Source organism: Odontesthes bonariensis, chromosome 22, assembly GCF_027942865.1.
Source record: "Odontesthes bonariensis isolate fOdoBon6 chromosome 22, fOdoBon6.hap1, whole genome shotgun sequence".
Lineage (NCBI taxonomy): Eukaryota > Metazoa > Chordata > Actinopteri > Atheriniformes > Atherinopsidae > Odontesthes > Odontesthes bonariensis.
This window is the reverse complement of record NC_134527.1, coordinates 26,429,720-26,691,677: the sequence shown is the minus strand read 5'-3', so window position 1 is coordinate 26,691,677 and position 261,958 is coordinate 26,429,720. Positions and strand designations below refer to the sequence as shown.

The 261,958-nt window shown below is 40.9% G+C and overlaps 4 protein-coding genes across 7 annotated transcripts; 1 reads left to right on the top strand and 3 right to left on the bottom strand.

The window, feature by feature from the left end:
* Window positions 1-50,590: 50,590 nt before the first annotated feature.
* hapln1b (hyaluronan and proteoglycan link protein 1b) lies at window positions 50,591-87,534 on the top strand. The gene is made up of 6 exons (XM_075455298.1): window positions 50,591-50,759; window positions 78,009-78,134; window positions 81,842-82,005; window positions 83,985-84,183; window positions 84,591-84,893; window positions 85,368-87,534. Exons 2-6 carry the CDS (start codon window positions 78,029-78,031, stop codon window positions 85,655-85,657), a joined length of 1,062 nt encoding a protein of 353 aa, XP_075311413.1. The 5' UTR covers window positions 50,591-50,759; window positions 78,009-78,028; the 3' UTR covers window positions 85,658-87,534.
* A 9,426-nt stretch (window positions 87,535-96,960) lies between these two features.
* On the bottom strand, window positions 96,961-150,031 carry vcanb (versican b). The gene is made up of 16 exons (XM_075455790.1): window positions 149,875-150,031; window positions 144,945-145,035; window positions 143,510-143,932; window positions 139,732-139,906; window positions 138,195-138,322; window positions 137,634-137,930; window positions 124,506-125,147; window positions 115,603-115,772; window positions 114,058-115,009; window positions 113,829-113,942; window positions 113,628-113,741; window positions 107,906-108,064; window positions 107,723-107,805; window positions 104,018-104,162; window positions 100,711-100,893; window positions 96,961-100,614 (listed from the first exon to the last, which is right to left on the bottom strand). Exons 2-16 carry the CDS (start codon window positions 145,009-145,011, stop codon window positions 100,379-100,381), a joined length of 3,888 nt encoding a protein of 1,295 aa, XP_075311905.1. The 5' UTR covers window positions 145,012-145,035; window positions 149,875-150,031; the 3' UTR covers window positions 96,961-100,378.
* Window positions 150,032-150,443: 412 nt separating this feature from the next.
* Window positions 150,444-194,893, bottom strand: xrcc4 (X-ray repair complementing defective repair in Chinese hamster cells 4). 3 transcript variants are annotated; one of them, XM_075456024.1, is made up of 9 exons: window positions 194,782-194,893; window positions 192,796-192,961; window positions 186,974-187,117; window positions 186,284-186,474; window positions 177,286-177,452; window positions 170,790-170,921; window positions 170,388-170,533; window positions 164,719-164,860; window positions 150,444-152,829 (listed from the first exon to the last, which is right to left on the bottom strand). In XM_075456024.1, the coding sequence occupies exons 3-9, from the start codon at window positions 187,113-187,115 to the stop codon at window positions 152,742-152,744; spliced, it is 1,008 nt and encodes a 335-aa protein (XP_075312139.1). In that variant the 5' UTR covers window positions 187,116-187,117; window positions 192,796-192,961; window positions 194,782-194,893; the 3' UTR covers window positions 150,444-152,741. The 3 variants fall into 3 exon arrangements, with proteins under 3 accessions (XP_075312139.1, XP_075312138.1, XP_075312140.1); XM_075456023.1 differs by lacking the exon at window positions 192,796-192,961; XM_075456025.1 differs by lacking the exon at window positions 192,796-192,961 and having other exon boundaries at window positions 152,743-152,829; window positions 164,719-164,877.
* Window positions 194,894-223,917: 29,024 nt separating this feature from the next.
* Window positions 223,918-246,363, bottom strand: zcchc9 (zinc finger, CCHC domain containing 9). 2 transcript variants are annotated; one of them, XM_075455081.1, is made up of 6 exons: window positions 246,276-246,363; window positions 245,369-245,765; window positions 244,317-244,467; window positions 244,156-244,248; window positions 241,231-241,299; window positions 223,918-224,639 (listed from the first exon to the last, which is right to left on the bottom strand). In XM_075455081.1, exons 2-6 carry the CDS (start codon window positions 245,750-245,752, stop codon window positions 224,536-224,538), a joined length of 801 nt encoding a protein of 266 aa, XP_075311196.1. In that variant the 5' UTR covers window positions 245,753-245,765; window positions 246,276-246,363; the 3' UTR covers window positions 223,918-224,535. The 2 variants fall into 2 exon arrangements, with proteins under 2 accessions (XP_075311196.1, XP_075311195.1); XM_075455080.1 differs by lacking the exon at window positions 223,918-224,639 and adding an exon at window positions 239,818-240,072.
* Between the last annotated feature and the right edge of the window lie 15,595 nt (window positions 246,364-261,958).

Below are 261,958 nucleotides of genomic sequence, written 5' to 3'. Positions count from 1 at the left end.
GGGAGCATAATGAGTGGACTACGTATTTACCTTATCCCAAACCTGCACAGAGGCAGCTTTCTGAGGAAGCCACATGAGAGCGCGCCACTCAGAGCACATGTGGTGTAAACAGATTGGCTTGTGTGCGTATCTGAATGCGGGCTGATGGAGGTGTGGGGGCAGGGTGGAGGGAGGTGAGGACTTAGCCTCAGAAAGCAGCATCTGTTTCTGCTCTGACAGAGTTTGATTCAGGCTATTCAGAAACTGCCATATCTCGTATGTAAAGAACTGAACTGATTGAAGATTAGACACAAGCCTGCAGATTATCTAATAACCTAAAACTGTTAAATCTGTATTAATATGATATTCAAGTACTTTACAGGTGAAAATAGAATATCATACACCAAAATGGTGTTAGCCCGATTCTTTTCATTGGAAGCCCAAGAACAAGCCGGAGGAATCTAGAGTTTGCAGACAAAGTATTTATTTTGAACACAGGGAAAGTATGGCAGTACTGGACTCGGAGTGACAGAGCTCTTACAGGAAATCCATCAGCCCGAGCCCTGATATCCAGAAATAGTTCATATTTATCTGCTTCGCATTTATATCACAGAGGTTGTACTTACACGCAACCGAGTAGAATTGGCCAGTTATTAGTGACATGAGCAGGCCAAGCACCGTCCACGTCGTGTTTTTTGGATGTGATAAACAACGTGTGTGTGAGTGTTGTTTTAGGTGTGTATCTAATATAACAGACCTATCTGACAAGATAGAAAAGCTTCATCTGACCCAGTTATTTAGTCCAGTTATGCCATCTTAAAGTCTTGGACCATTCAATGACATACATTGTGTAGTATGAGCAGAGTGGACAAGAACAAAATAGGAACATAGATTGTTTCGTGAAATACAGAATATGAATACATAATGTCTAAGAACAAAGCCAATTATAACAATGGCATCAAGAGTAATGTATAAAATGTCAATGAAACCTTATAAATTATATATAAACTTAATAAGATTAATTATAAAAATTAATAGAACCCTTATATAAGTGAAAAAGACAAAAGCATCAATGAATAAATAAATCATACATCGTAAAAAAAAGGTATTAGGTATTACACCGGAGTGAACAGAGACTACAGAAGAGGAGCTAAATTAAATTAGATGGATGGAGACAGAGGCTGAAACAAGATGGAAATAATGAAAAATACTAAAACACTTCACGTGAACCAAGTTCTTTCACGTCATGAATTGTGAATGGAAACTAAGAGTAGGTTAAGAGTTGTTGGGGTGGGGCTGCGGGATGTGAAAGTTAACTGTTTGGGTTCATTCATGTCTTTAAAGCAAATTCCCCCGAGCTCCACCCTGAACCGGCACAAAGACCCCCTGTCCACGTCCTCCTCTTAAAGCTTCGGCGGTGAGAGGTAGGACCGGCAGGTTTCAGGCAGGTATGAAAAGGAGCAAGAAAATGTGGAGACTACAGCTGAAAATATAGACTTCTTACTACCTATTTATTTAATTTGATAGATTTTTTTTAAGGTAAAAACATTCCATGTCTCGGTTTGTGGATTTTGGACTTTGGAGCTAGTGATTATTGGTCCAAATCCTGTTCTGTACAATCTTTTCCTCAGTTCTCCCTCACTTAGCTGGTCACACACTACATGATTTTTCAAGCGATTTCAAATTTGTAGATAGTTTTTAGAGAATTCAGAATGAAATCGGGAAGAATCTCATGTGGGTTGTGGCTTGCTCCCGTGACCTCGGCCACCACTTTAATAATCAAAGTGTTTTTATTGATTGTTCCATTCAAACAACAAACAACAAAACATCAACAACAACACAACAGGACCCAAGAAACACGCACAAATATCTGTCTCAACTACAGACAGACAACAACGAGACAAATCACCCCAATGCAAAACATCAAACATACCACCACCCATGTGGCCTAGACACTCTAAAATAAATAAACAAATAGAAAACAACAATAATAATACAATAATAATAAAAATAAAAATAAATACATGGATTTTAAAACAAATTAAAAAAATTAAAAAAGGGGGGGGGGGGCTATGTTGGAGCAGAGGAGAACTCCTGTTCAAAATGAGAAATAAAAGGCTGCCAGATCTTAGAGAATCTGTTTGTATTGCCCTTCAGCGTATATCTAAGGTGTTCTAATTTAAGGTGTGCCATCACCTCCTCCATCCAGGGTTTGTGGGATGGTGGTGTTGCCTTTATCCAATTAAATAAGATCAATCTCCTGGCCAACAATGAAGAGAATGCAACTGCTTTCCCTTGAGTGATCGGTTACTCATCAGTCCCAGACCCAAGATTAGTTTGAGCTCTTTTGAATATCTGATTCTCAGTTTTTCCCACGCAAAGTGGAAATCACAGAAACCTCTTGTGTTTGTTGTTGTGTATCGTCCACCTGGCCCTTATTCTGAGTTTCTGTCTGAATTCTCAGAGTTTTTATCCCAGTTAGTGCTGAGTACAGATAAAGTCATTGTAGTGGGTGACTTTAATATTCACGTAGATGTTGAAAATGACTGCCTGAATATGAACTTTAATTCTATATTAGACTCTATTGGATTTTCTCAGAGTGTTCACGGACCGACTCACTGCCTTAATCACACCCTTGATCTTGTGCTGACTTATGGCATTGAGAGTGAACAGTTAACAGTGTTCCCTCATAACCCTGTCTTATCTGACCATTTTCTGATAACCTTTGAGTTTACATTACTTGACTATACAGTTTCTGAGAAGAAATTTACATATAGAAGGTGTCTATCAGAGGATGCTGTAACCAGATTTAAAGAATTAATTCCATCATCCTTTTCTTCACTGCCATGTGCAGATATGACAGAGGACGACTACATAAACTTTACTCCAGCAGCACTTGACTCTCTTGTTGACAGCACTATAGTTTCAATGCGTACAGCACTGGACAATGTTGCCCCTCTGAAAAGGAAGGTAATCAGTCAGAAGAGGTTGGCTCCTTGGTATAATTCACAGCTGCGTGCTTTAAAGCAGACTGCAAGAAAGCTGGAGAGACAGTGGCGTTCCTCTAATTTAGAAGAGTCTCAGTTAGTCTGGAAAGATAGTTTAACAATGTATAAGAAAGCCCTTCGTAAAGCTAGAACTGCTTATTATTCATCATTGATAGAAGAGAATAAGAACAATCCCAGGTTTCTTTTCAGCACTGTAGCCAGTCTGACTAAGAGTCCGAGCTCTGCTGAGCCAGTTATTCCTTTAACTCTCAGCAGTGATGATTTCATGAGCTTCTTTATTAATAAAATTGTTTCTATCAGAGAGAAGATTGATGGAGTCCTTCCCACTATTATTAGTGATGTATCATCAAGTACAGCAGCTTTAGAAGTATCTTTAGAACCTGATTTGTATTTAGACGGCTTCTGCCCAGTTGATCTCTCTGAACTAACAACAGCAATAGTCTCTTCTAAACCATCAACTTGTGTTTTAGACCCAATCCCAACCAGACTGTTCAAGGAGGTTTTCCCATTAATTGACACTTCCATATTGGATTTGATCAATCTGTCTTTGTTGACAGGATATGTACCTCAGACTTTTAAGGTTGCTGTAATTAAACCTTTACTTAAAAAACCTACTCTTGATTCAGAAGTGTTGGCTCATTATAGACCTATATCCAATCTCCCTTTTATGTCTAAAGTTCTTGAAAAAATAGTTGCAGCTCAGCTTTGTGATCATTTACACAGAAATAATTTGTTTGAAGAGTTTCAGTCAGGATTCAGAGTGCATCATAGCACAGAAACAGCACTGCTGAAAGTTACCAATGATCTCCTCTTAGCCTCTGATAGCGGACTTGTGTCTGTGCTTGTCCTGTTGGATCTCAGTGCTGCATTTGATACGGTCCATCACAGTATCTTATTACACAGACTTGAACATGTTATTGGGATTAAAGGAACTGCATTAGGCTGGTTTAAATCATATTTATCTGATAGATTTCAGTTTGTTCTTGTAAATGAAGAATCTTCCTCACACACCAGAGTAAGTCATGGAGTTCCCCAGGGTTCTGTGCTTGGACCGATTCTTTTTACTTTATACATGCTTCCATTAGGTAACATTATTAGACAGCATGGCATAAATTTCCATTGCTATGCTGATGATACTCAGCTGTACTTATCTATAAAACCAGATGAAACCAATAGGTTGGTCAGACTACAAGCATGTCTTAAAGACATAAAGACCTGGATGACTCAGAACTGTCTGCTGCTAAATTCAGACAAAACTGAAGTCGTTATCTTTGGACCTGAGCGTTTCAGGGAGAAATTGTCTAGCTATATAGTTACTCTAGATGGTATTTCCTTGGCTTCTAGTTCTACAGTGAGGAACCTTGGAGTTATTTTTGACCAGAACTTATCATTTGACTCGCATATAAAACAGGTTTCTAGGACTGCCTTCTTTCACCTTCGTAATATTGTTAAAATCAGGAACATCTTGTCTCAGAGTGATGCAGAAAAACTAATTCATGCATTTGTTACTTCAAGATTGGACTACTGTAATTCTTTATTATTGGGCTGTCCTACATATTCTCTGAAAAGCCTTCAGTTGATCCAAAATGCTGCAGCCAGAGTTCTGATGAGAACTAACAGGAGAGATCATATTTCTCCAGTTTTAGCTTCTCTTCATTGGCTCCCTGTTAAATTCAGAATAGAATTTAAGATTCTTCTCCTTACATATAAAACTCTTAATGACCGAGCTCCATCATATCTTAAAGATCTCATTGTAAGATATTTTCCTAACAGAGCACTTCGTTCCCAAACTGCAGGTTTACTTGAGGTTCCCAGAGTTTCTAAAAGTAGAATGGGAGGCAGAGCCTTCAGTTATCAGGCCCCTCTCTTGTGGAATAAGCTGCCAGTAAATGTCCGGGAAGCAGACACCCTTTCCACTTTTAAGACCAGGCTTAAAACTTTCCTTTTTTATAAAGCTCATAGTTAGGTCTATTGAATCTGATAGTGTGTCTGCTAGTGTGTCTTGTTCTGCCTCCACCTCTGGCACCCTCTATACTTTCATTACCCCCTACCCGAACCAGGGTTTGAATCCCATTCCCGCTTCTCTTACCTCTTTTATTTCTCCCCCTACCCGAACCAGGGTTTGCATCCCCACCCCGCTGTGACTGGTGTGCAGTTGGTGAGAGGCTGAGGTAGCTTGTGGCTGTAAAAAGATGGTTGTTGTGGTGTGAGGAGCAGATCTATATAGGGAGTATAGGGAATTACTCACTGAGTCTGGTCCTTTACTTTATTTTATTATTTATTTTTTCGTTAGCACAAGTTTCTTGTGTTTACCTTGAATAGGGATGGCTCATGTGATCCTGAAACATCCCATAGTTAAGCTGCTATAGGCCTAGACTGCTGGGGGGCCTCATCTGACACACCTTTCCTCACTTTACTCTCTTTATGTATATGTGATATTATTGTGGTCATTAACTCGTGTTTCCCTGTTCCAACAGATATCCTTTGAATGGTGTTACAGTGCCGCCGTCGCGGTGGCCCCCTGCCCCCCTCCCCATCCCCCCCCCCCCCCCTTCCCCCCCCCCCCCCCATTTTTCTGTCTTCTCAAACCCCAGCTGGTCGAGGCGGATGGCCACCCTTCCTGAGTCTGGTTCTGCCAGAGGTTTCTTCCTGTTAAAAGGGAGTCGTTTCTCTCCACAGTCGCCTCAGGCACGCCGCTCAGGCCGGGAGATTGGACCGAAAAACAAAAAGTTTTCAGTGCAATCTGTTGGTTTTCTTAGCTAGGAAATTGTTTTTGAATTGGCTCTATATGAACGAATTGGATTATTTTATGAATTATGATTATTATTAATTAATTGAATTCCAATTGGCTTGAATTGGACTTACTATCTAAGTGCCTTGAGATGACATTTGTTGTATTTGGCGCTATATAAATAAAAATGAATTGAATTGAATCGTTAGTTGTGCTTCTCCTGGTGCCACGCCAAAGATGGCTGCCAGAGGGTCAGGCTCTACATTTTTCTTATAAATGGATGAGTAAGTTCTGAAAATTTCAGTCCAGAAGTCTTTCAGTCTGGGACAGGTCCAGAACATATGGCATATGTTAGCTGGCACCTGTTTACATCTAGGGCAAGTCGGATCAGCCCCCTGATAAATTCTCGCCAGTTTCTCCCTTGAAAAATGAAGTCTGTGTAACACCTTGAACTGTATCAAACCGTGTCTAACACATACAGAAGATGAGTGTATTAGTTCGACTGCCCGTCCCCAGTCAACCTCTGATATGTCCAACCCTAACTCTTCCTCCCATTTCCTCTTCATGTAATCAAGAGACGGGGACGCCACCTTCTGAATATCCACATAAATCCTGGAGACCACCCCTTAAGCAGTTGGATTCATATCCAGTAGCTCATCTATCCATACATTCTGCAATAGCATGAGGGATGAAGAGAATGTTTTCCTCACAAATTCTCGAATTTGGAAGTATCTGAGGTAGTTCGTTTTTAGGGGGATACCCCATCTTTGAAAAGATTTTTAACACATTCTACCCCAGCTCAATGCCAGTCCCCAAACGCTGTACCCCCACCTTGGCCACCACTTTATACGTTTGGTGGTCATTAACCTCAATCCAGGCTGTTTTAAGGCGGTCTTTCTCACATCTTGGGGTTACAAACAAAAGCAAACATATACTATCTTTTTTCTGTAAATTGTGATTTGTTGTCACCTCCAGACAAGGAAGCAGGAGAAGCTGTAGCTGAGAGGAACCATGGTGATGAGACAAAGAAAGGTTATGTTCAGTTGGATCGAACAATAGGAGGAGCAACGAACTGCATTATGACAACAGCACTACGATGTTTCATCTGCACTTAAAAATGCAGCTGTGGCTAAAAGCTGCTTATCTGTCGACTTAATTTTTGTAAAGGATTTCCACCAGGTGCATGATGGGAAATAATCTCAGGGAAATAGTAACCCTGCAAGATTTGGAGCTTTTGTAAAATCTTTAGTCATAGACTTAAATAAGTTTAAAAATATATATGACTGGGGTTGATCAAGATTAAGATTAAGATCAGATTTATTGTCATGCATACACACGGAATTTGTCCTCTGCTTTTAACCCATCCAGGTTGGCACCTGTTGACACACACACATGCACACAGACACACACTAATAGAGACAGATACCATACACTGGAGTACCCGGGGAGCATGAGGGTACAGTGCCTTGCTCAATGGCACCTCGAGTGGGAATCAAACCGCCAACCTTCCCTTTATTGGGCGACCAACTCTTACCACTGAGACATTTAATTTAATTTCATTCATTTTCATCCCACAGTTTTTAAGCCTGGACTGTGAAATGACTACGTACTGGATGTGTGAAAAAACAATTTTTAGTTAACCTGGGTTTGGTTTGGCTGTTAGAGACAAACAGTAGATGGACAAACAAGATGACAATCTTGTGGGTCGAATGTTTGTGTGCCCATATTTGTGTTTAGTATTTGCCCACATACTTTTTAAATGTGCCACAGAATTACTTGGGCCATCTGATCTGTTTTTATCATTTCTACTGAAGCCTGAACGTTCTCAGAACTAAAAACATAAACAAACATTTCAAAGGTTTCACCGACAAAACTCTCCCAAGAGCCATAATTTATGTAGCTTGATGCTGAAACTGAACGACCCCCAATATACTACAGCCTGGCTCTTGCAGCATCACAAATATAGCTGGAAATATGTAAGAATTATAATAACAATCTTTACTTAACAAAATTGGCAAAAACCCATCCTGCCACATCTATTTGAACAGAAACAAAATAAAAAGACAAGAAAAACTTGGATAAAAGGCACAAAACTGCCACAAAGTGGCACAGAATAATTCATGTTCAATCTATGCAGGTCACATGACAAATCTACCCCGAACAAAACTCATTACGCTCACAGTATGATTTAGTGTCTTCATTGGTTGCAGCTCACAGCCTGATTACTGACCTTTTGAATGTTTTATTACTTTAACCTTCAGCTGGAAAAACTGACCGCAACAATGGTGCAGCTTTAGCAGAGGGAGCTGAAGTAATGTGTATGGCTCATGAAGTGCACATTCCATATATGACGTGTAAGTCCAGAGCTGATGCCAGTTCTGTGTATGTCATCTATTAATATGCCAAAACAGAATGTTTTAATAGAAGAATATTTCTGCATTATGCCCTGCAAAATATATATTGGTTCAGGACTCTAATTCACTGAAGCTCTGATTATTCTGTTTCATAATCCGGTAATACTTGCTAAGATCTGGCTTTTGAGAGCTTGATTGGCATTCAGTCTTCCATCAAATTACTTAAATAGTTGCAGTATTTATTGTCTCCAGCTCTGAGCTCCATACATTTTTAATGAGAGATATGGTCATAAACCCGTGTTTCTGCAAAAAAATAACATAATTCTCATACATTTTATCTGCCAGTGATCTCACTTTTCCCATGATAATTGAGGGAAGACGTGGTTTAAACTTCCTCCTCCCTTTTCTCTAGGGAGCTTTTTTTTCCAAATGTCTCCTCTTCCGTTAATCTGGATTTGGGGTCTAATTCCAGGCTTTATTTGGTCTTTGAAAAGCTCAATCAGCTGCTCCCACATGCAAACAATTATCCTAATGACATGATTATGCATCATAACAAAATTTTCTCCGAAAAAAGCTCATTATAATATTTAAAGAAGTTACAAAGAAAGTCACAAAATGAACGGCGGCAGCAGTGTGGCACCATTCTACTAAGAGAATGTTGGGACTTTTCCCACTTTGTAATGTTTCTATTCTTTCTCCCAACACTTAAAAGATGTTCTGACATTGAGGATATCAAGTGATGAAGAGTTTCAGGTGTTATTTTGTCCCATTCTTCCTGAAAACACATCTTAAGGTGTGCAACAGTACGAAGTGGTGGTTGTTTCAAAGTTCTCCTACAACGATTTGGAATACTGATTGGTCAGACCACAATACATTTGATACGGTCGATCACAGTATTTTATTAAAGAGACTTGAACGTGTTATTAGGTTTAAAGGAACTGCTTTAGACTGGTTTAAGTCATATTTATCTGAAAGATTTCAGTTTGTTCTTGTAAATGAAGAATTTTCCTCACACACCAGAATCATGGAGTTCCTCAGTGTTCTGTGCTTGGGCCGATTCTTTTCACTTTAGACATCTGCATAGGTTCGGGCTCGGAGACAGGTGAGTTACAGTAAGGCCGTGACATGGTAACAGGTGGAGACGGTAAAAAGGCTCTGGAAACCGGCCTTTCTAATTTAGCTCATCTTCTCTCTCTGATTCGGTTGTCGATTCTGGTAGCCAAAGAGATTAACTCGTCCAACGTCTTGGGTTCCTCTAATGTAGTTAATTCATCCTTTAAGGATTCATCCAGAGCTTGGTAAAAAGCTGCTTTCAAAGTTCCAACCGGAAGCGGCTGCCAATGTGCGGAATTCTATGGCGAACTCAGTGATAGGTCTATCCTTCTGCCTAAGTGCCCATAATATATGTGACTCACTGGCCCCATCTATCTCAGGCAAAAATGTACGCTTAAATTCAGCAATGAAATCATCAAAAGAACAACCAAAGTTATTTATGTCAGTAAACCGGGCCTCCGCCCATCTCAATGCTTTGCCTGTTAGTATACGTAACACAAATGAAATCTTAGCCTGGTCATGGGGAAAGGACCAAGGTGACCGGTTAAATACGAGAGAGCATTGGAGCAGAAAACCCCTACAACTACCGGTCTCACCGGAAAATCTTTCAGGAATTGGGGAGGTGACTGCAGAGGTTGGGGGCTGGGGAGTGAGCCCTCTGGCGGCCGAGAGGAATCTCCAGACTGATTCTGCTGGAGGAGTCCTGCGATTTGCCGTAGCAGCTGAGAGTCGCTCTGCTGTTGATCCATGAGACCCTTGAGAATGGCTTCATGAGAATGAAGTCGCTGTTGCTGGTCCGAGATCGCTCTTCTGAGTGCGTCTGCTGGGTCTGATTGGTCAGAGTGTTCTGTTATGATCTTCGCAAGAGATTGAGCCCACGTGCAGATTACACTCAGAAGACGAGAGAAAGTTAACAATCTTTATTAGCAAATCCTGGAAGGAGGAATAACAGGCGTCCTGACGACTTGGAGGTTGAACCGGGCTGGCGTCCTGACGACTTGGAGTTTAAACCGGGCTGGCGTCCTGATGACTTTGAGGTTGAGCCAGGCTGGCATCCTGATGACTTGGAGGTTGGGCCGGACTGGCATCCTGATGATTTGGAGGTAGAACCGGGCTTGGTAGCTTGGTGAATAACAAAGCGAGCGTCTTGAAAGGTTTCCCTCTTGGTTTGCACGGATCACCATAGGAGTCAACAATCTGACGGTGAGTTCCTGGCAGCAGCTTCTCCTTATGCTTTCCACTGATGAGCTCTGATGGAGAACACCTGCCCAGGAACCCAGCGGGAGACCAGACGCCATCTTCTGGAGAGACAAGGAAGCAGCAGCCAAGGACAAAACAGAACACAGTCAGAACTCTGACACTATGAAACCAGATGAACCCAATAGGTTGGTCAGACTACAAGCATGTTTGAAAGACATAAAGACCTGGATGACTCAGAACTGTCTGCTTCTAAATTCAGACAAAAATGAAGTTGTTATCTTTGGACCTGAGCGCTCTAGGGAGAAATTGTCTAGCTATATAGTTATTCTAGATGGTATTTCCTTGGCTTCTAGTACTACAGTGAAGAACTTTGGAGCTATTTTTGACCAGAATTTATCATTTGACTCGCATATAAAACAGGTTTCTAGGACTGCTTTCTTTCACCTTCGTAATATTGTTAAAATCAGGAACATCTTGTCTCAGTGATGCAGAAAAACTAGTCCATGCATTGGTTGGACAACTGTAATTCTTTATTATTGGGCTGTCCCACATATTCTCTGAAGAGCCTTCAGCTTATCCAAAATGCTGCAGCCAGAGTTCAAACAGCAGCTGAGATCATATTTCTCCAGTTTTAGCTTCTCTTCATTGGCTCCCTGTTAAATTCAGAATAGAATTTAAGATTCTTCTCCTCACATATAAAGCTTTTAATGACCGAGCTCCATCATTTCTTAAAGATCTCATTATAAGTTATTTTCCTAACAGAGCACTTTGCTCCCAAACTGCAGATTTACTTGAGGTTCCCAGTTTCTAAAAGTAGAATGGGAGGCAGAGCCTTCAGTTATCAGGCCCCTCTCTTGTGGAATAAGCTGCCAGTAAATGTCCAGGAAGCAGACACCCTTTCCACTTTTAAGATAGGCTTAAAACTTTCCTCTTTGATAAAGCTTATAGTTCAGGTGATCCTGAAACATCCCATAGTTAAGCTGATATAGGCCGAGACTGCTGGGGGGCCTCATCTGTCACACCTTTCCTCACTTTACTCTCTTTTTTCCCCCGTTTAATTTCTCAAATGATATTATATACATGTGACATTATTGTGGTATTTAACTTGTGTTTCCCTGTTCCAACAGGTATCCTTTGAATGGTGTTACAGTGGGTTTTTTCCCCCTCTTTTCTGTCTTCTCAAACCCCAGCTGGTGGAGGCCACCCTTCCTGAGTCTGGTTCTGTCACAGGTTTCTTCCTGTTAAAAGGGAGTCGTTTCTTTCCACAGTCGCTTCAGGCATGCTCAGGATGGGAGATTGGACTGAAAACAAGTTTCGTTGCAATCACTTGGTTTCCTTAGCCAGGAAATTGTTTTTGAATTGGCTCTATATGAATTAATGGGATTATTTTGAAATTAATTATTATTTATGATTTCAATGAATTGAACTCCAATTGGCTTGAATTGGACTATATTATTTAAGTGCTTGAGATGACATTTGTTGTAATTTGGCGCTATATAAATAAACTGAATTGAATTGAAGTGAATTGAAATACACGTTTCCACTGTGTGATGGTCCATCCCAGAGTCCAGAGAAGTGGAACGAGGTTAAGATAAGGCTTCTTTTCTGCACAGTAAAGTTTGTGAATTGAACTCTGTATTGTAGTGCTTGACAAAGGTTTCCCACAGTAATCCCTTGTCCATGTGGTTCTATCAGCTATTGATGAATGATTGCTGAATGATGATGGTTCTTGATGCAGTGCCTTCTGAGGGATCAGAGATCACAGGTGTCCAGCATAGGCTTGCTCCCTTGTCCTTTACAGACTGAAATTCCTCCAGATTCCTTGAATGCTTTAATGATATTCTGCACTGTAGAGGGAGAAATATGCAAATCCCTTCCAATCTTTCTTTGAGGAACATTGTGCCTCATGCAAGAACTGTACGAGCAGATTCGTTTTTAAGTCGTACGAGTGATTTAAGAGAGCTTGCGCATTCACTAATTTTTTCGTAAATTAATTTTTTTTCAGGTACGAACAGAATTTACGCATATTGATATCATTGCGAAGACAGACGAATGGCTGACATTGCGATTTAGATTACCAAGGACTGTGCTGCTGCAAATATGCAGCTTGCTGGAGCCACAACTTCAGAAACATGCCGATCAACCCCAATTTCACCACATATCCAGGTCCGCACCACCCATGGACTTTTGGCCACGGAAACCTTTCAACGGGAGATTGGAGATAGATCTATTTACTATTTACAGGAATCCACTATCCTCGTGCACATGCACTTAAATACGCACAGGTGGGATTCATCATGTTTGCGCATGTCGTTTACACACTTTTCTGAAGTTAAGAGCGTTTGTTAAATCTGAAGTGGGGTGTTCGTAAAAGACCTTACAAAAAAAGTAAGAGAAATTTAGAATAAAAATACGAAAATGTTCTTGCATGAGGCCTATTGTTTTTAAACACATTTGTGGACAAACTGGACATCCTCTGAACATCTTTGCTCCTCAGAGACTCAGAAATTTTGGACAAAATTATGATTAAAATCACCTGTTTGACATAAAATAGCTATTTTCTGCTTTTTACTTCATCACAAGCCCCAAATGTATGGAGAGAGATTAGTCTCAAAACTACTGACAAATGTGTAAATGACAATCCACCAGTTCCACATACATCACAAATACGTTTCATTATTTACAAATAAATATATTTGATTTTGTGTCTCACAGTCTGCGTTTTATACAAATAATGTTAAATTCATTAATACTCATTTTGGTTTTTATGTATACATCATGATTTGGATGTGAAAGTGAACGCATTTGTTTCAAATTTTGTTGCATATATTTGTAAAATCAAAGTTACAACATCAGACATCCCAAGTCTCCCGGAAGTTCCGGGAGTCTCCCTGATATTGATAATTAATCACGGATGCCCGCGAGTCGGATAAAATATCCCGGATTTTAGACTATGCGAGGGAGTGTTTTTTTTTTTTTCAATGCGAGTGAGAGCGTGCAGGCAATACAATAACTCGTGCACCATGCGCGTTTCGACTGCGCAGGCACGAGAGAGAGAGGGGTGTGGGGAGAGGTGTGAAACCTGTGCGTATCTGTCCAAAGCGATGCTCTGTTCAATGAGCGTTCATGGCCACTGATTGTCAGAGAGCAAAATAAGCCAATAACATTCGGTGTGGGAGGGCTTCGATTTACTCTCTGACAGTCACCTAAGTTACCACTCAAAACTGTGCATCCTGCGAAATGGCAGAGGGTGAATCCTGGAGTAAAAAACGAAAATATTAGACTCATTTTACAGTAGAATATATACTAAAGTATATCCATATCTAGTGAAGGTGAAGAATGATGACACCATGGCGAGGTGCACTGTATGCAATAGTGATTTCAGTATTGCCCACGGCGGACTTAATGACTGTAAAAGACATGTGAAGGTAGGCTAAGTTGAACGCGCCATCATCTGCATTTTATTTCTGTAGGTTAAATGCTGTCATAAAATAAAGCAAAATGTATCAAAGACTTATTTAAAGTATCAATACACATTTAGTTACTAAATTGTGTAGGCGTATATTTAACTAGCCAGCTACAGTATCTAACTATCTATATCCAGCTTGTCTAAGCATTTTAAAAAATCCCCAATTTAATATGTTGATATATAGGCAAAATTAGAGACCCCCAAAATTAAATAGGCGGGGGGGGGGGGGGGGGGGGGTTTGATAAGCATCTCCCTGAAATGAGTTTTTGGAACTTGGGATGTCTGCAACATTAGAATGTATTTATAGATTGGTGCATCTGCATTTGTGGATTAAGTCACAAGCCTGCTTTCTGTGCCGTATTTTTGTTAGTTTTCTCTCGTGTTTTTTTTGGATTTTGAGACTTTCCTTTCGCCTTTCTGCAACTGATCCACACACAAATGCAGCAGCCCATTCACAAATGTGCCAAGCAAGCGAACGAACTGCCGCTAGGGGCCGCTGTTGCTATGTTTCACTGTGGTTGTGGATGGCGGTGCTCCTAGCTTCCAGATAAAAGCCCTGCTGCCAGCAACAACCAGGCATCACTCCAGGAGAGCGGCATGGTGGGTCAACCGGCGTCATCTTCAAATGGAAATTCGTCTACAGTGAGTAAAAATATAAGGATGTGTGGTCATTAAAGTTGTGCAATAAACCACAGATTTTACCGTGAAAATTGTATAATATTTCAGTGAGCCTAATTGATAGCTAACCCCATCGTTTAGCTTGCTAGTCATCACAGTGAAGACTACGACGCTGAAGTTGGCATCCGATTCGCCAGCCTCCGATTCGCGGGGTGGGCATAAAGGGCCATTTCACTGCATTTTTTGCATTTTGATCGACCAAAACAAGGTCCTGTATGGAAACTACAATAGTTACACTGCTCAAATCTGGATGGAATTATTCTAAAGAGGCTATAGATTCATTAAAACCTTGTTTGGGATTTGTGAAAATACAGAACAGGGCCATTTCACTGCATTTTTGGTATTCTGATCACCCTGAACTGGGTCCTGTATGGAAACTACATTACTTAGACTGCTCTAATCTGGATAGAATTATTCTAAAGAGGGTACAGAGTCTTTAAAACACATTTTATTATTTGTGATCACATGATATAAATTATATCAAACACACTTTAGAATTTGTGAAACCTTTCTTTGTACCAAAATTCACAGAAGTCCTCGCCTCTCCATGTTCATTTTAATTTCCATGAGGATCTCCTGTCTTTCACTACATAGGAAAAAGAAAAAGTTCATGGATTTTACGTCACTAACTACTTACAAGAGTCTTCTTCACTTGTTGACTTTATTCTCATGTTCTTTTATCTAGAAACAATGACTTTTCTCACCTTTCTTCCATCTGCCCGTGGTCAACCTCTGCCACCGATTCAATCACTTCCAGAGCCTTTATTGTTGCCTGCATCAGACATCCCATAGTCCCACCATTAATATGCCCTATTCTGTATTGGATGCTTTGATGAAATCTGCATCACAAATTTATTGCTGTCATCTCATTAATCTTTCCACTAACATGTGCTATCATTTCAGGCCCTGCTTGTCTTCTCCTGCTCCCATCATAGTCATCTTACCTCCCATCTGAGTGCAGACAGGACCTTCTTATATTTACAAATATATGCAACAAAATTTGAAACAAATGCGTTCACTTTCACATCCAAATCATGATGTATTCATAAAAACCAAAATGAGTATTAATGAATTTAACAATATTTGTATAAAACGCAGACTGTGAGACACAAAATCAAATATATTTATTTGTAAATAATGAAACGTATTTGTGATGTATGTGGAACTGGTGGATTGTCATTTACACATTTGTCAGTAGTTTTGAGACTAATCTCTCTCCACACAAATCCCTCGTTCAGCTGTTTGTGGAATGTGTTGCAGCCTGAAATGTAGAAATTGATGTATATCAACTGATTAAATGAAGCTGACAAGGAAAAACGTAAAATATCTTCAGTTCAAACTGTTTGCATTAAAAGTAAATTTAAGAATCTGTTTTACTTTTTCTAGTTTGAAAAGCTGCTATCTTGACTTTTGAAGGATCTTTCCTCCTTTCAAATCCACTTTAACTCATGTTATAAGAAATCTGAATGTTGTTTTTAAGATTTTTGTTTTATGTTTCTCATCTATAAGGTTGTTAGCTTTATTTTTGCAACACTGATGACTTAAGCAGAATAAAACCATCTACACATGACAAGTTTAATCAGATCAGACTCAGATTCGACAAAAATAATTCCCTAAACTAAACACTAAGTAAAACACTCGACAACAAATACATCCTCCATTTCCTCCACCGAAGGATAGCCTTAAGTCATCTTCTTTATTTTCTCATGTGAGTCTCTTGTTTGCTCATGTTTCACTCCTCACGAATGTGGTCTTGTGAAAATTTTTTAAATAAAAATATTGTGTGTATTTAAGATAATTAAAGCTGGCTGCTCTGACTACTTTATTACACAATCTTGACAAAGTCTCTGGAGGAAAACTTAACAAACTACATTTATCACAAGTGACAGCTGACATAATCATTTGCATATTTTATCGACTCTTTTCTGTATTATTGAAATAACGTCTGTTATGATCCAGAGAGCCTTTTTGTGTGTTTATTTAAGACTAAACAGTTTAACATTTGGCCCCCTTTCTGCCCCTTCAGTTTTTAATGGTCTGTTATTCTAATGAGGCTTTGTAGCCAAAAGATGTATTGGCTTAAGACACAGTAAAACAAAAAGGATGCACGAATAGTGATAATTTAAGTCAGAGGATGGTGAATCATTGATAGAAACACAAGTCGAGATAGACAGAGAAAAATGGAGGGATGGATGGATCTATGGAAGGAGGAGTGAGGTAATGAGAGTTAAAAATTAAAAAGATAAATTCTCAGATGACTGTGTTGTGAAACATTTGCCACAGAGTGTGGTTCATCTGAAAGGAGACACCCAGGGCCTGTTCCTCATTAGCCTAACAGCAGGCCTCACAGATATAAACAGACGTTTGTACACTTTATCTAAAGAGAAAAACGAAGGGCTGAGCTAAATTCATCCAATACTTTTATTGATTGATTTATCTCAATAACTGGAAGAGAAAGTTAACAGACATCAGAGACATTCAACATCCACCTCTGCATCAATGGTACCTTCACACATATGAAGCCATCCACGTCATGGACACTGATGCATCCCCATACCATGACAGACGTAGACCTTTCTCTGATAACAGCCTGGATGCCTCGTTCTCATCTTTGTAGAAGTAGACGTCAGTTTTTCCCAAAAGTAGTTGAAACGGGGACTCATCTGACCACAGAAATGGTAAATGGACTGTATTGTGCTTTTTCTAGTCTAACTGACTACTCAAAGCGCTTCAAAACTACATGCCACATTCATCCATTCACTCACACTCATACAGCACGTCTTAGTCTATAACTACGTGCTTTCTACTTTATAATCTTCTTTCTGCTTTCTACTCATTCACACACACAAGATGTTTAATTGAGCAGAGAGGTTCGAGCAGGGCCGTTTCTAGCTTTGTGGGGGCCCTAAGCAAGATGCTGTTTGGGGCCCCTAGTTTGTCAAACTAGACTTAATAGTTAAAGTAATAAAACTAAGAAAAATGATCCACTGACACAATATTCTAAAACTAGAAAGCTACAAGCAGCTGTGAGCGGGACCGAGTGTGCGTACGTTGGGATGTGCGCACGTTGGGCATGCGCTGGACGCCGTAGTCGCGCAGCTCTGCCCACACGCACGATTCCCATTGCGTACGTATGAGCACACAATAACCCCAATGCATAGGGGTTTTTGAAAATTTCTAGGGGGCGCCACTGAGCCATTTTTCTCCGCCCACACACGATACCCTTTACATATGTACGAGGTCGTCAGGGTGGACGTGTGTACCAAGTTCATCGATGATGAAAAGGCTTTCAAATCACAAACGCCATCACACGATTTTCACCGCCTGGCCACGCCCACACCATTCTGAGTTTGGAAAAGTTTCTCCATGATTTTATCCCCCCATGTCTTAAGAGTAACTTGGCCAAGTTTGAAGCTTGTAGCATTAAATCTGTAGGAGGAGTTTGATAAAATGTGAGGTGTGGAAAAAAAAGACATTTCTGACCACCATTAGGTGGCGCTGTAGGTGGATGTCACTATTTTATATGTGCGCGTTCAGGCTGGGTCCAGCAGTCAACGTATGAAGTTTGGGACAGATTGGAGAATGTATGTGGAAGTTATAAGCGACTCAATTGTTCATGGCGAGTCATTAATTTGAGGCGTCGCCACGGCCACGCCCTTTGAGGTTTGAAAAAGTTTCTCCATGAATTTTTACCCCCATGTCTTAAGAGTAACCTGGCCAAGTTTGAAGTTTGTAGCATAAAATATGTAGGAGGAGTTTGATCAAATGCGAGGTCTGGAAAAAAAAAAAGATGTTTCCGACCACCTGCAGGTGGCGCTATAGGTGGATGATACTATGATAATATGTACGCGTTCAAGCTGGGTCCAGCATTCACCGTATGAAGTTTGAGACAGATTGGATAATGTATGTGGGAGTTATAAGCGACTTCATTTTTTGTGGCGAGTGATGGCGAGTCATCAAACTTTGAAGCGTCGTCACGGCCACGCCCTTTAAGTTTTGAAAAAGTTTCTCCATGAATCTTTCCCCCCATGTCTTAAGAGTAACCTGGCCAAGTTTGAAGTCTGTAGCATTAAATCTGTAGGACAAGTTTGATCTTATGCAAGGTGTGGAATCGGGCAAAAATGGCACGAAAACGCACTTTCCATCCAAAATGGCCGCGTTCCTGTGGACGTGGCATATTGGCGGCAAGAGACTTTTTTGTGCGTCTGGGCATGATGAATGAGTGTACCGAATTTCGTCGTCCCACGCGAAACTAATCCTATTAAGGGGATCATTTTTATGCATCGTAGGGGGCGGTACAGAGCCAATGAGCGACTCCCAAAGATATAATGTTTAGATTCTTTCATGTTGTCGACTAGCACGTGGCGCTCGCAAAATTTCCTGAGTTTTCGCATACCTTTTGCAAAGAATAAGAAGAAAAAACTAGAAAGCTGCAAGCAGCTGTGAGCGGGACCGAGGTGTGCGTACGTTGGGATATGCGTACGATGTGGCATGCGCTGGACGCCATAGTCGCTCAGCTCTGCCCACACACACGATACCCTCTGCGTACGTACGAGCACATAATAACCCCAATGCGGAGGGGTTTTTGAAAATTTCTAGGGGGCGCCACTGAGCCATTTTGAACTTCCCACACACGATAACCTTTACATACGTACGAGGTGGTGAGGGTGGACGTGTGGGTCAAGTTTCATGACTTTGCGATGATGATAAGGCTTTCAAACCACAAACGCCATCACACGATTTTCACCGCCTGGCCATGCCCAAACCGTTCAGAGTTCGGAAAAGTTTCTCCATGATTCTTTCACCTCATGTATTAAGTGTAACCTGGCCAAGTTTGGAGCTGTTACCATTAAATATGTAGGAGGAGTTCGATAAAATGCGAGGTGTGGAAAAAAAAAGACGTTTACAACCACCAGCAGGTGGCGCTATAGGTGGATATCACTATTTTATATGTGCGCGTTCAGGCTGGATCCAGCAATCACCGTATGAAGTTTGGGACAGTATGGATAATGTATGTGGAAGTTATAAGCGACTTCATTTTTTATGGCGAGTCATCAAACTTTGAGGCGTCGCCACGCCCACGCCCTTTGAGTTTTGAAAAAGTTACCCCATGAATCCCCCCCCCCCCATGTCTTAAGAGTAACCTGGCCAAGTTTGAAGTCTGTAGCATTAAATCTGTAGGACAAGTTCGATCTTATACAAGGTGTAGAATCGGTCAAAAATGGCACGAAAACGCACTTTCCATCCAAAATGGCCGACTTCCTGTGGACCTGGGACCATGGCGGCATGACACTTTTTTGTGCGTCTTGGCATGATGAATGAGTGTACCGAATTTCGTCGTCCCACGCAAAACTAACCCCAATGTGTGGACCATTTTTAAGTACCCTAGGGGGCGCCACTGAACCACTTTGCTCCGCCCACAAACGATACCCTTCACATACGTACGAGGTTGTCAGGATGGACCTGTGTGCCAAGTTTCATGACGTTGTGATGATGATAAGGCTTTCAAATCACAAACACCATCACACGATTTTCACCGCCTGGCCACGCCCACATTGTTCAGAGTTTGGAAAAGTTTCTCCATGAATTTTTGCCCCCATGTCTTAAGAGTAACCTGGCTAAGTTTGAAGCTTGTAATATTAAATCTGTAGGAGGAGTTTTATAAAATGTGAGGTGTGGCAAAAAAAGACGTTTCCGACCACTAGCAGGTGGCGCTATAGGAGGATGTCACTATGAAAATATGTACGCGTTCAGGCCGGGTCCAGCATTCACCGTTTAAAGTTTGGGACAGATTGGATAATGAGTTTGGAAGTTATAAGCGACTTAATTCTTCATGGCGAGTCATAACTTTGAGGCGTCGCCACAGCCACGCCCTTTGAGGTTTGAAAAAGTTTCTCCATGACTCTTTCCCCCCATGTCTTAAGAGTAATCTGGCCAAGTTTGAAGCTTGTAGCATTAAATCTGTAGGACGAGTTCGATCAAATGCGAGATGTGGAAAAAAAGAGATGTTTCCAACCCCCAGCAGGTGGCGCTATAGGTGGATGTCGTTATGATAATATGTACCCGTTCAGGCTGGTTCCAGCATTCACCGTATGAAGTTTGGGACAGATTGGATAATGTATGTGGGAGTTATAAGCGACTTCATTTTTTGTGGCGAGTGATGGCGAGTCATCGAACTTTGAGGAGTTGCCATGCCCACGCCCTTTAAGTTTTGAAAAGGTTTCTCCATGAATTCCCCCCCCCCCCCCCCCCCATGTCTTAAGAGTAACCTGGCCAAGTTTGAAGTCTGTAGCATTAAATCTGTAGGACAAGTTCGATCTTAAGCAAGGCGTGGAATCGGTCAAAGATGGCACGAAAACGCACTTTCCATCCAAAATGGCTGCCTTCCTGTGTACGTGGGACCATGGCGGCCTGAGACTTTTTTTTGCGTCTGGGCATGATGAATGAGTGTACCGAATTTCATTGTCCTACGCCAAACTAACCCCATTGCGGGCACCATTTTTAAGCATTGTGGGGGGCGCTAAAGAGTCAATGAGCAACTCCCAAAAATATAAAGTTTAGATTCTTTCATGTCGTCGACTGGCAGGTGGTGCTCGCAAAATTTCCTGAGTTTTCGCGTACCTTTTGCAAAGAATCGGAAGAATAATAATAATAATAATAATAATAATAATAATAATAATAATAAACCTTACAGATACAATAGGGTCCTTGCAGTTTCACTGCTCGGTCCCTAACTAGAAAGCTGCAAGCAGCTGTGAGCGGGACCGAGGTGTGCGTACGTTGGGATGTGCGTACGTTGGGCATGCGCTGGACGCTGGAGCCGCAGCTCTGCCCACACGCACGATACCCACTGTGTACTTACGAGCACAGCATAACCCCAATGCGGAGGGGTTTTTGAAAATTTCTAGGGTGCGCCACTGAGCCATTTTTCTCCGCCCACACACGATACCCTTTACATACGTACGAGGTCGTCAGGGTGGACGTGTGTACCAAGTTTCATTACCTTGAGATGATGATAAGGCTTTCAAATCACAAACGCCATCACACGATTTTCACCGCATGGCCACGCCCACACCGTTCAGAGTTTGGAAAAGTTTCTCCATGAATTGTTGCCTCCATGTCTTAAGAGTAACTTGGCTAAGTTTGAAGCTTGTAGCATTAAATCTGTGGGAGGAGTTTGATAAAATGTGAGGTATGGAAAAAAAAGATGTTTCTGACCACCAGCAGGTGGTGCTGTTGGTGGATGTCACTATTTTATCTATGCGCGTTCAGGCTGGGTCCAGATATCACCGTATGAAGTTTGGGACAGATTGGATAATGTATGTGGAAGTTATAAGCGACTTAATTTTTCATGGCGAGTCATAACTTTGAGGCGTCGCCACGGCCACGCCCTTTGAGGTTTGAAAAAGTTTCTCCATGACTCTTTCCCCCCATGTCTTAAGAGTAATCTGGCCAAGTTTGAAGCTTGTAGCATTAAATCTGTAGGACGAGTTCGATCAAATGCGAGATGTGGAAAAAAAGAGATGTTTCCGACCACCAGCAGGTGGCGCTATAGGTGGATGTCGTTATGATAATATGTACGCGTTCAAGCTGGGTCCAGCATTCACCGTATGAAGTTTGGAACAGATTGGATAATGTATGTGGGAGTTATAAGCGACTTCATTTTTTGTGGCGAGTGATGGCGAGTCATCGAACTTTGAGGCGTTGCCACGGCCACGCCCTTTAAGTTTTGAAAAAGTTTCTCCATGAATTCCCCCCCCCATGTCTTAAGAGTAACCTGGCCAAGTTTGAAGTCTGTAGCATTAAATCTGTAGGACGAGTTCGATCTAAGCAAGGCGTGAAATCGGTCAAAAATGGCACAAAAACGCACTTTCCATCCAAAATGGCCACCTTCCTGTGTACGTGGGACCATGGCGGCATGAGACTTTTTTGTGCATCTGGGCATGATGAATGAGTGTTCCGACTTTCGTTGTCCTATGCGAAACTAATCCTATTAAGGGGATCATTTTTATGCATCGTAGGGGGCGCTACAGAGCCAATGAGCGACTCCCAAAGATATAATGTTTAGATTCTTTCATGTCGTCGACTAGCACGTGGCGCTCGCAAAATTTCCTGAGTTTTCGCATACCTTTTGCAAAGAATAAGAAAGAAAGAAAGAATAATAATAACTAGAAAGCTGCAAGCAGCTGTGAGTGGGACCGAGGTGTGCGTACGTTGGGATGTGCGCACGTTGGGGCATGCGCTGGACACTTGAGCTGCAGCTCTGCCCACACGCACGATACCCTCTGCGTACTTACGAGCACATAAAAACCCAAATGCGGAGGGGTTTTAGAAAATTTCTAGGGGGCGCCACTGAGCCATTTGTCTCCGCCCACACACGATACCCTTTACATACGTACGAGGTCATCAGGGTGGACGTGTGTGCCAAGTTTCATGACCTTGCGATCATGATAAGGCTTTCAAATCACAAACGCCATCACATGATTTTCACCGCCTGGCCACGCCCACACCGTTCAGAGTTTGGAAAAGTGTCTCCATGAATTTTTCCCCACATGATTTAAGAGTAACCTGGCCAAGTTTGAAGCTTGTGGCATTAAATCTGTAGGAGGAGTTTGAAAAAATGTGACGTGCGGAAAAAAAAGAGGTTTCCAACCACCAGCAGGTGGCGCTATAGGAGGATGTCACTATGATAATATGTACGCGTTCAGGCCGGGTCCAGATATCACCGTATGAAGTTTGGGACAGATTGGATAATGAGTGTGGAAGTTATAAGCGACTTAATTCTTCATGGCGAGTCATCGAACTTTGAGGAGTTGCCACGCCCACGCCCTTTGAGGTTTGAAAAAGTTTCTCCATGACTCTTTCCCCCCATGTCTTAAGAGTAATCTGGCCAAGTTTGAAGTCTGTAGCATTAAATCTGTAGGACAAGTTCGATCTTAAGCAAGGCGTGGAATCGGTCAAAAATGGCACGAAAACGCACTTTCCATCCAAAATGGCTGCCTTCCTGTGTACGTGGGACCATGGCGGCAAGAGACTTTTTTTTGCGTCTGGGCATGATGAATGAGTGTACCGAATTTCGTCGTCCCACGCGAAACTAATCCTATTGAGGGGACCATTTTTAAGCATTGTAGGGGGCGCTACAGAGTCAATGAGTGACTCCCAAAAATATAAAGTTTAGATTCTTTCATGTCGTCGACTGGCAGGTGGCGCTCGCAAAATTTCCTGAGTTTTCGCATACCTTTTGCAAAGAATCGGAAGAATAATATTAACTAGAAAGCTGCAAGCAGCTGTGAGCGGGACCGAGGTGTGCGTACGTTGGATGTGCGCACGTTGGGCATGCGCTGGACGCCGTAGTTGCGCAGCTCTGCCCACACGCACGATACCCTCTGCGTACGTACGAGCACATAATAACCCCAATGCGGAGGGGTTTTTGAATATTTCTAGGGGGCGCCACTGAGCCATTTTGCTCCGCCCACACACGATACCCTTTACATACGTACGAGGTCGACAGGGTGGACGTGTGTGCCAAGTTTCATCAAGTTGCGATGATGAAAAGGCTTTCAAATCACAAACGCCATCACACGATTGGAAACCCCCTGGCCACGCCCATTCCGTTCAGAGTTTGGAAAAGCTTCTCAAGAGTTTTCTTCCCCCCTAGCTTAAGAGTAACCTGGCCAAGTTTGAAGATTTTAGCATGAAATATGTAGGAGGAGTTTGATCAAATGCGAGGTGTGAAAAAAAAAGATGTTTCCAACCACCAGCAGGTGGCGCTATGGGTGGATGTCACTATGATAATATGTACGCGTTCAGGCTGGGTCCAGCATTCACCGTATGAAGTTTGGGACAGATTGGATAATGTGTGTGGGAGTTATAAGCAACTTAATTTGTTGTGGCGAGTGATGGCGAGTCATCAAACTTTGAGGCGTCGCCACACCCACGCCCTTTGAGGTTTGAAAAATGTTCTCCATGAATTTTCCCCCCCATGTCTTAAGAGTAACCTGGCCAAGTTTGAAGCTTGTAGCATTAAATCTGTAGGAGGAGTTTGATCAAATGCGAGGTGTGGTAAAAAAAGACGTTTCCGACCACCAGCAGGTGGCGCTGTAGGTGTTTATCACTATTTTATATGTGCGCATTCAGGCTGGGTCCAGATATCACCGTATGAAGTTTGGGACAGATTGGATAATGTATGTGGAAGTTATAAGCGACTTAATTTTTCATGGCGAGTCATAAATTTGAGGCGTCGCCACGGCCACGCCCTTTGAGATTTGAAAAAGTTTCTCCATGATTTTATACCCCCATGTCTTAAGAGTAACCTGGCCAAGTTTCAAGGTTTTTGCATTAAATATGTAGGAGGAGTTCGATTAAATGCGAGGTGTGGAAAAAAAAAGACGTTTCCAACCACCAGCAGGTGGCGCTGTATGTGGATATGACTATTTTATATGTGCGCGTTCAGGCTTGGTCCAGCCTTTACCGTATGAAATTTGAGACAGACTGGATAATGTATGTGGGAGTTATAAGCGACTGAATTTTTTATGGCGAGTGATGGCGAGTCATCAAACTTTGAGGCGTTGCCACGGCCACGCCCTTTAAGTTTTGAAAAAGTTTCTCCATGATCGTATCCCCCTATGTCTTAAGAGTATCCTGGCCAAGTTTGAAGTTGGTAGCATGAAATCTGTAGGACAAGTTCGATCTTGCGCAAGACGTGGAATCGGCCAAAAATGGCACGAAAACGCACTTTCCATCCAAAATGGCCACCTTCCTGTGGACGTGGTACATTGGCGGCCTGAGACTTTTATGTGCGTCTGGGCATGATGAATGAGTGTACCGAATTTCGTTGTCCTACGCAAAACTAATCCTATTAAGGGGACTATTTTTAAGCATTGTAGGGGGCGCTACAGAGTCAATGAGCAACTCCCAAAAATATAAAGTTTAGATTCTTTCATGTCGTCGACTGGCAGGTGGCGCTCGCAAAATTTCCTGAGTTTTCGCATACCTTTTGCAAAGAATAAGAATCGGAAGAAGAATAATAATAACTAGAAAGCTGCAAGCAGCTGTAAGCGGGACCGAGGTGTGCGTACGTTGGAATGTGCGTACGTTGGGGCTGGAGCTGGACGCTGTAGTCGCGCAGCTGTGCCCTAACACACGATACCCTCTGCGTATGTACAAACACATAATGACCCCAATGCGGAGGGGTTTTTGAAAATTTCTAGGTGGCGCCACTGAGCCATTTTGCTCCACCCACACACGATACCCTTTACATACGTACGAGGTCATCAGGGTGGACGTGTGTGCCAAGTTTCATGACTTTGCGATGATGATAAGGCTTTCAAATCATAAACGCCATCACACGATTTTCACCGCCTGGCCACGCCCACACCGTTCAGAGTTTGGAAAAGTTTCTCCATGAATTTTCGCCCCCATGTCTTAAGAGTAACCTGGCCAAGTTTGAAGCTTGTAGCATTAAATCTGTAGGAGGAGTTTGAGGTGTGGAAAAAAAAGACGTTTCCAACCACCAGCAGGTGGCGCTATAGGTGTTTATCACTATGATAATATGTACGCGTTCAGGCTGGGTCCAGCAATAACCGTATGAAGTTTGGGACAGATTGGATAATGTATGTGGAAGTTATAAGCAACTTAATTTTTAATGGCGAGTCATAAATTTGAGGCGTCGCCACGGCCACGCCCTTTGAGGTTTGAAAAAGTTTCTCCATGAATTTTTGCCCCCATGTCTTAAGAGTAACCTGGCCAAGTTTGAAGCTTGTAGCATTAAATCTGTAGGAGGAGTTTGAGGTGTGGAAAAAAAAGACGTTTCCAACCACCAGCAGGTGGCGCTATAGGTGGATGTCACTATGATAATATGTACGCGTTCAGGCTGGGTCCAGCATTCACCGTATGAAGTTTGGGACAGATTGGATAATGTATGTGGGAGTTATAAGCCACTTAATTTTTTGAGGCGAGTGATGGCGAGTCATCAAACTTTGAAGCGTCGTCACGGCCACGCCCTTTAAGTTTTGAAAGAGTTTCCCCATGATTTTTTCCCCCCATGTCTTAAGAGTAACCTGGCCAAGTTTGAAGTCTGTAGCATTAAATCTGTAGGACAAGTTTGATCTTATGCAAGGCGTGGAATCGGTCAAAAATGGCACCAAAACTTACTTTCCATCCAAAATGGCCGCCTTCCTGTGTACGTGGGACCATGGCGGCATGAGACTTTTTTGTGCGTCTGGGCATGGTGAATGAGTGTACCGAATTTCATTGTCCTACGCAAAACTAACCCCATTGCGGGCACCATTTTTAAGCATCGTAGGGGGCGCTACAGAGCCAATGAGCAACTCCCAAAGATATAATGTTTAGATTCTTTCATGTCGTCGACTAGCACGTGGCGCTCGCAAAATTTCCTGAGTTTTCGCATACCTTTTGCAAAGAATAAGAAGAATAATAATAATAACTAGAAAGCTGCAAGCAGCTGTGAGCGGGACCGAGGTGTGCGTATGTCGGGATATGCGTACGTTGGGGCACGCGTTGGACGCTGGAGCTGCAGCTCTGCCCACACACACGATACCCTCTGCGTACGTACGAGCACATAATAACCCCAATGCGGAGGGGTTTTTGAAAAATTCTAGGGGGCGCCACTGAGCCATTTATCTCCGCCCACACACGATACCCTTTACATATGTACGAGGTTGAGAGGGTGGACGTGTGTGTCAAGTTTCATGACTTTGCGACGATGATAAGGTTTTCAAATCACAAACGCCATCACGCGATTTTCACCGCATGGCCACACCCAAACTGTTCAGAGTTTGGAAAAGTTTTTCAATATATTTTTCCCCCCATGTCTTAAGAGTAACCTGGCCAAGTTTGAAGGTTGTAGCATTAAATCTGTAGGAGAAGTTTGATAAAATGCGAGGTGTGGAGAAATAAAGACGTTTCCAAAAACCAGCAGGTGGCGCTATAGGTGGATGTCACTATTTTATATGTGCGCGTTCAGGCTGGGTCCAGCATTCACCGTATGACGTTTGGGACAGATTGGATAATGTGTGTGGAAGTTATAAGCGACTTAATTCTTCATGACGAGTCATAACTTTGAGGCGTCGCCACGGCCACGCCCTTTGAGGTTTGAAAAAGTTTCTCCATGATTGTTTCCCCCCATGTCTTAAGAGTAAGCTGGCCAAGTTTGAAGTCTATAGCATTAAATCTGTAGGACGAGTTCGATCAAATGCGAGGTGTGGATAGAAAAAGACATTTCCAACCACCAGCAGGTGGCGCTATAGGTGGATGTCACTATGATAATATGTGTGCTTTCAGGCTGTGTCCAGCAATCACCGTATGAAGTTTGGGACAGATTGGATAATGTATGTCGGAGTTATAAGCGACTTAATTTTTTGAGGCCAGTGATGGCGAGTCATCAAACTTTGAAGCGTCGCCACGGCCACGCCCTTTATGTTTTGAAAAAGTTTCCCCATGAATTTTTCCCCTCATGTCTTAAGAGTAACCTGGCCAAGTTTGAAGTCTGTAGCATGAAATCTGTAGGACAAGTTCGATCTTATGCCAGGCATGGAATCGGCTAAAAACTGCACGAAAACGCACTTTCCATCAAAAATGGCCGCCTTCCTGTGGATGTGGGACCATGGCGGCATGAGACTTTTTTGTGCGTCTGGGCATGATGAATGAGTGTACCGAATTTCGTCGTCCCACGCAAAACTAACCCCAATGTGTGGACCATTTTTAAGTACCCTAGGGGGCGCCACTGAGCCACTTTGCTCCGCCCACATACGATACCCTTCACATACGTACGAGGTGTTCAGGATGGACGTGTGTGCCAAGTTTCATGACGTTGTGATGATGATAAGGCTTTCAAATCACAAACACCATCACACGATTTTCACCGCCTGGCCACGCCCGAATTGTTCAGAGTTTGGAAAAGTTTCTCCATGAATTTTTGCCCCCATGTCTTAAGAGTAACCTGGCTAAGTTTGAAGCTTGTAGCAATAAATCTGTAGGAGGAGTTTTATAAAATGTGAGGTGTGGCAAAAAAAGACATTTCCGACCACCAGCAGGTGGCGCTATAGGAGGATGTCACTATGATAATATGTACGCGTTCAAGCTGGGTCCAGCATTCACTGTATGAAGTTTGGGACAGATTGGATAATGAGTGTGGAAGTTATAAGCGACTTAATTCTTCATGGCGAGTCATAACTTTGAGGCGTCGCCACGGCCACGCCCTTTGAGGTTTGAAAAAGTTTCTCCATGACTCTTTCCCCCCATGTCTTAAGAGTAATCTGGCCAAGTTTCAAGCTTGTAGCATTAAATCTGTAGGACGAGTTCGATCAAATGCGAGATGTGGAAAAAAAGAGATGTTACCAACCCCCAGCAGGTGGCGCTATAGGTGGATGTCGTTATGATAATATGTACGCATTCAGGCTGGGTCCAGCATTCACCGTATGAAGTTTGGGACAGATTGGATAATGTATGTGGGAGTTATAAGCGACTTCATTTTTTGTGGCGAGTGATGGCGAGTCATCGAACTTTGAGGAGTTGCCACGCCCACGCCCTTTAAGTTTTGAAAAAGTTTCTCCATGAATTTCCCCCCCCATGTCTTAAGAGTAACCTGGCCAAGTTTGAAGTTTGTAGCATTACATCTGTAGGACAAGTTCGATCTTAAGCAAGGCGTGGAATCGGTCAAAAATGGCACGAAAACGCACTTTCCATCCAAAATGGCCGCCTTCCTGTGTACGTGGGACCATGGCGGCAGGAGACTTTTTTGTGCGTCTGGGCATGGTGAATGAGTGTACCGAATTTCATTGTCCTACGCGAAACTAACCCCATTGCGGGCACCATTTTTAAGCATCGTAGGGGGCGCTACAGAGCCAATGAGCAACTCCCAAAGATATAATGTTTAGATTCTTTCATGTCGTCGACTAGCACGTGGCGCTCGCAAAATTTCCTGAGTTTTCGCATACCTTTTGCAAAGAATAAGAAAGAAAGAAAGAATAATAACTAGAAAGCTGCAAGCAGCTGTGAGCGGGACCGAGGTGTGCGTACGTTGGGATGTGCGCACGTTGGGGCATGCGCTGGACGCTGGAGCCGCAGCTCTGCCCACACACACAATACCCTCTGCGTACGTACGAGCACATAATAACTCCAATGCGGAGGGGTTTTTGAAAATTTCTAGGGGGCGCCACTGAGCCATTTTGCTCAGCCCACACACGATACCCTTCACATACGAACGAGGTCATCAGGGTGGACGTGTGTGCCAAGTTTCATTAAGTTGCGATGATGATAAGGCTTTCAAATCACAAACGCCATCACACGATTGTCACCGCCTGGCCACGCCCACACCGTTCAGAGGTTGGAAAAGCTTCTCAAGAGTTTTCTTCCCCCCTAGCTTAAGAGTAACCTGGCCAAGTTTGAAGATTTTAGCATTAAATATGTAGGAGGAGTTTGATCAAATGCGAGGTGTGAAAAAAAAAGATGTTTCCAACCACCAGCAGGTGGCGCTATGGGTGGATGTCACTATGATAATATGTACGCGTTCAGGCTGGGTCCAGCATTCACCGTATGAAGTTTGGGACAGATTGGATAATGTATGTGGGAGTTATAAGCAACTTAATTTGTTGTGGCGAGTGATGGCGAGTCATCAAACTTTGAGGCGTCGCCACGCCCACGCCCTTTGAGGTTTGAAAAAGTTTCTCCATGAATTTTTCCCCCCATGTCTTAAGAGTAACCTGGCCAAGTTTGAAGTCTGTAGCATTAAATCTGTAGGACAAGTTCGATCTTATACAAGGTGTAGAATCGGTCAAAAATGGCACGAAAACGCACTTTCCATCCAAAATGGCCGACTTCCTGTGGACGTGGGACCATGGCGGTATGAGACTTTTTTGTGCGTCTGGGCATGATGAATGAGTGTACCGAATTTCGTCGTCCCACGCAAAACTAACCCCAATGTGTGGACCATTTTTAAGTACCCTAGGGGGCGCCACTGAGCCACTTTGCTCCGCCCACACACGATACCCTTCACATACGTACGAGGTGTTCAGGATGGACGTGTGTGCCAAGTTTCATGACGTTGTGATGATGATAAGGCTTTCAAATCACAAACACCATCACACGATTTTCACCGCCTGACCACGCCCGAATTGTTCAGAGTTTGGAAAAGTTTCTCCGTGAATTTTTGCCCCCATGTCTTAAGAGTAACCTGGCTAAGTTTGAAGCTTGTAGCATTAAATCTGTAGGAGGAGTTTTATAAAATGTGAGGTGTGGCAAAAAATGACATTTCCGACCACCAGCAGGTGGCGCTATAGGAGGATGTCACTATGATAATATGTACGCGTTCAGGCTTGGTCCAGCATTCACCGTATGAAGTTTGGGACAGATTGGATAATGAGTGTGGAAGTTATAAGCGACTTAATTCTTCATGGCGAGTCATAACTTTGAGGCGTCGCCACGGCCACGCCCTTTGAGGTTTGAAAAAGTTTCTCCATGACTCTTTTCCCCCTTGTCTTAAGAGTAATCTGGCCAAGTTTGAAGCTTGTAGCATTAAATCTGTAGGACGAGTTCGATCAAATGCGAGATGTGGAAAAAAAGAGATGTTTCCAACCCCCAGCAGGTGGCGCTATAGGTGGATGTCGTTATGATAATATGTACGCGTTCAGGCTGGGTCCAGCATTCACCGTATGAAGTTTGGGACAGATTGGATAATGTATGTGGGAGTTATAAGCGACTTCATTTTTTGTGGCGAGTGATGGCGAGTCATCGAACTTTGAGGAGTTGCCACGCCCACGCCCTTTAAGTTTTGAAAAAGTTTCTCCATGAATTCCCCCCCCCATGTCTTAAGAGTAACCTGGCCAAGTTTGAAGTCTGTAGCATTAAATCTGTAGGACAAGTTCGATCTTAAGCAAGGCGTGGAATCGGCCAAAAATGGCACGAAAACGCACTTTCCATCCAAAATGGCCGCCTTCCTGTGTACGTGGGACCATGGCGGCAAGAGACTTTTTTGTGCGTCTGGGCATGGTGAATGAGTGTACCGAATTTCATTGTCCTACGCGAAACTAACCCCATTGCGGGCACCATTTTTAAGCATCGTAGGGGGCGCTACAGAGCCAATGAGCAACTCCCAAAGATATAATGTTTAGATTCTTTCATGTCGTCGACTAGCACGTGGCGCTCGCAAAATTTCCTGAGTTTTCGCATACCTTTTGCAAAGAATAAGAAAGAAAGAAAGAAAGAATAACTAGAAAGCTGCAAGCAGCTGTGAGCGGGACCGAGTGTGCGTACGTTGGGATGTGCGCACGTTGGGCATGCGCTGGACGCCGTAGTCGCGCAGCTCTACCCACACGCACGATTCCCATTGCGTACGTACGAGCACACAATAACCCCAATGCATAGGGGTTTTTGAAAATTTCTAGGGGGCGCCACTGAGCCATTTTGCTCCGCCCACACACAATACCCTTTACATACGTACGAGGTCGTCAGGGTGGACGTGAGTACCAAGTTTCATGACTTTGCGATGATGATAAGGCTTTCATATTGCAAACGCCATCACACGATTTTCACCTCTGGCCACTCCCACACCGTTCAGAGTTTGGAAAAGTTTCTCCATGAAGTTTTGCCCTCATGTCTTAAGAGTAACCTGGCCAAGTTTGAAGATTTTAGCATGAAATATGTAGTAGGAGTTTGATCAAATAAGAGGTGTGGAAAAAAATGAAGCTTCCAACCACCATTAGGTGGCGCTGTAGGTGGATATCACTTTTTTATATGTGCACGTTCAGGCTGGGTCCAGCATTCACCGTATGAAGTTTGGGACAGATTGGATAATGTATGTGGGAGTTATAAGCGACTTAATTTTTTATGGCGCGTCATAAATTTGAGGCGTCGCCACGGCCACGCCCTTTGAGGTTTGAAAAAGTTGGCCAATGATTTTTTCCCCCCATGTCTTAAGAGTAACCTGGCCAAGTTTGAAGCTTGTAGCATGAAATCTGTAGGAGGAGTTTGATCAAATAAGAGGTGTGGAAAAAAAAAGAAATTTCCAACCACCAGCAGGTGGCGCTGTAGGTGGATATCACTTTTTTGTATATACACATTCAGGCTGGGTCCAGCAGTTACCGTATGAAGTTTGGGACAGATTGGATAATGTTTGTGGGAGTTATAAGCGACTTGATTTTTTATGGCGAGTCATGAATTTGAGGTGTCGCCACGGCCACGCCCTTTAAGTTTTGAAAAAGTTGGCCAATGATTTTTTCGGCCCATGTCTTAAGAGCAACCTGGCCAAGTTTGAAGGTTTTTGCATTAAATATGTAGGAGGAGTTCGATCAAATGCGAGGTGTGGAAAAAAAAAGACATTTCCATCCACCAGCAGGTGGCGCTATAGGTGGATGTCACTATTTTATATGTGAGCTTTCAGTCTGGGTCCAGCATTCACCGTATGACGTTTGGAACAGATTGGATAATGTATGTGGGAGTTATAAGCGACTTCATTTTTCGTGGCGAGTGATGGCGAGTCATCAAACTTTGAGGCGTCGCCACGGCCACGCCCTTTAAGTTTTGAAAAAGTTGGCCAATGAATTTTTCACCCAATGTCTTAAGAGTAACCTGGCCAAGTTTGAAGTCTGTAGCATTAAATCTGTAGGACAAGTTCGATCTTATACAAGGTGTGGAATCGGTAAAAAATGGCACGAAAACGCACTTTCCATCCAAAATGGCCGACTTCCTGTGGACGTGGGACCATGGCGGCCTGAGACTTTTTTGTGCGTCTTGGCATGATGAATGAGTGTACCGAATTTCATCGTCCCACGCGAAACTAATCCTATTGCGGGGACAATTTTTAAGCATCGTAGGGGGCGCTACAGAGCCAATGAGCGACTCCCAAAAATATAAAGTTTAGATTCTTTCATGTCGTCGACTGGCAGGTGGTGCTCGCAAAATTTCCTGAGTTTTCGCATACCTTTTGCAAAGAATAAGAAAGAATAATAACTAGAAAGCTGCTAGCAGCTGTGAGCGGGACCGAGTGTGCGTACGTTGGGATGTGCGCACGTTGGGCATGCGCTGGACGCCGTAGTCGTGCAGCTCTGCCCACACGCACGATTCCCATTGCGTACGTACGAGCACACAATAACCCCATTCCAGAGGGGTTTTTGAAAATTTCTAGGGGGCGCCACTGAGCCATTTTGCTCCGCCCACACACAATACCCTTTACATACGTACGAGGTCGTCAGGGTGGACGTGTGTACCAACTTTCATGACTTTGCGATGATGATAAGGCTTTCATATTACAAACGCCATCACACGATTTTCACCTCTGGCCACGCCCACACCGTTCAGAGTTTGTAAAAGTTTCTCCAGGAAGTTTTGCCCTCATGTCTTAAGAGTAACCTGGCCAAGTTTGAAGATTTTAGCATGAAATATGTAGGAGGAGTTTGATCAAATAAGAGGTGTGGAAAACAATGAAGTTTCCGACCACCATTAGGTGGCGCTGTAGGTGGATATCACTTTTTTATATGTGCACGTTCAGGCTGGGTCCAGCATTCACCGTATGAAGTTTGGGACAGATTGGATAATGTATGTGGGAGTTATAAGCGACTTAATTTTTTATGGCGCGTCATAAATTTGAGGCGTCGCCACGGCCACGCCCTTTAAGTTTTGAAAAAGTTGGCTAATGATTTTTTCGGCCCATGTCCTAAGAGTAGCCTGGCCAAGTTTGAAGCGTTTAGCATTAAATATGTAGGAGGAGTTCGATCAAATGCGAGGTGTGGAAAAAAAAAGACATTTCCAACCACCAGCAGGTGGCGCTATAGGTGGATGTCACTATTTTATAGGTGCGCGTTCAGGCTGGGTCCAGCAATCACCGGTTGAACTTTGGGAAAGATTGGATTATGTATGTGGAAGTTATAAGCGACTTAATTTTTCGTGGCGAGTGATGGCGAGTCATCAAACTTTGAGGCGTCGCCACGGCCACGCCCTTTAAGTTTTGAAAAAGTTGGCCAATGAATTTTTCCCTCCATGTCTTAAGAGTAACCTGGCCAAGTTTGAAGTCTGTAGCATTAAATCTGTAGGACAAGTTCGATCTTAAGCAAGGCTTGGAATCGGTCAAAAATGGCACGAAAACGCACTTTCCATCCAAAATGGCCGACTTCCTGTGGACGTGGGACCATGGCGGCATGAGACTTTTTTGTGCGTCTTGGCATGATGAATGAGTGTACCGAATTTCGTCGTCCCACGCAAAACTAATCCTATTGCGGGGACAATTTTTAACCATCGTAGGGGGCGCTACAGAGCCAATGAGCGACTACCAAAAATATAAAGTTTAGATTCTTTCATGTCGTCGACCGGCAGGTGGCGCTCGCAAAATTTCCTGAGTTTTCGCATACCTTTTGCAAAGAATAAGAAAGAAAGAAAGAATAATAATAATAAACCTTACAGATACAATAGGGTCCTTGCAGTTTCACTGCTCGGTCCCTAATAACTAGAAAGCTGCAAGCAGCTGTGAGCGGGACCGAGGTGTGCGTACGTTGGATGTGCGCACGTTGGGCATGCGCTGGACGCTGTAAACGTGCAGCTGTGCCATAACACACGATACCCTCTGTGTATGTACAAACACATAATGACCCCAATGCAGAGGGGTTTTTGAAAATTTCTAGGTGGCGCCACTGAGCCATTTTGCTCCACCCACACACGATACCCTTTACATACGTACGAGGTCGTCAGGGTGGACATGTGTGCCAAGTTTCATGACTTTGCGATGATGATAAGGCTTTCAAATCATAAACGCCATCACACGATTTTCACCGCCTGGCCACGCCCACACCGTTCAGAGTTTGGAAAAGTTTCTCCATGAATTTTCGCCCCCATGTCTTAAGAGTAACCTGGCCAAGTTTGAAGCTTGTAGCATTAAATCTGTAGGAGGAGTTTGAGGTGTGGAAAAAAAAGACGTTTCCAACCACCAGCAGGTGGCGCTATAGGTGTTTATCACTATGATAATATGTACGCGTTCAGGCTGGGTCCAGCAATAACCGTATGAAGTTTGGGACAGATTGGATAATGTATGTGGAAGTTATAAGCAACTTAATTTTTAATGGCGAGTCATAAATTTGAGGCGTCGCCACGGCCACGCCCTTTGAGGTTTGAAAAAGTTTCTCCATGAATTTTCGCCCCCATGTCTTAAGAGTAACCTGGCCAAGTTTGAAGCTTGTAGCATTAAATCTGTAGGAGGAGTTTGAGGTGTGGAAAAAAAAGACGTTTCCAACCACCAGCAGGTGGCGCTATAGGTGGATGTCACTATGATAATATGTACGCGTTCAGGCTGGGTCCAGCATTCACCGTATGAAGTTTGGGACAGATTGGATAATGTATGTGGGAGTTATAAGCCACTTAATTTTTTGAGGCGAGTGATGGCGAGTCATCAAACTTTGAAGCGTCGTCACGGCCACGCCCTTTAAGTTTTGAAAGAGTTTCCCCATGATTTTTTCCCCCCATGTCTTAAGAGTAACCTGGCCAAGTTTGAAGTCTGTAGCATTAAATCTGTAGGACAAGTTTGATCTTATGCAAGGCGTGGAATCGGTCAAAAATGGCACCAAAACGCACTTTCCATCCAAAATGGCCGCCTTCCTGTGTACGTGGGACCATGGCGGCATGAGACTTTTTTGTGCGTCTGGGCATGGTGAATGAGTGTACCGAATTTCATTGTCCTACGCGAAACTAACCCCATTGCGGGCACCATTTTTAAGCATCGTAGGGGGCGCTACAGAGCCAATGAGCAACTCCCAAAGATATAATGTTTAGATTCTTTCATGTCGTCGACTAGCACGTGGCGCTCGCAAAATTTCCTGAGTTTTCGCATACCTTTTGCAAAGAATAAGAAGAATAATAATAATAACTAGAAAGCTGCAAGCAGCTGTGAGCGGGACCGAGTGTGCGTACGTTGGGATGTGCGCACGTTGGGCATGCGCTGGACGCCGTAGTCGCGCAGCTCTGCCCACACGCACGATTTCCATTGCGTACGTACGAGCACGCAATAACCCCAATGCATAGGGTTTTTTGAAAATTTCTAGGGGGCGCCACTGAGCCATTTTGCTCCGCCCACACACAATACCCTTTACATACGTACGAGGTCGTCAGGGTGGACGTGAGTACCAAGTTTCATGACTTTGCGATGATGATAAGGCTTTCATATTGCAAACGCCATCACACGATTTTCACCTCTGGCCACTCCCACACCGTTCAGAGTTTGGAAAAGTTTCTCCATGAAGTTTTGCCCTCATGTCTTAAGAGTAACCTGGCCAAGTTTGAAGATTTTAGCATGAAATATGTAGTAGGAGTTTGATCAAATAAGAGGTGTGGAAAAAAATGAAGCTTCCAACCACCATTAGGTGGCGCTGTAGGTGGATATCACTTTTTTATATGTGCACGTTCAGGCTGGGTCCAGCATTCACCGTATGAAGTTTGGGACAGATTGGATAATGTATGTGGGAGTTATAAGCGACTTAATTTTTTATGGCGCGTCATAAATTTGAGGCGTCGCCACGGCCACGCCCTTTGAGGTTTGAAAAAGTTGGCCAATGATTTTTTCCCCCCATGTCTTAAGAGTAACCTGGCCAAGTTTGAAGCTTGTAGCATGAAATCTGTAGGAGGAGTTTGATCAAATAAGAGGTGTGGAAAAAAAAAGAAATTTCCAACCACCAGCAGGTGGCGCTGTAGGTGGATATCACTTTTTTGTATATACACATTCAGGCTGGGTCCAGCAGTTACCGTATGAAGTTTGGGACAGATTGGATAATGTATGTGGGAGTTATAAGCGACTTGATTTTTTATGGCGAGTCATAAATTTGAGGCGTCGCCACGGCCACGCCCTTTAAGTTTTGAAAAAGTTGGCCAATGATTTTTTCGGCCCATGTCTTAAGAGCAACCTGGCCAAGTTTGAAGGTTTTTGCATTAAATATGTAGGAGGAGTTCGATCAAATGCGAGGTGTGGAAAAAAAAAGACATTTCCATCCACCAGCAGGTGGCGCTATAGGTGGATGTCACTATTTTATATGTGAGCTTTCAGTCTGGGTCCAGCATTCACCGTATGACGTTTGGAACAGATTGGATAATGTATGTGGGAGTTATAAGCGACTTCATTTTTCGTGGCGAGTGATGGCGAGTCATCAAACTTTGAGGCGTCGCCATGGCCACGCCCTTTCAGTTTTGAAAAAGTTGGCCAATAAATTTTTACCTCCATGTCTTAAGAGTAACCTGGCCAAGTTTGAAGTCTGTAGCATTAAATCTGTAGGACAAGTTCGATCTTAAGCAAGGCGTGGAATCGGTCAAAAATGGCACGAAAACGCACTTTCCATCCAAAATGGCCGCCTTCCTGTGTACGTGGCACATTGGCGGCAAGAGACTTTTTTGTGCGTCTGGGCATGATGGATGAGTGTACCGAATTTCGTCGTCCCACGCGAAACTAAACCTATTAAGGGGACCATTTTTATGCACCGTAGGGGGCGCTACAGAGCCAATGAGCGACTCCCAAAGATATAATGTTTAGATTCTTTCATGTCGTCGACTAGCACGTGGCGCTCGCAAAATTTCCTGAGTTTTCGCATACCTTTTGCAAAGAATAAGAAAGAAAGAATAATAACTAGAAAGCTGCAAGCAGCTGTGAGCGGGACCGAGGTGTGCGTACGTTGGGATGTGCGCATGTTGGGGCATGCGCTGGACGCTTGAGCTGCAGCTCTGCCCACACGCACGATACCCTCTGCATACTTACAAGCACATAAAAACCCAAATGCGGAGGGGTTTTTGAAAATTTCTAGGGGGCGCCACTGAGCCATTTTGCTCCGCCCACACACGATACCCTTTACATACGTACGAGGTCATCAGGGTGGACGTGTGTGCCAAGTTTCATGACCTTGCGATCATGATAAGGCTTTCAAATCACAAACGCCATCACACGATTTTCACCGCCTGGCCACGCCCACACCATTCTGAGTTTGGAAAAGTTTCTCCATGAATTTTTCCCCCCATGTCTTAAGAGTAACCTGGCCAAGTTTGAAGCCTGTAGCATTAAATCTGTAGGAGGAGTTTGAGGTGTGGAAAAAAAAGACGTTTCCAACCCCCAGCAGGTGGCGCTGTAGGTGTTTATCACTGTTTTATATGTGCGCATTCAGGCTGGGTCCAGCAATCACCGTATGAAGTTTGGGACAGATTGGATAATGTATGTGGAAGTTATAAGCGACTTAATTTTTCATGGCGAGTCATAAATTTGAGGCGTCGCCACGGCCACACCCTTTGAGGTTTGAAAAAGTTGGCCAATGATTTTTTCCCCCCATGTCTTAAGAGTAACCTGGCCAAGTTTGAAGCTTGTAGCATGAAATCTGTAGGAGGAGTTTGATCAAATGCGAGGTGTGGAAAAAAAAAGACATTTCCAACCACCAGCAGGTGGCGCTATAGGTGGATGTCACTATTTTACATGTGCGCGTTCAGGCTGGGTCCAGCAATCACCGGTTGAACTTTGGGAAAGATTGGATTATGTATGTGGAAGTCATAAGCGACTTAATTTTTTGTGGCGAGTGATGGCGAGTCATCAAACTTTGAGGCGTCGCCACGGCCACGCCCTTTAAGTTTTGAAAAAGTTGGCCAATTAATTTTTCCCTCCATGTCTTAAGAGTAACCTGGCCAAGTTTGAAGTCTGTAGCATTAAATCTGTAGGACAAGTTCGATCTTAAGCAAGGCGTGGAATCGGTCAAAAATGGCACGAAAACGCACTTTCCATCCAAAATGGCCGCCTTCCTGTGTACGTGGGACCATGGCGGCAGGAGACTTTTTTTTGCGTCTGGGCATGATGAATGAGTGTACCGAATTTCGTCGTCCCACGCGTAACTAATCCTATTAAGGGGACCATTTTTAAGCATCATAGGGGGCGCTACAGAGTCAATGAGCGACTCCCAAAAATATAAAGTTTAGATTCTTTCATGTCGTCGATTGGCAGGTGGCGCTCGCAAAATTTCCTGAGTTTTTGCATACCTTTTGCAAAGAATAAGAAAGAAAGAAAGAAAGAATAATAATAATAATAATAAACCTTACAGATACAATAGGGTCCTTGCAGTTTCACTGCTCGGTCCCTAATAAACCTTACAGATACAATAGGGTCCTTGCAGTTTCACTGCTCGGTCCCTAATAAACCTTACAGATACAATAGGGTCCTTGCAGTTTCACTGCTCGGTCCCTAATTAAATATGTAGGAGGAGTTTGATCAAATGCGAGGTGTGAAAAAAAAAAAAAATTTCCAACCACCAGCAGGTGGCGCTGTAGGTGGATGTCTCTATTTTATATGTACACATTCAGGCTGGGTCCAGCATTCACCGTATGAAGTTTGGGACAGATTGGATAATGTATGTGGGAGTTATAAGCGACTTGATTTTTTATGGCGAGTCATAAATTTGAGGCGTCGCCACGGCCACGCCCTTTAAGTTTTGAAAAAGTTGGCCAATGATTTTCTCGGCCCATGTCTTAAGAGCAACCTGGCCAAGTTTGAAGGTTTTTGCATTAAATATGTAGGAGGAGTTCGATCAAATGCGAGGTGTGGAAAAAAAAAGACATTTCCAACCACCAGCAGGTGGCGCTATAGGTGGATGTCACTATTTTATATGTGAGCTTTCAGTCTGGGTCCAGCATTCACCGTATGAAGTTTGGGACAGATTGGATAATGTATGTGGGAGTTATAAGCGACTTCATTTTTCGTGGCGAGTGATGGCGAGTCATCAAACTTTGAGGCGTCGCCACGGCCACGCCCTTTAAGTTTTGAAAAAGTTGGCCAATGAATTTTTCCCTCCATGTCTTAAGAGTAACCTGGCCAAGTTTGAAGTCTGTAGCATTAAATCTGTAGGACAAGTTCGATCAAATGCAAGGCGTGGAATCGGTCAAAAATGGCACGAAAACGCACTTTCCATCCAAAATGGCCGCCTTCCTGTGGACGTGGGACCATGGCGGCAAGAGACTTTTTTGTGCGTCTGGGCATGATGAATGAGTGTACCAAATTTCGTCGTCCCATGCGAAACTAATCCTATTAAGGGGACCATTTTTAAGCATCATAGGGGGCGCTACAGAGTCAGTGAGCGACTCCCAAAAATATAAAGTTTAGATTCTTTCATGTCGTCGACCGGCACGTGGCGCTCGCAAAATTTCCTGAGTTTTCGCATACCTTTTGCAAAGAATAAGAAAGAAAGAAAGAATAACTAGAAAGCTGCAAGCAGCTGTGAGCGGGACCGAGGTGTGCGTACGTTGGGATGTGCGCATGTTGGGGCATGCGCTGGACGCTGGAGCCGCAGCTCTGCCCACACACACGATACCCTCTGCGTACGTACGAGCACATAATAACTCTAATGCGGAGGGGTTTTTGAAAATTTCTAGGGGGCGCCACTGAGCCATTTTGCTCAGCCCACACACGATACCCTTCACATACGAACGAGGTCATCAGGGTGGACGTGTGTGCCAAGTTTCATTAAGTTAAGATGATGATAAGGCTTTCAAATCACAAACGCCATCACACGATTTTCACCGCCTGGCCACGCCCACACCGTTCAGAGTTTGGAAAAGCTTCTCAAGAGTTTTCTTCCCCCCTAGCTTAAGAGTAACCTGGCCAAGTTTGAAGATTTTAGCATTAAATATGTAGGAGGAGTTTGATCAAATGCGAGGTGTGAAAAAAAAAGATGTTTCCAACCACCAGCAGGTGGCGCTATGGGTGGATGTCACTATGATAATATGTACGCGTTCAGGCTGGGTCCAGCATTCACCGTATGAAGTTTGGGACAGATTGGATAATGTATGTGGGAGTTATAAGCAACTTAATTTGTTGTGGCGAGTGATGGCGAGTCATCAAACTTTGAGGCGTCGCCACGCCCACGCCCTTTGAGGTTTGAAAAAGTTTCTCCATGAATTTTTCCCCCCATGTCTTAAGAGTAACCTGGCCAAGTTTGAAGTCTGTAGCATTAAATCTGTAGGACAAGTTCGATCTTATACAAGGTGTAGAATCGGTCAAAAATGGCACGAAAACACACTTTCCATCCAAAATGGCCGACTTCCTGTGGACGTGGGACCATGGCGGCCTGAGACTTTTTTGTGCGTCTGGGCATGATGAATGAGTGTACCGAATTTCGTCGTCCCACGCAAAACTAACCCCAATGTGTGGACCATTTTTAAGTACCCTAGGGGGCGCCACTGAGCCACTTTGCTCCGCCCACACATGATACCCTTCACATACGTACGAGGTGTTCAGGATGGACGTGTGTGCCAAGTTTCATGACGTTGTGATGATGATAAGGCTTTCAAATCACAAACACCATCACACGATTTTCACCGCCTGACCACGCCCGAATTGTTCAGAGTTTACAAAAGTTTCTCCATGAATTTTTGCCCCCATGTCTTAAGAGTAACCTGGCTAAGTTTGAAGCTTGTAGCATTAAATCTGTAGGAGGAGTTTTATAAAATGTGAGGTGTGGCAAAAAATGACATTTCCGACCACCAGCAGGTGGCGCTATAGGAGGATGTCACTATGATAATATGTACGCGTTCAGGCTTGGTCCAGCATTCACCGTATGAAGTTTGGGACAGATTGGATAATGAGTGTGGAAGTTATAAGCGACTTAATTCTTCATGGCGAGTCATAACTTTGAGGCGTCGCCACGGCCACGCCCTTTGAGGTTTGAAAAAGTTTCTCCATGACTCTTTTCCCCCTTGTCTTAAGAGTAATCTGGCCAAGTTTGAAGCTTGTAGCATTAAATCTGTAGGACGAGTTCGATGAAATGCGAGATGTGGAAAAAAAGAGATGTTTCCAACCCCCAGCAGGTGGCGCTATAGGTGGATGTCACTATTTTATAGGTGCGCGTTCAGGCTGGCTCCAGCAATCACCGGTTGAACTTTGGGAAAGATTGGATTATGTATGTGGAAGTTATAAGCGACTTAGTTTTTCGTGGCGAGTGATGGCGAGTCATCAAACTTTGAGGCGTCGCCACGGCCACGCCCTTTAAGTTTTGAAAAAGTTGGCCAATGAATTTTTCCCTCCATGTCTTAAGAGTAACCTGGCCAACTTTCAAGTCTGTAGCATGAAATCTGTAGAACAAGTTTAATCTTATGCAAGGCGTGGAATCGGTCAAAAATGGCACGAAGACCCACTTTCCATCCAAAATGGCCGCCTTCCTGTCTACGTGGGACCATGGCGGCAAGAGACTTTTTTGTGCGTCTGGGCATGGTGAATCAGTGTACCGAATTTCATTGTCCTACGCGAAACTAACCCCATTGCGGGCACCATTTTTAAGCACCGTAGGGGGCGCTACAGAGCCAATGAGCAACTCCCAAAGATATAATGTTTAGATTCTTTCATGTTGTCGACTAGCACGTGGCGCTCGCAAAATTTCCTGAGTTTTCGCATACCTTTTGCAAAGAATAAGAAAGAAAGAATAATAATAACTAGAAAGCTGCAAGCAGCTGTGAGCGGGACCGAGTGTGCGTACGTTGGGATGTGCGTACGTTGGGGCATGCGCTGGACGCTGGGGCTGTAGCTCTGCCCACACGCACGATATCCTCTGCATACGTACGAGCACATAAAAACCCCAATGCGGAGGGGTTTTATGAAAATTTCTAGGGGGCGCCACTGAGCCATTTAGCACCGCCCACACACAATACTCTTTACATACGTACGAGGTCGTCAAGGCGGACGTGTGTACCAAGTTTCATGACTTTGCGATGATGATAAGGCTTTCAAATCACAAACGCCATCACACGATTTTCACCGCCTGAACACGCCCACATCGTTCAGAGTTTGGATAAGTTTCTCAAGATTTTTCTTCCCCCCTTGCTAAAGAGTAATCTGGCCAAGTTTGGAGCTGTTACCATAAAATCTGTAGGAGGAGTTTGATCAAATGCGAGTTGTTGAAAAAAAAGACGTTTCCGATCACCAGTAGGTGGCGCTGTAGGTGTATATCACAATCTTATATGTGCGCATTCAGGCTTGGTCTAACAATCACCGTATGAAGTTTGGGACAGATTGGATAATGTATGTGGGAGTTATAAACGACTTAATTTTTTATGGCGCGTCATAAATTTGAGGTGTCGCCACGGCCACGCCCTTTAAGTTTTGAAAAAGTTGGCCAATGATTTTTTCCCCCCATGTCTTAAGAGTAACCTGGCCAAGTTTGAAGCTTGTAGCATGAAATCTGTAGGAGGAGTTTGATCAAATGCGAGGTGTGGAAAAAAAAAGACATTTCCAACCACCAGCAGGTGGCGCTATAGGTGGATGTCACTATTTTACATGTGCGTGTTCAGGCTGGGTCCAGCAATCACCGGTTGAAGTTTGGGACAGATTGGATAATATATGTGGGAGTTATAAGCGACTTCATTTTTCGTGGCGAGTGATGGCGAGTCATCAAACTTTGAGGCGTCGCCACGGCAACGCCCTTTAAGTTTTGAAAAAGTTGGCCAATGAATTTTTCCCTCCATGTCTTAAGAGTAACCTGGCCAAGTTTGAAGTCTGTAGCATTAAATCTGTAGGACAAGTTCGATCTTATACAAGGTGTTGAATCGGTCAAAAATGGCACGAAAACGCACTTTCCATCCAAAATGGCCGACTTCCTGTGGACGTGGGACCATGGCGGCCTTAGACTTTTTTGTGCGTCTGGGCATGATGAATGAGTGTACCGAATTTCGTCGTCCCACGCGAAACTAATCCTATTGCGGGGACAATTTTTAAGCATCGTAGGGGGCGCTACAGAGCCAATGAGCGACTCCCAAAAATATAAAGTTTAGATTCTTTTATGTCGTCGACCGGCACATGGCGCTCGCAAAATTTCCTGAGTTTTCGCATACCTTTTGCAAAGAATAAGAAAGAAAGAAAGAAAGAATAATAATAATAAACCTTACAGATACAATAGGGTCCTTGCAGTTTCACTGCTCGGTCCCTAATAAACCTTACAGATACAATAGGGTCCTTGCAGTTTCACTGCTCGGTCCCTAATAATAATAATAATAATAAACCTTACAGATACAATAGGGTCCTTGCAGTTCCTGCTCGGTCCCTAATAATAAACCTTACAGATACAATAGGGTCCTTGCAGTTTCACTGCTCGGTCCCTAATAAACCTTACAGATACAATAGGGTCCTTGCAGTTTCACTGCTCGGTCCCTAATAATCCTTACAGATACAATAGGGTCCTTGCAGTTTCACTGCTCGGTCCCTAATAATAATAAACCTTACAGATACAATAGGGTCCTTGCAGTTTCACTGCTCGGTCCCTAATAATAATAATCCTTACAGATACAATAGGGTCCTTGCAGTTTCACTGCTCGGTCCCTAATAATCCTTACAGATACAATAGGGTCCTTGCAGTTTCACTGCTCGGTCCCTAATAATAAACCTTACAGATACAATAGGGTCCTTGCAGTTTCACTGCTCGGTCCCTAATAATCAACATGATGCCTAATATTTGTATATCACTTAAAAAACAAACAGTAGAACACTTCTAATTAGAGGCCTATAAATAACACACCAAACTTAGTAAATTAATCCTAAGTAATGCTAAAATAATGTCACATATCTGAGACACAACTTCTACTGAACAATGACAGAGCAGGACAACAACATCCCTCCCTGCCCTGATCTGAATAAACGGGTCTGGAGTCAGTCAGTCATTTCCATGGTAGGACAGACTGTTCATTCATATGTGACATATTCATTTTATAAAGCAAACACTAAAGCTAAAACAAACAATCCTAGCCAGATACATAACATTTATCCGAGGCTAGCTAGCAGGAAAATAAACACACAAAACGTCACACCTCCAGCTATCTAGCCCACATCACCCAACACATGCCTTAACTTTATCCTTAGACTGTTTTTCTTTCTTTCCGCGAAACTGATATAACTTCTTTTTGATGCCATTACGGAGTTTGTCTTGTTTACTTTTTTCGCGTAGGAAAATGATGGGTAGATGTCAATCACTCCCGTCATCAGAGGTGGAAAGAGAACTGAAAATTTGTACTCAAGTACAAGTACTGTTTCATTGCTTAAATTGTACTCAATTACAAGTAAAAGTACTAAGTACTCTTCTCAAAAACTACTCAGAGTATTAATTACTTTTTAACCGATGGATATTTTATTGCATCTTCAATAGCAGACATTTGATTTGATTCACCTGTATAAAATATCCACCCCTGCCGACCCATTACAGTGCTATATGTCAACAGAGAGCTGGGAACCTGAATATTAAATTGAGATGTAGACGCCAGGTTTTTTAATCAAAAACAGCTCACCTTATACAGTGAAATTACTGTAATGATATGACTATTATGAGGCAAGAGTGTAAACAGATGGCACACACATGAATATATTCAGTTCACTGACTCCAGACGTTAGCTAGCTCTGTCTTATTATCAGGCTAACCAATGGCAGCTTTACAGACTTATCTTAGCCAAATTAATAACCTTAACACATGAAAAATAAGAAAGCAATATCATACAAGTATAGTTGCAGGGGTGTCACATGTCGGCGGCCCGCTACGCCAAATGTGTGACAGTGCTGTCCAAAAAATATGACCTAATAATGCCACAAAAACACCAGCCACAGTTCATCTTTGCAGTTTATTTTATTTATATCCTACGTTTATTTTTTAAATAATATAAGGGATGTAGTAAATATATGAGATAGCTACAGATAAATACATTACATTACGGTCATTTTGCAGGATACAGGACATTTTAATTCTCCTCAGATGAGGCTGAACATGCAGCATTGGGGCCCCTGGTGGCTAGGGCCCTAAGCATTTGCCTTGTTCACCTATAGCAAGAAACGGCCCTGAATTGTGGATCAAATAGATAAATATCCGGCAACGTGAGTTAGGGCAGGCGTTTTGCAGAGGTTTGTGGACAAAATACTGTTGAGGGTAGTAATAAATATGGGTCGCAACCAAAAATGTTAATTTTTAACAAATATCGTTGTCTCTCCGTCTCGTTCAATTCAATTCAATTCAATTCAATTCAATTCATTTTTATTTATATAGCGCCAAATACAACAAATGTCATCTCAAGGCACTTAGATAATAAAGTCCAATTCAAACCAATTGGAATTCAATTAATTGTAATCATAATTATTCATAAAATAATCCAATTCGTTCATATAGAGCCAATTCAAAAACAACACGAGTTAATGACCACAATAATGTCACATATACATAAAGAGAGTAAAGTGAGGAAAGGTGTGACAGATGAGGCCCCCCAGCAGTCTAGGCATATAGCAGCTTAACTATGGGATGTTTCAGGATCACCTGAACGATCCCTAACTATAAGCTTTATCAAAAAGGAAAGTTTTAAGCCTGTTCTTAAAAGTGGAAAGGGTGTCTGCTTCCCGGACATTTACTGGCAGCTTATTCCACAAGAGAGGGGCCTGATAACTGAAGGCTCTGCCTCCCATTCTACTTTTAGAAACTCTGGGAACCTCAAGTAAATCTGCAGTTTGTGAACGAAGCGCTCTGTTAGGAAAATATCTTACAATGAGATCTTTAAGATATGATGGAGCTCGGTCATTAAGAGCTTTATATGTGAGGAGAAGAATCTTAAATTCTATTCTGAATTTAACAGGGAGCCAATGAAGAGAAGCTAAAACTGGAGAAATTGTCAAAAAGGGTGGGTGTGAGGAGAAAGGATGCTGTAGCGTGCTCTCAGGAAAGACAGAGAACGGAGATGTTTACATTAAACCTTCCCCCCTTTTTCAAATGTCTTGACATCGAAAACATTCCGCTGTTTATGACCCCTTTCAACGGATTACCCAAAGGAGATAAGGACCCAGATGTGAATTCTAACCTACTGGAGTTCCTTTGTGAGATTCTCTCCTCCAACGCCAGCCACGCATAATAAATTGTGCAAACTGACACCCTCTGACAGAGAAACAAACCAGGCTTGTTTTTCTGTCCTGGTCTGCTACAAGGAATGTTCAAATCTCCACTTTTCTTTAGAAGAATAGAATCAACCCTAATCGTCACTTTTCTTGACATAAACTGTTGAAATCGAAACTGCATAAATCTACAGATCATTTTGAAACATTCGCCATTCTTTTACATGAAGTATTTACAGAGTTATGGGATATTGGATTTAATAGAATCCCTTTCGTGGAGCCACAGCGCCCCCCAAAGGACATGGATAACGGACACTTTTCACTATGTCCTTTGATGGACATGGACAATTTCACCTATGGATGTTTAATGTTCTCATTATGTGCAATGCATAACCTAATAGTGTTTAATTCCACAGGCATTGAGTCCAAACAGCTGCAGATCATTATAATTAACAGTAACCAAAAGTTGTCATACTATTTCTATCATGATAATATGAAGTATTGTATGCTGATAACTGTTCCATGCTCATATGTGTGTTTATGCCTGCTCGTATGCAACATTATTGTCTGTTAGAAACATTATATTATCTAAAATCAATGTCATATGAGTTAAATACGGTATAAGAAAGAAGCAGGAATTCTCCCCTTTTTGTCTCATGAGTTCAGCTTGGTCAACCCCCCTTTTTTTCCCTTTGGGTCAAAAGCAAGCTGAACTCTGATTGGACGAAAGCCGACATGTGATCTCCAGCTTAAAAAGAGAGGCGCGCATGAAATCGCTCTCTCTCCGCCCTCTCAGCCTCTCATCAAACTCTCTCATCATTTTTCTCTGTTATCCCTCACGTAACTCTTTTGTCCTCTCTCTCTGTAACTATTAATTACCATTTTTTTAGACTTCCCCTTTCTTTTGTATAAAAGTCTGGTCCAATACACGCGAGTGTGTGCCAACTCAGCCCAGCCAAGTCGCCACTCTTCATCCAAGGACCAAGAATAAAGCAGAAGTCGATTCTACGTCATCCCGCTGGTTACCACGGGAACACCGCTTCGACACCAACTCATCAGAAGGAAAGAACCACGGGACCCCTTACGCTACTACGACAAAGTAAGGTGCTGGTTTGAGATCTTTCGAAGCCGTGGATAAAATGAAAACTTTCTCTGAAAGCGACGAATGAGCAGACCTCCGCGGGCAGAAGACCGTTGGCACAATATCCGTGTTACGAACCAGATTTAGTCACATTTTTGATAGGTAACCCTGTTAGTGGCCTGCTTCTTTCTCCCCTTATATGCCCTTTTTGAGTGTCACCGATAATTCTAATTTCTGTCTCTTTATCAATTGTTTATACACCTATATACCTGTGCAATGTTGAATAAATGTTTGTATTACTCCATTTAAGAGCGTCACGGACAGTTACTAAAGCCGACTATCACTTCAAACAGAACTACGAATCAGAATGAGACTGATTATTAATGAATTAATGGGATTGAGTATTAATTAATTAATGAGATCGAGTATTAATTAATTAATAATTTAATATACCAGGATCGTAAGATTGTAACAGTTTCCTACCTGACTGTAACGTAAAAGATTGTAGGTAGGTGGTGCCCCTGCTATTTTTGAGGTAAATATTAATTAATAACGTGTCAACGCTACAATGCGGATGCAGATCCTTGTAGAACAAAACTTGATTTATTTTTCACAAAAAGGTTTTAACAAAAATCGCGGCTTAGCCGGATATCAAAAATCTTAACGAGACTGTGAACAAAACAAGACTATGAGAAAAAACAAAAGACTTGACTTGGCATGGATAAATACAAGCTTACTGTGACATGGACCATGGACAACGGTTAAGGATCTGACAAAATAATGAGGGAACCTGGAAAGTAAATACTGTGGAGGGTGATTAGGGATAGAGTGCAGCTGATGGGGAATACACAGGTGAGGGACGTGAGGCTGATGGCAGGGCATGGAAAAAACTAAAAACAAGACCTGAACCTAAAACATGCGAAAACTAAGAACTTAAGCAGAAACTAAAACGTGGTAAAACCCCAAAGACATGACAGAAATATGATCTCTCCTGTTAGTTCTCATCAGAACTCTGGCTGCAGCATTTTGGATCAACTGAAGGCTTTTCAGAGAATATGTGGGACAGCCCAACAATAAAGAATTACAGTAGTCCAATCTTGAAGTAACAAATGCATGGACTATTTTTTCTGCATCACTCTGAGACAAGATGTTCCTGATTTTAACAATATTACGAAGATGAAAGAAGGCAGTCCTAGAAACCTGTTTTATATGCGAGTCAAATGATAAATTCTGGTCAAAAATAACTCCAAGGATCCTCACTGTAGAACTAGAAGCCAATGAAATACCATCTAGAGTAACTATATAGCTAGACAATCTCTCCCTGAAGCGCTCAGGTCCAAAGATAACGACTTCAGTTTTGTATGAATTTAGAAGCAGACAATTCTGAGTCATCCAGGTCTTTATGTCTTTAAGACATGCTTGTAATCTGACCAACCTATTGGGTTCATCTGGTTTTATAGATAAGTACAACTGGGTATCATCAGCATAGCAATGGAAATTTATGCCATGCTGTCTAATAATGTTACCTAATGGAAGCATGTATAAAGTGAAAAGAATCGGTCCAAGCACAGAACCCTGAGGAACTCCATGACTTACTCTGGTGTGTGAGGAAGATTCTTCATTTACAAGAAGAAACTGAAATCTATCAGATAAATATGACTTAAACCAGCCTAATGTAGTTCCTTTAATTCCGATAACATGTTCAAGTCTCTTTAATGAGATACTGTGATCGACCGTATCAAATGCAGCACTGAGATCCAACAGGACAAGCACAGACACAAGTGTTCAAGTGTGGTGTGTACAGCCATAGCGAAACTGAGGAAAACTGTCAAATGGGACACGAATATGGCGGCGGTCTCGTCGAATTGACGTCCCTGGTACCCATGAATAGCAAGAAACGGCCCTGGGTCCGAGAAAACTGGGAGGAAGAACTCTAAATCAATTTATCACCGCTCATTGAGCAACATATGGTATCTCCCTTGTTTGAGTCTTTCACTGAAAAGAGTGAAGATCCATCACCAAACAGAATGCAGATCCAGGTCTCGCTGCGTGGATTTCCACTACAGAAAGTGCTAAAACTGAGACAAACAGTGACGCGCGCTGCTTTCACAGTTTGGTCTCTCTTGCCAGCCCGGGGACCTCCCTCTCTTTTCACCTGCACGCGCCTCGGTGGTGTCTCATCCCTGCGTGTCACAATAAGTCACACACGCGCTGTGTAACCTCTATTGGACCCGTCAGACGACCGAGGAAACATCCGCACCGCCTGTTTCTGCTACCTTGACGTGTGCCGCCGTTTTTGCGCCTCAGTTGTCGACTCTGTCGGAGGAGAGCTGTAACTTCCAGCCGCAACGCAACGAGGTAAAGTGCGTTTATTTCTTCATTAATCTGATTCAGCTTTGGGAGGTGATGATTCAACTGCTTTTTGGAACCTAAACTGTTCTTGTTTTTAACAACGGTTATGAGACAAGATGGAAGATGTCAGAAAACCTTCCTGAAGGTGATAAACAATCAACTCAAGGTGCTTTATTAAAAAGAAAAATAAATACATTTTAACTGTATAACCAATCAGTTAACAGGGCTTTTCAACCATTCAGATGAGAGTAACTTTGTTCTATTTGCTCAAATATAATTAAAAACTGATTCTCTCATTTTTCCCTGAATATAAAAAGAGTAACACAACCTGCTCTAACAGGGAGATTCACTGTGATGATTCACATTAAAAAGTTTAAACCAGTTAAAGGTTAAAAACGATTTGATTAAGTTAACCTTTACTGATCATACTTGAACTTACACATGCCTGAGATGTTTTTTTTTTCTATATATATATATCTTTAGTAACACGGTCTTGTTCAGACCAGGATGTTTGCAGCACAGGGTTTGTGATCTGGGGACATTAAATAAATGTGGAACATCTTCTGTGGAATCGGTTTGTTTCCTTCCTCAAAACGAGTCACTTTGTTTGCATCAGCTGCTTATTTTAGCTGAGTCTGATTCACAAGGAGCCACTCACGTGGATGTTTCCACCACCTTGTTACTCTCCGTGCACGCAGGGGCGGACTCATGCAAGCACTGTGGGGCCCCCTTTGTGTTACTTTTTCCTTCTTGGAGAATGTGACCGAATCAGTGCTTTAGTGCTTTAGTAGAAGAGCACTTTATATCTGTACTCAACTATTTATCTCAGCTACTTTGCAGATCGACATTTTGCATTTATATCACTTATATGGACCAAACATATGTGCAAATTTTTCCTTGAAAACAGGAACTCCCAGAGGAAGCAGCAGAGAATCATAGATAGTTTTACTGCACAGGGTTCCTGTGTGGAGGTGCTTCAGGAAGTTTCAGGATGGTTCTAGCTTTTTCTTCAGTATTGTTTCCAAACCCCGCAACAGCAGAGTGGAGGTTTTATCTGTTGTCAGACCAACAACTAAATCTATGCTGCGGATTGTTGAGGCTTTTATTACTGGAGAAATTAAAGTTCTAGAATTGGTAATGGACATATCTGGAGTATTATTAAGCTTTTGAAATTTGTACACGTCTCAAACCGAATGTGGTTGACATGATAAACTAATGTTGAGTTACAGAAACAACATGCTTCATTATCATTCCAAATATCAATATGTATTTTAAGTATTTTCATATTTTCATGTATTTTAAGTTGATGACCTCATTGCTGATATATGTGTATTATTCCAACCCAGTCCCATCAAAGTTCCCAAAACTGTCAGGAAACATAACAAACTATATTTTGCCTCAAAGCAGCCAGACTTTCCTGTAATCTTTAAAGTGTAAAGAAGTAAAGAACTTTATAGTTCTCCAGGCTTTCTGAAGGTCTTTCAGAGTTTTTCTTTGGACATTTTCCGCTTTTTCACTCATTTTCAGTCCAGTCCTTGTACCTGATCATTTTCAGAGGAATGTCTTATTTCTTTGTTAAGCCACTTAACTCTGACCTATGAATTATTCAAGCAGAAAAAAGGCTCCTAACTCAAGGGATGAACCAATGTTGTGTCGACACATAACAGACAACTTAGCAAAGAAGCCATTTTAAATTGGTTCTTTAGGCACTTTGTTACCAGCAGTCTGTCACAAAGACACATAATTTGTTCCCAAGTTTTTTAGTTGCATCCATGAAAAACACCAAAGATAACACAGTTTGACAGAGAAAATAGTATTTTTGCAGAAACAAGGTGATTCCCAAAGTGCTATTAGCTGAAAACTTGGCATATCTCAGCATGGTGTGCAGTGTGTCCTTAAAACATTTGATGGAACTGGACAAGTGGAAGACAAAAGAAGAAGGGTCAGGCCTAAAAAACTATCCACAGCGGATGAACAGTATCTGAAAGTGATGTCCTTAAGAAAGAGGAAAAAATCCAGCAAAGACCTGCCAAAGGACCTGAGAGATGCAGGTCACTTATAAGCTGTTTCACACCCCACTTGGTTCATAACCTGCTGTGTTGTGTGTTAAATATCATCAGTTGCTCAGTTGAATAACCCTGTCTCCAAATTGAGGGTCTACTGACAGATCAGGTGCAAAAACCTATGCTGTAATTGTGCAAACAGCCAACTCTTCCTGCAGCTTTGAAACAAAGGGAAGTTTCAGGATTGTTTCAATGACCTATTCAGATTTGATTGATTAACCGATAGGTTTGTTTTGAGAGGAATCCCCTGTCAGAGCACAAATAGCTGGAGTGTGAAGCTGCTTCACTGCTCTGTAAACTGATGGTTACGTCCAACGATGCAGACGATCATATTTGTGAGACTTGTCATAGTTGTGGTCGACCATGTTGTGCAGAAAGAGGCGAAGTGATTTAGAGCTTAAAGCATCATGGCTGTGAGCGACTGTCGGCCCAACAACCCCTCTCTGTGTGCTGGCTTAGACTTGGCGGCTCCACCCTGACCCCCACCCATTACCCCTGCACCCACCCAGCACACACACACATTCACACAGTCTGAGGCCAGTGTCAACCCCCCAAATGAAAAGGGGGTGTTATTCTCTGCAGAGACTCTCACACACACATGCACGGTCAGCCTCAGTTAGCGTGAATTAGTGGTGATCAGGAAACAACAGGTTAAATGAGTTTGGGTGTGTGTGTGGGTTTTTTGTTGTTGTGTGCAGGAATATGTGGCCCTTCTTTGCCTGTGAATAGCAAGTTTCTGTTGTGTTGATTAATGTGTTTGAAACCTTCTCCCTAAATAGTCTGTGTGTGATTGTTTGTCTGCATGCCTTATTTACAATATTTGTGTTCATAAGGATTTTCTCTATTTAGCACCATGATAAATAAAGGGGAAAAAAAAGCTTTTACTGAAAGTTAAGGTTGTTTTTTAGACTGTGCTAACTCCCATTCAGAGGAACCACAAGCGAATCCACTGTGGACTTTACTGAACACGAAGATACACAGCTTAAATGAACTGTTTATGTTTTTGTTACCAAGTAAAACCAGACTGAAACTGTGTACAGTCTGTAATGTTTTCTGAGTTAGTGGTAATATTGGATTGGATTGTAACTGTAGTGCTGAGGTACATCTGGGCTCAAATCATTCGATAATATTTTGAACTGGAGTTAGTAAATGTAAATCAAGCTTTGTCACCCAGTGAAATAAATATTCTTGAGAAACTCAAGTTTGTGCATGTGCCAAAAATAATCTGTGCATGTATAGAAAGATTTGTATCTGTAGAAATGTTAAAGACACCCAGGAAATAGAGGTGCATTTATGATACAACTTTGTTTAAAAGTCAGCGCTCAAATTTTCCACACTGTGTTTGTCTCTGAAGTTCTGATTTTGAATTTAGACTTTAGTTTTTTATACCTCAAACTGATTGGAAGATGATGAATCAATTACAAATCAAACCAACCAATCGGAGTGCAAATTGCTTTGTTCTCATCATGTGTGCTGAGGACTCTGGGACTCAACTGAGATATTTTATGGTGTTGTAGAAATAAAAGGTAACGAGTATTGATGAAAAAGTTCAGTTACTTTTCCTTTTACAAAGTTGTCCAAGTGTATATTTTGAAGTTTGGACCTAAAGCAAAGTTGAAGGCAATGAAACCACCTGCCCTCTGAATGGATTGTTTTATTAATAACAGAGTTGTTCCTGTCAGTTGGAAGTTATGCCTCCTATACACTCAACAACTTTGAAAATACTTGAAAAAGATTAACTCCTGACACCCTCTTACATCTGAAGACAATATCTCTGAGTTTTAAGTGACAATTAAAAATAATTGTCATATACATCAACACCAAGTACACCACAAGTATTTAAACATTATTTTAAATACATTTTGAATTAATTCTACCCTCGTTTTAACTATTTAAAAACAAAGGAGATGAACCGACATGTAACCCTTGGGTAATAACCAGCACTGCACTTTGATCTATGCCTTTAACTGTTGACTCTTTGATATCTCTTACAAAGAGGAGATGTAACCTTACATATCCAGCTCTGTTGTCTGAAATAGAGCAGCATGTCGGGAGGACGAAGTAGATTAAGTGTATGGCTCTGCTCTGGGTCGTGGCAGGGAGTTAACAGAGATGGGGGAGCTGTAAATTACTATCTGTGTTCTGTCGGGGGTGAGGAGAGAGGTGAGAGGTATGAGGAGGGTTAAGGGTTGAGACTGTCAGCAAAACAAGGACAATTATTTTAAAGTCCTCACAGAGGTGAAGAAAAGCAATGAAGGGCTTTGTTGCTGTCTTTCAGATTGGGAAGGAACTCAAGTAAAAGCAGTGTGACTGTAAGTGGTGAAATGTCACTTTAACTTTTCTCTGTTATCTCCAAAAAAAGTTGTTTTGGATAACCAGACATGTTCATAAGGCTATTGAAAAAAGCTAGAAGAGCTGAAACAATTAGGAAAAACAGATGCATAAGAAAATAAAATATATTAGTAAGCTGAGAAGCTTGTAAAAGTGCTTTTTAAGAAAGAATTTAAAAGCCGACAGAATTTTAGTTGATCCGATAATAACTGGAAGCTGAAGGACCCCTCAACCTTAAACTGAACCACTGTGGACCTCACGCCATCAAATCTAAGACACCTTTCTCTGTGGTACTGAATTAAACTTTCACTAATGTACTTTGGTTTGTGTGTCATGAGCTGGATTTTAAACAAGAATCTGAAAGAAACTGGTAACCAATGCAAGGAGATCAACCAGTTTTTGAACTCATGGGAAGCAAACAAGGTTTTGCAATAGTCCAGGCATTGGAGAAAAACTGCACGTATACATTTCCTCGTACAAGTTAAAATCACTCTAATTTCTGAGATATCGCATTTGGAAAAAACATGATTGAAGCAATGTTTTGAGTTGAAAATAACACCAAAGCTTTTGGCAATGCCTTCAATATCTGGAATAACAGGACAATAACATTTATAAAGTGTCAGGGGCATCTTATAGTCAGCAAAAAGCATGTGAAGATCCATATAATATTAATATGAGACTTTATGACTGGGACTTTATGACTATGTGACCGCAAATTAATTAATTCATTAAAATTAATTCATTTTCAACCAAAGGTCAGTGTTCAAATCCAGGTTGGTGTTCAACCAACTTCAGTTGTGAATCTGACACATTTATTGCTGATTAAGAATTAAACTACTTGTGTTAAAAGTGGACGAAGTTTAGAAAGAGATATTCAAGACCAAATAAGGCTACAACTACATGAAACATTGAAATCCCTGCTGGTGCTCATTGGGTTTAACGCCATATTAAGCATTTGGTGTTGTATGAACATTTCAGGTTTTTCATTTATTTATCTTTTGTTTTTCAATGTTCCGGTGGTTAGGGACCCCGACCTGAGAATGCCAAACAGAGCTCTCCAAATGGATGTTTTAGTCCTCATGCCTATTTTCCACATACTACGTTGTTTGTATCTGAGTTAGGGATTATCCATGGTCTCTATATGTGCACAAAAGTCTCTTCTAGAATTTTCCTTGAGTACAAATTAAATTTTTGATTGAAAGAGACTGCACTGTAAGGCAGGAAGCTGGAGAAATGAATTAGCAAACAAGCTAAAAACTGATTTTGTCCTCTTGCATTTTTGATGACGGTGATGCTCTAAATGTTTTCTCCATAAAACTTTCATCATCCGTCCGTAAAGAATTCATCACCCACTTTAATTTCTAAAGAAATGTATTTCTTTATGTTGGACACGAGGGGGTGTAATCCATCTATTGTACCGAATTTAGACAAATCTGTGAAGAAGTGACTTATTAAACATGGCTGGCTGTCCCGCACCTTCTGAGGTCAGTAAACCCTTCTGTCACAGCCTCAGCGTACAGCACACTGAGGACTCTTTGTAGCTGCCACAGTGGCGTGATGGTGACGTCTAATAAAAACTCCCGTGGACTGGTTTGAACCCACCTTGTCAGCCACTGAGGAAAATATACTTGCTGTGCAATGAGGAAATTAATGAAAGGATTTATAAATACCTCAGGCTGTGTGTACAGTAAATACCCCACCCATTTCTTCTAACCCCACCCGCATGCAAATACATACAAGATTTTAAAAACCGCTGTTGGCAGGGTTGACTTTTCCAGAGCAGGTTGTGCTACAGCTGCTGAAACTTGTTCCAACTCTGGTACAAAGATGCTGAATAGAGCATCTTTACTGCATCATTTCCCATCAAACTGAGAGCAGCCAGCTGTGGAAAAGCCCTGTTAGCCTTGACCCTTACCCCTCACTTTAATTTTAAAAATTATATAAACTACAAGTACTGAAGTTTAAATGGTCTTGTTCCAAGTTGTATTTGTCTGGTGATAATAATGACATATTCAATAACATTGAATTTTCATTCATTTTTAACACATTGACTCCCAAGTCACGTAAAACTACGTTTTTACTGCCCATGCGTTGGCTCCCACATGGTAAAAATACGTTTTTACGTTTTTTTTATGGATTCTGAATCTATACATTCTTAGAATCCCTCCACCTACTTGGTGGTTTTATGAACATGTAAACTCCTTTGACACAAGGACACGACGCAAATCCTCTGACCCGGATATGTAAGTATCCAAAGTGCGACAGGCTGAAAGAGCGCACGTTTCACAAAAGCCCCGATATCTCAGTTTGTTATTGATTTTGGTGGACACCCGCCTTGGTTTAGCTAAGGATAGCTCGCTAATGGCGGCACCTAGAGACACGCAGTTTTGACCCACAAAGAGTTTAAAGTCTCAGCTTTCAAACGAGCCATAACATGTTTCAGTGGCCCTATCACATAATATGCTGTGACTGTACAAAAAACGTCAAAAAATGGTTTAGAACGCTGGGATTCTACGACATAATTCCGTAAACACCGCCGGTATTCAATGTGTTAATTAATATTCAGTCCGAACAAGCTGAACAGAGAATCCACACTGCGCCATCACACATCAAGCAGATTTATAGCAGACAAAAACACTGATTGTGGCCCCATTAGCTACGATCAATGAAATTAAACGATTGCACTTAAAATATGAACTGTTCACCTGCTGTGGCCTGAACGCACAGTCTCACACCTTCCTCCTGGTCCGCATGGACTTGAATTGCGTGCCCGCTTGTGTGTAATCAAATGTCTCAAGTGGTATTGCTGCACAGGCTATTGTCATGAGGTTTTGGTTTTGCCTCGGACAAACGATTTCTCATAGCTGTTTTGATATCGTCTGAATCCTGCTCTGCTGCAACACTGGAGACTGGAATTACAAGTGTCACTTCAGACAAAGTTTTGAAATCAGGTAACATTTCTCCAAGTGAAGTGATTATGTGATATGAGAAGTCGTTCTCTGAACGAGGGAAGCCAATGAGGTCATGCATCAAGAGAGACAATAGCTAATTAATATGCTCACTCGCCACCAAGTGGTCATGGGTGTGAATTGCAATCTGTCAAAATGACAGATGGCCTTCAGATTCGGTAAAAATATTCGGTAAACACGACCCCTGGATGGGACATATCCGAAATGGAGCAGGTGAGCCTGGCAGGGGGACGAAGCAGTTGTGATGGCAGCGGAGCTGAAGCTTCGATATGTGCTTCAGACCCTGAACTACAATTCCATAGAACCACTGCTTCGAAGCTTGCTTGCGTATGACGTGATTTGTAACGTGCAGGGGCGATTGATCGCATACAGACCAATCGTGTGTTGGAATGGTATATGTTTATACTTCTCATCCAATCACAATCAAATTCACTCTATGTTTTTGAACGATGAAAAAAACCCAGGCCGAAATTAAATACGAGTAACGAGGCTGTTTTGAAAATGTAAGGAGTAGAAGTAAAAAGTTGTCTGAAAAATAATTACTCCAGCAAAGTATAGATACCCAAAAATAAAATAAAAAGTAAGGTAACGAAGTATTTGTACTTCGTTACTTGACACCTCTGCACTGGACTCTAGAGCAGTGGAGATGCGTTCTCTGGAGTGATGAATCACGCTTCTCCATCTGGCAATCTTATGGATGAGTCTGGGTTTGGCGGTTGCCAGTAGAACGGTACTTGTCTGACTGCATTGTGCCAAGTAGAAAGATTGGTGGAAGAGGGATTATGGTGTGGGGTTGTTTTTCAGTAGCTGGGCTTGGCCCCTTAGTTCCAGTGAAAGGAACTTTGAATGCTTCAGCATACCAAGAGTTCATACCACATACCACAATTTCATGCTCCCAACTTTGTGGAAACAGTTTGGAGATGGCCCCTTCCTGTTCCAACATGACTGCGCACCAGTGCACAAAGCACAGTCCATAAAGACATGTATGAGCGAGTTTGGTGTGGAAGAACTTGACTGGCCTGCACAGTCCCGACCTCTACCCGATAGAACACCTTTGGGATGAATTAGAGCAGAGACTGCGAGCCAGGCCTTCTTGTCCAACATCAGTGTCTGAGCTCACAAATGCACTTCTTGAAGAATGGTCACAAATTCCCATAAACACACTCCTAAAACTTGTGGAGAGCTTTCCCAGAAGAGTTGAAGTTGTTACAGCTGCAAAAGGTGGGCCGACGCCATATTAAACCCTATGGATTAAGAATGGGATGTCACTTAAGGTCATATGCGTGTAAAGGCAGATGAGCGAATACTTTTGGCAATATAGTGTATTTATATTTACCTGGACTTTAATAAGAAAGGTGATGATTTATGACACTCTGTAGTGGCTGGGGGTCAACTTTTATCTATTCAACAGGAGAACTGGTGTCAGCTGGGTGACCTGAAATGTTGTCCAGAGCTCTGACCAACAGTAGGATTGCAGCTAAGATAGCAGCACATTAAAAGAGTCAGCCACTATCTACACAACCCGTCTACCTGATTTGGCCTGTTGTGTTATCACATCTTTGTGTTTTATAAGAAGCTGTTTAGTGTGATGTTAAATTCAAAATCCATCCTATTTCACTACTTTTTGTCAAAAAGTATCCTAAACCAGGTTGCCTTGATGTTGGTAAGTGACTTAATGAGTCAATCTAATCCTTAAACATCATTCGATGAGTAATAAACTACCTTTGAGACATCCAGCTGCACTGCACTGCTTATGGGTAGGCCTATATGCTTAGAAATCTACAAAGTAGTGCTTTATTACATGGTTTATATTTATCTTAACAAAAATCTCTGACCTATATCTCTGAACAGAAACATAACAGTGCTCAGTATCATGTTGTTTCTGCCTTTTTCAACATGAATAAGCTTTAAAACATGATTGTAATGGAAGCCATATGTTAATCTCATCAGCTGTGCGGTCTCAAGAGCTCCTTACGTTACACTTTCACAGGTCTTCAGAGATCAACAGTCCAGTTAAATTCAACATCTCTGAACAGAGCTGTGTAATGATTTTCAACTTTTGCCTGTTTAATGGTTTTGTTTTCTTTATGACTCAACACTACAGGACTATAGTAACTATTATGGTCTTTATACGTCACTTAATCACAGAGTGACAACTTCAAATTTCAAATGTTTTGTTCAAAAAAGACACATATTCAGATTAGAATGAAATCACGTTTGTTTTGTAGTAAGTGATTGTTTGAGCTCTACTAAGTAGGATAGGATTCGAGTTTTGGTTTGAAGAGTCGTGAAAAGGCACACAGTTACACACAACATTGTTTTGAGCAAAGAGTATTGGACATGTGTGAAGTGAGATGGGACAGTCCTTTCATTTTTGAGAGTTGAGACTTTGTCCAAGGTTCAGTTTAGAATCAGATATATATGATTTCATTTTTCTTCTTTATTTAATGTTTTATAGATTTAAATCAATAATTGAACAATGATTATCATCATCACAGCACGTGTATGTAATACACCAGATACTGTAGTTGTTTACCTGTCTAAGTATATGCAAGACTTCAAGAAAGTCTTTGATGATGACTGCAGTGAGTCCTGTGAGCTTCAAGCAGAAATAGTTATGACATGCACTGACATTATCAAAGCTGGGAGAATAAGCTGTACAGGTAGCTGTTCAGTTGTGATTGTTAAGGTTAACCTAAAGGAACAGGGACTTTATGTATCCTACTGAAAACCAACAGCAACCATTCAGCATTTCTATCCCCCGAGAAATAGAAGCACAGATGCAGCTTTAACACCTCTGTGTTGTAACAACAGTAAATGTCTTCCTTACTTTAAATGTTGTAGGCCCTGATGCTGTTTTACCCAGTTAAACGAACCCATTCCACATTCATCAAGTTAATTTTGCCACATACAAAGAGGACTGTAAAATAAACTTTAATACAAGTTTTATGAAGACATAACTGTGAACTGCTGAACTGCTCTGTTTGTTGTCTTAGCTCTTAAGGCTGATTCATACTCGGCGCAAACGCGCAACTGTTCTGGCTCGAGAACCATTAATGACGTCATTGAAAGCGCCAGCCCCTTCACAGTTCCTTCAGCTCATAAGCGCAGTTTGCGCCGAGTATGCGTCACATTTGCAGTTCTCTCCAGACCAGGGAGCGTCACTGTTGAGGAAACAAGCTGAAAAGCATACGAAGAAAGCATACACAATGCCACCTGTGGTGTCACGTCAGCAGAGGCTGGCACATCTGATGAGGAATGAATTTACTCTGGGTGTAGAACTGTGTATCTCAGAGCTAAGCGGCTGCGGCAAAAACAGAAGAGAAGGTGGAATGTTCGTCCTTTGCAACAAGACGAACTTTGTCAAACGTTGTCCCAGTGTAACTTCATAGACGTGTCGTACAGATGTTTGTAGAGGCGCATCCTCTCGGTCACCGCGGTCTCTGCAGTGTTCATTTTTTCTTTTTCTTGGTCAGCTGTTTCCGGTTGAGCGTGCGCGAAGTCAGAAAAAAAGTTGTGTGCGCGCCCTTGCGCCGCGCGAGGATTTTCTAGCTTGCGAAGGGGTGCGTGGCGGAATTTTGGGACACGTGACCGTTTGCGCCATTTGCGACCAGCTAGTATGAGCGAGGTTGCGCCGAGTATGAATCAGCCTTTAAGGTTTAGCTCAGACATACATGTGAGTGTTTCACTAATCCTCAGACTTTTCATGTACCGTAAGACTGATTATTGTAATAGTAAAAAGTCAGATTTTCCGTCTAGTGCTACCAGGTCAGCATTTTTATCTGTCCAATATTTTGCTTTATTATCTTGTAAAACATCCCCTCTACTCTGTATTTAATGTAAATTAGCACACATTAGCATGATAAGGAGTCAAACATAGATTATGTTATCTGAGTGTAATCTTCATGTATTTAACTGTATGCATAAGCTTTAAGCATTATTATTGTAATTAATAATTCATTTCTATTAATTCTGTTTTGTTTTGTTTTTTTTGGGAGGGGTGTCAGGTCTTGATAGTTTTCCAATGGGGCTTTTTAACCCAATGCCAAAGCATCCTGTTTGCCTGTCCTGCTCTTTTGTGATCTTTTTAACATTTAAGAGTTTTGCACACAAAGGTCAAAATGCTTGATATATATTTAAAGATCTAGATAAACCCACACAACTTTGAAGCAGCATTAGACTGTAGATTGCATTTGTTGAGTGGTAATGTCGCCTGAGTGAAAATGTCGCCTCTCAAAAATCAGTGTAAACATTGTTGTTGATGTCTGTTACTGTCCTGTGGGCTCTGTGACAGAATTGAAGGCTTTTACTGTTTCACACTCTATTTAGTTTTCTCTCTGAAAGAGATTTGTGTGGGTCAAGTCACCCTCTTTCTTCATCATAAATATCTGTCGAAATATCTAAAGGCATTGCCGGGTCAAACCTGGAATGCCTTTAAGTGTTCCTGGGAAGTAAAGAACACGAGGTCTCAAAGGTCAGATGGAGATGGAGTAACACCCCAAATAAACTGACATCTTTAGTAGTCTTCCATAGCAAGTTAAACAGCAGTGTCTTCAGAAGGAGTGAGGATGTAAAACAAGTGTCCAAAGTGTTCAAGAGCTTATAATCTTGTAAAATCTAATTTAATGACTCATTAGTCTTCACAAAGATATGACTATATAAAATCAGGAGGTCATTGTATTTGAACAAAGATTTCAAGGTTTGATTGCTTTTAACAATCATTTTATTTTTGTTTATTTTATTATATTTAGAAGTCTTTAAAATATATGGTATGATATCTTATTATTAGGTTTTGGAGCATCAAAATTCATTGTTTAAACAGGTGAAAGCTAGTGGTGACTAACAGTGATAGCTGGAACATATATTCACTGTGATTTGAGTTTTACCTTACTTTCCTGCTTTTTATCCATTTGGGATGTATTAATTCTGACTTGGGTTTGGTTTCAACTCAGTTTTGCCAAAATAAACAATTTTGTTTTGAATTTGTGAGGTTCTCAATGCAAGCCATCTTACTTTTTATACTGTATAATCTTTGCTAGCTGTCTTACTTCTTATACTGTATAATCTTTGCTAGCTATCTTACTTTTTATACTGTATAATTCAGTGGTGGGCCGTCAGGGCCTGCAAGGCCTTCTCTGCTGGCCTAAACAATATCTTAAACAAAATAAAATGAACATCTGTTTGTGATTTTCTTAATTATTATTTTATTTGATTTCATATCTTACTATTTTATTGTCTGTCCGTTTCCTTTCCCCTGGCTGCGCTGCTGCCAGACGTGTATTTTCATATTGACGCATTTAACCAATCATATTTCAGCTATCATTGGTTGCCAGGCAAACAAATCTGCCCGGAGGCCAGAACAATCAGGTCTGCTGGCCCTAACTACATCTAGAATGTAGAAGACGGCATAGCGAACCCTGAACCAATGTTATTACACTGTCTCTGACGGCCCCCAACAGCCCATTGCAGGCGTAGGTGGTCTGATTGGCTCTAAGCTGTCATGCCATGGACTAATGTTTTAGATCATGTTTGGGTTTTAGATCATGTTTTAGGTTCAGGTTGTGTTTAGTTTCATGTCATGCCACCCTCTCCTGCCCTGCCATCAGCCTCACGTCCCTCACCTGTGTTTTCCCCTTCAGCTGCACTCAATCCTTAATCACCCTCCACAGTATTTAGTTTCCAGGTTTCCTTTCATTCTTTGTGAGATCCTTCTTTGTCACCATCCATGCTATGCCACGCCACAGATAAGTCACAGATAAGTTTCCATGCTATGCCAAGTGTTTTGTTTTGTTATACATTTTTCCACAGTTCAGGTTTTTCTATCCGGCTCAGCCGCGCTTTCTTTTGATACTTTGTTTTTGTTAAATAAATCTACTTTGTTTTTGAATATCCGCATCCGTGTCCTTCTCACACCTACACCACTGACATAAGCAGACATATGGAAACGTCATTTTAATCACATTCGATGATTGGGTAGATTTTGACATGACGTCTGATGCTACAAAAAAATACATTTAGTGCTAGTGCTAGTTGAGTTATTGAATTCACGAATATTGAGGAGCTTTTATAAGATATAGTTGAGTTATTAATAGACTATTAATAATAATTATTATTATTAATTAATAATTTACCTAACAACTATTAATAATAGTTGTTAGGTAAATTTCCGTTTTATACAAAACATCAATGGCTGAAGGAGGAGGAGAAGTTGATTTGGTGGCAAATTTATTGTTGCAGCCATTTGCCCGGAGGACTTTTACTGAGAAGCTGGACATCATAAAGAAAGGTCGGCTAACTCCAAAGTTAGCGAACCTGACACAAGCCGGTAAAGGATTTGTACGCCACTTTCAATCAGTAAATTACGAACGATACCCCTGACTTACGGGCTCCGAGGAAAACGGCAAGTTGTATTGTTGGGAGTGTCTGTTGTTTGGTACTGATCGCCATGGTGTTTGGAGCCATAGCGGATTTTCCAATTTGGCTTGTCTAACCAAGGCAGCGGGAAGACACCAAAGCACTGCCGGCACTGGGGGATTGGTACTGGTTGTGTGGGTAGTTCAATAAAGCGCTTGTAATGTCTGCACATCGTGTGTTCCCTGCCGCATTAATTCTTCACAAGTAGATTTGAACATTTTACTTAATAATATTGTAATATGATGTCATTGATGATTTTATGAATCACGTTGCTGTAGTAGTTTTATAGGCTTTATAAGGGGTGGATTTGATTCAGACAGAGCACCACTGAAGGGTTGCCAACAGTCCCTTGAAATACGGAATCGTCCCGTATTTAGAAACAAAAGTACGGTTCTGTATTGAGCTGAAACGGGACACAATTTTGTAAAAATGCAGGAAATTGCATCTAAGAAATGCTAAATTTTCTGGGGGAGGACCCCCACAGCCCCCGCACGAATGAGGTGTCCCTAATTACAGTTGCCGACCATACTGAAGGCCCATGTGTGAAATGCACGGCCCGCCACTGGTATAATCTTTGCTAGCTATCTTACTTCTTATACTTTATAATCTTTGCTAGCTATCTTACTTCTTATACTGTATAATCTTTGCTAGCTATCTTACTTGATGAAGATGAAGCAAAGTATTTAAGAATGGCATTTAAAAACCAAAGTTAAGGCACAATATACTTGCATACTTACTTGGTAAGTATGGCATCAGATCACTATAATCAAAAGTATATTTCTAAGTTTCTAAAAAAGTTTATTGGCATTTTTTTTGTAAATCAACTATGTTATTGTTATTATCATTGATTAGCATTCTATAGATGTATTGCTTCACCTCACATTAGATTAAATGTATTTAAATACCCCTTTAATTATTTAAATGCTCATTTTGTTTGTTTAGAGAGCAGATCGAAAACTAAAGCTGAAAGTTAAAGTCACCCATGATGAGCACTGAACTCTGCCCTTTGGATTTCACTTTTTAAAGCTTGAGAGAGGGCACAGAACTTGTCAGCAGATAAATTAAGTCAGAAGGAGTCATCCTGTCACAAATTTTATAAGACTTCATAATTTTAAACTGAACTAAAGTGATGGGTCGAATGACTGATGCTGCCACCCATAACATGGCCTTAAGCCCTCACCAGGCAGCTCAATACGTCAAATTCAATGCATGAGAGATATCCTCCTATCAGAGGAGTTGAATCTTTCAGCTGATTTAATGCACCTAAACAACATATTTTAAACTTGAAAGCTTACCCCAAGCCTTTCATATAGTTATTTAGCCGAAGTAAATGGGGCTCTTAAATATTTGAACTGAAAGTGTTTGTCATTAGTAAGGAGATTAAAGCTCACTTTCCTGGTGGGCTGCTTTACTGTTGAGGTCTAGTTTTCTGCTGTTAACAGAGACTGAAGAGACTAAATAAAAGAAAAGGTCCAAAAAAGGAAACTTTCCTTGTGGTGCCAGAAGCCCTTCGTACATTAACCTGACAGGTTTATTCATTTGTAATTCAAAATCCTGGATCTTCAGGTGCCTCCCTTTAAACCATTTAGACCTAAACTCATGCTTCCCTAACACTAAAGGCATTCCAGGTTTGACCTGGCAATGCCTTTAGATATTTCACTTGTTATAGGATTTCATCTCATTGTAAAGTAACAGCAGATCCAAAACAATGATTTATTGAGCAAATGCAAGCCATGTTGAAACTGTTGGGAGGAACCCCACGAAGGCAACAGCTTGTTGTCGTTTTTTCTGTCTCAGAGTGGCTATAAAAAAAAAAAAACATTCACTGATTTATTATTTTCATTTTCTTTCCAGAATTGTCATAATATCTTCTGGACATTTTGTCCTTACTGTAGTTATAGTTAAACACTGTTCAGTGAAGCTTTGTGGTTCTTATTGTTATCTGCGTGGTTTATAGTCTTCAAAGAATGCATATTCAGTTGGGTATAAGGAGGCTCAAAGTTAAAAAGAAGTCAACAAGCTCAGCAAATTTAACCCTGATACTGATTGTTTAGCCACTTCAAACAGTTAAATGGTGGATGTTTGTAAATGGTATATGAATTAAAAACTAAATTTGAAATAGAAATTGCAATTAAATGATGACAAATTCATCATTCAGGATGAGTAGATGTTTGAATATTTAGATAATTGTTGTTGTTTTTTGTACTTTACATTGTAACTGGGACCAACAGAAAGGCAAAAAAACAAAAATTTCACAGCAGTTTAATGTTTCTTTAGTAAACCCATTGGTGTGGTTGGCAATAAAATATGATTCTTCTTTGCCTAATTAGTAGAAATTGGCCTCGCGTAAAACATCCAACGTTGGTATAAAGACCCAACGAATTGTCACAGTGTAATTTTTCTGACTGATGAACAGAGAATTACTCAAATATTTTCACTGAAGACACTAGTTGTAATGCTTGCCCTGTAATTATCACAATAAAGCTGCATTGTTTTCTTTGTTTAAAGTCAGAAACTACAACCACACACACATGCATGTGTACACACATCCTGTTAAAGCAAATCTTTCTCTGCACAGTATTGCTTTGTTTGCATAGGCCCATCCACAGACCAGTCACTTATTTGGCGTTCTTTAGGGAGTCTTAACAATCAGAAACTGGGAGGGGTCCTGCTTCTTTCTCTGGGATAATAGGTTACTTCAGCTCTAACCAAAACAAAAAATATCACTTTCCAAACCAGTTACTGGGTCTGATCTCAACCTGTGAGTAAAAGGTTTTCTGGCTCTTTTAGTCCTTTTTAACTTTATAAGCCTGTAAGGTTGAATAAACGCAGTGTTCACCAACTAAAATTTAAGATTTTTTAAAACCGCATATATGAAATTTACTACTGAAAATAAACACATTGAGGAAGTCCAGAGTTAAACTCCATCTTCCCCTCGTAGTGCCTCATGTTACCCAATCTGTAGACACAAAACATTAGTCACATACAGCATCTGACATATGTCATCACACCTGACCCATGATTACATGACTTGAGGACAGATAGGTTACGAACACACAAACACACCAGGACTTGTTTACCGTCCACACAGATGTAAGCTGAGGAATGCTGCTATCCTTACAATATGTGCGTGTTTGTGTTAGGCTCTTTACAGAAGATCGCACTCATGAAGTGCTCATAAAGGCACAGTGGATTGCAAAAGCATTAACACCCTGTGCTGTTTTTTCTATTTCTTTAAAACCTGAAATGTAAATGGACATTTGGAGGAATTTCTATACAGAAATCTACAAAAAATAGTTTGAAAGTACTGTTAGAGAATTTGGAAATTGTTTTGCTCTTTGTCTCCCCCTACAGTTGTGGGGTGGAACACCACTATCATTAAAACAAATCGCCTGTGCACATGCACAGCGATATTCATGAATTTGTTGTTATGTTGAAGAGGCCACAAAGACGCCATCAAAAGCCCACACAATTGTCAAGTAAAGCAAAACGGTGTGTTGCAGGCAGCGTTGCCATAGTTACTTTGAAACAGTAATCCGACTACTGACTACTGACTACTTCTTTAAAAAGTAACTTAGTTAAGTTACTGACTACTTGCTTTTAAAAGTAAAGTTAGATTACTCTTAGTTACTTTCAGCAGAGGCTGATCCCCCGCCCCTATAACCTGAAAATGACTACCAGTTCTGCCAATACTCGCTTTATTTAACCGGAACATCAAAAATGACACTGACATTTGCAAACTTTTTCTTGAAATAGGCTTACATGTTTTTTAAATAAATAAGACAGTCTTTCTTGACTTTACTGAAAATATAAAAAAAACCTCTTACGTAAAAAAGTAATACATAATACCCCCCCGCTCATCACAGTCATTCACTCGCAGCGATGCAGACAAACGGACGGTAATATCACGTAACCTGCTGATAATTATGGGCCCAAGCCAGTATGACAGTCAAGTTTTTGACCGAAAAATGGCACGTTTATCTTGCTGTATCCACCCGTTGACCAATAAAAGTTTAAACAAACCTGATTGATCGTCAGACCCGTCGCTTTGCATAAATGTTTGTATGCTATTCGCCTGCAGCTGTTACTGGATTACCCAAAGCTACAACTGACAAAGTATACATATAGATAAACACCCGTACACTCATTCAGATATCGTATATAGGTACTAGAAGATGTAATACAGTACAAAGACGTTAACAAGTCATCTTTGAGTCATCAATTGCCACCAGGTAAGATAAACAGCTAGCTAGCCCTCTCCATAGCACTGCCTGAAACGTAGGCTATATGTTATAAAGTTAGCACGAATAGCTAAACCTATCAACTATCGTCTGTGACAGGCACTGATGAAAACTGTGGTTTAGATTGGTGTATTTATTTAAAATGATTAGGGAAAGTGAGTAAAATGTAACAAATGATATCGGTGGTGTTTCACATTTTAGTGGGACAGATCACTTTTACTGGGTAGGTAGATGTAAAATAACGAGTGACTTCAGGCGAACCCCGCTCCTGTCACGGACACTGATATAACTCATAAGAAAACGAAATTATCCCAAATTATTTCAATACAAATGTATGGTTATAATAATCGTGAATATATGTTGACAAAAGCCAAATATATGTATTGGGCTTGTAAGTAACATTCAGCTGGGACAGATACCTTTTACTGGATAGCCTAGGTAGATGTAAAACAACGAGTGACTTCAGGCGAACCCCGCTCCCTCAGTTGCGGTTACTGATATAACTCATAAGAAAACAAAATGATCCCAAATTATTTCAATACAAATGTATGGTTGTAATCATGAATATATGTTGACAAGTCAAATATATGTATTGGGCTTGTAAGTAACATTCAGAAATAACATGTTAACTTTTGTATGGTCACTATAACATGCCGGCCGGCGGCGGCCGTTACAGGAGAATAAAGGACGGCCGTCTACTCGTTACTGAAAAAAGTAGTCAGACTACAGTAACGCGTTACCGGCATCACTGGTTGCAGGTAACGTGCTTCAAAACAAGTCAGAAGCACATAGTTTTAAGATTCACAAACTTCTTTAGTATTTCTATAAGCTTATTTTTAAAAAAGGAGAGGTTGCATCTCGATTCATAGTGTGAGGTTGAAAGAAAAGGACCCACATACAAGACTACCAGCTGAGCAGCTGGAGACAGGTGGTCACATGAACAATGACTTTATTTCAATTAACAAAGGTGCTGCAGAGGTAGGATAAGCCAAGAAAAGACAAAAGAACTAGAGGACAGACTGAATATGAGAAAATAACCGGAAAGAGAAACTACAAGTAAAATATGACCATGGAATAACAACAGCAATGATCTGGCTGACTGAGGTTACCGGGGAGCTAAAATAATGGGAGGGTCAATGAGTGAAAACAGGTGAGTGATTATCAGGAGACAGGTGTGAATGGAACCAGGGGAAAAGACCATGACAACTGAGGACATCTAGGGGTAATGACAAGAAACAAGAATACAACAGAATCTAACACTAAGGACTGAAAACTAAAACAGAATACAAGGAATAAATCTCAAACAAAATATCAAACAAGAACACAGAACAGAAACTAAACCAAGGCACAAAAAAATAACTAAACCAGAGCAAAGGCTAAGAAACCAAAAGACAGAAAACCAATACATGCTGACAGCTGGTTCGACAAGAGAGGAGCCTGAAAACTGAAAGCTCTGCTATCAGAACACTTCAAAATAATCACAGCCTCTTAAAGCCCCAGTAAAAAGGGATTGAAAAAAAGTTAAAACAGTAAGCTAATATTCTGGCTCCAAACACTTGTAAAGTGAACATAAACAGGCCTAAAAACTGAATGTTTAATTTGATAGGAAAATATTGTACTGATCAGTACTGATTTGAACGTATTCGTAATGTTAAAACAACACAAAAGAAGTTGGTAAACCTTAAAACGATGCACTTTTGATTTGTTTTTAAGTATGATATGTTATGCATATTCCTGGGCCTGAAACTACCCTTGAGCACAAAGGGGCTGAGACACCGCAGCTCACGACTTTAGTTTCCAGCCCTGAACCATACCGTTTGCTTTGTGGTCGCTTGACATTTTTGTGAGCTTTTGATGGCGTCTTTATGGCCTCTTCTACGTGAGAACAAATTCATGTAAATCATTGTGCATGTGCAGGGCTCAGAGGGCTGAGATTTGTTTTTATGACAGTGGTGTTACATCCCACAACTGTACGGGGAGCCAAGAGCAAAATAACTGCTTTTTAGTAAAGAATTAATTTGAAAACCATAGCTGGAACTTACTGGGGACAGTTGATAAGATGAGGCTCTGGAGCTCATCTCGCAGCGTCATAATTTAGGATAAACACGATAATCACTGCAGTTCAGATCAGTTAACATCTACTAATGGCACCAATGAAGCTTGAAACTTCCTCTGCATCATTTTTGCTGCTGCAGAGTCCACTCGGCCTCCTCCACCTCCCTCCCTGCTTTAACTATTTTCTTGCTGTATTCCACCATCTTCATTTCCACCCTCCTCTGTTTTTATTTCACACATCACCTGCTCTCCTTGGGTCCTGCAGAGAACAGTGCAACTCAAAGTTTTTACCCTTATCAGAAGGACACATCACATATTTCCCCGCATGCAATGGTCCTGTCCCGGTAATGACTATTTTCAGGCAGGGAGGGGGCAATAAGTGATGTGTGTGTGTGCTGCAGTTATTCTGCTGACTGCAGGACCTCCACCTGGCAAAGGGCGCAAGTGCATCAGCAGTTTGGGATGGAGTGAATGAAGATAAGAGGGATGGGGCTGGTGGAGGAAGGGCTCAATCTGAATAACTACCCCTCCACACATATAGAAACACTTCAACACAAGTCGTAAAAGTCAAACCAGATTATGGAAGTCAGAGGCTGCCAAGATTAAAATTAAATGCACTTGTGTAAATAATTTATCAAAGTTTCTGGTACATTGGTGATGTCTCAAATGCTCAATATAATTAAATAACAGACTAAATTAAGTCAAATAAATATGTTTTAGATATTATCACATCATTATTGTGACTCATTTATAATAGCACACAATGACAAAAGTAAAAAAAAAGCCTTAATTTAGGATGAATCTATTTATTTTAAGGTTTTTCATGTCTGTCATATGGTTTATAAGGTAAGCAAGGCAAGTTTATTTGAATGGCACATTTCATACACGAAGGGAACTCAAAGAACTATGTCAAAGACATTAATTTGCCTAAAAAAATACAGTAGCAAAAAGGTACAGACATCTTTAACTTAAAGTAAATTAAATTAAAATTCAACTTTGATTAAACAGAGGGGCAGGGAAACAGCAGAGTTTTAAGCATAACTTTAAAAGTGGTGGCAGTTGGGGCACATTTAATACGAGTTTATTCCACCTGTATGCAGCATTGTAGCTAAACGCATTTTCACCCTGTTTGGATCGAGGTTTTTCCAACTAACTGCCCGCTACAGAGCTCAGTGTTGGTTTGTACTCTACAAAGAGATCAGAAATGTATTGTGGCCCCATATTAGGCTTATAGGCCAGGAATGTACTTTCTTTATTTGCGAAGAAGTCATTTTTGAAGACAAGCTCATAAAGAAAGTCCGTAATTCGTGATTCGGTTGCTATGCGCCGACCTTATTGGCAGCAAGTCTGTGTAGCTCTCAATTTTTCTCATCGTTTATATGATTATTTGTCATTTTTCATTTTTTAAGTTTGTATCTAAACATTTTTGGTTATTTTTATTGATCTGCTTTTTTGTTTTAATTAAATTTTTTTGACAATGTGCACTACTACTAAAGCAGTGTACACAAGAGAACAACTGTTGGCACTGTCAAGGATTGGACACGGAATTAAACATCCAATTCCGACCGAGTTAAAAAGCTGTACCGTGGATGCAGAGCTGGAGCGAAACTAAAGGCAAAGAGGCACAACAGGAGGTGGAGGTACAAACCTTTTCTGCCCTCGGTGATTATGGGAAACGCTAACTCACTGCCTAACAAGTGTGATGAGTTAGAGGCGCTTGTGCGGAACCAACGGCTGTATAAAGAAAGCAGTTTGATCTGTCTGTCTGAGTCCTGGCTGAACGACAACACACCAGACTCATGTGTGGACATACCCGGCTTCACAGCCGTACGAGCGGATCGTGACCCGAGTACGAGCGGCGGTAAGCGGAAAGGCGGGGGTGTTATACTGTTCTTTAATCAGAGATGGGTAAACCCCCGCAATGTGACCGTTAAGGAGAGGGTTTGTTGTCCAGACATCGAACTGCTGTCAGTTGGTTTCCGTGCATTTTATGCGCCCAGAGAGTTCCCATACACAGTCGTCATTGTTGTTTACATTCCACCGAGGGCGGCACCTACAACGGCGTGTGACGTCATCCATGACGCCGTTGCTAGGATACAGACCCAGCATCCTGAGGCATTCATTGCAATCACAGGAGATTTCAACCACGTCTCTCTATCCTCCTGCCTGACTGGCTTTGTTCAGTATGTGGACTGTCCAACACGTGGAGAAAAGACATTAGATCGGTTCTATGCTTATGTGAAGGAGGCTTACAGAGCAGTGTCTCTTCCACCACTGGGTAGATCTAATCACAGCATGGTCTATCTACAACCCACATATAGACCTTGTGTACAAAGACTTCCTGTTACTACCAGATCTTTCAGGAAGTGGTCACCAGAGGCGAGTGATGCATTGAGAGACTGCTTTGATGTCACAGACTGGGCTGTACTGCTGGAGGAAGATGAAATGGACATTGACATGGACAGGAGGGTCAGCACCATCACAGACTACATTAACTTCTGTAGGGACACTGTGATTCCAGTGAGGACTGTAAGGTGCTATCCAAATAACAAACCATGGATCACCAGTGACATCAAAGACCTCCTGAACCAGAAAAAGAGGGCGTTCCAGAATGGGGATAGAGAAAGGCGGAGGAGTGTACAACAGGAGCTTAAAAAGACATTACGTCAAGCTAAGGTGGAGTACAAGAAAAAGGTGGAGAGACAGCTGGAGAACAATAACACCAAGGAGGTGTGGAGGGGCATGAGGACCATCACTGGATACAGACTGAAGAACTCTCAGTCTGTAGAAGGTGATGTGGACAGAGCCAATACTTTTAACCATTATTACAACAGGTTTGACAGTGTGGCTTTTCCCTCCTCTGCTGCTGCTCCCTCCACCCCCACCACTACAGCTGCTTCCTCTATACTGCTTCCACTGCCCTGCTGTACTTCCACCTCAATGTCAGCCTTCATCGCCAAGCCTCCTCCTCCGCCTGACTGCACCTCTACCTCTGCTGTCACCAACAAGCTTCTTCTGTCCAGTTGTACCTCCACCTCTGCAGCAACTTCCACCGCCTGGTCTCCTGAGCCAAGCCACACTTCCATCTGTGCGGCAGCTCCCACCGCCTGGCCTCATCAGCCCAGCTGCACCTCCACCTCTGCGGCAGCTCCCACCACCAGGCATCCAGAGCCCAGCTGCACATCTACCTCTGCGGCAGCTTCCACTGCCAGGCCTTCTGAACCCAGCTGCACATCCACCTCTGCGGCAGCTTCCACCACCAGGCATCCAGAGCCCAGCTGCACATCCACCTCTGCGGCAGCTTCCACTGCCAGGCATCCAGAGCCCAGCTGCACATCCACCTCTGCGGCAGCTTCCACCGCCTGGCCTCCTCGGTCCAGCTGCTCCTCCACCTCTGCAGCAACTCCCACCACTAGCCCTCCTCTGTCTAGCTGCACCCCCACCCCCATCTCTATGGTTGATAGCAAAATCACTCCTGTCACCATCCCTCCGCTACAACCTCTGTGTCTAACTATAGAGGAGGTCGGAGCTGAGCTCAGGAGACTTAAGTCAGGGAGGGCTTCAGGCCCAGATGGAGTCTGTCCAAGGCTTCTGAGGGACTGTACTGGTCAACTAGCAGTCCCTCTTCAGAGGCTCTTTAATATGAGCATTCAGATGGAAAAAGTCCCGGTGCTGTGGAAAACTTCTTGTCTCATACCAGTGCCCAAATTAGGGCAACCGGTGGAGCTGAATGACTACAGACCGGTGGCTTTGACATCTCATATCATGAAGACCTTGGAGAGACTCATTGTTCGTCGCATGAGATTGCAGGTTGCTGAGGCTCTTGATCCCCTGCAGTTTGCCTACCAGAAACACATAGGAGTGGAAGACGCGATTCTGTACATGTTGCATCGGGCATATGCTTATCTGGATGTGCCTGGTTCATATGTGAGAGTCATGTTCTTTGACTTCTCCAGTGCCTTCAACACCATACGGCCTCCCATACTGAAAGACAAGCTGCTCGGTATGGGTGTGGCCCCCTCCCTGACATCATGGATTATAGACTATTTGTCTGCCAGACCACAGTATGTCAGGATGGGGAAATGTGTTTCTGGGACACTGGAATGTAGTACAGGGGCTCCGAAGGGTACTGTTTTGGCTCCTTTTCTTTTCACCCTGTACACATCAGACTTCAGGTACAACTCAGAGTCATGCCACATTCAGAAGTATTCTGATGATACGGCTGTTGTGGCATGTGTGCGCAGGAGAAGGAGTACAGGGACCTTGTGGAGGCCTTTACTGACTGGACCAAAAAGAACTGTTTGCTCCTGAACACCACCAAAACCAAAGAGCTGGTGGTGGACTTCAGGAGATCTAAAACCCCATACCAGTCAGTCTACATTGATGGAGGGGAGATAGAGACTGTTCAGACCTGCAAATACCTGGGGGTGGTGCTGGATAATAAACTGGAGTGGTCTGCCAACATAGACGCAGTGTACAGGAGGGGCCAGAGCCGTCTCTTTTTCCTGAGACGGCTCAGGTCCTTCAATGTCTGCAGTGATATGATGTGCATGTTTTATCACACTATCATTGAGAGTGCACTGTTCTATGCTGCTGTCTGCTGGGGGAGTTGCACTACAGACAGAAACTGTAGGCGCCTGGACAAACTTGTGAAAAAGGCTGGTTCTGTTGTAGGCAGAAGGCTGGACCCTCTCTGTGCTGTGGTGGAGAAACGGATGAGGAGGAAGTTAGATTCTGTGATGGAGAATAATAAACATCCTCTCTACAGCATCCTGACAGGACAGAGGAGCAGCTGCAGTGAGAGGCTCATCTCTCTGCGCTGCAGGACTGAGAGGTTCAGAAGGTCCTTTGTTCCCACAGCCATAAGGCTTTTTAACAGTGACTGCTGAGTTCTTCTCAAATTGATTGATTGATTTTTATTTATTTGTTTATTTTGCCATTTAGTCATTTATTCTTATTTAGTTAGTAGTAGTAGTAGTAGTATTGTTGTTTTATTGTTGTTAATTCAATCATTGTAAATATTTAAAAAAAATGTTGAGCTACTTGACGAATTTGAATTTCCCCCATTGGGGGATAAATAAAGTATTTTTCTATTCTATTTCTATTCTATTTCTATTCTAATTACCCGTATATTTATGATGTGTCTTTGCTACTGCACAGTGACAAATATGCTTGTGAAAGCTCAGTACTACCCGGGAGAATTTACTGTAGTATACAGAGAAAGATGTTGGAGAAACTAAGTGGTGATGGCAAGTATGAACAATTACACCCAGGACAGAGTAAGTTCCCAAAGTTGAACATGTAATTAAAAAGCAATTATATTTGTGGTCTTAGGTTTAAATTGAAATAATGATGAATAGAGTAATTACTTTATCAAACTAATTTTTAAATAAGTAAATATCACTGAAAATTTAGGACAAACTACTACATAATGACTAAGTAATAACAAATGATTCAATATCAACCAAACTGTCAATGTAACAACTTGATAAAACTAGAATTAAAAATAAATAAATAAGTTGAGTTCAAATGAAATAGATAACCTTAAACTTAACTAATAAAATAACGCATTAAAATGTATAACGTCCAGTATCTAAATAAAGATTTAAAATAATAACAACTTTAATTAATTAGTAAGTAATAACTTAGAATTAATTGTGTGGCATTGATTTAGCCACTTTGATGATGTCTCAGATTCAATATCATCTAATAAAAAACCAAAGCAATTAAAATAAACGAGTTTTAAAAGTCTTAATCATTTTATGTGGTCATGCTATTGTTATGAATCAACTTTAGTATCACACAATAAATTGGATTTTTAAAAAAGTTTACCTGAAATTCAGATATACCCATTTGATTAAAGGTCTGTTATAGTTAAGCAGTATCACTGAAAATTAAAAGGATATTTAATAACAGTAAATGGAATTTTAAAGGATCTCTCATAGTTAAATAAAACTTCACTCTGGGTTTTTTTGTTTTTTATTTTGGAAGTAAATGTATGATCTTGATCTTGATAGAGGATAAATTTGGACCTCTTTCCTTACACTTTCTGACATGATCAAGGTTCTTCCCATGATAGAACTAGACATTTGTCATACACATAAGAATCACATACTTCAAACCTAAATCAAATTTAAATGGTTATAAGTAAGACTATAAACAATTCAAATTACAACCACAAATATATTCAATTAATTGATCATTTTATAATTTCTTTTTCAGTTAATATCCATTTTAACTGGCACATTTTTTAAAACCGTAGGCTTTTCGTTATTTTCACAATTTTATAATTTCATTTTTGTCATTTTCTTTCCTCACAGGTTAGACCAAAATGACATGTTTAAAAAAAATAGATGCCAACAATGGAAAAAAATGCTGGCAGCCCCGAACCTCCATACTGATCTGTAAAGTGGAAGTAAAATAGTGGCTGCAGTGTGTGTTAGTTACCTCATTAGGATATTTTCCAGAATAAACCAAGCTTGTTAGGGCCAGTAGTTATAGAAGTATAACTGTACAAACGTGTGTGTGTATTTAACTATCTTTGAGAGGACCAGTCTTGAAAGATGAGAAGATTTTGACGGCCAACGGGAGCATTAAGAGCTGGTTTAGGTTCAGATGAAGGTGAGTACATGGGGGGTAGATTGTGTTTATGACACAAAGATAGAGGTATAACCATGTGAGAGTGTTAGAAGCCGGCGATGGGGCGGCTCGGGGATGGTGGTGGTGGGATGGGGGTGACGCTGCACTGTGGCACTCTGCCTCTGAAGTTGTGGACTGCTGATGTGGTCGGGACATGCTGCCTCATCTCACTGCTGGATGACAGAATATCCGCACAGTATGTACACGATGGTTTATTCAGAGTGTGTGTTCCTCTGAGGCTGAAGCTGTTTGTGGGATGTCCTGTTTGTGAATCGAGGATGATTTTATCGACTTAGCAGCGAGGTTCTAAGATTTTTACTTGGTGTGTTTCCTTGTACATGTGCTTAGTGATGCTGTAATCACAGAGCTCTCTGGGGGCAGAGCCAGCACTGCAGATAGAAACACTGTATCACTGAGCTGCATGCACACCATGCTTAAACGTGAGCTTCCTCCTTATCATGCACCTTTGGGATGTAAATTCAGGAAAACTTTTCTTACTGTTACTGTGCTGTAACCCCACCCTGTATCTATGTGTCTCTGCAGTGATCAGACCCCCAGTGAAGATGATTCCTATGTTGATCTGTGCTTTGGTCTCACTGAGCGTTGCAGAAACCAACTTAGACATTCTGTACCCTGAACTGGAGCACTCAAGAACCATCTATGTCACAGGTGAGTTTGTGTGATAGGTGTTTCGTGCTTTGCAGAATAGGCTGAGAGCTTTTCCTGAGTCCTTTGCTGTGTTTCGTTCATGACACTCATTCTGCAGCGCCATTTGTTTCCTCAATTTATCAGCTTGGTCACCCGCTGAGCCTCAGAGATAACGCTGCTAAATGGGGGATTGTTAGCTCACTGAGATAGACGTATCTGATTAGTACTTAGTAAAAAGTAAATTTTTTTATCAAGTGGATTAAACCAAATGCTAACGAGCTGATAAAATATGGCACAATATTAATTGTAGTATAAAGTTTGTTCCAGGTATATATTGTCATTATTTGTCTTTGAGTTTGGTTTGCTTCATTTTAAACTACAAACAATAGTTAAGGATTAAGTTGTCTTTTGATTACTAAAACCTCTTTTCAGTAGTTAAATTGTTTGAAATTCTGAGTACAAATATGTTTTTAATTATTTTCAAAAACAAAATGAAATGATAAATAGAATTAATTACTAAGAAATTAATAAAGAAATTAATACAGATAATTGACAACTCAGCTAGTAATAATAAAGCAATAACACAACAAATAACTAACAACAAATCAAGTGATTGGTAACAACTAATTATAATTAGATTAGAAAACTAAGCCCCGTGTATGCGTGGGTTCTCTCCGGGTACTCCGGCTTCCTCCCACTGCCCAAAAACATGCATGTTAGGTTAATTGGTGACTCTAAAATTGTCCTTAGAAGTGAGTGTGAGCGTGTATGGTTGTTTGTCTCGTTTGTCTCTATGTGGCCCTGTGATGGACTGGCGGCCTGTCCAGGGTGTACCCTGCCTCTCGCCCATTGACTGCTGGGATAGGCTCCAGCCCCCCCTGCGACCCGACCCACGGATTCAGCGGTATAGAAAATGGATGGATGGATAGAAAACTAAGATGTTGAGACAACTAAACAACTATTTATAACAACTAGATTTATTTAACAACCAGTAACTAACAGAAACAAACTCTAACAAACTAATACCCAAGACCTAATAACTAAAAAACATCAGTTATGGATAAATACCAAATTAGAATCAAACCGATAAGTAACTACTATGTACGAAATGGCAATGTAGTAATAACAAATAAAAATTGAAAAAAAACAACTAACTAATGACTGCGTATTAAATTTTTGATAACAAATAACTAAGAACCAATAACTGAACTTGTGTTCTCTAAAAGATTTTTAAAAATGTACAAATTGAGTTAGAATTAAATGAATAACCCTAAACTTAACTAGCTAAAAATAGACTTAATCAATCTTTATCTAATTAACAAGTAAAATTAGAAAAATGGCAAGTAACTCGTAACCTTTAATGATAAATAATCTGGATACAAACTGACAAGTAACTCAGAAATAATCAATAACAATTTATAACTTAATAAAACAAAGAAATAATTATTTAAGAATTAAAACAACTACTAGCTGAAAGAACCAAATCACTTTAAACTAAGTGTAAACTTTCAGCTCCACTGAGAAAACAACATGAAGTAAACTGTGTTTCCAGCTGAACCATCGGAGCGCCTTCCGAGCGTCAGAGACATGAGAATCAAAAAGGTATGATGAAGAAGCAGTTCAAAGAGGTGCAAACTCTCCCCCCTAACAGCCCCTCAGCTCAGAACACAAGATCAATGTGTCATTAGCTGATTCGCTCAGCTCACATGTGATGATGCAGCAGCTGGAGTGAAGCGCTGTGGTGGTCAGACTGTTGCGAGGCAGCCAATCAGTGATGAAGGCTGGAGGTCGCAGCAGCTGAAAAGACAACACAAAAAAAAGAAATAGGGAAAGACGAAAAATCAGCTGAGACAAAATAGGAAAGAAAACAGCCAAGAACAGGGCTCAGAGAGAAACTCGACATATCTATGTCTTCAGCATCTTACTCCTCATTTTAACTGAGGAGCTTTCAGTTCTGGGTCAGAGCCAGTTCCCAGTTAAACCATTTTCTGACTTGAGAAACTCCTCAGCAGAAAATCTGGTTTCATACCTGAGATACTGAGATGGACGTAAATATAGTGTGAACAGTCTTTCAATTATTAATAAGCTGAAACTCCCCACCAACTAGTTTTAAAACTGAAGAAGTCTTCCGGATGAGAAATGTCTTCAAGGACCAAGAAAAAGAAGTCCAGTTTCCCTTATTCAAGCTCTTAGGATTACTGCGACCTGGATGACCAAGAATCTACGTTGAGGTATGGTAAACAAACCAGAGCCAAAGCAGTATGTCATCTACCTAATCCAGGAGAGAACAATTAAAAACTGAGCCGCAACACTGGCATGAAGTTGAAGCAGTTGTAAAAGAATAGCTCATCATTCTTCATTAAATAAGTTTAATAATTTACAATCACCAGGCAGTATTCTTGAATGTTGCCCATGCAGCTCATGGAGTGCCATTTATAAACTTGGTCTGCACTGGAAAATTGGAGCCAGTTCTAAACTGGGACTAATACCAGCCCTGAACCTGGTTGAAGTGCAGAAAAGGGGCATTAATTGACTTACTAGAAGTTCAACTTTCACCATATTGGTTCCCAAATAAGCCATGATGTTTGTGCTAACATGTTTCCTGATTAATATGATAGCATGTTGATGATTTCAAATATTTTGATTGATTAATCTTAATTTATATAAACAGTAATGTAAATATGGGAACTGTCTCTTCAAGTAGTGACTGTGTGAAGTATCCTGAGATCTTATAATCACCATGAAGTTGTCAGGTTGGCACCATTGTGCCTAAACAGAGATCCATACATGTTGTCATCAACAGTACAATGTGAGCAGAAGTTATGTGTGTGGTACAAAGATGTGAGAGAAATTTTTGCAGCTTGTGATATATTAATATAATAAATATTAATTTAGATAAAGATTCAGAGGCTTCTTATTCAACTTTTGGACCGTTCAGTTGATTCACCACTTGTGTCCACACCACGCTATCCCAACAGCTATGGAAAGAACTGTCCTAAATTTTGGTAAAAAGGCTTCCAGTCTTAAGAGGATTTTTCCTTCTGTTTATGGCTATCACAGTTTGGAGGTGGAGGTGGAGGCAAAGGAGGACCCAGATGCAGACACAGGACAAGAGCCAGGAGGAAACTTAAATCAGTTTATTTAAGAACAAAAAATAAATAAATCACAGCAATGCTTGAGTAGCAAAAAACTAAACTAGAAAAAATAGCAAACACCTTAGGAAAAATAACAAAATCTAGACTGATTACGAGGAGCATGAATCAGCTAGACAGGGCAAACCATGGGTATATTGACGGAGGATCTGACAAAGAATGAAGAGAACTGTGAGACTAAATTCTGTGAGGAGAGTGATTAGTGAGAAGGTACAGTTGAGGATAATTACCACAGATGAAGGGAGTGGAGCTGACGACTGGCAGGAGGGAACTGAGGAAAGGTGTGGAAATGGCAAGACTGAACTTAGACAGGAACATAATAAACATAAATCGTGACAATGGTAAACCTAATCTGGTTAAAATCAACCCGATCCTTTGGTTTTTAATCTGATATTGTGTTTATTACTAATCAACAAAGGTGGATGTGCTAAAATGCTAAAACTAAGAGGGACAGACTTGCATGTGGAAGTTAGCATTTTGACCCAAGCCTTTGTGCAACATTTCATGGCAGCTCGTTTAAGACCTGAGTACAGAGATCCAGGTCTGGTTGAAATAATGATGTTTGCTGTTTTGTAGAAAATGGCCCTCGACTGTCAGTCATGGCAGAACAATCCAAGGTGTTGTCAAGGCGAGGAGGAAACGTGACTTTGCCATGTAAGATCCAGAGGGACCAATCACTTGCACCCAATCGCAAGATGAGGATCAAATGGACCAAACTGACCTCAGACTACCTGAAAGAGGTCACCGTTTATCTTTTTCATGTTAATGGCCCTGTCACACTGTTGCGTATGAGAGAAGCGTATGAGTTGCGTATGAAAATTAATAATATAATTTTCATACGCACGAAAAGTCCTTGAAAATAAAGAATGACTAGCGTATGAGTAGCATATGAACTGCGCATACCCAGCGTACGTTTCAACGCGCCTATATCAGCAGCCTTTCCACATTGCTCCATTATTGCAGTAGACGACGCGCTATCAACATCTCTCGAGACATTCATCTCGATCATGCCTCCCAAGAAGCAATCGTCGTTTGCCCGGGCCCTGGGCCGAGGAAAAGGTAAAAAAACACAAGAATCATTCTCACCCAAACCTGCTGAAATGCCTGATGCACCTGCGGCTGATGAGTTACATGCTTCTGAGCGATCAAGATCCCCAACTCCTCCTCCTGACCGCTCCCGTGAATCGTCGGTTGCCTGCCGCCTCCATCTCCGCCCGTCTTGCGGAGATGGAGGCGGCAGACGGGCGGAGGCTATAAATACGCTAGCTGTATGGTACACCTTCATGGCAACATATGGCAATTTATGTCCAGCGTTCTCGACCTATCAGTAACGTACCTATATCGTACCTCTAGCGTATTCAGCGTATGCCTAGCGTATGCTTAGCGTATTAACCATACGCACAAAAGTTTTGAGCATGTTCAAAAATGTATTTCTGCCTCAGCGTATGCCAGCGTATGCCAACGTATGCCAACGTATGCCAGCGTGCTTGAAACGTATACAACCTATGCCTAACGTTCCCCTGGCGTATGTCAGCGTATACCAGCGTATGAGTGATAATTTTCATACGCAACTCATATGCTTCTCTCATACGCAACAGTGTGACAGGGCCTTAAGACTATTTTCTGTTTGTTCCCTCCTTTAAAAGCACATGAAGCATTCCTAAACATCACTATGGCAAAGTAAATGGATGATCCATTCTTTTTCTTTGGATTCCAAAGTGAAATTGATTGATTTGTTCAACATTTAGGGTGTTCATGTTGATTGCTATACAGCTGAGATAAGACTTTGACCAATAAAGTGGCACATATGTCAGTCTCAGTGTTGCTTTGTGTTCTGTGCTGTGAGCATATATGTAAAGAAGTAAATGCATATAGATGAGAAAATAACAGTAGACTTGTTAAACTCCTTAATGTTGCCCTGGCGGGACATTGCATATTTCCCAACAAAACTCAGCCCCCCTTTCTGTATGTATGTATGTACCTCTGGACATCTTATATACCGTTGGAAAGCTAAAGTTCTTGAGATTTGAATGATGTACGCCATCATAATTGTAGACACAATAAACACTTAAATGAACCAGCCGCAAGGACAAAAAATGATGCACCTCACCTATGAAGCCTTACAGTATTCCTGCATTATTTCCCAGACATTTTCTTTTGTATGACTCTTGTGCTCCTCAGAGAACTGTTTTAGTAAGAGTAAAGTGTAAATGTCACTTTATGCGGATGACACTGGTTTGTATTTTTGTGACCTTCCTTTCATACGATTGCCTTTATTCTCTAATTCTCCTTAATCTGAAAAGACCAAATGCAAGTTTCTCATAACAAACTCCTAAAATTTGAGCATTTTCTTGAAAACTTGACGTAATTGTTAATGTTCACAAAAACTTTTATTCCTCAGAAATATGACAAAAAAGCTTTTCCAAGCTTAAACGTTCTTCTCCACTTATACAGCTAATGATTGTCACTGCCCTTATGTTCACTGTCATTTTTGGGAAGAAGCACCAGTGGTCATGTTGCATTAGTGTCTGAATTGAGAAGCACACAAACATTGCTCCAGTTTTGAATACGATAAACAGATGTGTTGCATCAAGTGTAAATTATGACCACTAAAACCAGTTACTTGACAAATATGCACTTGTACATAAGTAAATGCAATGCTCTCCTTGATTGGTTCTGCAGTGTAAAGTACAATTTATCTATGTTAATCTTATTTTAGGTGGATGTATTTGTTGCCATGGATTATCACAAAAGGAGTTACGGGAGGTTCCATGGACGTGTCCACCTTCAAGGCTCCTCTCCAATGGATGCTTCTCTTGTCATCACAGAACTCACCCTGGAGGATTATGGGAAATATAAGTGTGAAGTAATTGACGGGTTAGAAGATGGAACGTTGGTGGTGTCTCTCGACCTTGAAGGTACAATATTTTGGTGAACTAACAGTTTAAAATAGGAATAAGTGGGGAATAACATGTCTTTTTACAGTAACCAGCTGCAACGAGTCTAAATTTAGCTCCAGGAGCAGAGACTGCCTGGAGGAATGTCAGGAGCAAGTGTGTTCTGTAAGCATAGTGTGCATCAGTGTCGGAGTAGTTTCATTATGTTTGAGAACGGCCAGAGACATCAGCCATTAGTGTGTTAGCTAAAAACGCTGACCAGGCTGACAGGGAAGCCGTTGTGCTTACACAGCGGGACCTGCTGTCAGTCATCAGGTTAAATAGCCCAATCGAAGAACAAACCTCATGGGATGAATCTTTGTTGTTTCTGCTAGCTGCAGCTCATCTATCACATCTCTCATTTTCCTTTTTTCTCCCTCTCCATCAAGGTGTTCTCTTCCCCTATTTCCCCCGCTTGGGCCGCTACAACCTCAATTTCTATGACGCCGAGAGGGCATGTCGAGACCAGGATGCCATCGTGGCGTCCTTTGACCAATTGTATGATGCATGGCGAGGAGGAATGGACTGGTGCAATGCTGGTTGGCTGACTGATGGCACAGTTCAGTATCCCATCACCACCCCCAGAGAAGCCTGCGGGGGCAAGAACACAGTGCCAGGCATTCGCAAATATGGCCTCAGAGACAAGGACAAGAACCACTATGATGTGTTCTGCTTTACCTCGTACCACAAAGGTGAGGGTCCGTATTTATCTGCATATATTTGTGTGTGTTTATTCACCTTTTATTTAAAAAGAAGACTCCTCAAAAGACGGCAATCTAATCAGACCTCTTTCATTGGTGGCTTTAACCCAACATTGTCTGCATTCACAAAAACTGACTTGAGTATTCGATGTCACAATTTGAGTTACAATGTGTTAACTTTGATTCAAGCTGATATCATTATGTAAATAAGACTGGATGCATTATAAGAATACCTGTATCTTTCAGCCATAATTTATGATCCCAATCTATCCAAATGTCAAAATGATGTCAAAAGGAGTCAACTGAGGTGGTACAGACGTCCAATCCCGATCCCTCAGGGCTCCTAGAAGAGTCTTTTTAGAGAAGATATCTGGACTAACTTTTTTTCTGCCACAATTTAAGAAAATGGATGCAAATATGTTTTTATATATTTGTGCTTATCTCCCTGTCTGTCTAACTTCCCAGGACGATTTTACTACCTGATCCACCCCTCTAAGTTGACCTATGATGAGGCAGTCGGGGCATGTCAAAAAGATGGTGCTCAGATTGCCAAGGTTGGCCAGATGTTTGCTGCCTGGAAGCTTCTGGGCTACGATCGTTGTGACGCTGGCTGGTTGGCGGACGGTAGTGTCCGTTATCCCATCTCCCATCCTCGACGACGCTGCAGTCCCACAGAAGCTGCCGTGAGGTTCAATGGTTTCCCTGACAAGAAGCACAAGTTGTATGGAGTGTACTGCTTCAAGGGGCACAACTGAATCACAAACACTATCATATCCTGCAAACACATAGTACATAAGCATGCACATTCAAAAACACCAATGAAAACACAAGAGGAATGAAAAAGACATTGGGTTGGGAATTTGGAGGTATGGACATATTCAAACTGTGATGTTTTATTTCATGGAAACCTTAAAATATTAATGTCAGACATTCATGTTGTTGATTTGTAATCTGGGACCCGATAGTCTACGAAGAATAGTTTACACATATTTAAGGTTCATATTATTTAATCAATGCTTTTGAGAGGGGTGGGTGGGTTCTTGTGGGGGTCCGAAATGGGGTATAACATAGCTACAGAAATACTGTCATTCAGGAATGGAGAAGGCATATCAACAAAACCTAGAAAAGCAAAATGTCTCATGGTTGGACTGAAACTTTGGGCACTTATCTTGTATTTGGTCAAGACCTGGAACACCAACACCAGGAAACATAGCTGAAAACAAGACAAAAAGAGAGCAAGTTCAGCTCCTGTGATACTTGTCAGATAGGAATACAAACTTAGCACAACTAAACTGTTCCTTGCTGTCCATTCTTAACAAGGTGCTACGACTGGTACTTTGTACTTCATCCAACCGTCCAGTATTTTATGTTTTTGTACAAATGCATTGGACCAAACATGAGTGTCATCAACAACGGGAATAAGAAATATGAACATCTAAAAGTTAGCATTATGTTTTCTAAGTATATAGAGTGTGATAATCTAGAAATGTTTTTCTGTTAACGAATATTTTTTGATATACTGTAGAAATACTTACTTTTTATTTTTGCCCGTCTGGCCAAGTTATCCAAACCTTCTGAGTTTACAGAAAACATACAATAACAGTACAAAAAAAAGATCTTGATCTTGCACTGAAATTATAGAATGTGCTGCTTTGAGGAGAGAAGACAAAGTAAACAACAGCTTGCCCTTTGCAGCAGTAAAAAATACCTGCCATGAATAAAAACAGTAATGCGCTTGAGTATTGCTTCTCTACAAGCCCAGTTTTATAGTAAACTAGGCATTTGTGGCTGCATCTGTGTGAGGCTTGAATTTCAGCTTTGACCAGCACACATCAAAGCATCTTTGAGTAGATCTGCTCTTGCTACAACTAGCGCCTTGATAACCTGCAAATTTCTTCTTTTTTTAAAAAACAACAAATACTGTAGTTTCTTAAGTTGGATAAGCAGAGGTAGCCCTTGCCCTTCTTTCGATCTCAACCTTCCCTACACAACTCCACTAAAAAGCCTCAATGCACAACCTGCTTGACCTTGTAGAAAAATGAAAAAAAAACAAAAAAAAACATATAACCTGTTATCCAGTTGAAGGTTATTTTTTTTCAAAGTAAATTTAAGTCCATAGATATCTGCTCCCCAGATAAGGTGACAAATGTTTTCTGTAATCTGAATTCAAATTATTTTCCTGCTTAAATCCTTTCTGGACTGGAAATTTGGAAATGTTGGTTTAACTCAATTTAAAGAGTGTTTTAATTACAAAAAACTAATTAAGAGATCTCTGATACAAGATGCGTGATAGTCTTCATTATAACTCAGAAAAGACTGAACAAATGTAAAGAAATACTTTTTTATTTTAGGGACAAATGGAAAAAAATTTATTGATAATTGAAAGTAAGTTCTGAAATCCGGCAGCAAAACAGCTAGTGCAAACGTTTTAGCTAGCATAACCTCGTCAAGGATTATGGATGTAAAGTTAGCGTTACTTTCAGTTTGCAACGTTGTTCATCATGTTTTTAGGCTTTCTTTCAGAGTGATGACATAATATAGTCTTAGCTTATTATTGTCTTCCAAGTTTAGTTTAATTTAAGGAGGATCAAATAACAAAATACTGAATGATAATAATAGACAAAAAATTAATGGGGTGCATTGAATTTAACTTACGGTTTAGTAAGTTAAATTCAATGCACCCCATTAATTTTTTTCTATTATTAATAATTTAGAACAAAAACAAAGATTAACAATGTGGATCAGTAATATATTTAAGCATAATTCCACCATTTTTTCCATGCTTCTATTTGATAAATGTCATCTCTGAAAGGGAAAGTGTTAGCAAATTGTGTCTAGATTTGTCACTTGGTGCTTTTTATTTGAAAAAAAAAAGGTAAATCTAGCAAGAAAAGTTGGCAACACTTATATGAAATGTCCTATTTCTTTTTTTTTTCAATTATTAAAGGGATAGTTCACCTCTTTTGACATGAAGCTATGACATCCCATATTAGCAATATCATTTATTAAATTTGACTTACCCCCTGCTCCGTCCTGTGAGCCGAGTTCCGGCCTCGTTTTGGCGTTGACGAAGGTAGTCGTTTGCTTCTCAAAATAATATGTGTTCAAAAGAGTAATACATTTGCATCACAAAATCGTTCATCCAGAAAATGTCAGACCTCATAATCGCTTGGCCCTATTTTCTCTCCCTTCGTATCACTGCAGTGCTGTGTAGACCGTGCAGACCGAAGTGCAGACCTAACTATTTTGTGATGCAAATGTATTACTCTTTTGAACACATATTATTTTGAGAAGCAAAACGCTTTTTTTTTTAAGCCCCAGCCAACTAGCCGGACTACCTTCGTCAACGCCAAAACGAGGCCGGAACTCGGCTCACAGGACGGAGCAGGGGGTAAGTCAAATTTAATAAATGATATTGCTAATATGGGATGTCATATAGCTTCATGTCAAAAGAGGCGAACTATCCCTTCAAATAAAAATACATTGTGAAAACTTTGAAATTGTCATCAATAGATTCAATAGACTAATATTAAAATCAAACATTACCCCTGGATACCATGTAAAAAAAATATGATGAGGTGTACAAAGAAAACATTTTCTGACCAAATATTGGAGTACTGGGGGCATAGCTGAGGTCACATGTGGGATAAAGCCAGACCCTTATTGAGCACTGGTTTCCTGGCAGCAACTGGTTCCCTGATTGCTGGCTAAGCTTTAAAAGATTAAGCTGAACAGACCAACCTGTCTCTGAGCTCACTGATCAGATACAGCAGGCTGATGGCCAACCTGCTCCAGCCTGCTGAATGAGACAGAAATACAATGCATTCCTGCATGGAAGCACTAAGGGCTTCTTCCATGTAAGGATATCACAGAGTCACAGGTACACATTGATCAAGTGTAAGATCACTGTACACAGTCCCAGCTGGCATGCACTCAGGTTTGGGACACTTTGGGCCTGGCGTAGGGTTAGCTTTATTTGGCAAACAACAGGCTTGCTATCCTAAGAGAAGAATTGCTAATAGAACTAGCCTCCTGTGACGATCAGCCATCAACAATGTGGAAGATAAAAAGGTTTTACAGAATAATAGCCTTAAAGTGAACGCTGAAGAGTTCACTGCAGTTCTGAAGAACTAAAACAGTCCCCTTTGTTTTACACTCAAAGATTGGAATCAATCTGCAGTCTATTAAGTTTCTTAGCGGAATATTTTAATGGATTGTGGAGCACAAGACTTCAGCAAGACTCGAGAAAAGAGGAAGTGAACAAACTAGTTCTATCTAATCTTATCGAGATCTAATCTGATACCTCTAAAGTTTACATCCTATGTTATTAAGTGAAATTTGAAGGTGCTGGTAAATTGATTTTTCTGTTATTTACATCCCTTTATTTTCTACTAAGAAAAGCTTGTTTTTCTGTACAGAAAAATGGTTTCAACCTTCTCACAAACAAAAATTTGTATTTTCCAAGATCTGAACTATTCCCTTGAAGGTTAAAAGAAAACCCAAGTGTTGTTTTTTTTTATTGTGTGTATTTTCTGATTGTTCATAAGGAACATTGGTAATACCTGCAACATAAAGACAAACCTTAAGGACCCAAAGACAAAAGGGCAATAAACAATACATAAACCACGACTCCGCCTCTGTCTTTATACAGCCTTTCGTCAAAAAAATATCATTATGAGCAATCACACTGTACTTGAGAGAAGAAAATAAGTCAGTAAAGGTCATATTGTCAGAGCCAGGCTGTGACTGACTTCAGGGTGGCTGTTTTCCGAGTGGTAGTTCCTGGATAATGCAGTAATGTGTCCATCGTGTTTCCAAAGGGAGGGGTGCCACCAGCGCGAAACACCGAGGCCATTCATGGTGCTGCTTTCAGTTGATTCTGTAACTGAAATCAGAGCGCTGCCAAGGTAAAGGTCTGTTTTAAGAGCTGAGTGACGGCATTTTGGTGACGTGTTGGTTCTCATGTTGATTCATGTTGAAACATGACATCGTGGGATAACACAGCTGCCAGGGCACAGTTTATCAGCATTTAAGCAAATAAGCTGTTCTCTCCATCTGATTTTCAGGACATTAAAATCACATCCTTGAACAAAACTTTTTGCTTTGATTCATGCCCACATACGCCATCTTGCTCCTCAAAGTACTCTCAAGATCTAGAACGAGAATTCTCAAATTTATCAGCTGTCAAGCCACAGAAATAAAGTGGCAGAGACTTGTGGGCCCACGTTTGTCTGATCAAGCTATACAAACTTTACTAATGAACAAATTAAAAGGAAGGCATAATAACAATGGAATCAGCTCCACAACAATGCTGTTTTTATCCATTGAAATAGGTTTCAAACAATAATTTTCTAGTTTAATTTGATTTCAGGAGATCATTTGCAGCTGGCCTCAACAGTGGGAACCCAATCTAACTTTGGCAACCACTGAACCGCTCTACAACACAATATTTAGATAAGTCCACCACTGAAAATAGTTTGTAAGAAAAACATTGTTTCCTCCTATTTAAGTAATGTTTGATTAATAACTTCTCAACCCAAATATCTTAAATAGATCCACCTACATGGAAATTATTTAGTCTTCCAACAACTCTGGGCTTTCTTATTATTTGTGCTGAATTTAATAGATTAAATCTGATTTAATCTGTTCTATTAAATAGGGCTATAGTACAATCTGATTACATATTATTGTTTCCCAACTTTTTTTTATCTTTCAGAGTCCTTCACAGAGCTCCTCTGACAGACTCATGTTTTTATACCTATTTAACCTGCGGAAAATGACCCTCATACACTATGAGATGTTCCATGAGGTTCTTCGAGTATTAACACCTTTTTCCTGCCTTTCCTCAGTTTTTCAAACCCAAACCTGGCTTCAGTTTTACAACAATCAAGCATTTTACAGAACTACTCACAGAATTTCTCAATTTAAACATCTGTTATGATGGTTTGTTATTTTTTACTTTAAATAATTTGCAGATAATTTGCTTGGTTTCTACTGACAGTATCTGAATTGTTTGTGGGATCCGGGGTTGTAGGTGAAAAATTTGGGACTTGGTAGAATTTAATTGAAAAGCAAAATGGTTCCACCAATCTTTGAATTTGAATTTAATTTCAATTATATTCAAATTAAGTTATCAAAAGCCGTGGAATTATTATTATTATTATTATTTCTTAAGCTTTGGCTTGTACAGGTGATGTGGAAGTCGTAATTTTCACACAAGGTCAGACAAACTAAACTTGGACAGGTCTGAAACTAGCCTCTGTGCCTCTTTATCAATTTCCTGTTGTTTCCTTTCCTTTTCCCCCTGTTTCCTGTCTGTTTTCTCCTAGGTGTGTTTGCTCATTCAGCTCACCTTATATCCAGTCCACCTCTGAAGTTTGTTTTACTCACCTGAATTACTTGTAGCCGTTCTCTCAGCTTCAGAATCTAGCCCTTGGAAATTAAGCACACCACTTCAGAAATCACTCCCACAGGAGAAATAAACACCTATGTACACACGTAGCCGGGTATTTTTAAAACCGAATATTTCCCCCCCTCCCGTTTATAAAATAATTTGTATCCACATTACCTCGTTTTTGAAAAAAACACCTTCCACACATAACCTAACATCTGCGTTTTCACCTGTCTTGACAACCCAAATGCATTTGCTGTTTTTTGCGTAATCTGCACTCGTCAGCTAAATAACAAAGTGTGCACGCAACTTTTTTGAGCACACTGACAGGCGATCGCATGACAGTGGACTGCCCCTCGATATGAGGACGTAATAATTCCGACAGCGATAGGAGTGAGGACCGGGACATGCGGAAATTGTCACGCCATTCCTCTTGGAGTACGACTTGGGCGTGTAAAATCAAGGCAGTAAACAGCGCCTGCACAATAATAACCACCACAGTTCTCAAGGCATCCATGCTTCTTCAGTAAACAAAGGTCGCACTTTAGACTTTAAAGCAGATTTGTTGTTGTTTTGGCGCATATTGTGACGTTCGAAAACGCAAAACTCCGGTTATCTCTGTCTACACGCAGCTGCATAAACGGAGTTTTCAAAAATCTTCACTTTGCCCGGAGTTTTTAAAAACATTCGTTTACGATGCGTTTTTATGCGTTTTCATGTGGATGACAGGTCCAAACGTAGAAAAATATATTCGTTTTAGCAGATACCCGGCTACGTGTGGATGGGGCCGGCCCCATCCACACGTAGCCGTTCTCTACAGGAGAACGTTCTCTACAGGAGAATCCAGTAGAGAACGTTCCTGCCTACATGCTGAACCCTGTCACCTGTGGAGATTCACCTTCACAGCTTGGAAATACTGCCCTGAGTCTTGTGAATAAACATTTCGAAACCTAATTGAGGAGGCACGTAGAGCAGACATGCAATGCAAGACATTCAACGTCAAATAAAATATGAATAATAAGATAAAATAAGTAGTAAATAAAAAGCGATAAAAAGGTGCAAATGGGCGGTGAGGTAGGTAAGTCTGTATGTGCAAATGAAAATTGAGTGGGATGGGGGGGATGTATAAGTGTGTGTGGGGGGTGGCCTGGGTGTATGGGGTGTGAATGTATATGTGTTGGGAGGGGGCCTGTGTGTGTGTGTGTGTGTGTGTGTGTGTGTATGTTTGTATAAGAGTAAGGAGGGAGGTTAAGAGTTTAGGAGCTGGACAGCCCTGGGCACAAAGGTAGCTTTTTGAAGAAGGTGATGATGCTCTCGATGAAGGAGTTGTAAAATGTTCGGAGAATGATCTTACTTACTGCAAAGGAGTTGAGCTTCCTAAGGAGATACTGCCTCTGGTGACATTTTCTGAGGATCTCCTCCGTGTTGGCAGATAATTTCAGCAGAATGTCAAAGATGGTACCCAGGTATTTGTACTCCTCCACAAGCTCAATAGGCTCTCCATGGATAATGGTGGTGACTGCTCTGGCCAGCGCCCTCCGCTGGTTGGAAAATGTCACCATCATGTCCTTGGTCTTGTTGATGTTCAGCTACAGACAAGAGCTGTCACAGCAATCCACAAACTCCTGGAGAGCCGATCCATGTTGCTGTGAAGGGCCTGACAGCAGAGACAGGAGGACTGCGTAGATCTGCAGTCATCGGTGTAGAGGATGAAGAGCAGCGGGGAGAGGACACAGCCCGGTGGAGAGCCAGTGGAGGTGTAGTGTAGATCAGAGAAGGTGGAACTGACCAGCACTCTCTGTGATCTGTGTGTTAGAAAGTCCAGTAACCACAGGATGAGCTAGTCTTCCAGGTGAAAGCGGTAGGAGTTTGTTGGCCAGGATGTGAGGCTGAAGGGTGTTGAATGCGGAGGAGAAATCCGCAAATAGGAGTAGTTCCAGGTGTCTGTGTACAGTGTCCAGAATGAATATTTTGGCATCATCAACGCCTCTACTCGTGCGATAAGCAAATTGGAGAGGATCGATCAGAGAGTTTGTTTCTCGGATGACATGCTGTTTAACAATTCTCTCCATAGCTTTCATCACAAGGGAGGTGACGGCCACGGGCCTAAAATCGTTGAGTACTTTGGTGGTACTCTTCTTAGGGATGGGGATGACTGTGGAATGTTTCCACATCTGGGGAGCTATACAGCTGTCGAAGGATTTTTGGAAGAGGATCTGGAACCTCTGGATCTCCTAACTGTTCAGCACAGTACCTTAAATCACGGCCGCTGATGTTGTCCGGGCCAGGCGAGCAGGTTTCTTTAGTCCTCCTCAGAGCTCTCACCACGTCCTCTGTGTTGAAGGTGAGTGTGCAGCTGCTGGGTTGAAGTGTTGTCCTATCTCTTCCGGCTGGGTGGCGTTGTCTTTCTCAAATCTGGTGTAGAAGGAGTTGAGTTCGTTGGGAAGGGATGCATGGCTGTTACCGTCCACCTGGATGGTATTTTGGCAGGTGGTGGCGATATTCACAGCGGCCATGTTTTTAAGGCCCAGCCAAGCTGAGCGGAGGTTCCCCAGTGTGAATTTTTCCTCCACCTTGTTTTTGTATTTCAGATTGCCGGTTTTAATGGCACGCTTAACTTTCATGTTGACCTCTCTCTTCTCAGATTCTGAGCCAGTAAAAAAGACCCTGTTCTTTTTGTTGAGGATTTCTTTTAGCTATTTGGTAACCCAGGGTTTATTGGGGAAGATTGTGACAGTTTTAGAGGGAAAAATGCTGTCCACACAGAATGAAATGTAGGAAGAGACCGTGTCCACTTGCTCATTAAGGTTGTCGGAGGAGGTTATAAGGTTTCTCTAGTATGTGGACTCAAGACATCCTTGGAGAGCTAGGATGCTGTTAGTCCACTGTTTCATGTTCCGAGTGACCTTCTTAACCCTCCTTAGAATGGGAATGTAAGCAGCGATGAGTACACTGGAAAAAATCTAAGTCTTACCAAGTATATTTGTCTCATTTCTAGTCAAAATATCTCATTACACTTAATATAAGACACAACTGCCTAACAAGTACTATTTCAGCAAGATATAGGGACTTGTTTGAAGACAATACATCTTGAATATCTTGTTAAATGAAAAAGTCTTGAAAACAAATTGTTTTGAGTCATATCGAATGAAACAAGCTTTTTTTTACATTTGAAGAGGTTTTTAAGCTAATTTCAAGATCACTTTTATCTAAAAAATCCTAAATATCACATCTTATTTCAAGAAATCTTGACAAGCCGATTTTCACTAGTTCCATTAGCAGATTTTTTTGCTTATTTCAAGCAAAAACGTCTTGTATTTGCTGTTTTTTTTAACTTATTTTTGGAGGGGCATTTTTTCCAGTGTAGAACAGTATTGTGGTCAGCAGAGCCTAGAGGGGGGAGTGCAACAGACCTGAATGCTTCTGGAAGTGACCAGTAGCATTTGTCTAGCGTCTTTCCCTTGCGGGTGCTGCATGTGGCATATTGGTGAAGACCTTTAAAGCGACACTATGCAACTTTTTCATGGTCATAAAATTGCTTGGCAATCATCAGATTGCTTGGCTGACCCGTTCTGATGAAAACGGTGACATTTCCATCTCCATCTGGTGGCCCTAGCCCGAAACAGCGCTTGCAACTTTGCCTGTGGCGCCGCGTGCTTTGTTTACCTCTGGAAGTCTCGCGACACACGAGAGCCGAGAACTACTGCTTCACGGCAGGTCTAAAGGAATCTGAGCCGAGCCAGGGAGCCTGATAAGACACACCTCTCTCCATTAGCTGTCGACGGCTAAATTGAATGCGGTTAGCTTCTAGAGTAGTAATATATAATATGGCTAGACTGTCGCCTTATTTTCTACGGAGCTCCCCCTACAGCTTTGGGGTGTGTATTGCATGGTAAACAAACCCCGTATTACTGAAAGTTGCATAGTGCCGCTTTAAAGGCTTTCTCAGGACAGCAGTGGTTAAAATCACCCAGGATAAATTTTGGTGAGTCTGGTGAGATGCGTTCCAGTCTGTTCAGTGATGCCATGATGTGTTCAGTGGCAGCATTTGCTTTGGGGTGGATGTACGCCAGAATGAAAAAGAGTTGTGGAAATTCCCCTTGGTAAATAAAAGGGGCGAAGGGAGACAGCCAAGAGTTCAACGTCTGTGGTGCACAACTTCTCCCCACCACGACCGTCGTATTCAATAAATATTCCACAAAAAAGCGCTTTAGATACTTTTTCTTTTGCAATCTTATCACACTGTATATGAAAGTCATGTCATATTTATCATATGAGAAATATTATAGAATATTTATCAAAGTTTTTAACCTAAAAAGGACAGAAGAATAAGTATTGTCACAGGCTGCTCACACTTCTGTCCTCATATTTATCCACATGAATAACAGTTTGTGACTGGTTAAATATAATTGAGCATTGATTTAAAAGTTCTGGCGACAAGAATTTGTGGGACAGACTCTTCTCATTTCTCTCAAAAAGGATTGTGTGTCCTTTGCTGTTTTTAAACCTATTTTGGTTGTTTTGTGTCTCCATATGGAGACATTGTACTTGCTCTTTGTACTTGCTTTGAGTTTTTGTTACTTTTGTTTCTGCACTTTATTGCATTCCTTTCTGGATTTTTTTTACAGCTCTTTGTAGCCGTTTTAGGTCTCCTTTGTATTAGTCAGAAATAAATTCTTTTTTTAAAGTATGGTTACCATTTGTTGTCTTAAATTAAGATTAAGATCAAATTTATTGTCATGCATACACATGAAATTTGTCCTCCGCTTTTAACCCATCCAGGTTGGCACCTGTTGACACACACATGCAGGGTCACACACTCATAGATACAAATGCCATACACTGGAGCGGTGGGAACCCATTCACGGCGCCCGGGTAGCATGGGGGTACGGTGCATTGCTCAAGGGCACCTCGGCCGTGACAAGGAGGTGGACTGACACCCCTCCAATTGTCAGTTTCACCAATCTTTTTGAGTCGAGTGAGTGGGAATCGAACCGCCAACCTTCCAGTTATTGGACGACCGACTCTTACCGGTTCACTTCTAATTCATCCCTCCTACAATTTCCATGCTGATAATACACTTTTATACCTCACTATTGACAAAACTATTGATTTAATGTTAACTCTCTTATCCAATCAACTTTAAGAACTACGAAATATAAATTCATGTTTTAATTTATTACATCAGATTAGTATAATGTTTGTTCTCAATCCATCAAAATCAATAGTCACAGATTGTTGTACTGTGGAGTTTGAATTAAGATTTTAATCCACTTGAGACCTGGATTTCAGTTGAATAGAGATGGACATGGGATTAAGGAAAGACGGTTGGAAAAATTCTCAAGGAAAAGGATGGTCCGGTGTTTCTGATGCCAAAGAGGATAATTAAGGAAGCGCTGGAGCTCCTTTCCTTAGAGCTCTACATGTTTACATAAGTACGTTCACAGTGGTTAGGTTCATTTTCATTTTGTATGTGAGGAAAATGTTCTAAATATGAAGAAGTTGAGATAAATATTCCAAATTTGTAAGCTAAAACTTGTTAACTAACATACAAATGTCCAAACTGCTGAAGTGACTGTGTGAAAAGATCTCAGCAAAAAGTTTCCAATCAGACATATTTACTACTCTGGAACATTTCTAGAACAATTCAGGATTCCAGTGTGACGAGTGAAAATGGCTTAATTATAAAGTAGAGATCAGTGTAGACTCCGTTCAGGCTCCTTTATAAGTGAATTGAAGCAGGACAAGTTGTACTATAACAGCTTCTGTTATTGCACACATATTTCAATACTGAAACCAGGGTGACGAACAGCTGTACAATAACAATGCATGAAACAATGATTACATAAAAAAAGCAAACCCTTTTAACCACATGGTGTAGAAAACATTCCCTTATTTCTAAAATTGAAAACACAGATTCCAGATATGAAGCAAAAAGCATGTGTACGTATCTGGGAACACTTTGAAAACCCAACTCATGATGTTGAAACAATAAGGAGCATTTCCATTGTGAACATGAAAAATACATTTCAATTGTATGTGTGAATAATGTCAGTTAGAAACATCATGACAAGAATCTTTAATCAGCAAGAACATCATTATTAACAGAATCACTTCAGTTCCAATGACCTTTAATTAAAATCACAGTCCATTCATAGTTAAAGTATACAATAAGTTAAATTCATATGGCCTCATATAGTATCTATATTATATAATATCCTATGAGGTGTATGTACACACACCTCACATTCATTACTCTAACATCCCTCTGTCTCCTCTTTATAAAACGTTTTCTTGGTCAAAATCTGTACAAAAATCTACACGGGACAGAAACTAAAGCAGGTCAAACCAAAACTGGACAAACTAATAAAAATGCTCCATGACAACAATTCAAAGTGATTCCTTCTGGCTATCTGTATCTATTTATAACACATAAAATTCAACTTTAGATATTTGAACTGCTAAATTAAAGGTACCCCATGGAGTTTTTGATAACTTTTAGCGCTATGGAGCAATATACTTACATCTCTGCTGAGGAGATTATGTGGTTGGTTATTTTTTGGCTCTTTGTAAGCAAATTTTACCCAGAAACTGATGGATTTGCATTTGCAAATTTGTATCCAGTCATGGTAGATGTATGCAGTCTCAGACCACTCTTGTATTTATTTTTATTTAGTTCCTCGGTGATATGAAAAAGTATTGTTTTTGGTTTCCTGACATTTATTTAAAAGCTGGTGTAAGGGACATACAAAGAAATGGAAGTACAAGTTGGAGTCCCCGTTACTTGCAGCTAACCTTGGTGCACCTTGGTAACTTTTTTTCAGTGAGTCTGAAAAACTTAGATGTAAAAACATCAGGATTAAAATGGCTGTAAATATCAACTTGTTTGGTAAAAATCCTCCACAAGGCAGCTTTTACTTAATAGTTAACAGAACGCACAGGGCTTATGATCTGTGTTCAGGCTAAGTTTCACCGACGACACATGTTTTTTAAAATTAACTATTCCACACAATGAAAAAGGCAACAGTCTTCCTGTACAGGTCACTGATATACTTGCTTGTGCATCATGGCTTGGTTGTTCACATCATTCAACAAATTAATATGAAGGCGGTATGAAAGAATAAGGCAGGCGGCAGCTGTATGTTACCAAAACTCTGATTGAAAATGTTGAAAAGAACTCATGTGACACCATGTGTCTCAGGACTAATTAATGACAAGTTATCTGAGGTTGAGTTGCAGAACCAAGAGGTCCAGGATGGAAACCCAGACATCCCTCTCTTCTGCTACATTCTCCAGCTCCTCCTGGGGGATCCCAAGATATTCCCAGGTCAAATGGGATGTATGTAATCCCTCCAGTGAGTTCTGGTTCTGCCCCGGGGCCTCCTCCCAGGAGGCATCCTAACCGGATGAACCACCTCAGCTGACTACTTTCTATGAGGAGAAGCAGCGGGTCTACTCCGAGCTCCTTCCAGATGGTGGAGCTCCTCCCCCTATCTTTCAGGCTGAGCCCAGCCCCCCTCTAAAGGAAGCTCATTTCAGCCGCTTGTATCCACAACCTTATTCTTTGGGTCACTCCCCAGATCTGTGACCATAGGTGAGGGTTGGAACAAAGATGGAGCAGTAAACTGAAAGCTTCTCCTTCCGGCTCAGCTGCCTCTTCACCACAACGGACCGGAGCAGCGCCCTCATTGCTGCTGACGAAGCCCCAATCTGTCAGTCCATCTCTAACTCCAACTCACCATCACTGAGAACAAGATCCAGAGATACTGAAACTCCTCCACCTGAGGCAGAGACTCATCCCTGACCTGGAGGGAGCACTCCACCTTTTTCAATTCAATTCAATTAATTTTTATTTATATAGCGCCAAATACAACAAATGTCATCTCAAGGCACTTAAATAATAATGTCCAATTCAAGCCAATTGGAATTCAATTCATTGTAATTATAATGCTGCTACATTCCTGTTAAGAACCATGGCCTCAGATCTGGAAGAGCTGATTTACATCCCAGCTGCTTCACACTCAGCTATGAACTGAAGGTCATGGCTGGAAGAAGCCAACAGAACCACATCATCTGCAAACAGCAGAAATGTAACCCGGAGGTTCCCAAACCAGACGCCCTCCTCTCCCGACTACACCTCCAGATCCTGTCCATGAAAACCACAAACAGGATCGGTGACGAGTGTCTACAGCTAATGCCAAAGTCCATAAGGATTTGGACGGATGTACAGAAAGAATGCCAACTATGCATGTGCAGAAAATGTCATGACGTGTACTGTACTCAACTTTCTTTGTCCTATTTTTGTTTGGTAATCCCAAGGGCTGCCAACAAAACTACTCATGGAGGAGATGAGAGCAAGTCCAAGTATCTCCAGCTTCAAGTCAAAACTGAGTCCAAAAACAGGTGGAGTCAGACTCAAGGTCAATTTCTAAAATAAGTCTGGTCCAGACTGGTGACCTGTCCAGGGTGTATCCCGCCTCTCGCCCAATGACCTCTGGGATAGGCTCCAGCCCCCCCACAACCCGACCAACGGATTAAGCGGGTATAGAAAATGGATGGATGGATGGATGGATAGTCTGGTCCAAGTTAGAGGCAGAGTAGAGTGCTGTTTAATAGATTTCAATTTAGTTCACAAAGTCACTAAGTAATATAAAATAATTGAAAATCCAGACTTAAAAAGTCGAGGCGGGTCTTTTTCATATTTTTTAACATATAATCTGCTTTAGAGTGGACCATCAACATGTGCAGTGGGGTATCATCTCAAAAATGGGATTTTGAAAGGAAGACCTTAATATGTTTAAGATGGTAATAAGCAAGTACATTAGTGACCTGGGCTTTGTGACATCGTACAGAGATTAAGGTACAATCTATGAAATAAGACTGAAAGGTCACCGAGTTATGGTTCAGATCCTAGAGGGTTTGTGGACAAAGCGTTTGTGAATCATCTTCCTCGTCCTTCTGAGAGCCATCAATAGACAGTTTAGAGCAACAACTCTTTCTGTCTATCGATGCCTCTTGACCGACATGGCCAGCCTGCACCGATCGGCTGCTGTCACGCATCTGATTTAGAAAACCACAAACCCAATCATTGTCCCAACTGGTCCAGGTCGTGAGTTTCGACCTGCCGCTTCTCCCGGAGCAGCTGCTGCACTCGACTCTGGAAAGGGCTCCAGAGGCTCTGCAGGAAGCTGTAACTCTGTTGTTGCTCTTGGTTTTGTTTTTGTTTTTCGTGGCTCTTGGTGTGATGGATGTGTTGCCTCTTTTGTTGCTTGCTCTGGTTGTTCCGGTGCCGAAGAATATACGACTTGTGGTAGGTTGCAGCTGACAGGACACATGGAAAAAAGCGTTAAAAGAGGGAACATTCCCAAACTTAATAATGGTGCAGGTCAGTCTGGATGCCACAATGAGGACACTCACGGCTCGTGCAAGTGACTTTGGGCGTGTCCCATTGACCGTTGGATTGGCACCGTATAGTGGGGCTGTGTCTCTGGATGAAACCCTGTTTGCAGTGATAGCGGGCCAAGGTGTTGATCTCATAGCGAGGCTTCATGGCTCCAAACACTTGAGCATGCTTCACCACAGGGGGCTGGCCACATGACACTGATGGTAGGAAGCACAGCCTCTAATTGTGTGATGTTAAAACTTCCAATGATTGATTTTATTTCCAGTACAGAAACAAGTTAACAGCTCTTTATTTACACCTATGATAATGTCATTTCTTTCAAATCTAGTTTTGGTAGGATATAATAAATAATCAGTTCTTCAAATTAGGTAAAAACAACCTCAGATGAACAACAACACGAGACATATTACACTGTGTCATAATTTACTGAACAAAAACTCAAAAACTAAATGAACCCTTACTGCTTCCACAGGAATTAGGAGGGTAAGTATCAGCCAGGTTCCGCTGATCAATGCACTGATTAATTGATCATCAGTAAGTGTGATCACCTCTATAAAAGCAGAAGTTTTGTCAGTTTGCTGGTCTGGAGCATTCAGGTGTGTGTTAACAAAATGCCAAGGAGGAAAGACATCAGCAACGATCTTAGAGAAGCAATTGTTGCTGCCCATCAATCTGGGAAGTTATAAGGCCATTTCCAAACTATTTGGAGTCCATCATTCTACAAAGAGAAAGATTATTGACAAGTGGAAAACATTCAAGACAGCTGCCAATCTTCCCAGGAGTGGACATCCCAGCAAGTTCACCCCAAGGTCAAAAACCCAAGAGCTACATCTCAGACTGTACAGGCCTCAGTTAGTATGTTAAATGTTAAAGTTCATGACAGTACAATTAGAAAAAGACTGAACAAGTATGGCTTGTTTGGAAGGGTTGCAGGAGAAAGCCTCTTCTCTCTAAAAAGAACATGGCAGCTCAATTTAGGTTTGCAAAACTGCATCTGAACAAACCACAAGACTTCTGGAACAATGTCCTTTGGACAGACCAGGCCAAAGTGGAGATGTTTGGTCCTAATGTACAGCAGCACATTTGGAGAAAACCAAACACAGCATATCAGCACAAACACCTCATTGCAACTGTCAAGCACGGTGGTGGAGGGCTGATGATTCTGCAGCCACAGGACCTGGGCACTCCTCTAATGTATTCAAAAGTATTCTAGAGTCAAATGTGAGGCCATCTGTCCGACAGCGAAAGCTTGGTTGAAACTGGGTCATCAACAGGACAATGTGTCTCATGCAACAACCTTTTGTACACACAGATTTGTTCTTAAATCGTGCGTACGAGTGATTTAAGAGAATTTGCGCATTCACCAATCTTTTCGTATTTTACGTTTTCTTTCAGGTACGAACAGAATTTACGAGTGATCCAGACCTGTCGTAGGAGTTTTGTAAAATAGTCCACTGTTATTCGAATCAAGTTTGCTTGACTAATGGATTATATATTTAATTACTTTGAAGCAAACATAAATAAATATACAGATTATACCCAATAATGATGCTGACATTATTCTGTTTGACTTAAATTATGCACTAATTGAAGGTTAATTTGACTCTGTATATAACAAGGTCAATGGGAAGCGTAACCAGCGGCTGACTTGCTACTTTTGGATGCCTTAGCGCATGTGTGCTCCAAGACCGTGTAGACAGACAAATGGCTGACATCGCGATTTAGATTGCCAAGGACTGTGCTGCTGGAAATATGCAGCTTGCTAGTGCCACAACTCCAGAGACAAAGACGCCGATCAAACCCAATTCCACCACACGTCCAGGTCCTCACCACCCTTGGATTTTTGGCCACTGGAACCTTTCAGAGCGAGATTGGAGACAGATCGGGGGTGTCCCAGTCCTCTGTGAGTCATGCGCTCCCCTTGATCATCAAAACTCTCATCAGTTTATCACCCATGGTACATCAAATTCCCATACACTGCTATCCAACAAGTACAAATTAAAAGGGACTTTCATGCCATGGTTGGACTGCCAAACATAATCGGAGCACTAGACTACACACATATACACATCAAAGCACCCGTGCCTCTGTGGAGCGCACTGGGCTGAAGGCCAGGTGGGTGTGTCTCGATACAGCAGGGGGCAAACTGCTCTATAGCCCAGAGAAGGCATGCCTACTACCTGAACCAGCCCAGGCAGACCAGACGGTGTGGTGCCAGAAGACCCCCCTCATTAACCGCCCAATCGAAGAGCCATCATGATGAGGCAACAACTGATTGCACGGCTTTTGTTGCAGTCATCGAGCACCTGCCCATGGTGAGACGTTTTTTTATTAAGCCATTTTCAAACCACATATCAAACCATTTCTTTTTTATTTGGGTGACATTACGAACTACAGATGACACAGAATTAACAGCACTCGTAATTGCTTCCCATTTCTTCACTTTAGCAGGTCCCGTAATTCCACTGCTGACACTGCTAAAAATGTCAGATTTTCCTTTTTGGATCTCTAAAAGCAGAACTCAGAGCCCCTAAAGTTGTTATTTTTGCACCTTGATGCCATTCTCCTGACTCAACACTCATTACTTCCTGGCACAGGAAAGAGGAAGTATAGCCTTATATGGTATTATTTTGGGCGTGGAGTATGCAAATCTACTATCCTCGTGCATGTGAACTTAAATACGCACGGGTGGCATTCATCATTTACGCAGGTCGTTTACACACTTTTTCCGAAGTTAAGAGTTTTTGTTGAATCTGATGTGGCATGTTCGTACGCGACCTTAATACGAAAAAGGTGAGAACAATTTAGAATAAAAATACGACAATGTTCTTGCATGAGGCCCAATGATCCCAAACACTACAGAATGTCTGAAAAAGAAAAGAATCAAGGTGTTGCCATGGTCCAGTCAGAGACCTCAACCTGATTGAAATGCTGTGCTTGGACGTTAAGAGTGCTGTGGATAAACCAATACTGCAAACCTCAATTAACTGAAGCAACGTTGGAAAGAAGAGTGGGCCAAAATTCCTCCACAACCATGTGAGAGACTGATAATCTCATACAGAAAACAATTACTTCGACTTACTGCGGCTAAAGGTGCTTCTACAAGCTGTTGGACCATGGGGTTCACTTTTCACTCACTGCTTCTGTGTTTTGTCTCAGTTTTGTTCCATAAATAATGACACAGTGTCATATGTCTTGTGTTACTCTGAGGATATTTTTTATCGCATTTTTCATACATGGTGGGGATCTGATGTTTTTTGATTTGTCCTGATATCTCAACATAAGAATATAAAGAGGTAAAAAAAAACTGTATAAGCTCACCTGTTCCCTTTTTGCAGGTGAAAGTCAGGTGATAGTTACAAGGCACATCATTCCACTGTCCATCCTCATGCCAGATCATTACCACGCAGTCCTCTCCGGACTGGAAGAAGCTGTCCGGCTGGTTCGGCCTCCAGTTGTCGTATTGCTGCCAGAACACACATTTTCACATTATTAAATTAAATTAAATTAAATTAAGTTGTTTTTTTTTCCACAAGACCTGCAGATAGTTAGAAAAACTGTCTGTAAATGTTATGAAGAGAACTGAAGATGAAAATGTCTGCGGCTCTTCAGCCCAAAGGATAAAAAACAACAGAAAGGAGATAAATCTAAGAAACATTCCTGGTGTTCAAACTGTGGCCAGAATATAGACTTATCTTCCTGATCCTGGCTTCTCCAAATGTTCATGTTTGATAAATAGATGTGATACAGTGTAGTTGGAAAGACAAAGACAATTAGAATAAAGATTTCTGGATAATTAAGTCTGAAAGCTTTAAAATAAGCTCATCCTCATCACCTGTGACTGGCTGTAGTTCACACAGCAACCACGGGGTAGTGCTGGTGAGTCAACAAAGAGCACCTGAATCTTTGAGCAGTTGCATGCAAACCAAAGAAGCACAAACAAACAAGTTCTGGTGGTTTGTTTTAAACTTTGCAGCTGCTGTACATACAACACACTCAGCATGTAGAGAATGAGGCTGCAGAAGGATTCCAGCTGCTCAGGGTGTGTCACACATAGGGATGTCCCGATCTGATCACGTGATCGGAAATCGGGGCCGATCCCGTGGTTTTTGACTCGATCGGTATCGGACGTATCAGCGATCGGACATATAGCCTATCTATATAGGTATATTTATTCTTCTTATTTTTTTTATCAGAACTATAATATTTCAAAACAAATGGGAAAAAATAACCGCTTAGTATTTACTGTTATGTGGTGGTACAGAGTCAGACTGTCTCAACCATAGAAATAATATACGTAGACACCTCATAGACTGACGCTGCCTTTTGGAGCTGACGAATCAGCGCGGCCGCCATCTTGGATGGGTCTCCAATGCCTCCACATTGCATTTATTTCGACTGAGGAAGGTGTATATCCCCAACTACAATAATCATAACTCCCCGAGTTATGATTTTTATGTCTGTGTTCTCAACCACACACAGAATCAAGCTGGGGGCGCGAATGTCTGTGGTGTGGAGGTATTTTAAAGTGGATGACAAAAAAGTTGCGATTGTGCGATGAAACTGTGAGATATGCAAACTTGGGATTTGGTGGCAAGGACATCGCTAACATCCTTGATGAGAACAGGGACAGGCTCAAACCTGACCAGGTAGAGATGTTGGTTTTCATCAAAAAAAACATACATTTCCTTCTGGGAAGCCAGAGGAGGAGAAGAAGAAAAATTTAAGGCTGATTTATGGTCGTTGACGGATAGCGACGGAGAAGCAGCCTTTAGGAGTGCAGTTCCGAAAAGCACATTACTGGCCTTACTTTATAACACTGAGGCACTTTTATTTGCTTCTTTGTTTACATGCCTGCCAGGTATTTCAAGTTGAGCTGCTGCTCGTTTTTATAATATACATTGTCGCACTAAACTACTGTTTATAAGTGTTAAATGATAAAATAAGTGAACAAAATAAAAAATCAGGGACATACTGGATCTGTTTCTTCGCCGTTCTTCATTTTTTTAATGTACTGTAGAAGTATCGGATCGGGACTCGGCAGCAGAGGTGGGTAGAGTAGCCAAAAATTGTACTCAAGTAAAAGTACTGTTACTTCAGAATAATATGACTCAAGTAAAAGTAAAAAGTAGTCATCCAAATAATTACTTGAGTAAGAGTAAAAAAGTGCTTGGTGAAAAAACTACTCAAGTACTGAGTAAATGTTGAGTAATGTCTGATTTTTTTTTTTTTAACACAAGCATTCAATCAGACAGACAGAAATACAAAGTAATCATCTTTAGGCAAATTAGAGTTCATCCAATCAATAAAATAAATTAATTAATTACAAAACAGATTACATTAAAATAATTTAGGCAAATTCAAGTACTTCAATAAAAAATAAAAGAGACTTAGAAAATGTTTAAAACATATGTAACCCATATGTAACCAAAAAAACAAACATTCACCTCTCCATGGAAAAAAAAAAAGAATTTAGGAAACTTCCTACATGTTTCCTCAAGTTAGATGTTGAGTTTTTGAATGCTGAAATGTCCGTTTGTTTTGGTTAACACAGAAGTCACATAATGTAGCTGCTGTTTCACACTTTTTTTAAGGGAAACATGTTTTCAGTATGAGGCCTCGTCTGTGTCTTCATTTCCGACCGTTGATTCTGACATTTTTCATCTATTTTCTTTTTTTGTTTGCTACGACTGTAAATTGTAAAGCTAACCCGTCCCGCCGCTGAGATTGAGTATGTTCATGTGACGAGACTGCACAAGTATAGGGGCTACTCCTAGAAGTATAATTTTTTGGAAATATGGAAATATCTTCAGTTATTATTCGTAGACGAGAAGAGTTAAAATAAGTTGTCGTTTATTTATTTAATCACAAAAGAACCCGGGACATAAAAGTTAGAAAAGTGCCCCAGTCAACCTGATACTGTGTCCTGTTTAAATTAGTCACCTTTTTGTGTGTTTTCAGTGTTGTTTTGTGTCTCTGTAGTTATTGTATAGGCCTATGACTTTGTGGTAATTGTGCCAGTTGTTAATAGTTATTTTGTATGTTTTTCTTGTCATTTGTAGCATTTTAAAGGAATGTTTATGTCTGTACTTATTTTGCAGCTCTTTTTGTATGTCTTTATTGTCATCTTGTGTCTCTTTGTGGTCATTTTGCCTGTTTTGATCATTTTATATCTCTTTTTGTAAAATTTCATCGTCTTTTGTGTGTGTTTTTTTCTCATTTTCAGTAATTTCACCTATTGCTACAGTCATTTTGTTTCTCTTTTTGTATAATTTCATTGTCTTTTTGTGTGTTTTTATTGTCATTTGTGGCATTTTGAAGGAATGTCTGTGTCTCTACTTATTTTGCAGCTCTTTTTGTGTGTCTTTATTGTAATCTGGTGTCTCTTTGTGGTCATTTTGCCTATTGTTATGGTCATTCTATGTCTCTGTATTGTCATTTGTGCCAGATTGTAGTCATGTTTGTGTCTCTTTGTGGTAACTTTGTGTCTCGACTAATTTTGTATTTTTTTTTTGTGTTTTTCTATAGTTATGTTGGATCGCTTTGTGGTAATGTTGCCTCCTGTTATGATCATTTTATGTCTCTTTGTTGTCTTTTTCTGTTATTTTGTATCTCAGTGAATTACAAAGTATTAAAGCAACTTTAATTAACATCTAAATATGTTTGGATTGCCAGTTTAATTCAACTATGAATCAAAAAATCAATTTCAAATGCAGATGAATTTCCTGGCAGTTGAAAAATCAGTTAATTGTTACAACCTGTTTGTCTGCCTTTTGAAAAATGATTAATCATCTGTTTAGAAAGTTCAGTCTTTTAGTCTTTCAGTTCTACTACTTCATAGTTTTATTCATGCAGACATGATGTTTCTGTTTTAAATGGAAATCAGTTCCGGACTTTAATTTCTGATCTGTTTGGTTTAAATTAGTTAAACTGAAGCTCTAAATCAACACCATCCTCTCCACGCTGCTGGAGGTCGCTGCTCTTTATTGGATGTTTCTGACTGACTACTCTGAGTCTCTGTCTCACCATCGGGCTGCTGTCCGTCCACCTGAAGTCTCTCTCAAACATCCTGTCGTTCAGGCCAATCCACTGGTAGTCACTGCCCAGACCTGCAGAGGGAAGGAGGACACACAACAATTAATCTAAAACCAACAACGACTTTGTCTGATGTAAAACTTAAGCGATGTAATTGAAACACCGCAGACTCACGGTTGACAAAGTTCTGCTCTTCTTGGGACAGGATGCTGGCCAAGTGGGCTCCATACAGCCGACACTCCCTCTCAGCAGCGTCCCAAGTCCGCCGGTGAGTGAAGTACCTGTAGCAGTGAGATTGAAACTTCTGCCAACCAAATCCACACATCTCCGTGTCTGCGGAGACAGAACACACAACATGCCAATAAAAAGTCAGAATCACACTGAGTTTGCCCTGTTTTTTTTACTTTGCATAAATTTATTCATGTTTTATTCAGAGATTTGTTTTCAGCAGCGTGTTTAGACTCTATCTGTCCATGTGAAACTCTCAATGATTACTGCAAACAAATTAAAACAAAATGCACTGACTTGAAAATCATTTAAACCCAATATTTGATTTAAACTATGCAAAGATAACATATTAAATGTTGGAAATGATCCATTTTAGGTCAATTTTTAATGCAACACCCGAAGCGCATGTAAAAAAAAATTGTTGGGTGACGAAGGACTGGAAATTAGTGTAATGATGAAAAAAAACACCTGGTTGAACATCTCACATCTCATAAGGTTACCTGTAAAAAAGGTCAGCAATATTACAGGGTAAGACATTGTTGGCTCATCTCTGCATCCACACCGGAGGTTAAAACTCCACCACACAAAGAATAAACATGAAAACAAGACTCAGACTTGAGCTCATTTAAGATGGACTGAGGGGGAAGTGAAAACTGTCCAGTGATCTGACCAGTCAGAGGGTTAAAAAACAACTCATTTCATCTTTTCCTGAGCTGTTTTTCTTGACCTTGTGAAAATCAGAAAACAAATTTATCCTCATGAAGTTAGTAGGACGGGATGAAAATAATCCAGCGTCTGTATATAAAAGTTGCGGCCGCAAGGAATTGTGGGACAGAATGATCTTCTTTCTCTCATAAAGGATTGTCTGTTGTGTCCTCTGCTTAATGAGATAATGAAGGAAGAAACACAGCTCCTTTCCTTAGTATTTTGACTGTCGTGGATACTTCTGGGTAGTTTTGCTCAGTGAGGAAGATTCCTAAGCAAATGATTGACTATACGACCAGACCCACAATCTGAGTTTCTCTTTGAAGTCACAGACACTGCACTATGTATCAGACTAAAGATAAAACACGTCTAGCCATTCAAGCTCCAACACAGATATGTACTTTTTTTATTCTAACATTTGATACAGCAGCCATCTTGAGCAATATCTGCCATTTTGGATTTTTCAGGTGGCTACTGGGCTTTTCTGGAGAAAGAAAATGCCACATTGGTGTTTATTCATGTTTTCTCCTCTGAGACACGGTTGTTTCATGAGCTGTTGAGGTATGATCCTCCATTTTTCAAATGTGTATCCTCTAACTCCTCACAAAGCAGCACCCGCAACCACAGATTCCTCCACTTCTTTCCTCTTCTATGTGTTTATCATGGCTGTAATACGGCTGTTCTGTCGTGTAAACTAACCCACTCCAAAATTAGATAAAAACGGTCCATTCTAGCCTGATAAAAACATAACAATCCCTTGAGCAAAGTATTTGATACGAGGTTTTGAATAAAAAACTTATACATTGAAACTTTAAACATGTTGCTTTGCAAAGTCCAACCAAATACAAGTTTTTACTTACTTACAAGTAATTTCATTTAGTTTTTATGTGCAGTTTGCACAGCACCTAACTTGTTTGGGAACAGGGTTTCTCCACTGCTTGGCATTCAGGGCTTTAAGGTAAGTTCACAGTCTGAAATGAGATTTTAATTCTTGCTTCTAGGAACCAGCCGGTTGAGATGGAGCCCCGCTGCTGTATCAACAGCCTCCAGTAGTTACACAACAGCTTTGATTTGTTTGCTTCTCATCAGACTCCGTTGTTGTGGCTGCTGAGGCGCTGAGGTCCAGCTGGGGGATAAAAGCCTCTCACTGAATGAGCTCAGCAACACTGTTGGACCTCATTTACCCTCACAAATATCCAGTTGTGTTCAGGTCAAACACACACAGTCTTTAGCTTAATATACAGTGACTTAAAGTCACATAACGAGCTCCATGCTTTGTCAGGGCTCCGTGAACAAAGGCTGTTTTGTATCAGTTTCTTCAGAATCATGTGAATGCCAATAAAGACGTGATGGAAAGTTGCTGTCGATGCTTCGGGGATGTTAATGACAGCACTTTGCAGCAACCTGGAGGGTCAGGTGAGGTCTGGAATCCCCCACTCTCCTTCTGGCAGTGTGAAATTAGCACAGCCCTGTTCTGATGTATGCCGAGTGGAGAACAGGAGGTCAATCAAAACACGGCTGCATCCAAGATGAAGTGGGAGGCAGCATTTAGCAGGACAGTTTCGATGCCACACAGCTGCAAAAGCTTTCTGGTAGAATAATAGTGCAATTATCTGTTTTTTCTCCTTTTTTCCACAGGCAGAAGACTACAAGAGGACATCTGTGTCTCTGTCTCTCTGTCCTCTAACTTCTGCATGTGTCAGGATGACTGCGTGGTGAAAGCTCCATGATTTACATTCAAGTTTCCACATTATGTTGCACATGCAGCCTTGACCCCTCACATGTATGCACATGGATACACCCTGCAGATTGAGAATTTCAGTCCAGGGGTTTCCACATTCTACCAAGGACTGGTTTTGAAAGTGTGAGTAAAGCAACAAATATACACTCTACTTTTACAGCTTTTCCACTTTTTTGATGTTTTAAATGAATTTTCATTTACGTCAAGTCATCTTTGATTAAGATTAGTCAATAAATTGATGTATCACAAACGTGACATAAATATGTAAAGTGTTAATTAGAAAATTATAGGAAGCACTTTAATAAGTTTGCATGATTTAATGTTTAAAATCCAAGACCATGGTCTTCAGCCGGAAAAGGGTGGAATGTCATCTCCGGGTTGGGAATGAGATCCTTCCCCAAGTGGAGGAGTTCAAGTATCTCGGGGTCTTGTTCACGAGTGAAGGAGGAAAGGAGCGGGAGGTTGACAGGCGGATCGGTCCGGCATCCGCAGTGATGCGGGCTCTGCACCAGCCCGTCGTGGTGAAGAAGGAGCTGAGCCAGAAGGCGAAGCTCTCGATTTACCGGTCAATCTACGTTCCTACCCTCACCTATGGTCACGAGCTGTGGGTAGTGACCGAAAGAACGAGATCGCGAATACAAGCAGCCGAAATGGGCTTCCTCCACAGGGTGTCTGGACTCTCCCTTAGAGATAGGGTGAGAAGCTCGGTCATCCGGGAGGGGCTCGGAGTAGAATCGCTGCTCCTCCACATCGACAGGAGTCAGATGAGGTGGCTCGGGCATCTGGTTAGGATGCCTCCTGGACGCCTCCCTGGTGAGGTGTTCCGGGCACGTCCCACTGGGAGGAGACCCCGGGGAAGACCCAGGACACGTTGGAGAGACTATGTCTCTCGGCTGGCCTGGGAACGCCTCAGGGCCCCCCCGGAGGAGCTAGAGGAAGTGGCCGGGGACAGGGACGTCTGGGTTTCTCTGCTCAAGCTGCTGCCCCTGTGACCAGATCCCCGGAGAAGCAGTAGGTGATGGATGGATGGATGGATTTAATGTTTAATAAAAAATAATGTTCATGCTGTACAGCTATGCTAAACCTTGAGCCAGACAGAAAAATAGCTTCTTTGCTAAGTTGTCTGTTATGTGTAGACACAACACTGGTTCATCCCTTAAGTTAGGAGCCTTTTTTCTGCTTGAATGATTCATAGGTCAGAGTTTAGTGGCTTAACAAAGAAAAAACACATTCCTCTGAAAGTGGTCAGGTACAAAGACTGGACTGAAAATTAGTAAAAAAAGCAGAAAATGTCCTAAGAAAAACTTTGAAAGACCTTCAGAAATCCTGGAGAACTATTGATCAGGACCACTTTAAAAAGTACAGGAAAGTCTGGCTGCTTGGATGGAAACAGAGAAATGAGGGCAGACTAAAGCTCTTCTTCTAACCTTCTGTCTGAAACAGTGTTTCAGCTTCTGTGTTTTTTTGCCCACAACTAAAAGTCAGACCACTCCATTTGCTTAAAAAATAATGGAGTCCATTCATTCTATGAATATAAATATAAAAATGTGTGCTGGGACCCATCTCTCTGCAATATGCACCAGCCATTTGAACCAGATGACCCCATATTCTCAGCATGAATCTTCACATGACTGTGCTCCTCGCCCAACCCCTAAGAGTGAACTCAGCGACCTTTCGGAGGAAGCTCATTTCCAATACTTGCATTCACAATCTTATTTTGTCAGCTTGTAACCACAGGTGAAGGTTGGAATGAAGTCTGACTGGTAAACCGACATCTTTGCCTTCCGAGTCAGCTCTCTCTTCACCACAACAATCCAGTACAACTCCCCCATCACTGCAGATGCTGCCCCAATCCGCCTATCAATCTCCCTCTCCATTCTGCCCATACTAAAGAGCCTGAGATTCTTAAACTCCTCCAGTCCCTAATGCTGCCTACAGAGAGACATCTGGGTCTGTAGCAGCTGTTTAAACTCAGTCATACAGACTGATGCTCCTTCTGGACCTCTATGTTCCTCTCAAGGACCTCATCAGGTTCTGCCATCATGACAAACAAGGCAGTCTCAGTCCAAACTGTTCTCATTTGTGGTTCCACGATTTTGTGGTTCCACAATGTTGGAACCAGCTACCAGATGCTATCAGAGCAGGGGTGTCCATCTCTTACTTCAAGAATCATTTCTTAGGAGAACACCTCCTCTCCTAACATCCTAACACCAATAAACTGGACATACTTTGCACTTGTTTACTTATTCTACTCATCTGTTAATTAGATGTAATACTTTGTGTTTACAACGGGGTTTCTTACTGTGCTAAACCTGAACGTCATTTCTACCTCTATAAAAAAAACCTTCTGCAAGATGAGTGAACTGATAAAAAGCTTGTGAAATAAACCAAAAGTTTCAACTTTGATATTTCTCATGTATTACTTTTGGCAAGCTGCATGAAAGTCAAGTTAAAAATTACTATAAACTACACAAAAACAAAAGTTTCTACCTCTTGGGAAATGATACAGTGTCTCTTAAAAATAATGATAAAGATTTCCTCCTCTGATCTGAACTGTTGGAGCTGCCATTAGTTATTACTACAGTAAAAAAGGCCTTGTCATTTAGTTTTGAAAGTCAATGTTGTACTTTTGCTCAGAGAAAAACTAAAACTCTTATCACTGAAAACTGGTTCATTGTACTGGAAAATTTTAATCCTCCGAGTCCCTTGAGACCTCAGAACCTGGATCAGCTGCTGAGTCATGACAAAAGTACTGGACGAGAAGCTGGAACTAATCTGCAGATGAGCCAACGCCCAGAGATCTAAGATTACCAAAGTTTTAAATGATGTGTATTATGTCAGTGAGTGCACAAGCTGCTACAACATGGCCCGAGATGTAGTTGAATATGTAAAAGGAATATTACAGTTATTTACATATTTATACAATATTACAGGTTGAGCAGAAAATAGCCGATTGTTTTTTTAATGGATGACATTTATGAAAAGGGGAAAACACATCAAGTGTAATTTGAAAACTTCTTTAAAGATGGTCAAATGACTTCAAACTAGATATAAGATTCAATAAAGAGGAACTTAATCAGAAGGTGCTCGTAACCCATTTATACTTATTTATTAGGTTTCTTAAACCGGGACTTGAGTCCAAATTTCGTACCATAAACATGTAAATGTGAGCTGGTATGACGATAAAAGTTCCTTGAATCCTTATATAATTCCTCTCCTAACCTCGTTCACAGAGCTCTCCGGTGTAGCTGGGCAGACAGAGGCAGGTGAAGGAGTTGACCCAATCCAAACAGGTGGCTCCGTTCAGACATGGGTTAGTGAGGCACTCGTCGACATCTGCAGACACACAACACAGGCCTGTATTATTAAACATCATCAGTCTGTTAGCACAGGGGTCAGTGGGCCGGCTCTGTGTGTTTGCACCTATTTCACAGTTCTGTCCCATGAATCCAGGTGCACAAACACAGATGTTTTTGTCTCCCTTCTTGTAGCAGGAGCCTCCGTTCTGACACTCACTGTTCGAGCACAGCGGGAGATCTGTAAACATGACACAATAAAGATGGAAAGTGATAGGTGCTGCAGCTCTCTGAGTTTTGACTGTAGGTTTGAAACAACAAAATGGCCCAAACCACCACAAGCTGAGTTCAGGTACCTCTGACATCCACAGTGGCGACCTCCTGAGGAGCAGGAAAGTCTGTGTTGATCTCTGGCTGTTCTGTGGCCTCGATCTCCATGGGTTTCAGCGGGTGGGACTCGAGCAGAGAGGGGACTATCTCTTTGTCATAATTCATAAATTCCTGCTCTGGTAGAGCAGCGGCTGATGGGTCAGGGGTCAGAGCCCATAGGGGGACTGAAAAGGCACTCTGGTCAAAAGTATAAAAGGGTGACCTGGTGGAAAGAGTGGGCTGGTTCGCACTCTGCGTTGAGCTTGTGGTGGAAGGCTCGGTGTGGTGGTCAGAGGTTCTGGTTGGAGGTTTGGTCATGACTGCTGAATGTTGTCTCAGTGTGTTATTGTCTGTGGTGGCTGAGTCTTTGAGAGTCACAGCTGGTAAAACATTGACCTCTCTAAGCGGGTCATCCAGACCACCCTGATCCCCAGAGGGCTCCCCATCCCCAGACAGTTGTTCTGCACCTGAACCTGATTCCACGACTCCATCAGCAGCTTGGCCGGAGGCTTCATCTTCTCCAGAACTAGACCCTTCAAAGTCCCCCATCTGGGCCTGAGTGGTGGTTTCTGTTGACTTTGTGTCTGAGAAAGAAGTAGAAACCTCTGGCCCTCCGATTTCTGTCTCGTCCGTCATCACACCCAACACTTGGCCTGCAGCTGGAGTAGGAGGAGCACTGTCCGCAGATCCCTCTTGCGTAGCGCCTGCCTCATCATCATCAATGCCCAAAACTCGAACACTCTCTGGGTCTGTACCTGTGGGATCAGTGGCCTTATCACCGGTGTCCTGTGTATGTGTTTCCTTTGTGGTAAGATGTATGGCATCAAAGTCAAAGTGAGCTACATTCGTGTCCTCTTCTTCCTCCCCAATCTTAACAGGTGTGGCTGTCTCAAACTGATCTCCTCGGGCTTCCTCTGGAAGATCCGGTGCAAAGGTCACCTGGATGGATCAGAGTACAAAAACAAGCATTCTTTATTAACTTTATTCCAATGTGGGTCTTTTGTAGGTTTGACCATTTTTTACTAACCCAAAATGAAAAAATGTTATTAAGCTGTTTGATGTTACATGAGCAGCACATTGCATTTCAGTATCTGTTCTACTTCTTTGTTGGTCCTTTGGAGGAAAACTGCTGCAGATTTAAGGACTAAACACAAGTAGATTACATTAAAAGGAAATAGAACACACCAACAAAAGCTAAAACCAGCTGAGCAAAGCTTGCAACTATCCAGGGACATGGTTTCCATTTTGTGTAAGTTTTTGTCCAGATAACTTAATTGATTACCAATTTTTTTTAGACTTGGTCCACTGAAACATCAGCAGTTATTGGTCAGTTATTTTTCTGGCTCTTGAATGTCTTCTGATGCTTTTTTTGTAAAGTTGTGTTTCATTAAGTCACACAGAAAGTGAAGGCACAAAAGAGCATAATATGTCATCTTTAAGAACTTTTTGGTATATGGGTTTTGATCAAATGACTTTCAGGTGGCACCTTTCATCTGTGTGGATAATCAACTTTTTGGTTGATCTGCCTGTACCTCGTGTTTTCCATTGACAAAGCTGACTGCTGGAGGTAGGCCAATGGGAGAAGGCTCGAGTAGGTCGGAGTCTCCGCTGCCCAGCGACAGCTGTGTGAGGTCGGAACCGGGCGAGAGGAGGGACAGGGAGCCGTTCATAGGTTGTTTCAGGATTTCCAGGATATGGTCCACTGGCGACAAAAGAGGAAATGGTAATAAGAAATACAGATAATTGACCAATATTCTGATGCTGGGATTTAGTAACATTAAATGGAGGGTAGAACTAGTTTCAACACAAAATAACTCAAATTTTAACCATATTTAAAAAAATATATAAATAAAAATTCAAATTAATGCCCCTTTCTTCCCACTACTTTTATTCATTTAATGCAAACTGGTTCATAGAGTTAAACTGGATGATGCTAGCTGGGTTTCTCTTAAAAATCTCAAGTGAGCTTTTTAGAAGCCACAGAGAAGAAATGTTTCATGTTTTTTTTTGATGGTTTGATAGGTTACGTTGTTAGTGGTCGTAATGCAGTAGAGGAACTAGTTGTCCTAACAGGAAACTAAAAAAACAACAACTGTGGATGACATCCTCAAGAGATTAAAAAAAGAGGGCTCTTCTCCAGGAATTACTTTCAACTCTGGGAATATCTCAGATATTATATCATATTTGGGAAGATGCCAGTCAGTCACTAAGTTTATTAGATCAGAAACAGCTGATGAGTCACATCATTTTTAATCTCTGCAGGTCAGGTGAGATTCCCAAAGATGTTTCCATCAATTTCTCTTAGAATTTCTCTTCGGGTGTTTTTTGTCAGTTTTAAAGACTTGATGCACATTTGGGGGAAATGTGCATCAAGTCTTTAAAACTGACAAAAACCACCTGAAGAGAAATTCTAAGAGAAATTGTGGTACTATCTGTGCATTAACTGATGTTTTTGTTTTTTGCAGATTCCATTCATCTTTTCTTATTCACGTCTTTTAAAATAAACCAAAAGCTGGAATGGAAATACAGCAGCATCTATCTGGGTTACCTAGGAATAAATCTACAAATAATACAAATTCCTTAGGACCTGTTACACCTAGTTCAAGATCTACCCAGCTTTGCACCAGAGTACTTCTCTGAGCTGCTGTCAGTTTATGCACCTGGAAAGTGCACATCCCCCAGTTCTTCTGTCCCATTGCTTCTGTTCTTTTCGTTCATATTGATCCAAACTGTTTGAATCCAGAAGACAAAATTGCAGCTGAAAATACTGATGGATAAGTCTATTTCATTTTATGTTTTGCTAAACTTTTATGTTTGTATTTATTCTCCATTTCTTTTATCAGTATATTTTTATAATAGCTTTACTGTTGTTGTTTTTTTATGTAGTTTTTAGAAATGTACTGCAGTATTTTCCCATATTATTTTGTTTATGCATGATAAGCTGTCCTTTATTATAAGCAGTCTTTTATAAAACCTTTTAAATGAATTGATGTTTTTGAGAGGTGCTATACAAAGTTTGATTGATTGATTGACTGATGTCCACATGATCCTTTTTTTAAAAAATGACATATAACTTTATAACTTCAACACAACGTTTCAGAGGGAAATGTTAAAAATTTTACTGCACAACATTAATGTAACTGTAAAAGTTGCGGCTTCTAACTTTTTTGGCTCTTTGAACAAAGCTTGTTGTGTTGATATTTTTTTACCTGTTTGCAGTTCTACAAAAGAGACTATTTTAAGTTAAAAAAATTAACATGCTTTAACTTAAGATAAAACAAGATTAATAAAACCATCTTTTAAATGTATTCCTTTGTTTTTTCTTCTTTTCTCTCCCTTCAATCATCTTGTGATGCCTCCGACTGACTGTGTGTCCTTTTTGTGCAGCTTCAACACTGAAACTTAATATTTTAACACTTTAACGTTTGCATTAGCTAACAATATTTGTCTGTTCCTATCTTCTGTAAGTGAGAGTACTTTCATTTTGAATTAAGTACTTTTGTTGCTGGTCACAGTGGCCTGATCCCACAGCAGCTCATTTCTGATATTAATTAAAACAAGCCGAAGAGTGTTTTTGAATGATAAACAGTCTCAAGGTCTGTGTTTGTTATGATAAAAGTCAGTCGCTGACAGCGGCTGCTCTGAAACAATGCATGCTTGTGTCTCCTTATTAAGACTTAATGGTGGATATGGGAGCTACATCGTGGGAAGTGGAGTGAAAACGAGCAAAGTGAGAAAGAAACAGAGACCCGAAAAGAATAAACATAGTGACAACACTACTCTGACAAGTTAGAGTCAAAAACACAAAATAACCTCAAAAGAAATACAACCACAGAAAGAGACACAAAACACTAAGAGACACAGGACACAAAGACACACAATGTCCACAAACAGACACAAAGAGACAAAAGACGACAGACACATGAATAACAGCGACATGCTGCATTGACACAAAACAATAAAGAAGAGACACAAACTGACTAAACACAAAAATCCAAATGACCCCCCAAAAGACTACAAAGTGATAAACAGGATGATCTGTTAGCACGAGTTGATGCAGTTAAATTTGGAGGCTGCAGCCTTTAAGAGATGATCACAAAGAGACACAAAACCACCACAAAAAGGTTTAAAACAGAGAAATGACAACAAAGAGAACGCATAAAGACTAAAAAATAAGACACAAGTCTTATTTATGCTACAAAACTACAATGCTTGCAAAATACAACTAAAGAAACACAAAAAAACAGCATCAAAGAGACACTAAAAACTACAGACACAAAAAACAGATGAAATGACTACAAACTGTGGAGCCCTCAAAAACTACAAAGAGACACAAAACGACCTCAAAGAGATGCCAAAAATTACAAAGAGATGCAAAGGAGCCAAAAATATGCAAACTTTAAAAGACTAAAAAAGACAGAAAACTGCCACAAAAAACTAGATGTATTAATGCTACAGCTGATAAAATGACCAAAAAAAGAGAGCCAAAAGGACGATAAAGTGATGCAGAAAATAACAAAAAAGGGAAACGTATCAGTCATTCAAAGAATGTACAGCTCTGCTGTGAAAGATGCTGAGACCTTTCACATGTTTGATGCCTGATCACCCATTGTTCCATGATCCAACCATGACTGGAAGACAATAAAGAATCAAGAGCTTAACAAATGATCAAGAAGCCTACTTCTTAACAAGAACTGCAAATAAAAAAAACAGACACTCTGGCTCTCGGGTCACAGGTTCTGTTCAGTGAACTCAACTGGTACAGACGAATGAGGGGAAAGACAAAGTAGCTATGTGATATAGGCTCCTCTGAGGCATTAAAATGATAAAACCCTGCATCAGACCAATAGTTTATCTTTCTGTGTGATAAAAAGAGTCATTCACTCCAAACACATGACTGGATCTCCACTGGGAAATCTGTTCAGTGTCACAGAGATATTTCAAAGTATGTTTGGCTACACAACTGGCTGACATAATTTCCACATCTAGCTATTCAGATTCTAAGTGTGTTTGTGTGAGAATGTTTCAGGATGCAAAGGTAAGAAAATAAGATGTTTTCTAAAGAAACAACAAACCAAACAGATTAAAGAGCAGCAGATTACTGTGAAGTCCTTTTGTAGCACATCATAAAAACACTGACAAATATTATGTAACGTAGGGTCCCAGAACACAAAAAGTTTGTGAACATTGCAGGACGGGGCTTTACACAACATGTAGGCAGATAATAATATGAGCTGCAGTTCAGTTGAGGTCAGAGAACAGAAGAAACACAATCGGTCATCTCAGTCTGGAGGTGTGTTTTTTTAGACGTCTACAGCGGAGACGTGTCAGTGGGCAGTTGACTAAGTAATGCCAAAGAGAAAAGTACTCCTTGTTTTGATGACATGAACACAGACAGGTTCTATTGTTTTGTCACGAATCATTGCAAAATAAGTTGAGGCAGGAAGAAGCCTTTAGCATTGGTTTTCAAAGCGCCATTTCTGCAGCTTTGATTTAGGGGTAACTAAGGTCACTAAATCATTGCCTAAATCCAACGAAGGTCATTAAACCATTGCCTATACCCAACTAAGGTCATTACACTATTGCCTATACCAAACTAAGGTCATTAAACCATTGCCTATACCCACCCTGGAATTGCAGTGCTGCCCAAATGACTAAAAATATGATAAATGTGGTATTCTTAGGCTAACTGCGGTTGAATGCCACACAATAACCGCAACTATAACGACCACATTGTCAATTTTCATGATTCAGTGCATAAGAGTATTAAGCCTCGACATCCAACATCAAGTAGCATTTCACACTCGGTCCATCGCAGGTAATGGGTACTGGAGATGGATGGTTGTTGGCTTCAGTCTGGTGTCTTCCAAGGCAAGTGTATCCACCTCCACCTTCGGTTTTTATAATTTGTCCAGCAGGTCTTTGTTTCTGTGATCAGGTGGAGTGCAATGGTTGCATGCAGGAGTCCCCATGCTCAAAATATCCTCTGAGGGCTCACTATCCGCTAGACGACTGACCCTATTGGAGGCTGGCTCTGAGGGCTCAACTGACTCCTCACATTGAGGAGGGTTACAGTCTTGTGACCCAAGACGTGGCTTCTTCATGACTGTTTGTCATACTTCCAGGTAGCAAACTGTCCTCCCTCCTGCATTGTAACCACGAGGTGACTTGAAATACCTTAAATACCGTGTTTAACAGTGTTTCTCTTTTGGTATGTAAGGTTGATGCTTCAGGGCCAATTAGAAGGTGTCCCAGCCTTCCCCACCAACCACAACAGCAGCTGACACACATCATGGATAAAAGGCTCTGGCAACTATCATTCAGCTCAACTGGGTCTTTGCTTAATTTACTGTTGTGGTGTTAATGGCCAGGTCTTGGTTTTTTGTAACCATTCACACACCTTGGTTTGTTTTATTGTTTAGTATTCCTTAGGATAAGAGGTGCTTATCTTTGTTGTGCTTTTGGTTTGGTTAGTTAGCACAGTCAGAAAGGGTTTTTCATTTTTCTCATCTTAAATGATTACCAATGATCTCCTCTTAGCCTCTGATAGCGGACTTGTGTCTGTGCTTGTCCTGTTGGATCTCAGTGCTGCATTTGATACAGTCGATCTATTACAGAGACTTGAACATGTAATTGGGATTAAAGAAACTGCATTAGGCTGGTTTAAGTCATATTTATCTGATAGATTTCAGTTTGTTCTTGAAAATGAAGAATCTTCCTCACACACCAGAGTAAGTCATGGAGTCCCACAGGGTTCTGTGCTTGGACCAATTCTTTTTACTTTATACGTGCTTCCATTAGGTAACATTATTAGACAGCATGGCACAAATTTCCATTGCTAGGCTGATGATATTAGGTTGTACTTATCTATAAAACCAGATGAATCCAATAGGTTGGTCAGACTACAAGCATGTCTTAAAGACATAAAGACCTGGATGACCCAGAACTGCCTAAATTCAGACAAAACTGAAGTCGTTATCTTTGGACCTGAGCGCTTCAGGGAGAAATTGTCTAGCTATATTGTTACTCTAGATCAGGGATATCCAAAGTCGGTCCTCGAGGGCCGCTGTCCTGCAGGTTTTAGATGTTTCCCTGCTTCAACACACCTGATTCAGATGAAATGGATCTCTTCAAACAATTGTTAAGTTCTGCACAAGCCTGCTAATGATACATTGATCTGAATCATGTGTGATGAAGCAGGGAAACATCTAAAACCTGCAGGACAGCAGCCCTCGAGGACCGGATGTGGACATCGCTGCTCTAGATGGTATTTCCTTGGCTTCTCGTACAACAGTGAGGAATGTTGGAGTTATTTTTTATCATAATTCATCATTTGACACACATATAAAACAGGTTTCTTGGACTTCCTTCTTTCACCTTCGTAATATTGCCAACATCAGGAACATCCTGTCTCAGAGTGATGCAGAAAAACTAGTCCATGCACTTACCATGTTACTTCAAGATTGGACTACTGTAAATTCTTTATTATTGGGCTGTCCCACAATTTTTTGGAAAAAAGCCTTCAGCTGATCCAAAATGCTACAGCCAGAGTTATGATGAGAACAGAAGAGATCATATTTCTCCGGTTTTAGCTTCTCTTCATTGGCTCCCTGTTAAATTCAGAATAGAATTTAAGATTCTTCTCCTCACATATAAAGCTCTTAATGACCGCACGCCATCATATCTTAAAGATCTCATTCTAAGATATTTTCCGAATGGAGCACTTTGCTCCCAAACTGCAGGTTTACTTGTGGTTCCCAGAGTATCTAAAAGTAGAATGGGAAGCAGAGCCTTCAGTCATCAGGCCCCTCTCTTGTGTAATAAGCTGCCAATAAATGTCCGGAAACAGACACCCTTTCCACCTTTAAGTCTTTAAGACTTAAAACTTTCCTTTTTGACAAAGCTTATAGTTAGGGATGGCTCAGGTGATCCTGAAACATCCCATAGTTAAGCTGCTGTCGTGCCTAGACTGCTGGGGGGCCTCATCTGTCACACCTTTCCTCACTTTGCTCTCTTTTTCCCCCCCGTTTAATTTCTCAAATGATATTATGTGTCACGATCCATGTATTTTTATTTTTTTTTGTGTGTGTGTTTGTTGATTGATTGAGTAGCCCCCTTTCGCCCTTGGTTCATATGCTTGTCTCTCAGTTAATTTCCCTATTGCAATAAACCTATTACAAATTATTTTACTATCTTGGCATCTTTTGTTAGCTCCTGCTAGTCCTTAGCAGAGTCGGATTGTAAGAAGGAAAGAGGAGAAAAAGAGTCTCTGAAACTTTCCATCTCTTCAACTGAACAGGATTTAAAGTTTCTGTTTACAGAAAGCACCTAAATAATTATCTTGACCTTTGTAAATGTAGTTTAGGATAAAGGACTTTTTAAATCGAGAGAAGTAAAGTAACCTCGGAGAATTTGTGAAATCTTTTCTGTAGCTTGCCCTAGTTGTGGGCCATAACACCACATATCCCTCTGCTTATGTACAACAACATTAATTTGTTGTCATGTTGAAGAGCACATAAAGCAAGCATAAAGTAAAACTGTGTGCAGAGCTGGAAACCAAAGTCATGGAATTGCATCTTATTTTCCGTGCATAACAAAGGTTTGTGTACCTTAAACCATTATGTACCTTAACATTATGTAATTTCTTCCCCCATCTAGTGGTGCAATTTTATTTTGCAAAGTCGAATGAATTTGCTCTCTAGCGCCTCTCGTTTTCAAATGTGCGTTGCAACTTCTTGAACTACGGCAGGCGGTATGTGTCAAGATTCAAGAAGCTATGGCTTCAGACTCAAGGTCCATACAAACAAAAAGACATCAAGACACACAGTACAAAGGATTACATAACACACATACAACAACGCTATAAATACAGATGACAGATAACATGTCAGATAACATAAGTTGACATAGCCTTTGGTGTGCAAACAATGCAATTAGTCATATTCCGGGAGTTACCGGAAGTGATGTCGACGCAGCGGTAGTGTTAGCAGCAGTGTGTAGTTGCTATCTGGAAAGTGTTCTTTTAAATAAACTCCCGATAAACTTACAAACTTTCTAATGCCTCGTTTTGTGAGTTAAGAGCCTATGTGTACTACGGCAGAAGTTTGGTAACAATCAATGCATTATTAGTGGGATAATTTACGAGATAAAATCTATTTACCATTAGCGCCAGTAATAAGCCATTCGGCAAACGTGACGTCAAAATGACGTCATTTCCGCTTGCAAGCCTGGCGTTGGGGAAAACGCGATTCAAAGTGCTTTATGTCCCTCTCGGCACTTCGTCGTTTTTCATAGACCGGAAGGACATGGCAGCCTCCATAGAGCTTGCCCGCTCTATAGATACAGACAAGTTATTCTTCACTCAGGAGGATAATTGAGATTTTTGACAGAGATAATTTTACACCAATGAGGACTAATTTATGAATGAATATGTTGATTTGAGCTAATAAATTACTTAATTTATTACATAGTGTCCCTTTAAAACGAGCTAGACGCACATAATTTTAAGGTTTACAAACTTCTCTATTGTTGCTTTAAGAGGAGCATGTTAACTACAAGCTCCTGTATCTGACACACCATTATTTTTTTTCTTTGTCAGATCTGGGTGTCCTGCATTCCCACTAAGGTCTGAGGTACATCGCAGATAAAATAAATTAAGTCTGCTGAGATGTGAAAGTTCTCTTCTCGCTGGAGCGTCGAGGTTGCTGCTCTGGTCACAGCAACCTACAGAGCAGTCAAACCAGGAAGTACGCTTCAGCTTTATAAAGTCCAAATCTGCTAACTTTACACATTTTTACAATACTGTGGGTGTAATCATTTGTTGTTTGGAAAGTAACCTCGGTAAAACAATCTGAGATTAATTATCTTTTACTTTGATCCACTGTTTTTTATGTCATGATCAGTGATCCCTCTCCTAACTTTTCTCCCAGCCGATTGAAGCCCAATTGTTTGTAAACTGTAATAGCGTTTCCTGCAGTCCAACTGAAAGTTAACAGGTTTTATAGATTATAAAGGAGATTAAATGTGAGCCACGAAGATGGAAATAAAACGTTGGGAATACTCGACCAATCTGAAATGCTCAATGCTTCAAGCCTGACCCTGAATGTTACGGATAATGTCAAATGAATCACATCCATACCAGGGCTGTTTCTGGGGTAAATATCCCACATTGAACCCTGTTTGATCCCCCTGGTTCCTGTTGTGGAAGTGGGGTTGAGGAAAGATCTTAATTCCTGGAAAAGGTTCTTGCAGTTTAAAAGTTGCATTGATACTGAATTTATTGCTTTTTGTGACGTGCAGATCTGAATTATGCAATAGGAATCTGTAGACCTCAAGCCTTAGAAGCACTTATCTCCCACCTGTTAACAACAGAACTGGTCCAATTTCCTAACATCAGTCGCTGTATTCAAATTCATGGGTCACTGCCTTAACTTACCTGACTCCTTCGAGCTGGACACATTGACGAAAATGACGTGGAGAGGTGGTTTGGCTGATGGGTCTCTGTCTACAGAAAAGTCCACAGATTGATTCAGGTCAAAATCGGATGAAACTGCAGGGGTGACCTGGTCTTTGAAAACCAGTTTGGGTTGTTGCCCCACTTCCATGGTGACGGATGTGAGACTTGGCTTGGAGGTTTCCATCACTCGGGTGATCTCTGGAGGCAAGTTCGGTCTTGATATGGCTTCTGGAGTCTCTGCTACTCTCCCTTTGGCGGTACCAGATCGGTCATCACTGCTGCCTCCCTCCCCACTGCCGCTGCTGACATCCAGGAGTGAAGGCATTGGGCGAGTGGAGGGTAATGGAAGGTGGAATAAAGTGTCTCCTCTAATGGGTACCGACTCTAGCTGGTTGTAGCTATCAAAATCTTGAACATCTATGTCATCAAAGGCGGTGGCGGTCACTGACGGTGTGGTGTGAGAGGAGATGAGGTCCATGTGTGGGCTCTCTGTTGGGGAATATGCTACAGGCTCTGGTGCTTTGGTCTGTTGTGGATTACTTGGGGTGTATGTGGGGCTGTTGGGTTTGTACGCAGCTGATGTCATCTGAGAGCTTGCAGTGGTTGGTTCTGGTAGTTTATCTGTAAGAGAAGAGAAAACAGAGAAGAATTTTCTAATGGTTGATCCAGGCATCTGCTATTTGGAGATTCAAAAAGGACCTTTATGGCTCTTTTCCATTGCCGAGCTAGCCCTACTCTACTCGGTTCGATATAGACACTGCATGGCACGGCACGGCACAAGTACCATTTCCTTTTCCACACAAACCGTGACCTGGAAGTGGGCGGAGTCGGCCCGGTCACCACTAACGTGATGTCGGTTTCAGGCGACTACTTCTGTTTCTGTAATTCTGTTTATTCTCTCAGGTTATACTTCTCTGTTTCTCTCGCAGGTGTGTTTTCATACATAGCGGGTGATTATTTAAAGCTCCCCGAGCTTCGTCGCATGTATGACATAATTTCACCTGACCAATCAGTGGACAGCACTGATCACGTGACGTTTTAGTGTCGGCTCGGCCCGACTAGACCCACTTCTGAAGCAGGTACTAGCAGGTACTAAAAATCGTAACGGGTCCCACCTTCAACCCGCAATGGAAAAGCTCCCAATCAGGGTAGAGTCGTACCGTGCCGAGCCGTGCCGAGCCGTACCGTTACGAAAATGTTCAGTGGAAAAGGAGCACAGTCACATTGCAAGGATAAAACATCATGAATGAAGTATCAATCGGTTTTTCGTCTTTTCCCACAGAAACATAAACATAAACTATAACCCATTGTGCAGTGTTGGACAAACAACCACCAGAAGCAGCTTTGACTTAACAAGGTTTACCTCTGCAAACTGCATGTCTTCATTTTACAATTGAATTGGCTTTTTGAAAGCTGCTCTTTTGACACGCTCAACGTGCTTGAATCAACTTCTGAATGGCAAATCATTCAAAATGGCTGCATAGATACTCATTGAAATGGAAGTATTACAAATGAATTTCACCTTAAATTAAAAGCTGTTGGTCTCAACAAGGATCTTTGCGACTTTCCCAAGAATTTGTGGATCGCAGACGTTAACATCTGCCAAAAATTGTGTTTCCTGATGTCTTTAGTAAAGCAAAGCCTGAAAGCATATTGAAATCTGGATGTCTGGTCGTACTTCAAAGAGGGATTTTTGTTTTTAATTAGCAAAATTAAGTTGGAGACGTCTCCAATAAATAATCTGGTTGTACACAGACAGGTTTGTACTTTTGCTATTCAATCTTTTGTAATGAAAACTGTAAACATGGATGAAACTGAATAGAATTCACTGTGCAGTTCATGTTATATGACCTGTTATGAAACTGTAAAATACGAGTTTTTGTATTTGTCTGACCAAAACTGGTCTTTTAAAATGCATGTAAGCACATTAGTTTGAGCGAAATCATACAAATCTAGCTTCTCCAAACCAGACTAATAAAGTTGGTGATCAAATCACTCCTGCATGTAAACCCTCAGCTAAACTCAAATGGTCATAGCTGCTCTGTTCATGCTCCAAAGTTTGATCTTTTTACATCTTTTAGTAAAAACAGTAAATTGTAAGTGTATTTTAATACAGCTAAATTCCCAGTAAAGCTGCTCTGATTCTAATTCTTCTGTTTCTTCTGTCAGGTGGATAAACGCGTCAGAAAATGAGACTGAAAATCAGCCTATTAAGACAACGTGTCAACTCACTTAAATCATTTCTAGACTGTCGCTCTGCTCTAATAAAATCCTGATATTATAACCGCAGCCTCTTCTGACAAAATCACCATTCAAGTAACTTGAAGACAATGGGCCTCATGCAACAACCGTTCGTACAAACAGATTTGTGCGTACGAGGGATTTAAGATAATTTGCGCATTCACCAATTTTTTCGTATTTTAAGTTTTTTTTCAGGTACGAACAGAATTTCCAGACCTGTCGTAGGAGTTTCGTAAAATAGTCCGCTGTTATTCGAATCAAGTTTGCTTGACGAATGGATTGCATATTTAATTATTTTGAATCAAACATAAACAAATATATACATTATACCCCATAATGATGCTGACATTATTCTGTTTAACTTAAATTATGCACTAATTGAAGGTTAATTTGACTCTGTATATAACAAGGTCAATGGGAAGTGTAACCAGCGGCTACCTACATTTGGATGCCTTGGAAGAGAGCGTGTGCTCCGAGACCCTGTAGATATCCTTGCGGAGAAAGACGAAAGGCTGACATCGCGATTTAAACCATTTCTTCTTTATTTCGGTGACATTACGAACTACAGGTGACACGAAATTAACAGCACTCGTAATTGCTTCCCATTTCTTTGCTTTAGCAGGTCCTGTAATTCCACTGCGGACACTGCTAAAAATGTCAGATTTTCCTTTTTGGATCTCTAAAAGCAGAACTTCAATCTCAGAGCCCGTAATGTTGTTCTTTTTGCGCCTTGATGCCATTCTCATAACTAAACACTCAAAACTCCCTGGCACAGGAGAGAGGAAGCGTACCCTTATATGGTATTATTTTGGGCGTGGAGTATGCACATGTACTATCCTCGTGCACGTGCACTTAAATACGCACAGGTGGCATTCATCATTTACGCAGGTCGTTTACACACTTTTTCCGAAGTTAAGAGCGTTTGTTGAATCTGCCGTGGCGTGTTCGTACGAGACCTTACGAAAAAAGGTAGAGAAATTTAGAATAAAAATATGAAAATGTTTTTGCATGAGGCCCAATGTCTAGAGTGAATTCAGTCAGTATGATCTCCCACACAGTAAGTTAGAAGCAGCATTGGACATACTAGCTAATAGCTCGATTCTGCTTGCATGCATGTAATTTGGGACAAGGACGGCAGTCCAGTTAAATGGTCCAGTTGAGCTACAGTTGTATGAAATAACAAACATTGGATATCAGTGATTTGGAACTTGATGGCAATTTCCATCCTAAGTCCTTAACAATCTCCATCCAGAGAAGTGTTTTATCACTCTTTCGTGAACAATCTTGGTCCATTAACACGCCGGAAATCAAATTTAACGTTCACATTCAGTAAAATGGAGAATTTAACTGCACAACAGCTGCTGTCAAGAGCTGCATTTCCCTCTAAATGCTCTGCAAATGTAGTGTTTTCAGATCATTTGTAAGATGATATGCTTGTTAAACAGTAGGTGGTGCCAATTTTTCCAGCCACAACCAAACTAGAAGATGATGCAACAAGTAAAAACAGATACAAAGATAAACAAACAGTAGATGAATAAATTGTGAAAAACTGGGTGATACACAGTGGACAATGGAAGAGATTTCAGCATTACAACTCTTGAGCTTTGGAGGACTTCAGCACACGAGGCATGTAATGTCTGTATGTAGTCATTTCTTCACTGAACGTTTGCAAAGCCAGTTTCCATTTCACTTAAAATTTATTTGACTAAAATGGAATTAAATCATATTTTCCTCTCTTACATTTAACCTTTTCTTTCACTTTGGTCAGTGTGTATTTTCATAATTCATTTAAAAGCAAATTTCATGAAAACATGAATGATTGTTGAACTTGAAATTTCTGCTCCTCTGCTCACATTTTAGATGTTTTACTGGATATGAATACAACACAAATAGGTTTTAAACGGTTTCTGCCAAGGAATGATAACTCTGACATTTGTTGTCATTAATCACTGCCTGAAGACAGCCTGGTGAAACTTGGAAAATCCTAATTAATTTGTCATCAGTTGACTAAAATAAGAAATAAAAAAAGCTAAGTCTGGTCCTTAAATAATCGTCTAGTCAAAAGAACAACAGTTAAATCCAGGAAGTTATGTTTACAGAATGAAATCAGCATTGTCGTGAGCCATTAAAAAGAAAACTGTGCTCTCTGGAAAATGCTAATCATGCAGCTGTCAGAGTGCGGTTAGCTTAGAGTGGGCTATAAAAGGCAAAGGGAGAGATTGGATTTTTTGGCAACATGAAGTCACCTGTTAAGAATGAAACCATTTGAGGCCTGGAGACTGCTGTCAGAAAAATAACAGTCACTGGTGCAGCCCTGAATGAGACCAGTAAAAACGTATTTTTAAAAACATAACCACTAATCTGAGCATTGAGGCTAAGCTCGCTGCATTAGCCAGCTCTGTCATCTGAGTTGCCCTCACAGAGACCTGCTTTCTCTTGCTGAAGATAAGCATATTCTTACAAAATATTTACAACACAAATGACTGTGTTGTTCTTTAAAACAGCCTGTGAGGATTTTTTATGTCATCATGATGGGACACATGAGAAAAGACAAAGTATACAGTCATGTGAAAGAGAAGTGCATCACTTTTTAATCCTAAAATGTTACAGATAGAAAGAAAATTTCTGGAAAATGATCTGGTCTTTACTAGGACTTAAAATTAAGTAAATCCAACCTCAGATGTACAACAGCACCCATGACATTGTGACAATATTTATTAAATAAAAATTGGGACAAAACACAGAAGCAGTGTGTGAAAAACAGCAAGTTTGCAGTATTGGTTTATGCACAGCTCTCTTAAGGTCCCAGCACAGCATTTCAATCAGGTTGAGATCTGGACTTTGACTGGAACATTGCAAGACCTTGATTCTTTTCTTTTTCAGACATTTTGTTGTAGATTTGCTGCTGTGTTTGGGATCAATGGGCCTCATGCAAGAACCACTCGTACGAACAGATTTGTTCGGTATTTTGAGTTTTCTTTCAGGTACGAACAGAATTTACGAGTGATCCAAACCTGTCGTAGGAGTCACGTATAATAGTCTGCTATTATTCGAATCAAGTTTGCTTGAATAATGCATTGTATATGTAATTACTTTGAAGATATCTTAAATAAATATATACATTGTACCCCATAATTATGCTGAAATGATTCTGTTTGACTTAAATTATGTACTAATTGAAAGTTAATTTGACTCTGTATATAACAAGGTCAATGGGAAGTGTAACCAGCGGCTGACTTGCTACTTTTGGATGCCTTAGAGAGGGTGTGTTTCCGAGACCATGAAGATATCCTTGCGGAGACAAATAAATGACTGACATTGCGATTTAGAATGTCATGGACTGTGCTGCTGCAAATATGCAGCTTGCTAGAAGAAAGACGCCAATCAAACCCAATTCCACCACACGTCCAGGTCCTCATTTTTGGCCACAGGAACCTTTCAAAGGTAGATTGGAGTCAATTTACATTTGGAGTCAATCATCATTTACGCAGGTTGTTTACACAGTTTTCCGAAGTTAAGAGCATTTGTTGAATCTGACGTGGCGTGTTCGTACAAGACCTTTATACAAAAAAAGTGAGAGAAATTTAGAATAAGAATATGAAAATGTTCATGCACGAGGCCCATTGTCCTGTTGATGACCCAGTTGCAGCCAAGCTTTAGCTGTCGGACAGATGGCCTCACATTTGACTCTAGAATACTTTGGTATACAAAGGAGTTCATGGTGGACTGCAAGGTGCCCAGGTCCTGTGGCTGCAGAACAAGCCCAAATCATCAGCCCTCCACCACCGTGTTGACAGTTGGTATGAGGTGTTTGTGCTGATATGCTGTGTTTGGTTTTCTCCAAACGTGTTGCTGTGCATTATGACTAAACATCTCCACTTTGGTCTGGTCTGTCCAAAGGACATTGTTCCAGAAATCTTGTGGTTTGTTCAGATGCAGCTTTGCAAACCTAAGCTGTGCTGCCATGTTCTTTTTAGAAAGAAGAGGCTTTCTCCTGCAGCCCTTCCAAACAAGCCATACTTGATCAGTCTTTTTCTAATTGTACTGTCATGAACTTTAACATTTAACATGCTAACTGAGGCCTGTAGAATCAGAGATGTAGCTCCTGGGTTTTTGACCTTGGGGTGAACTTGCTGGGACGTCCACTCCAGGGAAGATTGACAGCTGTCTTGAATGTTTTCCACTTGTCAATAATCTTTCTCTCTGTAGAATGATGGACTCCAAATAGTTTGGAAATGGCCTTATAACCCTTCCCAGATTGATGGGCAGCATCAATTGCTTCTTTAAGATCAGCGCTGATGTCCTTCCTCCTTGGCATTGTGTTAACACACACCTGAATGCTCCAGACCAGCAAACTGACAAAACTTCTGCTTTTATAGAAGTGCTCACACTTACTAATGATCAATTAATCAGTGCATTGATAAACTAGGCCTGGCTGCTACTTACCTTCTTAATTCCTGTGGAAGCAGTAAGGGTTCACTTAGTTTTTGAGTTTTTGTTTCATAAATAATGACACAGTGTAATATGTCATGTGTTGTTGTTCATCTGAGGTTGTTTTTTTTAACCTATTTTTAAGACCTCATAAAATGATTTTATTAAGTTGTAAAACCTAAGAACGAAAAGATGGTGTACTTTCATTTTTTTTTTCCATTAACTTTGTTAATGATTTGTTTTACCAATAAACTGAAAGTTAAGAGAAAAAATACTGTCCCAAAAAACACAAAATGATCCCATCCTGATAAAAAGAAAAGTTTACTTTTAAGTGCAGCTTATCAAAAAGTATGAAACTGCTATGTTTGTGAAGATAAAAACTGCTGATGTTAAACATTTTGCCAAATTGAGAATTAAAACCTTTGCATCTGCAGAATTGTCCCAAAACTTCTAAAAATCATCGAGAATCAGTATCGTACAGGAATATTACAGTACTGCGTTTCTACACTTCTTCTTCTACCCTTTGGGCAGAAACTAAAGGTGTTTTTCATCTCTGCTCTTTTGCAGTGTGAAGGCGACCCTGACTGCATGTTCGGCCCTGCCCAGGTATGATGTCATGTGTTTGGCGGGCTGCAGCCATCTGGCTGAGCTGGGGTCTGTCACTGTACTGTACATTAATTCTGCCATCTTACTTAAAGCTTGGCAAAACACGTCTCACGTCCAAGTACCTCTGCTCTGCCAGCATGTGACTGTTTGCAGTTATTTGTTGGGAGTGCGTGATGTTGCCACTTCTGTGTGTTAACACTTTGCTTTTTCTCTACTTACAGGGGAACAGCCCCTCTTGTCCACTCCCTCCGTCTGTCTGTCGGTGTTATTTGGGAAGGATCCAGCTGTGAAGCATTAGGGACCTGTCCTGTTTCTGCTCGAGCTGTGTTAGAGTGCATGTGCTGGGTTTTCCCCTCATAAAACCTTCCCCACCATAAATAGGGCAGTGGGAGTTTATTCTTCTCCTGTTTGGGGTTGTTCTCTCTCATCCCCCTCTGTTACAACATCTTGAATCTCCGACGTGTTTAGTGGCTTCAGTTTTTAGTTTGTGCTGCAAAACACCTCAGTGTTCATGCAGAGGGCCAAAATTTTCTTGTTTTCACCATCTGGACATTTGAAGGACTTCTACTGTGACTTTCAGGTTGTTTTTTTGTTGTCCTACATAAAAAATACAGTCAGTTTGAAAGCGTGCTGTGATTAATTATCCTCTAATGACACGTGCTGATGCTGATATGAAGCAGCCAAAGAAACAATTCAATTCAATTCAATTCAAATTCAATTCAAATTCAAAAATACTTTATTTATCCCAGAGGGAAATTAAATGTTGATGTAGCTCAATTAAATCAAGCAGTTATTATAGATGCTGATGGCTGTGGGCAGGAATGATTTCCTGTAGCGGTCCGTTTTGCATCCAAACTGAAGAAGCCTTTGACTGAAGAGACTCTGTTTTCCGATAACAGTCTCATGGAGAGGATGTTCAGGGTTGTCCATAATTCTTTTGATTTTATGCAAAATCCTTCTTTGCATTATTGTCTCCAGAGGTTCCACAGTCGTCCCCAGAACAGAACCAGCCTTCCTTATCAGGTTGTTGAGCCTTTTTAGGTCCCTGGTTCTGATGCTGCTGCCCCAACAGATGACGCAAGAGGAAATGACGCTCTCAACAACAGACTTGTAGAATATCTGCAACATCTTGTTGCAAACCTTGAAGGACCTTAGCTTCCTCAAGAAGTACAGTCTGCTCTGTCCTTTCTTGTAGATGACTTCACTGTTGTGTCTCCAGTCCAGTCTGTTGTCCACATGAACACCAAGGTATTTATATTCCTCAACCACCTCCACTTCTTCTAGCATGATGGAAACAGGGTTTGATCTGACCCTGTTTCTCCTGAAATCTACAATCATCTCCTTTGTTTTGTTAACATTCAAGATGAGATGATTGTTCCCACACCATGCCACAAAGCGGTCCACCAGCTCTCTGTACTCAGCTTCTTGTCCATCTCTGATACACCCGACAACTGCAGAGTCATCTGAATATTTCTGTAGATGACAGGAGTCTGACTTGTACTGGAAGTCTGAAGTGTACAGAGTGAAAAGGAATGGTGAGAGTACAGTCCCCTGTGGTGCTCCTGTGCTGCTGATCACCTGGTTAGACACACAATTCTTCAGTCTGACAAACTGTGGTCTGTTTGTCAGGTAGTCATTAATCCAGGTGATTGTTGAGGCCTCCACCTGAGTCTTCTGGAGTTTCAGACGAAGCAGATCAGGCTGGATTGTGTTAAATGCACTGGAGAAATCAAAGAACATGATCCTCACAGTGCTGCCTGCTTTGTCCAGATGACAGTGGGTTTGTTGAAGCAGGTGTATGATAGCGTCTTCAACTCCAACTCCATGGCGATAAGCAAACTGCAGGGGGTCCTGATATGTGCTGGTTTGCTTACACAGGTGGGTCAACAGGAGTCTCTCCAGGACCTTCATGATGTGGGATGTCAGGGCAACAGGTCTGTAGTCATTGATGTCTGAAGGGTGAGTTTTCTTTGGTACCGGAACCAGACAGGATGTCTTCCACAACAGTGGTACCTTCTCTTGGGTCAAGCAAAGGTTGAAAAGGTGTTGCAGAATCCCACAGAGCTGCTCTGCACAGGCCTTCAGGACTCGGGGGCTGACACCATCTGGACCTGCAGCCTTGTTCCGGTTCAGTCTCTCCAACTGCCTCTTCACCTGACTTCTAGAAACAGAAAAGTGGGAGGGGGAGGCAAAGGGGACAGCAGCATCTCCTGATTGGGTTGAAGACAAACTAGTGGAAGCAGAAGAATCCATGACTGAGGTGGAGGTGGAGATGTTACAGGAAAGCTGTGGGTCAGAGGAGGGTGGGATGTCTCTTTGGCTGGGAACAGGAGGGGAGGATGGTGAGCTTGTTCCTGAACTGAACCTGTTGAAGAATGTGTTCAGCTCATTTGCTCTGTCCAGACTTCCATCCATCCGATCCTCCCTCTGCTTGAGGCCTGTGATCTTCTTCATTCCTGACCACACATCTCTGATATTGTTCCTCTGCAGTTTACTCTCAAGCTTCTTTCTATACACCTCCTTGCTCTCTCTGATCTTGACTTTGAGCTGCTTCTGTATACTCCTCAGTAACTCCCTGTCTCGCTCCCTAAAGGCTCTTTTTTTCTTGTTCAATAGTTCCTTTAGCTCACTGGTGATCCAGGGTTTGTTATTAGGGAAGCATCTCACTGTTCTGGTGGGGATGGTGTTGTCCACACAGAAGTTTATATAGTCAGTCACACACTCAGTCACGGCATTAATGTCCTTTCCATGTGGCTTACAAAGAGAAATCCAATCGGTTGCATCAAAACAACCCTGTAAGGCTTCTTCAGCTTCCTGTGACCACTTTCTAACTGTCCTTTTTGTGACAGGTAGTCTCTGGACAAGGGGTTTATATGCTGAACAGAGAAAAACAAGGTTGTGATCTGATTTACCCAGGGGAGGTCTTGATTTGGAAATGTATGAATCCTTGACATTTGTGTAAAACAAATCCAATGTCTTGTTTTCTCTGGTAGAGCAGCTGACAAACTGTTGAAAAGTTGGCAGTGTAGCAGAGAGTGAGGCATGATTAAAATCACCAGATATTGCCACAAAAGAATTGGGGTGTTGTGTCTGTATCTGAGCAACAACGGAACTGATGACATCACATGCAGTGTCGGCAACAGCTGAGGGTGGAATGTAAACAGCCACCAAAACAACACTGGTGAACTCTCTTGGCAAATAATATGGACGAAAACCTACTGCCAATAGTTCAGTGTCAGGACTGCAGAGATGACTCTTCACAGTAACATGTCCTGGGTGACACCATCTGTTGTTGACAAGCACTGCCAATCCACCCCCTTTCCTTTTCCTGCTACTCTTTAAATCTCGATCTGCTCGTACAGTCAGGAAGCCCGGCAGAGAGACGCTGGAGTCGGGGATATGATCCTGCAGCCATGTCTCAGTAAAACACATAATGCTACATTCCCGATATTCTTGCTGAGTCCTTGTCAAGGCTAGAAGTTCATCCAACTTGTTAGCTAACGATCTTACATTGCCCATGATGACGGATGGCAGAGATGGTTTGAGCTTCTTCTTTCTTTCTCTCCTCTTTGCTCCTGCTCTGCATCCACGACGCCTCCTTTTCAATTCCAGTGGGATTTCTGGCTTCAGTTGTCGAATTATTTCTGCTTTTCCAATGTTAATCAGCTGCTCCCTGTTGTAAACCACCTTGTTGCTATGGTTATGCATCATAACAAAAGAGCAAAATATACAAAAGTATTGGGAAAAATCAATCCAGCTGCACAGCATCCAAGGCAGGAAGGAACAGTTGTCCAAAAAATGCAATTTCTTCCAAGAAAAAACAGGAATGAAATTTAGAAAAAAGAATAAATCTCAATATGAGGTACAGAGCTACTCCAACGTGCTGCCACCCTCAGCAGCGCATTCTAGAATACTATTCTAGAATACTATACATTCTATACATTCTATACTATACATTCTAGAATTCTACAAACTGCTGTTTGTAGAATTCCTCTTTAAAATAAAGTAAATTCAGCCAAACGATATTGCACATGAATTTGATAGATCTACATATAATTAACAGAGAGAACAAATTCTGCTTACTTTCTTGTGAAATACTTGGATAGTTTAAACTAAGTCTTTAAGAGTCCAGCAGCAGAACTGGGACGTCTCCATTATTAAAACACAACGGGTCTTTGTAATTTTCATATTATGGAACACCCTCAGATGAAGGTAGGCCTTCCACAGTTTCTTTTATTCTTCATTCCTCTTTCATCAGATTGAGAGTTTCATGTCAGTAACATCAGTAGATTTCCTAAGATCAGTCTCATTTGCTTTATTTCCATCCAAAATTAGCATATTTATATTTTTAAATGAGTCTCTAAAGGTTTGTCAAAAGAACATGCAAATTAATCTGAAGTTGCTTTGTTGAGATAAAAGTATGGTGCAGGAAAATGACAAATCAAAGGCCACATTTAAGGTTCTATTCATGCAGAAGCAGGTAAGGATTTTCTTTATTTCTATCTTTAAAATTATTTAGGTCAGTGTCACAGTATGTGACATGGAGAATGCAGAATTAATGTGGTTCAATCAGACATCATATAATTATTTACACTTTATAAAAAATTTAAATATGGAAGGAACTATCATTTAAGGGAGTAATCTGTTCCATTTGTCTGAACTTTCGGACACAACTAATAGCACATTGTAAAACTCCTGATCAGCCCTAATTTATTTCAGACTTTCCTGCAATCTTTAAAGTGGTCCTGATCAATAGTTCTCCAGGCTTTCTGAATGTCTTTCAGAGTTTTTCTTTGGAGATTTTCTGCTTTTTCACTCATTTTCAGTCCAGTCCTTGTACCTGACCATTTTCAGAGGAATGTGAAAGAGGAAGGCACTTAACTCTGACCTATGAATCATTCAAGCAGAAAAAAGGCTCCTAACTTAAGGGATGAACCAGTGTCGTGTCTACACATAACATACAACTTAGCAAAGAAGCCATTTTAAATTGGATCTTTAGGCACTTTGTTACGAGCAGCCTGTCACAAAGACATATCATTTGTTTCCATTTCTTTAGTTGCATCTATGAAAAACACCAAAGATAACACAGTTTGACAGACAGAATATAGGATTTTTACAGCAACAAGGTGATTCCCAAAGAGCTATTAGCTGAAAACTTGACATATCTCAGCATGGTGTGCAGTGTGTCCTTAAAACATTTGAGGAAACTGGACAAGTGGAGGACAAAAGAAGCAGTGTCGGGGCTAAAAAAAAATCTCTAGAGCAGATGAACAGTATCTGAAAGTGATGTCCTTAAGAAAGAGGACAAAATCCAGCAATGATTGCATCTCACAGGAGCTGAGAGATGCATCTGGGTCTTCAGTTGATCCATCTACTGTTGGACCAAGCCTCATCAGAAATGGTCCCCATGGAAGGGTGGCTGTCAAGAAGCCATTCTCAAGGAAGGGAAAAAGGGAGAAAAGGCTGAGCTGTGCCAAATGACACAAGAAGTGGACTGAAAATCAGTGGCAACAGGTCTTATGGACAGATGAATCCTCCCCAGAGCCCGGACCTCAACATTATTGAAGCAGTGTGGGATCATCTTGACAGAGAACGGAACAAAAGGTAGCCAATATCCAAAGAAGAGCTTTGGGATGTCCTTCAAGAAGCCTGAAGAACTATTCCTGAAGACTGCTTAAAGAAATGACAGAAAGCTTGTCTAAGAGGGTTCAGGCTGTTGGAGAATAAAGGAGCTTAAACCAAATATTCACTTTAAAGCTCCTTAGAATTATACAAACTTTGTTTTGAGACAGTTTTATTTTCTGTCAAAGTTTGTTCAGTTTTTTTTACCTTTGAAGCAGAATGCTCCGTGCCTGTCCGTTGGGTCCGGGAAGCCAGTTTGGTTTTGGTACTTGTAGAGAGTGCGGACCCCCAACTGGCCTCCTCCACACTGAGGCCGTGAGACAGTGATCGGGTACCGGACACTTCCATCAGAAAGCCAGCCGTAGTCGCAGCGGTTCAGCCCCACCCTCCAGGCTGCAAACATGTGACCGGGTGACGCCAGCACGGCATCATGCTTTTTACACTCCTCCCTCGCCTGCTGCCAGGTGAGATTATTGCCGATGGATGGAGGGTAGAAAACCTCACCTGCAGGCAGAGGAAAGAATTGTAAATAAAATTATCCATAAGAAAATGTTTAAAAAAATACAATGATCACAAATAAATGTCTGTTTTATGAGCAGAATTTAATAAAAACATAAGCAGAATATCAGAAAATGTAAAGAAATTTGCTCATAAAATGTCAAAAACGTCTGATTAAAATCCTTTTTAGAATTTATAGTAAGATATCATGAGCTAAAATCTGCTGCTGGTGTTCTACTGATGAATAAATAGATAATAAACCGTGCTTACCGTGCAGTTTATCTGCATAACAGTACACATCGTATTTCTCTGAGGGGTCACGGCTGCCATACGTTCTCACACCTGGTCGACTCCGCAGGTTACCTTCACAGCCAGGACGTGGTGTCCTGATGGGATATCTGGAAAAGAAGAATACAACAAACCTTATTCATATATTACTGTTCCAAGTGCCTTGCGCTGGGCACCAGTTTTTATCACAGAAGACTGTATTGAGATAATGTGGTTATAACTGAAGTAAACATTTAAGTAGATTATATTTGGTGAGATGATGAGACATCTAGGATGCAGAGCAGGAACAAAATGGAGAAAAAAGGAGGAGGAAGTTTAGACCACTTCTTCCCTTAAGGCTCGTGTATACTTCGCAGCAGTGTGTCGCAGTGAGCTTGTCGCAGACACGACGCAGTTATTTTTGATTTATGCCTTGAAGCGCTGTCTGCGCTATGTTAATCCCACGCCACAACGCAAGAGGGACAATCACGAACAAGCTAGGATTGTGGGTGTTACGGTTACGGAGGTCATTCAACAACAATGGCGACTGGACGAATGCGCACTTTGATTGAGATGCAGCTGATCGATCTAGAAATAGAAGAAATATTGCTACTACTGGAGCTGGCAGAGAGGGAAAGAATCGTCACGGTTAGCACGGTTAGCGTCAGCCGGTTAGCAAACCGGAAATACGCATAGTGTAGAGCGGATGTAGAGTTGACCAATCAGAGGCCTCCTTTCTCTCCTCCCTGCGGCGATGTCTGCTGCACTGTCTGCGGTGAGTTACAATTTTGAGGAGGTGCACCAGAGTGTCTGCGTAGTGTCTGCGTAGGGGGGGGGCATGTCTGCGTTAACTGCGACACACACGCAGACGACCTGGTTTCCGAGTATAAACCAGGCTTTAATCATCATGGGTAATGTGAGAACACTGGTGGATAAAATGGACGAGCTTGGAGCCCTGATGAGGACACAGCAGGAATATCAGGAAGAGACCTGGCTGCAGGAACAACTCTAACAGCTCTCTGCTCAGCTTCAAGACTATACGGGCAGACAGAGACTGTAGACAGAACGGTAACAGTAAAGGAGGAGGATTACAGAGCTTGTTAACAACAGATGTAATCCTGGACATGTCACTGAGAAGGAGCGTCTCTGCACCCCAGATGTTGAACGGTTGGCTGTGAGTTTCTGTCCATGTTGTCTACTGAGAGAGTTCATCTGTGTTATCTGCTGACGCTGTGTGTGACATCATCAGCTAAATTGTTGCTAAGCTACAAAAACAACACCCCAACCCACTGATGGAGACCTCTGAAGATTTCTACCACACCTTCCTCTCTGCTACACTTCAACTTTCTACCTCTTTGTCAGCTGATTTATATCCAGTTTTGTTCTCTATCAGTAACAACAGCTGATCTTTATTAATACTTAATACCGCAGCAATATAATTTCTCTTCAAGGATTAATAAAGTATTGTTAATTTAATGAAACAAGATAGGATTAACAAAAACAAAGTTTACTGAGGGGGAGAAATCTAGTGCGATCATACCTGACTGACTTGTCGGCGAGCCAACCAGCATCACACTGATCAAGGCCGTCCTCAAAAGCAGCGGTCAGCTGGTTGGGTGTAGCGATGGTGGTGTCTATGGAGTGGCACGCCTCCACAGCTTCAGGAAAATCCAGAGTGTAGCGGCTGGTGTTGGATCTGTAGTGGAACACCACACCTAAAGAAACAATTAGCATTCAGGAGAGCAGACATGGCAGAATTTTAAATACAGCAAAAAAATAAGAGTTGCTTAAAAATACGAATGAAATATGGGGAAAATAGTTCAAATGTATATGAATAAAGTGCATAATGATTATCCAAAAATATATAAAATGCAGGATAAATAAGATCATAAAAATGTATGTAGAGAAATATCTGGAAAATATATTTAACATGAAGGAAAAACATACAATAAATCTGATAAATATAACAATGTGAATAAAACATTAAAAAAACTTCGGTTTTGTAAATGTGAACCGAATATTGGAAAAGAAAAACTCGATAAAAACGATTTATTTTTTTTTTTGTGCTTTTCATCAGCCTGAGCTTCTACTGTTCACGTCACATCTCTGTGACTCTTCCACAGAGATTCAGAAACTGGATCTGTCCTGAGATACGTGACAGTGTGGAGGAAACACAAAGCAGTGAGATATTTCAGCTGTCATCCTGGGACTAAACATCCCTGTTGTTTGGTGTCATTAGGTCTGGAGGATCAGGGGAAATCCTGGCAGAGCTGCAGGGGGATGTGAAAGGATGTCTGAGCAGTTAAATAGAGAGTTGTGTGTCACTCATAGGGAGCGTCTTTGTGTGGACGAGCCCAACAAAGAGTCCTGTTGAGTATTAATGTGGAATCTGTGTAAATGTCGACTTGGTTGGAGGATGAACTGTTTCCACTGGATGAAATGAGATCGATGGAAATCTTTGGTTTTCAGAGTGAACCCTTTGTTCTCCACCCACTGAAGCTGGAGTTAAAACACATTTATGAGCCAGAAAACAGAAAATCCACCTGCAATCCAAGAGTAATAAGCTGCTTTATTTATAAAAATGATCATTAGTTTGGTTTCAATTCAACATAGTTCAAGCTCAGTTAGGAGCAGCCCCCTAACCCTAACATAGCATGGGGCTTTTTATTTAAGGAACTCAAAGATTATTTCAACCCTGGGTCTTTTGCATTTCCACTGAGGTCTAACATATTTGATAAATTAGGCATATTAAGCCTGTTTAAGCATGTCGCTCCTCTTGTACTGTCCTCACTGGGGTCGGGGCGTTAACAAAGCAAAAATCTGCCAATGTTAAAGATATCTATTAAGCTGTGGGTGTTTTACATGTGTCTGTAAATGTAACTGCAGTTAAACACTTTGAGATTAACATTATAATGTTAAGATAATTTTGTGTTTACAAACAGTAAAAACTGTTCCTGTTTTACGGCACAACAGTCTTTAAGAGCAGTTGTGGACACGAAACCTGAAATGACAGATAAAATAGTGGGAATACTTGTTGAATCAGAGAGGTTTTCGTATTGGGGTAAAATATCTCTTTTGGAAGTGAGAAGGCATTCAAATGATCCCACAGAGGAGCCTGGTTACAGGAAAATGTTTCCTTGGTATAGATGCAACTAGCTTTGGATGTTCTGCAACCTGCTTCACAGAAGCACGTCTACATGTTTTATCATGTTTGATAATTTTTTCACAGGAATATACAAAACACAACAAAGTATATGTTATATTCTACATGATTTTTTATGAATTTTTATGTTGTAGAGTTGTGAATTTATTTTATCAATGGAGAAATTGAGCAGCCTTGCTTTGTTGTCTACAGTAGTAGATCAACCCTCATCTTACTAGATCAAGGAAGTGACGTCGACGCAGCTTTAGCAGCAGAGAAGCTATTAGGCTTGTGTTGATAATAATAAACTCCTGGACTATGTACAAACTTCATAATGCATCGTTTTGTGAGTACAGACCATATTTGTACTACTGTAGAAGTTTGGTGTCATGGCATGTGATTTTAGTGTGGTAATTTTGGAGATACTGCCAGGTTCCATTAGCGCTTGTACTAAGCTATTCGGGATAACTCAGTAACTCAGCTGATGTTCAGCCAAGATCGAAAAAACTTCGGGTGGGCTACTTGGCTGGATGTCACGGTTCAAATGACCCTAGGATGAATCTACTCCGAACTATCACTTTAACTGCAGTGTTAAAATGGTGGTCTACATATGTAGAGGTCTACATATCGTTAGCCTAATAGCATAATTGCCGAAGTCATCTTTGAATGTTTTTGGGTTACTTACCAAAAAATGTATCAAAAATGCCCAAGTCAAAGAGATGACTAAGGCAGATAGTGATTTTGGACTCTAAAATGTGTTCTGATATGCTGAGGACATAGGCAATACGGCAGGGTGATGCAGCAGTGGTAGGAGAGTAATGTTAGGCAGATATCACAATTTGGCCAAAAAATTACTTAGGCAATTATGCTATTAGGCTAATGATATGGTTTTGGTATTATTATGCAGGAAGAACTCATTTTATCCCATAGTCTCAAACTCTCGCTTGCGATTTTTTATCGAAACACATCACAGTTTAAGATGACCTTTTATGGTAAGCAGGGAACATACGGGAGCTTGAGCGTGCAAATTATCCACGACAAGGAATGAGTGATCTGTCAGTAATTTTGAGAGCACAGTTCTTCGTTTTTTAGCTTTAGAGATGTCTTCAAGAAAATGTGTTTTTGGTTGTGAGGGCAAGTTGAACTTTTCCAGCTTCCCCAATTACCCAGAAATCTTAGGTTTTCCAGGACTGGATGATCGCAACAGTCGGGAAAATGTTTGGATTTGTTCATTAAACTTAACTGTCGAAAGTTCTATGAACAAGAACCATTATGACGGTGTCTTTGCAGGGAGACTGAAGCTGAAAGTCGAGGCTGTTCCAACACTAAAAGAGTATGAGTCTGATCCTCAAACAGTGACGGAAACTGTTTCAAATATCTGTGCTGTGTTGGAATTAGACGTATGAACATATTTTAGAACAAACATCGTGGCTACACTGGGTGAAGAGGCACTTTGGCATCCTGGATCCGATGTGCCTTATTGCGCTTGGAACATAACGTGTTTTTCAAAGTGTTTTCTTGTTTATATGTTACTGTGGCTTCCAAGCCGCCTTGTTGCAACTGCTGTACAGCCCATTCAGGTATCACAATCGTCTCCTTCTCCACTCCCTCAGCAAACGTCCAGGAATTCGACCAATCAGTAGACACTTTCATCAGATCCTTTCAATCTCAAGAGGAGGCCTCACCCGAGTGAAAGCTCTTAATAGATGATGAGGTGTTTCAGGGAGTTCAGCAGCAATTTTAGGAGAGAATAAGTCACACTTGACGGGTTTTGTAACTCTGTATGTACAAAAACTATGTAACATGCTAAAAAAAGGGGGGAAAACAAACATAATATGACATTTCTCCCTCATCACCAAAAGAGGAATCCCAGTTTTTGTGCTCTTCTGGTTTCAAATCCTCACATCACACTGTCACATCAGACCTAGAAGCAAAACATTATAAACCTGTGGGTGTGTGAAAAACCGAGTGACATGACACCATGTCAGAATTGGCTTCAGATTATAAAATATATCTGATGCATTAGAAAACAGGTAGTAACAACAACCGGAACACGTTTCTTTGACAAAGTGTGAGCTCTACCTTTACCTAATACTTGAGCTTTGATCTGAACACATCTGGATGCAGTTGAGTGTAGGGACTCTATGGTTACAGACCATTGCCATGTTTTACTCACCAGAGACACTGAGGCTGACGGTGTCCTGAATGTCCTCAAGCCCGTGCATCACCTCGCAGCGGTACAGTCCGGCGTCACTGGCTCTGAGCTTTACGATCAGCAGAGAGGCGTCTCCGACTGACCGTGGGTGGCTGGGCACCGACACCCTGCCCCTGAACTGCTGCTCCACCTTCGCCATCCCTCCGTTGACCACCAGCACCACCTTCTCTTCCTGCCCACTCACCTTCATCCACTTGATCCTAATGTGCTCGCCAGGACTCGGGCTGTGGGGAGGCGTGGGTGTTGGAGTGTGTGTGGAAGTGTAAGATGGACTGCTGGGGGAAGCTGGCGTTATAGTGAAGTGACACGGCAGCACTGCCCGGCCTGCCAGAGCACCGGCTACAAGCGAGTTCTTCTCAGTCCTCATTGTCATTTTCAGAGAGGCTGGAAAACAAGACACTGCATGAGTCCGTTGTCCTGTCGCAAAAATGAATATCAGACACATCGTAACAGTCATATAATTGATGAATAATCAGATCTACAGCTTTTCACTGTTATGGGGGAATCTATGAAACTATGACATATCATTATCTATCATACTGCTATATACATAGAGCTAAATCACTGTATCATTGATACATATCATTGAGTTTTATCGATGCTTTTATGCCCTTTATGGATCAGCAGGTAGGACTGGAGCTAACCAACTTCATGTAAAGGTGGTGCAGCAAGAGGACGATGGGAGAGAGGAGGTGAGATAATAAATGCTGCAGAAAATAGAAATATGTACTTGTACATCAACCTCAACAAAGATGCAATAAAGCGAAGAAACAGATGCTGTGTTGAGCATGTGATGCTGGTACCGCTGCAACACTACACAGCAAATTCCTGCATCGCCCAAACAGCAGCGCCCCTTCCCACCGCTGTTTGGCGTGATGACAGCAGCAAAAGAATTGAACCCTTTGACAGTGTCTTTGCATCCATTTGTAACTCATTTTTCCACTTTATGATCCACTATATATCTCTTAATTCATCATCCATACTAAAGTCTACCTAACGCATAGTTTTTTCTTCCTTTTTACCTTAAATCACAAAAACAAAAGTGGTGGCATCGAAACTGGGCATTGTGCTGTTATGCAACATGGTACAGACTTTTATTCTGGAGCAAATCAAAAGAAAGAACATTCATCAGCAAGTATTGCCTCTGATTAACAATGGGGAGCTTCCAGATGCAACAAATGATGGAAGAAACTGCCCATTTGTACTCATCAGAGAAAAAGAGACCAGAGTAAATGTGTTTGTGTTGGACTAAAAACCATTTTCCACTTAATCAGTTAGGAACCTGCAAATCTGGCACACATGTGATAACGTTTACCTCAGAGAATAACCATGAGGAACTGTGACTGAGTTTAGATTCAGGCCACAATCACATCATTTCCTGCTGGAGTTAACTCACCTGGTTGAGGGTGAGCTGAACAGAGACACACGAGGCAGAGCAGACGTTTGAGGATGTGTGTAATCATCTCAACACAATCTGAGACAAAAGACTGAGAGCAGAAATATATGTTATCATTTTTTATATGTTTTACATCTTGAGTTCTTCTTTTACTAATATTGTAAGGATTGTATCAATAACTACAGTCATACAAAAATAGACTTAAACCGAGAAATAAACCAGGTTTAAAACAGACAGAGAAGCTGTTATGATTTATTTTTATGATTATTTTCAAAGACTCATTTTCAGACTGCTTAACCCAAAAGAATCGAATGAAAACTACAAATTCTATTGTAAAAACTGACTTTGGACAATCTTCTGAAGAATTTTTTATTTCATTTATGATAATTCATGTATTTAGTTCAATTCAGCTCAGTTTATTTGACATCTATTCACAACATGTGTCAGGGCATGTGTGAGAGAAAATAAACTTAAAGTTCTGCTCACTTACAATCCAATTAAATTAATTTAATTTCAATCAAACAGATTACAATTTAATCCAGTTCTTTAGTTCAATCCAGTCCAATTCAGTGTAACAGTGTTAAAAATATGCCAAAATATAAAAGGTTGTCCAGCTGAGGAAGCTTCATCATTCCATGAAATCTTTGATTCAATTCAAACTCATGACCTGAGCATTTGTGTTAGGCATCAATAACCCTTGATGTTACTTATTTCAAAATAAATATCTTAATAGACATTAATATGTAGCCTAACCATGATATAATAATACTATTAATATTTTTTATCAAAATCTTGATATTATACATTAATCTACACTGCCTTAAGTGTTTGATTTAAATGCATCTTAAAGGGCGGATTATAGTTCTGCGTCTATCGTCTTGACGTGTTGCTTTGCTCTGGTCGCGAACCACTTTTCATGTTATGGTTCTGCAACCTCGGTCTGGAATTTCTCGGGACGCACAGCAGTTTCCCCTCGCGAGAATTTCGGTGGGCGGTGACGAGGACTTCGGCGGCGCCGGCGGAAGTGTTTATCTTTCAAAAAAAAAAAAAAGTGTATGCAAGATATGGATCTGGAGTTGCTCGACATCGAAGAAGAACAGCTTCTTTTATTGGAGTTGGCGAAAATGCAAAGGAGGAAGCCACACAGACAACCGGAAAGGCACACCGAGGACCAATCACAGCCGCTTTTGTCTGCGCACTTCCGTTGGTGGTCTGCGTGCGTCTGTCGCGTAGTCAGGATTTTTCTGAGGTGCACGACAACGCGCGCAGAGCCTCTGCGTGGGGGAGTGGTCAAGATTTTGACGCTCGCAGAGGCTCTGCGTCCGAGCGTCAGAGGCTTTGCGTCTGAAGCATAAATCAGCCTTAAGCCTGATTCATACTCGGCGCAAATGCGCAACTGTTCTGGCTCGAGAACCATTAATGACGTCATCGAAAGCGCCAGCCCCTTCACAGTTCCTTCAGCTCATAAGCGCAGTTTGCGCCGAGAATGCGTCACATTTGCAGTTCTCTCCAGACCAGCGAGCGTCACTGTTGAGGAAACAAGCTGAAAAGCATACGAAGAAAGCATACACAATGCCACCTGTGGTGTCACGTCAGCAGAGGCTGGCACATCTGATGCGGAATAAATTTACTCTGGGTGTAGAACTGTATATGTATCTCAGAGCTAAGCGGCTGCGGCAAAAACAGAAGAGATGGTGGATTGTTCGTCCTTTGCAACAAGACGAACTTTGTCAAACGTTGTCCCAGTGTAACTTCATAGACGTGTCGTACAGATGTTTGTAGAGGCGCATCCTCTCGGTCACCGCGGTCTCTGCAGTGTTCATTTTTTCTTTTTCTTGGTCAGCTGTTTCCGGTGGAGCGCGCGCGAAGTCAGAAAAAAAGTTGTGTGCGCGCCCTTGCGCCGCGCGAGGATTTTCTAGCTTGCGAAGGGGGGCGTGGCGGAATTTTGGGACACGTGACCGTTTGCGCCATTTGCGACCAGCTAGTATGAGCGAGGTTGCGCCGAGTATGAATCAGCCTTTAAGAACCAAATCACATGCAGTTAAATCGAGTTAAATAGAGAAGGTAGCTACTCAGTTCCGCTAAGCTAGCTATTGTTAGCAGGAGTCAAGCTAAATGTGTTTTCTTCATTGTGAAGCTACACATTCAAAGCATTATGTGCTAGATTTCCATCTAAGCTAGATTTCTCTTGGTGTAGCAATACAATTTTATATTTAACAGTTAATAGTTAGAATTAAAACCAATTTGTGTGTTAATCTGTGAGCAGCTCATAAGATCTGAAGGCTAATCTATTAACTAAAACTGTTAAATAATTGCTTTGGCACAAATACGAAAAAAAGGAAAGAAAATATAATAGGCTGTCAATTCTGTAAAATATACATATGCTCCTCTTTTTACAGTCAGTTTGAAATAGTGTACATACTATCAGCACAAAATTATCCTTGCTAAGCTTTCCTGAAACCCCAGCTATTTTGAAAATAATTATGATTACAATGAATTGAACTCAAATTGGCTTGAATTGGACTATACTATTTAAGTGCCTTGAGACGACGTTTGTTGTAATTTGGCGCTATATAAATAAAACTGAATTGAATTGAATTGAAATTAATTGAATTTAATTGAATTTCGTTATTCTTCTTCTGGGCTGTGAATCTGACCCAATACAGACAGTATAGCCTGTGGTCCTGCTTAGAACAGCAGCTTTTAAATTCATGCACCACCAGAGGTCAATCTCTACAGGTGTAGGAGGCAGCTGAATAGAGAACGATGGTGACTGCAGTGGGGAGAACAATGTTTCAAGAGATAAAATTGCTTCACACTTGTTTAGGATGTATAGTATTCACAGGGTTAGTATCTATAGGGTTTAGATCTTATCCTGGCTTTACCCAGCCAGCAGGAAGAAGCTGTATTCAGTATTTGGCTCTGGAAAGTTGAGGCTACAAAACATCATGACTTTATCTTCGGCAGTTTTTTTTAATCTTAACACAAGAAGACCAACCCACACTTTTACAGTTGCAATCCACTTACATTATTATGTAGAAATGGATTTTCCTCTTAACAAACAGCAAAACAATCAAACCGTTATTCAGAGACTTGCAAACCAAACTCTCATTGATTAGCCAACAGATTTTTACACAACTGTACACAGAACCTTTTGTATTTAAACACAATAAATGGATATGCTCGTATATTATTTAAATATATTCATATACCAATACATTCTCCGACTTCCTTTACACTCATGCACACTGTTGCACGTTTAGGAAAGTTTAGATTGATAACTTTGGCTGTAGTATTTTTTTTAAAAAACATTGGTGAAAGTAAAAATCGAGTACCAACGATCCCTAAGTTAAAAATATGTTTTCTTTTCAGTTACTGTAACAATATCAACACTTTTTCTGTAATTTATAGACTACATAAGACTATAGACTACTAAACTACTATCAACTACCTACATGTACAGATAAAATGAATTATTTTTATGGTGGAATTATGGAGTAATCTAATTGTATCTCCACCTGCTGATTCTAGAAAAAAAAATTTTTTTCACAATTTTTGGATCAAACAAAAAAAGTTGGATGCTAAAAGAAAACATTTTATTTCGTATGTTGGTCAAGTGCCTTATATGTAAAAAATAATCACTACAGAAACTATATAGAGGAGGAGCCTGTTGGAGCCTGGGACTTTGCAACCATGCACTTTTATTGTCATGTGACCATTAATTTTGGTGGCATTCATCATTTCTGCCAGACTGTAAAAAGAAGAGGTACATGGGAAGAGTCTGTAAGTTCCCCAAAGGAAATAAGTACTCATTTTACATGTTTACAGTGTTAATTATTCAGTTTTAGATTTAGTCTTTTGATAAAAATCTGTTTAAGTCACATTTATTCATCGTTTTATTCAACAAACTTTCTGTAGTTAATTTTAGGAAAGGTTATAACTTTGGTGTTCAACAAATTGCTTAAAAAGGCAAATAAAGATTTCTATTGTTTAAATAGATTCATGAAAATAGATACATTTGTAAAAGAATGGATTAATAAACTGGTTTTTAAATTTTTTAAATGTATCACATTTGGTCATATTTAGAAACTTTTTAGATGGATTCTGAACATTTATGTGATTATTAAGCATTCTGAAATTTGGTAAGATGATCTTATCATACTCATCTCTTACTTTCCTTTATCTAGAGGTCCACATCAGTTAAATCACCTAATTCTAACCCCAATCTTTTTTCTCAATGTGAATTTTTACTGTGGCAAGTTTTAACAATTCAGGAGCAAAGTTCCCATTGATCTGAATATAGTCTTTTAAAATTGAACAATTTGTATTTTTACTGCATTTGTAGTTTAGGTATATTATATTATGCACAGATAAAATCACTTTTACTGTAACATATAACCACTCCATAACTTCCACAAACAGTTTAAGTAACCTGAACATGCTATTAAACAGAAAAGGAACGACTTGGTCTCTATTCAAATACTATTTTCCAAAAAGTTGATCCATGTTTTCCTTTAATTTCCTGACAACTGGTGTTCCAACCCTGGGGGGCTGTTTAATGTGCCTTATATTTATCTTACATCCATGCCAATGAAGCACAAAGTAATTAAAACCATCACAAAACGGAGGGGGAGTTGTCTTGGACGGGAGATAACAGCTGGTCCAGGACCAGCTCTGACTGTGATTTGATGGTCAAGCTGTGAGTTGATGTAAATTGTAATTGATCCCCAGCGTCAGTTTTATCAATCATCTTAGCACCTGCCTTTAAGCTATCAGTTAGGAAACTTTCCTGGCTAATAATTTTTTTTTTTAAATAAGCCTCTACAGTGGGATGATAGTAAATAATCACAGATATGTTGAACATTATCTTTTAACTTAGTATGCAGATACATTTTGTGCCTAAAAAAAGGTTAAATATTAAATATCCTACCTTGCAAATGCTTAAAAAAAAGGTCCAAAATTCCTTTTGGTTTGTGTCAGATGTCTTAAACTTTTCCAAGATAAACTCCCGGAGGTCCCAAGCAAACGTCTGAACACAACTCCTCTCAAAAAGATGTTCTCCTCCGCCTCTCAACACTGGCTGCAAGTTCAAATCCACTTTACACCCCCTATTATCCAGACATGAGGACGAGGAGGAGCACACATGACCAACAATACACCGCCCAGCACAGGGAGGGAGGGAGGAAAAAAGGGAGGTGACATTGTGACAAAAAACTGAAGGAAAGAAAGAAAGGGTGGGAGGTGTGTATGGAGGAAGCGAAAAGAGGAAAGCCTGAGTGGGAGGGAGGAAGGGTGAGTCACAGAAGAGAAGTGAAGGAACGAGAGTTAAACATGAACAGAGGGAGGCATTAAAGGGAGGCTCAGCTGATTTAACATTACTTTAAGAGTCATGAAAGGTTGGTTTAAAAAGAGTGATGGAGCTCTGATCATGACTTCTTACTGGAAAACAATAATTTTCCATGATGCAACTTAGTTTCACATGACAAAACACACTGGAAGTATTTTGTTCAAGTACTTTATTATGTGCAGAAATACCTGCCTTAAACATACAGGGAGTAGATAGAGAAAGGAATCCGGTAATAGCTCAAAGCCTAGAAACCCAAATCAAAAAAAGTTTGGATAAGATGGGAAATAAAGTAATAAACCAAAAATAATTGATTCTCATGTTAACTTTGACTTGACCAAAGAGTTCCTAGTTTTGTCAACAACTTTTTCACAACTCTTAGAAGACAATTCGGCCTTCAGTATACCAAGAAATGAAAAGTTTCAGCCTTAATGCCTGAACACAGATCTGCTTACGCATGTCTACATGTTCTAACGTTTTTCTGCCACTTGGGGGCAGTCTCTGAGCTGAGGGCTGCTCTTGGTTGTGTTTATGCTGTTGTTGGACCTGTAGCTTTGCTCTGCTGTGGAAAACACCAAAATCAAAGAGGACAAAGATCTGCTTTGGGATGGAGTGAAACTAAGAGTTAATGTAATCGAGATTGTCCAGTGCAGCTGATGTCTGAATGTTTTTTTGGCTCTTCATCCTCTTTGTTGTTAAACTGGTTGTTGTCAGCCTCTCCCGGCTTAAGCTAGCTAAGTAATTAGCATTCAATCAACGCGTAGTATCATCTCTGGAGCCTGTGTGTTGTTAGCATTTTAGTAGACTATGTAAAGTAAGTGAAGTTTATTTATAAAGCAGACAAGCACTCAAGCAGTCACAAAGTGTACAGCAAAATATAATAAGAAAATTAAGTGTTGTAAAATCAATATAATATCAAGTTAAGACGGAGAGTAAAATAAACAGTAGTTTAAAACAGTTCAAATTAATAAAAGTCTTAACAGAAAGCCTGGTTAAGCAAAAACGTCTAACTGCTTCTTCAAGTTGTCCAGATACTACAAATGTATTTGTAGTAGGAGAATATTCTAAAATCTTTGTTCTCCCTTTAAGTTTTTAACCTTGTTAAAGGAGCAACTAACAAATTCAGTCTGTGATCAAAGACTACAAGCAGCAGTGTGTTTAGTGTCATCTGTGTTAGAAAAAAGGCCGAAAGCAATGCTAACAGCTTTATAATTTTTTTGAGCTACTTGACTAATTTGAATTTCCCCCATTGGGGGATGAATAAAGTATTTTTCTATTATATTCTATTTCTTTCTAACAGATAACTCTGTGGAATACTAATTGGTCTGACCACAGTATGTGTTTCCACTGTGTGATGGTCCATCCCAGATGCCTCCGAGCCCAGAAAAGTGGACGCCGCCTCTGGACGTGGTTAATATAAGGCTTGTTCTCTGCACAGTAAAGTTTGTGAATGGAACTCTGTATTGTAGTGCCTGACAAAGGTTTCCCACAGTAATCCCTTGTCCAAGTAGTTGTAATTGATAAAATACTTGATGATCTAAATCATCACTTGTTGCAGCCTCAGAGGAAACTTGTTCTGATTGCGAAGTGGAGACTCTGCTTCTCCGTGTATTGAATCAGTTATTGTTGCCAAAAAGAATCATCTTTAATAAAATGCTGCTAAAAAACACGGCATTGGAAGCTTAGCTTTCACAAATATATTTTGTTTCCACCAAAAGTCTGATTAGTTGAGCTGCAGCAGCAGCACTTACTTTCAAAAATCGGTCCTAAATTTTGGACTTTTAGTCATCAAATAGCCCTGTGATGGACTGTTGACATGTCCAGAATGTACCCTGCCTAATGGCAACTGGGACAGGCTCCACACCCCCACAACCCTGAATTGGATTAAACGGATATAGACAATGAATGGACGGATTAAAGTAGGCATCAAATACCCAAAACAGCTGCCAGTGGAGGAGTCCATCAGAGAAATTTGTAGCTGTTTTCAACCAAAAACCAAAGATTTTCTCATTTTTTTCTCACTGTAATCGCCTAAAAAACACCAGAACCAAGCTGAGATTATTCCACGTTCCACCAGATTTAAAGAAAACATCATACAGTTGTACCAGCTGAATGATCTTATGATAAAAACTTTGTAATTTACAGAAAATACAAGAAAGTTTATTGGTCCAAATATTAAAATGAAGCTCATCAGAAACACAAAGTTTCCAGATTTAAAAATCACTTTTACATTTTAGTAATTTCATCTTTAAAGATGTTACATTGTTTCATTGATGTTTCATTGATTTTCAACACACATTCACTTCAGTATGATTTTGTTGCTCCAAATGTTATTAGTGTCCTTAATTACCAATAATTTCTGAGACACGTCATCATAAATAAGTCTAGTGCAATCTACAACTCTTCGTTCATTCATTTTCACAACACGAATTGTTGTTGAACCCATCTGGAAGTCAGAAGTCCTCAAACAGGTCCTCGGCTGCAGCATCTGCAGAGCGCTGGGGAGTCTGCAGCTTACTGGATCCTGCAGGGGAGTCTGACCTGTGCAACACACACACACACACACACACACAGTGGAGTTTATTTGATGTAGCCTACGTAAAACTGACGGGTTGCTGAGCTCCACACGGCTGTAAAGGCCCTCCATGTGTTTCTGGTCTTTCTCCTGATGGGCCACGTGAAACACTTCCTGTTTCAGGAGGAAACTTCTGCTGTAAACCAGCCTCATTAGCCCACTGACCTGCTCTCCCCATGTGTGTGCGCGCTATCATGTGGAGGCTCATGTTCTCTTTAACTCTTATAGCTGTGATATGCCTAAAAAAGGCTTCAAATTCATTTAAAATCGGCCTCAGTATTTCCAAATGTTAAGAATATTTCATATTTTTTACAGTTTCAGTTTTATTTATTTTATTTTATATTAATTCAGGTTGATTGACAACTTTAATGTTATCTTTTGCCTTTCTGCATCGTTTTGTTTCTTTCCAGTGGTTTGTGTTGTGAATTTTGTCCATTTGTGGTTATTTTGTGACTTCTTGTGGTTTCACATCACTTTCTAACTTTCTTTCTGTCATTTTGCATCATTTTGTAGTCGTTCTGAGTCTACTTTTGTCCTTTTTTATCATTTCATGTTTAGTCAGTCATTTCTTTTGTTTTGCATAATTTTGTGGTTGTTTTTCCTTTTCTCTGATTATTGTGCGCCCTTTTTTTAAAAATAATTTTCCTGTGGACTGTTTGGGATAGTTACATCCATCTCTGAGGGCTCAACTAAACTCTATGAACAGTTAAAGGTATAAAAACTATTTGATATTTGATGAAAAAGTCTCCCTTTTATTTGGGGAACATGGTCTGAGTCTGTGTCACGATGTGATTATTAATGAGTGGTGAGGATGAAGAAAGGATCAGTCATGGACTTCGGGTGGAGGACGAAAACAGAAATATAAACCAACTCTTCTCAATGCTGTATCCAAACAGGCTCAGATTTGATTTAAACCTCATCTCGAGTGAAATCAGAAGAACTTAATTCATTCCTACAAGGAACAGCTCTGCGACAGCTGCTAAAGACTGAAGGTTGTACATAAATCCAGCTCACAGTGGAGATCAGGGGCCTCATGTACAAAGACTTGCGTGGATTTCCTACTGAAACATGGCGTACGCTCAAACCCAAATGACCTCCAACGTTGGATGTATGAATCTGTGCGCACGCATTAATCCAAGCACATTTCGTTTGTACATCCCAATCAACGTGGAATTGAGCGCACATATCGGAGCACCCGACTCCTCCCTGTCCACGCCCCTACTTAAATACACAAATCATATTTAAATGAGCCCTGCACCTGCGAATCCCCTCTGTGTACGATCAGAAAATAAAGAAAAAAGAATGAATAAGACTGAAAAAAGAAGAACTTCATGGAAAGCGAGATGGAGGTGCTACTTTCTGAAGTGGAGGCGTGCAAAAATGTGTTCTTTGGCACGCTGTCCTCCGGCAAACACAAGAGGAGTGGGTGGGAGAGCCTGAGGCTGTCAATGCTGTGGGGTCTGAGAAGCCTCACAAGCAGAGGTGAAGCAGAAGTGGTCCGACATTAAGGTGGAGGTGAAGCGGAGACTGGCTGCCCACCGCTGAGTGTGGCCAAAACAGGCGGGTGGGGGGGGGTGACCGACTCTGTTTGAACAGAGAGTCGGCGCAACAATGGGTGACGCTGCTCTCTCTGGGGTGGTGGGAGCTCATGTGGGTGACTCTGATTACCCCCAAGGTAAATACCGATGTTTTTGTGTAACTCACAACAACATGTTCATACAGTAACATGTAGAAGTGCGCCGGGGAAAAGGTGAGGCTGATTAAGACATTTCACACTTTACGCACGGGGTTATTAACATTTGCCCACAGAGACGATCGGGGGCTTGTTAGAAAGATCTTAAACTGAAGTTTAACCAGCAAAAACAGCAAGAAACTAACTTTAACCACCGACTATGATGCTGTGAAGACGGGATAGAAACTGGGGCGCACATACTCAATGTACCTCACGGGGACTAATATTAGGACAAATACAAGAATGAAGTTACTCACCAAGAAGCCAACCATCACGCACAGTGCCACCCTGTAGTCTGTTCCCAACATGCTGTTACTCAGAATGTATGAATCGTGCGTTGAACCAAGGCACCTCGCCACAATGTTGGTTAATTGCATTTACGCATCATATATGATCTGATGAAAATATATATGATGAATGAAAATGTTCCCTGTTAACATACAAATTCATCAGGTTATTGCGCTTTTATAGCAATGTGTGCGCAGTCGATAGCTTCGATTACAAAACCGGCTCTCGCTTCAAATGTTGGCCTGTTGGGAATTTGATATACGTGGCTGAGATGCGGATAATTCTGTCCCACACGGCTGGCATGGCTCGGCTCAGGGTAGACTGGCACAGTCCCAATCGGTTGGCCAGCTGCCCCTGGAATGCTCCGGTTGGAACCCCAGTGTGCACATCACCTGTGGAATGCCCCGGTTGCTATAGGAACCCCAGTGTGCACATCACCTGTGAGCACAGGCAGTGCATGGCTCCTCGCTGTGTTGCGCTCCAACGCCGGCCGCAGCTCTGCGCACAGTTCAGGAGGATTTCCCTCAAAACGGCCATTATATGCCAGCTAATCCTCTCTGTTGTAGTGAACACACGCTCTCTTCGAATTGCACCATTTGCTAAGTCTTCTAATACTGCTAAAGCAGCCATTATTTTTAATGGTATGCATTGCACCACTTTGCGCTGCTTTTATATCCACTCGTGTAAATGGAGAGAAATGGGTGTATTAATTGTTTATCAGTATTAATTGTTCATTTATCTCAAATGTGCACATCACTGTCTGAGGACTAATTGTTTTCACATTTATTTATTATAACAGTTTCCCAACATCACCTTAGGTGTCGCCAAAGAATCAACAGCTGGAGAAAAGTGCGTACGCCAGCCCTGAAGCTGCCGTGAGGCACCGCACATTTCCACGGTCATTTCGTTCTTGATACATCTGATCGTTGACGTGAAAAAGTACGTACGCCACTATTTTGTGCGTACGCACCCTTTGTACATGAGGCCCCTGGACTCTGGCTGAGGAGAGGGATGAGTTAACAAAAAAGAGACAAGAAGCCCTCCTGTGGAGGATCTATACAGCTCTGAAGGTGATTTCTCTGTACAAGCTCCAGTTTTTATTAAAAAGTTTTCAAATGTTTGGCTTTTTAAATAAGCCTTCCTTCCAAGAGTTGGACTGAAATCTCTCTCGGGAGGTGCGACTCCCCTCTGACATCGGTCAATAACGTCCAATCTCAGATGAGGTTTTGTTCTGTCCTCCATACAGACTCACACTGCATTCAGTTCAGGTATCTTTTTTGGTATCTGATTACTGGGTCATTCAGATAGATTACTGACCCGGTGCTACTGATTCTGTAGATGTCCAACAGCTGTTAGCTTGTTGCTGAGACAAGAAACAAGAGGGAAGAAGCTAGCCTTCTCTGCATTTATAAGTTTATTGTTGAAGCAACAGTTAAAGAGGAGAAAATGAGCATTTAACAAGAGGTTTAATGAACCAGATGTCAAGAATCAGTAGCGATTAAAAGCGTCCTGCCATCAGAAAATAACACTTGAACACTTGACTAAGACCACGTTTAACCAGGTAACACAGATAATCCACACCGTAACTCTCCAGTGAAGAAGGGAACGGAGGTACGCATGTTATTAGATAAGAAAAAACAGTAAAAATTAAACAAACGAGTGTCTTTGTGTTTTTCAGTAATGTTAAACAGAGCCGGTCTCGCGATTATTAGTTAATCTTCAGTTTCTTCACTCCTCATCAATGTGTCATAAAAAATGTTGCTCGTTTTGAAGAAATGATGAAAAATGAGAGGAGATTGTGTGTGACATTTAGTTGTTTGCTTTCCATCTTTACTGCCGCATCCATCCATCTTCCTCTTATCAAAGGTCGGGAACCCAGACATCCCTCTCCCAGCAACACTCTCCAGCTCCTTCTGGGGGATCCCGAGGTGTTCCCAGGTCAGATGGGATATATATATATAGAATCCCTCCAGTGAGTTCTGGTTCTGCCCCGGGGCCTCCTCCCAGGAGGTATCCCAACCAGATGAACCACCTCAACTGACTTCTTTCTATGTGGATGAGCAGTGGCTCTATTCCGAGCTCCCTCCGAATGGTGGAGCTCCTCCCCCGATCTCTAAGGCTGAGCCCCGCCCCCCTCTGAAGGAAACTCATTTCAGCCGCTTGTATCCATGACCTCATTCTTTGGGTCACTACCCAGATCTGCGACCACAGGTGAGGGTTGGAATAAAGATTGAGCAGTAAACTGAAAGCTTCTCCTTCCGGCTCAGCTCCCTCTTCACCACAACGGACCGGAGCAACGCACTCATTACTACTGACGAAGCCCCAATCCGTCTCTCCATCTCCAACTCCAACTCACCATCACTGAGAACAAGATCCAGTGATACTGAAACTCTTCCACCTGAGGCAGAGATTCATCTGTGATCCAGAGGGAGCACTCCACCTTTTTCTTTAACACCTTCTGTTAGCAGGAAGCTGAATAACTTTAATTTTAGAAACTAAAAGCTGTTGCTTTAACACAGGTCGGTCAGATGAAAACAACGAGTAGTTCGGTGCTAAAACCTTTCAGCCTCTTCACTTGTAACCTTTAGTTTCAGGGACTGAAAGGTTCCTCCAGCCTTTTGTTGCCTGTGCATCAAAGCTTTGTAAAGACTGAATAAATCAGCCAGCTGACACACCAAAAAACATCAATTTTACTTGGTCATTCCTGAATGTGCCAAAACCAGCTGCATCTCTTCCTTTGTTTGAAAGCAAAACAAAGCTTTAACTTTTTCAACAGCTCATCCATCCCTCAAGAGGATTTCTTCTGCAGCGTAGCGCATTTCTGATTCATATAAATTAACAGCAGGAAAGGATCCTAAAATCCATATCAACAACATCCACTGCAGCAGGCCCAGCCCTGAAAGTTCCTGTATTTTAAGAGAGAACAACCCCCTGAGCAGGGACTTTGAAACTTCCTTCGGATCCTGTTTTCTCCTGCAAACTTCCTGATTTGGACAGGTTTACTATTTCTGAACCAGTCAGAATCCAAACAGGTGACTTGTTTTCACCAATTGATGACGCAGACCGGGCAATAAAGACAAAAGCGGTTATGGAACAGGAAAAAAAATAAGCCTCATCAGGTCAAACTGTCTTTGTCCTGTTTTTAATCATCCAACATTCAGCACCTTCACTTGAATCTATAAACAGCATGACATGAAGGCCTCCCATGAGCCATCATGAGCTGCTCTTTTTTTAGAAAAACCACAGAATATGGAAACCAGAGCACATGATTACAAATGGACTTTCTCCGTGATGATGGAAAGCTGAACATGAGGGAGAAGAAAAGCTGGAGTGAGGAAGGAAAGGAGCGAGAAGTCCTGAGCTTGTTGAAATCATTCCCAACTGGATGACGAGCACTGCTGGAACCAGTTAAGAGTAAACAGGAGACGTGTTTGAGTGAAGAGGGGAGCTGTTGGGCACTCCCACAGAGGACCACCAGGGACTCAAGTGTGGTATCGATCCCGAGAGGTGAGGTTGAGCTCAGGTGGCGGGTTCGCAGGAGTCCTCAGAGAGATGGTTTTAATTCTGTTCAGTTCAGTTAAATTGAATTAAGTGAAATCAGTTTTATTCTTCCATGGAAACCATTTCTGATGAGGTTTGGGCCAACAGTAGATGGATCAACTGAAGGTCCAGATGCATCTCTCAGGTCCTGTGTCAGGTCTTTGCTGGATTTTTTTCCTCTTTCTTAAGGACATCACTTTCAGATACTGTTCATCTGCTGTAGATAGTCCGGACACTTTAGACCTGACACTTCTTCTTTTGTCCTCCACTTGTCCAGTTTCCTCAAATGTTTTAAGGACACACTGCACACCATGCTGAGATATGCCAAGTTTCCAGCTAATAGCTCTTTGGAATCACCTTGTTGCTGCAAAAATACCTTTTTCTGTCTGTCAAACTGTGTGATCTTTGGTGTTTTTCATAGACGCAACTAAAGAAATGGGAACAAATTATGTGTCTTTGTGACAGGCTGCAAGTAACAAAGTGCCTAAAGATCCAATTTAAAATGGCTTCTTTGCTAAGTTGTCTGTTATGTGTAAACACAACACTGGTTCATCCCTTGAGTTAGGAGCCTTTTTTCTGCTTGAATGATTCATAGGTCAGAGTTAAGTGCCATAACAAAGAAAAAACACATTCCTCTGAAAATGGTCAGGTACAAGGACTGGACTGAAAGTGAGTTAAAAAGCAGAAATGTCCAAAGAAAAACTGAAAGACCTTCAGAAAGCCTGGAGAACTATTGATCAGGACCACTTTAAAGATTACAGGAAAGTCTGAAAGAAATGAGGACTGGATCAGGAGTTTTAGACGTCACTTTATGAATCAACCAAATGTTGTTCATCTTGACGAAACAACAGCGGATATTGCAGTCTTCTTTTGCTAATTTCCCAGAAGTCCAGATAAAATTTGCAGCTCATTTGTGATGAAACTCTTCCAGCAGATCACTCACAGAAACCAGAGCTCTGAACCGTCCCGCTGCAGTGGGAGTCATCAGTTGAATGCAGTGATTCACAACCCATGTGACATTACATGGAAATGTCCAACAGCTCATAAGCAGAGCACATACTCACATAAATTCAACTATATTCTTGTGGTATATTTCACAGCTGTTGTGTCACAGAGACTCAACTCCTACGACAGACTATAAAACTGTGCTTAGTGGAGTTTAAAGCAAGAGGTAGCCCACAGTGAGACTGTGGCAGTGCCGTGTCTTGTAGTGATTATATGCAATGGCTGGGAGCCATGTTTGATCGTTTACAGAACCAGTCCATGTGTGAAGGACAGCCAGTGTTTGACTGAAACTTTCTGTTAGTTTCCTTTCATGGGAACAGTCCTCAGTACACAAACACTCGAACCTTAACGACATGTTAAAAGGAAGCAAAACAAGTTAGAAAGAAGAATTTCAAGATCAGAAGAAATTAAACTGGTCGAGCTCAGTTTTAAAAACACACTTACAAACACCATCAAAGCTGCTGTTGTGCTCATCTTGCAGTCTTTCAATTTAAAGTCCATTTCTCTAAAAAAAAGTTAAGACTGTCTTGACAACCTTATTAACAAGGTGAAAGCATAAATCAGTTAACTGATCAATTTAATCAACAATCACCAACCAAAATCCATTAAAGTTGTATGCTTTAAACAGTTGACCATGTTCTAAAGCAGCCTGGAGGTCCTCAAAGTAACAGTCCCTGACATTTAGAGGTGAAGATGTCCATCCACTATCCAGCAACATACTGCATCTTTATTCAAATTACCTGTAGAGGAGAAAAACTTCAACATCACTCTGAAGACCTTCACCCGTCCTGAATTCTCTTCTCTTTATGGTTCTTATTCTTTTCATAAGGTTGATTCACGTGGCGTCATCTGATGTCAAAATGCATCCTAAGTGACCGAAATCACACAGATGCAGGCTTTAAACTGAGAGCTGATAACAAGATGAATTGTCCCTGTCCTCTTTAGTCTGGAGGATGCAGCATCAGGTTCTAATCCATCTGACCACAGAATAGTTTTGCCTCTTTGTCTTAGTCCATTTTAAATGAGCTTTGGTCCAGAGGAGACAGCAGTTTTTCTGGATCATGTTCACATATGGCTTCTTTTTGCATGATAGAGAGATAAACCTCTGTCCATCTTTACCTCTGAGAGACTCTGCCTCTCCGAGGTGCTCTTTTTATACCCAATCATATTACTCACTTGTTGCTTATTAAACTAATTAGTTGCCACATATTCCTCCAGCTGTTTCTTTTTAGTACCCTCTACTTTTCCAGCCTTTTGTTGCCCCTGTCCAACATCTTCTCACTATCACGCCACTTTTAGCACTTTTCATTCGTAATTTTTTCGCATTTTAAGCTTCTGCTGCGCCATCTTATGCCGTTCACATAACATGTCAACAAGTTAGGGTTGGGTACAGTATGGTGGAGGGTCTCCTATCACACTACACACTATCAAAATTACTGTACATTCTATGTAATGATTAGGGCAGAATTACAGGGCAGACGTGCAAAAAAGCGTTATAATAATACTTTGTGTTACTCGTGCTCTCGTGTTTATGTGGCCTTCATTTTATTCTCTTCTCATGGAGTTAACAGAGGGAGATTAAAAGATTGAGAAGCGATGGAACAACAATGGCTGGTTGTAGGATTGCCAACAGCCCTGAAGACCCCCTGTATTTACAGCCTCCTCATGCAGCCAGCAGCGGCTGCTCATCAGCTCACTGCTGCCTTATGTTGTTGCAGTCAGAGCTGGTAATATGCCCAGCAGCTGGGAATGGATTGCAACACTTACGGCCATCTGCATGCGGCACAGTTTAGAGTCGCTGGCGCCAGGAGAAGCCTGGATGAAGTGTATTCACTCTCTGTTGGAAGAGGTTGGACGACTGCTACAGAAACAATGTCAGATTGAGACACGTCTTTGGAATATTTTTCAAATGGACATGTCCAAAAAAAAGCTGGTAAATGGGGTTCAAGCACAAGAGCAGTGACATTGTGAGGTTTTGGATGAGCAGCAACAGAGTTTCAGAGCTGTGTGATGGTGTGAGTTCATGGGTGGACACAGAGACCATAGAAACAGAGGAAGGTTGCATAATTTTCTCTTTGAGACCAGTGATTGACTTTGGCCTCACAGTTCATGTCTAAGACCTCCTTTATAAATCCCCTGCTACACTGGTTTAAGCCTGGAGAAGAAAGGGATTCACTAATATCAAGGAAAAAATTAATGTGTTTGTTCACCCAGTTTATGGAAAACACACCTTCAGCTTGCTCACACAGAGAAGCTCCCATCCATGTTGGAGATTTCCTTGGTCTGAGTCACCTTTTACATTTTAAGATTAATGTTCGGGCTTTTCAACCTTTCAAGACAGTTAGAACTATTCCAGTTTCTGAAACTTCTTTAGTAAGAAATTTGGCTGCCATTGATAAAAGAGGTGGAAAAAATAGGGTCTGATATGATGGAGGAAGGGAAAAGTCATCTACTGATAAAGCCTATCAGCCAGCAATAACTCACATTATTGGGCAAGCAAATGGAAGCAAAGAGGTCAAATGGGATTACCGGTTCAGCAGGAGCAGAAGTTACCATGACTGAGGAAAGAAAAGAGCTAAATATTTCATGATATCTGTGGAGAAGCGAACATGAATAAAGCAGAAAATAACTGAATCAATATCAAAGCTTCATTGGTTTTGGTTCACAGAAAAAAAGAGTTAATTGAAATGATGGATATCAATAAATATTGACTGATTTTCTAAGTCTTGGCATCAGTTGGTTTCCATCCAATCATTCTAATGCACTTACTGATGCAGACGAGTATTAAGATTGTGAATTTAGGCCCATTTTTATTTCCTCCTCTTAGTCCTACCCCTCTGTTTTGCAGGGGTAAGATCCCCCTTTGCTCATTGGTTTTACAGAGAGCTTTAATTTGGGCTTCAAGGCCCATTTTCGATGGTTAGATGATCATGACTCCTTATCCCAAAAAGAAAAGGGGTATGCATAAAATAAATGTTTGCTTAATAGAAATGCTGATATAAAAATAATATTTTCATATAAAGTAATAAAAGATCTGGTTAGAGCTTAAAAGTAAAGGCAAATTAAGCATAATTTCTGGCTGCACTTTACTAATTTATATTTGTGAAAGACAATATTAGTAAAAGTGATGATAATAATAGTTATGAGATGCTCATCAAAACTCCACTCAGCACGTGAAGTCATTGGAGTGGGAATATTGGGAGCTAACACACTGTGTGGAGACACAGGTTGAAGAAAATGGCAGCAACTCGTGTCCAGCAGCCACGATGGGATATCACTGATGTTTTCCGGCCTCATTAGTGGAGCTATGTGTTCACATAAAGCCCAGAGAGGGGAGGGTCCTTCCTCCTCTGCTCATCACCAGCTGGCCTTCCCAAAGCCATGCCAGCATGTGTTTGTGCGCTAAGAGAGAACGAACGGATAGAAGAAAGCGAATCTTGAAGGAGTTGAAGCCCAGCAGCAGAGATCATAAACCTGCTGGACAACAGTGCTATTTTATCACCTGTAAATTCCCAGAGCTGAATCTGATATTCCTTCTCAGAAGAAGGCAGTAAATGTGATGAGACCCTGGAGGGGCTCAGCTGGGATTTCCTCCGTGGTCTGAACAGACGTTAGGTTTTTACACTTTTCTCCTCAGCAGGAGCTTCTTTTTCATCTGAGTGATGTAATAAGATCATTCTGTGACTTAAAACTAATTTATGGATGATTTTCATATTCCCTGCTCTACCAAGTTTATGTAATTCAATGAAAATGTCAGAATTTCCCAAACATGGATCTACATTTTCCTCAGACTTGACTGTAAAAGATTAATTAGGATTAATTAAGACTCTTTTTTAAATGAGAACGCTCTGATCAAAACATCAGCGATGCAGCAGGTTCGCACTGAATGATTATTTAGGTAATTCGAGTATTCTATCAATTACTCCATCCAGCAATCGGATAAGAAATCATTTTTCCTCAATAAAGAGCAATAACAACTGTTCAAAAGTGAAAAAACAAACCAATCATTGGTTACAAATTATTCAACTGCATCTTCAAGGAACAAAATCAAATAAATTTTGCTGACACTACAATTAAATATATGAACAAAAAACATTTATCTCCAAGTATTCCTCCTCCTGATATTGATAACAGGACTATAGAACAGCAGCTAGCTTTCTAGCGAACATCCAGGTGTGTCAACATCTGTTAGCTTCTCTCCTACTCTCTGCTTTCATAAACTGTAATTTAATGCAGCTGAAATCCTAATAAAGCCTCTTATTTCCTGTTTTATTGTCTGTTATCAGACAAAACAGTGACTCAGAATAACAGCAGTTAACGTGACATCTTAACCAGCAGTCTCTGATTTTACAGATACAACACGGTCTGATAAAATGAGCTGCTTTTATTCTGGTTGGACTTTGATGTGACTCAGAATATTAGTTCACATTAACAGCACTAATAGGTAGAGGCACATTAAGGACAATATGATGGTGTGCTTGTGCTAGCGGGGAACTTCTGGTGACATTTCAACAGAAATTAGACACTATTTGTCCAACACAATAAACACAAGTCGTGTGTGCAACTGGTGTGCACGGTTGTTTGTCTCCATGTGGCCTTCTCATGAACTGGCAACCCGTCGAGGGTGTGCCCCAATGAAGGATGGGATAGGCTCAAGCCCCTGTTATCCTGGACTGGATTAATAGATTAATAGATGGATGGATATTTTGTGTATTTTATAATAACACACCATTCCTAATTAATTATTTGTTCAGTGGGCTGACCGGGGCCAAATTCTGAGAAGTGCAAACAGATTATTATTAACTCCAGTTAAAAAAAGGTTGGGATGCTGCGTAAAAGAATGTGAATAAAACAACAATTATACTATGTGTAAATCTCACGAAGTAATATTTCTTTCACAATAAGTGAAACATTTTACCATTTCATGAAAAATATTGGCTCATCTTGAATTTAACGGCAGCAACAGGTCACTAAAAGGTGGGACAAAGAAAAAAGCTGAAAAAGAAAGTGTTCTAACAGCGGAGAAGACCCAGCAAATTAAAAAGTCCATTTCCTTTTAGTTTCACAATAATGGAGGGAGGTGTTCTAACTCTGACAGTAAAGTGCGTTTAAACAGACTGAGACAGTTTTAGCTGTCACACCCCGACACGTTGAAGGAAAAGTTAGCAGTTTACAGGCTGCAGAGGCAGCAAATCGCTCCACAGACATGATGTCTAGGAAGAACTACTTTTTACTCATAAAAAAGCCAAAAAAAACAAAAAAAAAACTGCAGCAACACAAACACTCGTACCTTTTCCCCTGTGAAGTCTCTGGGTTTGGTCTTTTCACGGTGGGATCCTGGGCCCTGACCTGCTGAAAGCGCCGCTTGCGACACGGGGCCACGTCTGTGATGTCACGCAGGCTGTCGTCCAATGGGCTTGGAGTGGAAGACTCTGAGGCAAGAATGAGTCTGTGTTTAAAATAGTGAGCAATACGAGGCAGTGAACATGAGGGAAAATTTACACTGTAAGGTTTGTCTCACACACATTCTGCTGGATGTCACTGACGGGGGGAGAGAAAGAAGAAAAAGATAGAATACAACAAGAAAGCAAAGAAGAAGAAGAAAGAAAGAAGGAAAGAAAGAAAGAAAGAAAGAAAGAAAACCGTTCATTCTAATATCCATCTATCCCTTCACAAATCAATAATTTATCTATCTATCGGAATGTGAGGTATGATTTGAGCCAGGAGAGTGCAGTGCCATTGATGCTGAGGGAGGACTCAAGGCGGGAGAGAACAATGGTGTGGTTGATGGTGTTGAAAACTACAGTGAGGTCCACAAGGATGAGGATGGTGAGGTGGCCGGAGTCTGCGGAGAGGAGGATGTCATTGGTGACTTTTAGGAGGGCTGTTTCAGTGCCGTGTTGGGAACGGAAAGAAATGGTTCGAACAGGTCATTTGAGCAGAGGTTTGCTTTGAGTTGTGTGGCGATAGTAGGCTCCAGTATTTTAGACATAAAGGGGAGATTGGAGATGGGCCGAAAGTTCGACATGATGACAGGGTTGAGTCCAGGTTTTTTTTTAGGTCCAGGTTTGGAAGAATGTGAGAAAGGAGTTGCATTTATCAGTGGTGAATGAGTTGGAGTTATTGTCGCTGGGCTTGAGGAGTTTATTTAATGTAGAAAACAGAGCCTTGGGGTTGGTGGAGCCAGAGTGTATGAGGTGAGAGTAGTAGGTGGACCGGGCATTATTGAGGGTATCCTTGCACTGCTGAAGGTAATCTGTATAGGCTTGTAGGTGGACAGTTAAACCAGTTTTCTTGTGAAGTCTTTCAAGCTGTCGTTTTCGTGATTTAATTTTGTGTAGTTCAGGAGTGTACCAGGGGGAAGAGTGGGTGAATGAGACAGTTTTAGTTTTGACGGGGGCCAGCTGATTGAGACAGGAGGAAACTGTTTTGTTGTAGAATTTGGTGAGGTCAGAGGGATTGCCAGTTAGCAGAGGGGGGAGGCAGATATTTTACTTGCAAGAGAGGCAGAAAGAACTGAAGGGGAGATGGTTTTGAGGTTTCTGAAAGATATTGTCCGTTTATCCTTCCCGCGGTGGGAATGGGGACGTCAATGTCCATGATGTTTGCCAGGTGGTCGGAGATGTTGAGGTTGAAGCTGGAAAGGTGATGTATGGTTTAGACCAGTGGAGCAAGACCAGATCCAGGATGTGACCACTGCTGTGGGTGGGAAAGTTGACATGTTGAGTGAAGTTGAAGCAGTGTAGCAGTTTCAGGAATTCAGTGGCAGATTTGCACTCAGTGTCGATGTGAATGTTAAAATCTCCCAGAAGAAGAACGGAAGGTGAGATGGCAGATAACTGGGTGAGGAAGTCAGAAAAGTCAGAGAGAAAGGAGGGGTTTGGTTTGGGAGGGCGGTAGATGATGGCATTGACCGAAGGAGTGGGACCAGAGAGTTTGAAAGTGAGATGTTCGAAGGAGCAAGCAGCAGTGATGGAGATGGTGGCTGTTTTAATGTCCTTTCTGTAAAATGCTGCAACACCTCCTTTTCCATATAAGTGAATACGGTGGGTTTGGTCTGATTGAGAGAAAAGTAGTTCAGAGGTTTTTGCTAGGTTTCAGTAATACAGAGGAAATGCAGGTTATTGTCAGTTATGAATTCATTCAGAATTAGACTTTTATTGTTGAGTGAGCAGATGTTGAGCAAAGGCATTTTCAGGTGACGTTGCTTCATGTTAGGTTGTGATGACTGAGGAAGGGGGGCGGAGATTTGATAGGTGCACATGTCGTTTGTTGTGATGACATAAAGAGGAAGTTGCGGTGCATGAGCAGGACCAGATGGATGGGATAGAGTCAGGAGTTGAAAAGTTGTAGTTGAATATCTGACCAGAGACTCTGTGTGGAGGACGGCAAAGTAGACCAATTTCTCTGAGGATGTCGATGCAGTCCGGGAGCAGATGGTTGTGGAGCGAGTGGAGGTCGGAGGTGGAGTACAGCGGAGGCATGATCCAGGTGTGGAGCACTAGGATGGATCTAGTGCTAGTTTGTGACCAGGAGCCGGGTGTCTGTGGAAGGAAAGGTGACGTGTACCCCAGGAGTATCCACGGAACACTCCACAGTATAACAACAGCAGGCAAACAGTAGTCCAATGATGACGAGAGGGGCCACCGGCCTGCTAGCCCGGCAGTTCTTGTGAAGAGACGAGAATGTCAGCCCGGTGTGGATGTGGGACGGAAAGATCCCGGGAGGACGGGCGAATGGACTCGAGCTGGCAGGGGAAATTGCAGGGAGAGAAAGCAGAAATGGCCACCCCGGTGGCAGGCGACGAAGCTGTGCCAAGAGTAAGTCCCGGGAGTCCTGAGGCTATCAGGAGCTAGCAGGAGATACTACAGATGCTACAGTAGCAAGTGTAGGAGGGTGATAGAATAAAATAGAATAGAATAGAATAGAAAAATACTTTTTTCATCCCCCAATGGGGGAAATTCCAATTAGTCAAGTAGCTCAAAAAAAATGATAAATATTTACAATGATTTTATATTAACAACAACAATAATAATACCAATTCTAATAAATATACTACTACTAACTAATAATAATAATAAATGACTAAATAAATAAAGCAATCAAAAAAAAAAAAAAAAAAAAATCAATCAATCAATTTGAGAAGAACTCAGCAGTCACTGTTAAAAAGCCTTATGGCTGTGGGAACAAAGGACCTTCTGAACCTCTCAGTCCTGCAGCGCAGAGAGATGAGCCTCTCACTACAGCTGCTCCTCTGTCCTGCCAGGATGCTGTGGAGAGGATGTTTATTGTTCTCCAAAACAGAATACAATTTCCTCCTCATCCGTTGCTCCACCACAGCACTGAGAGGGTCCAGCCTTCTGTCTACAACAGAACTGACCTTTTTTACCAGTTTGTCCAGGCGCCTACAGTTTTTGTTTATCGTGCAACTCCCCCAGCAAACAACAGCATAGAACAGTGCACTCTCAATGATAGTGTGATAAAACATGCATATCATATCACTACAGACATTGAAGGACCTGAGCCGTCTCAGGAAAAAGAGATGGCTCTGGCCCCTCCTGTACACTGCTTCTATATTGGCAGACCACTCCAGATTTTGATGGATACAGGTGAGAGACCGGTAGCGTTTCTCTCCATCAAAGTTGCAATCAGGTGATAGAAAAATGTGACCAAAACAGACCGTGAAAGCTATAGAACCAGTAGAAACTGTAACGGTCGAGAAGTCTGCAAATAGGCCGGCAGAAAGTACAAACACACGAGATTTCCAGACAGAGAAGCGGCGAACAAACAACGCCAGCGTCCTCTGCATAGCAACCGTTGTCTTATTAAATGGCAATTGTACCCTGCACTCGGACTTCATCGGTTGAATGGGAGGGAACGTCTGGAGGCTGATGAAGTGTACTGCCAACATTAAAGGCTGTTTGTAGTTAAAGGTGTTTTGGGATGTTGGTTCACGGAGGCCCATTACTCTGCATGACATAACTCTGCAAAGATGTCATGAGTTTATGGGTATGAAATCACAGCGTCTCAATGATGGTGCAAAACACACTCAGCTCCCATGGCAACGGCTCTCAGAAATATCATATTTACAGTTATGCTTCACTAAATCTGTCACATTTTCCTGTGAAATCCTGTTCAAAACTGACGTCTCAACAGGTGTTTTCCATCAGTCAGCAAATGCAGAGCACCTGTAACCTGTAACTTTCTGCCAGTTTAAGTGATTAAACATGGACAACTCCCTCTGCAGCTAACATTTCGTCAACCTATCACGTCATTATTTATCATATTACTTGTGTGTTTATTTCTTTTTAATAGCTGTTTGTTGTTGGTTTGTAACGGTTTATGTTGTTTATTTCTGTATATGATCGTGTCTGAGGTCATTATTTGGTTTCCCTTGTGATTTCTGGTTTTCGTGGTTCTGTCTCATGTATTTAATTTGTGGTCATTCGTGTCTCACTGTGGTTTTATTTCTTTTGTCCCCAAGTTGTTTTGTGTATATTTTGTAGACAGTTTGTGTCTCTTTATGGTCATAACGTGTGTCTTGGAAGTTGTTTTAGGCCCAATCCCATTTCACCCCTTGGCCCTACCCCTTACCCCTTCCCCTCCGTTTTGCGCGTTCACGTGTAGGGGTAGGGGTGTCCCAATTCACCTTAAGACCGAGGGGTAGGGGTAAGGGGAAGGGCTTTGTAGCCCTTCAAACGGAGGGCTTCGGCCAGGCAGACTCAGTTCGAAGGGGTATGAAATATTTCCCAGAGAACAACGCGACTACCGGGAGAACACGAGTCATTTTAAAAATGGCGGAAGCAAAGAAAGCACCACACAAATATAAGTAGCTCTATTTTTTTGCCATAATTTAACTGTTTTAACCGTTTTAGGTTGTGATAACTGGTGTATTGTGTGAGTTTAACATGGTGGCAATGTGTAGTTGTTTTCTGCAATAAACGCACATGGGAAAAGTCGCTATTTACATGGAATAATCGGTCAATGCATGTGAAGGTGCTGCGAAAGAGTTGTCGTTTTTGAAATTGTAACTCGAGTATTTACAAGCAATGTAGTTGGTTAACCATAGAGAAGTTCCTTTTGAGTGACGTGTGCGTCATTTCGCTACCTATTATCACAAGTATACACACAGCCACCACTACCGCATTCTGAAACACCTTTTTTTAATTTTTTACAATGGATGAAAGTGCATGCTATAATGTCATGTCGTGTCTTGTTCCCCCAGAACATCACTGAGCCCAGCACCTCCGATGTGCCATGCACCTTCGCTATTCATTTTTGTGGTCTTTTGTGTACATCTGTTGTTGTTTGGTGGCTGTTTTGCATCTGTTTGGTCTCCTCGAGGTCATATTTTGTCTTGTTGAAGCTCTACATTGGGTCTATCGTTTGTCTTGTTTTTTTATGGTGAAATCACAATATTTTTATTGTTTTATTTTAGTTTGAAGTAATTGTGTGGACACCGATTCTTTTTCTTTTATTATTCATCTTTTCTGGTTGTTTCGTGTCCATTTTGTTTTGCTTTGGGTCATTTTTGGTCATTCTGGGATTAGTTTTTTTTCTGTGTTTTTGCAGCCATTTTACTTTTTTTGTTGTTATGTCTCTTTGTTGATTGTTGCATTTCATTTGTGATCACATGGTTGTTCTGTGGTTGTTTTGTTTCTCGTGGTAATTATGTGTGTGGGTGTATGTGGTTATTTTTATTCATTTGATGTCATTTCAGTCTCACAGTGCATGTTTGTGTCTTTGCAGCTGTTTATGAAAATCTTGCTATCACATTTTAGCAGAAGTCTGATCAGTTTTACATTAAAACTCATCACATAAGAGCTGCTATAGTTAGAAATAGCCTGCTATTGTAAATACTTTCAAAGTTGTGAAAAAATTTCTACATTTCAGAGGAGGATTCATTCATTTGAACCATTCTTCTTCCTGTATGTTCAGGAGAACTGTTAAATGTTTCACCTCGTGACGGTATATTAGAAGCTGGAGTCGGCTGCTCTTCCTCTGGCTCGTCATCAGTGCTGCCACCATACACATCGACCTCGTTGTCCCGACCTGCTCTTTGTTCTGACTTCCCTGGATTATTGTTGTTCTGTCTGTCAGAACTCCTGCAACATAAACCAAGACAGAACACATTTTTAATATAAAGAGTTTAAAAATGATGCTCAAACTTTCAAACAAAGCTGGTGACTCGGAGATGTCTGCAGCCAAAAAAGTGCCATTTATTGAGCAGCAACAACATGTTCTTCCTGGTTGTTACTCAACAGAAAATGTCTGTGTGGCTCTGCTTCAATAAGTTTCAGTCTCAGCATGCTGAGTCTACTCCTGTAAACCAGTTAAACCCGGTTAATACGAGCTGCACACCTCGTTTCCTGCAGGTTTGTGACCGTTTCCTGCAGACTGCGGATCTTTGCCTTCTTCTCGTTCATGACCAGGACGAACCGAGAGAACAGCTTCGTCTCCAGGGCCTCTTTACTGCTGGCGTAGAGCTTCATCCTGAAACAGACGAACACATGTAGCAGCAACGCAACACAACCACTGCTAATCAGTGATGGATGGAGTCCAGAGGTTTTTTATGGAGCAATTAATCAGACAAGATAAACAACACAGAACAGTTTCACCTTTAATACATAAACGAAACAACGAAATAATTTCTTCATTCTGATGACTCATCATCTAAACTAAAGTTTAGTTTGAACTAAACTAACTAAAGCTATTTTATTAAACAGTTTTGTAATTAAAAGCAGCAAAGATTTGACTTTTCGGCTTTAAAAAAGTAATAAACCAATTGTTGATTTTGGTGGACAAATCAGTTTAACTTTCTGTTCACTGCAGATTTTTTTTTACGAGCCATTCTTTAAAAGTCTTTAAATATGAGACACTCACCATCGACTCAGAGGTTGTGGAAGACACTTATTAATTACAATCACCAGCAAGACTTCATTTTACAGATCTGTGGCTTCTAAGTTGCTTATAAAACTTTAAAGTGAACAAATGAACAAACAACTCTTTGAATTCTGCATTTAAAGACAACTGGGAAGGAGGAAAAAAAACAAAAACGAAGAAAACGCCACATATCAGTCATTTTACACCGTGAACATAACATCCATTTTATGTTCTTAAGAAGCTTAAAGAGAAAGAAACTGGACTTTTTTTCCAAATCTTAAGGTTGTGTTTCAGTTTCATGTTCAGAGGAGGAACTTTGAGTAGAGCTGCTCCTTCGCGTGGAATCAGGTTAGGGTTACGGTTGAGATGGTTCAGGCATGCGATTAGGACACCTCCTAGGAGACTTTTTATGTTTTCCAGGCGCACCAATCTGAGAGGACGTCCCCAGGCTGACCCAGAGTCTGCTGAAGGGGTAACTTATCTCATCTGACCTGGGAACGCCCAAAGTTCTCCCAGGAGGACACAGAAAGAGGGATGAGTAAAAAAAAAAAAAAAAAACGACTCTTAAATTAGACTGCTGCTTTCACTTTATTTCTGCCCGTTGTGTCAGTGTTAGATCCCAAACATTATAAGACTGATCACTTTCTGAATGAGACCAGATCTGTGAGGTTTAAGTTCTTCACAATGTTTTTCATTTCGATTAAAAAGCCTGATGAAATGAGGTGAACTGTGTGGATGGTACATGATCATCACTGTGAGTTCCAGGGGCCCCTTCTCTTCTGGGTCTGACACAGCTGTAATGTCATCAGGGAAACGACCCATACACTGTATTCATCCACCAGTGGGGGAAATTAAAAATTATTCAAGCAGCTCAAAATTTCTTTTTGAAAAAAATATTTACAATGATTGTATATTAAAACAATAATAATAATAATAATAATAATAAATTCATATATAAATTAATGAATTAATTTGAGAAAAACATGTCAGCAGTCATTGTTAAAAAGTCTGAAGGCTGTGGGGACAAAGGACCTTCTGAACCTCTCAGTCCTGCAGCGCAGTGAGATGAGCCTCTCACTGCAGCTGCTCCTCTGTCCTGCCAGGATGCTGTGGAGAGGATGTTTATTGTTCTCCAAAACAGAATATAATTTCCTCCTCATTCGTTGTTCCATCACAGCACTGAGAGGGTCCAGCCTTCTAGACAACAGACAACAGCATAGAACAGTGCACTCTCAATGACTGTGTTATAAAACATGCACATCATGTCACAGCAGATATTGAAGGACCCGAGCCGTCTCAGGAAGAAGAGACAACTCTGGCCCCTCCTGTACATTGCTTCCACATTGGCAGACCACTCCAGTTTATTATCCAGCACCACCCCCAGGTATTTGCAGGTCTGAACAGTCTCCATCTCTCCTATATCAATGCAAACTGACTGGCATGGAGTTTTAGATGTCCTGAAGTCCACCCCAAGTTCTTTGGTCTTGGTAGTGTTCAGGAGCAGACAGTTCTCTTTGGTCCAGCCATTGAAGGAATCCACAAGGTCCCAGTACTCCTTCTCCTGTCCACAGCGCACACATGCCGTATCATCAGAATACTTCTGTATGTGGCAGGACTCTGAGTTGTACCTGAAGTCCGATGTGTACAGGCTGAAAAGAAAAGGAGTCAAAACAGTACCCTGCGGAGCCCCAGTACTGCATTCCAGTGTTCCAGAAACACATCTCCCCATCCTGACATACTGTGTGGTCTGGCAGTCAGATAGTCTATAATCCATGTCAGGGAGGGGGCCACGCCCATACCTAACCATGTCTTTCAGTATGGGAGGTCGTATGGTGTTGAAGACACTGGAGAAGTCAAAGAACATGATTCTCACATATGAACCAGGCACATCCAGATAAGCATATGCCCAATGCAGCATGTACAGAATCGCATCTTCCACTCCTATGTGTTTCTGGTAGGCAAACTGGAGGGGGTAAAAAGCCTCAGCAACCTGCCATCTCATGCGACGAAAAAGGAGTCTCTCCAAGGTCTTCATGATATGAGATGTCAAAGCCACCGGTCTGTAGCCATTCGTTTCTACCGGTTTCCCTAATTCGGGCATGAGACAAGAATTTTTCCATAGGACCAGGACTTTTTCCATCTGATGGCTCATATTGAAGAGCCTCTGAAGAGGGACTGCTAGTTGACCAGCACAGTCCCTCAGAAGCCTTGGACAGACTCCATCTGGGCCTGCAGCCCTCCCTGACTGAAGTCTCCTGAGCTCAGCTGAGCTCCAACCTGCTCTACAGTTAAGAGACAGAGGTTGTAGCAGAGGGATGGCGACAAGAGTTATGGTGAATGGACTGTACTTGTATAGCACTTTTCTAGTCTAGCTGACCACTCAAAGCACTTCTAACTACATGCCACATTCACCCATTCACACACACTCATACAGCACGTCTACGTCTATACACACACTACGTGCTTTCAAATCATTCATACACTGATGGATGCATCGGGGGGTTCAGTGTCTTGCCCAAGGACACTTCGACATGTAGCCCGGGGAGGCCGGAGTCGAACCACTGACCTTCCGATTGGTGGGCAACTGCTCTTCCTCCTGCGCTACAGCCGCCCCAATGTTGTCAATCATAGAGATGGGGGTGCGGGTGCAGAGGGACTGAGGAGGGCAGTCGATGGGAGCAGCCACAGAGGCGGAGGTGCAGTTGGACTCAGTAGGCCTGGTGGTGGAAGCTGCCGCAGAGGTGGAGGTGTTGCTGGGCTCAGGATGTCTGGTGGTGGAAGCTGCTGCAGAGGTGGAGGTGTAGCTTGGCTTGGCGATGCGGGTAGCCATTGAGGTGGAAGTACAGCTGGGCAGTGGAAGCAGTATAGAGGAAGCAGCTGTAGTGGTGGGGGTGGAGGGAGCCGCAGCAGAGGTGGAAAAAGCCACACTATCAAACCCGTTGTAATATTGGTTGAAAGTATTGGCTCTGTCCACATCACCTTCCACAGACAGAGTTCTTCAGTCTGTATCCAGTGATGATCCTCATGCCACTCCACACCTCCTTGGTGTCATTGTTCTCCAGCTGTCCCTCTACCTTTTTCTTGTACTCCACCTTAGTTCGACGTAGTGTCGTTTTATGCTCCTGTTGTACATCCCTCCGCCTTTCTCCATCCCCATTCTGGAATGCCCTCTTTTTCTGGTTCAGGTCTTTGATGTCACAGGCGATAGGACCTTACAGTCCTCACTGGAATCACAGTGTCCCTACAGAAGTTAATGTAGTCTGTGATGGTGCTGACCCTCCTGTCCATGTCAATGTCCATTTTTTCTTCCTCCAGCAGCACAGCCCAGTCTGTGACATCAAAGCAGTCTCTCAATACATCACTCGCCTCTGGTGACCACTTCCTGAAAGATCTGGTAGTAACAGGAAGTCTTTGTACACAAGGTCTGTATGTGGGTTGTAGATAGACCATGTTGTGATCAGATCTACCCAGTGGTGGAAGAGACACTGCCCTGTAAGCCTCCTTCACGTTAGCATAGAACAGATCTAATGTCCTTTCTCCACGTGTTGGACAGTCGTGGTTGAAATCCCCTGTGATTGGAATGAATGCCTCAGGATGCTGGGTCTGTATCCTGGCAACGGCATCATAGATAACGTCACACACCATTGTATGTGCCACCCTCGGTGGAATGTAAACAACAATGACAACCATGTGTGAAAACTCTCTGGGCACATAGAACGCACGGAAACCAACTGATAGCAGTTCAATGTCTGGACAGCATACCCTCTCCTTAATGGTTACATTGCAGGGGTTAACTCATCTCTGATTAAAAAACAGGATACTACTTCCGCTTTTCCGCTTCCCGCTCGTACGAATGTGAAGTTTAGCCAGGACTCAGACAGACAGATCAAACTGCTCTCCTTATACAGCCGTTGGTTCCGCACAAGCGCCTCTAGCTCATCACACTTGTTTGGTAGCAAGCAGTGGCGGTTGGTCAATAGAGGGCGCTAGAGCGCTGCCCCTCCCGTGAATCAACCATAACAAATATGAAATTAATTATACATTTGTACATTGCGTTTTTACTCGTGCAGTGGTGTGATAGACTCTGCTGTAGGCTACATGCCACTGCCAGCAACCATTAAATGCTTTCGACTTTAGGCTAGGCTTGCTATTTGCTATTGGATATAAAGCCCTCCTCCAGGTTAAGGGCGCCGGTAACACTGGAGTCTATGAGAGCTAGCAAACTTTTTTACCGCGAACAAGCAGAAGCAGCTTTTCATTGGCGCATGAAAAATTGATTCTAGTTCGCATCTCTGTGCGCCCAGACCAATGGCAGAGTTTTCCATATTTTTAATCTTAACGTGATTGGACAATTCATCGAATCAATCACGTCCATCAAGCAAGCATCCGAGGAAGCGTCGGGCTCTCTGGGAAGAAGACAGACAGTAGGATTGCTGCAGAGGTGAGTCTCTGTTGTAGAAATTAGTTGTTGTCCATTTGTCAGTGCAGTCAAGTCAAGTCAGCTTTATTTATATAGCACATTTAAAAACATCAGAATTGATCCAGTCTTCTATATTAGTCCTCAAAACATTAGACACACCTACCTTTTATGTGGTCTTTGTTTTTCCTGAATATTTGTACATTTTGCAATAGAATAGGAAATTCAGAACCATCATCCCTCCCTACTATTATGTTGTGGTTATGGTATAACATATGGTCTATTTTCATTAAAGTAGCCTACTTTCTGAATCTATTCTGCCCCAAAACTCTTCATTTTTGATCAACCCAATGTCTGTCTCTAACTGTATTGATAGTTTAACAATTATCTAGTTGACTGGTGTTTAGATGGTGTAACATGTGGTCTATTCTAATTACAGTAGCCTATATTTCTTTATCTATTCTGTCCCAAAACTCTTTATTTAAGGTCAACAATATCCAAAGTATCTCTCTAATTGTATTAATACTTGAACAATGGTCTAGTTTAGGTGGTTTTTAGAATTTGTGTGTTGTGTTCTGATTGTGAGGTGCTATTTGACCCGTCACGCGCAACTGCGCCCCCCCAACAAATTGAATCACCAGCCGCCACTGGTAGCAAGTTAGTGTTTCCCCATAATCACCGAGAGCAGAAAAGGCTTGTGCCTGCACCTCCTGTTGTGCCTCTTTCCCTTTAGTTTTGCTCCAGCTCTGCAACCACGGTACAGCTTTCTTAGCTCGGTCTGAATTTGATGTTTAATTCCGCGTCCAATCCTTGACAGTGCCAAAAGTTCCTCTCTTGTGTATTGCGCTACTGGTAGCAGTGCACATTGTCAAAAAATAAAAACTTAAAAACGAAATTTAAATAAAAAGCAGATGACAAAAAAAAAAAAAAAAAAAATGTCACTAAAATTTTTTAGATTAAAAATAAATATTACATATAATTATATAAACGACAAACAAAACTTAGAGCTACACAGACTTGCTGCCAATAAGACCGGCGCATAGCAACCGTTGATAAAATTAAATAACTGGGTAAAAAAAGAGGAATGGGGAGTATGTCAAGAAAGTAAAACTGCATGAATGAATGGTTTTACAAAGTTTGACAAAGAATAAATATTATCACTGTGCACTTTACTTTAGGAGCCTTAATAGACGTGTGATTTGCTGCTTCTCATGCAGCTTCTTGACCTTTTGTATCCCAAAGCTCGATGACAGAGGGTCATGTTTTAACTCATAACTGTAAAACACTTCAGGGCAGATTCAAGCAGGATTTGCTTGGATCTGCTAAGACAGTAAGTCTTATTCTGCCACAGCAGTCACAAGCTTGACACGGGAAACACTAATCTGACAGATTAATCCCGTCAAGTCATATTTTCTTTTGGAAATGGCGTACGGTTTAAACAGTTTGGGCTGAAATGTTCATATGATGCTTTCAATAAACATTTCCAAACTGTTTCTACCATCAGCAGCTGGACTCATCTCTGTGTGTGTGTGTGTGTGTGTGTGTGTGCGCGTTTACTCTGCAGTGATGCGTTGCTGTTCTTGTATCAGCCTTTGGTTCTCCTCCTCGAGTTTGTGGTTTTGCTGCTGAAGAGCGTCTCCCCGCTGCAGACCGTGAAGCAGCAGCTCCCTCACTGCCTTCACCGGATCAGCAACGGCCTTCAGCGGGACGCAGCCCAGCCTGAACTGGAAGAAACAGAAAATTAATCTGCCATCAGGTACGTTTAATCCAAAAATAATTAAAATTTTGTTTGAAGGTTTGAATTTGTTAAGCCAAATCCTCCAAAAAACCTTTGTGATAAAATCTAAATAAAAATGTCTAAAATGTCCTAAGATGTAACTGAAACCACTAAATTGATAACTTAAATATTTTAAGATGCTTTCAGAAGAAAAGTGTTGGCCACTGACCCTAACCCACTCCAACGACCAAAGGAGAAAGATTAAATCTTTTATCAATGAGTAAACTGCTGATTAGACCAAACAAACCTTTCAAACGCTCAGCTTGGCTGGTCTAAAAGTATAAAGAAATTATCTAAACTTTTCATACATGTGATAAAATACAAACAATGGTTTTATGTTTAAACAAAGTAATTCAGTCACTCAGACATTGGGAGCATTTTATTTTCTTTTAAACAAATCTACAACAGTGACAGAACCATGAGATAGAACTATACATCGTGTGAGGTATAACACCAAAGACTGCGGTTGGCTCGCAGTAACAAGCAAAGTTATCAGCTGGAAAACAAATTGCTAAGGAAAGGTTTATTAAAAAAAACTTTTTTCTGTTCCTGGGAGCATATATTAGGGTGTCTGAAGTCACAGACAAGTGTAAAACTCCCAGAAACACCACCCTGACATAAAAACAAGTTCAGAAGAAGCTAAAGAAGCTCTTTGAATGAGAGGTGAAACGTCTTCAAGGACAAAGCAGAACTCATCCAGTTGCCCTTCTTCAAACTCTTAGGATTACCTGGATGACTGAGAATCTACACCGACACTTTACAGGGAGAAGCCGGAGGAAACGGTCTAATTTACTATTGTCTGGGTAATGTGACAGTTTCAGCAAATATAACAGAAAGGGATGTTTACTGATGCTGCCAAGTTCTGCTTTAAGGTCAGACAACTGAGAAAAACTTTGATATTACTAGCTTACTTCTTTACAAACACATTAAAGGAAAATGTTTTTACTTTTACATCAGCCTACAAAGTGTTTAATACCCCTCAAGGTTTTTTTTTTGAGTAACTTAATTCTGTCCTTTGACTCCCAGACGCCCTAATTGATGACTTCAACTCTTAAGTTTAGGTTTTATTACTTGGTTAAAGTTGTATGATGTATTTCTGACCTTTTCACTGACACGTAAAGACTCCAGAGAAACAAAGTTTTTCCTTAAATACGTAGATAAGACAATGAGCATAACATTTATCATCCCTGCTGACCTCTGTAGCGAGCAGCTCCATAAATAACGTAGCTTTACGGAGGAGACAGAGCTACGGACCTGCAGACTGAGTCAGAGATAACCAATGAAATATGCATCACACACATTCCAACACAACATCTTTAAAACATTTGACCAGCGGTGTTCTTTGTAATCAACAAATGCATCAAATCTAAATCGGGTTTTCACTTGAGAACCCAAAGAAGTTACTCTGTAGGCAGCATTAATGATCTGAATCTGATTCAGGCAGCCAGAGGTGAGATAACTGAGGTCTGTACCAGGAGCTGGATAGTCAGATAGACCCAGTTAATGCTCACTGAGTAAAGGTCTGTAACTTCTTATGTTTTATTTCATATTTGACTTAAAGGGATAGTTCGCCTCTTTTGACATGAAGCTGTATGACATCCCATATTAGCAATATTATTTATTAAATTTGACTTATCCCCTGCTGCGTCCTGTGAGCCGAGTTCCATCCTCGTCAATGCGTGCAGCCACCTGCCGATAGCCGCACTTGTTACAGTGTTTGCTGCTCGGAAGCAGGGGACTGCTCGGTCTGCACGGTCTTCTACACAGCCCGTAGTGATACGAAGGTAGAAAGAAAATAGCGCCAAGCGATTGTGAGGTCTGACTTTTTCTGGATGAACGATTTTGTGATGCAAATGTATTACTCTTTTGAACGCATATTGTTTTAAGAAGCAAAACGCTTTGTTTTTGTGGCCCCAGCCAACTAGCCGGACAACCTTTGTCAACGCCAAAACGAGGCTGGAACTCGGGTTCCAGGACGCAGCAGGGGGTAAGTCAAATTTAATAAATGATATTGCTAATATGGGATGTCATACAGCTTCATGTCAAAAGAGGCGAACTATCCCTTTAAGGTATAAAATCTAAAGTAAGAAAACATTAATAAATAATACACCGATAAGCCACCAAATGGATGACCTATTGAGTAGGTCATCCATTTGCCACCAGGTGTGGACTCCTTTAGACCTATGAAGCTTCTGCTGTGGCTCCGGCACCAAGCTGTCAGTAGCAGGTCTGTTAAGTCCTGTACGTTGTGCTGTGCAGTCAAGTCGGTCCTGCACATCTCACAGATGCTCGATTATACAAAGATCCAGAGAATTTAGAGTCCAAGTCGACTTCTGTGTTTGGAGTAAAAGGTTCTACACTCCGACAGTTTCAGTCCACCTGTGAGGTTATTCTTCTGAAGGGGCCCCACTCACCTGTGAAGAGAAAAGGCTCAACGCTCTTTTCTTTATATCTGTTGCCCCTTGCTTCAGTACTTGAGAAACTCTACATCTCCTTTCACAGTTTTTCTGACGATGTCCATTCAGCAATGAACATGGGTCAGCATGGGAACCCTGAATCCCCCCTATGCAACACAATATGATGAACGTTTTCAGAAATACCATCAACTTTTCCAGCAAACTGAGCTATTGAAGCTCTTCAATTTGATCAGACAACACAGGTCGGCCTTGGCTCCCAATATGGATCAATATGGAGCCTCAATCACCCATGATCCCGGCGCTCATTCACTGATTTTCCTTCCTTGGATTACTCTAGGAAGGTCCTGACCACTGTAGGCTGGGAACATCAGTTGCAGCTGTGGAGATGCTGGGACCCAACCAACTCGCCATGACAACTCAGTCCTTGTTAAAGTCGTCAAATACTTGGAGCTGCCCATTTTTCTGCTTACAAATCAACTTCAAAGACAGGATGTCATGTCATGATTAATGGGTTCTTAGTGTCCAATTTCAGATTCTTTCAGATTTCAGTGAGATTTAGTTTTCACGGCTTATTTACGATTGTGAATCCTCCGGAGGTCACTGACAGAGAACCCAGTCAGCTCTTCCCACCTTCTGTGTTTCTTCTCAGTGTTTCAGATTTGCCAGTTATTACTTCACCACCGTCTGGAAATGTTAAGTAAATAAGCTTTGAGTGAAATACTGCTTGAAATGGAAATACCCCTTCTGAGCTGCTGAAACACTTCCAGAGGTTGCATCATTCAGTCTGTGGTTAAACTCGACCTTTTGTTGTCACCCGAGTGCTCACGTCAGGGTTGTGGAGATCCCGGTCAGACCTGATATTGACGGGTTTGAAGCCGGTTGGCTGGCTGCACAGACAGTGTTGATGCGGGGGTTCGTGTTTCTTATGGAGACACTACGGTCTCAAAGCCATGTCTGACTCACATGTTCACAGAAACTAACTGCTGGTGAGTTTCATTTTGGGTGAAATGTGAGCAGCTACACATTTTCTAAATCTGCTGCCTTAATTTTTTAGGGTGTTACCCTTAACAATAATCTTAAGCAGTGTTCCAGAAAAATAAAACAAAAAGGGCTGTGATAACGGTCTTCTCTGAGCAACAGGAATAACACTACAACAACCTTGTACATGAAACCTGGAAGAAGTTTTTTCCAACCCCTCTGAATACATCTACTGGCTGTAGTTATTCTACCACGACTCTTAATGTAAATGTAAATTTACTTTATTTATACAGCCCTTTACAGACAATCCTTACGGTGTACCAAAGTGCTTTACAGCAGGTAATAAATAAAGAGAAGAATAAGTAAAAACAAATAAAAACAATAAAAGAACAGTGAAAGCAATAAAATATAACAAAATCGATTAAGACAAAATAAGATAAAAGTGCCATTATATTACTGGGTATTAAAAGCAATCCTCCTAAACACTGAGGGGGTCACGATTAGGCTAATCTCAGACAGGAGTTAATAAAAACCAGGAGACTGGGCCCCACAGTATTAAAAACCACTTTCAAAACTTTGGCAGGGACAATATCCAGGTTGTAGGTTTCAGAGATTTCACTACGTCACAGAGAAGAGACAGAAACCAGCTCAAACTGATCAAATGCAGCAGAATGAGGTGGGGCAACAGGTAGATCCTTATTTCCACTCATAATAACATTACTGGCATCTTTTCTGACAGAATCCACTTTGTCAACAAAATAATGAAGAAAATTCTCACAAGTGGCTATTGATACATCAGTCACAGAAGAAGTGCATGGGTTAACCACAGCGTTAATTGTATCAAATAACACCTTGGGACAATGACTGCTGCTAGAAATAATATTAGAGAGATACTGAGATTTTGCTTCACGTACGGCTCTCTGATAATCAGCGAGACAATCCCTTAACATTTCTAGAGACACATGCAGTTTGTCCTTCTTCAATCTGCGTTTGGCCTGCCTGCAACGTTGCCCGATGGCGCGGGTAGTGTCGTTCAACCAGGGGTCCGTTCTTGGCTTGGCAGATTTTTGCCTAAAAAGGGGCAATAGAGTCCAGAATCCAAGCACAGGTGGAATGGAAGAAGGAAAGAAAATAATCAGGACAGAGAGGGGATGCAAAGCCGTTCAAGGGAAAAAACTGTGAGTCATTGAAAGCATTAGCAGTAAATTCATCGGTCGTGGAGGAAGTGATGATACGCCGTTGACGGGATGGAGCAAGGGGTTTGCTGACTTCAAAAACGATAGGGAGATGATCTGAGATTGTCTTCTCAGAAACCTCTAAAAGGGAAACTGAGTCCAAAAGAAATAACAAGGTCCAATGTATGCCCTTGGTTTATCCACGGATTGAGTCAAATTAAAAGTTGCCAACAGGCTTTTGAAGTCAGTGGCGAATTGGTCAGATGGGCAACAAACATGAACATTAAAATCCCCACAGATCAGGAGCTTGTCATATTTTGGGAGAATGTCAGCCAGAAACTCAGAGAACTCCTGAATAAAGCCCTTATTATATTTCGGAGGGCGATAGACAACTGCAAACAGCACAGGACTCGCGAACTCCACCGCAAACAATTTCAGTTCAAACGAGGAGTATGTACCTGTGGGAAGAAGCCGTCATTTAAAATTGTCATTGAACACTACTGCAAGTCCCCCTCCTTGCCCCGACACTCTCGGGGAGCTGAAGAAAGAACAGCTGGGTGGGAGGAGCTCAGAGAACGCACGGTTTTCACCTGGTTTCAGTCAACAGGAGGAAATCCAAGGAATGGGAAGTAAAAAAGTAATTTAGGATAAAAGTCTTATTTGCGACGGATCTGGTGTTGATGAGAGCCATGCGAATGAAACGCCGATCCATCTGTTGGGAGGCCCGGTTAACGGGTCAGAGATTCTCCAGTGCGCGGCCCCATCTGCGGATCCTCACGGGTCGGTGGCAGGGAGATGGGCATACGGCCTCCGGCACGACCGGCAGCAGCCATCGGTAGGAGTAATCCACGGATATCCATGTGGAGACAAACGAATGGCTGACATTGCGATTTAGATTGCCAAGGACTGTGTTGCTGCAAATATGCAACTCCAGAGAGAAACACGCCGATCAAACCCAATTCCACCACACGTCAAGGTCCTCACCACCCTTGGATTTTTGGCCACTGGAACCTTTCGGAGGGAGATTGGAGACAGATCGGGTGTGTCCCAGTCCTCTTTGAGTCGTGCGCTCCCCTTGGTCATCAAAACTCTCATCAGGTTATCACCCATGGTACATCAAATTCTCATACACTGCTGTCAAACAAGTACAATTTAAGAGGGACTTTCATGCTGTGGCTGGACTGCCAATCATAATCGGAGCAATAGACTGCACACATATACGCATCAAAGCACCCGTGCCCCTGTCGTGGAGCGCACTGAGCTGAAGGCTAGGTGGGTGCGTCTCGATACAGCGGGGGGCTCTAATATTGCCATGAACGAGGGTCTCCACCTGTACCAGCCCAGGCAGACCAGAAGGTCTGGTGCCAGAAGACCCCCCTCATTAACCGCCCCATCAAAGTGCCATCATGATGAGGCAACAACTGATTGCACGGCTTTAGTTGCAGTCATCGAGCGCCTGCTCATGGCGAGACATTTTTATTTTTTTTTAAAAGCCATTTTCATATCAAACTATTTCTTCTTTATGTCGGTGACATTACGAACTACAGGTGACACGGAATTAACAGCACTCGTAATTGCTTCCCATGTCTTCGCTTTCGCAGGTCCCGTAATTCCACTGCTGACACTGCTAAAAATGACAGATTTTCCTTTTTGGATCTCTGAAAGCAGAACTTCAATCTCAGAGCCCGTAAAGTTGTTCTTTTTGCGCCTTGATTCCATTCTCATGACTAAACACTTTCTGGCACAAGAGCGAGGAAGCACAGCTCCTAATATGGTACAAAGTTGGACGTGGAGTATGCAAATTTACTATCCTCGGGCACGTGCACTTAAATACGCACGGGTGGCATTCATCATTTACGCGGGTCGTTTACACACTTTTTCCAAAGTTAAGAGCGTTTGTTGAATCTGACGTGGCGTGTTCGTACGAGACCTTCGTACGAAAAAAGTAAGAGATATTTAGAATAAAAATACGAAAATGTTCTTGCATGAGGCCCATTGTTTGTTTTTTTTCAAAGTATTTTTTTGGGCTTTTTATGCCTTTAATGAGAGGACAGTTGGAGAGAGAGACAGGAAGCAGGGGGCAGAGAGAGGGGAAAGACACGCAGCACAGGGCCGCTCGGTGCGGGAGTCAAACCGGGGCCAGCTTCAGCGAGGACTGTAGCCTCTGTACATGGGGCGGCTGCTTAACCCACTACGCCACCGACCGCCCCTGGCCCATTGTTTTTTAAACACATTTGTGGACAAACTGGAGATCCTCTGAACATTTTTGCCATGACTCAGCCTGTCATGGAGACTGCCTTCGGATCAAAACATGATTAAAATCACCTGTTTGAAATAACTCTCCTTTAAGCCATGACATTCAGTTCACAGCAGTGTGAAGCAGCTGGGATGAGGGATGTCTGGGTTTCCCTCCTGGACCTCAGATAAGAGGAAGATGATGGATGAATGGACAGATAGATGTTTGAAATAACGTTATTATCAGTAGCAATTGTTTGTTTTTTTACTCACTACTTGCACTAAATTTCCCTGTTTTTTTAAATGTGTTGCAGAAAAAAATAATCTATATTAACAAATTAAATCCAGTTGATGGGACAGAATATGAAATAAACATTTTGCAACAAAGCTATTAATCAGCAGTACCATAGGCTTTATATAAAGATGAATGTCAAACCCAGAAATGATTTCATACGTCATCTCTTTTCATATATCTGACCTCTTACTCGGTTACCTCTTTAAGACATTGCTCCTGCAGGTCCCGTTAAACACACACACGTCTGGTATGTTAACCAGCTCAGAGAACACCTGTGTGGGACTGTGAGGGTGTTAATCTGGGATCTGGTGGTGTTCTGTAGCTCAGATTAGAGGGAATGAACACCATCACACTGAAGCCTCTCATTATGATTCATAACTTTATGTCAGAAGGGGAAGGAAACCCTCACGCAGCCCTGATGACACACCGCTGCACACTTCTGTAAACTGACCACTCGGACCTTCGTTTTTCTTTCTTTCTTTCTTTTTTTTTTTTTTTTAAACCGCAGCATCGATCAACTTCCCCTTTGATGCAACAGATTGACTCGCATTTCCTTTCTGTCATAACAATCTCCATGACAACCAGGGTTTGTGTCCAAAGCCTAAGGGAGTGTGTTCACACATCTGACCTCTGAGCAGGAATTATTCAGTTGCCAACCACAGAAAAACAGCGTTCACACAACAAAACCGCAACAATACAGACGTGTTGAAGTAAAGCAGTTATTTGTTAACAAATCAATTTTTGCTGGAAGTGCCCAGGTCAAAATACTGGGGTGACCGAGTCTTTTCAGTCGCTGCCCCCAGGCTCTGGAATAAGCTCATTCAGGTATATAAACATTCAAAGATAATCATTTGATTTTGTTTGGCTTTATTGATCAATGATGGGACCACTTATAGTTTTTCAGACTTCATGAATACACAGAAGTCCTTCAAACCCTCTTTACTGACCTTCCCCGCCCACCTTATGATTATATTTCTAACCCTAAACCAAACCTCTCCCCATCCCCAGCACCACATATCACTCAAAAACAAGTTGCTGAGCTCTGCTAAGAGACCAACACACTCAGCAAATACCAGCACATCCAAATCACCTCACAGTCCGCACCACAAGGGAAGCTCCCACTGCAATAGACCCCCTGGGGTCAGATTTCAGTGAGAAGATGCGCCGCTTACAGCACATCTTCGGGAAGCGTTCTCACGGCCTCCTGAATCACTCGCAGCAGACTACAATACATACACGTCCAATGGGCCCACGATCGACTTCCCTTCACCTCCATTCCAAACTCCGGAGCAGCTAGTTAAACTTCACTTAAATCTAACCCTAGAGAAAGTTTAACCTCTTCTGGCTCATTCCTTATTGGTCAGAACCTGTGACATCACCTTAAGTGAAGTAGTCTGACTCTTGCTGATGGACTTTATTCTACTGCCATGGCATGTGGGGGGTTCCATTTTTAAAGTGTGCACAAGTCATCAAATAGGGTAACTTGCCCTATAAGAATGTTTCAAACATTGGGGGTTTGGGCGACTTTAATGTGAGAGGCGCCTACAGCCTTTTATTCTGTTTAAAAATACAAAAATAATTTCTGTGTCTTTTGGGTAAACTCAAAAAGATATCATTCCCTCTCACCACATGAGCTGTGTGCATATTTTAGCATTTTCATCAGACAAGCAGCACTCACTGAGATCTCTTTCTGCATCTTCTCGTACGTCAGTTTCACCATGCCGCTGTGGTGCGGTGGATCAGGCGTCAGTGTGAAGCTGTAGGAGGGGGAGTTTTCTGCTCCGGTCAGGGCCTGGTGCAGGTCGTGGATGTACTTCTCCTTCTTCAGCTCCAGTTCCTCTGCCTCACTGTTCACCGCTGCCTGGCTGACTGCACACACAGAAACAACCAGGAATTTCCAAATAATCCATCTAATAATTTATGTTTTTGATCACAGCTTTAATTCATTTTTACTGGTCTTGTTTTGCAGGATCTTTTCACTGGTAGTAAAGCTGGTTTTTAACACTTAACTTGCTGCTGTTCAACTTTAGTAGTTGGCTCAGCCCTACATCGGTGTGAGCTTGCAAACATGAAGCTGGCGTTGCAGTACATACATATGAAACTCATCAACAATGACGCTTAACGTGAGCCAGTGTTCAGCTGAAAGACCTACAGGGCCTGTATGATGCTTCCAGCATCTTCCTGAATCCCGACCTAACAGCTGACCCTCATAAATCTTCTGCAGAGCAGCTCAAAGGGTCCATGATTTTACTCTCCAAAGCAGGTGAAGTTAGAAAAATGAGTTAGGTCGCATAGATGAGGCAGCAGATGAGCATAAATCTGTCATGTAAAAAGTGTCCAGAGGTCACACTAGGGAAGATTTTTTTACCTTCTCCTCTCCACGCATCCTGTCCATCAGTCAGCAGCATCTGGAAGCCTGAGCCTAGGCTCCGCCCCTCCCAGTCCACACGGAGGAAGTAGGAGGAGTCAGACTCAGAAGAAGTGTTGATTTCACGCACAGACGTGTGCATTCCTGTCAGAGACACAGAACACACATGTTAAAAGTACCAGAGAGAGGGGTGGTCGGTGGCGTAGTGGGTTAAGCAGGCACCCCATGTACAGAGGCTACAGTCCTCGCTGCAGCTGGCCCCGGTTCGAGTCCCGCACCGGACAGCCCTTTGCTGCGTGTCTTCCCCCTCTCTCTGCCCCCTGCTTCCTGTCTCTCTCCAACTGTCCTGTCTATTAAAGGCATAAAAATATATTTTTTTAAATAAAATAAAAAAAGTACCAGAGAGCCAATTGATCCAGAACAAATCGCTGAGAGAAAATCAGCAGGTGGAAGTGGGTGCTCAGGATCCAGCATTGGCTGCCATCCACGAAGACACAAAACATGGGATAAAACTATCAACTTAGTCTGGGACTCCTCTTCAGTTTATCTGCTGAAGGTGATCATGTAGCTGAGCTGCAAAATGTCTGTGGAATCAATTTTAGTGCGATAACACCGAGTCATTTAAAACCCTTATACTTACAAAAACAGAACAAAGCAAGAGATCAACCTCCCACAACATGAGATCGATTCCTTAAATGTTGTAACCAGAAAAACATCATGAACAGTAAAATGAGGGACAACACAAGCAGAGAAATACACCATCACTGTCATGCCCAGAGAATGGAGGACGCAGATGCAGGAGGTTTAATTCCAAGACTTTTATTGGAGGGCAGCAGATCAACCAGTTCCTCGTGAGAGAAGCTAAATGGGCTATGAAATATTAATCTAAGAATATACTTTCCAAAAGTGGAGAAGTATATCTATAAAAATTATCAAAACTCAAAATCACTCCACTAGCGGAGGAGAAAACAAAAGACCATGAAACTTTACTTTTAAACTAAATGTCACTCCTACTGAGGAGGAAAACAAAAAGAGCCTCTCCTAGAAATCGGAGGAAATATGCTGTGAAAGTTTTACAAACAAAAAGGCCACTCCACCCAGGAGGGAAAACAAAAAGGCTATAAGCAAAATTAACTCTGTAACTCTTACAGGTTCTATATTATCAAAACTTACTCTGGGAAAAACAAAATCACTCTTACGAGGATAAATACCACTGGAAACTCGGAAACGGGCTTGGGAAACGGGCTTGGCAAAAACGCTAGGATGATGCACTATACGGAGACAGATACAACACACTGGCACAAGACAGGGGGAGACGCAGACTCTTAAGCACACAGGGGTAATGGGAAACAGGTGGAATCATTCATACCACAATCAGACTGGAACACGAGAGGAAGGGCAAGTGACCTGGAACGAGAGGGAAGTTAGTCTTTCAAAATAAAACAGGAAATGACGAAACAATACATGAAACGAGACAAAAACCCAACTTAACCTCACCACGGTGTGACAATCACCCCTTCCACTGAGGCATCAGACATGACTGAATAGAATTACTTTCACATAAGTACAGATGTTAAGAGCTTCTCTTTGAATGCTTTCAAAGGGAACAAATTGTGGAAAAATAACTGTAATTCCAGTGTTGTGCTTTTAATACATTCAGCAACAAACTGCACAACAACAAGAAGCTGAATTTCCTAATCGAGATATGAAACACTGGACATAGTTCCCACAAAGCATTATGAGCGCATTTCTTTCTTAAGATAAGCACATAACTGCTATTTTGAATTTTTTATTAAAAGGTAACATATTATGTAAAAATCCCTTCATCTTGTCCCTGGGAGCATTTATCAGGGCGTCTGAAATCACCAGCAGGTGTAAAATTCCCCCAAAACACAACCCTGGTATTTATTTAGTTCTCCTTTGTTTGAAAGTTCCTCATTTAACGAGCCGTTCTGATTTTCCATTTCAAAAGTCACTCCATAAATTGACTCCACCTCCTCTGCTAAGCCCCACCCACTCACATCCCCACTGCAAGACGGATGAAGCCAGCTTCTGGTGGAAATGTTCTGTTGTCAGCTGTACTGAGGAGCATGCATCTTCCATCTACCAGCAGCTTCAGAGCCTAATAGCCCAGTGAATAAACTATATTTGAGGGTAATGTTCCAGCAGAGTTAGTTAAAGACTGTGTATGTGCAGTAACCACTTTTCATCCGACTGTTTTAACAACTTGTTCCAATTCAATGCTGGACTGAAGAAACTGAGCCACAAAGAGGGATCAGTTCCAATTCTCTGAGCCTGAACTTCAGAGCAGGGAAATAGATGTATCTGAGAAAAATTTCCTCATGGTTTATTTATTGATTTTTTTCCTTTAGCAGTAGCTAATGCTAACTGCTTAGCTAAAGAAGATGACGCACACCAACTTCTAAGGAGTTATTGCTGTTATTTTCTGAAAGATGAACATTATTGTTACCACATTACTTTGTTAACTGAAGCTTTCTAGTTGAACGGTTACATTCTGTAACTCAGACAACCTGCAGCTGTGTGGATATGGTGTGTTTTCAACACAACACCGATCCTCTCCTCACTCTCGTTGCTACATTGAACGCCGCAGTGTGTTAACATTACAATGATCGGCATGTTTCTACAAATATACAAAATGTTTAAACGCAGAAAATGGTACACTGTGTAACGAGTTACACTGTGTACATCTCCTGCTTGGTCCATTACTGTTGATAAGAAAGCATTGTTTACTAGCATCTGCTGCTAACTTACAGCTACACTGTTAAACTATTTCCCTTTGGGATCAATGGAGTAACTATCTATATCTATATATAGAGCTGGAGTGTTTTTGGTGTGACTGCAGGAATAGCTTCATTATGTCTGTGTTACTGCATTAAATTACACAGCAGATGTCCAGGTGTTGATGACAGGTAACGTACGTACAATTTACATCTCAATAAGGCCTAAGAAAATTGTGTCAAATTGTAAAAAAAAAAGGACATATGTTACCTTCAAAACTCAGCAGCCAAAATATGACACTGTGGGAAACCAAGAAAACATGGAAAAGCATGACATGGGACCTTTAGGTAATGCTTTCTTTAACTTAAATTAGAGCTGGACTCTTCTACTACGAAGACAGGCTGTTGGAATAGATGCAGGATGTGGTTTGACTTTGTCTTGCTGAAATATTCAAGGCCTTCCCTGAAGAAGACGTCGTCTGGATGGGAGCAGATGTTACTCTAAAACCTATACCTTTCAGCATTGATGGAGCCTTTCCAGATGTGCAGGTTTCCAGTTATAGAGGCACTAATGCATCTCAGCTGAACTGAAATTGGCAACATTGCTTCTATGTTTAGTACAATACGGTCAGCTTGATATTTTAAATGATCAGCATATAGATCTTCAAATTATCTACATAAACAGAGCAAAAGCAGTCTAATATAGTTAATCAGCACAAAATTGCAACTTTAATGCATAGAAACTACTCTGAGGTTCAAATTTGCGTGTAAATCCCAGTAGGCCTAAAATCAAAGGCCATGAGGTTCTTATAGACTGTAATGAGCTTATTTCTTCCAATTTAACCCAAAACCAGTGAAACAGCTCATTGTGAGATGACCGTTTTAGTTACTGATGATGTGATGTGACCCCAGATTTCCTGCCTGTTCCAGCTCTCTGCTGCCTGGATCCAGCAGGATCCGATTTTACAGCAGCTACTCTGACATTCATCTGAGCAGCAGTGTTTGCAGGGGGCAGAGTTATTCTTTTACAGCGAGAGCAGAGGGACTACTGAGGAGCCAAAGGGGGAGCAGATCTGTAAACCAGAGACCCCATAAGGCTTGGCCAGGAGAAGCAGAAACGCCCCCACAAGAGGAAAAACAATGCCTGCCTGTTGATTCAGAAGACTGCAGAGTGGAGAAGCAATAAATTATTCAAACGCTTCTTAAACAGTTCCACAGCAGGCCCTCTATGTCTTTTCACTCACTTCGACCACATACAGGTAATTTAACTTCTCTGTAGAGTAAACATTCAGTTTTCATAAAACAGATTACCCTAACATTCAAGTTACAATTATAAGAAATGCAGCCTCACAGCTTATATTTGAAGGTGTTCACATCCAAACTGAAGAGGAGCCCTTTGAACATGTGTGGCTTATTGAGCGTTTTGTGCAAAACTCAAAACTGTCCAAAAAAACCTTTTGCATCTCAGCTTTTACATTGAATATCAAGAATATTTGAGAGGTTAAACTTTTTGTTTTTATTGTAAATCATTGAGCTGATAACAAGCAAACCCTCTCTGCTTATAAGCTGATATGTCCCAACATCTAGTTCAGAACTGAAGAAGCTTTTCGGACGAGAGGTGAAATGTCTTTAAGATCCAAGAAGAAGTCCAGTTGTCCTTATTCAAGCTTGTATGATTACCATCCTCTTCTCTGCATGATAGAGCTTTAACCTGCATTTGTGGATGTTACGATGAGCTGTGTTCACAGACAATGATTTCTGGAAGCATTCCTGTGCCCATAAAGTGATTTTCAGGACAGAATCAAGTCTGTTTTTAATGCAGAGCTGCCTTAGGGCCTGAAGGTCACAGATATGTCTCCATATTCTCTGAATATTCCATCATCTACAGAACATTATACCTTGAAAAGATTCAAAGTCTGAGGGACATTATTCTGAATCTCTTCCACAATTTATAGACAGTTATTTTCAGATTGTTGAGCCTCAGAGACTCTGCCTCTCTACGGAGCTCTTTTTAATACCCAATCATGGTACTGACATGTTGCCAATTGCCTCGATTAGTTGCAACTTGTTCCTCCAGCAGTTTCCTTTTATTTCTACTTACCTTTTCCAGCCATTTGTTGCCCCAGATCCAACTTTTTTTAAGACCTGTTGCATCAAATACAAAATGAGCTCATATTTTCCATGAATTAGTAAAAATGTCTCAGTTTGAACATTTTTAACATGTTTTTTTTTATGTTCCATTATGTAAAACTGTCTGATTTGATTATACGTATTTTAGACAGGAATCTTGTTTCAGTCTACGCCACTACGTTATGTCCATGCTTGAACAGTTATTAAGTTTGAATGTTCCTCCATAAAGATGATCTTTGCCAAAAGACAAACTGCCCACACTTCAGCCCAAATCTTCCTTGTTGCCAGTTGAGAAGGTGGTGTATTTTTTGGGTAAGCTTATGACTCGTATGGCTCGGCATAGATGTAACACAAGCGTTTTTGGGACAGATGAAAATACTATTGTCCTGAACCAGATGAAATAAAAAAGGAAAACAGAGGAGTCTGTTAAGATTCAGACAAAACTGAGTGGACAGCGCACAGCAAAGATGGGGAACAACTGAAAACATACCAAAAAAAGAAGAAACGATTCCTCAACTCTTATTCCAAAAAATCTATGGAAATGATCAGCTTCGATGATTTGTTTAACTCCCATCAACACGTTCGGCTCAGTTGTCGCCCTGTTTCACACGGACAGTTATTACTGTCACACAACATACACACATTTGTAGCAGCTTGATTTGATGGAGGAAACCAGAGAAAACAACAAGGAGCTAAATCAGAGAAAAAGAGGAAAATTGTCAAAAGTTTGGGAGCATTTCAAAGAAAAGGAAAAGAGAAAATACTGTACTTAGCACAATAGCAAAACGTTGTTTCTTATCCAATTACTCGATTAATCGGTGGACTAGTCGATAGAATAATTGATTACAGAGATAATCTCTTGCTGCAGCCTGTTCCAAACATACAGCAGCAGCTCTAAAACATCCTGCTGCAAAAAACAGAGTTTAAATATTACAAAATTACACTTTGCAGCACCTCATTTCTCAGGCCGTGCAAATATTTGCTTGTGAAGCAGGTGTTGGACGGATGTAGCTTCAGTTCTGGCTGCTGTGGCGCTCTGCTGAGACATGCGTCTGGCTGCATGCTGCACAGGTCGGTCATTAGCGTCCAGCTAACTGAGGGACGAGTTTCTCTGCTCAGCCTGTACTTGCACATAATGAGAGGCTTTGTATTAGAGCATTACAGTGTTTACAGAGCTGTGATGACACAGTTGCATGACGCTGGACTAATCATTTACAACAGTTCTGCTCATTTTGGTCATTACATGACCAAAGGACTCAGAGGAAAACCAGTCTTTACCAATCACCCTCATTCCTCCAGAGGTCTGCACATATTTCACGCAACAAATACCTAATCGTTTTAGGTTAATATTAGGGCACAACGAACTTTTAAACACAAAAGATGTTACCCAAGATCATCAAATGTTCTGTTTTGTCCAATCAATGGCCAAAAAAAAAAAAAATCTAAGATATTCAATTTGTTTCAGTTTCAGGACAAAGCAAAATGGAACAATTAAAGTATCTGGGACCAGAAAATGTTCAGGAAAAACAGACTAAATCAAGTGTATTGCTACAGCTCCAAACAGTCTCCAACTGCCATTTCATTATTTGCTACATAAAACAATCACATAATGTAATTTTCTCTGTTCAAGTCATTTCAAACTGTTTGTTGGTGTAGATTCTCAGTCAGCCAGTTCACGGTAGTCATCATAGATTGGAAAAAAGGAAACTGGACTTCTTCTTCCAGGTTTTTTTGTTAATAAAAAGCTATTTTTTTTAAAATTACAACACTTCAGATTTTCTTTTATATTGTCTTTAGTGCATTTTGTGGCACATACTGTGACAACTTTCCATAATTTAAGCTATTAAAACCAAATAGACTCTGGGGAATTTCATCCGTCCATAAGACCTGTTGCCACTGATTTTCAGTCCACTTCTTGTGTCATTTGGCATAGCTCAGTCTTTTGTCCCCGTTTCTAAGAATGGCTTCTTGACAGCCACCCTTCCATGGGGACCATTTCTGATGAGGCTTGGGCCAACAGTAGATGGATCAACTGAAGGTCCAGATGCATTTGAATTTCCCCCGGGATTAATAAAGTCTCTATCTATCTATCCATCTATCTATCTCCCAGGTCCTGTGTCAGGTCTTTGCTGGATTTTTTCCTTTTTCTTAAGGACATCACTTTCAGATCCTGTTCATCTGCTGTAGTTCTTTAGGCCTGACACTTCTTCTTTTGTCATCCACTTGTCCAGTTTACTCAAACGTTTTAAGGACACACTGCACACCATGCTCAGATATGCCAAATTTTCAGCTAATATAATAGCTCTATGGGAATCACCTTGTTGCTGCAAAAATCCTATTTTCTGTCTGTCAAACTGTGTTATCTTTGGTGTTAGTCATAGATGCAACTAAAGAAATGGGAACAAATGATGTGTCTTTGTGACAGGCTGCTAGTAACAAAGTGCCTAAAGATCCAATTTAAAATGGCTTCTTTGCAAAGTTGTCTATTATGTGTAGACACAAAACTGGTTCATCCTTTGACGAGCCTGGAGAACTTAAGACCACTGATTTCTAACAATTTTAAGTGTGTCTTGTTTGTGACGTTTTGAAAGCATGTCGTTAGGTCGTTTAAAACCATCTAAAGTTGTGGTGAATGTATGTTTTCTACCTCCAAAGTCTCTTCTGTTTAAAAGCTAAATGTTTAAAAGTTATTTCAAACTTGTTTCCGAAGCTGCTTCTCCTCCAAACAATCTGAGAAGAAAACAGAAAGTTCTGAACCGTTAGAATCCAAAGACCCAGAAACCTACTGGTTTACGAGACCGAACAGACTGTAATCAGGCTAACTAGCTAACCTCTCAGAGGCACGAGCTGTTTGTAAACACAGACACTAGCACGTGAGACAACAGGGGGAGAACGGCTTGTTTACACCTTGGAGAACATCACTGGGGTTTCCCCTCCTACCTGAAGCTTCACCACGTCGCTCCTGTAGCGGATTTCTCTGGAGAAATTTTAGTTTTTGGTCTTTGTGACAACAACTGAACTCAGCGCCACAACAGGCGTCGTTTGTGACGTCATCACTAAGCGACACAACCTGAGCAGCTGAGCCGCTCTGATTTTAACCACTAAAATTATAGACATTATAAAGATTTAAACTTTATATGTCTATGCCTAAAACGGTCTTTATTTACCACCTCTGTGGTAGTGATGTGCACCACTAATTTAATTCCGATCCGATACCAATCCGATGCTATAAATAAATTTCACTTCACTTCACTTCACTTCACCAACTAAAACCAAAGGTGATTTTGTCAATATTGAAACAGATACTTTTTTTAACAAAAGTTTAACGTGTTAAAAGAAGGAAAATTGAGTGTTTCAAATTCTAGCCACCCAATGACAACAAAACTTTGATTATCTGTCATATTATTTATTTATAGAGCACTTTCAGCTGTAATAAAAATGAGAAATGATGATAGGAGAAATTAAAACAAAATGATATACTGAGAAATTGCATATTAATTGAATTAATAAAGAATTAATTTAATTTTAAATGATGGAAACTGACCTTTTAGAACAAGCAAGTCAAGATGTACCCTAACCCTACGTAAACTACGTGAAACTATCTAAATGTAACTCCATGCTCCTCCACTGTTTCATTGTATGTGTGCGTGTGTTTTTGTGTGTGTAGATTTAACATGACTGGGCCAAAACGGACATGGCAGCAAGCAAAGTAAAATATAAGAACATCCTGCAGAATGGTAAGTCCCCTGACAAATACTTAACAAGTGTACTTTTTATTAAGAATGTGCCTGCCCACACATTGCCTGTACTGTGCATTAATTGGTTTAACATCTTATCATTTCAGATGGTCTACAATGCTGACTAGATCAGTAATGTTGTGGCAAAGTGGCCCAGCTCGGTCCACGACTCCCGAGTGTTTCGGAACTCAGAGATCTATCGGCGCCTATCACAAGGTGAGCCACAGAACCTCTATTGATAATCACTTTTAACATCATGGCTGTGTTAAGAATGTCACTACTTATGACGTTGTGATGGTAACATTTTGTATTCACAGGTGAATTCCTGGGTGTATTGCTGGGTGACAGAGGGTATGCCTGCCAGCCTTTTCTGCTCACTCCATTTGCAGACCCTCTGGAGGCACAACTGGCATACAACCATGCCCATGCCAGAACAAGGGCCCGGATAGAAATGACATTTGGCCTACTGAAGGCACGCTTTCAGTGTCTGAACCACCTGAGAGTCAGCCCAGACAGGGCATGTGATATCATTGTGGCCTGTGCTGTCCTCCACAATGTGGCCTGCCTGAGAAAGGAGAGGGCCCCCAGAGTGCCAGCTCTCATAAGCCCCTTTCACACTGCGACCCGCTACCTTAGCGGGTCCAAATTGCACCTTCGACCCGCGTCGAGCAATGTGAACGCTTGGCGTGTTGGTGACCCGTGTCGCCTGAAGCCGAGTTCAGGGGGAGTTGCCTAGTGGCAGAGCGTCACACGAAACACATAAAATGCTGGGCGTGTACAATGACGAAGGCACAAGCCATGCGTCGGAGGTAGGGTTAAATACACCTGTCTGCATCAAAATTTTCAAACAAACGATGGCGGGACACTTTGAGAACTTGTTTTTGCAATTGTATATGCAGTTCATGGAGATGTTACTTTACGGTGCATCTTGCTGCGTGGGAAACCGCGCTCTCCCATCTTTCTCGCCAGCCCTTCCAGCAGAGGTCCATCCTTCACCGTCCCCGACATGTGGCGGTAAATAACGTCCTCTGCTCGGAGGCTGAGGAGCTCGCGGACCTCCTTGTCTCCCCAGTTGGCCATCTTCAAAAATGTCTCGAACTTGATGTAGGCTAAAACAGAGGGAAACCTGTCCTCACCTGTCGCTGTTGTTCTGAATCAGCTGTCCATTCTGTCTTTTAAACTCCTCACGTCACGCCCACGTCACGCCCATGTCCGACCCGCGTCGATTGCGTTCACATCAAACTCGGCTCGGCAAAAAGACTAGGGTCCGACGCGGGTCGAAAGGCGAGTCGAGTTGACGCGGCAGCCCGGGTCGGCAGTGTGAACACAACAGCGGACACGCTAAATTCGCGAATTAAACGCGGGTTATTCGGCAGTGTGAAAGGGGCTATAGACTGGGACATTCCTGCCATCTTCCCGGATGATGACTGTGGTCGGCTGGTCAGAGACAATATGTGTTCAATTATTTTAATTAATATGCATGTTGCTTTAAGTTGGGCCTGCAATGGCAGAATATTTTTTGTTAGGTTTTTGTGCTGTATAGGCAAGGCAATTTTATTTGTATAGCCCATTTTTACAAACAGTTTGTCTCAAACTGTATGCTTTAATTCTGTGCTTTTTGTCTTGTAGAGCACTGTGTGACTTCAGTTTTTAAAGGAGCTGATGGTTTACTTGCTTTGATTCATCCTTGTTCAATAAAGGAACATCATGGTACTCTCTAATGTGTATTTATATTTATATGGTGATGTACTTTATGTGTAGTCTGTGGGAAACTAAATTATCTAATGATTGCAAGTTCATCTAAAATCATCAGTTATCTAAAATGATTGCAATTAATGATCACAAATGTTTCAATAATGATAGTGGGTATAATTAAATGTTTTAACAATATGTTCTAGGCTGTGGAATAAATATCGGTTTCCATTTGTGGCGACCGCTGACTGAGATAAGGAATGAGATTAAATAGATCCTGGAATTTAGCCTGGTCTGGAGCAGGCTAGCTTCACAGAATAAATCTCCATGGTAACTTAGGTCTGAACATATCCCACTTCCCTCTATCCCACTTTTGTGCAACTGGATCCCGGATAAGTTGAGCCAGGATAGCCAACATATCCCGGCTTAATCCCTTATCTTAGTTTTGTGCAACGGGCCCCTGGAGAAACCCACTAGCCGAGAAACGCCGAGCTAAACACAGAGAGTGTTGTTTTATATAAATGTAGCATACTACAGTTGGAGCTGTAGCCAAATTAAAACACTCCTCATGTGCACTCCAGCAGGACGTGGACCAATAACCATTCAGCAAACTAATAAAAACGATGCAGAAAATCTGTGTTTACACAGACATCTGGAGGCTGATTTAGTTAACTGATGGAGGCTGGGTTATGAAAGCCTGTGGGCAGGAATGAGGAGGTTGTGTCCAAAACTGAGTGTATCATTAACTCTAATTAGACACAGACACTGTTGAGCTCTGAAATGATTTAATACACTGTATGAGTGTGTTAACTCATACAAAAAAATCAAGATTCAACGCATGGAAAAAGAGGCTGTTGTCACCTTGTGTATTAGCGATGAATGCATCAAAACTGACAACAATGTCCCTGGTGCATCTGCTGCTTTGGTGTTGTTTCAGCTGGTCACGCACCTCCCAGTTTTAGTAACTTTTCATGCATTGCAAGCAGTGACAGGTCAGCTATGTTAGTAACCACACAAAAACATACCAACTTGCCTCTTTGCTCAGCCTGTGCTCACATCTCCTGTAATGTGCTGGAGCCCAACCTGGCAAATAGTCAGAATTAAATCCTAGAAAGTTCTACATAGGACCTCAGCTCTCTGAGACTAAGGATGGTAGTCTGCAAACTCAAAGCAGATATCCTCAGTCACGGTGCTGATTTAGCTTAAAAAAAAAAAAAGAAAAATAAATGGTTAGGTGATGCAGCAGAGTCTTGACATTTTGAAATTCTGTTTCTTTGCTTCCTCTGCTTTCAGCTCTAGATTTGAAACAAGAACTGGGGAGTGTGTGCAATTCAGGATTACTGTTGTGGAATTTGTTGAGGACTCAAGTGCACTTTCAGTTGAAAACTAACTGGAGGTTTTATTTAAAACTGAAACTAAAAGTGCAGCCAGGCTGGATAACCATAAACTAAATGAAGGCAAAAACCAAAAACCAAAAGCCTAAAATAACCAGACAAACACCAGGAACCAGCTGCCCAGGAGCAACCAGTATGATGACAGCAGCAAGTTTTTGACAAAGACTGAAATAATCCATGAAGTTTTTAAACTAAAGGGACTGATGAGAAAAGTGACAGCAGCTGAGACCAATTATTGACAGACAGGTGTGTTGGAGAGCTGAGGAACCCAAACCAAGAGAAATGGGGACAACTACTGGTTAGTATGGGAAACTATACAGAATAACTTAGAAAATGACTAAAAACTAAACAGGAAACAGAAGGAATACAAGCTTAAAAAAAAAAAAAAAATCAACAAAAAAAAAAAGAAATACGTGAAGCCAAACTAGGGACAGAAACCGAAACAGAATCTAAATCCTGATAAGACAGAAAACAGAGTCTCACAAAAGGGACTAAACACTAGAACAAAATCCATCCATCTATTTTCTATACCTGCTTAATCCAATTTTATGGTCCAGCTGTCATTGGGCGAGAGGCAGGGTACACCTGGACAGGTCACCAGTCCATCTCTGGGCCACACAGAGACACACAACCATTCACACTCACACTCACACTCACTCCTAGAGACAAATTTAGAGTCACCAGATAACCTGACATGCATGTTTTTGGACGGTGGGAGGAAGTCAGAGTACCTGAGTACAGAGTGCCACTAAAAACAGCTGTAATCAAACCTCTGCTGAAAAAGGACAATCTTGACAAGACACAAATGAACAACTACAGGCCTATCTCAAATCTCCCATTTTTAAGTAAGATCATTGAAAAAGCGGTTTCTCAACAGCTTAATTACTTTTTGAAACAAAATAACTGCTATGACACCTTCCAGTCAGGTTTCAGACAGCACCACAGCACTGAGACTGCTCTGACCAAAGTGTTTAATGACATATGTCTGAATACAGCAATGGAAAAATGTCAGTCTTAGTTTTACTAGATCTCAGTGTTGCATTTGATACAGTTGACCACAATATGTTACTCAAACGACTGGAGAACTGGGCGGGTCTTTCCAGAACTGTACTAAACTGGTTCAAAACATACTTAGAGAACAGGAAGTACTTTGTGTCAATAGGTAACTTTACATCTGAGCAGACAACAATCACATGTGGAGTTCCCCAAGGTTCCATCCTGGGACCTCTTCTGTTTAACATCTACATGCTCCCACTGGCACAGATTATAAAAAACAACAAAATAAACTACCATAGCTATGCAGATGACACGCAGTATACGCAATATACATTACAATGTCACCAGGAGACCGAGGCCCTGCACAGACTCTTGGTAAATGCATTGAGGAGATTAATGACTGGATGTGTCACAACTTTCTCCAGCTATACAAAAACAAAACTGAGGTAATTGTCTTTGGAGCCAAAGTGAAACGATGACAGGTCACCACAAGCTTCAATCTATACACCTAGAAATTACCAACCAGGCCAGAAATCTGGGTGTAGTGATGGACTCAGACCTAAATTTGGAAAAAACACATTAAGGCAATAACAAAGTCAGCCTACTATCACCTTAAGAATATATCAAGGTTAAAAGATCTGATGTCTCAACAGGACCTGGAAAAACTAGTCTATGCATTCATCTTGAGTAGGCTTGATTACTGTAACAGCATCTTTACAGGTCTACCTAAAAAGTCAGTTAGACAACTGCAGCTCATTCAGAACTCTGCTGCTCAAGTCCTCACTAAGACCAAAAAAATGGACCACATCAGTCCAGCTCTGAGGTCTTTACACTGGCTGCCTGTCCATCAGAGGATAGACTTTAAAATTCTGATGCTGGTCTATAAAGCTCTGAATAGTCTAGGACCAAAAAACATCAGTGACCTCCTGACCCAGTATGAACCTTCTAGACCCCTCAGGTCATCTGGATCCGGTCTTTTATCAGTTCCCAGAGTCAGAACCAGACACAGAGAAGCTGCATTCAGCTTCTATGCTCCACATGTCTGGAACAAACTCCCAGTGTTGTATCTTTAATCATTATTGTTCACATTCGGATTTAGTTTGGATATTGTATGGATAGTATTGAAAGAACGGTTGTTTCTAGACCTGATTGATTTGTTCTTGTATGTGGTGTTGCATGTTTGGACTACAAGGGGGCGTTTCTTTGTTTTGTATGTCAGTTGAGAACAGGTGAAGGTTCGAATTTAGAACGAGAAATATAGCAGTGAGGAAAAACAACGTATATATCTCGAGTTGACTGTTTGTCGTTATTTTATTTGTCCTGTGATAGTCTTTTATTTGGATCAGTAAAAAACCTAAAAAGACACTGAGAAGTACTGCTTCGTTTGTACGAGAAGCTGCAGCTAAGTTCCCACACCCAGAAAGCCTCAGATCAGCTGAAACACAGTGTATTTAAGTCCAGGTTGAAGACACACCTATTTTCAGCTGCATTTGAATAAAGCTCCAAATCTGAAGCTTGAGTTTCAAAACTTAATCTCATTTTAACTACTGATTTTTATCTATTGTTCTTATTTCTTTTTTTTTTTTTTTTTTTTTAAATCATGCTTTTTATTTCTACTGTTTTAATGTATCTGTAAAGCACTTTGAATCGCCTTGTTGTTAATTTGTGCTATACAAATAAACTTGCCTTGCCTTACCTGGAGAGAACCCACGGATACACATGCAAACACCACACAGAAAGCAGATATCCTGATATAGCAGATATTCCCAGCTGGGATTTGAACCTGTGCTGTGAGGTGACGGTGCTAACCACCAAACCACTGTGCAACCCCCTAAAATAAAATACACAAGTAATAAATATGCAATGCACCAACAAGTGAATAAACTCCTCACAGAAAAATTCTTTGACAAAACAATCACCCAAAGAAGAGAAATTTTATGATCAACTTGTATAACTGTTGCACGATTGCTTTAACTTCCACTGTGAACACGTGCAACCTAATCATGTACATATTTATGCAACCAGCAACAAAACTGTAAATATCAAGGTTGTTGTGTGTTAGACTCCACCAGAACTCATTTTCACTGGATAAAGTTATTGTTTCTGTGCTCCATTGAACCACACAGGAAACATTGAAACTCAGTTTTTTTGCGAGTGCTGGATGAGAAATGCTGATAGATAAACAGGAGGGAATCATTGGTGAGGTCAACCAGTTATCCCGGCAGCCTGCCTCACTTCAGGGTAGGAACCACTGCCAAAACAGGCCAGAAAACAAAGAATCCCATCAGACTTTATCGAGGCTGAGACTGCAGATGGATCAGACGATCGAGGTCAGACTGTCGACAGCTTTCTGATGTCTTTGTTTCTGTCCTGTTAGCCAGATTAAATAAAAAATGGCAAAAAGCCATGTCACTTTCTACACATACTTTATCTAATTCATGCTCATGGGGAGGCTGGAGCCTATCCCAGCTGCTACTGGCTGAGAGGCAGGGTGCACCCTGTACACTATCCTTTAGCGCCCTGAAAGATTTCAGCTTACACTCATTTCTCTCACTGTTTGTAACAGAAAATTTCCTCTTCAGGTTATGTGCCTCTTTTCATGCCACACCCACTAACGGTTTGTGCTCAAAAAGAAGGGAGACATAATCCCACACACATCTACCTCCCAAAGAACATGATCAACAGAGGTGTTAAACTATCAGGGACCTTTGAGCAGAGCCACTGCTCCTGGGGGGTCTGCTAAGTACTTGTGGAAGTGCATTAAAGTTATAAAATAATTTATGATTAGACATAAAACTAGAATGACTGCAATGTCCTGAAAGCTTTCTATTGGGAACATGCACGTTATATTTGGTAGAGGCTGTGTAATGGTGCTAAATGACTTTTTAGAGTTACCTTTACTGCCATTGCCACCTTTCAAACAACTACTGAACTGATTCAATAATTTTGATGTTTTGTGGCACACTGACATCGTAACTTAACTTTAGCTGGTCGAAAAGTGGACAAAATCGATCACAATCAACGTAAGTCCACATTAATACTCATTTGTCTATACTCAATTTCTTTGCATAACCTGCCTGACTGCTTGAGACTTTTCAGGGAGCTGCTTGTACATCCTTGTAATGAAATATTACAAAAGCCAAGCCTAAAAGTTACAAATGCATGGTCTAGTTTTCTTGCATCACTCTGAGATGAGATGTTCCTCATTCTTACAATATAATGCAGGTGAACGAATGCGGTCCAAGAATCTTATTTTAAATGTGAGTTTAAAAATAATTCTCAGCAAAAATGAACTCCAAGTTCCTCACAGTAGTAAGACAATATCACCGAGTGTAACTACATCGTCAGATAGCTTGTTTCTGGGGTGATATGATAAAAATTTAACAACTGCCTGTAGTCTGTCTGAGTTTAACTGGCTTCGTGAATAAATTTGAGTTTAATCAGTAATACAATGGAAGTATGTGCCTCTCTGCCTAATGTTGTCAAATGGAAGCAAAGGGAAAAGGATTGCTCCATGTACAGCCTGTGGAACTCCATGACTTACTGGTCAAATCAAATCAAATCAAATCAAATCAAATCAAATCAAATCAAATCAAATCAAATCAAATCAAATCAAATCAAATTTATTTGTATAGCACATTTCATGTACAAACAATTCAAAGTGCTTTACATAAAATAAAAGCATTGCAGCAGGGAGTGGAAGAAGCATTAAAAAAAAAATACATAAAAGAATATAAAGAGAAACAAATAAAATCATTTAAATGAATTTAAAAACAAGCAACAGTCAAGATAAGTTAAAAGATACAGTGCAGATTTCATGTGAATTTTATTTAGAATTTAGAATTTTTTTATTTTGGTGTGGAAGGAAAGCTCATTGTTCACATGAATAAACTGGAATTTATCAGATAAATATGACTTAAACCAGCCTAATGCAGTTAATTTAATCCCAATAACATAGTTAAAGATTCTGTGATAAAAAGTTCTGGTCGATCGTTTCAAATGTAGCACTGAGATCCAACAGGACATGTATAGAGTCGAGTCCGTTGTTTGAGGCCATAAGGGGATTACTGGTGACCACTTGGTGAGAAGTGTGCTATCACTTCTCTAAATCCCAATTAAAAACTGCTGCTTTCTTCTCTCTTTCCAGAAATTACTCCTTTGAAACGTTGTATTTTACACAGACCCTGCAGACATGTGATCATGAATTAAAAATCTGCCTGGGGAGGTATAAATTCCCCCAAGTGATCTCCAATCACACATGCACAACACACACATGTTGTGAACAGGTATCCACAACATGTGAATTAATCAACTTAAAATGATTAAGCAAAAATGTTAACTGAAAGAGGAATGAACCAAATCATTAAACAAAAGGTTTTTTTGAAAATAAAAACATAAACAATAGACAATAAACAACCAAACAACACTCAGAACATTGAGGAACGTCACAAACACTAAACAATTCACATGAACAACACTCAGAACATTGAGGAACGTCACAAACACTAAACAATACACAACATTTAACCATGACATGTGAATATGAACATATGACCCTGTGGTGAAATGATGATGAGCAATAATACAATGAAGTGTAATAACTGACCATTTCTTTTAAGTCAAATTGTTTTATGATAATCATGTGCGTAGATTGCGTAGTGCAGCTCAGTCTCTTCTGGTCCATTCCTGTCACTGCTGGCTGCACTTGTCTTTTTCTGGCTGAACATTAGTTCAGCAGTCTGATCAGGAACTAACTCAGAAGGAGGGGTTATGAGCACTTCACTTCCATGAAGGGGTATTTACCATCTTTTATCTTCTTTTAGAAAAATTCAGGAGATAATTCAGACATATTTCTTGACAGTGGTTGGAGGCTGTAGATTGTTAAAAGATTGGTGGCTACTTGGTGGAAGGAACTCTTCAAATCAGCTTTTCATTCAGTTGGAGTGGAGCGCTTAGCTTCGCCATCCACCCTTTTGGGCACATGTTGATGAAGATTATGTTATTGTTCCACCATCATCTTGGCATGATGGGCACACCGTCCAGAATATCAGATGGGCACCTTAATATTATTTAACCATAAGTTAAATTCAACATTTTCTGCTTATGTTTCTGGTAAAACTTGTGATGTTGTTGCAAAAGAGCTAACCTCAAATTTAGAAACTATATCAGCTTAACTTGGTGATTAAAAATCATCTGTACCTGAATGTTAGAATGAAAGGCGATCTCACTGAGCAAGAAACAGAGGAGAAATACTTAGATCAGCTAAAGTTTTAAGTCATGTTAAAATTATCTCTAAAACAATAAAGGCTAACCTTTACTGCTTTAAGGGATAAGAAACTGTCTGACATCTGACTGTCTGATCTTGCTGTTAAATCCTGATATTTCACATATATCGGTTTGACTGTCTGGTTTCAGACCCGCTTCAGGATGTAATTATGAAGTCTCAGTTCATAAGACATCTTTTCTTTAAACAGTTTTCCAATTTGAGTTTAAATGTGTTTTTACGTGGTGGGTATAGTGGGTTAAGCAGCCGCCCCATGTACAGAGGCTATAGTCCTCACTGCAGCTGGCCCCGGTTCGAGTCCCGCTCCGAGCGGCCCTTTGCTGCATGTCTTCCCCATCTCTCTGCCCCCTGCTTCCTGTCTCTCTCCAACTGTCCTATCATTAAAAAAAAGGCATAAAAAGCCCAAAAAAATAAATAAATAAAAAAATCCTCTGCTTACGTTAACTCTTTAGGAGAGCTGTTAAATCTTAATTCAACAACAAACTTGTGCTAATGTCTAGTTTTAAACATTGTGTTCTTAACTAGATTTATTTTGGTCATTTTATTGCTTATTATTTCTTCACTGTGATACTTGCATTGAAAAGCTGTTTTCAGTTTATCCATCTGCTTTGGTATTTCTCCCAATCAAATACATTTTAAAATGAAAGTAAAAAAGTAAAAAAAATTGAACTTCTATTACTCATCTACTAAATAACTATATGTAACTCTGGTACTTTTAAAGTACATGCACATAAACGTATTGTTTGGACTGTCCTCATTCTCAGGGCTGAATGAGAGAAGAAGTAAGCAGAGTTGAGATGAGATAATCTTAGGGTGAGAGCACTTATGACAAAGAGAACAACTAACAAACTTAAATTGGGAACATTATGGAGAAGCATGATGGTTTGGAGGTTATCTATCATCTGAAAAAACGTTTGGAGCTTTTAGGCTTTGCAATTCATTATTTACTGTGATGCTGCTCAGCTGATCTTTAGTTAGAAACTTTGCTCTCAGGCCAAGCTTCAAACTATGTTGATATTTTCTTTTTCTTTTATGTAGGTCTGTTATTAGTGACTTCAAAGTTGACGATGATTAAAGATAATTAATTCCTGTCAAGGAAATTTGGGATCATATCCACAACTCTTCTTCCAAAGACATTTTCTGACTAATCTTCTAAACTTATCTAACCTTTTCTCCTCTCTGTCAGGCCCACAGTTTTCATGGAAAATATGTTTAAACAAAGACATGAACCTTTTTATTTCTTTTTTTTTTTCAAATTCTCCAATAATCAATTCGCCCTAGAACTTTTCAGTGTACTAGCTTAAGAGGCCTATGCTCTAGGCTACGCTGAAGCCAATGCTAATTTATTGCTAGGTTAATTTAGCTCATTGTTACTGTTATTGCTAGTTTGGAGTTAGGTTAATATTAGCTTTATTGCTAATGCTAATACTTGCTAACTTACTGCTAATTTAAAACTAGATTAATATTATCTTTATTGCTGGTACTAATAAATGCCAGCTTATTCTAATTGAGAGCTAGGTTAATGCTCAACCTGTTTTGATAATATTTTGTCAAGCTAAGGGCATTGCCCTAACTCTTGCCCTGCCCAGATGCTTTCAATAGGATCTATGCACAATGACCTTTTACCAATCTAAATGAGATAACCATGCACGTCAAAGCTCTGTAAATTCTGACCAATGAAATATGGACACACCACTAAGCCTGCCTCACAGGGTCTTATTAACTCCTGCCAATCTGTAATCTGGTAAGCATAAGATAACAACTGAACTACACCCTATTCTTCAACTCAAAATGGCGTTTTTTAACACTCTTGTAACACATTAAGGAAGGGCCAAAATACAATCTCACAGGCTGGAGACAGGGAGAAATACAGTTAAATAAAAGCTTAATTATTATGTTGTAGAAACCTGAGACACTACAACAACATGATAACATAAAAATATGATTGTAACAATGACATTTGCAGTCACAGAATAGAAAAGTATTAGAGCATTCAAGGGCCCCAATGCAATAAAACCCAAACCAGCAACATAAACTAGAAACAGGCCTAACTAGGTTGTTAACAAAAACAAGACATCTTCAACTAAATTCAACAAAAATTAAACTGAACAAGGCTAACCACACCATCAAAGAGCATTTATGTAGAAATGAAAATGTGTATTGTAAGTTTATTCATTCTCTTTTATTTCTTCCAAGTCCTTCGTGTAATAGCATATGTATCAGTAGTGTGCAGTAATTGTGTTTTTTTGTGTGTGTCTGTGTTTCCATGTATCTATTTATCATAGTTATCATAATATTCATCTATTCCTATGAATTTAGATCAATTCTAAAGTTCACTTAAATTTCATTTTCTGAATTTTAGTAGAATGCTAATAAAAAATATTTTCCTAAAAATCATTTTCTTATACAGGAACCCCCAAAAAAACCTTCAACCTACAGCGCAAGCCATAAAGACAAACCAAATAAGAACAGATCAAATACAGCAACCCAGAAAAACCTTAGTAAAACTCAACAGATGTTCAAGAAATTGTCATGTCCGTTTGTTTTTTTTGTTTTATGTTCCTGGTTTGTTTTTATTTTTTTATGAACCTCTACAGCAAATATCTGCCGCTTTAAATAGTTAGAAAAAAACATACTTGCCGGCCGGCTTTCATGACTTATCTCAGCTGCAGGGGCATAAAGGACTCACTCAGCAGGGTTCCAAAAGTCAAATTCACGAAGTCGAGGTCACCATTATGTTGTGGAGAAAAGAGTAGTCAGGCTCACCTTTGCAGCCTCTTATGGGGAATTTATTGATCAGAAAGACACAGAGACATGTACATGGCACCATGCACAGAAATTCCCAATGACCTTAGTTTGTGAGATCTTCTTATACCTCTTGATATCATTTTGTGTGTATATGGCCCAATCCCAATCTCTATCTGGCACCTGCTGTCTGAGATTGCTACTACATCTTCGTCATTGAACTCTAGACAGAGTTCATTCTGATCCTAAACAATATGTGGTTCGAGGAATGTCAAGGCCCTGGTCTCCCTACAAAATCAGCTGATTAATGTGTGTTTAAACTTAACAGAAAGCTGGTCAATGCCTGAGCAGCCTCTCACAGCAATTATTATTGGATTGAGAGTCTGCTTGCTGAACTCAAATCAGAGCCCTGCAGTAATCTGCTCATTTCCCTTTCAAGAACATGTGGCACTCAGTTTGTTGCCTTGGCCTCTCTGTTAAGAAGGCCAAAACAACAGCGCTGGACATATAGAAGGGCGACTTATTATTAGCTTATTTCACTAGCTTCCTCTTAGAGGGAACTATTGTTTGTCTGTCTTTCAAATTTAACGCAAAAGGTTTGATTTGAAATGTCCTGAATGTCAGAATCTCAGTATTTGCTTTAATGACAGCAGCACTTGAGCTTCATGGACTCCATAAGTTACCATTCCATGATGTGATGTTACAGATAAGAGTTAAGAGTATATTACAGTCAGAACTCCTTCTTTTATTCCAGTTTCCAAAAAAAATTTAAGAGCCATAGCAAAGAAGCCATTTTAGATTGGATCTTTAGGCACTTTGTTACTATTCAATTCAATTCAATTAATTTTTATCTATATAGCGCCAAATACAACAAATGTCATCTCAAGGCACTTAGATAATAAAGTCCAATTCAAGCCAATTGGAATTCAATTAATTGTAATCATAACTATTTATAAAATAATCCAATTCGTTCATATAGAGCCAATTCAAAAACAGTTTCCTAGCTAAGGAAACCAACAGATTGCACTGAAACTTTGTTTTCGGTCCAATCTCCCGTCCTGAGCGTGCCTGAGGCGACTGTGGAGAGAAACGACTCCCTTTTAACAGGAAGAAACCTCTGGCAGAACCAGACTCAGGAAGGGTGGCCATCCGCCTCGACCAGCTGGGGTTTGAAAAGACAGAAGGGGGGGGGTCATTTGAGAAACTGAACAGGGGAAAAAGAGAGTAAAGTGAGTAAAGGTGTGACAGATGAGCTCCCCCAGCAGTCTAGGCCTATAGCAGCTTAACTATGGGATGTTTCAGGATCACCTGAGCCATCCCTAACTATAAGCTTTATCAAAAAGGAAAGTTTTAAGCCTGGTCTTAAAAGTGGAAAGGGTGTCTGCTTCCCGGACATTTACTGGCAGCTTATTCCACAAGAGAGGGGCCTGATGACTGAAGGCTCTGCCTCCCATTCTACTTTTAGAAACTCTGGGAACCTCAAGTAAACCTGCAGTTTGGGAACGAAGCGCTCTGTTAGGAAAATATCTTACAATGAGATCTTTAAGATATGATGGAGCTCGGTCATTAAGAGCTTTATATGTGAGGAGAAGAATCTTAAATTCTATTCTGAATTTAACAGGGAGCCAATGAAGAGAAGCTAAAACTGGAGATATATGATCTCTCCTGTTAGTTCTCATCAGAACTCTGGCTGCAGCATTTTGGATCAACTGAAGGCTTTTCAGAGAATATGTGGTACAGCCCAATAATAAAGAATTACAGTAGTCCAATCTTGAAGTAACAAATGCATGGACTAGTTTTTCTGCATCACTCTGAGACAAGATCAGAATCAGAATCAGAATCAGAATCGCTTTTTATTGCCAGGTATGTGGACACACACGAGGAATTTGACTCCGGTTACACCTCACTCTCTTTAGTGCAACAATTACAAAAAAAATAGACAAAAAAATAGACATAGAACAAGATTAAATCAGAAGTGCAAATTGGTGCATGGTGCAAGGATGAAACACTGAAGTCCGGTTTTAGCTGTTTAACACAGAGACAGCCTGAGGGAAGAAACTGTTCCTGTGTCTTGTTGTTTTGGCGTACAGAGTTCTGTAGCGCCTTGCAGAAGGGAGGAGTTTAAACAGTTTGTGTCCAGGGTGTGATGGGTCTGCAGAGATGTAACCTGCCCGTTTCCTGACTCTGGACAGGTACAGATCCTGGATGGAGGGCAGGCTGACACCAATAATCTTCTCTGCAGACCTTATTGTCCGTTGCAGTCTGTTTTTTTCCTGTTTGGTGGTTGATCCGAACCAAACGGTGATGGATGAACAGAGAACAGACTGAACAATGGCGGTGTAAAACTGGATCAGCAGCTCCTTAGGTAGGTTGAGCTTCCTGAGCTGCCGCAGGAAGTACAACCTCTGCTGTGCCTTTTTGATGGTAGTGACTGTGTTGGTCTCCCACTTCAGGTCCTGAGAGATTGTGGGGCCCAGAAACCTGAAGGATTCCACAGCAGACACTGCGTTGTTGGTGATGGTGATGGGTGGCAGAGTGGGGGGGCTTCTCCTAAAGTCCACTGTCATCTCCACTGTTTTTAGCGTGTTCAGCTCCAGATTGTTCTGACCACACCAGCAGACCAGCCGTTCAACCTCCCGTCTGTATGCAGACTCATCACCGTCCCGGATGAGGCCGATGACTGTTGTGTCATCTGCAAACTTCAGGAGTTTAACAGACGGGTCTCTTGAGGTGCAGTCGTTGGTGTAAAGGGAGAAGAGCAGTGGGGAGAGTACACACCCCTGGGGGGCACCTGTGCTGATGGTCCGGGTGCTGGATGTGATGCTCCTCAGCCTCACCTGCTGCTTCCTGTCAGTCAGGAAGTTTGTAATCCACTGACAGGTGGAGGAGGGCACAGTGAGCTGGGTGAGTTTGTTGCGGAGGATGGCTGGGACGATGGTGTTGAACGCCGAACTGAAGTCGACAAACAGGATCCTGGCGCACGTCCCTGCAGAGTCGAGGTGTTGCAGGATATAGTGCAGTCCCATGTTAACGGCATCATCCGCTGACCTGTTCGCTCGGTAGGCGAACTGCAGGGGGTCCAGCAGGGGGTCTGTAATGTCCTTCAGGTACCCCAACACCAGTCTCTCGAAGGACTTCATGACTACAGATGTGAGGGCAACAGGCCTGTAGTCGTTCAGTCCTGTGATGGTGGGTTTCTTGGGGACCGGGATTATTGTGGAGAGTTTGAAGCATGAGGGGACTTCGCACAGCTCCAGGGATCTGTTGAAGATCCGGGTGAAGATGGGGGCCAGTTGGTCAGCGCAGACCTTCAGGCAGGAAGGTGACACACCGTCTGGGCCGGGTGCCTTCCTGATCTTTTGTCTGTGAAAGACTGACAGAACATCCTCTTCACAGATCGTGAGTGCTGGTGGGGGGTCAGAGGGGAGAGGTGGCAGAGTGGCAGGTGATGTCAATGGGGGGGGGAGGTGGAGAGGTGTGAATGTGTCAAACCTGCAGTAGAACACATTCAGCTCGTCAGCCAGTTGATGATTCGCTGCAGTGTTTGGGGATGGTTTCCTGTAGTTGGTGATGGACTGCAGGCCTCTCCACACTGACGCTGGATCGTTGGCTGAAAGGCTGTTTTTAATCTTTTCAGCGTAGCTCCTCTTGGCTGCTTTCACCTCCATTGTCAGCGTGTTTCTGGCCTGGTTGTACAGGACTGATGAAGATGTTCCTGATTTTAAATTTAATTTAAGGCCTGATATAGTTTTGTGGTCTAGGAGTAGAATGAGAGTCTATTTCATAGAGCTGACTGTTCCTTGGGAGGAATTAGTAGTAGAAGCATATGAAAGGAAAAAGCTTAGATATGTGGAGTTGGGGGCAGAAGCAGAGCAGCGAGGATGGAAAGTTAGGATATGTCCAGTGGAAGTAGGATGTAGAGGATTTGTTGCAAAGTCTGTTGTCTCATTGTTGAGGGAGCTGGGTGTAAGTGGACAGAATGTGAGGAAAATACTGAAAGAAGTGTCAGATGAAGCAGTAAGATCCAGTCAGTGGATTTGGATTAGAAGAAGCAATAGCAGCTTGGGGCCCAGCAGGGGGAGCACTTAGGGTAAACAGACTCTTGGAAGAAGCAAAGAAGAAATTCAGGATATTTAAGTGGAGGGTTTGGCCCATGTGATCCTTTTGAAATCAGGCGGCAATTTTTAGTTTAGTAGTGAAGGGATGATGATACCTCAAGGAGTGTATTGACACACTACACAAACTGTGTCGGCACTGTATTGATACTGCGCTGGTCACCCAACAGTGCCCCCTGTAGTTGTTAGAAAATCATTGCAGGTAAAGAAATTCCTTGTTTGTGTAAATGCTAAACTGAGTTGGTATGTAAAATATAGCAAATTTGAGTTACAATTCAGAGTTACAATTTGTGACTTATGTAGACATTTTTGTTAACTTAACTGTTCAATCACATGAAATAAAATACATGAGAAAAGAAGTGATTTGTTTATGCATTTTGGTTGAGGAGCAACAGTTTTTGAAGTGTCTTTGCTCCAAGGCGATTTCTCCTCTTTGACACCAGTTCCCCCGCCTTAGAAAATACTCTCTCACATGGCACAGATGAACATGGTGAGCAGAGACATTTAAGTGCAAGTTCATGAAGGTGTGGATAAGTTTTATTGTTGTTCTTCCAATATTGTAATGGGTCTTGTTTTCTTGGTATGTTGCTTTCTGCCAGGTAGCGTTGGACTTCTAGTATCGAATCAGCTGTCGCGTTAGAGGTCCTCTTGTTCTCCTCAACCTCCATGTCGAATGTTTCCCAGAGATTGTGCCCTAAAAAAAAAAATAATAATAATAATCATAAGCATATTATCACATGACAAAGTGCCACAGAAATATACAAATAAACAGAAAGAAATGTGTTTTCATACCTGAACTGGGTTCTGATCCATGTGAAGAGCTCTTGGCTCCTCATTTGGTCAGCACACTCCAACTTCAGTCTTTTGACAGCTTCAGTTGCCTTCAGTGAGCTGACAAATCCATTTGTTTTGAACCTAGGATCCAAAAGTGTTGCCGGTGTCATCACACTGAGTGATTCCATGTTAGAGATGCATTCTGTTAGCCGCTTTCTCAGATTTTCTGCAAGCTGCTGAGCAGCTGTTTTTGTCACCGTTGAGGCTTGACATTGAAGCTCAACGTGGACCATTTTCAGCATGGGAATAACCTTTGACCAGGGCTCTCAAGTCTCACGCAATGAGCGTGAGACACACGCATTTCAACAAGTTCACACGCTCACACGCCACACATGCCATTTCTCACGCTGAGAAATTATCAACTTCGTCGCACAGAAATTATAATGGCCGATACTATAAACGAGTCAATGGCAGGTGCGCTCGTACAGCTCAGAACTATAGCTCTGGTACAGCTGTCTTGATTTAGCAACCCATCGGAAAATCACAAAATAGAATTTCTCAGCCAATCAGAAAACAGAATTTCTTGTTGCCGGGTGAGGTCTGAAATAGCTTTAAGCTGCAAGCACGCGTCCCATGAATGCACAGCGGACATAGCCTATTATGCTCTGAATGCGTGCAGAAGTTGAAGACAAGCTGGAGGTGGAAGAGAACCGTCAGGATCATCAGCAGGTCATATCTTCATTTATTTGAATCTTTTGTTAGTTACTATAGTTTTCCTACTCTTTGTAAAAGACCAATACCTGCCGATTAAAGTGTTCGTTGGAGTAGTAGGCCTAAATATTCAGCACACACCCTTTGACATGAGCAACTTAATGAAAAATGAAAAATATGTAGGAGTGTAATTAGGCTTCCGTGGTTAATTCTTTTCAAAGGTGACTGGTATGAGCAGGTTCCCAAGGCTATCTACAATTGCCAAACTGGTTCTGCCACACTGAAATGCTGATGCAGAAAGGGTTTTTTCCATGGTGGGGCTTAATAAAACCAAGACCAGGAACACGTTGGCTCTGAATGGAACTCTGTCATCCATCATGACTGTGAAAATGGCTGACATTGAGCCACAGTGCTTTAAATGGGAGCCCCCAATATCAGTCATCAAGCATCAAAATCTGCCACAAACACTTACAACAACACTCATAAAAAAATTTTGTTTGTTAAGACTTTGCATACCTAAAACAATTTATTTTAAAATATAGCAGAATTTAGTGTAAAAGTGAAGATTTGTGATTTTGGTATAAATAAAACAATTGTTCTTTAGCTAGTTTATGGCGATGGAATACTGCAAGGGACCAGCCCCCCCCCCCCCCCCCCCAAAAAAAAAAATGAAAGAAACCCTCCCCCGCGCACACGGCCCGGCCCCTGCCCCGCCCGAATCTCACTCCAAGCAAACTTGAAAACTTGAAAGCCCTGCCTTTGACCCAGAGACTCTTTTTTCCTCAGACAGTTCAGTTGTGGCTTGGTCAAAAGGAGCAAGCACCCTGAGCATCTCTTCAATGGTTTCACAGTCTTCCGTAGTCAGTGGCCGTTTTTAATGAGGCCAGTGACACTCAGACTGCCTCCTTCTGCTCAGCCATTCTTTCAAACATGTGGTAGGTGCTGTTCCATCTTGTTGGCACCTCATTGATTAATTTATGGACCGGTGTTCCCAGCTGCTGCTGTATTTGAGTGAGCTTCTCTTTGGCAGTATGCTCGATCGAAAGTACGTCACTATTTGTCGTGTTTTGTTGCGTATTTCTGTAAGTGTTTCGACCTGATCACATGATTTCCTCACAATTAAATTCATGGCATGGGCTATACAAATGGTATGGCGTATTTGCAGCATCCGAGCACATGAAATCATGTTTGCTGCTGCATCAGTGACAAGACACCTGACCTTTGCAGCTATGCCCCACTCCTCCATGAGGCTCTTTTTAACTGTGGCCATGTTTTCAGCAGTGTGTTTTTGAGGAAAATGCTGCACTCCCAAGACTGACGTATGGAGTTCATGGCTTTCTTTGTCCACATAGTGGCAAGTAACCGCTAGATATGCCTCCATATTCATTGATGTCCACATATCAGCTGTTAAACTAACAGCAACGGCGCTCTGGAGGTCCTTTTTTGTTTTCTCCTTTTCCTCCTCATACCTCTGGCTCACCAAATCCTTGATGGTCTGAAAATAACCATACAAATATTCTTATACCAAAATATAGTTATATAGCTCAAAAACATAATAATAACCTTTCTTAAACATACCTTCCTGCTTGGTAGAACATACAAGGGTATGATGAGCTTCGAGAGCTCCCTGAATCCCTCATTTTCAACCAAGCTGAGTGGCTGACAGTCTTTGATGATCATGTTGACCACTGCCTCATCCACTGCTTGCTTAGGAACTGCAAACCAAAAGGGAATATTTTAAAAGCTTATTTAAGGTCTGTATTTTTTTTTTTTTTTACAAACAATGTTACAGTCAAACAGAGGAGGAAGCTAGATAAATACTTTATTAATCTAGCAGAGAAATTCAATAGAGGAAATCTTCCCTGATCTGGAATTTAACCGAGCTCACTGGGGTGTGAGCTCTGAATCTTACCCACTAGACCACCAGGGCTTTAAAGTTAATAAGGAGGACATGTGAACATATCTGGGGTATTCTCATGGGTATCTGCCGATTCTTCATCGCCACCATGCCGAGCTCTATAATGCCTCAGCATTGATGAAGTGCTCTTATTGATGTAAGATAGCTCTGTAGAACAGAGCCGACACTTCACCTACAATGACATAAAGATTTAATTTATCTGAAAACAATTCAAACCACTTACCAGAACAGAGTAAAAACTAAGGTGGTGCACTGCATTCACTTGTCAAAGAAAAAATGACAATGACATAGGGTATCTATCAGGATCTCGTAATAACATGATACTATGACTAAAGCAACTGTAAGGCTCTTTCACTGACTATCATATGTATCACAGGTGACGTTGCATTCACTTGATAAAGTGAATGCAATGCGCCACCCAAAAAACATATGGTATATAATATATACAGTGTTGCTCGTCCCATCACTACTGTTTAGCTGAATCTGCTAGTGTGTCTTATCCTGCCTCCACCTCTGGCACCCTCTATACTTTCATTACCCCCTACCCGAACCAGGGTTTGAATCCCATTCTTGCTAATCTTACCTCTTTTATTTCTCCCCCTACCCGAACCAGGGTTTGCATCCCCACCCCGCTGTGACTGGTGTGCAGTTGGTGAGAGTGAGTTGTATGGCTTTGTTTTTGCTGGCATTCTTAGTGACTGTAGGATTGTTTAGGTGAGTTTGTCTGCTGAATCTGCTAGTGTGTCTTGTCCTGCCTCCACCTCTGACACCCTCTATATTTTCATTACCACCTACCCGAACCAGGGTTTGAATCCCATTCCTACTTATCTTAACCTCTTTTATTTCTCCCCCTACCCGAACCAGGGTTTGTATCCCCACCCCGCTATGACTGGTGTGCAGTTGGTGAGAGGCTGGGGTAGCTTGTGGTTGTGAAAAAAAAAAAAAGATGGTTGTTGTGGTGTGAGGAGCAGTGATGGCTGGCATTAGGGGAGTGACTCTGGGATGCCAGTGATCACTGTTTAGCCTCCTGGAGGTGTCGTTGGCCCAACTCGACAAAACACTGATGAAAGGAGGTTCCCACCTGATGACCCCCATGACATGTTGGTCAGCACTGCTCACTGATCTATATAGGAAGTTTCTTGTGTTTACTTTGAATTATTATGTGTTGACTTTGTACTATTTTCAGCCAGATGCATTAAATTAATTACAGATAATTTCATTGTCCTTTTAGTTCCTTCTTACATAGTTTCCAAACCTTTTTCAGAAGAGGTTGTAGAAAATTCACAGATTCTGAGAGCTGGTGAGCTACTTTTATCCACCAGGATGAAGTTTGCCTCTGGTCTCCTCAGTTTCAGTCAGTCGTCACATGTTCATGGACAAACTGAGTCACTCCACAGTTCTGTATAACAAGAAACCTGCTGATCACATTGTTGGCATCACCCGCAGGCCCCACAGCTTCATCAGCTCCAATGGACTCCTCTCAGATCCACACGGAGCCTTTGGTTTCTTATCTCCTCTCCAGCTTCATTAGCTGTAACTCACTTTCATCTCCCCCTCTGTTCCACTCAGGGATCCTTCCTTCCGCCTGTCTTTAGTATCACCTGCACCTAATTGCCTAAAGGAGACATATGTGCATGACTGTGAGCATGAGTCAAGCCCTTCAGGCTCGATGCTGCAGTAATGACTTCCAGCTCAATCTGTAGGTAACGAGCATTTCCTGGTAGCTGCCTGAGGACGTCTCCTGACCGACTTACTGTCTGCAGCCTTCTGGTGGACAAAAATGAGCAAACAGATCTTTTCTGTTGATTCATCTGTGATAAGTTTGATGTCTCTCCTCCTGCTAGTGCCTGACTCATCATCTACTGACACTTGGACACAAGCCTTTAGAGTCGCATTTTAAAACATGTCAGATTTGCTGCATCTTACAAAATTAAGCCCTGACTGGACTTTAGGTGAAGGCGATTAAAGTGCTTGGTTCGGTTTAGGAAAATGTTTGGATGTTAGAGTTAGTCATCTGTCTTCCACTCAGGAACCAAGAATTTGCCTATTTTTCAGTACTTTGTCAACTGTCACTTCACAGTAGTTGTAATAGTTGTGAGGGCAGAAAGTTTGTTACACCGGGACCTTGAAGGAAATGATGACACATTGTGTAACGTCTGATTCAGTCTTCCGGCTGGTGTTTTCAGATGTAGTTTTCTTTTCCTTCCTGGGCATTTGGTGTTAGATTGGTGGCGTACCTTATGAGGATGCTAAAGCATAGTTTACAGATAATTACACCTTGTGCTTCATCATAAAGTTTAAAGCTTAAACAAGCTTCTTGTTAAATGTCACGTTAGTGTCAGAAAAGTAAATGAGAAAAAAACATAAATAAACAGAGAATATAACAGAGAAATAAACAGAAATAAACAGAAAATGATTTGATTATTTGTTAATCTACGACTAAATTGGGCCAATTAATGGTGTTTTGTTTCACACTGGATTGCACGTGGCCGCTAAAACATCTGGGATTGTTGTGAAGTAATGATCTGAATGCAGGGAAGTGAGGGCCAAATGTGGCTGAAAAGCCCAAAGAAAATAAAGATTTTGCTCATTTCTGGTGGATATTTGGTTGAATTAGGCCACCACACTCATCCTCAGTCAGAGCTGTCATTCAAGGCCAATTAAGGCTCATAAAAATATTCTAGTCTAGTCATGATGAAGATGTGCTGTCTTAATCATCACTGGTCAATTCTCTCAGAGAAAACATTTGAAACTCACATTTTGGTGTTTGTTTTACTCCACTTTTCCAAATCAGTGTAGTGTGTTCAGAGTTGTTAAAAAAGGACATAAAACCTTTTTTCCTATAAGTGTAGTTTTTAATCTTTAGTCCCTCAACTTGGTTTCTCTCTTATGAATTTGAGTTTTTGCTTTTAATGTAATGCTCTCTTTTTTGTTAAATAAATATCATGTATTATTATTCTATATATTATGATTTGCATTTGTAAAAAATAAACATCTTTTCATAGATACATGTTTCACAGTGAAACTTTGATGGAAGTAATCAATCAAATCTAAATCCAAAAGGTTATTATTTCTATTAATGCAGAATTCTGCTCGTACCACAGAAGTAACATTTTCAAAGGAATTTTATTAACTTATTCATATAAAATTTTAAATGTATCCATTAGTATTCTTATTTTTATAGGTAATGTTCTTTTTACGGCGCATTTTGATACGGTTTTTGAATATTTCTGACAAAAACCCTGATTAGATTTGTTAAGATCTCAATGCAGCTTGAAAGTCAAACACACATCTAAAAATTATTCATAAATCACTTTTTACAACCTCAAATGTGACCTGTTACTTAAAGCTATGGTAGGTAATCCTAGAGAGCTAGCAAGAGAGCTAGCAAGATTCGAAAGTGTCCCCTCCTCTAAGCTCCACCCCCCCCTCCCCATTCCGTCAGTGCTTCATCCAAAGCCGGTAGAACCGCATGCGCACATGGAGCAGGGAGCCGGCAGAGGGGGACGTAGGCAGAAAGCAGAGGCATCTGATTGGTTTTTTTGTAGACGACCAATCCGAGATCAGCGGGATTGGTCAGCTTTTTCTCAGTCCTGCAGCTGCCACAGAGGTCTGATTATTTTCGTCCCTTTTTCTAAATACATCTTGTATAGATTTCTCTCAGGATAGACGGACCATTTCACCCAGTATTACAAAATGTGTTTCTGAACAGGATTACCAACCATGTCTTTAATTGTTTACTGTGATCCACACTGTATAAAAACAGGATTTCATATTTGGGACTTTGTCATCATTTAGATTCAAGTTTCCCCAAAATTAAACAGAACAAAATTAATAACTTAAGAAAAGTTTAGAAACCTGTTGGCTGAGCAGCTCATGTGGTTTTTGTTACGGTGCCATGCAGTAAATCTGGGCGGCCAGTGTTCAGGTCAGAACAGTTAACCTGTGATGCTGCTGTGAAGTTTTGCTACATTAGAAAAGAAACAGAAAACTTCCTCTTGGTTGTAACTATCCCTCTTCCTTCTCCTCTCAGCAGCAGCTCGTCTTTAATGGGGGAGGAGGTTTAAACAGTCCATAAAGGCAGGTAGGGAAGTTCATTAGGCCTGGCCTAGTTCTGCAGGCAGGGGCACCGGAGAGGGGCAGAGGAGCCTCCATCTGGGTCTCCAGGGTTATTGGAAAAAGGGATTATGGATAGTTATGCTGCTTGGACGTCAATGGGCTGTTATAAGTACATGTACTGTTATAAGTATGAATTCTGGGAGTAGTCGTATACATCCAGGTCTGAGAAAACATCACTTCTGTGCTATTTTCACCATTTAAAATAGTCTCAATGCAACCTAATAAACTTGCAATGTTTGACCACATGTAAGAAACATGAAGTGACAGAGCTGGATTACAGAGATGGTAAGAAATATAAAATAACTACAAAAAAAAAACTACAATTAGAAAGAGACGAGTGACTTAAGTGAGACACAACGTTAATTAAATTTAATCTATAAAGCTCCAAATTACAACAAATATCATCTCAAGATACAGTCCATTTAAAGCCAATTAGAATCCAATTCATTCTAATACAGTTATGATCCAATCAAATCAAATTAATTAAATTCCAAATTAGTCCAATTCACACAGAACCAAATAAAAAAAGTAGCCCAGCTAAGGAAACCAACAGATTGCACTGAAACTTCTCTTTTCGCCATGTTGGCGCATTTCCACTAGCTCGGCACGTCTCGGTTTGGTTGTGTTTCCATTACAACCGAGTATCACTTCGTGCCTCCTCGACATGGGCGGGGTCGTCGTAACACGGCTGCGTGACCAGAACAACAACAACAACAACATACGAGGAGGATAGCATGGAGGACATCGAGGCGCTCGTGTTGCTGTTCAACCTGTGGCTTTTTGTCGCACAGAAGGCAAGAGAAGAGAGCCAGAGAAGACTCCTGGCCGCCACACAAAACAGTATTGAAAAGTGACGACACTCATCGGCCAATCAGTGGAAGGCAGTCGGCTGATGTCATGTTTTAGTAACGCTTCGGCCCGCTTGGAACCAGGGCTGAGGTGATACGGAAAATCTACCCGGTTGCAGGTACTGCGCGCTAGTGGAAACACGCAATAGCGCGCCGAGCCGAAGCGAGCTAGTGGAAATGATACAATCCCCCGTCCTGAGCGTGCACAAGGCGACTGTTGAGAGAAAAGAACTCCCTTTTAACAGGAAGAAACCTCCATCCGAACCAGAACCAGGAAGGGCGGCCCTGAGTGGTGTAAAAAGTGAGTGGCGATCACTCCCTTATGGCGCTTTTCCACTAGCTCGGCACGGCTCGGTTTGGTTGTGTTTCCATTTACAACCGAGTATACTTCGTGCCTCCTCGACGTGGCGGGGTCGTCGTAACACGGCTGCGCGACCAGAACAACAACAACAACATACGAAGAGGATAGCATGGAGGACATCGAGGCGCTCGTGTTGCTGCTCACCCTATGGCTTTTTGTCGCACAAAGGGCAAGAGAAGAGAGCCAGAGAAGACTCCTGGCCGCCACACAAAACAGTATTGAAAAGTGACGACACTCATCGGCCAATCAGTGGAAGGCAGTCGGCTGACGTCACGTTTTAGTAACGCTTCGGCCCGCTTGGAACCAGGGCTGAGGTGATACGGAAAATCTACCCGGTTGCAGGTACTGCGAGCTAGTGGAAAAGCGCCAATAGACCTCTATAGAAAGAAAGGAATGCAGAAGTCACGTGGGTCATGGAGACGCCAATAGTTCCAAACGAAGCACGCAGCTCCCTTCATATCAAATGCTCGTCAAGAACAATTACTGGTAAGTTAATGAAATAACAGCATTTTAAACGTTTTTTACATTTTTAAGCATTTGCTATCAGAAGTATACTCTTAGACATCGTCATTTTTACATTCGGTAAGCATGAAATGTCGATGTTGATGTTAAAAATGTAATGGATTTAGGGACCTAACTGAAAGCTTGGTAACGGAGGCTAACGTGAGGTAATTAATGTGATCATTTCACTACAGTCCGTTAACTTTTTATTGTCAGGTGACATGGTGTAAAGTTGTTTTGATTGTTAGGTTGTAAAATATTACCAAAATACTATTAAATGCCTATAGTAATAATACATTTAATACATTACATTACATTACATTACGGTCATTTTGCAGACGCTTTTATCCAAAGCGACTTACAATAAGTGCGTTCAACATCGGTAGGCAAAAGAACTTCAGGTCACAAGAAATCATAAGTGCATTTCCTTCCAAAACCAAACAGCTAAGAGCAAAACTAGTGCTAGAGTAAGTGCGATAAGTCAGGTACCTAGACAGATGGGAAGACAATTTAGAAAACAAAGACAATTTAGGAAACAAACAAATAAGTGCGTAAGGAACTAGGACGAAGCAGGTGATGTCCTAAGAGGGCGGATCATAGTAGTGTTTCCTGAAGAGGTGGGTTTTCAGCCTGCGGCAAAAGATGGGCAGCGACTCAGCTGTCCTGATATCAGTCGGGAGATCGTTCCACCATCGGGGTGCCAGAACAGAGAAAAGCCGTGACCTTGTCGATCGTGCGCAGGGACCCCTGAGTGACGGGGCACCCAGGCGCCTGGTGGCCGCTGAGCGAAGTGGTCGGGCGGGGGTGTAGGGCTTGACCATAGCCTGGAGGTATGAAGGATCTGTTCCTTCCACTGCCCTATAGGCTAGCACCAGAGTCTTAAACTGGATGCGAGCAGCTACAGGGAGCCAGTGTAGAGAGCGGAGAAGGGGAGTGGTGTGGTAGAACTTGGGGAGGTTGAACACCAGACGAGCAGCAGCTTTCTGAACCAGCTCCAGAGGTCTAATGGCAGAAGCCGGGGCACCAGCAAGGAGCGAGTTGCAGTAGTCTAGGCGGGAGATGACAAGAGCCTGGATGAGCACCTGTGCTGCCTTGTCGGTGAGGAAGGGGCGAATCCTCCGGATGTTGTAGAGGAGGAATCGGCAGGAACGGGTCACTGATGCGATGTTTGGCGAGAACGACAGTTGGTCGTCCAGGGTCACACCCAGATTCCTCGCGGTCCGGGTTGATGTCACCACGGAGTCATCCATGGTGATGGCCAGATCTCGGAATGGGCAGCCCTTCCCCGGGAGAAACACCAGCTCAGTCTTGTCCAGGTTGAGCTTAAAGGCGGTAGCATGGTTGCCGCGTCTGTCACGGCGGTGGTGGACCGTGACGTCAAAATGACGTTTCAGGCATGGCGCTTCCCTTGAAAAGACGGCGCAGCGCGTTGTCGTGCACCAGTCGATTTTTGTAACTTGGCGGCGCCGAGCACAACGAACCGGATGGACCGATGTGAGACCAGGCTCAGTGAGGAGGTGCGTTTGTACAGGCAGCTGTACGAAACTGCAGTGAAACAGCACAGGGAGCACGTAAACTCCCCAAACTGATGCACAGAGATGGGCAGAACTTTTGGGAAAGAGGGAGAGTTCTGTAAGAATGTGTGGAAGAAGCTACGGGACAGATACGTAAAGGCAAAGAAGAGGGCAGAGACTCTGTTGATGCCGGGGGCTTCAAACCTTCACCTCTTTTAACTGAATTAAAAAATTAAAATGATCCGAAAACTGCAGCAGTATCATTAATTACAGTATTCTTGCTCTTGACAGCGGCATTGTTTTCTTCTCCACTTTCGTGGTTGTAGAGTAGAGGTAACCTTCACGTAGCAGCGCCACCTCTGTGACGGAGAAAATTGCAACTACTGGCGCGCAACGACTTGCGCCACTATATAGGGTCCTATGGCGGGCACGAACTCGTGACGTCATCAACACCGCTCGCGCGAGCAGACGCGGCAACCATGCTAGAGCCTTAAGGTGGTGCATCGACATCCACCCCGAGATGTCTGCCAGGCACGCAGCAATGCGTGCTTCCACTTGGGTGTCAGAAGGGGGAAAAGATGGGTGTCGTCTGCATAGCAGTGGTAGGAAAAGTTATGGGAGTGGATGACAGAACCAAGAGATGATGTGTAGAGGGAGAAAAGAAGAGGACCCAAGACCAAACCTTGGGGAACCCCAGTGGTGAGCCTACGTGGCTTCGACACAGACCCTCTCAGTATATACATTATATAATACATTATAATACAGTTATATAATACATTATAATACAGTACATTTTGGTATTTCTGAAGTATTTTCTCTGGTAAGTTGATGAAATTACAACATTTTTTGGCATTGTGAGGCCTTAGCTGACTGGTCTTTAACTAATTAAGTAAGTTTTTCAGCATGACTTTGCAGCTGTGATAATGAATTTATGAATTTCTGTTGTTGTTGTCAAGGAGGTCAGCAGATGTGGTGGTCGTTGCTGTCATGCTGCCATGGATCAACCCTCATTAGGACTACAGCACATTTCTACAATGTCCAAACCCTTAAATTTGATCAAATAAAGTTAATTTTTGCAGATTAATCTACCCAACAGTATAAATAGCAGTAAAAGAACTTCTTTATTCAGGCTTGTTTTACATTTTCCGTGATGACATTTTATAATAAAATGTTTGGTTGAAATCTGTTTGTGTTTGCACAACTGACATTTATTTTGTCATTCAATATGGTTTTAACCAGAAAAAAGGTTTTTTGATTCATATTTTAATAAATTAATTCATATTTTACAATAGTTTTCTGGCTTGAAGCAAAATAAACAGGGTTACAGATGCATGTATTCAGTTCACATGAAAATCAAAAAATTAAATATGGAATAATTATGTCTTCTACAGAAAAGAAGAATTGATCCCGGCTCATCAGTTAAAGCATCTACAGACACATATTTCCCTCCAAGTCATTTAAAGCTTCTTTAAAATAATGTATTCAGCTAAGCTTTGCCATTCAGCTCATTTTCCATCTGACACCAGAGAGAACAGACAGACTGAATGACATATTCTACAGATGGACTGTTTGGGACAACAGGAGTAAGTCCTGGGAACAGACAGTAATATCATGCTCTGTTGAAGGATGTATATCTGAAGGTAAGCTAGACCACTGGCATGATTAAGTATAAAGGAGGACAAGGTATAGCTGTCCCCTGCTAGCATGCAGAGGCACCCTCTACAATTTAAAACAGTGATTAATGTGTCTCTACCGCTCCAAAAAAGAAAAACGTTGATAAAATACATAGTCAGTAATCGATGCACATCATTGGTCAATATTTACCAAAAATTGCGTCGTAAATATTAAAGTTGTCGTTTTTGTGCTCCGTCCCGCTAAGACCTGTTCAAACTGACTGACAGAGCTGTGACGTTTGGAACTATTGAGGCTTACATGAACCATGTGACAGCCCTAGCGGCGACATCAAAGCGTGTCGTAACTCTGTATTACTCTATAGCTCTGGGGCGGCCATCTGCCTCGACCAGCTGGGGTTTGAAAGGACAGGAGTGAGGGGACAACAAGCACCATAACGCCAGCCCAGGGATACCTGCTGAGAAAGAGAAACACAAGTTAATGACAATAATGTCATATTTACATGGAGAGTAAAGAGAGCAGAGGGAGGAGAGGTGCATCATGGGAGGTCCCCCAGCAGTCTAGGACTATAGCAGCATAACTATGGAATGTTTCAAGTCACCTGAGCCCTCCCTAACTATAAGCTTTATCAAAAAGGAAAGTTTTAAGCCTAATCTTAAAGGTAGAGAGGGTATCTGCTTCCTGAACCCAAACTGGCAGCTGGTTCCTCAGAGAGGGCCTGATAACTGAAAGCTCTGCCTCCCATTCTACTTTTAGAAACTCTGGGAACCACAAGTAAACCTGCTGTCTGAGAGCAAAGTGCTTTGTTGGGAAAATATCCAACTATGAGAATTCTTTAAGATATTCAATTCAAGATTCAAGAGATTCAAGAGGGTTTATTGTCATTCCAGCCATATACACAGTACACAGTGCAATGAAATAACGTTTCTCGAGAAGTTTTCAGTGCAGCAAGTAACAACAAACAACAGCGCAACAATAAAGAACAGCTGGGACAACAGAGGTGATCAGATCAGTCTCTGAGCGTTGAGGAGTCGTATGGCCTTGGGGAAGAAGCTGTTTTGTAGTCTGGTGGTGACAGACCGTATGCTGCGGTACCTTCTGCCAGATGGGAGGGGTGAGAAAAGTCTATGTGAGGGGTGGGTGGGGTCTTTAAGAATCCTTGTTGCCTTGCGGATGCAGCGTGTGGTGTAGATGTCTGAGATGGAGGGGAGAGTGGCTCCAATGATCTTTTCAGCCGTCCTCACCACACGCTGAAGGTTTTTGCGGTCCAGTTGGGTGCAGTTACCGAACCAGGCGGTGATGCAGCTACCCAGGAGGCTCTCTATGGTCCCTCTGTAGAAGGTGGTGAGAATGGTGGGAGGGAGGTGGGCTCTCTTCAGCCTTCTCAGGAAGTGGAGACGCTGTTGAGCCTTCTTCACGGTGGAGCCGCTGTTGAGGGACCAGGTGAAGTTCTCCGCCAGATGGACACCAAGGAATTTGGTGTTCTTCACAATCTCCACCGGGGAGCCTTCGATGTGCAGAGGCTCGTGGTCCCTCTGTGCTCTGCGGAAGTCAACAACCATCTCTTTAGTTTTGTCCACATTCAGAGACAGGTTGTTGGCTTTGCACCAGGTGATCAGCTTTTCCACCTCCTCCCTGTATGATGACTCGTCGTTCTTTTCGATGAGACCCACCACGGTCGTATCGTCAGCGAACTTGATTATGTGGTTCGAGTCATGTAGTGCTGTGCAGTCGTGGGTTAGGAGTGTGAACAGCAGTGGACTGAGCACGCAGCCTTGAGGTGCCCCTGTGCTCAGTGTGGTAGTGCTGGAGGTGTTGTTTCCGATCCGGACTGACTGGGGTCTCCCCGTAAGAAAGTCCAGGATCCAGTTGCAGAGGGTAGTGTTCAGGCCAAGCAAGCTCAGCTTCCTAGTCAGGTGCTGTGGGATGATAGTGTTGAATGCTGAACTGAAGTCTATGAACAGCATTCTGACATAAGTGTCTTTTTTGTCCAGGTGGGTGAGTGCTAGGTGGAGGGTGGTGTTGGTGGCGTCGTCGGTGGAGCGGTTGGCTCGGTACGCGAACTGCAGGGGGTCTAGGGTGGGAGGCAGATGGTTCTTGATGTGCTTCAGGATCAGCCTCTCAAAGCACTTCATGATGGTAGGGGTGAGTGCGATGGGGCGGTGGTCGTTGAGGCATGACACAGGCGACTTCTTGGGCACAGGGACGATGGTGGTGGTTTTGAAGCACAATGGGACGATGACACTGCTCAGGGAGATGTTGAAGATGTCCGTGAAGACATCTGCCAGTTGGTCTGCACATCCCCTGAGCACACTCCCGGGAATGTTGTCTGGGCCAGTAGCCTTACGTGGGTTGACTCTTTGCAGAGTCTTTCTCACTTCAGCTGTGGTCAGGCATAGCACTTGTTAGCCAGGTGTTCTTCCTTGCCACCACATCATTCTCTGCATCAAAACGACTGTAGAACACGTTCAGCGCATCGGGCAGGGAGGCATCACTGTCACAGGCCGGTGTTGTTGTCCTGAAGTTAGTGATGGCTTGGATTCCCTGCCACAGCTGCCGTGTGTCTCCACTGTCTCTGAAGTGGCCGTGGATTTTCTGGGCATGCGCTCGCTTTGCCTCCCTGATTGCCTGGGCCAGTGTTGCCCGCGCTCTGCTCAGGGCCTCCTTTTCTTCTGTTCTGAATGCTGTGTCTCTGGCTCTCAGCAGTGCACGCACCTCAGCAGTCATCCATGGCTTCTGGTTAGAGTGCGTGGTGATGGATTTGATGACCGTGACCTCATCAGTGCACTTACTGATGAAACCAGTGACTGAAGCCGTGTACTCCTCTAGGTCAGTGGAGCCGTTGGTGGTTGCTGCTTCCCTAAACATTTGCCAGTCAGTGCACTCAAAACAGTCCTGGAGGGTAGAGATGGCTCCTTCCGGCCAGGTCTTTACCTGTTTGTTGACTGGTCTGGAGTGTCTGACCAGCGGTCTGTATGCTGGGATCAGCTTGACGGAGATGTGGTCAGAATATCCCAGGTGGGGGCGGGGCTCGGCACGATATGCACCGGGTATGGTGGTGTAAACAAGATCCAGCGTGTTCGCTCCTCTCGTTGCAAAATCCACATGTTGGTAGAATTTTGGAATTTTTAGATTTGCCTGATTGAAGTCTCCGGCGACAATAAGCAGTCCTTCTGGATGTTTGTTTTGGAGATCACTGATGGCCCCGTACAGTGCGGTTAGCGCTTCCTTAGCGTTAGCGTTGGGAGGAATGTACACAGCTACAATGTGCAGGGAGGAGATCTCTCTCGGTAAGTAGAATGGTCTACATCTCACGACCGCGTATTCCACCAGCGATGAACAGGACTTGGAGACTAGGACAGAGTTGTTGCACCAGTCCGTGTTGATGTAAACACACAGTCCCCCGCCTCGTGTCTTACCGCACAGTGGGTCTCTGTCGGCTCGATGCGAGGCTAGTCCGTCTAGCTGAATGGCCGCCTCCGGGACGCGGTCGCTGAGCCATGTTTCTGTGAAAACATACACACAGCAGTCCCTAGTGTCCCGTTGAGTAGTCCGTTGTAGTTTGATGTAGTCCAGTTTATTTTCAAGTGAGCGGACGTTAGAGAGCAGGATGGACGGGAGAGCCGGTCGGCTAGCATTAGCCATCAGCCTAGCACGGACACCGGCTCTCTTGCCCCTCTTCCGTCTTCTCTCACACCGCTTTCGGCGCTCCTCACCCGGCCCTTGTCTTCAGGCGAGCTCGGGAATTTGCGAAGCAGGCTGGTAGACTGTAGCGCGTCCATTGTCTCCGTTGGTAACGCCATTGGGCAGTGTTTAAGTCCCATAAGTAGACTCCGTTGGTAGACTTGTGATACTGCATCTGAGTGTTGCAGTTTAGCGGCCTCTTGAGTGCAGTTTTTAGATTTCAGACACATAACTTAACGATATAAAAACAATAATACACTAAAATGACACTGTTTTACACAGTTTTTTCCTCTCGAGGGGTCGCTGCGAAAACGATCGCGCCGCCGCTTTATGGTTACCTAGGCAACCCTCTCAATATGATGGAGCTTGGTTATTAAGAGCTTTATACGTGAGGAGAATAATCTTAAATTCTATTCTGAATTTAACAGGGAGCCAATGAAGAGAAGCTAAAACTGGAGAAATATGATCTCTGCTGTTAGATCTCATCAGAACTCTGGTTGCAACATTTTGGATCAGTTGGAGGCTTTTCAGAGAATCTGTGGGATAGTCCAATAATAAAGAGACTGAAAGAGACAAAACGGATGCAAAAGATTAAAAACTTCAACAAAAACACAGAGAAAAAACTGTAAAGTTTGACAAGAATGAAAAAAATAAACAAAATAACACGCTGGTGGTTGACTACAATGACACAAAAAATTGTCTCACAAACCTGTAGAAAATGAGCACAAGTGTCGTGGATTAAACAGAGCTGAGGCGTAGAAAAAAAAAAACCTAGAGAGAATCCACGGAAAACCAGAAAAACATGCGGCATGAAAATGCAGAAGATTTAAAACAGAGGATGAAAACAGGTGAGAGCTAATCAGCAGAAACCAGGTGTAACAAAGAAAATGAACTAATACTCAACAGAATAAACTAAGGGGAATCTCTACAAAATGAAACCGGAAGTAACCAGAACATAAAAAGAACCTCATAGCAGAGCCACGTAATGTGTTGAAATGATGTGCTGGTATAGCATCAAGTTCTGGCTGAACTCAGATTAAGACTGTATTTGGGTGAAAACACCACAAAGTTTAACTCTAAATCAGCTACCTGTCCGCTTCAGAGGTTCTGTTATCGGTTCTTAAAACTCTGAACTCTGTCTTGTTACTGCCTTTTTATCAGATTTGTTTTAATCCTACTAACCCTTACAACCTCATTTCAGTAGTGTCTGTAAGAGTATTTTAGTAGAGCGTGTGCAAGCTTTTCAGTATAGTTTGTGAAATATTTTTGAGTCATAGGTGTGTATACATGCTAATTCTGAATCATGACCCAAATGGTCCCTCATACATTTTGGCCTTGTCCACACAAACACAGGTAAGGAATGTTTGCAAAAAAAAATTCTCAGTTCATCATGAAATATAAAACACAACCAGAACAACACAGGCGTCGCAGTTTCAGCTAACTGGATGCTATAAATTTACAGTCATGTGTGATCTCACCTGTTCACAGTTCAGTGGGCAGACGCTTCTCTGACAGCATCAACAGCTGCTCTTCTTTCACACTTCAAGTCCCCACAGTTCACTCTAATGCTTCCTATCTTCAGTAGAGTTTGTGAGAAACTGAATATTTATGTGCAAACATGTTTTTTTTTAGTGTTGTGTGAAAATGCTGAGCCAGTATATGTGCACAGAGGGAAATTGACGCAGTGAGAAAACCTTCCATACATCCTGAGGACGTTGCTGCTTCTAACGTCCTCTGTGGGAGATCATGGTACATGGGAGTACAGCTGAATTCACTTACTTACTTACTTTAATGGTGATTTTGTCAGATGAGGCCGTGGTTATAAAATCTGAATTTTATTAGAGCAGAGCGACAGTCTGGAAATGCTTTAAGTGAGTCTTATTGGGATGATTTTCCACTCAGTGACTGAGAGCAGCTTTATTGGGGATTCAGTTGTATTAATATACTGTCACAGTCCTGCACTGTTTTGTTCTTGTTTGATACGGTCATGTCCGTTTAAATGTAGGAAGTCCAAATGGAGATTAAAATTTGATTAATTGTGCCGCCCTATTTGGGGGTCCTGCTTAAAGTCTCACGGATCCAAACAGTCGTGCCTGAACCCAGAAAGACCTACAAATGTACCATCTTGATGAAATCATGATTCAACTGTTCGTCAAAAGTTGGCAGCTGGGGTGTTACTCTCTCATGCAGCTAGATTGTGGACCACCAGTCTCCTGAATAACCAACCCAAAAGTTTGGATTTTTTGGTGTGATGACAGTTAATTATGGCAGCTAATATTCGCTTACTACAGTTTCTCTTTGTTGATCTGATTGGATGAAGATCACCCGAACTTAGTCAGATGCTTCATCCAATTACCTGAGTAATTGTTTTAAAGTGTCGTCTGTTTTCCTAAAGCGTTTCCATGGATGACCTCCCTGATGTTTCTGTGTTTTTTTTTGCAGAACAGACAAATACTGGACCCAAACCAAAAGGAGCTGACTGACACAGTTTTCAGAGCTGATAACTTTTAACAGGATTTGGATTTTGAAGTTTTCTTAAACAAATATTTGCCTCTTACCTGGAGTAGAACAGGTTGTCTAATCCCCATGACATTACATTGTCCATCCTCTTTGTAAAGGCCGGCGCACACCTTTACGATGTCATCGTTGCATCGTTTGTCGGGTGATAATCATAACAATTCGAACCGTATTTGACACGCTCGCACGTCCACCGCACACACTTGCGAACCTACGAGTTTTTTGACCGAATGTTATCACATGACCGAAATAGGAAGCCACAAATCACGTGACTTTCAAACTGGAGGCAGCCATGGTTGTGTCGTAGTCGGCCAACGTGACTAAGTGCGCTATTCCCATTGGCTGTTTAAATAATCCTGCGCGATGACATCAGAACAGAGACCGCACACACATACGATTGTATTCGGCACAAGGAAAATCCGTACGGAAATATCAAACATGTTTGATTTGATCCGATGAAACGACAAACGACAAAATCGTCTGTCGGCTGCTACCGCACACCTTTACGATTCCCATGCGAAGTCATCGGGCCGACAAAATCGTACACGAATCATTAAGGTGTGTGCCGGCCTTAAAACAAATCCAGTATTTCTATTTTTTCTGCTATTGCTGATTGGGTCCTTATTTACGGTTAAAAGTCGGTTTTCTATCTGGTTGAAAGATGACACAACACGTCAAAAATTAGCTTTGCGGTTTTATTTAATTTAGTGTAATCTAGCAAACCTCTACTTCTACTGGGGTTACACATCCTATGAATGTGTAAAATATGAATCCAAATCTGGAAGGCCCTGGGTCGGGCCTCCGGTACTTGGGTTCTGATGGCCCTGCAAAGGCCTTGCTTTTTATTGTATGAGTGGGAGGATTTTGCACATCTGTGCTCAGGCCCCTGATGTATTTTTATCCATCTATGTGCAGCCATGTTGCAAAAGTTTCAAAAACAGTTAGTCAGTGTCTATTTTTGATCACAGTCATCAATGATTATGATAATATGACCAGAGGGATTACATCTGAAGATTTATGTATGTACATACGGTAAAATCTCAGAGGGGGAGAGCAGGACGGGGGCAGGGTGTTGGGCAACAAAACGACAGAAAGACAATCGTTGGAGTAAAGTCCCCCTCTCAGCTTTTTTAAATTGGAACCAGGAGACACCAGTGAATGAAGCCTCTGTGCTTTTGTTATTAGGCATACACACACTCAGTCTTCCTCTGTGGATGAAACTTTTGGGTAAATTGTGTAATCGCCCTCAGTGGGCTGTGAGCTGGCAGCAAGCAGCAGCTGTCTGGCTGCAGTTTAGCTTCGCCTCCATGAGAACATATCAGACTCTGTGGAAGCCAGGCATGGGGGAGGGTCCTCTGAGGATAAACTCAAATTTTATTTTATTTTTTTTTGTTCTATACTTTACTTTTACCCAGCCAGGGAAACTGCCCTTCTTCTCAGCTCCCAGTGAACAGAACAAATGAGCAGGAGTAACAAAACCAAAATCATTTCTATGATCAGGAAATATTAGTTTTATCTTTATGACAAATAAAATTCAACCTTGTGTTTAGTATCATGTCAGCATCATTAGATCATCCATCATTGTTGTGCTGTTCGAGAGGATTTCTGAAGTCTTGCTGTACTGAATGGTCTCATACCCGAGCTCAAAATTCTGACACAAATTTTAGGTTGTTTATCTGTTTATATGGATGGCAAAGTGAGTGAGAACTTGTCGCCTATTCCTCGAGCCATTATATAACTTAACCTTTTAGAGAGTTTATATAGCGTGAAGAGGCTTAATTCGGCTCTTTACAGTCAAAACTCCCGAAACCTATAGAATATTTTGGATTATTCAATACAAGACAATTGCAATTTAAATTAGGACCTTTTGAGATTTAAGAAGACAATTCAAAAATTTTGATTCTGACTTTGAATTTGGGACTTTGGACTTTATCTTTGAAGTGCCTTGAGATGCCTTGGCGCTTGATAAATAAAACTGAATTGAACTGATATGCTGATACTTCCATTTCCCTGCTCTGAAAGTTCAGGCTCAGAGAATTGGAACTTATCCCTCTTTGTGGCTCAGTTTCTTCAGTCCAGCGTTGAACTGGACCATGTTCTTAAAACAGTCGGCTGAAAAGGGGTCACTGCACACACACAGTCACACACAGCTAACTCTGCTAGAACGTTACCCTCAGATATAGTTTATCCACTGGGCTCTTATATCCTCTGAGACTGCTGGTAGATGGAAGATACATGTTCCTCAGTACAGCTGAAAACAGAACATTTTCACCAGAAGCTGGCTTCATCTGTCTTGCAGGGTGGATGTGAGTGGGCGGGGCTTGACAGAGGAGGTGGAGTCAACTTAAGGAGTGACGTGCTTTTGAAATGAAAATCAGAATGGCTCATTAAATGAGGAACTTTAAAAAAAAAAAGGGCAACTAAAGAAATACCAGAGTAGTGTTTTGGGGGAGTTTTACACCTGCTGGTGACTTCAGTCGCCTTGACATATGCTTCCAGGAAAGGAAGAAGGGATTTTTTACTGAATATGTCACCTTTAAGATGTCCTTTTTCACATCTTGGGGTTATGACAAAATCAAACATGTTTATTATTATTGTGGCAAGGAGCGGAGTAAAGGACTAGCCAACAACGCCACCTGGGGACTTGCACCCCAGGATATGACAACTGAAACCCAATTGCTATAAGGACGCAGGGTCGTGACTGAGGAGGCAGAGACAGTAGAATAAAGAAAATATATTTATTGAAAATAATATTTAGGAATAAAACTTAAGTAAAGCTGCTGCAAAGAAACAAAAGGTTAAACACAAGACGAATTCAATAAAGTGTTTTTAATGACAAAGCTAAAAGGCCGGCTATAACATATTAAAAGTCAAATGACTAACAACATTAAAATCAGTGGGCTGAGGTCTCAGGGGGAGGCATGCTACCGTGTCCCTTTCTTAAGCTGGGGTGAAACACTACAATTGAAAGCCACAAACAACAGCTAAAAGTGCCCCAGTGTACTTGCATGCGAAAACGGAAGTGAGGTCCTCACCACAGTGCCTAGCCTCCCACCTGATGATACCCAGACCACACTGAAACTCAAAAAAAGGAAAAGTTAACAAACCTAATATCAAATCAATGATCAACCTAAAACACAAAGAACTACACAAGTAAAACCAACCAAACAACTGCACAATAAAACAGTACAACAAACTAACAAAACAGCACAGCAGCGCTGTACAAACAAATTAACAAAGCAGCACAACCGAACAAAACAGGTATAAACAACTAATAAAGACCAAGCACAGCAGCAAGTGAACCTACAAAGACAAAACACATATTGAGACTAAGAGTCTCTTTTGACCAGGACTCCCTGGCAGAAGAGACTCTTAGTCTCAATGGGACAATCCTGGCTAAATAAAGGAAAAATAAAAAAAATAAAAAAATATTAGTAGGACAAAGGATTGCACCAAACAACATGATGAAACAGGGACCCTACTCACCACCTGAATTAGGTCACAACACAAGCTCAGCAAGAGGCTGAAGGAAGCCATTTTGAGGCTTTATATAGAGGAATGGGGAGGAGCTAAAGGAAGGTGCTTACAGGTTGACTTGAGTTATGTTTAAGACCTATAGGTCCACTACATTATCAAAACTCTTTAGTGTCGTTTTTTCAAAATTGTGTCATTCAGTGATGCATACCACCTTTTTCAGCCAATATGTGTTCTGTTGTCACTTCCAAAGGGGAAGCTGTGGCTGAAACTAACCATCGCGATGAGTCAAAAAACATTTGGTTCAATTGGACTGTTAAAAAATGAGGAGAAACTAACTGCATTATGGCAACAGCACGAATGTCTCTACGATGCTTCTCTTTTGCACAACAACAGAATGGAGAAGGAGGAAAAAGTGGGATTTTCTGGCACTTTTTAGGACTTTGCATACAAGAAAATATTTAACTTTGGATCTTTTGGAAATTAACATGGCATTTATGTGTCAAGCCTAACTTTTGGCAGATAAAAAATTCACAGCTTTACTCCAGCATCTTACCTTGGTGCTTAAACTCGGCTATCATGTTATTTCACCTCTATCTCCACATTGATATTGTTAATAAAATGGTCAGTAATTCACAGTCTGGTTGTATTTTCATTTTAGACACATTACAATTATTATCAATGATATCTATATTCCCTGTGGCAGTATGAGTGCTTATAAAGTAACCATTGGAGGGAAAATAATACAAAAAGTGGTTGTGTTGGTAGTTTTTTTTTTAAAGTGATAACAAAGACAAGAAATAAATGTTTAAAATGGACCAGGCGGTAATCGCTGAACGAAGATCCAAAAACTTAACTGCATGAATCAACCTCATATTTGAAGTTTAAACAACTATATTACCACCTAAAATCATACTTGCCATGTTCCGTACTTTGAACTGGAACAGTACTCGGGCTGCGACTGATCACGTTTGACGTGAAGAAAATAAGGACACAAGCACAAACAAGTGCACATAAAGAGAAACTGTTGCCTCGCAGTGTTGAGGCGCTCTTCTGCTGTTGTTCTTTTAGTGGCGGTTGGTAAACAACTTGGTGCATTATAATGAATAAATAAACAAATAAATAAAGCATGAATAAATATTTTTTATTCTATTCTAGCCATTTTGTGGCATTAATAACGCATTAATAATGCATTGCAACCAGCTGTGGGGTTAAATCTAAATGGTTCCATATCCAGACAAGAGTTTCATGAACTCTTTGATTATTTATAGTTCAATGACTATTTAAAAAGTTGAAAATCATTGCCAATTCCCACATCCTTTGTGACCTAATCTGGGACATTCAAGGCAATACTTACCCTGGGGTTTTCTTGGGACTTGAGACAAGAATTTCTGGGGCTTAACACGGAACTTTCTTGTCAGAACTTAAGGCTTAAGGTAGGAATTTGCCATCAAAACTTGGCGTTTAGTCGACACTTTCTTGCTAAGACTTTGGAATTATCTTGGAACCTTTCGGGACTTAATTTGTGATTTTGTAGTCAACGCTTGACTACATAGGCTACATGGGACTATATATACTTAACTTTGGACCTGTTGGGACTTAACAGGGTATTTCTGTTTCAGATTGTAATTTTTTTGCAAAGTACAGGAGTGTCTCAGCTGAAATAAACAACGGTCAGAGCACCCCTGGTGTAGACAATCAGAAGGTTTTCTTAGGGGCGAGCTAATCTTAAGATTTACGATATAAATCTGAACTGATTTTTGGTTTGGGGACTTTACTCGGGAATGTTATAAAACTTCATAGTAAACACTTTGCATTTAATATGGGAATTTTTTAGGGCTGGGACTTTAGCGCGTTAATTTCGATTAATTAACTACACACATATTAGCGCGTTAAAAAAAATAACGCATTTTAATCGCACACTATAATTTTTTATTTTTATTTTTTTTAAATACAGACGGATGGACGGAAGTCAAGCAAGACTGATCGCACCCACTCAGAAATTTACTGATGATGAGGGCTGACGAGGGGCTCGTTTGTGTAGCCAATATTTCATGCGGCATTAAATTTCATCTGGGCGGAATGAAAGAAAGATATGTCTGGAGAGAGCTTTTGTGTGTGCGCGAGTGCGTCCGGTGAAAACTTCCGGTGATTTGACAGCTAGCTCGTCAGGTGAGGGCCAGTGGCCGTAAACAAAGGTTATAGCCAAGAAGAAAGATGATAATATAACGTAGCTAAAAAGACTAGCTTTCTTCAGTAGCCTAATGCTTACCGATTTAGCAAGCCTAGCAGCCTCGTTGCTAATGCTAGCCGCCGTAACGTTACCAACCATACCCGACGTCAAGGAGTTGGCTGAGCAGGTTATGGAAGGGCTGGGAGAGTTAACTTCATAATGGGTGAGTGCAGGTTTCATTCACTTGTTTTCATTCTTTCACAGGATTGATTCACTTCAATGATTTATCCGATTGCTGGCCGCCGAGCCATTATGTGTCTTGGACATGTAGCAGCTAGCGTGGAAGCTAACGGGGGCCCAACGCAGCTTAACATCCAAGATTCTATATACTGTGTTTTCATGCATGCTACATTCAGATTTCAAATAGGGATATGTTCTGTGTTTGTTGAAATATTGTTGAAAATGTTAATTTTCTAAAGGATAAAGTATATGCGATTAAAATGAGATTAATTTCGATTAATTAATTTCAAAGCCTGTAGTTAACGCGATTAAAAATTTTAATCGAGTCACAGCCCTAGAATTTTTGGGACATAACTTCAGACATTCAAGACTTAAAGCAACACTATAAAAATTTGTGAATCTTAAAACTATGTGCTTCTTTTACTTTTGTTATACACCTGAAACTGCCCTGGAGTGGAACGCACGGAGAACAACAAACAGGATGGACCAATTCGAATCCAGACGAGGAAGTGTGGTACAGGCACCTGTAAGACACTGCACTGAAACTACATAGTGACCACGTCAACTCCCAGAACTCGTGAAAGGAGACTGGCAGAACTTTAGGGAATTTGCTGTTGTTTTATTCACTGGAAGTAGCTTTGAGTATAATGAAAAACGCTATATAAAACCGATCTATTACTATTATTATGGCATCCTGAAAGGCAATGATAATTCCCAAGTGTATCCATTGAAGCACACTATTTCATAATAAACAATGAAAAGGTAACACAACACACTTAAAAGTCCTATAACAATATTCTAAGTACTATAACAGACTATAATGATGATAACACATGGAGCATAATGCAAGAAGCAGAGATGTATAGTAACGAAGTAGAACTACTTCACTACTCTACTTAAGTACTAAAATGCTGTATCTGTACTCTACTGGAGTATTATTTTTTTCTCCTACTTCCACTTTTACTTCAGTACATACTTTCAATGAGTTTAGTACTTTTACTCCGATACATTTTTTATGTGCTGCATCGTTACTCGTTATTATAAACGCACACACACACATAAAAACGTACACTCATTCATGCACAAACACACCCACACGCATACAAACACGCAAACATACATATAAAAACACACACAGAGACACACAAGCATGCACACAGTTTAAGAAGGGGAAAAGTTGTAGAGAAAAAAAGCACAAGCAGGGAAGAGAGGGGAGGGATGCTTTAAATGGAGAGGGGACATGCTTGATCTGTTTGTTCACAAAGAGTTAAGCCCAGTGTTTTCAGGTGTTCTAATCACTTTTTGTTTTTACATGACATTTGTATTTGTGTGTGGCCTACTGGCCTTGAGATTTTTTTAACAAGTTGAAAGAAAATGACAAGGATGAAAAGAAAATGTGTAATGTGTGAAGTGATGGGAGATGCTTTAAGGGGGGAAGGGACATACTTGCCAATACATATTCTTTCGTTCAAAAGAGTTAAGCTCAATGTTATAAGGTGCTCTTGTACATTCCGCTGTACTGCTGTTACAGCCAAACATTTTGAATAATAGAAACAATTTGATTTTCAAACTTTCGACTGATTTTTTTAATAACTACATTACACAATACTTTTACTTTCAGTACTTGAGTAGTAATTTTAAAAATAAACTACTTGCAATACTTAAGTACAAAACATGTTTAATACTTTAGTACTTCTCAAGTCTGAATCGCTAGTACTTTATACATGTATGGCAAGGAGACTTTGGAGGTCAGGTGGGCATCATCATGCTTATTGAAATTTCAACTTCTGTAGGCCCCTCAGCTATTACGTAAGCAGAGGTGACAATGCTGATCATTGATGACAGTGCTACTCTTCCCGCTCTTGGCGGGGGCATTGTTTTCTTCTCCACTTTTGTCGTTGTAGAGTAGTTAGCGGTAACCTTCACGTAGAAGCAACACCTCTGTGACAGAGAAGATTGCAGCTACTGGCGCATCGACACGTGCCACTTTATATGATCGGCACAAAACCGTGACGTCATTTACACCGCTTGCTCGAGCAATCGTAGCAACCATGTGGGGCCTTTTAAAGGGGAGGGTTTTTTTTTTTTTTAAACCTGAACCTTATTTCTGGCATAAAATACGTTCATCTACTCACCGATAACAGTTTGGTGAAAGTCTGCGTCCTTTGGACGATATTTAGATTACTCGAGATCCATGTATATATGTATGTGTGTATATATATATATATATATGTATGTGTGTATATATATATATATATATATATATATATAAAACGGGAGAGAACAGGGCATTGACAATACAGCCTCTTAATAAGGCATTATCTGTCTTTATTTCACCAATACTTTAAGACGAATTAATTAATGAATGCATACTATTGCACTGTTAGTTCAGAGCTGCCGTGCTGTTGTTATTGGGGGCTTTCTACACACGCGTCTAGTGGGATGACGTCATCGCCGCGCCGCTGCAGCACAGCTTATTTACTTTAGTGTCAATGCCCTGTTCTCTCCCATTATATGGATATACGCGGATCTCGAGTAATCTAAATATCGTCCGAAGGACGCCAACTTTCACCAAACTGTTATCGGTGAGTAGATGGAATGTATTTTATGCCTGAAATAAGGTCCAGGTTTAAAAAAATTAAATAAAAACGAACTTCCCCTTTAAGTTGGCATCTATTTTGAGACGTTAAAATTGAAACTTGGGGTTTTACTTAAAACTTTAGAGTTAAGACTTGTCACATAAGGTGGAACTTCTTAGTCAAGACTTGGGAGGCAGCATGAATCAGCACACAGCTAATAAAACTTGCAAAAATACAAGTAAAAAGTTCATTCTTGGCTTGTACTACAGTACAGGTCAAACCAGAAGCGACAGTGTCAGTATTTTCTCATGTCTTAATACCAGGAGTTTTGTCTGCTGTGGGGCCCAACGGGATTTCCAGGAGACCTTTTACATCATCAGTGATGCAAGACTTTATTCATGCAAGACTTTATTCACGCACTGTAGGCGAACACAAGCACTACAAAGTTAGGGATCTCCACCTCTACCCATAAAAGAAAATAAAAAAACTTTAATCATTAAAAAAAAATCTGGAGCAAGCATCTGAAAGAACTCCAAAAACCCATTTGGTGTTTATGTGGCTTCCCGTGAGAGTCGGAGTTCTGCAGCCTCCCTCGTTTCAGCTGCTGACGCATTAAGCTCAAGGTTCAGTTTCTAATAAAGTCAAGGTGTTGACAAACCATTGATTGGGCACATTAACTACTGACTGTCATATCAACTTGCAGCTCTGAAAGATCCTTAAAAGAGAATATATGCTTTGCTGTAATATGCAATGCAGATGACGACCAGTAGCTCTCAGATCGTTAATGTTTCTACATGTATTTTATCTTTCATCCAGTTTGTCCTTCAGAGCAGCAGGATAACCTTCAGTACGACTCAGTCCTGCTTTAAGAAGCCAGAAACCACCGCACTGCTGCAGCACAGCAGCTCAGACCTCATTCTGATGCAGCACTGACCCCACGTGGTCGTGTTCACACATTACAGCCCACACACGGTCTCACAGTTTATTAATTTTCCAGATTTTTTACATGACTATCATCCAAAATGGCAGAAAGGGGATCTGATTTACATACAAAAATGTCCAGAATGTGATACAGGTCAGACTTATGTGATGAACAAAAGTGCTGCTGAATCAGAACTTCACCACTTTGGTCTGCTTGGGTTTGGGTTTCTTCACCGGAATGTGCACCTCTTCATGATCTGCGCTCATATTGTTGGACAACCAGCCCACTGTCAAAGAGTTAGCTGGAAGGACAACATCAGAGAAATTTTTACTTTTCTTTCCTCTTGAGAGCAATGAGCCCACCATAATAAAAATAACTCACATCTCCAGTCCCGATTATTTATTTTTGTCAGACATTCCTTTTTAACATTCCACTGATCTTTCCTTCTCTTTTTGCTGAGCCTGCAACTAACTCTGTGTTTTGTATATCAAATAAAATCTCTGTCTATCCATGAGCTCAGAGAACAGTGTAGGGCTGCAGCAAAGATTATTTAGGTACTAAAAGCTGACTGATTTCCATTAAAATGCTAAGATAAAACGTTCCCTTGTGTTTGTTCCACTCAGTGGACATGATAAGTGTCCACATAACGTTTTCTCTCTCTGAGCTTTAGCGTCTTTTCTCAGTGGTTTCCAACGAAGAGATGAAAGGAGATGCATCTTTGCCTTTGTTTGAGCGACCGCTTCATGAGCTTCCAATTAAACTGTCCCTGTTTAATCTAAAATGACCGTGGACTCCCTATAACAGCAGCCTGATCATATTTTGCATATGCGTCACACACTCACAACTGCCACGAGATTGATTTGTATCAGACTCATCCATTGATAATATAAAGTCAGGTTAGGGTTAGTACACTGACAAATAAATAATACCAAAGGAAAGTCATTTTATTATAAGACTGAATTAAACAGAAGTACACAGCAAGGCTGCATTAGAGCTATTGTAACAGACGCCTGTGCACGTTGTGTGACAGTAATAACTGTCCGTGTGAAACAGGGCGACCACTGGGAGTGTTGGTGGGAGTTAAACGTAGTATCGAAGCAGATAATTTACATCGAGTTGTTTGAGTTACTCTGGAAACTGTTTCAGAGCAAAAACAGTGTTTTTAAGTCTTCATGACTTCTGCTGTGGGTTAAAAAGTTGTAGCATTACGAGTCTGATTCATTTGAAGGATCACCGTAAACAGAATATATGGAGCAACCCTGGAGGATTTTTACATTTCTTGTACTTGATTTTTCATATTTGTAGTTGTGAATAATTAAACAGAAATCATAGAAACATATTTACAACACAGACGTTTGAGTTTCTGCATCACTCATGAAATATGGCGCAGCGACTTAAAATGTCCCGCAGCTCAGTCAGTCACATGATAATTCATTAACAGTGATTATTGACGACTCACTTGCAGCCTGATGCTCCGGACAGTCCTTCTGAAAATGTTCCACTGAGCCGCAAACACGACAGCAGCCTCCTGCAGAACATCAGACCAGCGAGTTTAACAGAAAGACTGAAGGAAAGAGTCACTCTGAAATAAATCTGAAACATTTAGCCGCAGCTACAAAAACAATTAATGGAACATTGATTAAAAATGACCTGAATTTAAAAAAAAAAAAAAAAACATCATGGGAATTTCAATAAATAATAAAATTAAAGGTCAGAGAAAATTTGACAAATATCAAATGTGCAAAGCATCAGTTTATCCTCTGAAAGAAACGACTTCTTCATCACTACAACTAATTCAATGATTTTAGAGATATAAACCAGATGTTTGTGGCAGCTTTAAAAATTGAGAATGAAAATTAAATAAATAAGGAAAAATAAACAGAATTCTGAGGATTATTTACAAAAATTTGACTATTAAAGAATATTGAGGAATAATATCAAATAAAAAAAGAACATTTAAAACAATATAAATAAATAGTAAAAAAAATTACCAAAAAGCAACGTATTAAAAAAAGTTAAATAATGTCATAAAAACATTTAGAAAAAACATGAAGACAAAAACATAAAGAAATAATTTTTTTTTTTTTTTTAAATGGTTAAAAGAAATGTCCAGAAAAAATATTTATAATAAATGTTTATTCCATTTTCCCGTCTCTGCTTCAGGAGAAGCTCTCCCAGCTGAGTGTGGCTGACTCCACCTACAGGTGGATTACAGACTTCCTGTCTGACAGGAAGCAGCATGTCAAGCTGGGAAAACACGTCTCCGACTCACAGACCATCAGCACTGGTTCCCCCCATGGCTGTGTCCTTTCCATACATGTATAAAGTACTAGCGATTCAGACTTGAGTAGAAGTACAAGTACTCTATCAAAAAAGTGACTTGAGTAGAAGTAGAAGTGCTCTTTAAGCACCGTACTTAAGTGGAAGTACTAAAGTATTAAACATGTTTTGTACTTAAGTATTGCAAGTAGTTTATTTTTAAAATTACTACTCAAGTACTGAAAGTAAAAGTAAAAGTATTGTGTAATGTAGTTATTAAAAAAAAATCAGTCGAAAGTTTGAAAATCAAATTGTTTCTATTATTCAAAATGTTTGGCTGTAACAGCAGTACAGCGGAATGTGCAAGAGCACCTTAAAACATTGAGCTTAACTCTTTTGAACGAAAGAATATGTATTGGCAAGTATGTCCCTTCCCCCCTTAAAGCATCTCCCATCACTTCACACATTACACATTTTCTTTTCATCCTTGTCATTTTCTTTCAACTTGTTAAAAAATCTCAAGGCCAGTAGGCCACACACAAATACAAATGTCATGTAAAAACAAAAAGTGATTAGAACACCTGAAAACACTGGGCTTAACTCTTTGTGAACAAACAGATCAAGCATGTCCCCTCTCCATTTAAAGCATCCCTCCCCTCTCTTCCCTGCTTGTGCTTTTTTTCTCCACAATTTTTCCCCTTCTTAAACTGTGTGCATGCTTGTGTGTCTCTCTGTGTGTGTTTTTATATGTATGTTTGTGTGTTTGTATGCGTGTGGGTGTGTTTGTGCATGAATGAGTGTACGTTTTTATGTGTGTGTGTGCGTTTATAATAACGAGTAACGATGCAGCACATAAAAAATGTATCGGAGTAAAAGTACTAAACTCATTGAAAATATGTACTGAAGTAAAAGTGGAAGTAGGAGAAAAAAATAATACTCCAGTAGAGTACAGATACAGCATTTTAGTACTTAAGTAGAGTAGTGAAGTAGTTCTACTTCGTTACTATACATCTCTGGTCCTTTCTCCTCTGCTTTTCTCCCTTACACCAACAGCTGCACCTCCAGTCACCAGTCCGTCAAGCTCCTGAAGTTTGCGGACAACACCGCTCTTATCGGACTTATCTCTGATGGTGACGAGTCTGCCTACAGGTGGGAGGCTGACCATCTGGTGACCTGGTGCAACCGCAACAATCTGGAGCTCAACGCTCTAAAGACAGTGGAGAATTAAAATTTAAAAAATTAATTAAAAAGGAAAAAAAAAAAAAGAAAAGAAAAGGATAAAGAAGAAAAAAGGTCCTCCATTAGGGGGGGGGGGGTGGATGGGTTTAAAAAAAATAAAAAATAAAAAAATAAAAAATACAGTGGAGATGGTTCTCTGTGACTCCACAATTAACATTGTGGAACATCAGCTCCCACATCAAGAAAGCCCAGCAGAGGATGTACTTCCTGCGGCAACTGAAGAAATTCAACCTGCCAAGGACAATGATGGTGTACTTCTACTCCTCCATTACTGAGTCCACCCTCGCCTCTGCCATCACCATCTGCTGCCACCGTCAAGTACAAGGGTACACTGCGGCGTGTCATTTGGTCTGCAGAGAAGGCGATTGGCTGCAATCTTCCATCTCTCTAGGACCTATACACCTCCGAACTCTTTGAGACACTCCCTTCTGGCAGGAGGCTGCGGTCCATCAGGACCAAAACCTCACACTGCAACAACAGTTTCTTCCCATCAGCCACTAGCCTTATCAACAAGGCCCGGAGTCCCCCTTGACACTGGCTCTCTCCCTCTCCCCTTCCAGACCCACAAGCCACATTAATGTAGTATTTCAGACAGTCTGAGTTACATTAACGCTCTATTTATTTGGGACCACTTCATCCTGTTGTATATCTTCACATTTATAGTATTTATAGCATTCAGCTTGCACTATAGCTCCTTATTTTTTTTAAACTCTGTATATATTTTGTATATTGTCTGCACCAACTACAACAAGTCAAATTCCTTGTAAGCGCAAACCTACTTAGCAATAAACTTGATTCTGAACCACTCCACAACAGTTCAGAACCCGGATCAGCAGTGTGTGTGTGTGTGTGTGTGTGTGTGTGTATGTGATGAGTGTGTCCACACCTTCAGCGTAGAGTCCTCTGGGATTGTCGGGGCAGGAGCGCGACAGGTGTCCCGTCTGACCGCAGATGAAGCACTTGGCGTACGGGTAATCACCTAAAGGAAACGACCCAGTTACATGTAACGAACAGAACGCGGGTTTAGAAGGTCCAGCTGAGACTCACCCAGAGCCGGGTCCACTTTAGCTTTGCACTTGTGGATCTCATGTTCGGTGGAGCCGCAGCGGTAGCAGATGCCTCGGCCCATCTCCTCGTCTCTGTCGGCCTCCGGACAGTCGGCCAAACCATGACCAGGCTTCCTGCAGTTAAAGCACATCTGAGGAGAGAGCGGCGGAGTCAGTAAGTAAAGAAAAGTTCCGGTAAATATCACAAAGTCCGTCACAACAAGAACCTCGAATACAAAAACAAATTAACCAAAAGCAGGTTTAAAAAGCAGAATTTTTAGCTACTTTTTTAACAGAGTCCACAGATCTCAGGCCCTGATCACATGATCTCAGGCCCTGCACATGACCTCAGGCCCTGATCACATGACCTCAGGCCCTGATCCCGTGATCTCAGGGACCTGGTGTGGACGTATGGATGGAAAAGTTATCCGATGTGTCCATGCAGAGCTCTAAAAGTCCAAACCATGATCTAAATGAGCTCAGACACAGATCTGTGGGGCACAGACAAGGACTCTGTTTTCTCTTCATTAAGGTGGAGAAAGCTGTCAGCCATCCAACTTTTAACAGCGTCTGAGCAGCTGTGAAAGATCTGTAGCTTAGAAACATCTTAAAGAGAAATACAGTTGAATGTCATCTGCAGTGATGGGATGTCCTTAAAAGTGTTCAAAATGGGCTGAAGACGGAGAAAATATAACACAAAATTATAAAGGCCCCAAAACAGAACCTTGTGGCAAGAGTGGAAGAGGAGCTGTAAGAGAGAGGCAGCCACAGATGCGAATCACATGGTAAAAGCAGACCCTGATACACCCACCCAGTACCTCAGCCTGTCGGATGTGATGGTCAGCAGGACATTGTTCTGGAGTCAGACTGATGCTTACAGCAGATCTTTGAACACAACATGCATCATGTTTCATCTCCTACTAAGAACAACCCGCATTTACTCGCCGAGTCACGGGAACACGCCTTCATCAGGATGTTTCAAACAGAAAAATCACCTCCTGAACATCAGAGATGTGAAACATTTGTCCTCCTAGTCAGTTTGAAAACACTCACCATTTTATTCTTTTTGTCCGTCTGCCTCTTCACCCTCCTGTCCTCCCTCCTCCTATCTTTCTTCAGAGCCACCTCCACCTCCTCCCTGACCTCCCGCTCCCCCCACCCCCTCACCCCCCCTCTTGGAGGCAGCGACTGTCCGCTCTGCTGCAGATACTCCAGGAAGCCATTCACGTCCTCGCTGATGTACTCCTTCTTACGGTTGGGCTGCTGAGTCCTCCTTAGAGCGTCCCTCTGAGCTCCTCCTGTGGCACCGGCAGCATGACCTCCTCCTCTTCCTCTTCCTCTTCCTCCGCCTCCACCTCCACCTCTCAGCTGACTCCACGAAGTGGCGTCTGCTGGTTTGTGTTTGTGGATGTTATTGGCTCTGGCCCACCTCGTCATAGCTGCAAACAAACTGAAGAAAAACACAGATTGTCTGGACTTAAATCATGACTTTAAATGTTGAAATGACTTCAAAATTTTCAGCCGCTGGTTTGTGTTTCTCTGAAAAGAAACAGGATGGAAAATCCTAAAAATGTCAGACAACAGAGAGTCCAGCGGTCAAACATTTGTCAGGTTTTACAGCTAAATTTCTGTTGAAAGTCCCATAAACATGGACAAATATTTGGTCACGTGTTCAGAGGACATACGTAGTGGAAAACACGTTAATTATTTTTTTCAAATCTCGTGGGTTTATGTGAGATGTTAGAAGAGTTTCCAGTGTTGTGCTGAACATAATGACAGTTTTAACATCGACACTGCACAGCGTTATTGAAAGTTGTCTGAATTTGACGGGATCAGCTGCAGATGTAGGGCAGCTAAACCACCGGAAGTTCCTGTTTGTCATTAAAACTGCTAAACGTTCACCTCCAACAAGAAACCGACAGGAAAACACTTTATTTTCATCAAAAACAAACAGAATTACCTTAAGACGCTCCCATGTGTTTGTATTTTCACCGGAAGTAGACTGTCCTCTTCTACGAACTAGTGTAGTTTTGTTTCTTCATGTTTCGGTTCCGTGTTTAGCACCTCTACAGGCTGAAAGACGAACTGCACATTGAATTGGACTTTTTAAAGATGGGAACTTTATTTATACTGTTGCAGTATATTTAATAATTTGGAAATAAATTAACAATAAACAGAAAGAAAGAATGAACTACATTTATATAGAATAAAGAAATCAATTATTTCATTGATATTTTTATTTTCCAGTGATACCAGTTGTTCAAGAATGGTTTACCAAATGTAATTAGGACTTTTATCTTGAATAATTTTAGTAGGCTTTAATATTTTTTGTGTCGTTTTATCATTTAATTAACTTATTTTTATCAAGCTTGTGATGACGTAAATAAATCCAGTGGATCCAAATCTATGGGTCAGGCCCCTTCGGAAGCCCCCTCACCAGATAACCTCATAGCTTTACAGATACAGCTGAAATATGAAATATTTGGTAATTTTTAAGGGAATAGAGATATTAGCTATTTTGGTGTTTTAATTAATGACAAAATGTGACATATTAAAAGCTAATATCTAAATATATTTAGACTGAAGTTGGTTTTGATGGAGCAGCAGATGGAGAGTAAAGACCTGAACAGACTGTTTCAGAGTCCGTGAGAAAGCGGTTCGGACTGTAGAGGCTCAAGGCAGTAGCTCACAGCTGATTTTGTATGCGTTTTGGTGTGATTATGTAAGGAGAGCAGTTTGAAGCTTCAATCTGAGTGTTCTCACAGTAGTAAACATGCTGTTTCTGCTCCTTGTGGCTCTTATGTTTACTGAATATATCAAATATGGTGAGAAGTCAGAATCTAATGCTGTGTTTTCACTGTGAGTACAAACAACCGCTGAGATTTTTCTTTTCTGTTTCTTTATAGTGAACTCTAGTCCTCTGTGGAAAGCCAAACGAGGTACAGTTCCATCAATACGTTCTTGTGACTTTGTTAATGTGTGCTCTTCAGCTCCTCTGGTGAAAATCAAGGCAGAGCAGTATGATCCAGAGACTTTAGACGGTGAGCGCACATTATCACTATGTCAGATATGGTTTTTAAATAAACCTCCCAATTACAGGAAGCCCAAAGATCTAGATTTTATGTTTCATTTGTGTGTAATTTGATGTAGAATAGAGCATTATGTCATGTGGAGGAACTCCATCACTTAATTTGGATTGTGCAGTAAATTCTTAAAAAGGCAAGCTTTCTGTCATTTCTTTAAGTAGTCTTCAGGAATACTTCTCCAGGCTTCTTGAAGGATATTCCAAAGCTCTTCTTTGGATATTGGCTGCCTTTTGTTCCGTTCTCTGTCAAGATGATCTCACACTGCTTCAATAAAGTTGAGGTCCGGGCTCTGGGGAGGATTCATCCCTCCATAAGACCTGTTGCCACTTATTTTCAGTCCACTTCTTGTGTCACTTGGCATACCCCAGCCTTTTCTCCCTGTTTCCCTTCCTTAAGGATGGCTTCTTGACGGCCACCCTTCCATGGAGACCATTTCTGATGAGGCTTGGGCCAACAGTAGATTGATCAACTGAAGGTCCAGATGCATCTCTCAGGTCCTGTGTCAGAACTTTGCTGGATTTTTCCACCAGTCAAAATGAAGGAAATGGATGACTTTTCAGTAAGTTTAACAGCTGATATTAAGTAGCTTTCAAAATGTTGAAAATCTGATTGCTGGCGGGGGTGGGGGAACTGTGCCATGTGTACTGCTTGTCTGCTTACAGGTGCTCCTGGTGGTTCTAAGGCTGGATTCCCCGCAAAGAACGTGGATTGTCTTCTGTTTTGTTTTTACAGGTGTAGCAGCTGCTTGTCTGGTTTTTCATTGTTTTCTCTGATTGTTTCTTCCTATTTCAGTTCCGTTTCTTTTTCTTTGCTCTACCTCTTTCCCTGTCCCCCATATTCAAAGCTCTTTCTACTTAGAATATCCATTCTAAGTAGGTTCCATGCATAAACCTCTTTAAATTACCTTGTATGAGAAAGAAACACAGCAAAACCTTTCCTTTGCAGAGTTAAGGCCAAATTGGTATTTTTGCTATAAAATGAATTCCTTCAGTAAAAACAAGTTCAAACTAATTTGTCCTTCATATATATCAATTCTAAGTAGGTTCCATGCATAAAACCTCTTTAAATGACCTTCTATGAGAAAGAAACACAGAAGCCTTCTTTTGCGGAGTTAAGACAAATTCGGATTTTTGCTTATAAACACCAATTCCTTCAGTCAAAACAAGTTCAAACTCCTTTGTCCTTCATATATATCCATTCTGAGTAGGTTACATGCATAAACCTCTTTAAATGACCTTGTTTGAGAAAGAAAAACAGGAATAGTCTTACTTTGGCGAGTTAAGGCCAAATTGATATTTTTGCTATAAAATGAATTCCTTCAGTCAAAACAAGTTCAAACTCCTTTGTCCTTCATATATATCCATTCTAAGTAGGTTACATGCATAAACCTCTTTAAATGACCTTGTTTGAGAAAGAAAAACAGGAATAGTCTTACTTTGGCGAGTTAAGGCCAAATTGATATTTTTGCTATAAAATGAATTCCTTCAGTCAAAACAAGTTCAAACTCCTTTGTCCTTCATATATATCTATTATAAGTAGGTTTCATGCATAAACCTCTTTAAATGACCTTGTTTGAGAAAGAAAAACAGGAATAGCCTTACTATGGCGAGTTAAAGCGGCAGTCGGCAACTTTTTTGTAGTCATATTAGCTTGAACTGTCATGGGATTCTGGAAGTAGAAAATTAAATAGGCTGTTTAAGTAAAATAACGAAATCTGTAGCTCCCTCTGAAGCCTGTAATCATGCTTACAAAAACCGAGCGCTCCCGGCTGTTTTTAACCAATCAAGTTAGGGTGGAGGAATCCTACCTGTCAATCACAGCTTGTGCACACGCTGCTGAGCGTGAGTCTGCCCCAGCTTGTGTGCGCTCACACTGGTGTGAACTCACGTGCGCAACCTCGTCCACAGAGGGGGAGGGGTTTGGGGGGCGATTCGGAGCTTGTTAGAGGTTGGGGGAGGGACTTGAAAGTTGTGTCAGTTCGAATTTTCCGACTTTAGACTCGGAATTTTGAAAACTTGCCGACTGCAGCTTTAAGGCCAAATTGGTATTTTTGCTATAAAATGAATTCCTTCAGTCAAAACAAGTTCAAACTAATTTGTCCTTCATATATATCAATCCTAAGTAGGTTCCATGCATAAACCTCTTTAAATGAACTTGTATGAGAAAGAAAAACAGGAATAGCCTTCTTTTGCGGAATTAAGACGAAATTCGGATTTTTGCTTATAAACACCAATTTCTTCAGTCAAAACAAGTTCAAACTAATTTGTCCTTCATATATATCCATTCTAAGTAGGTTCCATGCATAAATCTCTTTAAATGACCTTGTTTGAGAAAGAAAAACAGGAATAGCCTTACTTTTGCGAGTTAAAGCCAAATTGGTATTTTTGCTATAAAATGAATTCCTTCAGTCAAAACAAGTTCAAACTAATTTGTCCTTCATATATATAAATTCTAAGTAGGTTCCATGCATAAACCTCTTTAAATGACCTTGTATGAGAAAGAAAAACAGGAGTAGCCTTCTTTTGCGGAATTAAGACGAAATTCTGATTTTTGCTTATAAACACCAATTCCTTCAGTCAAAACCAGTTCAAACTCATTTGTCCTTCATATATATCCATTCTAAGAAGGTTCCATGCATAAACCTCTTTAAATGACCTTATTTGAGAAAGAAAAACATGAATAGCCTTCTTTTGCGGAGTTATGTCGAAATTCGGATTTTTGCTTATAAACACAAATTCCTGCAGTCAAAACAAGTTCAAACTCCTTTGTCCTTCATATATATCCATTTTAAGAAGGTTCCATGCATAAACCTCTTTAAATGACCTTGTTTGAGAAAGAAAAACATGAATAGCCTTCTTTTGCGGAGTTAAGTCGAAATTCGGATTTTTGCTTATAAACACCAATTCCTTCAGTGAAAACAAGTTCAAACTCCTATGTCCTTCATATATATCCATTTTAAGAAGGTTCCATGCATAAACCTCTTTAAATGACCTTGTTTGAGAAAGAAAAACAGGAATAGCCTTACTTTTGCGAGTAAAGCCAAATTGGTATTTTTGCTATAAAATGAATTCCTTCAGTGAAAACAAGTTCAAACTCCTATGTCCTTCATATATATCCATTTTAAGAAGGTTCCATGCATAAACCTCTTAAAATGACCTTGTTTGAGAAAGAAAAACAGGAATAGCCTTACTTTTGCAAGTTAAAGCCAAATTGGTATTGTCGCTATAAAATGAATTCCTTCAATCAACACCAGTTCAAACTCATTTGTCCTTCATATATATCCATTCTAAGAAGGTTCCATGCATAAACCTCTTTAAATGACCTTGTATGAGAAAGAAAAACAGGAATAGCCTTACTTTTGCGATTTAAAGCCAAATTGGTATTTTTGCTATAAAATGAATTCCTTCAGTCAAAAAAGGTTCAAACTCCTTTGTCCTTCATATATATCCATTCTAAGAAGGTTCCATGCATAAACCTCTTTAAATGACCTTGTTTGAGAAAGAAAAACAGGAATAGCCTTACTTTTGCAATTTAAAGCCAAATTGGTATTTTTGCTATAAAATTAATTCCTTCAGTCAAAAAAAGTTCAAACTCCTATGTCCTTCATATATATCCATTCTAAGAAGGTTCCATGCATAAACCTCTTTAAAGTACCTTTTTTGAGAAAGAAAAACAGGAATAGCCTTACTTTTGCGAGTTAAAGCCAAATTGGTATTTTCGCTATAAAATGAATTCCTTCAGTCAACACCAGTTCAAACTCATTTGTCCTTCATATATATCAATTCTAAGTAGGTTCCATGCATAAACCTCTTTAAATGACCTTGTAAGAGAAAGAAAAACAGGAATAGCCTTACTTTTGCAAGTTAAGGACAAATTGGTATTTTTGCTATAAACACCAATTCCTTCAGTCAAAACCAGTTCAAACTCATTTGTCCTTCATATATATCAATTCTAAGTAGGTTCCATGCATAAACCTCTTTAAATGATCTTGTTTGAGAAAGAAAAACATGAATAGCCTTCTTTTGCGGAGTTAAGTCGAAATTCGGATTTTTGCTTATAAACACCAATTCCTTCAGTCAAAACCAGTTCAAACTCATTTGTCCTTCATATACATAAATTCTAAGTAGTTTCCATGCATAAACCTCTTTAAATGACCTTGTTTGAGAAAGAAAAACAGGAATAGCCTTACTTTTGCGAGTTAAAGCCAAATTGGTATTTTTGCTATAAAATGAATTCCTTCAGTGAAAACAAGTTCAAACTCCTATGTCCTTCATATATATCCATTTTAAGAAGGTTCCATGCATAAACCTCTTTAAATGACCTTGTTTGAGAAAGAAAAACAGGAATAGCCTTACTTTTGCGAGTTAAAGCCAAATTGGTATTTTTGCTATAAAATGAATTCCTTCAGTCAAAACAAGTTCAAACTAATTTGTCCTTCATATATATCAATTCTAAGTAGGTTCCATGCATAAACCTCTTTAAATGACCTTGTTTGAGAAAGAAAAACAGGAATAGCCTTACTTTTGCGAGTTAAAGCCAAATTGGTATTTTTGCTATAAAATGAATTCCTTCAGTCAAAACAAGTTCAAACTAATTTGTCCTTCATATATATCAAATCAAAGTAGGTTCCATACATAAACCTCTTTAAATGACCTTGTATGAGAAAGAAAAACAGGAATAGCCTTACTTTTGCGAGTTAAGGCCAAATTGGTATTTTTGCTATAAAATGAATTCCTTCAGTGAAAACAAGTTCAAACTCCTATGTCCTTCATATATATCCATTTTAAGTAGGTTCCATGCATAAACCTCTTTAAATGACCTTGTTTGAGAAAGAAAAACAGGAATAGCCTTACTTTTGCAAGTTAAAGCCAAATTGGTATTTTTGCTATAAAATGAATTCCTTCAGTCAAAACCAGTTCAAACTCATTTGTCCTTCATATACATCAATTCTAAGTAGGTTCCATGCATAAACCTCTTTAAATGACCTTGTTTGAGAAAGAAAAACAGGAATAGCCTTACTTTTGCGAGTTAAAGCCAAATTGGTATTTTTGCTATAAAATGAATTCCTTCAGTGAAAACAAGTTCAAACTCCTATGTCCTTCATATATATATCCATTTTAAGAAGGTTCCATGCATAAACCTCTTTAAATGACCTTGTTTGAGAAAGAAAAACATGAATAGCCTTCTTTTGCGGAGTTAAGTCGAAATTCGGATTTTTGCTTATAAACACCAATTCATTCAGTCAAAACCAGTTCAAACTCATTTGTCCTTCATATATATCAATTCTAAGTAGGTTCCATGCATAAACCTCTTTAAATGATCTTGTTTGAGAAAGAAACACATGAATAGCCTTCTTTTGCGGAGTTAAGTCGAAATTCGGATTTTTGCTTATAAACACTATTCATTCAGTCAAAACCAGTTCAAACTCATTTGTCCTTCATATACATCAATTCTAAGTAGGTTCCATGCATAAACCTCTTTAAATGACCTTGTTTGAGAAAGAAAAACAGGAATAGCCTTACTTTTGCGAGTTAAAGCCAAATTGGTATTTTTGCTATAAAATGAATTCCTTCAGTCAAAACAAGTTCAAACTCCTATGTCCTTCATATATATCCATTTTAAGTAGGTTCCATGCATAAACCTCTTTAAATGACCTTGTTTGAGAAAGAAAAACAGGAATAGCCTTACTTTTGCGAGTTAAAGCCAAATTGGTATTTTTGCTATAAAATGAATTCATTCAGTCAAAACAAGTTCAAACTCCTATGTCCTTCATATATATCCATTCTAAGAAGGTTCCATGCATAAACCTCTTTAAATGACCTATTTTGAGAAAGAAAAACATGAATAGCCTTCTTTTGCGGAGTTGAGTCGAAATTCGGATTGTTGCTTATAAACACCAATTCATTCAGTCAAAACCAGTTCAAACTTATTTGTCCTTCATATACATCAATTCTAAGTAGGTTCCATGCATAAACCTCTTTAAATGACCTTGTTTGAGAAAGAAAAACAGGAATAGCCTTACTTTTGCGAGTTAAAGCCAAATTGGTATTTTTGCTATAAAATGAATTCCTTCAGTGAAAACAAGTTCAAACTCCTATGTCCTTCATATATATCCATTTTAAGAAGGTTCCATGCATAAACCTCTTTAAATGATCTTGTTTGAGAAAGAAAAACATGAATAGCCTTCTTTTGCGGAGTTAAGTCGAAATTCGGATTTTTGCTTATAAACACCAATTCCTTCAGTCAAAACCAGTTCAAACTCATTAGTCCTTCATATACATCAATTCTAAGTAGTTTCCATGCATAAACCTCTTTAAATGACCTTGTTTGAGAAAGAAAAACAGGAATAGCCTTACTTTTGCGAGTTAAAGCCAAATTGGTATTTTTGCTATAAAATGAATTCCTTCAGTCAAAACAAGTTCAAACTAATTTGTCCTTCATATATATCAATTCTAAGTAGGTTCCATGCATAAACCTCTTTAAATGACCTTGTTTGAGAAAGAAAAACAGGAATAGCCTTACTTTTGCGAGTTAAAGCCAAATTGGTATTTTTGCTATAAAATGAATTCCTTCAGTCAAAACAAGTTCAAACTAATTTGTCCTTCATATATATCAAATCAAAGTAGGTTCCATACATAAACCTCTTTAAATGACCTTGTATGAGAAAGAAAAACAGGAATAGCCTTACTTTTGCGAGTTAAGGCCAAATTGGTATTTTTGCTATAAAATGAATTCCTTCAGTCAAAACAAGTTCAAACTCCTATATCCTTCATATATATCCATTTTAAGTAGGTTCCATGCATAAACCTCTTTAAATGACCTTGTTTGAGAAAGAAAAACAGGAATAGCCTTACTTTTGCGAGTTAAAGCCAAATTGGTATTTTTGCTATAAAATGAATTCCTTCAGTCAAAACCAGTTCAAACTCATTTGTCCTTCATATACATCAATTCTAAGTAGGTTCCATGCATAAACCTCTTTAAATGACCTTGTTTGAGAAAGAAAAACAGGAATAGCCTTACTTTTGCGAGTTAAAGCCAAATTGGTGTTTTTGCTATAAAATGAATTCCTTCAGTCAAAACAAGTTCAAACTCCTATGTCCTTCATATATATCCATTCTAAGAAGGTTCCATGCATAAACCTCTTTAAATGACCTTGTTTGAGAAAGAAAAACATGAATAGCCTTCATTTGCGGAGTTAAGTCGAAATTCGGATTTTTGCTTATAAACACCAATTCATTCAGTCAAAACCAGTTCAAACTCATTTGTCCTTCATATACATCAATTCTAAGTAGGTTCCATGCATAAACCTCTTTAAATGACCTTGTTTGAGAAAGAAAAACAGGAATAGCCTTACTTTTGCGAGTTAAAGCCAAATTGGTATTTTTGCTATAAAATGAATTCCTTCAGTGAAAACAAGTTCAAACTCCTATGTCCTTCATATATATATATATCCATTTTAAGAAGGTTCCATGCATAAACCTCTTTAAATGACCTTGTTTGAGAAAGAAAAACATGAATAGCCTTCTTTTGCGGAGTTAAGTCGAAATTTGGATTTTTGCTTATAAACACCAATTCATTCAGTCAAAACCAGTTCAAACTCATTTGTCCTTCATATACATCAATTCTAAGTAGGTTCCATGCATAAACCTCTTTAAATGACCTTGTTTGAGAAAGAAAAACAGGAATAGCCTTACTTTTGCGAGTTAAAGCCAAATTGGTATTTTTGCTATAAAATGAATTCCTTCAGTGAAAACAAGTTCAAACTCCTATGTCCTTCATATATATCCATTTTAAGTAGGTTGCATGCATAAACCTCTTTAAATGACCTTGTTTGAGAAAGAAAAACAGGAATAGCCTTACTTTTGCGAGTTAAAGCCAAATTGGTATTTTTGCTATAAAATGAATTCCTTCAGTGAAAACAAGTTCAAACTCCTATATCCTTCATATATATCCATTCTAAGAAGGTTCCATGCATAAACCTCTTTAAATGATCTTGTTTGAGAAAGAAAAACATGAATAGCCTTCTTTTGCGGAGTTAAGTCGAAATTCGGATTTTTGCTTATAAACACCAATTCCTTCAGTGAAAACCAGTTCAAACTCATTTGTCCTTCATATACATCAATTCTAAGTAGGTTCCATGCATAAACCTCTTTAAATGACCTTGTTTGAGAAAGAAAAACAGGAATAGCCTTACTTTTGCGAGTTAAAGCCAAATTGGTATTTTTGCTATAAAATGAATTCCTTCAGTCAAAACAAGTTCAAACTAATTTGTCCTTCATATATATCAATTCTAAGTAGGTTCCATACATAAACCTCTTTAAATGACCTTGTTTGAGAAAGAAAAACAGGAATAGCCTTACTTTTGCGAGTTAAAGCCAAATTGGTATTTTTGCTATAAAATGAATTCCTTCAGTGAAAACAAGTTCAAACTCCTATGTCCTTCATATATATCCATTTTAAGAAGGTTCCATGCATAAACCTCTTTAAATGATCTTGTTTGAGAAAGAAAAACATGAATAGCCTTCTTTTGCGGAGATAAGTCGAAATTCGGATTTTTGCTTATAAACACCAATTCCTTCAGTCAAAACCAGTTCAAACTCATTTTTCCTTCATATACATCAATTCTAAGTAGGTTCCATGCATAAACCTCTTTAAATGACCTGTTATGAGAAAGAAAAACAGGAATAGCCTTACTTTGGCGAGATAAGGCCAAATTGGTATTTTTGCTATAAACACAAATTACTTCAGTCAAAACAAGTTCAAACTAATTTGTCCTTCATATATGTCAATTCTAAGTAGGTTCCATGCATAAACCTCTTTAAATGACCTTGTTTGAGAAAGAAAAACATGAATAGCCTTCTTTTGCGGAGTTATGTCGAAATTCGGATTTTTGCTTATAAACACCAATTCCTTCATTCAAAACCAGTTCAAACTCATTTGTCCTTCATATATATCCATTCTAAGAAGGTTCCATGCATAAACCTCTTTAAATGACCTTGTTTGAGAAAGAAAAACATGAATAGCCTTCTTTTGCGGAGTTATGTCGAAATTCGGATTTTTGCTTATAAACACCAATTCCTTCATTCAAAACCAGTTCAAACTCATTTGTCCTTCATATATATCAATTCTAAGTAGGTTCCATGCATAAACCTCTTTAAATGACCTTGTTTGAGAAAGAAAAACAGGACTAGCCTTACTTTTGCGAGTTAAAGCCAAATTGGTATTTTTGCTATAAAATGAATTCCTTCAGTCAAAACAAGTTCAAACTAATTTGTCCTTCATATATATCCATTCTAAGAAGGTTCCATGCATAAACCTCTTTAAATGACCTTGTTTGAAAAAGAAAAACATGAATAGCCTTCTTTTGCGGAGTTATGTCGAAATTCGGATTTTTGCTTATAAACACCAATTCCTTCAGTCAAAACCAGTTCAAACTCATTTTTCCTTCATATACATCAATTCTAAGTAGGTTCCATGCATAAACCTCTTTAAATGACCTGTTATGAGAAAGAAAAACAGGAATAGCCTTACTTTGGCGAGATAAGGCCAAATTGGTATTTTTGCTATAAACACAAATTACTTCAGTCAAAACAAGTTCAAACTAATTTGTCCTTCATATATGTCAATTCTAAGTAGGTTCCATGCATAAACCTCTTTAAATGACCTTGTTTGAGAAAGAAAAACATGAATAGCCTTCTTTTGCGGAGTTATGTCGAAATTCGGATTTTTGCTTATAAACACCAATTCCTTCATTCAAAACCAGTTCAAACTCATTTGTCCTTCATATATATCCATTCTAAGAAGGTTCCATGCATAAACCTCTTTAAATGACCTTGTTTGAGAAAGAAAAACATGAATAGCCTTCTTTTGCGGAGTTATGTCGAAATTCGGATTTTTGCTTATAAACACCAATTCCTTCATTCAAAACCAGTTCAAACTCATTTGTCCTTCATATATATCAATTCTAAGTAGGTTCCATGCATAAACCTCTTTAAATGACCTTGTTTGAGAAAGAAAAACAGGAATAGCCTTACTTTTGCGAGTTAAAGCCAAATTGGTATTTTTGCTATAAAATGAATTCCTTCAGGCAACACCAGTTCAAACTCATTTGTCCTTCATATATATCAATTCTAAGTAGGTTCCATGCATAAACCTCTTTAAATGACCTTGTAAGAGAAAGAAAAACAGGAATAGCCTTACTTTTGCGAGTTAAGGCCAAATTGGTATTTTTGCTATAAACACCAATTCCTTCAGTCAAAACCAGTTCAAACTCATTTGTCCTTCATATATATCAATTCTAAGTAGGTTCCATGCATAAACCTCTTTAAATGATCTTGTTTGAGAAAGAAAAACATGAATAGCCTTCTTTTGCGGAGTTAAGTCGAAATTCGGATTTTTGCTTATAAACACCAATTCCTTCAGTCAAAACCAGTTCAAACTCATTTGTCCTTCATATACATATATTCTAAGTAGTTTCCATGCATAAACCTCTTTAAATGACCTTGTTTGAGAAAGAAAAACAGGAATAGCCTTACTTTTGCGAGTTAAAGCCAAATTGGTATTTTTGCTATAAAATGAATTCCTTCAGTGAAAACAAGTTCAAACTCCTATGTCCTTCATATATATCCATTCTAAGAAGGTTCCATGCGTAAACCTCTTTAAATGATCTTGTTTGAGAAAGAAAAACATGAATAGGCTTCTTTTGCGGAGTTAAGTCGAAATTCGGATTTTTTCTTATAAACACCAATTCCTTCAGTCAAAACCAGTTCAAACTCATTTGTCCTTCATATACATCAATTCTAAGTAGGTTCCATGCATAAACCTCTTTAAATGACCTTGTTTGAGAAAGAAAAACAGGAATAGCCTTACTTTTGCGAGTTAAAGCCAAATTGGTATTTTTGCTATAAAATGAATTCCTTCAGTCAAAACAAGTTCAAACTAATTTGTCCTTCATATATATCAATTCTAAGTAGGTTCCATGCATAAACCTCTATAAATGACCTTGTTTGAGAAAGAAAAACATGAATAGCCTTCTTTTGCGGAGTTGAGTCGAAATTCGGATTTTTGCTTATAAACACCAATTCCTTCAGTCAAAACCAGTTCAAACTCATTTGTCCTTCATATACATCAATTCTAAGAAGGTTCCATGCATAAACCTCTTTAAATGACCTTGTTTGAGAAAGAAAAACAGGAATAGCCTTACTTTTGCGAGTTAAAGCCAAATTGGTATTTTCGCTATAAAATGAATTCCTTCAGTCAACACCAGTTCAAACTCATTTGTCCTTCATATATATCAATTCTAAGTAGGTTCCATGCATAAACCTCTTTAAATGACCTTGTAAGAGAAAGAAAAACAGGAATAGCCTTACTTTTGCGAGTTAAGGCCAAATTGGTATTTTTGCTATAAACACCAATTCCTTCAGTCAAAACCAGTTCAAACTCATTTGTCCTTCATATATATCAATTCTAAGTAGGTTCCATGCATAAACCTCTTTAAATGATCTTGTTTGAGAAAGAAAAACATGAATAGCCTTCTTTTGCGGAGTTAAGTCGAAATTCGGATTTTTGCTTATAAACACCAATTCCTTCAGTCAAAACCAGTTCAAACTCATTTGTCCTTCATATACATCAATTCTAAGTAGTTTCCATGCATAAACCTCTTTAAATGACCTTGTTTGAGAAAGAAAAACAGGAATAGCCTTACTTTTGCGAGTTAAAGCCAAATTGGTATTTTTGCTATAAAATGAATTCCTTCAGTGAAAACAAGTTCAAACTCCTATGTCCTTCATATATATCCATTTTAAGAAGGTTCCATGCATAAACCTCTTTAAATGACCTTGTTTGAGAAAGAAAAACAGGAATAGCCTTACTTTTGCGAGTTAAAGCCAAATTGGTATTTTTGCTATAAAATGAATTCCTTCAGTCAAAACAAGTTCAAACTAATTTGTCCTTCATATATATCAAATCAAAGTAGGTTCCATACATAAACCTCTTTAAATGACCTTGTATGAGAAAGAAAAACAGGAATAGCCTTACTTTTGCGAGTTAAGGCCAAATTGGTATTTTTGCTATAAAATGAATTCCTTCAGTGAAAACAAGTTCAAACTCCTATGTCCTTCATATATATCCATTTTAAGTAGGTTCCATGCATAAACCTCTTTAAATGACCTTGTTTGAGAAAGAAAAACAGGAATAGCCTTACTTTTGCGAGTTAAAGCCAAATAGGTATTTTCACTATAAAATGAATTCATTCAGTCAAAACCAGTTCAAACTCATTTGTCCTTCATATATATCCATTCTAAGAAGGTTCCATGCATAAACCTCTTTAAATGACCTTGTTTGAGAAAGAAAAACAGGAATAGCCTTACTTTTGCGAGTTAAAGCCAAATTGGTATTTTTGCTATAAAATGAATTCCTTCAGTGAAAACAAGTTCAAACTCCTATGTCCTTCATATATATCCATTCTAAGAAGGTTCCATGCATAAACCTCTTTAAATGATCTTGTTTGAGAAAGAAAAACATGAATAGCCTTCTTTTGCGGAGTTAAGTCGAAATTCGGATTTTTGCTTATAAACACCAATTCCTTCAGTGAAAACCAGTTCAAACTCATTTGTCCTTCATATATATCAATTCTAAGTAGGTTCCATACATAAACCTCTTTAAATGACCTTGTATGAGAAAGTAAAACAGGAATAGCCTTACTTTGGCGAGATAAGGCCAAATTGGTATTTTTGCTATAAACACAAATTCTTTCAGTCAAACCAAGTTCAAACTCATTTGTCCTTCATATATATCAATTCTAAGTAGGTTCCATGCATAAACCTCTATAAATGACCTTGTTTGAGAAAGAAAAACAGGAATAGCCTTACTTTTGCGAGTTAAAGCCAAATTGGTATTTTTGCTATAAAATGAATTCCTTCAGTCAAAACAAGTTCAAACTCCTATGTCCTTCATATATATCCATTCTAAGAAGGTTCCATGCATAAACCTCTTTAAATGACCTTGTTTGAGAAAGAAAAACATGAATAGCCTTCTTTTGCGGAGTTAAGTCGAAATTCGGATTGTTGCTTATAAACACCAATTCCTTCAGTCAAAACCAGTTCAAACTCATTTGTCCTTCATATACATCAATTCTAAGAAGGTTCCATGCATAAACCTCTTTAAATGACCTTGTTTGAGAAAGAAAAACAGGAATAGCCTTACTTTTGCGAGTTAAAGCCAAATTGGTATTTTTTCTATAAAATGAATTCCTTCAGTGAAAACAAGTTCAAACTCCTATGTCCTTCATATATATCCATTCCAAGAAGGTTACATGCATAAACCTCTTTAAATGACCTTGTTTGAGAAAGAAAAACATGAATAGCCTTCTTTTGCGGAATTAAGTCGAAATTCGGATTTTTGCTTATAAACACCAATTCCTTCAGTCAAAACCAGTTCAAACTCATTTGTCCTTCATATTTATCAATTCTAAGTAGGTTCCATGCATAAACCTCTTTAAATGACCTTGTTTGAGAAAGAAAAACAGGAATAGCCTTACTTTTGCGAGTTAAAGCCAAATTGGTATTTTTGCTATAAAATGAATTCCTTCAGTCAAAACAAATTCAAACTAATTTGTCCTTCATATATATCAATTCTAAGTAGGTTCCATACATAAACCTCTTTAAATGACCTTTTATGAGAAAGAAAAACAGGAATAGCCTTACTTTGGCGAGATAAGGCCAAATTGGTATTTTTGCTATAAACACAAATTACTTCAGTCAAAACAAGTTCAAACTAATTTGTCCTTCATATATGTCAATTCTAAGTAGGTTCCATGCATAAACCTCTTTAAATGACCTTGTTTGAGAAAGAAAAACAGGAATAGCCTTACTTTTGCGAGTTAAAGCCAAATTGGTATTTTTGCTATAAAATGAATTCCTTCAGTGAAAACAAGTTCAAACTCCTATGTCCTTCATATATATCCATTCTAAGAAGGTTCCATGCATAAACCTCTTTAAATGACCTTGTTTGAGAAAGAAAAACATGAATAGCCTTCTTTTGCGGAGTTAAGTCGAAATTCGGATTTTAGCTTATAAACACCAATTCCTTCAGTCAAAACCAGTTCAAACTCATTTGTCCTTCATATATATCAATTCTAAGTAGGTTCCATGCATAAACCTCTTTAAATGACCTTGTTTGAGAAAGAAAAACAGGAATAGCCTTACTTTTGCGAGTTAAAGCCAAATTGGTATTTTTGCTATAAAATGAATTCCTTCAGTCAAAACAAGTTCAAACTAATTTGTCCTTCATATATATCAATTCTAAGTAGGTTCCATGCATAAACCTCTTTAAATGACCTTGTATGAGAAAGAAAAACAGGAATAGCCTTACTTTTGCGCGTTAAGGCCAAATTGGTATTTTTGCTATAAACACAAATTCCTGCAGTCAAAACAAGTTCAAACTCCTTTGTCCTTCATATATATCCATTCTAAGAAGGTTCCATGCATAAACCTCTTTAAATGACCTTGTTTGAGAAAGAAAAACATGAATAGCCTTCTTTTTTCGGAGTTATGTCGAA

Coding starts and splice junctions, on each gene's coding strand:
- hapln1b (XM_075455298.1), top strand. CDS start 78,029: ATGATTCCTATGTTGATCTGTGCTTTGGTCTCACTGAGCGTTGCAGAA. Junction 82,006..83,984: donor CCTCAGACTACCTGAAAGAG/GTCACCGTTTAT, acceptor ATCTTATTTTAG/GTGGATGTATTTGTTGCCAT. Junction 84,894..85,367: donor CTTTACCTCGTACCACAAAG/GTGAGGGTCCGT, acceptor CTAACTTCCCAG/GACGATTTTACTACCTGATC.
- vcanb (XM_075455790.1), bottom strand. CDS start 145,011: ATGATTACACACATCCTCAAACGTCTGCTCTGCCTCGTGTGTCTCTGT. Junction 125,148..137,633: donor CGGAGCATTCTGCTTCAAAG/GTAAAAAAAACT, acceptor CTTCTCTTACAG/ATAAACTACCAGAACCAACC. Junction 100,615..100,710: donor CAAAGTCACTTGCACGAGCC/GTGAGTGTCCTC, acceptor GTGTCCTGTCAG/CTGCAACCTACCACAAGTCG.
- xrcc4 (XM_075456024.1), bottom strand. CDS start 187,115: ATGCACACGTCTGTGCGTGAAATCAACACTTCTTCTGAGTCTGACTCC. Junction 177,453..186,283: donor AGATGCAGAAAGAGATCTCA/GTGAGTGCTGCT, acceptor TGTTTCTTCCAG/TTCAGGCTGGGCTGCGTCCC. Junction 170,922..177,285: donor CAGCAACGCATCACTGCAGA/GTAAACGCGCAC, acceptor CGTCTGTTTCAG/GATGAAGCTCTACGCCAGCA.
- zcchc9 (XM_075455080.1), bottom strand. CDS start 245,752: ATGACGAGGTGGGCCAGAGCCAATAACATCCACAAACACAAACCAGCA. Junction 244,468..245,368: donor CGGACAAAAAGAATAAAATG/GTGAGTGTTTTC, acceptor CTCTCTCCTCAG/ATGTGCTTTAACTGCAGGAA. Junction 240,073..241,230: donor TCCGGAGCATCAGGCTGCAA/GTGAGTCGTCAA, acceptor TTGTCCTTCCAG/CTAACTCTTTGACAGTGGGC.